Below are 288,358 nucleotides of genomic sequence, written 5' to 3'. Positions count from 1 at the left end.
TTTGTTCTTGGACCATTTCAGTCCTCCATCCCAGAGCCTTAAGGTATTGAATATTATTGTTTTAGTCTATTTTGTCACTTTTTCTTTTCAGTTTAGTGTTTTATTTTTTTCCTGGTGACAGTTTTTATTCTTAATACTGTTGTTGATTAGCTTGAGTATTTTCAGTGTTTTAGTTTATTTAAATTATTATTTCTTAACTTTTGTTTGTAGTATTGCTATTTTTTTATGCAGTAAATTAAACTAAATTAGAACAATCACTAAACTTATTGCTAACTGGGGGCGTTTTGGCCCAAAACTCCAACACATATAGGCTCTGGGCTATGGGCCATACTTTTAACCCTAAGTTGTTAAATTGTATTTATTTTTTATTTTTTTCCTTTTAAATTGGACAATCTTGATCATAATTGGAGTCACCATGTTCTGCAGGACCCGCAGCAAACAGTTTCCTTCAAGTTACTTTAGATAAGCTTTTATATTCCCTCAGTGCACCAACTAAAATATGCAAAGAATAAAGCAAAACAAACTTATATCCTATCCAACATTTAATAGATGTCTTTCTGCTGGTAATGGGCGGAAGGAAAGTATTGAAACCTATCTGCCATGCTTGATTTCATTACACCACAGAAGTCATTACATTTAAACAGCTTTGCATTTGTTTGTTTGTGTTTCTGATGCCCTCATGCAAGGTAGCCAGCCTGGAGCACTCAACACATATTTGCACAGCTGGATGTTTACAGATGCTGTTCCAGGTGAAGGAGTTTAACACAGTTCCTTACCTCACTAGTTAACCATCAGTACTGGTTGGCTCGCAGCCCACACGTCTATATCTTTCTCTCTGGGGCTTCTTACTCTTTCATGCTTCTAGGCCTCCTGAGATCTGCCTCTTCTCCAAATGCACATGACCAGCCCCTTCTAATCTCACTTTTCGAGGGTCTTGGTTTGTTTTACCTGTCCAGAATCCCACATAGCTCTTACAGTGCCCAGGACCAACTCGGTGCAGATTTAATTTGATAACCCAATGAAAACGCTGAAGAATTGAAATTGGACATGGTGTTTGGAGCACTCGCTTGTGGCTTAACTGTAGCCGATGACTTTCGCGAAACAAGAGATGCTTGTTATTGTCAGAGAATTGCATATACACACATACTTTTGAGTTTACATTATTTAAGTCTGGTGTGGTGAGTGGCTGCAACTCCTCCAAAAGTTTGAAATAAAGATAAGCGAAGATAAGCATTTTTAGTGACTTTGCTTTGATAAGGGACGATATAATATATGAAGCACATTTCATTACAAAAACAATTCTAATATACACAGAAGAACAGTTCAACATTTTTGTCAAAAATTCTACAGGTTCTTACTGCATTACCAAAAGTCTCATGTAAATATGCATATTAGTGCCTAATTAGTACAGTTAAGCTTTTGTACCTTAGTTTAGAGGGCACTCGGTTTCCCCCCAAGTTACAAACTTCCATTAAATTAAAAAAATATTGGAATATTGCAAAATTAATTTGCTAATAAAGCAGCGTTCAATCCCATTCCATCGTCTTATGTCTGGAAGTGAAAATAGCAGCCAGTCATTTTGATGAAAGGCTTTGGCTCTGACATTGCAGAATGACCAGAGCAACATGTTTTCTTTTCTTCTCGGAGTGTATTATTCATTACATTTTCATTTATGCATTTTGGCAGATGTTTTTATCCAGAGTGACTTGCATTCAAGGTATTTTTGGGGTTCTTGTTTTTCAGTCGATACAGTCCCTGCAGAACATATGATCTTAGCATAGCTAGCACCGAGCTCTATAATTCGAATCGTTCAGTTGCGTGATTTGAGGCAAGACGCATGTTTCTATCATAGTTTATGTAGACATCCTCTGATCAGATCATTTTTTATCCACCTCAAGTGTAATTTTGATGCACATTTTCGAAATTTGATTCCCATCCCATTCATTTCCATACAATCTCTTAAAATTGGGATTAAAATGTGAATGAAAACCGGGCTATTGAGACCAAGTCTTTATGTGAAATTGTCTATCTATAGAGCACAGATGGTCTTTGATTTCGTAAAATGGTTTTGTTTCACTTTAAGAGGCCTGTATGTGTTAGATGAAGGGAATCAATCACAGCTAAAGCTCTAGATCCTTCTGGCCTGTAGCCTAATGTTTAGACAGGTAATGGGATTTCCCATATAACTGTCCACACGCTGGGCTGAAACCAAAACTATATCAGTAACAGATACCTTTCCACCTTTTTTTTTTTCGTGATTCATCCTCTTTTCCTTTGTTTTAGGCAAGATGCAGATTTACGATGTAACTGCAGTACATAAACAGTCTATATTGCAGGATCTCCTTGATCCACATGGAAATGTTTGTTTTAGTTTTTAAACCAGCTGTTTTAATTCCTAGATGGCTGATTCCAGTGCAAAACAATTTAGAGTGCCAGAGCAGAATAACAACTGTTTACTCTGGTTTTACCCCAGGCAGAGAGGAGGTGATGTAAGCAGAGCTGGTGAGTTCTTTGGACCTCATTCTCTAATAACAGGGCTTTTAATATTAACATGATCTTCAGAGGAATTAGAACCAGCACGATTCAGGTGCATTTGATTACAGGCAGTTCCAGATCTTCATTAGACTTATTGGAGGTGGAGAACATTTGGAAGGCCTCTGTGTGTCCTTGCTCTCCTTTCATCTAGCTCCCAACCCGCTCCTTGCGGATGATCTAATTTAGTCCTCCATACCTGAGCTGAACTTCATTACTGCAATCGTTAGAATTGATAAATCAAGTCATTGCAAATCAAGAATTATTTAATGTCAGCATACATTAGAATTTGAAAAGGGTGTTTTTATTTTGGGGGTGCTTACCCAGGCTTAATGTGCAGCCATAATGCCGGGATCTTGTGGATGCCAGGGTATTTCTCTTTGGTGGTTCTGGGAACATTTAAACATGTTGCAATGTGGTTGTTAGGGGTGGTCTTCAAAATGTATAATAATATAAATATATAAATGTGTTACTTAATATTTACAGTTTACATACACTTTGCAGTATTTAATATTTTTTTATTTATACAATGTTTCACATAAAAGATATTTAAAACAATTGTTAAACTCATTCAAAAGTTTACACACATTCTTGTTTATCGTGTTGTTACAATGATTGTTTTAGTTTTTTGTTGCTCTGAACAATAAAACTACCTGCTGTTCTTCAGAAAAATCCTTCGGGTCACTGATGCTTTAGAAGGAAAATAGATGCATTAAAAGTATGCGGTGTGAATGTCAAGGTCACGGAAAACTGAACTTTTTTTCTGTTCTGGGAAACATGTAAGTATCCTCTGTGGCTTCTGAAGGTCAGTGATAAATGAAAAAACATACATATTTAGGCAAAATATGGAAAATGTAGACATTCTGATCAAAAGTTTACACCACTGGCTCTTATAATGCACATTATTTAAGAAGTGTGAAGTCTATAAGTTGTATAGTGTGTATGTATATTTTTATTTTCACCAATTGTTCTGTCGGCCAATATAAAATTGTAACAGCACAACTTACCTCAAAATTCTGTTTGTCTTGACATTTTTATCTTTAGCACACACAACTTAGTCATTTTAAAACAATAAAACTAATTGGGAGAAGTAATTGTAAATTACAGCTTGGCAATTTAGTGAAAGAGGCACATGTAAACACTCCATGTAACTCTGTGTGCTTCATAAAGTATTTTGGGTTTGGTGTAAATAATGGTCGTGTTATTGTATCATATGCTGTTGTAAGAAATCCCAGATGCAGCATCATTAAAAAGCCAAACATCTGCTCACTGGCACATAGTGACAGATCTGCAGTAGATTGGTGTAATGCACGAATTGACTTTTGCACAAAAAACACACATTTAGTCGTCGTTTGAGCTCATTCCACACTCTTCCCCTGTCACATGATTCCTGCTTCTTCATTGCCTTGAAACATCTGTTGACAAGGGAGGAGTGCATTGAGTGGCTGAAATACTCTAATACGCCAGACATTTGACTTCAAACAACACACTGAGGGTCCAGTTGATGGGATTAGACCCTATAGAAGTTTTCGCATGGTTTAACCCTATCAGTTAAGATGATTTGCTGGGATAATTATATAAAAATAAAAAAGTAATTTTGCCTTTGATTGGAAAATATAGATCCTTTTTTGAATGACTAACTATTACTAGCTAATTGTTTTACAGGTCAAATGCATTGTGGATTCAAGGTGTGAGAAGTTATGTGTGGTTAATTTTATGCTCTAATGTTATACCTCATTGAAGTGTTGTCTTTCTCTCAACAAGGTTCCTGCGTTTGCAGTGCAACACCTGCGACTCGTCCTCTTCTTGAACGTCCTCCAGCATAAAATTGTTCTCTTTATCTTGGTACACAGTCAAGGACATTGTGAAAGTGAGATGGCAACGTAGCTGATGTTTTTAAACTCAAACCACTCTCTCCTTTAAAAGTGTGCAGGAGGAGACATACAAACAAAGCGATTCAAGAGAAAGCGGACCTGTCGCCGATACAAGCCAATCAAAACCCAAAGGTCACTGTGATATATAATTCTCCCAGCAGCTCGGAGACAATCACGTAAAAATTCCAGGTAATGTTTTCTAACGGGAGTCGTTTTTGTTCGGTGTAAAAGCCAGCAGGTTTGTGTTTGAGCAGATGGGGGAGCATTGGCTACGTTTCCCAAGGGATGAAATCTACTCTGCCATGGAACCCGCCCCATGTTTATCTTTGAGCTTTATTGGATGTTGATGTTGGCCCAGTGAGAGACCCTCTTGTTTAAGGCTATTTTTAAGGGGGTAGTTCTTGGACTTAGGTTGCTGCAGACCATTGTGCCGTCTCACAGAATTCTGTACAGAGGTAAACCTGGTAATCCTCCATGAAAAATACCATGGGCTAGTTTCAGTCACCACACATACATCACCGGACAATACTGCCCTACAGCAGCTCTGTACAACATCATGATTTTCTGATCTCTATCAGTTATTTATTTGTCCATCCATTGATGTATTTTCAAATATCCAGTTGCATTTGTGAGCCTTTAAAGATCATCCAGAGTCGATGCTGTACGAAGCAAAGCTTAACCTTTGTCCTCTATAGTGTTATGGGTGTCCCACCAGCTCTTCACAATATTTAAGTAACCATAGAAACCAATCCAAGAAACACTTTTTTTAGGGCTAAATATTATTTTTGCTGTGCTCGCAGGCCAGTGACTGGATGACATCACGCGATGTGTGTAAAACACTGGATGAGGACACTGCGCACCTGAGCGGAGTTTATAGATGACTCATGGGAAAACAAACCCTAGGCCCAATTGCCCTGACTGAGACTGGCCGGCTCTGATACACTGTTTCGTGCAGGGCAACGCGGCTGACCTGCTAATCTAAGGTTCTTTACTGAAACAGCATAGTGTGTCAACTTGTTGTTATTTTATATTTAGAAGTCGTTAGTTTAAAAAAGCTAATCTGGCTGGCCATTTTGAAACTGCTTTCGGTTACAATGGAAAATTCAATTTAGCCATTTCCTAAGTATGCTTCTTTACTTTTTTTTTTTTTTTTCGTATATGCAAGTTGAGAAATATTTCAAAGCAATATCTCCGCTTCGAGGAAGCATTCTGAAGTTCCTGGCTGTGCTTGGCTTGTAATGATGACTAATCACTATTCCCTGGTTTGCCATGCATAAAATGAGCCAACATCACAAGCTAACCTGTTTCGCTTTTGTTCTAGGTCCAGAGTTTCTGTGAGGTTTTGAACAGCAATTACTTAAGCTGGATGTGTTGCTGATAAAATAAAGTAATTTTTGACAGATGTATAGTAATGTACCAAAGACATTTCAAGTTCACAACTTTTGGAGCTGTTTTTCTACAAGGAGCGCTGGAAAGGCAAAAAAAAGATTTTCTCCTTTTTTTATCAACACATTAAGTTGGCTGTTTGTTGGTTACATATAATAACCTTTAACATTTCAAAATGGTGATTAATATAATAAATATAATCATCTTTGTTGTACAAAGACATTTTTAGTTCATAACTCTTGACCACAAGAAGTGCTAAAGGTAAAGAGATCAGTTCAGTTCAAATCCAGTTTTTCTATTAAATAATTTTATAAAGCTTCAGATGCAAGGTACCCAAGCAATTTATTATATTTTCTGCATATTTTCCTACAGTTGTCATCAGCAATTTGTTGAGGTGGGTGTTTTGTTGAGAAACGTAGCAATGCGTGACAGATGTTGCAGCGTGCATTTTTAAGTCAAGTTGTTTACACAGCGTATCGATTAGATTTTAGCATGTTAACTGTGATAGTTTGTAAAGTTTGAGCAACAGAGAGTTTCCATTGCGCTCTACAATCCCTTGAGCACTCTGGGTAACGCACTGGCCAGAACCTGTTCAGCTACGCCTCAGTGTTAGCATGACCGCCAAGCAAAACATAGAGGTGTATTTGGTTTCAGAAGAGCAGGAAAAAAGCACCAAGTTGAGAAATGTGGCATTGGCTTGGTCTTAGTTTTGCTTAGTCTGCAGAATAACATGCTTTGTTGAAGAGACACGGTTTTAACTCTGTGCCCAGTTTCAAACATGTTCAAGAACTTTGCTCACCAAGCTCTGGCCATTGTGCTTCTGATCGGAGCACTAATAGCTGCTTTAACGCCATTCCTCCCTTGTTTTAAAATCTATTGACTATGTCAGGAGGTAGTTTCCTAATGGCATTGCTTTACTTTAGCAGACCTTCATCTCCATATCACCCGTTATGTTATTTATTAGCTGAATTGTAAGAAATTTGTTTGATGCTATAAATGCGAACATGAATAGTGAAGCATGTCCCATCCAAGGCCTTTAATCACTGCTTCCTGACACTTAAATCCTGTAAAGAGCCCATTTTGGGAAGGAATGACTTCTGGCAGGAGATTGTTTACACGTGCTCTGCCCCTCTTCATTCTGTCTGTCATCATTTATGGCTTTTGTTCACTTTGCAAGACTTTGAGCGGTCAGGTCGATGGCCGGTTTGAAGCGAGTGTGGACCCATCTCCTCTAGCGATGCCAATGCGGCTGCAGAGAGCTATGTGATGATGAACAGCCGTTATCAGTGGATGCCATCTCTGCCTCTGTCAACAGGGCCTTGCTTGGTCATGGAGAGACTGAATGCTCTGTGGCTCCTTTTCAAAGCATGCGCCAGACGTTCCCTTCTCTTTATGCTACATTTATTACTCCACTTAGATGATATCCTGTATAATTGTCCTTTTTATAAGGTAATGAGGTCATATGGCAGTGACTCAGAAACCACTATGCTTTGGAATAAGGAATGTGTTGAAAAGCACACTTCACCTCTTATGAAAACATTTTTGCAAATGTTCCTCCCTTTCACCCCACTCCCCAGCAAAGAGCCGGGGGGTGTGTAAACAGCCGTCAGTAGTCCGTTTGGCTTGTGGATTAAATAAATATTTAAGGATGGGCGGTGTTGCTGAATTGCTAAAGAATATTACAAAATTTTGTTAGAAATATGGGTGGGATGCAACCAGGGAGATGCATTTTTTGTGCCACTGACCTAGAGATGCTTCCAAAAATGTGCCTTATGACGTGCGGGAGATTTGCCTGTGAAAAATCTGAAAAATCTTGCTCTTTGGTTGGTTTCGTCATATGATTAAACTGCTGGCACTGTATAATCTAGATTTCTTTTGTAATTCCATACGCATATGTTACTACCATTCAAAACTATCATTTGGTGTTTGTACGTTTTAAGGAAAACTTTTGTGTAATCTTATTACAGTTATTACTATTTTAATTTGATATATTTGAAAACTCAAAGCTGAATTTTCAGTGGTCATCATTTTCTCATTTATTTTAATATGTTGGTGCTCAAGAAATATTTATTATTATTATTATCATCATGTTGGAAACTGTCGTGCTACTCAATATTTACAGTATGTTTTTGTACGTTTCTTGAATAGAATAAATAATATATATATATATATATATATATATATATATATATATATATATATATATATATATATATATATTACAAATATATATTTACTGACACATGATCAATTTAATGCAAAAAAAAGCATACAAAATTGACAAATTTTGAATGGTAGTGTAGATTTCACATGGAGAAGGTGAAGATAGGAGACCACACATTGACCACAGTGAGTGACAAAAGCCTCTCTGGAAATCTGTCCTCGCAGTGCAGGTTCCAGACCATTAAGACCCAGACTCTCGCTGTGGTATGTGAATGCATCATTTTGTGCCTGGTTATGGAGGCCCTGCTAGAGAAAAAGAGAATGAATTTTCAGTTCTTCTGATATTTTGAGAGCAGGAACCAGCTGCACTTAGACGGGCCGTTTGGCATTTTTGGAAGTTTGATTCTATTATATCATTCTTTAATGAGTTATGTGAGATATTCTGAATGTGAATTTCCAGACTTTGCTAAAGAAACCTATGGTTATCCTAGATAAGTCATGCATGTTTTAGTGTAAGTCTAATTATTTCTCAAAATATTTTTAAATGGTTACTGCATTGACAATTTAATCTTTCACATGCAAACCTTGAACCAAACAATTTTCTTTCTGAAGTCTTTCTACACTGTTTGAAAATGCAAAAGTATAGATAGACTAGCCATTTTAGCTGTTTTAATAAAATCATCATCATTATTATTATTATGTGCCATATTGTTTTGCCACTAATAAACCATCAACAGATGTGCTGCATTTACATAAGCATTGCTTTTAAAGAGCTTGTTTTCACTGCACTGAAGTGAACTATACGGGGTTGGGAGAAAGAATGTCTTTGTCAATTTATTAATAAAGGCACATAAATCTGTCTCTTTTTTTTTTTTTCTAGGACTCTAGAATGCATCATCTTCATTATGCCAATTTAATGTTGTCACTACCTGAATTTTTCAGGAGTAAATTTGATTGTGGAATGTGGTCATCACACACGTAAATTACAGAAATCTGTGTGAGCAGAACAAGATTGAACATTTAGTAGATGAGTGTATTTAGCTGCAGTGTGAATACTTTCAGCACCCTCCAGTTCTCCAACTGTCCAGTGGAAAGTTTTTCTTCAACATCAACACCTGCAGTAGTTTCTTGGAAGGAATCCTGAGACTAAAGTAGCCTAATGTCCAGAGGCCTTCTTATTCTTCTTAAGCTGCTGTTTGTTCACTCTATGCATCCTTCTCTGGAACAGACCGGAACTTTCTGGAATATAGGAAGCTCTAAGCAGGGCAGATTTTTAGAGTAATATATTTAAAACCCTCAAATATATCCCCAAGAGAGCTGACCACAGTCTCGACAGGCAGCTCTCAACCGCTGTTGCCAACCACAGAGTGGAGCGTTCGTGATGGTTAAGTACTTATTTATTTGTTTATTTTATAACCTAAAAAACTTGCTTGTTTGTAGCAGTTGTGAAGTTATTAAAAGGTGACCAGCAAGTCTTTTTTTTTTTTAATTCAGATCCCTGGGTGTCACACAGTAGTTGTTTCTATTTTGTAGTAAAATAAAAGTAAAAGTAAAATAAAAGCAGCTGCAGATACATAAATCTAATTTACGAATGTAATTTTTTTAATGCAATTGAAAATGTGCCACTTTCCCATAACTTTGGATGTAGACCTATATTTAGCACCATGGTTGCCCTACAGACACGATACAAAGCAACAAATCAAAATTTTATTGCCATTTTATGCTGTCTACTCATACAAGCAAAGTGACATTTATGTGTATAGTCAGTGGATGACTTTTTATTTCTTATGTGTTTTTAAACAAGCCTTTATTTGTAAATCAAAAGTTTCTGTTATATTTAGTATTAAAAAACATGTAATAATAAATGAAGTATTATTTGAATTTGTGCTGCACAGATTAATGCTAAATACATGCATTGCTTTATAGCTAGCACTTTCCATTGGGAGTAACAAAATACTTTTAAAGGTAACTTTCCCAAACATTTTTTGCTATCACCTCCTCCATTACCGTCAAATGAAGTGCCTGTCATTCTTTGAGAGCAGGATGTGACCTTCTTCCGTGTGCAGTTTTCTAGTCAAGTGTTGTATCTCTCTTGTATCTCTCGAAGAAGTGAGCTAAACGAGGACTCTTGTCGCGTTGTATCTGAAGCTCTCCAGGACGTCCCAGCATCACCCTGAGTGGGTTAAGCGCCTGGGAACCACTGGGGAGAGTGTAATTAACTTTAGTTGGTGCCCTGCTTTGCTGAACCATGACCTCACACGGCCCACCCCCTGTGAGTGGCATGTTAGAGCAACATTAGCCGTAATGAGCTTTTATTTGCCAGGTCTGTCTGTAGCAGGTTGCCTCCCAAGGCTCACACTCCGATACCGAGGGAAAACGAAGGCTCGAGAAACGAGGCTAGTGGGAGGATGGAATGCACTTTTAGAAACAACGTGGGCGAAGCACAGGAGGTTCTGTGGTTATGTGTATGAGTGTGCGTTTTCATGGGCTCCTAGGGGCCACCCTGGGCGTTTTTTTTTACCGGATAGAGGTATTCTCATAACATGTAAATCATCTCAGTGTGACTTCCTGCAGATGCAGAGAAAGAGAAGACCTGGGAACAATGGTGGGCAGAGGAAATTGTGGAAGGGTCAGTGTCTGAGAAAAGCTGTAAATATGACTGAAAATAGAAACTTGTAGGTTGCAACCAAAATGCTATATAGCAGGTGAAAACAATAGAAGTACACAGGTTTTTATGGATTTAACAAACAAAACTGTATTTCTTTTTTTATATACTGTTTATAATGATAATATACCAATCTACCAATCTTTAATTATACAGCCACTGAAGAAAAAATCATAGCTGGAAAAAGCAACATGATTAATCAAAGTTTGTCACAAGCTAAGGTAAATGCTAATACATGGATATTCACAGATACAAAACACTCAGCACTAAAATAATGCAGTAAACATTCATTTCTAACATGATGTAACGAAACCCACAGGATAAAAAATGTAATTGTAATTGTAATTGTAGTTTCTATCTCACAATTTTGACTATTTTGTCATAGTTCTTTTACTCGGAATTGTGAGTTCTGACTTTTTTTCTCACAATTTTGACTTTTTCCAACATTTTTTTATAATTATTTTTATTATTATTTATTTTTACTTTCACAATTCTGACTTTTTCTGGCAATTGCAAGTTCATATCTCACAATTCTGACTTAAAAGTGCAAAAAATTGTCTGAATTGTGAGATATAAACAAATCTGAATTGTGGGATTTTTGTTGTTGTTATTATTATTATTATATTATTATTATTATTATTATTATTATTATTATTATTATTATTATTATTATGTTCCATGGCAGAAACAAGATTACGTGTAAAACCATAATGTTCATAACATTACAATCACTTCCAAAAGCTGTATATTTAACAGTATTTTACATGAAATGCTGTGAAGTTTTTATCACCATATATTGCAAGAAAGCACCTCATTTTGTACCATAGCATTTTTGGCATTAAAATTGTCATATATATATATATATATATGAGAAACCAACTGTAGTGAGGGCGCTACAATGAGGGAAGTGTGATTAGCTTGGTCGTCAGAGGAATAAAGCAAGCAAGTGCAGGAATCTTGACCTGCGGGTTCGATCCGCGCTGCCTGCCGGGCCGGGAGAAAGAGGCTCTCCACAGGCAGCCTGGAATCTCAGTCCTGCCGCCCTCCCTTTCATTCCTCTAGAGCTCCAACTGTGGAGTTAGGGGGGCATCAGCAGCTCAGTCTCCCCCTCCTCTTCATCTTCACCTATAGAGGAGGTCCCAGTCCTGAAGATGGAGACCTCCTGCTCCTCCACTCCCCCGTGTCCTCCTATTGTTGGGAAGGGAAGGGGGGTGAATGTCCACCCTCTTTAACACACAAAGAGGGAAATGAAATTTGTTTCCCGCATGTCTGAGTTCTAGGTGGACGGCTTTAGCGGGGTCTGCTCACTGAGATGAAGCACAGCATGCTTGTGGAAATCACCTTTTTGTGTGTCTTAAAGCTTTTCTCCTGTAATGTCTCGGCTTCTTGTTGTGTACACTCACAATGGCTCATAGAAAATCTGGTGGAAGTATCATAGCATGTAAATGTGTGATGAATAATGACATATGTTTTTTTTTTGGACTGTGTAAACCATTTGTTAACACGCTGTGGTTTATGATTGGTAATGTAAGAAATGTGGCTTAATGCGATTTGTAAAATGTTCCACCTTTTTTGGTCCAGGAACATTCACAATCACATTTTAGGTTAAGTGAAAAAATTCATATATTCTAGATTCATAAGATGTAAACATAACATTGTAAACAAGTCAAACATAAAGGTCTGGAGGAAGACCACAGAATCCAGGCTGCTGAAGTCAGGGATGATTTGGATGATGTGACGTCTGCTCATGTTGGTCCATTGTATTTTAAGTCCAAAGTCATTGCACTCATTTACCAGGAGACCTTGGAGCACTTAATACCACCGTCTGCTGACAAGCTTTATGTAGATGCTGATTTACCTTTTTATCAGTACTTTGGCACCTGCCCACAGTGATACATGGTATTACTGTGCTTGATGGGCCTGACCTGAACACATGTGGAATCTATGGGATATTTTCAAGAGAAAGATGAGAAACAGTCGATCCAACAATACAGATGCGCCCAAAAGCTCTATAGTGCCTCAGCAGAGCCACAGGCTGATTTTTAATAGAGTATTTTGTTTTGTACATTTGGTCAAATAAATAGTTGGGTAAAAAGGATATCTAATATTACATAAATCGGCATAAATTTAGGATAAATGTACTCCAGAGGCCAGTAGTGTAAATCCCTTTTCATTTATTATTCTGTAATAATAATATATTGTATTTTGTGTCTGTGTGCAGAACGTTTTCGTATACTCTCCTGGCTTTGAGGTTTGGATCATGCTGTAGGCTGTGGTTAGTGGTGTGACCGACATCAATTTATGATTCCTCTGATTTGGAAGGTAGTTAGATTCTGTTTGGCCTAGTATCGTCTGCTAGGAAACCAACAAAAGATATTGATCCAGGAACGTGTTCTGAACGGCTCAGTCACAATGTGCAGTCAGCAAGTTTCCATCATGCTGACAGACACGTTAAGACCAGCATGCTGTTGTAGAAATGTTTCATTGTTTTATTTTTTGCTCAGATGATGAACACTTCTAGTTTTCAAAAACTTTTAGAAATATAGAACCATATGGCAGAGTTTGTGTGTCTGCTGCATGTGTATGTGAACATTTCTACATGCCCATAAAAAAGCACTTCCCCTCTAATTGAGGATGATATCGTCAGTGGTAAAACCAAACAGACCCAAGAGGGAGGTCTGGAGCCTGTGAGAAGATGCACTAATCCCTTCTTTCTTCCCCTTCCCCTGTGGATCTGTGTGTGAGTGTGTGTTGGTGTGCCTGCTGTGGATGAGTACTCCAAATGGCTTTGACTGTGAGAGGGACTGGGGTGAGGAGATCATTGTTTGTGGCACTTTTCAGTACTCCAGAACTGCACCTCCAGAGAAGAGCCCATAAAAAAGCACTTCCCCTCTAATTGGGGACGATATCACTGCCTTAGTGGTAAAAACAAACAGACTGGGCAAGGAGGTCTGGAGCCTGTGAGATGATGCACTAATCCCTTTCATTTTCTCCTCACGACTGTGAATGGGTTGCCGTTTGATGGATGATCGGGGCTAGTTGCCACATTTTTGAGTCCGGTCAGTGTTTCTCAGTGTGGATGTATCACTAAAAGTCTGCATATTCACATATCTTTAAGTCACAAAAAATGTTCAATCCTCGATTATTGGCTAGAAGAAAAGCATAAATCATTCATTACGAGATTTTAAAGAAAATGCAAAGGCAGAGTGATTATGAAGGACAAAATGTATGAAATCAAAACAAAATAAAATAATATCAGTGTATGAATATTGCATTTACATTATACATGCATTTACATTTAGTCATTTTGCAGACACTTTCATCCAAAGCGACTTTCCAAATGAGGTCAAAAGGGAATGTTAATTTTTTTTTTTAATTATTATATTTTATTATATTTGAACAACATTTTAAATTAATAATTCTAATGTTTATTTAATCAAAATAATTGTAAATGAAAATAATTGTATTTTATTTTTAGAAAGAAAAATATATTAATAACTGAAATAATCTATATACATGCATTTATTTAAACAAAAATACAGCCATGCTGTGAAATATTATTACGGTATAAAGTGTCTTTTATTTATATATAACAATTTCCTGTGATGGCATCATCACTCCAGTCCTCAGTGTCACATGATCCTTCAGAAATCATTCTAATATGATGATTTGGTGCTTTTATTATTATGATTATTATTATTCAGAAAGCATTTGTGCTGCTTATTATTTTTGTGGAAACCATGGAAGCAGCACCTGGTCTCTCTCTTTCCCACTGCCACAGCTCATGTAGCTTTAGCTAACCGTTCCTCAGCTTTTTCAGTCAGTGCACAATGGGACTAGTCTGAGGAATAATGACCACCTTATTCTAAGTGCGTATAAAGACCCGATATGCTTTTAACAGGGTAATGATTCAAATGTGTTTTGTCAATGTTAGTTCAGCTTCATTTCTCATTTGCTCACCGATGTCAACTCGTAAAACATCTCAACACCTCATCAGAACCGGTCAGGCCGCATCGAATACGGCATATTTCTTCTGCTGACGACGCTGATGATGGTCTGTTGGGAGTTTGCGGGTCATAAGTATAAGTGTCAAGCAGAGTTCAATAATTAAAGCTATTGTAATATCTACAACATCTGGACACGTCGCATGTGGATTCCTCATTGGCCGTCTTGTCTTACGCGCTCATCTTTATTTCCACGAAATGCATGAGTGTTTGACGCTGGTCTTCGTTATTGAGCTGAAATTGCGGTTCCGTTCTTGATGATGTGTCATCTCGGGAATTTTTTTGATTGAAATAACAGCAAACACCTGGACTGAATTTGCTCTACCTGAAAGCAGCCCATCAAAGTCTATTTAATGCTTCATAAACGTTACTTATTGCACAATGTTTATATCAATATGAGGTCCGGGGGCCTCCAGAGCTGAAACCTGAGGAGACGGTTACCACAGACTGAGTGGCCCATTAGCTTAATGGCTGTCTAAAGTTTCACTCAGGATGTATTGCTGTTATGGCTGAAAGCTTGCGTTTTCCTTTTACGGCTCCTCGGATTCACAACGCCTGTGCAGGAACAGGGAAGAGGAGAAGAATAAAACAAACGGGAAGGGAATGTGACACTTGTGCTGGGTCTGTGCTGGAGTGTGGGTCGACTCGGCTCTTTAATAGGCTTGCCGAGGCTCTCTTTCCTCACGGGCTGATTTTAAGTGACTGTCCTGGTCAGTGTCTGCTGCACTGAGAACTGCACTGACCTCGGGTCAGACCTTTAACCTCGGTCTGCAGCTGGTGAATGGAGAACAGGGTGAGGTGTTCCCTATTTAATCCAGATTCCATCTTGTTTGGAGGGTCGTGGAATGTTGCATTAAGCTGAAGTATGCAAGCATGCAGCTCCTCATTAAACTTCAGTTTTGTTTGACCCATAGTTGGTCTATATATGGAATTTGTAACTGTTTTTGTTCGTTTGTTTGTTGTATTTTTGTCCAGAATACTATAAACACCAACATTCAAATGTCTGTAATATAACCTCTTTCTATAATATAGAATATAATTTAATATTTCTAATATTGTGAAAATGACTACTAAAATGTTAAATAAATCATTTAGAATTTTTTTCAATTTTTATGTGTGTCAGTTGCGCTATAAGAGCTTTGCTCTGTTTCTCTCTACATAATCCATCTACAACTTGAAGAATAGTTTTGTTTGTCTAAGAGGAACAAACGTCCATGTATGCATGTATTTCAACGAACGTGAGGTCATAACGCTTGTAAGTTTGCTAAGTTGTTCCGTCAGTCATTGCTTGTACTTGCTATACTTCAGTACAGTACAGTACAGTACAGTACTAAAAAAATGTGTTACAATCATCATTTTATAGTAAATTCAAAATCAAGACCCGAAAACTACAGATTGGTAACGCAACTGAGCTATTGAATATTCCTCTGCTTCCATCTAATGGATTTAATTGTAATCTTATGTAATTGTCATCTCATAAGTCTTTGTTTTCCACAATGTCTTTGGCACATTTACGTTATATCCATGAATTAAAAGAAATTTTTTCTTTAGGTGAATTTTACTGCGCAACTGTAGTTAAAAATAATTGTATAATTGTTTTAAAAAATGCATTTTTGGGTTGCATTCTGTTTGCATCCCTGATTATGTTGACATCATCTGCATTGTGCTATTATTATATTGGCCTGTTGAGTCAAGAGCTGTTGTGGTCACGACTGACATGCTCTTCATTGCTGTGACTCAGTCACTCACATTGTAATTGTCATTGATTTGATTTACAGGATACTGTCTCAAAATCGTAACCCCCTCGAGTTCCTCTAAAACGCAAATACAGTTGCATCTGGGAAATGACACACTGTGTCAGTGAGGTTGCTGTTTCCAGTAAGAGAAATTTCAGTTTTATTAGTCCTAACTGAAATGTGTACAGTGTCAGTTGGAAAAGAAGTTAAGTATTTGTTTGTCTAAACATCTGATGCTACTCTTTAAATGTCCATGTTAACTACTGGAACATTTACTTTTAGTGCTTTTCTTTTCTTGTGACTACAGCTAAATCTTCTGGAATATTTAGATACAATCATGTTAGTCTATTACTTTTGTGACTGGTGATGTCTTCTTTTGAAAAGTATATACCCTTTTTGATTTTTATATACTGTTTACATGAAGAGTTATTGCAAAAACAGATTTTTTAGTTTTCAAGAATCATGTTTTTAATTATGTTATCATGTTTTTGTTTTAGTCATTTTTTTCTCTATTCACATATAGATCACATTAAAACTGTCAGGGTTTTTTTCAATTTAATGCCCTACATTCATGCATTTTGTTTTGCCCTTGTCATTCAGTATTAACATATGTAAATCCTTTAAGAAATATAGAAATGATTACATTCACCATTATTATCATCTAATCAAAGGGTGAAACTATAGCAAACTATTTTCCTACCTGTGTGAAAATTACTATTTAAGTACTATTTAATTACCATTAAAATTATTATTTAAGAAAATTACTACAGAAGCTAGAGGTACGTACAATAAAAATACAGCAAAGAACATTGTAATGCAAATTGGTTTCAGAACAAATATGATATAATAATCATTCGATTCGCTTTTGGACATTGTTAGTGGACTAAAAGTTTGTTTTAAAGGGAGTTTATTTATTTTCATCCACAGGGACAAAGAGTGGCCATAGTTGAAGAAACGATTTCCTTTTCATTTGCACTTCATTTGTCAGAGAACAACTTTTTATTTAGTCATTACTATAACTGCGAAATGTGAAATGTGAGGGACGATGAGGAAATGTTCTCCATTTTATTGCTCGCCAAAAGCAGTCTTTGTACTTTTTAATTCATGAAATTTCTATAAACACATTACCCGCAAACAATCCCGGCATGGCGGAAGCGAAGTCGCTACGGCCCAGTAAGTCTTTTCATGCTCAATAGCAACGGCTTAAGTTTTTATTTCGCCTCCCGCAGAGAAAAACAGCATGCTCTCTTCACCTTTGCGCAGAGACGGTGCGACCGTTTCGTCTCGAGCCAGAATGAAGTGATCGCACACAAGGTCTTGCTCTTGGACGGATGGGTTTGGAGCTGTTATCTTTTCTTCTTACCGCTGTAAGAAAGCTATTCTCCATCACCCGGTACTCTTGACCCTGCTTGACCCAAGCTGCCTGCAGACCTTTTCGACAGGCTCTTTCCACTCGGTCACGAGAGACTGAGCGAAAGCGTCAGGTTTGCTTGCCTTGAGACAGAAGCGTCAGGCGTTCTCCTCTCGTCTATGTAAGGCCTCAGCATCTCTTGCACTTCTATTAGCCCACCGCTGTATGTTTATGTTTTTCACAGACCGTGGTGTGAGATTCAGTCAATCGCAGCAGCTCCTTTGGGGTCACCGCGCTTTTGACCTAGCTAGGAATTATTTCCCAATGTGCAGAATGATTTCATAGCTTTTACAGGAGCCGTGGCCCCTCTCCTCTGTGTCAGAAAAGCTTTCCTTCTATTTATCCAAGTCATTTTCGGATAATAAATTAGTCTTTAGAGAGAAATGCTGATCATGCCATCTGTAGCATGTAACGTGAGATATTTGTATTTTGAATGTCACGGCTTCAGTGTTTGATTATTAATTCTCATAATAAAGGTCACGCCTGTTATATTTATAGTTTTTCACAAAAGCAGCTGAAGACAGGCAAAGATGGATGTGAAACGTGAATGATCATAATAATATAAGTCTGCTAACTGTGAGAGTATTAAAAAACTCATTATGATGGCAATTTGAGAAACTGTATTGTTGTGTTTTTTTATTTTACCATTCATGCAATTATTATTATTATTATTATTATTTATTGCTTTGAATGTAACTAATTTTAGATTATTTTTTATTATTATTTTATTATTTGCTTTATTATTCGTTTTTCTGAATTGTGCATGTAAATTAGCTAGTCAAGTCTGAAAACTTTTTTCTTTCTTTTTCCCCCTTCAAATTAGCTGGAGCAGCCTGAAAAATAAATGCGATTTTTATTTTATTATAGGTTTCAGTTTTAATTTACGTTAGATAAAAAATATGAGCTACTTTGAATGTCATTGCTTCAGCATTTTATTTTATTTATTAAATTTTATACAGAATACGGTTTATGTTGTTGTTTTCCAGTTGCATACTACATGATATTTACTGATGAATGTCACGGCTTCAGTATTTGATTATTAACTCTCACAATAACGGTTATGTTTACAGTTGTTCACAAAAGCAGCTGCAGACAGGCAAAGATAGATGTGACCTAATGAAATTCAGTGCTGTGTTTAACTATTTACAGTGAGCGTGATGATGTGTTCAGTACTTGTTGAGTTGTTGGTGAGTGGAAGAAAAGGAGATGTCACATGCCAAGTCCTGATTTATGTGCTCAGGGTAAAAAAATATCCTGAACTCACTTTTCCACTTTGTCATCTGTGATTAACAAGCAGTTCACACGCACCCCTAAACAAGCAACCATTTTTCAGTCCTCCATTGGCCGTCGCCCTGTCTCCCCGCAGCGACAGACACTCACCCCGGCATCTTCTCGACACGTCCAGGGCTCAGAGGTCATATTGGCGTGCTGAAGGAAGTCACGTTGTTGAAGAATACTTGTGATAACCATGGGGGCATTATTTCTGCTAAATATGGGAAGTCGTTATTAATCCGTTCTTCTCTCTTCCCAGCTGCTTTCTGTTAGAGAGTGTCACTGACTTATTGAACACATTGATATTGAACACATTGATGATTCAGTCTAGTTTTTTTTTTAATCACATATATCACTCACTATATGCTGGACTGTTCATGCTCTAGTTTTTGCATATCAAAGGTTTGTGTGTGAATTTTTTTACAATAACAAGTTATAATGTGTGTGTGTGTTGGTAATTTTGATTTGGTATTATTAAAAATCTTAATGACTTTTATTACACTGATTCTGTAAATTGTTGATTTGAAAATAATAAATATGTATAAAAAACAACATTGGGTGTGACAGATGTATTTTTCAGGATTAATTGTTTTAAAAACGGATAAAAATCTTTACATATACTATTTTAATATAATAATTTTATAAATTAGTGTAACTTTCTTGCTGGAATAAAACAGTATATGTTTAAAATAGCAATAATGCCTACCATATTGGAGATTCCAGTGTTTTACCATTAAATTATCTAGCAGTTATACTACCTTTTACCCACATGTTGCTAAGATGATCGTCAGGTTAATTCACTAGCCTTAAAGACACAACTCTTAATTGTAGGTTGATTTCATGAAAATACATAGTATTTTCAAAGCTTTACTGCTTGTTGGAGATGTTTGCTAGCTCAGCGGTGTGCTTTTGTGGCAGGACCCCTTGTTTGTCTAAACAATGGCGAACAGACAGAATGTGGTGGATCAGTATTTTTACAACGTCAATTGTTGCCGCTAATGCACAGAAACTGCACTCTATACCTTTACAGTGCGAATCAGAAAATGTGCAGGATAAAAGGGGAAACATCCTTATCTTTGCCTGATTAAGACCCCGGGCCCCTGACCTTACTCACCACTTACATAACGCACAGACACTTCCCAACATCTGCAGCGAAGGAGACAGAGAGACAGATGGGGAGGGAGAGGGGGTCCGAGGGTTTCTCACGCTCTCTGTGAGTTTTAAGTGTGAAAGCATATTTACAGTAAAGGAACTGTGTGGAGCATGTGTCTGCCATTATCACCGATCACTCGGGGCTCGCTGCCATTGACGGAGCCTCTGTGAGCCCTGGACAGGAGAGTATACAGTAATTCATCTCAGAGATGCAACTGATTGATTTAAGGGCTTTGCGAAATCAAAGTTTGATGCAGAATGTTGCTTTTATTAGTCTTGTGTGTTCTGCTTAGGTGACATCATCTGACACACTTCTCTATTTCTGCTCCCAAACTAAGACGAGATTGAAGCAGTCCTCCAGATACGTCGTTTTCACGCCAAACGGGAGAATTTATTACCCGTTTTAGGGTCGGTAACAGTTTACTGAGGAGAACGGAGCCCGGCTTCCATTGTCCGCCGTCATCTGGTCAGGAAGGCTCCTGGGAGCTGATGAATGGAGAAACTCTGTAGCGAAGCAGTCCGGGGTGAAAGACTGACCGTAGGCTTCTCTCCATTACTCATCCTTTTATTTATTTATTTGTTCAGGGAATAAAGTGCTAAATTTATGACTTGTGCTGGCTCCATAATCATAAGAGGAATTTGCAAGGCAGTAAAACGTTTCATTGTTCCAGTTGCCTCTCGCACTCTATACCCTAAAGTGAAACCAGTGTTCCTCTCGTCGTAATTTTTTTTTTCTGCGTAGAGGATGATTGTGGACTCATTGACAACTTAATTCGGTGCCTCAGATGGAGGTATGAAGGAGAGCTCAAGCTGTAGAACACATGTAATGAGGCATTCATCGCTATTAACACAAGTGGTTTAAAAGTTTGATTTCACTTAGAATTAAAAAAAAAAAAAAAAAAAAAGTAGAACTAACTGATCTAGATAATGTGATTATAGTTTGGTTTTGTCCAAAGTTCAGCCAAAAATGTACTTGTGATGTTTATCTGCTTACCCCAAGGGCACCCGAGATGTAGGTGACTTCGTTTGTTCAGTAGAACACAAAGAAAGAGTTTTAACTCAAACCGTTGCAGTCTACCAGTCATATAATGCAAGTCAATAGGCACACAATCTTTGAGAGTAAAAAAAACACGCACAGACAAAAGCAAATAAAATCCTGTGGCTCGTGACGATACATTGATTTGCGCCTACATCTTGGACGCCCCGGGGTAAGCAGATAAACATTTACATTTTTGGATGAACTACCCCTTTAATTGTACATGTACATACTGATTGTTTGCTTCTAGAAAAAGTGACACATGTATATGAAGAGCTTAGTTGACAACATCTAGGAAATGTTCACAAACAGACAATTAAAAACATTACTAATATTCAAAAAAAAAGATAATTGAGCTTATGGCGAGGCACGTACAGTGGAAGAGTTTGGAGCCGATTTAACGTTTGTTTTTTTACAGCTGTTTTAACATTTTATCTATCTATTTTGACTTTTTAAAAAATATTTTAACATAATCTTATTAGACTACTATAACAGTTGTATTATAACTCAAAAGTTTGGGGTTGTTAAGATTTTTTAACATTTCTGAAATAAATCTACAATCAATGCTGAATTTATTTGATTAACAAATGATGCATGATCTTTCAGAAACCATTCTGAACCATTCTGAATTTGGTGTTCAGAAAACATTTATTTGTATTATTAATTGCTGAAAACAGCTGTGCTACTTAATATATTTGTTAAAAACCACAATATATATTTTTTTCAGGATTCAAATGACAAAAAGAATTTTATTTGAAAAAAAAATATATATATATTAATATATATATATATATATATATATATATATATATATATATTTTTTTTAAATAAATTGTATTCTTTTGTCATTTGAAATATATATATATATATATATATATATATATATATATATATATATATATATATATATATTTTTTTTTTTTTTTTTATTGTGAAAGTTTTAATCATCACTTTTTTCCGCTTAAAATTCTTTCAAAAATAAATCAACATTATGCCAGAAATGCTGTTGATTGAGGTTAACTTGCACTAAATCCAGAATATTCCTTTCTAGCTTAATTTATTCAAGTTTGTGTCGTGTATACATAAACATACAGATTTCTATAACTCGATTAGATCTGCACAAGTAAACATACCGAATGCTTTAGAGAGATCTTTGACCTTCCGATTAGAAGATCATTCAAAATATAAAACATCAGGCAGAAGAAAACCAGCTGGAGGTGACCTCACTTGACTGGGAGCTTTGTGATGCATTGATTCACAGGAGACTGCAGTCGTTCGCTGTCTTGCCCTCCAAGCGTTTGATGTGCATCTGTCTCTGTGTTCTTTCACTTGTATATTGTGCTTTTGCTTTATTTATTTTCAGGTAATTATTTCCAAGTCTTTCAGCAGACTGATTTGACGCATGTAAAGTGCGATGTAGCTTTTGCCCCTTTTAGTTTCCTGTTAAAACGCACTGACAGCCCCCGCAGCCGCCGCAGCACAAGATGGATGGTGGAGTCCGCGTGTGACATCTTAAACCTGTTACTTGTGAATGTCTGTTTATTTGAATTCTTGAGAGCCGTGATCACATTCAGAAGAATTTTCTCTATAGGAGAGCAAGTACTGGGAAAAACCGAGAAACCACTGTGAAATGAATTGTAGTTTTATGTAGAACATTGGTTTATTTAAGTCAGACCTTTGGGTGTGGGTGTAATATGGCACTCTAATTTATTTTTTTGTGTGTGTCTAGTGGTAACTAATGAATTTTCTCTTTAAATGATGGAACATTGTGTATCAGTTTCTCCACGTTCAATTGTCACCCGTTATTATTAAAATAAGCATGTGATCTTACGGAGTAAATTACATTTAGTTTTAGCTGCCATAAAGTCTTTATTCTGCATTGGTTATACATCTAGAGACGCTTATGTTTAAGTGAAAGCAAATGCAGTTAGACTGAATCCCAGCCATATGACTAGCACAAATAATATGAGTATTGCACGGCTGTTATAAAGCACGCTGAGATATTGATCCATGCTGTCCATTACTGAAGAAAATAATTCTGAATTTTCCTTAACTCTGAAAAACACAAACAGTGGGAGTCTATGGGCAATGCATTGAACGTATATATAAAACATTGTACAATTTGATGTCAGACTATAGCATGTTCAAAGTTTTGCAGTCTAATGTACTCCTGTCATGATCATGTAACTGTGAACCCCGTAACTTTTGCAGAAGGAAACCAGAAAGGAATTACACTGGTAACGCAAAACCACACAGTATTATGCCTAGAATTGTAGTCCCACCACTACAATTGATTCAGACTATTTTACAGCTCAAGTAACACATCCCACAACACTTTAACCTTTAGCCTTTAAACAGTCTTGTTGTGCATTTCCTCATAGACTTCCATTGTAAGACCACTTCTATAGACCCTATAGTGTCTGGTGAGTCGAAAGACCGATCTGAGTGGGTCGTGGAGTGAAAGCCCAAAGAAATTACATGAGCAACAAAACATTTTCTTTTTAAGTTTTTCTAATGCAAGACTTTTAAAATAAAAGATGTGCATGAAAGCTGCTGAAACTTCTGTCAGATGCAGTTTAAATAGAGAAAAACGCACTGTCCCAAGCAATGTCTGCACTCCTATGAGAGGTTGCCAGGCTTAATGTCACTGTCTTTATTCAGTTGTTATTTTCATAACTTATGAGATAAAAGTCTCTCACTTCAGAAAAGCAACATATCATATATCACTTCACCAAAGCGCTGAATTTACCAGCATGCAACACGTGAAATAAAAATACCAGTACATGTTTAAACACAGTTTTCATTTTGCTGTGCAGTAAACCTTTCATTTCCGCACCACTAATCCTACCCAATACCTAAACTTAAACTTAACAACTACTTTACTAACTATAAAAAGCAGCATATTGGGAGTTTGAGGCACACCTTGCACGTGTGTGTGCGTGTGTGTGAGAGAGAGAGAGAGAGAATATATGTGTGTGTGTATTGTGTATATGTATGTATGTTTATGTATGTACATATATATGCAAGAGGAAAAAAAAGAAAACTGAAATAATTTGTGACCCATTGTTTCATGGCAAAAATTAAAAAACACATTCCTGGAGTAAATGTACTGTAGATTAGGTAGGGCGGTGACTTATTCCTTTTGGTCCATAATTTAATAAGATATAAACCAAATGGATGAGCTGCAATAAAGCGGGTGTTTACTTTCCCTGCTGCAAGGCATTAATCCAGTACAGCAGATCAGCAGAATTTAAGAGCTGGTTTGTGCCAGTGGAGGGATATGCTTTCCTGGGGTGTAACCTAGTGACTTGGACCAACATGGACTGTGAATTATGAAAAAATGTGCATCAGAAATTTAGCAGGAATCGAAAACCTAAGGCTGATTCACACTGCTCACAGAAGGCCAACATTTCAAACAATATGCTATCATTTTTCAAGGTGCCAATTAGCCATTTGTCCAGTAACAACTTTCAGCACTCGCACACTTTCATTTCACAGCAGTTTATGTTTGCATTGACTGTCATGTCAGTGTTTGATGTTTGCTGGACAGTTGACCCTTTCGCAAAGATCTGCCCCCTTATTGTTGCTAGGACCGGCAAGCCATGGCACTGACATGACACACATCATATATTCATGCAGTGAAAAACACAGCTCGAATCAAAGAGTAAACTGACAAGACAGAGCAGGTTGGTATGAAACAATGCCTCAGCCTTCAGATTTTGTAAGAATTCCAAATAATAAGCACATACTGTATTGTGGCTCTTTAAAGGGTTACTCCATCACAAAATGAAAAATTTTGTTATAAATCACTTACCCCTTTGTAGTTCCATGCCAACAAAAGCTTAGTTTGTTTATGGAACACAATTTGAGAAATTTTGGATGAAAACCGAGAGGCTTGTGACTGTCCCATTGACTGCCAAGTAATGAATACTGACCCAAAAAAAGGTATAAAAGTCAAAAGTCAAAATATTCCATCAATGGTTCAATCTGAACGTTATGAACATGACACAGCCGCAACACACAGATATGTTTTCTACATGTATTTATGCTTTGGTTTAAAGGAAAACAGCATATCTATCACCATCAATGTTAATCTACTCTCCTGTCCAAATTTCATATTCTGTGTTATGATTGGTCTGATTGCCTGTCAGTCAAATTCCCTGCAAAGGGTCAGTTAAATTAGTCCAACTGCTCAATCATTTCAATCAACACCGATTGAACACGTTTTTTTTTCTAGCAGCTTGAACTGTATTTGATTTATCACTCTGGTGATGCGGTAGGTAATGTGTGCAAATAATTAATCAGCTCTGCTAGTTCTAGCTCTTAAACTCAAAAGAAAAGACAGTCGAGACAGGTCTCACGCAGCCACACTGCAGATCAAGACCCCCTTCAGGAAAGGTCACCGCTTTGTATCTGCGTTTAATTCTGGCCAACCATGACTAAAGATTTAGTTACTGTAAGTGGGACACAGAGAAGAATCGAAAAAACTCCTAACACCCCAGGCATCTAGTACAGGAAGACTTAAGTAATCATGCCCAGGGTCGCGTCCCCATTTCCACACACCTATGGACCGATTTTATCTGCTTGCAATTAACAGAGCTTGTAATACAGTTTTCTCCTTTCTAGTCTCCTGGGCACTTGTTTTGCACAAACTGGCAGCATGTGTGAAAAGGGTATTTTCCTCTCAGGCCTCCTTTGACATCCGAAGTCCCAGATCTCACTACTTTTTGTAAAAGCGTTCTCGCAGATCCCGAACAGGCACCGCGGAGCACAAAGCATGTGCTAAACAGCCCGAGTTGGTGTGTAAAAATTCCTCGCATAATGTCAACAAACCCCCGCATAACAAGATCTCACCTCACCGACGTTATCACACCAGCCGATTTGCTTATACTTGTGAGGAGAAATGACAGTAGGCTTGTGTAATTTTGCTGGCAGAACAGAATGAGTATGTTTAAAAATTCCACTTTTTAATGCGTAAACGAAAAGCCCCGAATAACGTCAGCGTTACATATGTTAAGGCATATTTCAAATCCCTTCTCTTGGGATTGGGAAATGACACCACTGGGGCGCGTTACAGGTTAATATGGGAAAGTGAGGTTGATTATAAATGGTGAATATTATTCCCAAGAGCCTTAATGGCTCTTAAGACCTTTCCTCATGACCCTGCTCGGAGAGAAAAACAAACCGTGAGCGTTTCCCAACTCCATTCCGACCCCACATCCAGCCCCCTACACAAACACCAGACATATGCTCTCTCCTAACACTTCCATGAATCTTTGAACCTGTTGTATATTCAAATCACAGTTCTAAATCTCCATTATTTAGAGAAAAATTGCTTAAATTATGATTGATAGTGCACTTTTTACATTTTAGAGATCAGTTTCACTCCTATTTCTCTTCCAGCTCATTTTCCGTGACTTATAAACCAAGCACACATTGCAGGACCTGTCAGGCTTTCATTTTTTAAGTCTGCAACTAGTTTGCGACAAAAAGCCCCAGATTGTAGCCAAATTGCCTGTCACGTATTTTCTTCTAATATGTGTACTTTTGACATGCTGCAACTAGTCACAAATGCTACTGTCTCGTCTTATTTTTCCACATTAGAAAGAACATCATACAGGTTTGTAATGACATGAAGGTGATTAAACGATGACAGAATTGTAATTTTTGGGTGAACTATCCCTTTACGTCTCAAGTAGAGAATGAATTTCAAACTACAATTGGATGACCTTTTAGTTTAGGGCTTTTAACCAAGGACCAAAAAATGATGCATTCCTTCCTAAACTATAAAGACTACTAAACTAAACAATGTTATTTTTAATTGTAAATAAAATAAATATTTTTTTACTAAATAGTAAGAAGAATAAGAATAAATAATTATTTTTCAAATGTAAAATTTTACTGTTATAAATATTTTTCTTACCTAGTATATTATGTTTTCTGTGCAAAATATTAAGCATGACATTATATAGAAAACAAAAATACAAATTTATATAATTGCATAATTGACATATTTTAATGTTATATTTCATTTAAATGATCCAATCTTTAGAAATCAGAAAGAAACTAATATCAAATTAAGTTATTTTAAATATATTGTATTAAACCTATATCCATGACTTTTATATATAGTTTTAATTTAATTTTTAATATTTTTAATCATATTTTATTTTTGTTTTTAATTATTTATCAAGTTTTTTATTTTAAATATATATAATTTTTTTTGGTTTGTTTTTTTGTGCTCAACAATCAGTTGGTATCTTTTGACATTGAACATCATGTTCTTTTTTTAATTTAAATTTTACAAAGATCTTTTATTTAAAAAACCCTGGTTTAACTGGCCTTATCTCAAAATGTGATTAAACGCATAGGGCTGCAAGCTTTGGTGCGATGTTTTCAGCCTTAACGTGTCTGGCCTATTCCAGCATCCCTCAACATGCCCGGTTTGCTCATCACACAACACACTCTGGGTCAAATCTTGTAAATTACGTGTCACAATCGTTCGTGCAGATGTGGCTTCTGTCTGTTACTGATTTCCCTGTCTGTTTCTCTTTTGCCTTTCTTTGTTTACAGTGACACATAAAGCGTCATCAGGGTGATTACATCTGACAGCGCTCCAATACACACGCACGCCGGCCAGCCAATCACACGGACCCAAAAACATATCATCTCATTCGTCTTCATGCCACGCAGCACACATTTCGATTACACAAAGAGGAAAAGAATACTGTTTTAGTTTTTCGCCGCTGACAGTTTTCATAAATAATATCAGGTCTACCGTCAGTCCAAGCAAAGCATTGCAAACATGAGAGCGTTCGATCAATTTCAAACACACTGTTTGAAAATCGACTTGGTAACATTTGTTTCTATAAACACTTGTGCATTTGGGTTATAAATCTTAATCCGCACGTGGGCGGTTTTACCACACAAGACAACCGTGTCTAAACACCTTTGTCTCAGCTTCTGAAATATAGTTCAGGAAGTTTGTGTAACTGTATTCTCCTCTCCGGATGTGACTGTGAATGGTGCTGTACTATATTTGTTTCCATATCATACAATATCAATATTTATCCCAATATTAATTTGCCATTGATGGGGACAGACATGCTTTCCACATTTTTCATGAATATTTATTGTTTTTCTTACAGTAAATAATAGATAAATAACTGTGAAAATGAAATGGGGGGAAAATGCAATGTAGTTAACATAACAGATAAAACAGGAGAATAGAACAGTCAGATTAAAAAAAAAGAATAAAGGAAAAGGTAAATAAAATAATAATAACATTATATGTACATATAGATGGCTTACCACTTTAGACATTTGAAAATAAATATAAACATAACTTTTCATTCACAGTTAAACTAACAATAAGCTACCTTTTAATTTAGGCCCATTAAATGAATTTTATTTTCCCATGAATAAAAGTGTTTTTCCATTTTATTTACTTATTTATTTTGGATTGTGTGTTTTATACAAATTTAGCATCGGAAATTATGCCCAATGAGGCTTGAATCAATTCAATGGAATTTTTTAAAACGTTATCGAATGAAAGCATAATTAATTTACAACAAAACATTGCAGATTTATTTCATTTATTTATTTATAGGTTAAGTTATATTGCACAAAAATTGTAAGCATTTTACAAATGGATCAAATATCTTAAGTAATGTACTAAAAATATTAATTGTAATAATTGTTATATACAGTACTATATAGTAGTAGCAGCAGCAGCAGTATTCAATTTTAATATACAATTGTCAAATGTTCTTCACATTAAACTGAAAATTTGTTTAGGTGATTTGCTCTGAAGATCGCTATGTTTCAGAGTGATGGTAGATTTTCTTAAAAGGTAATTCAAAAACTTGTGTTCATGATGTGTTCATGTCCTCATATATGACAGCAGACGCTGAAAAGTGTGTGTTTGAGTTTAAAGAAACGCCACATTTACAGAGACGCACAGAACATGCAGACTTATTAGTGACATGCACTGACTGGCTGAGATTAATAAAAAAAAGTCCAGAGCTTATCATCGTTATCAAAATAAGTTTTATTGCCATCTTGAAATGGCATGTTTTATCGCCCAACCGTAGTTCTGCGAATGTAAATGTGTCCTTATTAAGCTTTTTTTTTCTCTTCAGCTTTGACCTGTAGCCATATGGTAGATAATCAGTCTTGTATGACCAATAGTATTACAAGTGCGATCGCTGGGCCGTACAGGCGTGGGAAGACATAATAGTTGGTCTATCACACATTCCTTCCACCGCCTACCTGTATTAGATGACCTCCTAAACAACTCCAATTACCCAACCACTGACAGACAGACAGATGAGACACAGCTTTGGGGGTCTACAGACGTCTGAACGAAAGAAACGCGTGAGGGACGAGAAGGAATGAGGAATGAGGGATGATTGAGAGAGCAGAGCTCAGACAGCGGAGGGAAGCACTGATTGACGTTAGATAAATCTCTCAGCGTTAGGAACTCTGCTAGACCATTAGCAAAGTCATCATTACGTGTTGTTCTTCAACCTGTCTGCGTCCCCGAATGTGTCCTGTGATGGTGTCTGGAGCTTCCCCAAGTGCTATTAATTGTCAACTTGTTCAGTGTAGTTACAAAATACACAGTTGATCTCGTAGCCAGGCACCACGGTGTTTGCCTGCAGAGTTTTATACTAGTTGGAAACAGTTCGGAGGAGCAGTCGTTAATGGTATTAAATTATACGACATCCTCTTCTAATAAAGAGAGTTGGCTTCCACAAGGATGAATCATAAGCTACACCTGACAGTCAAAATTTCTGGAAACTTTCATTGGATTCGTGTGCCGTAAAATATTGATTATTTGGTTTTTGTGTGTTTTATTTGTTTTTTATTTGCAGGCCTTCCTAATCTAAACTCATCCTCTTGATTTGGACCCAATTATTAATTTTTTTAATTTTGTCACTGGGGAAACAAACGGCTGAAAAAAAGACATTTGAAAAGACATCTAGCAACTAATTAAGTTAATTGACATCAGGTCAGGAACATGATTAGCTATAAAAGGGATGTCTTAGCGAGACAGTCTCTTAGAAGTAAAGATGAGCAGAGTTCACATCATCAAAAGATTCAGAGAAACTGGTGAAATTTCTGTACTTAAGGGTCAAGGCTGAAGACCTTTGTTGGATGCCCGTGGTCTTCGGGCCCTCAGATGACACTGCATCACTAATCGTCATGATTCTGTCATTGACATTACTAAATGGGCCCAGGAATACTTCCAGAAACCGCTGTCAGTAAACACAATCCGCTGTGCCATCTGCAGATGCCAACTTAAAGCTTTGTCAAGCAAAACAGAAGCCACATTTGAACATGGTCCAGAAGCACTGCTGTGTCCTGTGAGCTAAAGCTTGTTTAAAATGGACTATTTTAAAGTGAAAAGGGTCCAAATTTAACACTCTTGTTGGAAATCACAGGCAAGGAAGGAGGAAGACTTCCCAGCATGTTATCAGTTTGCAGTTCAAAAGTCAGTACCTCCGATGGTATGGGGGTGCATAACTGCATTAGGTATAGTCAGCTTGCATGTTTTGGAAGGTACTATGAATGCTAAAAGGTATACAAAGGTTTTAGAGCAACATATTCTGACCCCCAGATGATGTCTATTTCAGAGGAAACCTTTGTGTATTTTAGTACAATGTAAAACCACATACTGCAGCTATTACAACAGCATGGCTTCATAGTAGAACAGTCTGGTGCTGAATTAGCTTGCCTGCAGTCTAGATCTTTCACCTGTAGAGAACATTTGGCACATCATTAGACAAAAAATATGTCAAAGACCACCACAAACTTTTCAGCAGCTGGAAACCTATATCAGGCAAGAATGGGAACAAATTCCAACACCAAAGCTCCAGAAACTTATAGCCTTGATGCCCAGATGTCTTCAAACAGTAAAATATTAACTGAAAAGAAGAGGAGACACTACACCATGGTAAATATGCCCTAATCCCAACTATTTTGAGACTTTTTGCAAGCATAAAATTTGAAATTAGCTCATTTTGTGCAAAACATTTTGTGCATTTATGTTATCTATGTTCTGTTGAAAATAAAATATTGTCTCATGTGATTTGAAGTTCTTTTAGTTTTCATTTTTGTCAAGTAAAAAAAGGTCCCACCTTTTCCAGAATTCAGGTTGTACAGTTAATTGAGAAATGGCAATTATTTAAAATTTTCTAAATGGATTTTTTTTTTTGGTGGAAGAAATACCACGTAGTTCGTTTCAAAATCGATTGATGGTTCTTTTTAATGAATTAAAAACATGATGCACAACAAGTGTAGCCCAATTCTTAAATCAACTGATTGTTATAAAATTTTAGATAAAAAAAAAAAAATTCATTCAGTTGTCACATGTAATATGCTAATATGCAGATTTTTTTCCCACCTTTTAAGGATTTTTTTTTTTCAAAATTTAAACATACAGAAATTTCAATTTCAAACTTCAAATAACAATAACAACAAAAATAAACATGAAAATGGGGCATACATAATGTTTACATAATATATACATATATACATATCTATGAAATTTCTGTGGAATGGTTTTTTCATTTTTTTTTTTGTTTTAGGTTTTTAGTTGCAAAAGCAAAATGCACTGGATATGGCATAAGAAAGTCAATAAAGAGCTTGTGATTCCAAAATCTATATCAATACTTAGCGTTTTTGCACAGTGTTGTCCATATTTACTTAGGTGTGGAAGAACCTGACCAGCCTCCACAAGCATTCAGATGCAGAACCCATGGAACACATGCTTGAATTTCTTGACTTTAAGAGTCATATTCAATTGAGCACCAACTGCTGTTGAGGGAGCAGGAAGTCAAGCTTTGTCGGAAGATTTATTATTCTCTGAGTTTATGGCTTCTTTTTTTTCATATTTCCAAGCAAAATGGCTAGATTTATTTCTGCTTGAGTGGACTGTGGAAGTCTATTAAGGTGCGACCAGCAGTAAAGAGAAGACCTCATAAGTCTTTGAGAAGATTAAAACAAGTAAGCCCATTGTCCAGCATCTATACATGCTAGCATACCTGCCCCTCTCTCAGAGCTCATATAGAGTGCCAAAGCCATTCAGCACAATGGATCCAGACCCACACTCGCAGTCACAAAACCCGTTTGTAACCGGAGAAAATTGCTGAGTGCAAAATCATATCCCCTTGATCAATGGCACATGGTGGTTTTGGTATCGGTTTCCTGGGATGTAGAGGAAGCATTTATACAAGGTCAGTTGTTGCTCCCAGTGTACTGACACGTCCAAGGACAACTTACTTGTATCAACAGTCATCCACACTGGCAGGTCCTTCTATTGCTTTCATCTGCTGTAACTTGGAGGTCTGTATCAGTGTTGACTGTGATTCCATTTGTTCCATCTGTATCTAAAATATTAAGAAAAGTTAATAACTCTCTTTTCAGCATGACTGATGCTTAAACTGTCGACCACCCCTGCTGAATAGTGCTTCCTCAATTGAATTTGATGTTAAAAACTGAGCTTTGTGAGGTAATGTGCAGATTTATGTATAGACTCACTGGTTATATGTAACTACATATACAGGGCAACCAGTGTGATTTTAAATTTAAATGTTGTTTTAAATTCTGTTTTTTATTAAATAAATCATGAATCATTCTCAATTTTGGTAACATGTTACACTGTAAAACTTGCTGTTTCAAACTCTTACTCTGCTGCCTAAAATAATTAGTTTAGTCAAATAAAGTTAAAGTAACTTAAAAAAGTAAAAGTTAAAGTAAATTTCAAGTTGACTAAACTAAACATTTTAGGCAGCGTGGTAATATTATTAATTTTTACAGTTTAATTTTGTTCTAAATGTAAAAAAAATGTTGAAAATATGCCAAAAACGTGTGTTTTACAATAAATAACTAAATGCATACATAAATATAATATTCAGTTTTTCAAAATTTTATGCTTAGTTTATTCTTATTCTGTCTCTTTGTAATTGTTTGTTAAATTTACTTGCATATTGGATTCTTGAATATGTTTTCTACAAATTTTATTCAGATTTCATTAATTGTAATTCAGTAGCCAGTGTCATTTTCAGCTAAAAATAGAATCATTAAAAATATATATAATAATGTTTTATTTAAAAAATCATTTTAATAATTGAAATAAAAAAATGTACATGAAATTTGCTCTGAAAATTGCCTTGGCAATTAACTGTAATAAGTTAAAATACAAAAATGACAAAAACAGAAATAAAAACAAATTAAAGTTACACTTTATATACATATATATAAATTACTATATTATAAAAATTGTGTTGGGGAAACTACTCTGTGCTTTGTTGATATATATAATATAACAGTTGATTAAATTATATTTCACATAGCACATCATATCTCCAGACATTCTGCAAACACTGCTGCTGCATCAGTATGAAAGGTTGGTTTAACTTGGTGAAAACAGCGCTAACAATGAAAGCACACATTCGGCTAACAGGGGCGACAGAACACACCTGAACATATCTTGGGATTTAATTTATTCCATAAGCTTACGTTTTACTATTACTTTTGAAAAATTGGCCCCTGGTTACATGACCCTTTTTCCTGTTTATTTTGTCCAAAAAGCGAAAGAGCGAAAGAGGTCTTTGTCAGACAGACCTTCGAGAAGTTCAACAATCAAAGAGCCTTCTCATTGGAACCAGATGACACTTCTTCTGGCCCGCACCACAGCTTTGGAAAAAGAGACGGGGTTGAATGACCTCTTAGATGCCAGTGCAATTTCGTTTAAAACCAACTTCTGAAATTGTTTGCATATTCATATGATTCGCGGTTTGTATTTGCAGAATATGAACTATATGACAGCAGTTCAGTGAGACTGTTGAGTTTATGTGGTCACTGTGGTATTTTCAAGTTTATCATACATATCAGTTTGGTAAATCTTTGGAGTTCCAACTAAATGATGTGTTCGTAGAGACATTGAACAGGCCTAAATGATATTAAACACAGGCTTTAGCTACTCTAACACTGGTGGGCTGCTAAACTCCAGGCGTGTTGACTAACATTGTAATTCTAGCGCTGATGTTGAGTCAAAACATTTACCGATGTGATACTTCCAATTCAGACCTTCATATAATACTCTAGCCCAAGATATTAAGCATAAAACTAGTTTTTGTGCACTTATATTGGTTTTTCATACATCATAAATTTTAGTATCAAACTTGAAAATGTAAATTTATACTAAATACAACAACACCTTAATAGATGTTTTCGCGTTTTTCATTTGAATAAAATTTCTGAATTAACTAGTTTACTAAAATGAAACTGACTTTTCAGTGGTACACATGAAAGGAGGACTGTTTAGGGTGAAACGATTCACTAGAATAAATCTAAAAACTTTATAATGTGCAATATAATATGTGAGGGAGGTCTGTTTAAAATAAACTGATTTGTTAGAACAAATTAGACTTGCAGTAAGATGTTGTAATGCTACATTTAAGGGATGCTACAAGGGGAGGTCTGTCTTAAATGAATTGATTCACTAAAAACAATCAGACTTTCCAATGCCGCATATGAGAAGGATGGTCTGTCTGAGATGAACTAATTCACTAGTATGAATCAGACTTTTCAATGCTACATATGAAAGGGAGGTATATTTAAGATGAACTGATTCACAAGAATAAATTCAACTTTCTGATAAGGATGGTATGTTTAATATGAACTGATTCACTATAACGAATCAGACTTTCCAATGCTTCATTTGAAAGGGAGGTCTGTTTTAGAGGAACTGATTCACAAGAAATGAATCAAACTTTCTAATGCTGCATATTCACTAGAATTAATCATAATTTTGTACTACATTACGTGAGACATTCGATTCCCTCAGAGCAGACACTGAAGGCAGCAATATAGTATTTAGCTGTGCCACACCACTACTTGTTAGATGAAATAGCTATTTACCAGAAAAACTTCATTATTATGAAAATAGGTCTTGTACTTCACTTTGCCTGCACACAAATTTGAATCATTGGCGACCATTAAAAGAGATGTGGAGAGCTCAGAGCGGGTGGAATATTACACCCATGCCCGCAGTTTACCCAGCTGTTTTGCATGCTTAAAACAAACTCAACATCTGCTTTTACTTCATGTTTTACTCTTGGAAATGGCGGGTGAAGGGTTGAGTGAATGGGCTGACTGAAAACAACACTGCTGCTGGTTTCTTCTGGGTCATACAAGCAGGATATTAGACAGGGATTTGGATATTCTAGAGTTAGCTTAATTTGCGACTGGAAAAATCGGTCTGTGTGATGCCTGCCGTCGCACAGCAGGAATTTATTTAGGTTTAAGACCCTGGACATGGTCGACAGAAATAAAGTGTTGTTTTTCCCCTCTCTTTTCCTTTCTAAGTCATTTCTGGTGACAGTCACCTGCTGTGATGTGGTACTCCCTCCATAGTCTGACCTTTATCCGGAGTAATCGCTTTAAGCCTTGAGTAATCGCTCCTGTGTTCACCAGCGGGCCAGGAAAAGATGAATGCTCTGTTATTCCATATCCCAGCTCGCCTCTCCTCCTAACTAATTACTCACTCACCCACAGAAAACAAACAAACACCGCACTGAACTTCACTCGACTCTGCTGTCGGTTCCGCCTCCTCCTCCATTTTTCCCCGAAGAGAAGCGCCTCACAATGTATCCCAATAAACTTTCCACCTCTCCTTAGTTCAGTCAGGTCCGTCCGGCTTCGTGACCCAGCTGTTTGGTGCTGCTCCATGCGTTAATTACGAGAACTGACATTTAGGGTAGCCCTAAAAATAACTGCAATAACGCACTGGTGACAGTGATGAGGAAGTGTTGATGCCCTGCTTGACGGGTAGCAAAGAAACGCCCCACTGTTTCCTCTAGCTGTCGCCCTGGCAGCGCAGTGACCCTGTCCCACAGGTGTGGATGGTGGGTGTTTGTTTTGAAAGCACTTAGTGCTCAGTTGCCCCTCAACTCCACGTCTCACTACACCTCCTGGGAATGTCTGGCATTCTGCGCTCTCTTTTTTTTATGTTGTTGTTATTTTTTTCATAGAGAAAGCAGGAAAGGGAGGCATATTTTATTGCCATTCCAGCATTTCAAATCTAAACAAAATACTTGGAAGCACAAATAGGTGAGAGAGCGTCCTCTTTGTTGTGCAATTACAGTGAGATCCCAAATCCGGGCACGTCTGTCATGGCCGCCGCTAAGCAGCGCTCAGCGTGCGCAAAGGAACGCAAGTTGCATGCAGTTTGCGCTTGGCTGCTCCTGATGGAGATAACCTTCATGAACTGGCACTGGCACGCTGATGAGATGTGCTCTGTGCCTGCACTCGAGGTGTTGACTAGGTCGGGCCGTACTGCTGCAAACTGCACAAATCCAGCTGTCAATCAGAGCTGCAGTGAGTGGAGACCATGTGGCTTGCAGCTATGCATAAGAGCTTTTGATGGACTTCTTTTTGGAAAAATAATAAATATTGTGTGCAGGGAAGAATGTTGCCGTTTTTATAATTTTATGTAGTAGTTCAACTGGGGATGGGTAAACAGTGTGAGCATTAATTTAATACACAATTATGTGTACAAGCACATATTAATAATATTAAACTAATTGTATTAAATAATTCATTAATTCATATTAATAATACCATTATAATTATAATTTACATAATAATAATAGTATGTAATATAATATAAAAACATATAATTTTATATCATATATTATTATTTTTGTATAGTTATTACATATAAAATTAAATACTATTAGCTAAATGTATTGCTTTTAATTTTTTTTATTTTTTTTTTTTGCAAATGAAATGCACAATTATATGCAATATAATTATAAGTTATACACACAATAAGTATACACACACACAGATAAACAAAGATTTGATTTGATTTTATTCTATTTACCAGTCGGTTCACTGTCAGTATGAGAAAGGCCCACTTTTCTTACATAATTTAGTTTGTTTACGGATCATCTCTTTTCAGATATCTCACTAATATGAAACATAGCATCTGTTATTTTTTTTATTTTTTTTTTTAGAACAATATGTTCATTACACAACAACAGCTCGGTAATCTGATTCACTTGCTGTTGTGTAATTGGCGAGGTGGCGTACGATAAATGAGAGTACACTTGTTTAGCTCATGAATCAGACTCTCTCTAATGTCCTGTAAGGCTAGGAGGCTTTGCTTTCATCACGCTGCCTAATGAGAACGCAGCAGCAGTCTAAACCACCGTGATAATAGCATCTGAGGTCACACAGCACATGTCAATACATGCGTCCAGGTCGAAATATCTTTGATGTGTTCTAATGGTGTGCTTAAATCCCAGAGACAAGCAGAGTTAGGAAAATGAAATGATACCATACAAATCAAATAGATTAAAGGATATAAACAAGGCTGAGGAGAAGGAGACTTGCGTGCACATCTGAGATCTGTTTGTGATTCCAGTGACGATGACTGAAATAAAAGTTTCAGTACCTGCGTTTCTAGCGCCAAATCAAAGAACAATCCATCATGCCGTGTGTCGATCGCATGTGCGTGAGCTGAGGTTTCGTGGAGAACTCTGTCATTAAAGTCGAAGGTAATCTGTTTTAGTGTTGCATGCAAGTAGACCTCCGTCTAGAGCTTATGGCTTGAGGACCTGATGATACTTCCTGACCAAATGTTTAATTTCTCCCCGCTCAACCACATGCACATTCAAAAGGCTTTAGATGTATTTTTATGAAACTTTGTAAACAAGTTTATCACAAGCATGAACCCTTAAAGGAAATTTCCACCCTCAGACACTTTGAGACCATTAAACAAGACATCCACTTGACCAGCACAAGGACTTTGTTCTTACGTTTTGAGCTGCAGTAATTTATTCATTTGTTTTTGTTTATTTGTCTTTTGAAGTAAAGTCAAATCAGTGGTTTGTTAATGAGCATCCTCCTTTTTACAATTCCTCTGGCGGGAAAATGTGAGGGAGGGTATTTTAAGTAAGTAAATTGGAATCTTGTATATTTATTTATATTATTTCATTTTTTACATAGATTCATAAAACTTGAGGTTACATTTGTTAGCATTAGTTACAAGACAAAACATGTATTACTAATACATTATTCAGTTATTATTATTTAATACTAAATAGCTATAGACTTGAGCTACCTGTGTTGTGTATTTTTATTAATTGTCATAAATATTAAGTCAACAAATACATTGCATTAACTAATACTAACAAATTTTGATGTCAACAATATGGAAAGATATGGAAAATATGCTTCTTTTTTTATTTAATAAGTCTTCATTGTTCTACTCTCTTAAAAATAAAGGTTTCAAACTTTAAAATAAAGGCAAGAAACCTTGATTTTTAATAGTATATCTGTGCATAATTATTCATCTTTATTATTTATTTTTCTCTTTATATTTAGGTCATGACCCATCAGTTGACATCCCCTATAATCTCCAGCTCAATATGCTCCCTGCTTAAGCAGTTCAGAGGAAATGTCGCTGGCACAGGCTGAAACAATGTCACTCGTTGGTGTTGTTTACTGCTCACCAAAGTACTGAAACCGCTTGTGTTTGCTGGAGTCAGAATAGCATGGAAAAAGCTGGCCCAAAAGTGAAAATTGTAGTCATTTTCAGTAACACGTCACCATGAGAAGTGTTTATAACAGTGAAAAAATACTGCAATTACCATAGCAATAATTCTTAAAGAGACCGCTGCCTTAGTATACGTTAACGTAAACACACAAGAGTTGCATTTTCACGTTAAGTGAAGTCATATGTGTACTGTGTCTCATTTGTGACAGATTCTGATGTAATGTATGAAAGACCTATCAAATGACATGCTAACAAAGGAATGAAACCTAAAAGGGCGTACAGAAAATCGAGATTAAACCACTGTACATGTCTGCATTTTCCTCACACAAAGCTATCGTATGACTTTCGTTAGACTTAGAAAATAGTCATAGGCACTTTTTTTTTAGCTTTACAGTCTGTGGTCACTGTAAAAAGAATAATGGCTTTCTTGGAAGCAACTGATTCTCAGGAACATCTTCTACAAAGTTGAGAGTGTTTCCATTTGGATCTTAGTTCGAAAAATAAGCATCAAAAAAACGAATCTGTGACATTTTTTAAAAATATAAAACCTTTCCTACTTGAGTCATAGTCCTTTGTGTGCATTTAAATCACTATTTGTAATTTTTCCTCCAAAACAAATCTGTTTTGTCAGAATGAAGACTTGATTGGAAACTTCTGTACGGCTGTCATCCCGTCAATATTGCGCAAGATTTGCCTGCAACCATTCAAATCAAATATCCCAATGCAATGCATCCAGTTGAGTTCATTTGTACTTATTAAACTCTCATGTCTGCAGCATTAGTAAGATGTTGTGCAGGGGCTGAGAGAGCAGTATGACTACTGTTGAGTTTTGCGTAACGGCTCTAAATGATATCTGTCATCGGTTTAGCCCATCCGGGTTTCGGTTGTTCTCTTGCTTGGAGAGCGTGCAATGGGCAGTTGGCACTCAAGGAAGTGGTTTTCTGTCACTGCACTTGAAGGTTAATGCATTTAAGGCTCTACATGTGTCTGTGATTGTGGTTTGACTGGAGAGAAGGTTCTGCTCATTGATGAACAGCTTCTCATGTGCTCAACTAAGGCCAGCTGAGGGGAAAAGCTCTGGGAAAGCAAACTACAGCATGTTTTGGCCAGTGCATTTATTCAGAATATTCATTTTTCACCATTGAGAAACCATATATATCATGTATCACTATGTTAACTAGGTGCAACACGATAAGTAATATCTTCCATGTTAATCCATGTTGGGGTTTTTTTATTTTTATTTTGCTGTGACAATTTGTCAATTTCGTTTTCGACAAATTGTAGTATCTGGTCCCACCCACTTTCACATATCGTTGCTCTGAAATCTTCCCAGTTGAATTTTGTACCGTTCAGCTGTGGTTTGTTGTAAGTCAGGTGGTAGATCAAGGAACCTTCTGCTCCTTTGCCAGTACAAGTAGACACCTGTAAAACTGCTGCGCTTCCCCTGAAAAATGCTGTCAGGGATCATAATGCTCACATTCTCACTACCTCTCTCTTTCTCTCTCTCTCACCACACACCTAAGCAGCATGTATTTTATATTAGTACTGTTATTAACAAGTTAAAGCGTTCAAACTCCACAAGCAAGCAGTGTACAGGTCTGAGCCTAGTCTACAAGTAGCAAGAAGAAAATACTTACATTTACATTTACATTTAGTCATTTTGCAGATGCTTTTATCCAAAGCGACTTACAATTGAGAGTACAAAAAAATTTAAAAAATGCATGAATAACTTGTATTAATTGAACTGATTCATTGTGTATATGATATTTTTTTCAAATTTTATGCAATTCAAACATGCATTTATGTTCTGCGTACTTTTAATTTTAAATGCAAATATTTTAAAATGTGAATAAAAATTAATTATAAATGCAGCAAAAGCAGCAATACTATGGGGGAATTCTTCTTACTTGAAAAAAAACCCCAACTAATTTCATTTGAGAAAGAGAGGTCATGCATCTTCAGTTGAAAAATTAGGTTTTATATGAAGGATAAAGCTTATAATTTCTATGACACTTGTGAATGCTTTAAAGACTATTTTGAAAGGTAATGTTTTCATTTTGAAACACTCAGGACAAAACAGTATGTATGCCTATTATGTTTTCAGTGCCCATCATAATTCTTTTAAAATATAAAATAAACATTTCTTATTATTAGCTATGTCAAAATCTTTTCTGTTGCTTTATGTATTTATTTTCGCCCTGTAGCCAGGAAAACCATAAAAAATTACAAAATATAATGATCATTACCCAGATATTGAGGTGAGCAGTTAAAATGGTTGCTACGCCCCCAATTTAATCTTACTATGAATTACACACTAAAGCACTGGGCATCAAAGGCTATGGAGAACAGAAAATCTCCATGATTGCAGCGAAAGCTTTGGAAAAGTGACGCAGGGAAACCGTTAGAAGCTTGAAGTGATCCAAGAAAAACCATTAAACATGTGGCAATTAAAAAAACTGTATAAATCTAGTATATTTTTCTAAGTGTGAACAGCAGTTGATCCTGCTGGCATTGGCTGGCAAAGTCCTGCTGAATTTCCAGAATGAAGTAGAGGCTTTAGAAATCCCTTTCCAACATAGGCTTTCTTCTCAATTTGACCAGCACCGCCGTCTAAAACAGCCCAGAATGAAATATTCAGATGGAACCTTGTGTGAATGCAGAAGATGAGGAGAAACGGGGGATTAAAGTCTCCTTTCAGATGCTGCCAGACTGAAGTTTCCTAACAGTGCCAAGGGCATACATCTTGAGAGGTTTAATGAAATCCATAAATTGCACGTGGAACGTCTGGGATTGTGTGGCGGACGGGCAGTAGCGTTGCAGGGAAAATGAGAAGCAGTCTATGAAGGAGCTACAAGAAGAGAGCAGAGGTCACCACTCACACACTCATTAATATTACACTGATCTCAGGTCAGGTTTCAGTCTCCCGGTCTCCCGTTTACACAGACATCGGGGGCCGCAGGACACATGACAGCATGGTGATGGACAACTCTGTTGTGTAACTGTTAACTAAACAGTGCATTTCACGAAATACCACCGGAAATGTGAGATGAATTTCATTAAAGAGGTATTTGCTTACGAAAATGGAGGCATTATCTTACTTCTTATTAACGAGATAAATTACTGTATCTCATTAACGTTTCCTTTTTCCTGAGATTCAGTTTTTGGTGATGACAGTGTGTTTAAAGAAGCGCATCTGTAACGTATCTTTGAAGACCTCATTTCATTTTTGATAGTACGTTTTTAAACGGGATCCTCCCAAAATGAACTCTCCTTAAAAAAACACAGAGGTCAAAATGCAGTTTACTTCTCATTAGTTATCATAATAATTCATATGTAAAGTGGGGTACGCTTACATAGACATTGATACATTTTAATGCAAGCTGAACAATGTAAGCAATGTGCATGTGAACAACGTCATGCACATGTTTATGAATCCATATTAGGTTACTAGAATAGTATTTAGAATTAAAAGAAAAGTCATTAAATGAATACTTGATGCTGATTTCTGAACATAAAAATGCTTATTGTCTGCTTATTGCATAGTTTGTATTGTTAAGGCATACAATTTTTTTTAAATTTAATATAAATATCATAATCCTTTTATGAATACAATATGACCTTTTTAAAGTTCTAAATCTAAATATGTAACCATCATGTGCTTTTAATACATTCAAATTGTATGAAGATCAAAAGTTCTGGGTGAGCATCTAATGTTATTTACTTTTATTCTGTAAGCTTTATTGTTTTATTCAGTATTAAGTTAACGCATTAACATATTCAAACTTAGCCATGATGCCACTGACAGAACAGATCATATCTTAATGACTTTCTTCAAAATAACACACTGTGATTAATTATCCACGATAAGGCCAGAAACACACTACGAAAGCAAATTGATTTGCATAATAAATTGAAGTTGTTTAAAATTGTCTGCCAATTGAATAAATGTAAAGTGAATAAATCTACCAGTGCTCATAGGAAAAAGAGACCAAATCTAAATTCACCGCTCTGAAGTCCTGGCACAAAGGCTTTATTAGCCCACCCAGCACCTGTATTTCTGTATGCCAAGTTGGTAATCAAACCTTACTCAGCACTGAGCGCCACATGTGAGGTGCCCGTCCAAAAAATGACCTAAGACTGATGCAGTCACATAGTGCGCTAAAACACACAAACACTCTGATTGGGCGTCTCCGGCAGAGAGGGTATGATGAGAGAGCGCGGGCTGCGGGAGAAGTTTTTGCAGCTCGTTAAACGCTCTTTAATCACGTCGCGCAGCATGCCAGCACTTAAGCCCCTTTTTCTCCCAGTCTCCACCTAACAATCGCGAGATACTTGATAAACGTGTTTAATAACTTCAGGAAACGAGAGCACTTACGTTAACCATCAGTCTAGCCCGAGGTTGAAAAAAACAGACAGCTTTTCCAAATCCAGTATCCTTTTTCAGATACGTGTAGACAAATTGGTGGTGGAGATGTGTACCGGTGTGTTTGTGTCTGGGGAGCAGGTGTCTTTAGCACTTATCTGAGAGCAAAGCTGTTTGCGTCCTTGTCATGAGAACGCTTTGCTTGCTCCTCGGCCTCTAAACTCTCACAGGTTTAGCAATGAAAAGACTATATAGAAAAGAATGTCAGGCTTGGGTTACATCACTGTCTATAGTTTTAGGCACAAAGTTATACTTTACATTTTCAATCATTATGTTTTGGCAGACTTTAAAGAAAAACATACACTTATTCTGATGCATTTAACGACATAAAGCACATGCAAAGTACTTTATTCTGTTTTGACTGTGGTCTGTTATTCAATATTGCATTTAAAGGTAATGCACTTTAATCATATTTCAAAGATTGAAGATTGTGCGTTTTCCTATTTACATTTCGCAAAGACTCACTCAAATTTTTTAAGACATTTAAGTAACACAAAATATTACACTTAAGTATATTATGTCCGTAATGTTTTTATTACTTACTGCTTTTTCACAGTGAATAGTTCACCTAAAATATTACATTTTATAATTTAATCACCCTCATGTGATACAAAACCTGTATGATTTGTTTTTTTGGGGTAACACAAGGTGAATTTTGACTTCACACAGCTCCAAACGAAATCAAAGTAGCCTTGAGGTTGTTGGTTTATCTTGTGTTATATATTTCTAATCGATTCCAGTCTCCTAATGCAATTTAACAAACAAAAAAAAAAAAAAAATCACTCACTCATTCATTTGCAGTTATTCATGCCTCCACATAACTGTTCTCATATAGGGTTCCAATGAGGCAGGTTTAATGTCAACAAGTTGCTGGCTTCAGAAGCACACAAGTCTGTATTTACAGACTCAATCACTATGAACAGTAATTTCATAGAAAACAGCTGCAAAAAGTGTTTGTTTTTTTATTTTTTTACCCGAAATACGGGTTTAGAACAACATGATGGTGAGTAAATAAATGACAACATTTTTAAACTGTCTTTTTAAGAGAAAAAAGCGAGAGAAATTGATTATGGCTACATCAATGGGAGAGTGTGGCTATTTGAGTTTGTCTTGGGTTCAGATGAAGCGTATGTTTGTCAGTCTTGTCTTGCTGTGTGTACACAACAGCACAACTTTGATCCCTTATGTTTTCAGCGCTCCACCCACTCGGCAGCCTCAGGCGCTGTGAGGAACTCTCAAAGGTGGACGAACCCCTCCTCGAACACAGCTGTGAGGTGTTAAAGTGTGAAACGGCTTTCGAGTGGTACTTCTCAACTTCTAAGAAATCCATACCTATAGGTTATTGAGTAAATAACAGAGTTTCTGAAAGTTTTAAAGAGAGAAAGGGAAAATTCTGACAATACTCACCTTTGTGTCATTCCAGACCCATAATACCCATAGGGTTAAAGTGCCCCATTATACCATTTCCAGTACTGCCTTTCATGCAGTGTGTAATGTAGCTGTACGTGAACGTAAACAATCTGCATAGTCTCCCAAAATAAAGAAATCACACTATACAGCCTAAATGAGTTGTTAGTTTGAATACCTTTACCATGACGGCTGCACATCACAGAGAAACACATTTGCATATTTCCCACTTATGTTGTAAGTTGGCCAGCCGCGTTACTTCCTTCACAAAACCTGAACCCTATGATTCTTGTGGATTCATTTTCAACGCCTTTATGATCTTTTTAGGTCTTTTAAATTTTGGTCACCTATACTTTGAGATTTCGTTAAAATTTAATAAGACCCTTATTCCTTGGTTGGGATCGTGTTAGACCCTTGGAAGCGGCACTGAGACCGCAATTTGAAAACCCATTGGTACCTGTTGAAGTCCACTATATGGAGAAAAATCCCCATGTTTTTTCTCAAAAACCTCATTTACTTTTTAATAGAAGAAATAAAGGCATAAACATCTTGGATGACATGTAAACACAAAGTAAATTGTGCAGAAATTTTTAATTCTTGATGTGAACTAATCCTTTAACTTGTGTTTTGAAGATTAATCTTCAAAGTCAAGTCTTTTGGGTTTTGAACGACATGATGGCGAGAAAATGATGACAGAATTTACATTTTTGAGGGCTTTGTGTGTTTGCCGTAGTCATTTGAACAGTCTGGGTGCTTTTTTCTTCCCTGCTTTCTTTCAGTATAACCTTAAAGAACCTGTTCAAAGGGGGCCCCAGCCTTTCCTCACCTGCATTAGGGGCTGCACCTCCAGGTCTGGTCTATCATAGAGAACCAGCATCCATTAGAGCAAGAGTTGGATTAACCCCTCTAAAGCACACATGGTCCAGTCATAAACCCCTTCCCTTTACACTGTTTACACTAACAATATCCAGCGGTGTGCGCATGTGGGTGTTTAGTGCATTATAAAACCTATAGAATGCCGCCCTCTTATTCCAGATCTGTTTTAGAGTAAATCATGGTAGTATTTGTCAGGTCTCGCATTAAACGGTGTGTTGCTCCCTCACATTCCCCTCTTGGTTTCTCTGAGCCAAAAAAACCATGACTGTTCTTTACTGCAGGAAGTGTGGAGGAAACCATGCTTCATTTATGGCCACCTTATACACTAGTTCCAAGAAACAGCATTACGGCGTTCTCGTGTTTACGACCAGCAGCATGAAACAAAAGCTTGTGGAGCTTGATGCAAGTTGAGCTTAAATGCAGCAATTATTATAGAAATAGAGGCATTCTGAAGTGAGCTAAAGAGGGGAATGACGAACAAACACCTGCTTGCAATTTTGCAAACTGAGACTCCAGAGTCTGCTCTCGGCTGTCGTGTGCTTTGTGCATCATTTTTCAGATAATTCTGATATAGATCCAAAATGAATTCTCAGCAAGTAAAAGAAGAGATATATTTGACACATGGCCAGTGGATCAGAGAGACTGGCCAAATGAAATTAAAAATGCATTCAGTTATACCTTTTTTATCCCAAATTCCAGCTGATGCAGCTGACCCATATGGACTGTGTTTCTGGTAGAGGACATCGAGCACTTCTGGAGCTCTGTGCAGAGGAGGATGAGGTGAACGCTTGATCTCTGCTTTGGAAATTGCATTTAGTCATTTTGTACATTCTTTCCTTACCTTTGTCAACCTTTAACAACTGAACATACTGAAATATTTCCAGCAATCAATTTTGAAGCATCACACTAACAGCACTAAAGAAAATCAAAAATCTGAATTACTGATAAAAGTAAATAATCTAAATACAAAGAATATTAATTAAAATAAATGTAAATAATATGTAAATAAATTAAAACATATTATATAAAATGGATGTAATTATTTAATTAAAAATAAACACATATTTCACATATGTGATGATCACTTTAAATAATTCTCAATGCACAAGTCAAACATTATAAGTTTGCATGTTTGAAAGACTGTTTTCTTGGTTCAGTAAGTATACAGTAAGCACACTTGTAGTTAACAACAAACGTAAGATTACTTTGACATTTCTCAATTCATTAGGGTTTCTGCTACACAGGGCATTCAAGGTCACTTTTTAATTTAATGTAAAAAAAAAAACATTTCCAATGTTTGGAAGCAGGGTCCAAAACTAAATTAAGTTCAACCAATACTTTTTTTGGGTGTGTAATTGATTTAAACTACAATAAAGGGGAAAAACAGAGAAAACAATGCATGCTGTGGGTGAGTCATGCATTCTCAGACGCTTCCTTAGCTGGCTGCCGAGATCCGTGTGCTCTCCAAAGATGTATTGAACTTCATGCCTTTAAGCAAGCATTTTGGCCTTCTTATCTTGACCTAAATATACCGTTCAGTACTGATTTCCTGAGCGCAACCACACACATTTTGTTGCTGGTTATTAGTTTGGCATGTGTGAGAGTCTTTCTCCCATGCACTGTACCTGCTTTGAATTTGATGCAGATATCCGTTTACCAAACCGCGTAGGCCCCTACCCTCCTGTTCAGCAGTGAGGAGCAGATTCAGTGTCTGATCCAGAGGAACATCTCTCTCTCTCTCCCCCTCTTGTTTTCTTCCCTTGAATCTTCCCAAAGATGGGGACTGGTTTTATGGAACACTTGCGATAGGAATCATTCAGAATGTTGGTGGGCTTGCATGTAAGGCATGTGATGTTGGCCTTCAGTCATTTCTCTTGTGGAGAGTCTAGAAAAGTTCATAATACTGTAGGTCATAATATCAACAACTTATAAAATGAAACAACTTATTTTATTTGAATATGAAAATTATGAAAGTGATTGCTAGGGGCATTACTATGCAGTTACTAAGGCATTTTATTAGTTTTAATCTTTGTTTTAAAATTGTATCTATCTATCTATCTATCTATCTATCTATCTATCTATCTATCTATCTATCTATCTATCTATCTATCTATCTATCTATCTCCAGATTAGATAGAGCAACCATCCGCTCGATATTTGAATGGATTGATGGATGGATGAACAGATAAATAGATTGATAGAACTACTGACGGACAGATGGATGGATTGACAAACAGGCTGATGGATGGATGGATGGATGGATGGATGGATGGATGAAAGGATAGATCAATGAACAGATAGATAGATCTACAAATGGATAGATGGATGGATGGATGGACAAACATACTAATGAATAGATAGAGAGATAGACTGACAAATGGATGGATGGATGAATTGACAAAGAAACTGATGGATGGATGGATGGACATATAAACCAACAGACATAATTAAGATGGATATTGTTGGAATACCCTTAAAAAATCCTTTTATTTAAACAAAATAATAATTTGATGAATTATTTATCAATTAGTAATAATATGTACAATTTAGTGGCAATATCTGTGTGATTGATGATTTTTTTCTAAATAGAAAAATGCATAGCTATATTGATAATAGAAAAGTGAAATGTATTTATTATGTATTAGTATGAGCCTACTGAACATCACGATGTAAAGAATGACATCTGTGACAGTTCTGATGATGGTGAAAATGACAGCAGATGCCCGCATGAGCTCTGCAGGGGGAGGACATGCCCACAGGTCGGAGGCTGGCACGAACGACACGCTGGGTGAATATAGTGTGTGTTTGGGCGGGAGAGGAGGTGAGGCGGTTCTGTGTGCTCTTGCTGCGATAAGAGCGATGGAACAGTGACTCTGATTGTGTACCTAAAGCCCCGAGGCTGAGTGAGGAGCCGTGCAGGAATGTATGCAGTCGTCACAAGTTTGAAAACAAACAGCTTTTGGACGTGGTCTTCTCTTTCACACCCAGACTGTCTCTCTGAAGAACTGGAAAGGTGTTATTTTGAGCCCCATTTTCTTTTTTTTCTAAGCTCGTCACCACTTTCACTTTGTTTGCACCCACACTTGGAAATGTTTGCTGTGGGATGTGTGTATTGATCTTATATATTTAAAGTATAGTTCAGGATTGCTTCTTTAAAAAAATATCAGTATCAGTATTTTTACAGTAAAAAAATATATACAATACGATATGATAAGAATATATGATTGTAAATCATATACTTGTGAAATACTGAAATATTTTTAACACAATTTTGAGAGGTCAAATAAAAGTCCATAAAACTATATGGTCCAGTATATTGTGTTAATATAAATACAATTTCTTTTTCTGTTTATTTAAATTATGCATTGCACTGTGTAATGTTTTAGGATTGAAGGTCTGGAAAATTAATTAAAAATATACCGAAAATTAATTACACCTGTAATTTTCTAATAATAATTCTAACACTGATACATTTGATTGTAAATTGTATCGTTTTGCTATATTTTGTCTTGTTTTAAGCAGAAGCTTTTCAGAAGCTTCTTGTATTATCTTGTATTATCTTATGCATTAATCAAGAAAATAATTTATGGAGTATGTTAAAAAATAATGCATATTTTCTCTCAAACCAGATTTGCTTATGATGTAATATATCTTGTTTTAAGGATGTTTTACTGGAAAACAAGACAAAGTACTGATTAAGGGGAAAAAAACATGTAGTGTAATATTTCTGCAAAATAAAAACAAGTTGTGATTTATCTTACTTGGAAAAGTCTTGACATCAGGGGATGAGGCCTAGACACACACGCCAGGAACAAACAAAGATTTGAATTCTTATCAATCACAGCACTTAACACAGAACATGTCTCTGAAACTCTGTGTAAATCTTTGACAGATAAAAACTCAGCTTCCCCTGTGAGAACAGATTTTACTGCCCAGATCAGATGGAAGATTTCCTTTCAAAACAGAGCAGAAATAAACAGATCCGGAGAGATACACTGACACTGTAATGTAAGTTCGTTTTTCTGTTTTGCTTATGTGCTTTGTCCCTTTGAGGCCCCATCAGACATCTAAACATTTGAGAGTGTGCACGTACTTCACAACCCGCAGTTGAAGGTTTTCTTGCTCTAGAACGTTGATTCTGTCAGTCATGGCATTCAGTGGTCTTTTTTCTTTTTCTCTTTTTTACTGCTAAATTGTATAATTGACAGATTTCCTATCCAAACAAATTAACATATGACATAAAACAAATTAAAAAAAGGTAAGGTTTTGATCTCTGGGTCACTAATAAGAAAATGTTTGACACTAGTATAGATGGAGGAATGTAAAATTTCAGTTCAACTTTCAACTCAGATTGTTATTTTGATCAATTCTAATGCAAAGAAAAGCATTTTCAAAAATGGTCTCAGACTTTTGAATGCCATTTGTTTGTTTGGTTGACTGGTTTGGTTAGATGGACTGTAGTAGGAAAGTTGTTTGTTCATTGTTCATTTGGTCATTTATTCGGGTAGTTTGATAGATCTGTTTATTTGTTCATTCATTTGGGTAGTTGGATAGATGGATAGATGGATGGTTGGTTGGTTTGTAGGTGGTAGGTAAGTTGTTTGTTCGTTCAACCATTTGTTCGTTCATTCTGTCGGTTGGTCAATTGGTTGGATGGTGGGTTGGTAAGCTGTTTGTTCATTCATTCATGGATGGATGGTTGGTTAGTAGGTATAGGTTCTTTGTTCACTAGTTTGCTCAATTAGATGGTAGGTAGATAGGTAAGTAGGTAGACAGGTAAGTTGTTTGTTCGTTCATTCATTCATAATGTAATATAAATAATTCTGTTGTGCCTGTTTACATAAAAAAATCACACCTCAACACATATACAATAATGGTAACATCCTTACCCAATATATAATTTAATAATGACAGTAAAAATTCAAATAAAATATCTCACTTCTTGACATATTGACGTCAATGCTCAATGAGAACGTCAAACTAAAGATGAGTGAGTCCATGCTAATGTACAAACCTATAGATCTACACTGTCTCTTAACATAAAACTGGTTAAACATAAATTAATTAAATACAGTGTTCATCCAGGATGTTGATCTGGTATGCGATCATGATGACCGACCGTAATATGAGACTTCTCCTGCTTGCATCGTGATCTATAAACCCTCGCTTTCAAGTGATCCAGTGTACTATTTTTAAATATTTAATAAAAAAAACTCCCTGGAATATTTAATTGCCATTTGATGGACTTCTGATGTCCAGTTTTCACACTGCAGCTGTCTTTGTAAAACAGTGAGCAACTCAGTTTGTTAGTTCAGTTGTTAGGTTGATTGAATTAATGGTTGGTAGTAATTGTTTGTGTGTCGATTTGACCAAATTGGATTGGCATCAATTCGTAACTTCATAATGCTTCACAACTTTAGGTAAATTATTATATTGCTGACACCAGAGTTGCTGGATCTGTAGCTTTGATTTTGTTTGCAGGGCACTGAACAAGACAAATTGTATGAGATAGAAAGATAAAAGTAGTATTGTGAAAAGCATGGCCTAGGGCTATCAGAAGAGCCAATCAGAGCCCTCTATCTGGCCCAGTGAAAGTATGGGAAATGTGGGAATATGGGTGGATGGTAGAACTCCTTATCTGTGGCCACAGCAGTGCACTGATTCAGGCCAACCACGTTAACTACAACCAATTCCATCTGGTCTGCTGAGTACATACATCAGCGGAAGGAATGCTTCCTCTAACCATTGAGGCTTTGTTTGCATCGGTGGTGATTATGCAAACTGTATTGCGTATAATGAGGGGTTACTACTAATTAATATTGCTTATTACTGATACTGGAAAGGCGACCTTGTCCATATCCAGTGCCAAATCCAGTTCACTTAGGGCACAAAAGAATTTTGGATCTGTTGCAACTTTGCTGAAGATGTTTAGAGAGGAAAGGCAAAAGAGCGTGTTGGGGTAAAGAAGGTGTAAAGTTTGATGGGGGCATCATAATCTGCTTTGCATTCATGCGGGTGAAGGAATGGTCCCACAGTAAACACAGACACACATCAAACCCATATACACACACACACGAAAAATGCCTGCACACCTCTTGCCCGATAAAGTCCTCTGGGTCAGAGCTTTTTAGAACAAATATAGCTAATTCTATCCATCAAAATTGCTTCCATATATGGCAACCTTACAAATGATTGGAGTCTGTAAAATTTAAGAAATCTGTAATTAAACAAAATTAAATGTTTTAGGATCACCAAGGCTGCATTTATTTGATTAAAATATGCTATAAAAATACCAATATTGTAAAATATTATGACAATTTAAAGTAACTCTTTAATTTTATTGTTAATACATTGTAAAATGAAATGTATTCCTGGCATGTCAAACTGAATGTTTAGCAGCTATTTCAGTTTTCAGTGTCACTACAGAAATCATTTTAATATGCTGACTTTGTGCTCAGTTAACATTTGTTAATCAATAGATTTATAGTTATGTACACACAAGTTTTGTGCATGAAATATTTATTTGAAACTTTATATCTGTAACATTTTAATTGAATTAATTTAATTATTGTCAAAACACAATATATATATATATTTTATTTTTCTATTTATTTAATTTATTTGTTATTTTGCTTGCATTGTCTGTTGTTTAGAAACTGCAGTCATTGAAAATTTCTGACTGCAGTTTCTTTGAAAAAAATTTAGCACTTTACCAACTAAGCATTACAACTTTTCTAGTATTCAGAAATTTATTTAAAGTTGTAAGGATTTTTGTAGATTATGGCTTACTATGCAGGTTCACATACATTGTTTTGGCAGATACAAATAGTCTCCATTTAGCAAAGGGACAAAGGAAGAGTTGGTTCTTCTCGTATCAACATCTCTGTCTATCTGTATGAAGTCTGACTGACACTTCTCCATTGCCCAAGGAGGTTCTCTATCTGATGTGCCAGCCGGCATGTAATTGCTATTCATTCAAGGTAAAAGTTTGGAAGTCTCTCCGGAAATTGGCTAAATGCAGGGTGCTGGTGGCGTCTAGTTCTGATACAGCTCTATGCACTTGTCTTTTAAAAAAAAAAAAAAAAAATTATTACTACTTTTGTTAATCAAGAATGCACGAATTGAGAAGTGGAAACAGTAATAATGTTACCAATAATTTCTATTACAAAAGAATTCAGTTTTTTTTTTTTATTATGAAATACTCCTGAAAACATGCATCACATTGATCACATTTTCAACATATTTGAACACCATATCAGCATATAATAAAATGATTTTTGAAGGACATCATAACACTGAAAACTAGAATAATGGCTGCTAAAAATAACATTTTAAAATACATTAACACAGAAAATAGTTAAATTGTTTTAACACTAGATAATACTACTGCTTTTACTATATCATTGATCAAATAAATGCAGCCTTGGTAAGCATAAGACATTTTTTTTTTACAAACATAAGTTGTTGTTTTTTTTTACAAAAAATGCACATTTATTTAGTTACTTATTTTGTGCCATATGGCATATACATTATTTCAATGATATCAATTGATGAATTGCATTTCCCACCTCCAAATATTAATTTCTTAAAAGAACTGTTTTTTGTTTTTTTTACAGTTGCTTTATCTATTAGCTAATATAATTTTTTTTCCTATACCTCAAAATTCTATTTAGGTTTTTCTCTCCCCAGAACAGGTTTTAATGGCTGATGTTGATGAATGCCTGTAAGGGATACGCTGCAGGTAGGATATGGTTACAGGTTGCGCTGGTGGAGGGGAAGGCAGGGAAGGGAGCAGATAAAAAGCCACATGGGCCGGGCAGGATGTTTGTGTTCCAATGAGGCATGACCCTGGGAGACTGGGCCAGAGCCTGGCCTTTGAACACAGGTGAGCAGGGAAAAGCTGCTGATCCCTATTTGTCCCCTTTTGATTTCTCCTTCGTTATCCGTTCTATCCACTTCTCTCGCTCCCTTGCTTTCCACCCTCTCTTCACTCCGCATGCTTCACTTTCTCAACTCTCTCTCTCTCTCTCTCTCTGTCTCTGTCTATCGTCTTTCTCTGGGGAACAGTACGTTTTCTCTCTGTGCCGAGTGAATGTCGACACCAGAGCTTCCGACTGATGACAGTTCTCAATGGGAGCTCTGAGACAGCATTGTCCGTCTTTGTGCGGGGTGTTGGCGAGCTGTAGCGCAGAGAATGTTTGTGGTCGTTCTGTAGGGCTTTGGTGTTTGTTGACTTGTTTTCACTCTAAAGTTCTTCCAACAGTGTGTGAAATACAAGCCGCCACCAGGGCAAACTGCAGCTTGCCACAAACACAGCTTAGAAAGCTTTGCGTCCTTAAACCTGAAGCGTGCATCTTCCCTCGGAATCTCATGCTGTGAGTTTTCAGGATACTTATTTAACCGATATGTCATGTTCTGGCACATCGGAATACATTACTTTGATGGGCAATAAATCAGCTTACCGACCAGCTAACCTTACTCAACTTTTATTGTCTGCGTTAAGGGCCGCCAACCTCCACATGCAAATGTAAAGGAATTTAATATTCCTGTGATAAAACTTGAAAAATTAAAATGTATGTTTCCCTCTTGCATGCCTTCATTATTGGAACACAAGCAGTAATAATGAGAGAGAATAATTTAAATGCATTTGTTATATATTTAATTATTTTTATATCTATCTGTTATTTGATCGAAAATGCATTAAAAATGATTACAGTTTATTACAATGTATTTTAATATGTTTTACATTTAATATTTTTTCTTGTGATGGCAAAGTTGATTTTTCAGCATCATGATCCTTCAGAAATCATGCTGATTTGGTGCTCATTTCTTATAATTATCAGTACTAAAAACAGATGTCCTGATTATATTTTTGTGAAAACCATGACACTTTTTCAGGATTCTTTGATTATTAGAAAGTTAAATAAAAAACGATATTCTTTTTTCACTTTAGACCAATTTAATGCATCCTTGCTTAATAAATGTGTTGATTTCTATTTTAAATTTTAATAAATGTATGTATTATTTTGACTTATCTTACAAAAAGAATCTTACATATAAATATTGCATCATGTTTTATATATGTGGCTCTGTATCACAAAACAGGTCATAAGTTTCATGAGTATATTTGTAGCAATAGCCTATTATATATTATATTATGTGGATCAAAATTATAGAATATAAATTATATATTTTCTTTTATGCCAAAATCATTAAGATATTAAGTAAAGATCATGTTCCATGAAGATATTTTGTACATTTCCTGCTGTAAATATATCAATATGCAACTTCATTTGGACAAATTCAAAGGCAATTTAGTCCCAAATGTTTGTATCTCGGCCAAATATTGTCCTATTCTAACAAAACAGACATCAATGGACGTTTAACTTATTTAGCTTTCAGATGATGCATCTTAATTTTAAAACATTGACCCTTATGACTGGTTTTGTGGTCCAGGGTCATGTATCATGTTTTTATACGAGTATATTAAACGCGGTCATGTATTTTTTTTTTTTTTTGCAATTTTCTATCAATTATTGAGTATGAATTCAGAATGCCTGGTGTGCTTGTCATGATGTAAATAATGCAGAAACAGTACAAACAGTAAGATCAGTAATGAGCAAAAACAATGCCACCGTATTTAGAGGGGTTTTTTTGTTATATGTTTTTTTCACTCTGAAATGTGGATGAAGATGGTTTATCAGTATTTCATTCCATCGCTGTAAAAGCTCTCTTGTTGTTGTAGTTGTAACCGTTGACGGTATATTTACAGGCCAGCCTTTTACAACTCAGAACAAGCGAGTGTGGCAGGAAGAGGATGTCTGGGAGGAGCGGATCATGGATGGATAGACTAATATTCCTGGTGGGGCTTTGTGTGCACAGTAAAATTGAAAAGAGAGGTTTTTAGTTGAGGGTTTGGACGATCGACGTGCCAGGTCCCTGTTAAGGCTGTGTTTTTCCGTTCTCACGAAACACCTCGCAGCGCTCATAAATCTCTTTCTCCTAACAGCTCGCATTAAAATGTAGTAGATTAAATAGTTGGAGGATGATTACTTTATTGATGCTAGAAAATATAAATAAGCCTTTATGGCCAGTCAGGCTTTTATCTGCAGTGTCCCGAGGTCCAAGCACCCATCAGGATAAGGGATGGAAAAAGAGATTGTCTAACCAAATAAGGAACGCTTGTCACATTAGGGCTATAGGTGATGGTCTTTACTGTATTGTTGGTGAAGTTGAAATGAGTGAACCAGAAACGCGAGAAGTCTGGAAAGCACGGTCAATTTGTTAGATGTGTGTTTGATAAAATGAGAGGGATACTTTTCTTCCAAGTCAGTATCTGGAGTTAGTTCCAGGACCACCTGCACCACAAACGTAACTGCTAATCTTAGTAAGTAACCGCATATTTATGTTTTTCTGGCTCTTATTTATCTTCCTAAGCAACAGATATAACACTGGCCTGAACCCCAAAGTGGTCTATATATAGTATATTTCTAGGGTAGTGATATATGGCAAAAGATTAAATATATTATTTTTTGGCCAAAATATTCAGATACATAAAAACACATATTGATTTGAACATCTCGAAGATTTAAGCATTTCAACCTTCTATAGTAAGTAATAATAAAAGTGATTAAAAATAGAATGATAATAAATAATATATAGTATATGAAGAGTTCAAATGCAAAAGCCTCTAAAAGCCATCTTGGTCAAAAATGAGATAACGGCAGAGTGAATGTTTTTATTTTATGTCCATATATATATATATATATATATATATATATATATATATATATATATATATCCCAAAGTCAAATGTATTTCTCTTTCTTTTTTCCTCACATTCGTTCTTTGTCACCTGTTGGCCATTACTAAATTCCAGTAAGTTTAAGAAGATAAACATGAGTCATCTATAATGGAAATTGCTAATCTCCGGGTCGTGCTTAAAGAGTGCCCCCATCTTCCAGATTACGCTGTTAGATCATCAGAGCTGTTTTCTCTTCAGCAGAGTCTCCCATCTAATTCCAGATGATCTGCACTTTGATAATACGGTTCAATGCACAGCACGCTGCATAGGAAATTTCAAGGATACTTCATACATACTGTTATACACACATTTTTTCTTACGCTGATATTAAACAGTGCACATAATACATATTTGGTTGGATAATGTTTGTAACGTGTCCTGCAGGATTTATGTCTACTTTCTTTACACAGTGTAAGTCATTAGAGCTACTGCTGAGGTTCTGTTGTGTGACCACCAGCATAATTAGCACAGGGTTTGTTTTATGGAGGGGCTATTATCACTCGCCATAAACAGCCAAAAGTCACCATTCTCCACCCCGGCAGTCAGGCAGGGGTTTTTTACGGGGCCTCATGTACCCGACACACGGCACGCATGTGTTTCCTTGTTCTGTCGTGATCGATCAGCACCCCGTCACGTCACTCAGTCCTAGCCAGGCCAGTCTCGTGGCCATTAGTTTCCACCAATTTTGGCCTTAATTGTTCGGTAGGTTTTGATAATAAAAACACATTCCTTGAATCACACTGTTTTATAGGGCTTTGGTATATTTTTATACGATGGGCTTTTAAGAATGTAATTAGCGCCACTGAGTTTTAACAACTTTGAACACTTTTATTTTTCTTTCAAATTATGAAATGCAAAGATCTTGTAACTTAATGGCCAAGCGTCCTGGCTTAATTTAAAACAGGCATCTTTAGGGTCCTGCATTGTTTGAGAACAACTACTGGTACAAGTTTAATTTAGTTTAAAGTGCTAATAATTAATTAAAGGTTTTAAATTTAGATTTAAGTGGTATGAATGACAAGCAATCAGTAGGTTTATCATTTAGTGTCCAAATTTTTGCAATTTGCATCCACCTTCTATTTAGGAGTTTCTTGGTTCATTCTTTTTTTTATCTTTTGGCTTAGCAAAGTGCTTCATGCCACAATTAGTTGCATAGTTTTGTGAAATAACTTGACTAATGTTTCTGACCCAAAACAGGCATAATCGTAGCAGAGCAACTTACCCTAATTAGCATGCTTTCACGGGGTATCCAGGCCCAACTTTAAGGAGTGAGAAAACTTGGAGAGGAAGAAAAAGGAAAAATAGAATGAACAAAAAAAAAACAGGGGCTGAACAGGCACAAGTGTGCCCAGTGCAGTTTCCTTTGTAATGGGCAGGGGGCTCGTTTTATGGACATTTTAGGGACAAAAAATTTCCATTCTACTCAATCATGTGGTATTATTAAAGGTGGTTCTGCCACAACACATTCAAAGAGGAGAAATTAGTCTGTTTTTCATTTCACAAGTTTCCATTGCAAACACCAAATGGAAAGTTTTTTCTTTTTTTTGAATAAAGTACATGTTCCTTTGTTTTTCAGCAGACTGATAAGGTCTTTAACATTTTAAGGCTTGAACAAAATAACTGTTTTTGTTTTTTTCTTTACGACATAGTTTTTTCTTTAGAGAAGTAGTTCAGCGAAGAAAAAAAACATCATTTACTCACCCTCATGTCATTGCAAACCTGTGCAATATCTTCCATAGAAAGGTGAACTTTTGAAGAAAATCTCATTTATGAGGGTTCTTGAGAAGCGATGCAATGCCCCATTCATGAATTATTCTCTTGAGTTGAATCTAAATTAATCAGTTTGTCCAGTTCACAAAATGCAGATGCATCTGAAACAAGAAAACATTCAAATAGATGATGACAGAGTTTTCATTTTTGGGTGAACTGTCCCTTTAATTTTCAGATCGGGGCATGTTTTCAGGTTGTTGTTTTTTTTTTTTCGTCCTCCGTGACCTTTTCTCAAGTTCTGTCCTCTATAGAGTTCTGTGTTTAAGTATCCTGTCAGTATTCTCTGTGCTAGAATGATTCCCAGTCAAATAAAGTAAGCTAATAGCACCAAAGAGAGTCATTCCACAGTTTGAACTCCACGCTGAAAAAGTGGAAAATATAAAACTTCTGGCCGAGGAACGCAACAACTGCACATATACACACAGCATTGGCTCTGTGTGTACATTTATGTGCCTATGCACTTGCTTGTGCATGTGTGTGTACATTTATGCTATTTCTTTTGATACCAATGTACGGTGTTAGCCATTTAGTTAAAGCAAAACTACTGAAAAATTTAAATATAATGTAAATTAAAAAAATTTAAACAATTAAAAAAGTTATCTGGGTTGAAATAAAGTTTCATATACAATTACAAAATTACTAGAATGTATATAAATATAAATTAAAGCTAGAAATAAAAACAAGTCACTAAAACAATGATCTTGAAAACTCGATGTCTAATAATATAATCTAACTTAAAATATGAATAAATAAAATGTATTGCTTATTAAGCTTCAGTAGCTCAGTAGTATTAGAGCAAACAGATTTCCAATGTAGCTGTTGAGGTTGAATTACTGACAAGCTTGTAGAACATCTGTGCTGAGTTGGTGGATATCTTTTGACTTATTGACTCCCTTCAGTTGTATGTTGTCTGTCTTATTCTTTAACTCCATTTTCAACTCGGTAGATGTCAGCTGTGCTTCCAGATGTCCCTGCTCTCTCTCACCCCGTCTCATTAAGAGCCTGTAAAAAAGTTGGGGGGTGGCATCATAAAATCCCCACTATAATGAGTGGTTAAGTGCAAACAAACAAACGTGAGAGAGGTCAAGGGCGGCCGAAACACAACACCCGTACTGGCCTGGCAGAAAAACTGCAGACTTTCACACACCGGGGTGACCGTTCCCCATTCCCCCCTGACATGTCCAGGGCAGAGAGTGATTACTGCAGGACAATAGGGCAGCCTGGGACAGACAGACCACCTGTCAGGAGGTGGGGAGGAACCTTAATCAAAATGAAAGAATCTAACGGCATCATGCTGATTAATATAAACCGCCAGACCCTTTATAGACAGCCGATCTCCTCACTCGGAACGGCCCAGGTTGGCCCACGGGTTGCTCAGCAACAGCGAGACTGAATGAAGTGTTGGAAGTGCCGTGATTAAAGCTCTAGAGCGCCGTGGGTCCGAATGCGCTGTAGCGAGCAGCTGTCTCGCCGCAGGAATTCAGCAGCCTGCAAATCCCTCTCAAGTCTGCGTATGTTGTAGGCTTTGCTCAGTCTGTTGTCTCAGATTAGATCGATTTCAAAGAGCTTTCACACTTTTATTAGGTACATGTGTTTCATGTGGCAGCGGTCAGGCTTAAAGAAGCAGCGCACCAATGTAGCGTTTCTACGAGCAAGACTCTTGTTTATTTAGATTTTAGGGAGTTCTGAACCGCTGAGAGGGATGGTTCACCCAAAAGTGAAAATTGTCATAATATATACACCCTGCACTTGTCCCAAACCTGTATCAGTTTTTTTTTCTGTTGAACACAAAAGAGATTTTGAAGAATGTTGGTGACCAAGCAGTTAACGATAGCTATTGAACTCCATAGTATGTTTTTCAAACAGTTTTATTTTCTACCATCAATCAAACATCTATTTATATACTGGGTCCATATGGCATTTTTAAAGAATACAAACTTCTAGTTAAAAATTGCTCACAATTCTGCATCCTATTTTCTATTTTAAAGCAAATTTGCAATTAAATGTTCTGGGAACTTCTGCCAGAAGACCCTAAATCCTTAGGATTGGGGGAGCAGGTGAAAGTGAATCTGCGGACCACACTGCACGTGTACACAGGAGTTTGCAAATCACTCGCCACTTCCCAGTGTTTATGTTTTGCTTATGCAGCTGACAGGCCCAAACCCTTGATTATCTGTCCTTAGCACATGCCATAATCTTCATCCTCTCCTGTCTCCTCCACCAAACCCGATCCTTCCCACTCCAGCACCACTAACTATCTCATGCACTGCTGTTTTAATCCCCTCGACTCCAAATAAGAGTATTTCATGACTCAGCGGCCTATTTATTAAATCAGCTCTCCTTAATAGCACATCACACCACTGCCTGAGCTGGGATCTCTCGCCTGTGAGGTTTATGGGCGGAGAATGTGATGGGATCAGGATGGATGAGAGCACGTGGAGCCATGTGGTCCACGTTCTAATGCCTCGTGGAGCAACGAGGTCCTGTAATAAAAAATGTACCGCGTCCAGTCTTCCCAGACGGGATTAGACAAGTGTAGTACAGTTAGCATCCATGCAGCCATTTGCTCTGACTACCTCCATGTGTGATTTTGCAGACCTCACACATTTTCAGTTACCTCTGCTCCTTGGTGCACCTGCCCGGCTTCATTTCAGGTTGCTGACGGCTTCTCTCATCGGCCGTCGCATAGAGTGACCAAATGACCTCACCTCCTCTTCCCCGCTCCCCGTTAGAGCTTGTCGCTGGGACTAATTTATCAGAGGAGTAGGGGGCACAAAGAGGGGCTTTATTCTGTCCCCCTTCCCATATGAAGATCAACTCCTTTGGAATGTCCACCCCCCACATCGACAACCGCAGACTAAACCATGTTTTATCCCTTACAGCTAAATTTATCAGAGCCTGCTCATTAATGAATAATCAAGAACAAAAAAAAAAAGGCCTTAAATCCCTCTAATCTGAAAAGCGACCTCCCTCTCGAGCCGCATAAAACTGTGCTTTACTAGAAGGAGTGCTCGAAAAGTTACGGCATTTTCCCCCTCTGCACCCATTGTGATTGATGGAGCAGCCACAACAGGGGAAACATTGGTCCACCTCATATTCTTATAAACATCAACACGCTGGTTAAGAAAAGCAGGCCTCCCCGTCCCACTGCCAGACGTGTAAATAAGCTTCCCTGTGGGAGAAAAAGGGAACCACTGCGCCGTGCAGCGCTCTCACGTACACCAGTAATCACCACTGTTGTTTATGCTCCACAGCGCACACACAAAAATGCAAGGATTTGTCTTTATGTGGCCAGTGCTGCATATCAACTGAAAATGCATCTCAGACGAGCTAAAACAAAAGCCAGGCAAGCCCGTGCGGCTCTTATAGCACTGACCCCCTCTAGAGGATCGCAGCGGAACTACACCTACCGTGGCAAACTTACGGTACAGTCCCACAGAGCAGTTCATGTGTTTTAAATACAGTATTAAAAGGTGGGTAATGTGAAAAGCCTAAAATTAGACGTAGCTAACGTTAGGTTAATAAATAAAAAAAATTAAGTTGGTGTTGATTAATCTCTTGGTTGATTTCGGATAATTGCGTTAAATGCTACCCATCTGTTGATCCGTTTGTCGAATTTTTCCATTCATCGAGTTTTGCAAAACGTGATATAACGGGTGGGGGGAAAGCGAGCGCTGGTAGCCCGTGGGGTGTCTGACGTGGGGGGCTCGCCCTCTAAATAAACTTTGGAGTTCAGAGAGGGAAAAGAGACTGCAGAGAGCTGAAGTCATCAGTTAGCAGACGAGCGCACGGGCTGAGAGCGCGCGAGAGAAAGGGAGAGATAGTGAGCTGCTCAACCGTGAAACCGTGAGCTGGCGAGACTGAATGGAGAAGAGCGACGTTTCGGCGGCTGTTCAGAAATAAAGCGCCAGAGTTTCGCTGAAAGTTCCTCGAGATGCTGTGATGAGGATGACGCGAGGACCTCCTACATGTCAGGCTCAATAAATAAAGTAACCTTCGCACCTGGACGTGTCGTGCGGAATCACAGTGGGGAATACATACAGTCATTCGGGAAGACAATCCAACTTTATCGCCATGCCAATTTAATTCGATTCCCTCCTCCCCGTATTTAAGTTTTGCTTACAGTGCGCTGGATGGAGAACTAACGCTTTCATTGTTTCCATGGAATGAGTGGCTCTCTCTTTGGATACCTATCTCACATTGGCGCATATGTGGATTGCCTCCAATATGTTACTGCCGAATCGGCCCAGGTGCATTTGGGCCATTGAAAGTTCTGTTTCTCTTGCGCGCGAGCACAGCTGGGGCTTCTGCCCGGTTTAGGAATAACCTTTTGAGCATCGCACAGATCCAAGTGCGATAAGGGACATTGAAATTGACAGGACAAGCATCATTCCCCTGATTACTATGCAATTACAACTGATCTCCATTGTTTTGATCTTGCATTGTATGGAATACACAAACTGTCAGCATCACGGCTCCAGGCACCGGCTAAACAAACGTAAGTTCTGCGCGCTGCCGATTTGATGCTTCGCGCACACCTGCAGTGCGACTTATACCGCGTGCATTGCTTTTTTCACTTCCTTCTTCTTCTTTTTAATTGCATAATGCTTTTTGTCATGCTAAAAGACTTGAAAAGTTAACTTTTTAAGTTAAAACACATCATTTTGGCAATGTCGATATGGGATAGTTATCAGGTGACAGGACATGGTTTGGGTTTAACTTGACTATGCTTAACAGTTTTATATTTTGAACATTTATTTCTAGGCTGTCCATATGCGTAACTATATCTAAAACTCAAAATCTAAAAAGAAAATCAGTAGATTCGACCCTCACAGTCTCTTCTTGACTAAACGAAACAGAGAACTAAAGAAGGTAAGTATTTCTCAGCAGCTGGTGGATCTCATTTTTGTTATCGAAATGTATAGGCTATGTTATTATTTCATATGACAACTGGAGTATATCGCTGTTTTTTTCCGTTTATATTTAGTGCCAAAAAAACCTGGGTTGCCAAGTCTGCCGTTTCCTCAGAATTGCCTACTTTAAAACAAGCAGTGGGTTGATTTTCTTATGTGTTTTGAGGGTTTGATTTGTCATATTGTATTTCTTCTTTTTAACAGGCAGCAACGGGTAAGGTGGATAGCCTACTCTTCTTTTATGGAAATAGGCTGTAAATATAACTGTGAATGAAACATTACAGTAAATTCAGAGTGAGATATTTTTCGTCAAATATATAAACATATAAGGTAGTAGACCCTACTGAGGGTAGATGCCACATTTTAGTTAATGCTGTTTACGGTTTTTAATAGTAGTTATAAGATTTTTTAGTTTTTTTTGTTTGTTTGGTTTGGTTTGGTTTTTTATGTTAGGGTTAGTGCAACAACCCTATTAAACAGACTTCACCTCTGTGCAAAAAAAAAAGGCCTCTACACTGAATAATATCCATATATGAAGAAAAAACTGGTAAAACAGTTGTAGATTGTCCAAGAAATCCACTCTCCAATTAAAAGTGTAGAGGAAACTTTAAAACCGCTTCATGAGATGTGAAACATTTTTCAGTAATTTCTTCTTCTTCTTCTTCTTCTTCTTCTTCTTCTTCTTCTTCTTCTTCTTCTTCTTCTTCTTCTTCTTTCAAATAGGGGGCTCGGTCATATTGGTGATTTTGTTTGGTGATTGGGATGTCTTTGTAACAAAGACCTGGCAACCCTGCCAACTGCGAAGTGTTGCTTGAGATGAGCCAGTCTCGGTGAAACTGCGCCTGTCACAAAATCGTTATTGTGTTCCTCGTAGTTTTGTTTTAAACGCTTAGCTTGAGGACAGTTTCACAAACGTGTCCCAAAGTTAAGTTATGGGAGAACAAAACAGCGGTTCAGGCGCTCTATATAAACTTCTGATGGGAAATGTTCCGTTGAGGTAAATGCTTAGAAGACGCGTGAAAAGAGTTTCTTTTTACTAGATAGCTGTGTGGTTTGATTCGGAAGCGCAACTTACATATCTGCAAGTTTTTGCGTTTTAAGCAGTGCTTTAGGTTTACGTTGCAGTTCTTATGTGACCTTTCATTAACGAGTAAATTTTCAGCCGTGTTTTACCTCGCTGTAATGTGCTGTCATTGTGGTAAGTGCGAATATGAAAGTATTAATTTGCAGACTACGCCATGATCAACGTATACACAGCATATACATCGTCTAGCGTCAATGGCCAGTCTAATTTCTTGTTTGGATCGCTCTCTAGCGGCCACTGCATTGCGCAGAGAACCCTTTGTAGTGCACTTGGACCGTCACGCGCTTTTGTTGACTGTTAGCTTATCTAAAACGTTTCTTGTTTTCTTAAAGTTTGCAACAAAGAGAATATCACAGAAAAAGTTTCTGACGCCGGCCCAGGACCATCTTTATGTCGATGTGTGTGTATTATGTAACTACCCTGCACGTAAATCGGTATAATTTAGTTAAAGGTAACATGATAAGAAATTCCACATTTCATTCAAAAGACCGTTTTAATAAAATGTAGTATGCATGAAGTCAAGGCTGTGTAACCAAATACTCGGGGTGGCGGGGGGGGGGTAATTTGGGGGTCGTGTCCCCCTCACTATGGCGGTTATGGCCTTGGATGAAGTGTTTGTATGAATATTTTTGGTTTACTGAGGGAGAAACAACATTTTGAGATACTCGGCTCTGAAACGAGCAATTCATGCGTGGCAGGCTCCAGAAATGTGCGATTGAGTATGATTTTTTATTATAATAAGCAACGTAATAGGGAAATATGATTTGAAAGGCATGATTAGAATGACTGTATAAACATGGCCCAAATTAGTTGGTGACAAAGCCAGTTAGATGCAAAGGAATGGCTTTTGGTATCAGGGAGCCACAGAAATGCCATTGTGGCTTTGAGGCACTCACTGGGTTGTTTCAAGTCCGATGTAAAAAAATATATATTATGGAATTCAAAATACAAAACCCTTATCCATCTTTTCTGTTCAAAACTTAGATGATGCTAGAATTGTGGACTGTGGTCAGGACATTGTCTTCGGCATACTAAGTATGTGCTCTCATGTGGCGTATGAGAAAAATATGCGTCTAATCAGACTTTGACAGCTAATTAGTTTAGTACACAACTGTCATTTTGAATTTAAAGAGTGGAAAGTTTGAGGTTATCCTTAAAGAGCAGAAATCTTTCACTCTTTAGCATATTGTTTATCAGTTCACATATTTCGTGATGTGAATAGATACGGGTGAGCAGGGCGATCAGATCAATGCTGGCGGCGTATGAATTTTGGCAGACGCCGCGACCGTGGAGTGCGACAAACGTGATGACCGCCATCCTTTTAAAAGCACCAGCCATCATCAGATGCTGCTAATTAAGAGCCTTTGAAACGTTTGTGATGGACAGAAACTTGGGGGAATGACCTATGACTAATTTATCAGTTCACGGAGAGTGACCAAACGGTCGCCTGACCTCAAACATTTCCTGTCTTCTGTGTGTGCACGTCTCTGTGTCTCTGCGTTGACAAGTAGAAGCCACAAGGCTTTGATTTGCATGTAAAATAGACACCTTTTACATGCCAAAGAATTTGTAACATCTGATACTTATAACACTGGAATATCTTGTGCATAAGAAAGTTTAGTGGAGTGAATGCGTGTTTTCTGCGATGGTGAAGGTGAAGCTGACGTTTAGTTTTTAAAAGAAGCCTTGCAAGTCAAAAACAGTATAAGTTAACTATACGTTAACCTTTTGAAGACACTCGTGGCTTTTTTTAGTTAAAAATGATCTTTGCTTGTGTGTGGCCTCCCCATGTTGTAAATATCACAGGAAATTAATTGTGTCTGCCTGCTTCACCGACTCAAACCGCAAGTCTTTGGGCAATAAGCAAATGCTTTTTGTTTAATGTCGATGTCTGACATTTTGTTATTTAATTAAGTTTTAACTGTGCCGCTTTACCGATAGGTTCTGGGATTGCTTGCTTTTGTGGTCGCCGAGTTTGAAGCGTGGCGAAGCGATTTCGAACGTTCCGATTTCAGGAGTGCTTGTGCGGTTGTTATGCAAGCCGACCCAAGGGCTGTGGCAGCGCAGGGGCAGGCAGAATTCCTCCGTGTAAAGGGTTCTGTGAATTAGAGAGCTTTGGCAGGAACACATGTGGGCAAATGGACAGCAGTTGTAAAGATTGCTTAGATATGTCAAACAGAATATCCTTGATCTATGGCAATCTGGCGGCCAAGAGTGAACTCTTGGAATCAGGGGAGGGAGGCAGAAGAAAACAACAACGATGCCCTAGACCGGGTTCAATAGTATGGAATGTAAGAGCAGGTTGAAAACATCTATCTATCTATCTATCTATCTATCTATCTATCTATCTATCTATCTATCTATCTATCTATCTATCTATCTGTATATCTGTCTGTCTGCTTCTTTGCCCATCTATCTATGTGTCTGTCGATTGGACTGTCTGGATCTTTGTCTATCTATCTATCTATCTATCTATCTATCTATCTATCTATCTATCTATCTGTCTGTCTGTCTGTTTATCTATCTATCTATTTAAAACAAATAATGTTAATTCAAACTATAAATACTGAAAAAAAAATAGTAACCATCACAATTGTTTTTAACGTTTAATAATATTTTAGAATATCACTGGTTTATTCAGTCTTGGTGAACATATGAGAGACTTCTTTCAATGTTGCCGTCAACAGGTAACCAGGAGAGACACAGGACCAACAACTGATCCAAAATATCCAAATATAAATTTATTACCCATTGTCAGTGTGAAAGTGCCCAAGCAACGTTCAAAAGCTCAGAAAATGTTGCCTCAAAAAAATGCTCAAAAACTGCCACTGTGTATCGTCAGCCTGTCTCACATTGCATAGGGGGTCAAAACAGCAAAAAACCACTTTGTAAGTCTGTGTGTTACTATGATGTTAGGAATCATCGTTTCCCTTGCTTTTTAAGCTGCTTCCTTTAGACTTGCAGATGGTTAGAAGTCTTCAATATGTAACATCCTTTCAAGCCATATCATTTCAAATTGCATAAAAAGGAAAGTAGAAGCTTCTTTTTTTTTCTTTTAACCTCTCTGAAGTTGAGCTAGACCGCTCTTCATTTTACCTCACCTCACCCTCATCCAGATGCTCTGAGACCGGGTCAGTCCCTTCTAAAACGCAGAGCCTTTAACCATCTGAGATTGACCTTTGTGAGACACCTGGAAGCGATTGACTTCAATCAAAGATGTACCTTGAAGTAGCCGAGGAGCACCTTCCATTTCTTTACCCCGCTGAATTTAGTGAGTTACTGCACTGTACTTTACAGTATGATGTGATTAGATCAGTGAATGCCTGTTCTTCTCACAGCAACTGTGAACTCAATCACTTTTGACTTCTTCAGTTCCCGAGCCAAGACAACGAGGCTGTAGTGCATAGATATTATTCACAATCCCTTGAAAAAAAAAAAAAAAAAAAAAAATTCTCTGAAATCCCCTTGAATACAGTTAGGCCTGTTTCTCAAAAAGATCAATCTTCTGTCCGGAAGGTTGTGAGGGCGTATAACAGGTCAGCGATCAGCTCTATAATTTAAAAGTAAATCTTGTCTTAAGGGATCACTAGCATGTTGAAAAACCTCTTTGTCATGCGTTAGCGGTGGGCTATTCCACTGTGTCTTCGCAGCTGGAGGTCTCGAGTGGAGATGAGTTGATTCCGTCTGTTTTTTTTTCTTTGTCCCAGTGAGGTCGCTCTGTTTGCGCACTTATGAACACAAAGGCTACTGTGCTGCCGTTTGCGTGCAAACCTCGGTATGCAACGTGTCTCTGTTGATTAGTTTCTCTGCCGGGAGAATCCACAGATGACTGTGCTTCCTGTCGTGTTTATTATTACACTACATTATGGTTACTGTTGTAGCCTTAATTGATGGCTCTGTTCTTTCTTTAAAGAACCTGGAACCATTTAGTTGTACCCACCATTCCTGTTTGCTCTTATAAATGCTGAGAATGTCCAAGTAAATGCCAAAATATGTTTTTGTAACAAGGTGCTGGCAGAAGAAGGAAGGCTTTCAGTTCGATTTTCTAGCCTTTGCAAAAATTCGGATTTCTAAACATTATATTAAGGCCTTATATCTTTTTTGAAATATCAAACTGTTTGATGATGACATATTTGTCATAATTGTATTCACAGGAAGTGGACAGAGGGCAGGAAATGATGAGTTTTCGCATTTGTTTTTACACACCATTCATCAGCAGGTTTATCTGAAATGTGTTATTCCACCACAACAAACCAGTTTGAGATTGTTGATTTTTTTTTGTATGTGATTGCTTTCTGTTATGCTCATTCAGTCATTAGCGTAACATTATCCTTCAGATATTAGAATAAAATGCTGATTTGGCACTCAAGTATTTAGGTACTTCTTATTATAGCCAATGTTCAAAATAGTTGTGCTGCTTAAAAAAGTGATAATATTCAGGATTCTCTAATTAATAGAAAGTTCAAAAGAGTAGCATTCATTTGAAATTAATAAGTATTTTTTAAACATTATAAATGTCTTCACTGTTACTTTTGATGGATTTAATCCATGCTTATTGGATAAAAGATATTACTGATCAGTAGTGTATATATTACAGTATTATATACACAACTTGCTACCATGCACCTCAGACAGAACTCTAAATAGCTTTCAAAGATAACAAGCCACTAGTTTGGCAAACTGGCAATAAAACAGTGATTATTTGGTCTTCAAAATCATCTATTAAATCTGAGCCAGGTTAGAATTAGCCAGTTATCCCTTGCATAAATAATATTAGAAATTTGCACATGTGCTTTCTAATAACTATTGCAATAGAAGACACAAGTGGTTTCACACTCCAGACAATAGAGTGTATAAATAGGGTGACTATGCATTCTTTTTTTAATGTTCTGGAAAAATCCTGTCCTAAAATGTCTGGATTTTGGCTTTGTTTTACAATTGTTTTCATGTTTGATGAAGATAATGACTGAAAAGTATCTATAGGGATCTAGAGAATAGCCAAAGCAATGCAAATGCACTTCGATATAATATATAAGGACTGTATAGGGCACAAAACTCAAAACATTTCAGGTAATTTAGAAATCCCGCTCAGGACTTGCAAAGAAAAAAGAGGACATACGTTCACCCTAAAATAAATTATATATATCTATTACACTTGTCAGATCTGTACATTTGCATTTAACGTTTGTTGAGCACACATGCTGTTTCATCCTAAAGTAAAATTGATGTTTTTACCACAGAGGGTTCAGGGGTGAGCTCCCAGGGATGCCAGGGAGGCTGTCAGACCTGCTCGGTTTACAATGGCTGTCTGACCTGCAAACCCAAGCTTTTTATTCACCTGGAGAGGGACGGGATGAGGCAGATCGGAGTGTGCCTGGCCTCCTGCCCTAATGGTTTCTACGGCACCCGTTCCCCCGACCGGAACGACTGCATAAGTAAGACACATGTTTCGCCTCAGCTTCTCTTTGAAATATTTACACTACAGACGTCTTTATGTCTTAGTTACAGTAGTAAAGCTATGGGCATTGACGTATATACTACAGCATTCCCTTCTTAGCTCAGGCTACGTGGTAACGCGTGCATATCCTGTCTTCCAGAGTGTGGGTCAGAGTGCGACTCGTGCTTTAACAGGAACTTCTGCCTGCGCTGCAGAGCGGGCTCCTACTTGCACAAGGGCAAGTGCATGGAGAGCTGTCCAGATGGGCTGGTGCCCAGCGATACCAAGAAAGAGTGTGTCCCTGGTGAGTTCCCAGTTTACAGTGACAGATATGATGGACTTGTGTTTTTAGTATCCTTTCCTCCAGTGATGGGGAAGCTACTTTGAAACTGTAGCTTGCAAGGCTATAAGCTAATCATAATTTCATGTAACAAAACTATAGCTAAGCCACTGTTTTGCAAAGTTAGCTTCAATACAAACTACAAACTAAAAGTAGCAAAGGAGATGTATTTTTAGTGGATGAAATGAAGTGACAGAATCAAACTTGAATATAAATGCATAGTAAATCTAATAAAAACGTCCGTATACATAATTGAGGTGAAAATGAAGCACACAGTACTTAGATATGAATTTGTAAATCATTTTTGTTAATAAATGTATTTAATCAGAACGAAACATTCATGTTCATTAGAATGAATCAAAATGACTTTCAAAATATGAAAGAGACAATCAGCTAAATGAAGTTTATTAGAATCAAGACTTTGAATTAGAGATTTTGAATTTGAATGTAAAAAAAATAATAATTTGTTTAAGAATTTGAATGCACCAATACGAATCAGAATTTATTGAATTAAATGATGAAAAGCTACTCACTGGAGAGAGTGCCATATGAAAGAACCAATTCATTAAAATGAATCAGTCTTTCCAAAAGGTAGAGAGAAGATAATCTTAATGAACCAATTGGTTGAAAGAATCTGACTTTATATTGCTACATATTAGACAGAGGGCTGTATAAATGAACTAATTCACTAGAATGAATCAGACATTTTGAAAGCTACATATCGGATTTCAATTAATGCATATTAGAGGATTTTTCAAAATTAATTCGGATGATCACCTCTTTAATTTTTCAGTTCTTTCCAGCACTGCATATGAGATAGGGCTGTTTTGATGAGCATGTTTGATCTCTGATATTTAATGGGAAAAAACACATTATCATGAAAAAAAGCTGTTCCACCTTAATTATCCCAACAGAGTGCATATTAGAGAAGGTCATGTGGAACATAATATTTAAGAAGGTTAGAGACATTGTTACTTTTAGTTCTGTACTTACAACGAAACTACCTGTATGTGTGATGGTTTTACAGCATGTCCTGCAGACTGCGACTCTTGTCAGAACAGTGACGTGTGTACGAGATGTGCTTTGGGACACTTCTTGCTGCAGGGGCAATGTCATCACGTCTGCCCAGATGAGTTTGAGCCCAACGACTCGATGGAGTGCATCCCGACAGGTTAGAATCTGACATAACACCTGCTCTCAAGACACAGTGCTGTACGTGAGCGGCTTCACTAACTTGTTAACTGTGTTTTAGTGCACTGTGAAATGGGCGAGTGGAGCGAATGGGGCCCCTGCTCACGCTCAGGTAAAACCTGCGGCTTCAAATGGGGCGAAGAAACAAGGACCAGGAAGGTCCTGCAGAATCCCTCTCCAATGGGGAGCTCGTGCCCAGCTACTTTTGAGAAGAGGGAATGCTTTGTCAAAAGAAAAAGATGTAAGTGGCTAATATAATTACTGATAAATATACCTTATCATAAAGGAAAATTTTAGTCTGATCACTTAGAAGAGTAAAAAGCTGCATTATTTGAGGTACCATGAGGTTAAGGATGAGGTATGCACCAAAAACTTAAAACCCTAAGTATGAGCGATAATAATAGTGATGCTTGACTTAGTGAATGGAATTACTAGTGGGCTGTTGTACAGTTTCCACTTTTATAGTACAAAAACATAGACTCTGCACTTTTTATTATCATATAAATGCTTGTTTTGTATTGTCGGGATTGTAATTATAAATGTAAGAGCCAAAAATATTTCCCAACTGATGCAAAACAAACAGATTCAATGATCTGTGCAATTGTAAGCTTAACCATATTTGAACGGTTATGTTTTGAATGTTTATTTGTGTAGTGGTATTTGTGGGACATTGCTGCTTTATGACAGACAGCAGGCCAACTCGATGCTCCATCGCTCTCCACCTCATAAACGCTCAGGGCCTTAGCGCAGAGAGAGGGAACAGAGGAAAATAAAACGCTGTGGAGATTTGCATGTGAACTTTTTGGACTCTTGAGAACAATGATATGGATTCAACTGAAAAGCACACATAAAAAAAGCTCTGTAGGCAACATTTTAAAGAATAGGCACATTTATGATGCAGATATATTTCAAGACTAGTGTTGCATATATATACGTGAGGTGTCCGACATTCCATGTTTGTTTTTTGTCTGTTAATTAATGCATTATGCTGTATTTGAAATGCACTTTTTTCTGAAATTTCAGTGTGAAAATTCACAGTCAATGAGATGCAACTCTGGTTGTTTTAAGTATAATTAGTTTTTATGCTAATTAATTAATTAGCATAAAATATAATTAATCATTGTATTAAAAATTTAATGTATTAATTTAAATATATATATATATATATATATATATATATATATATATATATATATATATATATATATATATATATTTTTTTTTTTTTTTTTTTTTACCAAAAATAAATATTTATGTTTACTAAAGTTTTTGTGCCTCCAAATTCTATCGTAGCATTGCATTTAAAACACAGAATAAAAGTTTTTGTAGGAAACAAGATAGTATAAAATGTTCTATAAGGCATTCAGTTAAAAGTATTGAGAATAAAATCTGGCCATTTTTAGTATAATTAATTGACTTTGAATACATACACACACACACAGAGTCATTAGATTATGAGGCCTCTCCACATTTTAAGATAGCATTGCTTGTATAGTTAGCAGAAAAATCTATACAGATGGTGCCCTGAAGAAAACTAGATGGTTAAGGGTGATAGATAGATTAAAACTTAGACGTGTATTCTCCTATACACCACGTCTTTGCTTGTGTCGAGAAAAACATTTTGCTCCGTGTTAAGTCAAAGTGAGAAGTGTTGTATTGATCCGCTGGGGGCCACGGTTAAGGGGTGGTTTAATACACTGCAGGCTCGGTTATCGACCTCGCCCCCGCTTGTGATTACCCAGCTGCCCCAACTCCTGGAACATCAACTGCACACTAATTATCTGCTGGGGTTCTGTCCTGTCCGTGTTTATGTTCCACATACACCAGCAGGGTCAGTGGTCCGACCCCCGCCAACTCAAAGTAATCCCAGGCCGCCCACTGACACTGATACATCCTCCTTGTCCGCCCCCCACTCCTGATACACACACACACAGACACACACACACATGCAACTGCTTTACTTGTTGTTACCCCAGCCAAATCCCTCTCCATTCTTCTCCTGTTACTTGTCATTTGTTTTTCTTTCGTGTTCTCCTTCTGACTAATTCTGACCTTTTCCGTACACAGCTTGTCCAAACGCAGCCCTGTGTCTGGTCCCTGTCCTTTCACTTTCATGCTTCATGGCTCTAAATTCAACTCCTAGTGTCAACTAGGTTCTATTTTTTTCAAATATTTTTGTTGGTAAATACATGTATTTGGGGTCAGTTTAAATGATTTTTATTCAGGTAAATGTCTAGTAAATGTCTCTTTTTTTTTTTTTTTTTTTACTTAAAAGAATCCTGGAAAAAAAGTATTGTTGTTTCCACACATTAAGCAGAACACCTGTTTTCTTAAAATAAATAAATTTAAAAATGTATAATAATCTAATAATAATTAATCAATGAAAAATTTTATTATTATTATTATTATTATTATTATTATAGTAATAATACTAACAATACAAATAAATTATTATAATAGTTATAAATAAAATAATAAAAAATAAATAATTATTTGTTGCTTGAACACAAAATCAGCATATTAGAGTGATTTAAAATACAAAAATTTTATTTTAAATCACAAGATAATTTGACAGTACTACTTGTTACTGTATTTTTGATCAAATACCACTTTGGTGAGACGTGGTGAGAATTTTAGATTTAGATTTATAAATATGCTTTGTTATTTTAAAAATTGTAAATATTTTCTCTATGGAAAAAAATACACAAAAAATAAAAATAATTGTGCTTGCATGCTCACATAACATTGTGAGTTTTAGTCAGAGCACAATCTGGCATCCCAGCGTTGTTGTGTGTGTGTGTGTGTGTGTGTGTGTGTGTGTGTGTGTGTGTGTGTGTGTGTGTGTGTAGCTCAATTGTCCACTGAACTCTTAGCCTCTGTACGCATCTCTGCCCAGCACACCAGCACCAACCTCCCTAAGGGAGAGCAGCTATACTGGGCCTTCAAAGCCCGGGCATTCCTCCTGTGGGACGAGTCAGAGCCCTTAATCCCAGCCTGGCTCCTGCCAAAAGCCCCCGGACGACAGCACGCCTGCCGGGGAGGATGTGACCCCCTCCACCCTTCCCCACCCCACCCCCAGGGTTCATTAATGAAATTGTGCCCCACTGCAGCACATCATATCCCCTTTCAACAATCCCCACCTCTGTGTCTTTAACAGCAGCAGACTGGGACGATTTGGGATGTCAGGGTTGATTTCAGAGCGTTTCACCTTTTACTGACTGTGCAGCAGTTACGCCCCCCACTCTTCCCATCTGTCCTGACACACTTTTCACCCTCTCATCTCCCTCCTCTCCTAACATCTCCTCCTTTTCTCCCCTCTCAATCACTCTTTCAAGAATAATGCCTAATCAGAGCCAGATGACTCCTCGTTTCACCTATGTTGAAATAGACATAACTATGAGACAAAGTCATACCAAACCATTCCAGGCTTGCAACACTGCTATCCATTGAGGATAAATAGATTCATTTTTGTGTATTTTTAGCTGTAGACAGGGCACCTGTAAACTTGTGCATGTATTTGTCTTTTTTTTATTATTGTCAAAACAATTTATTTAAAAACTATATTTGCATTTTATTCTATCACTCAAATGTTTGAGGTTAGTAAAATGTTTTTAAAGAAATTACTACTTTTATTCAGCAGGATGTATTAAATTGAGCAAAAGTGACAGTGAGTATAATGTCGAAATATTTCATAGGAATTTCAAAAGAACAAAATTTATATTCACCAAAAAAGGTTTCCACAGAAACTTGTTTCCATTGATAATATTAAGAAATGTTGCATGAACATCAAGCTAGCATATTAGAATTAGTTCTAAAGGATCATATGACACTGAAGTGGAGTAATAATGCTGAAAATTCAGAAATACACTCCCTTCCAAAAGTATTGCGACAATGAGGCCAATTCCTTTATTTTTGCTGTAGACTGAAAACGTTTAGGTTTGAAAAGCTTTAATTTATAGGTATTTACATTTGGATCTGACAAACAGCTTAGAAGGTATCACCTTTTGTTTGAACCCACCCATTTTTCATTTGAGCAAAAGTATTGGAACATACATAATTAACATAGATTAAAGTGAATAAGACTTCATGTTTAGTTGCAAATCCTTTGCTTTCAATAACTTCATCAAGCCTGTGACCCACTGACGTCACCAAACTTTTGCATTCTTCTTTTGTGATGCTTTTCTAGGCTTTCAGCGCAGCCTCTTTCAGTTTTTTTTTTTTGGGGGGGGGGTTACCTCTCTGGCAGGTCAAAGGCATACTCTACATAGGGTTTAAGTCTAGAGATTGACTTGGACAGTCTAAAACCTTCCACTTCTTGCCCTTCATGAACTCCTTTCTTGATTTGGCAGTGTGTTTTGGGTCATTATCTTGCATGATGACGGATCTCCCAATAATTTTGGTTGCATCTTTCTTCATATTGGCAGACAAGCTGTTTCTGAGTTGATTTTGCTGCTGCCATCATGTGTTACATCATCAATGAAGATTAATGAGTCAGTCCCAGAAGAAGCTATGCAAGCCCAAGCCATAACATTACCTCCAGTGTGTTTCACAGATGAGCTTGTATGTTTGGGATCGTGAGCAGATCCTTTCTTTCTCCGAACTTTCTCCTTTCCTTACTTTGGTAAAGGTTCATCTTTGTCTCACCAGTCCCTAAAACTTTGTCCCTGAGTCTCATCTCTGTATGTTTTGGCCAATTCCAGCCTGATCTTCCTATTCTTCTTGCTAATGAGTGGTTTGCATCTTCTGGTGTAGCCTCTGTACTTGCGATCATGAAGTCTTCTGTGAACAGTAGAAATAAAAGCTAGCATGTAAATCTCATGTCTGATATTCATCTTTTGATGTTATACTCAATTGTTTTCTGTCTACACCAAAAATAAAGGAATTGGCCTCACTGTCCCAATACCTTTGTAGAGGTGTGTAAACTAAATTTTAATTATATGAAATATAGACCACTTATTTTATTTTTTTTTTTTGTCTTTCTCAAACTTTTGGACATCAGTATGTATCTCACAATGTGACTTTTAATATTCAGTTTGATCTAGTTTTTATTATTTTAAATTTGGTTTTACCCTTAGGCAGAAACAGGCTTCCATATCTAAAGACATATGTCACAGTAAAGAAAATTAACAAAAGAAAACTTGGTTTCACTTTATTTTGATGGTCCCTTATGAACATTCTCTTGACAATAAGTTACTTTGCACCTACATGTCAACTAACTTTCATTAGACTGTTTGTAGAGAATTAGACTGGTAGGGTCAGGGTTAGAATAATTTGACATGTTCTTGAAAAGCTACCTATAGTCTACTTATAATATAATGTCTGTTGGTAGATCATCACAATAAAGAGTTTCCAGATAATAATCAGACAGTCTACTTACACTCTTGATTGAAAGTTAGTTGACATGTAGGTACAGAGTTATTGTCAACAGAATGTTCATAAGGGACCATCAAAATAAAGTGTTACCAAAATCTTAACTGTTTCTCCTGAATAGACCCAGTGGAAACTTTTCAGCTGAGACTTTCCAGTTTCTCAGATTTTGCCCCTTAAAAAAATCCAGCAGTCTCATATGAGTCTTCTCTGTAGTTCAAGAGGGAACAATGTCTCAAACACTGCTCAACGTAATCAAGATTCAGAGCTATTACTGCAAAAACCAAATGATCTGAGCAATGCTACCAATATTATATTAACACTGTGTTTATACCGAATGACTTAAATTGTCTCATTCACATCAAAATTGAAAATCTCCACTGGGTCTTGGGCTTTGAAAGAGCAACCTCTGAGCCTGCATCTGCTTCAGCGACGGTAACCAGATGGTCAACAACATGTTCCACCTCTGAGGAAAACGCTTGTATCCAAATCGTTGCGTGACAGTTTACTAAAAAACCTGACAGTCATCCATTTTGGATAATATATCCAAAATAATCACTGCAGAGCTCTGGTCATGTTATGCCTTGGTTTATAGGAAAGGCGGAGGATTACGCCTAATCCATTGATCTCCAAATCGTTACGACAAAGACAACAGTGTGCGCAGAACTTCCTGTGTTTAAAGAGACGGGACGGCGAGAGGGGAGGTGATGACAGCGATTTAAATATGTGTGTGTGTGTGTGTGTGTGTGTGTGTGTTTTGCTCGGTCAGACACCGTACATGAGTCAGCCCATTCACAATGCACAGTAACAATCACAACAGATTCGGTTAGTTGCTCTTCAACTAGTTTCAGTCACAAAACAAGAGTTGTGCCTCCTCTGGAGCTACTATGGCCCCATCACCCTCACTGGACCCCAGGAATGTGTGGGTCAGTGTGGGTTGGATCGGGCAGGGAGTCCGGAGAGAGTCCGGCTGATTAATAGAGCCCGCTTTGGGAGGGGGAAGCGGGGGAGAGGTGCTTGTCCACCTCAGCGCTTTTCCGATCCTCATCCGTGCCCCACTGATAAGCCTCTGACAATACTGGAAATTGGCTAGCCATGAGCATTGAGCAATGGCGAGATAAAGTCATATTAAGCATTTTTATTTTTAAGTCTTTCTATTTTTGATTAACTTATCTGTTGAAGCTTACTCTGGTGTCAAACGTTCAGCTGGGTGGCTTCACCTCGGTTGTTCATCTTGACAGTTTTATTCCGTAGAAACATATTGTACGCTAATTTCAGGAATCGTGTTCCTGGAAGAAACTTGACCGGTTGCTCAAGAACGCAGGGCTGATAAAGTTCTCTGACTCTGCATTTGATGGGTCACCCCCCACCTTTTTGCATTTCTACTGTCTAATTCACACAGAAATGAAAATGGTGTCATAATTCACCCACTCTTGTTTTTCTGAAACCATATGCTGTTCAATATTTGAACATCTTTCTGTTTAATGACACTTAAAGGAAAAGTTGATCTAAAAATGAAAATTATACCATATTTTGCTCACCCCAAAGCCATCTGAGGTGTATATGACTTTCTTCTTTCAGACAAACAGTTTTTAAAAAATGTATTCCGGCTCTTCCAAGCTTGGTAATGCAGGTGGATAGTGGCCATTATTTTGAATCTCCATAAATCATATATATATCCACAAGAACTGCAAAGTAAAACTAACCTATACACCTCCAGGGGGTTATCACATGTCCTCTGAAGCAGATCAGTGGGTTTTTGCAACAAAAATATTTCTAGTTATTTTCCGTAAGAATGCAGAGTTCCATCTTCTTGGCTGACCTATGACTCGAAGTACAGTCATAGGTCAACCAAGAAGCCGGAATTCTGTGCTCAGTCATTTATTTATATTATAATTTTAAAACTAGAAATATTATTGTTACAAAAACCCCATCAATCTGTATAGGTTAGTTTTACATCGCAGTACTTGCAGATATATCCAATTTACGGAGCTTCAAAATAATGGCCGCTTTCCACCAGCATTACCAAGCTTTGAAGAGCCAAGATAAATGTGAAAAAAAAACTCTTGACTAGGAGGGCTTCAGGGTGAGTAAAATATGGGGTAATTTTAATTTTTGGGTGACTAATTCCTCTAAAATGTGGAGGAGGGGCAAAAACGTTTATTTCTGAAAGAGTAAAGACTAGTTAACACCAATAATGATAACTTTTAGTGTCCACACCAACATGCAATAACATTTTGTGTATTATAAGGACACAGTGCTTGAGCCATTTAAAGCATTCTTAATTGACTGTCAATATTTTTAACGCTCCTCTATATATATATATATATATATATATAATACTTCAATTTTATTGTAGTTTTAGATTTACAGGTCACTGAAAAAAACATAACACACATTTAATTTGTAGGTGAATGATGGGTCAAGCATTATTTGAAAGACAGAATGAAATGGAATAAGATGCTATACAAGACTGTCATCTTGTGGTAGACCAGACACAACCAATCACACAATGCACCAGATGGCTATGCTGTTTCACAACTGTATGAACGAGTCTTCAACCTGGATTCCATCAAACTCTTAATAATCTATGAAAAACACTTTTAAATAGAAGTGATGATTGCCGAAGGGACGTTTCCCAACCAAAACAGCTGAAAATTAAGAACAATGGTCATCTTAGGTTGAATGAGTAATGCCATCTGGAGCCGGAGAGAGATGAGGGATGATGGGAAAATCACTAAAGACTGATTAATAGAATGATAGAATGATTCAACATGCCTGCACGGCAAATAAATCAGCCCAGATGCCTGCCAAACTCTGACTGGTCAGCGTTATATTCATATTGTGTGTGTGTATGATATAGTACTTTCTCTTATCCCAGATTTATGTGCAAAAACACTGTAAGCAATTTTCCAGAAAAGTGTAAACATTGCTTATAAACATCCCGAACAACCCAACTCAAACTGTGAACGTTAACATGTAACGTTTTTTTCTGTAAATATGAATAAGGGTGACACATACCTTATGTTCAGCAAAGCTGCATTTATATGCTCAAAATACAGTATAATAAGTAATATTTTGAAATATTACTACAATTAAAACTTTTAGTTTTCTATTTAAATATACATTCTTCTTAAAACATATTTTTCAGCATCATTACTCCAGTCTTCGTTGTCAAATGGTCCTTCAGAAATTATTCTAATATGCTGATTTGGTGATCAAATAGAACCCATGATACATATTTTTAGATGAAAAAAGATCTTTTATTATATTATAAATCCATTTTAATGCATCCTTGCTGAATAAATGTAATAATTTCTTTCAAAAACAGCTGAGTACGTCAAATTTTGCTTTGGAAGAGATGTATATTGCTCATCTAAGTGATCAGATTTTTACCTGGCGGACAAAGAAAAAACGCTTGCTATCTACATTTGCCTCAATAATTGTTACAAAATGCTGTCACCATTTGTCTTTCAGGTAAGCCAAAAGGTCAGCGGCGCGGCGAGAAGAAAAAGCGCTTCAACCTGCAGGAGAAAGAGAACGGCGAGGCACGTCGAGAGAGGAAGAGAGAACGAGAGAAAGAGACGATCGACCGAGAGCATTCAGAAAGCCGGAACAAAACAGAGCACCGTCGCCGGAGGGACCAGAGCAGAGACGCTGGAACAGTGTAGAGAGAGATGCTGCTCCTCACTGCTCCTCTGTCTTTCTTTCCCCTATCAGTCCATGTCACCCCCTCACCCTCTTAACCCCTCGCCGAGGGGGTGTTGCTGCTACCTGTATAATTTAAACGTATACTGTATATGCACATGAGAGAGGGGGCGCTCGTCATCCACACCATTGCAGACATTGAGGACGCCCGTACACTTCACAGGGCACCCTTCAGCCCTGTGTGCGCCCGGACCGGTGCTGGATCTGAACTGTGTATCGTGGGGCTGGGCATGTTCGATGATCTGTGGATTTTTTTTTGTTTAGTTTTTTTTTAAGGGGGTCCAGGTACAGCACTGTATCGTGGTTTGAATGTAGGTTTTTGAGACATTAAAGTAGACTTGTTGTATAAACGTCTTTTTTGGGGGGTGCGGGGAGGGCTGAGTAAATTAAGAATGAGCATGCTTACTGCCACCGCGGACATTTCCCGCCGCCAGAGGCTGAGAGACTGCATGCCGATTGGTGTAAATGGCTTTATTCGTACTGGATGAGCGACAACACTCTCGCTGCAACGTTTTAGTAACTTTTGTTCAGTTTTCTCCGAACAAAGTGTTGATTTGCCTGTCTGTATAAACAGGATCCAAGCTTTCCATTGAAGCCAGCTGATCAGAAATCAAAAGCACCTGTATGTCAAATAAACAATACTGAGTTTGTATTCGTTTGTAATTTATTGCCTCGACCAGCATGAATATACAACAAACACAACAGTAGCGTTAAATGTTTGATCCTACACGTAAAAATAACCGTTTCAAGATATGAATCTGTCTATGAATATTTTACATGATTTGTCATTTATCCATATTTAAGGACAATAACCACTTTCACACTGGATGATAGTATTAGTGCAAAATTAAAAAGGTAGTTTGCATCAATTATTTTTTCAAAGTCTCTTATTGATAAAAATACAGTAAAACAGCTAATATTGTGAAATATGAATACAATTTATTTCTATTTAATTTCTAAGAGGTTTTCCATTTAAATGTATTTCAAAATATAGTGGTTATATAGGCACTTTTCAAAACCGTGTATAATCAGCATATTAGTATGATTTCTGAAGGATCAAGTATTACTGAACAGTATCGCCTGCTGAAAACTGAACTGTTATTGATGATATTATATTAGCAACTTTATCAATATTTATATTAAATAAATACATAAATCTATTATTCAAAACTGCTGACCAATAGTGCATGTATAAATAATTAGATTCAAGTTTAGTTGTGTAACTCAAAGCAGCTTAACAGAAAATGTAAGTTTACATTTTAAAGTTGATGTCCATATGGCAGAAATGTACAGCAAAACTCTTGCATCTACATATGACACGTAAATGGGAAAATTATTATTCATGTTTATATCGTTTTACAGCACTTTTTTAAGGGTTACCTAAACAACAGGCCTTTAAGAATACAATTTAAAGATAAATTAGATTGTTTTTGAGGTTTAGCTGTGTAAATAGGTTTAAATAAAGCCACAAATGTAATAATAGAACTGAAAACTAGACTGTTTTTAACCAGTTGTGTTATAAAATGCTTGCTCTGATACCGTTTCCTTCCCTTATTGTTTTGTTTAGAATGTTACGTCTGAAATTATACCACTATCTGAAATGTCTAAACATACAAGAATCCGTCCACGCATATTATAGTCGATACCAATAAATACACCGTTTTCATATTTTCTCACACATGGCATACGATGGTAAGCAGGTAAGCGGCGTCTCATCCAGTCCAATAGGTGGCAGTGACTTTTATTTTGTTTCTTTATCGCCGCAGTAGCTTTTGCTCGAGTTAGACAGATGCTAAGTATATGCACGACAACATGCTGCGTTTTAAAACCACATTAAACATGCGGATATTTTACTCTTAATCATTTCGCAGGTTTAACATATATGTGGTTTAAGCGCATAGGTGTACCTGAAACCGTGTTTTACTAAACGCAAAGTGCTGTGTCTGTCACTATCGTAGAACTTCACAGCATCTTGTTTTAAGTCGTTTTCGGCAGTCATGTCGGTGACAGGTGAGTCGGACTCGCTGGAATCCAGTCCTGCTTCTCCCCATCAGTCCAGCGGTTTGAGCGAAAGGACCCTGACTCCAGAGGAGCTGGAGAAACTCAGGAGTGACCGCGTCTTAGTGTCCGACTTTAAGCAGCAGAAACTCGAAGTGGATGCTCAGAAGAACTGGGACTTGTTTTATAAAAGAAACACGACACACTTTTTTAAAGACCGGCACTGGACTACCAGAGAGTTTGAAGAGCTGAAAAACTGCAGGGAGGTCAGAGAGATGTTCCGTGCATGTCCTGTAACGTGTCGTTGAGTTTAGTTTGTGTACGTGATTGTGACTTCCGTCGATTCTCTCAGTCTCAGGGGCAGAAGCTGGTGTTATTGGAGGCTGGCTGTGGGGTGGGAAACTGCATTTTCCCTCTTCTGGAAGAAGATCTCAATATCTTCATCTATGCTTGTGACTTCTCTCCACGAGCTGTGGAGTTTGTGAAGGTAAAAGTGATTACGTTGTGTTCTCACTTTGAAACCCCCCATACATATACATACATACATACATATATGTATGCATTCTGCCTTTATTTATGATCATTTATTATTATTATTATTGCAGCAAAATGCCTTGTATTGCCCCGAGCAATGCCTTGCGTTTCAGTGTGACCTCACTCAAGATGATCTCCAGGCCACAGTACAAGTGGAGACAGTGGATGTAGCCACTTTGATATTTGTTCTGTCCGCAATTCATCCTGAAAAGATGCAGAAGGCCCTGGAACACATTTATAAGGTACTGCTGATCACACGTTGTATGACTGAAACCCTAAACGCATGTAAACTAATAAAGTAACTTATTTTCACTGTATAGCATTATAAATAATGTATTTCTGCTTTAAAAACAAACTGGCAGGTGTTGCGACCAGGAGGTATTGTCCTCTTCAGGGACTATGGATTGTATGATCATGCCATGTTGAGGTTTAAGTCGGGCAATAAGCTGGGTGAGAATTTCTATGTGCGACAGGATGGGACCCGTTCTTTTTTCTTCTCAAAGGGTCAGTCAGCGTCTTCTTAATCTCATCTGTTTTCCTGCTCTCAGATGTAGTGTTTTGTTTGTAATGGTTATGTTTTCATCTGTTCCTCTCACAGAGTGCCTGGCTGGTTTGTTCCAAAAGGCAGGATTCGAGACTCTAGTGAACGAGTATGTGTTGAGAGAAACTGTGAATAAAAAAGAGGGTCTTTGTGTTCCCAGAGTGTTCCTGCAGAGTAAATTTCGCAAACCTATTCCATCATTATCACCAGCATAAGTCACATTTTTGTAAATGTATTTTTCGAAGTGGCATGCATTCATTTATTGTATTTCAGATACAATATTTTTAGTCAGATGTTATTTTTTACTACTAATAAAATGTGTATTTTATTAAAAAACTGTTGGTTTAATTGATTTTTTTTTTTTAAGTTATGTGCTCATTTTTAATGTTCATTTTGTGAGTTGCCTTGCATGAGCTCCCTGGTGGTCTAGTGGTTAGGATTCGGCGCTCTCACCGCCGCGGCCCGGGTTCGATTCCCGGTCAGGGAACGAGTCTTTTTCCACTTTCGTATATTTTTAGATTGTAAAGCGACAAAACGAAGGAATGCTTTATCCGTTTAATAATTCAATGCGTTGTTAATTTCTGTTTTAAATAACAGTTAAATGAAAAGTTACCATATTTATTTTATAAATGTATGGTATTGATCTTTTTGTACCTAAGCGACTCCTGCTTAATTTATTAAATTGTCGACAGAGACCTCTCTGCTAAAGTGTGGTCGGATTTAAGTAGTTTCGGATTTCGTCCGCTTAAACCCGTCCCTCTCTTACAACTGATTACGTCCCCTCATTAGGTGTAGTGCAAGGGCACATTCAAATCTGATTGTCTCCGTCAAATCAGCAAACAATAAATGGAACCAAATCTCCGCCGTAGCTTTTCTTTATTTGAACGCGGAGACATTCAATCAACCTTGTGGTTTTGTGTATTTTTTTTGGAGCCCCCTGCAGGTTTGTGGAATTCGTAGTGGTAAATACGAAAATGTTATTTTTTTCTGTTTTCGTTACAAATGCATACAAATGTTTTAATATTTTAAACATGGTATGCTGAATACTCCTATTTAAAGATATTGAAAAGATACTTTAAATGTGAAATTAGGCGGCAGAAAGTCACTGTTAATATTAATGAATTGCGACCAAACTGAATCATTTAACCATGCTAGTTTTTTGATTAACTACATGAACTGATAGACATTTTCTGCCCCTTTATCTTGGCATGATATTTCACAAGTTCAATATTTGCTAAAACCTGTGCACGTATGTCTTGCATAAACTTCCCCAAGAAATGAGTGAACGTAAGTCAAGAACTAGAGTTACCCGCCACAACTTATTTTACCCGAATTTGGCGGATGTTAAATGCAAACTTTAACGTTAAATTACATGTTATTGTTAAAAAAGTCTTCGACTTCGGAAAAACCAGAGCATGTGAGTTGTCGTGGCCGAGTGGTTAAGGCGATGGACTAGAAATCCATTGGGGTCTCCCCGCGCAGGTTCGAATCCTGCCGACAACGAATCGTTTTATGAACAAATCAGCAAACCGGAAGCGTTAGATTAGCTTCCAGAGCATAGTAACATTATATTTAACAGAGCGGTAAAACTCATTCCGCAGAATTTGATATTACGCGTTCCTGAAAGGATAGCAAATAAATGATCCACGCGTTTCTATGGTAACAAACGTGGCGTTCTCCACCGGATAATCATGGCGGATGACCTGGATGATTTACTAGATGAAGTCGAATCAAAGTTTTGTTGCAGCACGTCTGCGTCCAAACAGTCAACTTATACTTTAAAACAAACGGAGCAAAAATGTGCGAAACCCGAGGACAAGAAACAGTCCAGGTAGTAGGCTAGCGAGATTAGCACTCTAGCTAACGTAGCTGCAAGACTACTATAGATAACATTAAACTAAACCCTTTACGTATAATCACACCATTTGATGCAAATAATGTGTTACTAGCCTGACTAAAATGCAAAAAAAGTCACCAAGAGGCTAACAAAACAGCCTCACGTGGCAATAACGTATAATGTTACGTAATCTTCAAGATTTGAGCTAAACCAGATTCTTCCTAGATAAAATCATAATCTTATTTTCACGGTTTTCAGAAAACAAGGATACAAAAAAGCTCGACGTGACAATGACGATATCGACGATATCCTGCAGGAAATACTGGATGATGATTATCAACCCTCTAGCGCTCACGTAAGCCACATAACTGGACAAAGCAGTGTAAACATATGTTTTCACTTTTTTATTGCAAGTTATTGTTTATAATGCGTCTCAAGAATCTGATAAATCTCATGAACCCACAGGAATCCACTGCAGCAAAGACCACAAGTGGTGCATGTTCTCAGTCAGTGTCCAAGAAGTAAGTTTTTACTTTTCATAAACGTTCATTCATACGCGTTTTAGGAGAAATTGTACCTTTCAAACATTCAACAACCAGATTTAAGATTACATGTGTTACATGTGTTACATGTGTTCTTCACCTTTTCAGATGCTGTCCCGTGTTTCTCGGTGGAAGTTCTGTACCACAAGGCGTCGGAACCAGCGTTTCACAAAGGTGAAAATCAGGGCCACGTGCATGTGATCATTTTCTAGTGAGCTTAATATTAACAGCCGCATTCACTAAGTATTTTCCCCTTTGAGATTGTGCTTAGAAGTGTGCAAATTTATTCTGACTGCTCTGTAACAAGAGTTGTTTTGTTCCCGAAGGGCCTGCAACCGTTTAAGATGCACATCTTGCGATTTCAGTGTAATGGTGTTTGAGGATCAGGAATGGGACTCCTCTTGTGACTATTTATTTTTCAGGTAAGGTATCCGGAGGGACCCTCATTTGATCAGGAGGGGGCAGCATTGATGCATGCATCCTACCAGAGCAGACGCAGCCGTTTTTGCGTTCATTATCAATTCATTGATATTCTTAGACTGCCGCAGACAGGCTTGTTTTTGCACAGCAACAGCATGTCAGTTAATGATGTCTTTGTTGAAATCGTCTTGTTGCCCTCTTACAGATAAGCTTTATTAAATTTGCACACGCTGATAAAGAAACGCTTTTGGGCAAGCTTTCAACGCAACACGCCACCTTTTTAGCACCGACCCTTTTTTCCTCCGGACTGCGTCATTTCCTTATTATCTTCAGCGCAGCGTCTCACTTAACTTTCGCATCAAACAGACAGTGAATCATTCGCACCATGTCTTTTATGTTGTTATCTTCCGTATTTAGGCCATGATGCACTTTGCTGCGCGCTCAGACACAGCCCGAGCTCTTAAGTTAAAGGGTCTTTGTGTTTTAATGATGTTCAAGCTTGCAACTTTAATTAGGAGAGAATGTAGTTGGAATTTGTCAATGAAGCTTCAGGAACTTCCTCTTTTAAACAGGTGAAGAATCGGATCAAGAAACCATCTGTTCAGGATTGTAGCATTGCTTATATTACTTGCTGTAGTTTGAAGTACAGGATTGAATAGCATAGAAACAAACCTTTATATGTTATACCTTTATATGTTAGCTTAAAAAATTCTGTAATGCTGTTTTGATTATTAGGTCTTCAAGTTAATGGTTTATTGATTGTGGTTAAAAAAAGAAATAAAAAAAAAAAAAGTAAAATAATGTTTTTATTAATAATGTAATTATTGTTACTTATTTTCATATTATTATTATTATTATTATTAGATACTTGAGTGTGTGCACTGGGTTCTATTAAAATCCAAACTGGTTGTGATTTATATATATATATATATATATATAATAATAGGCCAGAAATATACTTTTATTATTGTTTTTTTGGTTTTTTTTAATCTAAACTAAAAAATGGTCCTCAAAGAAGCCTTCCATCAATGCAAAATATAAACAATATTGTTTATGTTATTTTTATATTTGTTATATTACATTTTCATATTATATTTTATGTTTGCTCCTTGACAACATCCAGCTCCAGTTTGACCTTTTGAGGAAAGCAGAACCATAACACAAGATAAAGGTTTTTGCAGTTTTGGTCTATAAATGGGTTGTAAAAACGAAGAAAATAAGGTTTGCAGTTGGAGATAAAGCTCAATCGAGTCTGTACGACGCATCGCTCCGGGTTGACTTGGACATCTGTGAACTACATCTACAGAAACGTATTCAAATCCTCACAAAGCCTCTCTTCCTGTCCCCTGCTTTAGGAATAACATGCCGGACCATAACAAACTAAAAGCCAAACTGAGAAGGAAGAAGGGTGGGCGTGCGTACGCCTGTCAGTGTAGCTGGCACTCAGCCGTGTCGCTCGCTGACCTGAGGGAACGACAGCAGCTAAAGTGGGTTTGTGGCAAACACAAAGTATGAGCACGCGTCTGCTACGGTTCTCTCAAACCTTACCCGTGTCCACCAGCAAGTGTTGCATGCTCTTCTCGCAAAAGACAATGCCGGCCATTTTCAAAATTTGCTTTGTGCAGTTCGTGGGGCCGGATAACAAAAAGTCATTTTTTCTGTGAAGTAATCATGAGTCTCTTTGACGACGCTACATTCTGCCTTAGAATGAGAAAGCACCGTGGCTGGTTTATATTACGTAGACTCTTATTTTGAAAGGCATATATTTATCATATATATTCTAAATGCACATTTTGCATAGAAATTGACGAGTAACGAGATCGGATGGTTATAGTTTAATGTTTATTATAAAATAAACAATGAAGATATTTTTTCTTCTGTTCTTCCAGAATATTCCTTAAGAAAGCACTCAGGTATTGCTAAGGCCCGTCTGCGTCACGTTCCTTGGTTTTCAGGGACGTGTTGTTTGCTCATCGACTGATAAATGCTCATCATCGTCCACAGAATAAATAGAATCACGAATCAAAAGAATCATTTGTGGGGGGTTTTACTTTTTCTTAATTTTGTTGGTTGATTTTACCAGTTTTCAGCTTCATCATAGTCGTTCTCTGAAGATGCAGCAGAATGGTCAGCGCTCTCTTCTTTGGGTGGGACGTTAACGTATGATGCCTCCGATGCTGTGCTGCTGTTGTCCGCTTCTAAAATTAAAAAACAATAAGCGCTTTGTGTTTCACTCACGAACGAATACTGCTTGCTTTAAGGTTCGGGGGTTCAAAGGAGATGGGGGATTTCAGAAAGGAAGCTCTCTGAGCAGAGAAGTGCTGTCACGTGATTAAGAACAAGAGGTACCTTGACGGAGGTTTCTAGGTACATGATGGTCCCCGTAACCGTCAGTACTTTCTGTCATCTGTGCAATGTGGGGATTCTGAAAAGACGTGTCAGGAAGTGATGGGCTTTCCTCAACTTCCAAAAACAAGAGACACAAATTTTAATTTTCAGACATTTGCTTAAAATCTAGTATTTCATTTAAAAAATACAATAAGAACAGTAATATTGTGAAATAGTATTTATCTTTTTTATATATATATATATATATATATATATATATATATATAAATTAAAAAATGTACATGATCGCCCTGAAATTATTCTGCTATGCTAATTTGCTGCATGCTTGAATATTTATCTGTTTTTTTAAAATCCTATTTTAATCAGAAATGTTTTGTACCACAATACATATTTTTACGCTTGCACTAAATTAAATTATCCGAATAATATTTACGGTGACGCATTGCTGCATTCCGGCTCGCATATTTTATCTACTCAATTATGTTAATATTGAGGTGTTATATCATTAAAATAAAATTTTCTTGTCATTTTTGGTTGAAAAGTTATTTGTTCTCACAACAATGGCATATTATAAAAACAGTGGCACACTACAGTCGTACACAGTTTTTTTTTTCCCCATTTATGTCGTAACAACAAGATATATTGTTTTAACTTTTTCTTGTCAAAACAGCAATTATAAAATGTACTTGTGGTCTTATAAAACTTCAAACGGCTTTAATATACTGTATGTTTCATTCGTACCATCGTGATGAAAGCCGTTTTCTTCGATCTCTGTGTTTTGATAACACTCTTCTGATGAAGTACTATCTGAATCATTCCCATCTGCCAAGCACAGAAGAATTCACACATCTCTCCATCAAAATACGTCAATATTTTCACGTTGCGAAGCCAAATAGGTACCTTGACTGTGGGCGACGGCTACATGACAGCCGCTGTAACCAGCAGTGTTTCCTGTCATCTGAGGTGTCTGTAGTGACTTCTCAGGAAGCGATGGGCTTTCCTCATCTTCTAGAGAAAACAGATGCACGAGATTTACCTGACGGAAAGAATACTCAAAATGCTCCGAGAAAATAGCCTCAATATTAAATAATTCATGTTAACCTACCACACTGGATCTCTGTGTTTTGATAGTCCTCGCCAGAAAACGTACTGTCTGAATCATTCACATCCACCGCTGACATAAAAAAAGAATACATAAATCTGAAATGCATTTCCCTACTACAAGATACTGTTTGACCTTATGGGTAAAAGTCGATTTTTACAATCTAGAGTTTCATCAAATGTTTTAAATCAGAGCTTTACCTTTACCGTCAGGGTTTGGCAAGCGATGGTCACCGAAAGACAGGGATGCGAAAGCTGACCTTTCTTGTAGGGATGGTCTCTCCTCGCCTTCAATAGAGGAAAAAAAGATTAAACATTAGTCGATACGCCTAAACATGTTCTCTCTGAATTAATCCAATGTATTTGTTTTTACACACGTGGCATGAAATTGTTGTCTGTGTGAGTTTCTGTGTTCTGATAGAACTCGCCAGAAGATGTGCTGCTTGAATCACTCGCATCTGCTCCTGCATGCGAAAGAACGGTCAGAAATCTGGAATTCAGTTCCTTGTTGAAATGTTTCGAAACGAAATTTGTTGCAGGAAAAAAATATTCAAAATGTCAAATCAGCGCTTTACCTTTATTGTCAGTTCCAGGTACGTCACGGTCACCATAAGACAAGGGCGTCGGAGCTTCGAAAGGGAAAAATGTTCAAATGTTAGTATTTAAAATTCACACCAACAATAAACACTTCACAATAAGGTTCCATTGATAAACATTAGTAAACTACATGACCACTAGGTATTATGAAATAACTTAAAATATGTTTAAAGCGTATATTAATCTCATTTATTTATAAACTGATTAAGGTTAAAAATGGTATTTGTTAATATTATTTAATGGACCTGAACTAAAATGCGTCAGCTAATGGGAGTTCAAGTTTCATCAGTTTTTAATGGCACATACATCTAGGTAAACCGTTATTGGATTAAACAAATAAAAGGTAAATCAATATATAAAACAAACTCAAAATATGATTTATTTGTGCATACGTGACTGGAGAATGTTGTCCGTGTCTGTCTTTGTGTTTTGATAGAACTCTCCAGAAGAAGTACTGCTGGTATCATTCTTATACAATGCTGTGTATAGGGGAAAGGAAAATGCATACATTTCCAATGTCTTTATTTCTTTATTAAGAGTTGAACAAATACTGAAATCTGCATACGTTGCTTGTGGGTGTCAGGAGCCCCGAAAGACAGTGGCTTCAGTGGAGGTTTATCACCTTCATAGCAAAGAAGCAAAGTAAAATATCATTACATTTTTCTTTTGAATAAAACAATCAACAGGCAAGTGTACAATTTCCCATGGATGTGATTTGCTTGTGCGTACCTGAATTTTGGATGGCGTCCATGTTGATTTCCACATTGTGCACGCGTTCTTCTCTAGAGCATGTACTATCTACGTCATTCACATCTCCTGCTAGACAGAATTCATACATTTTAAATGTGGTTCCTCACGGGTCACCGTTTATTATTCAATGCACCGCCTTGACTTCTTCAACAAGAATATGTGATATGCAACGTTGAAACTAGTGGAATAGTAGTACTTTACTAGTACTAACACTTTAATCAGTACACTACTTGTCAAACATTTTAAGCCAGTAAGATAATTCACCATTCAGGAAAGGTGTGTAAAAATGTTTACAAATATGTACACCAGTTTTCACAAAAATATTAAGCCGCACAACTGTATTTGCTAATAACAGGAAATTAGATTTGTGAAGGATCACATGACACCGAAGATTGGAGTAATGCTGATAAGTTCAGCTTTGTCAGTACAGAAATAATTGCATAGTAAAATATGTTAAAATAGAGAACATTTATTTAAAATTGCAATATTTTCAGAATATTTCACCGTATTTCGATTGTATTTTGGATCAAATAAATACAGTCTTTGTCTTCAAAAACAAAAATCTTATCAACCCCTAACACTTTTAAAGGTACTTCGTAACATTTTGCCCCATTTTCTCTCTATTGTCTCTTCGCATTCAAAACAGCTTTAAACTTTCATAATGGAGAAGATGAACAATTGTGCGCTCAACGACTGCAGCGTGGTGTGTTTGAAAGCTTTCTCTAATGTAGATGAGTTTAAATTTCATTTCAACTGAAGTATAAAAGGAAACTATTTTCCTCCGACACACACTGACTGTTTTATGTAAAAATAGCTTATGCAGTTATAGTGTGTAAAACAGCTCCGATGTGCGTAATTTTAAAGAAGGACTGATTATATCTATTTTAGCTGATATGTGCGCTCATCTGCAATAGATGTGTTGTCTGCTAAAACCAGCATACTTGAGTTTAGATGCAGCCTTTGCGGTCGATCTCTGTTGTGAAGTTCATAGTCTGAATCAGTGGAGCTGTCACGGTTGTGATTGGGTCGATTTGTTCTCTTGCTACATCTGCGGCCATAGTTTGAGCTCATTCTCGGGCCAAGACTTTCTGAAGAGTGAAACAGCAAAATTTCAATTTGGTCATTACAGAAAGGACAAAGCAGAACATCGCAAGACATTTTTAAAGCATTTTATGTATATTATATTATACAGACCCAGTTTATTAAAATTCTAAATTCACATTCTGTGAAATAAAAAAAAAAATATATAAATTTTTTTATATGGGTTATAATTACATATAACAGCAGGCCATACTCTGAAATATACTTAAGAATATTTATAATATAATAAATACTAAAAATAAATAAATAACCAGTGAGGACATAGCAAATAAAAATAAAGCAGAAAAAAATGTAAAAATAAAAACAATAGCAATACAAACCGTACTGACACCCCTCCACAGTGTGGACAGTGTGTGTGTTGTAGATTCCTATCTGTGCATTGGACTGGTTCTCCAGGCTTGAATGAGAATAACTGTGTTGTTGGTGAATCACACATTCTGCTGACAAAGAGAAGCAAAACAAATACCTTAAACTTCCCAATGTAGCGCTAAGCTGCGTTGCCTTAAAGGAACACTCCACATGTTTCAGAAATAGGCTCATTTTGTACATCCCCTGGAGTTAAACAGTTAAACAGAATCCATTCAGCTGATCTCCGGGTCTGGCGATAACACTTTTAGCATAGCTCTTATGTAGTTACATTGTGTCACAAGACTAATGCAATATTGCTAGGAACTATACTCTCATTCCAGCATAATAAATCAAGGAACTTTGCTGTTGTATCAGGGATGCAGCAGGCGCAATTATATTATGCATGACTGAAAATGCTGGGGACTGTGATTGTTACACCAGAAGGAGAGTATAGTTCCTAGCCATATCAGCCTAGAAATTTGCAACCTTTTATTTTCATTCGGTCTCAGTTAACTAGAGAGGTTTAAATAATTGTTTTGGAGCAAGATGCTAATGGTCTAATCCGATTCAATGTTCTATGCTAAGCTAAGCTAAAAGTTTAGCTAGTTTAACTCTATGGGAGTTGGAAAAGTTTTAAGCTTTTGTATTGTCCTATAAATAGTTTACATTCTCTTTGTGTTCAATAAAAATAATTTCCTGTTAGTTGAATGGAATACACTGAATGCACACAGAAATTTTGCAAGAAGACAGTGAATTCCTTTGAAGATCATAGCAATACAGTATTAAGACAAAAGTGTTAGGCAATGAGTTAGACAATGATAAAAATAACTTAAAGCCTGTTTGTCGTATCTCAGCTCTTCTTACTCAGTTCATTTTCCGATGCCACTTTTTATCCGTGCTAGGAGTCTTAAGTACCGTAAATTCTGGACTATAAGCCGCTACTTTTTTCATAGGTTTTGAACCATGCGGCTCATACAAAGGTGCGGCTATTCTGCAGATTTTTTTTCCACCGCTAGGGGCGCTCTAACCGGAATTAGAATCAAAACTAAGACAAAATAAATGCAAAGAAGAATACGCTAGTTCTTCTTTAGCAGATATAAGTCGGTAGAAGCGGATAGAAGGACGACAAATGACCAATCCTGTCAAACTGTATCTTTTCAAATCCTCACCCCTTCATCATGGAACCCACACGAAGAAGTTCGTATGATGCAAGTTTTAAGTTGAAGGCCATCGATCTCGCTATACAAGAAGGAAACCGCGCTGCCGCTCGGAAGCTTACCGTCAATGAGTCTATGGTGAGACGCTGGAGGAGGCAGCGGGAAGAGCAACACTTTTTTAAATAGAGCGGATGCGGCTTATATGCAGGTGCGCTTTATAGTCCAGAATTTACGGTAGTTTGAATATTTGGTAACACTTTATGTCGATAGTCCACTTCTTCTTACAGTAAGTAACTTTGCAACTACGTGTCAACTAGCAGTCATTAGACTATTAGTAGACTGTCTGCTTAACTTTTTAACACTTTATTTTGATGGGTCCACAATTTACATACTGACTATCAGAAACTTTGCAAGTATATGTAAACTTATTCTACTAACCTTAAACCTACTAACAGTGTACTCTGAGAGTTAGTAGACATGTAGTTGTAAATTATTGAGAATTAATTTACATGCAGTTGACGTAGTTACAAAGTTACTTATAGTTAGTAGAATCTTTTAAGTGGGATAATAACCAAATATTTTTTGGTGTCAGTGTTTTTTCATAGTTATTTTAGTACAGTGCATAGTATTTACTTTCTAACCCTAGTGCAACATACAGATGCCACTCTTTCCACCGCTTAAGATGATACGGGTGAGTAGTGCTTTTACATGTAAAACATGATTATACTTGCCCTTTGCTCTTTTGAAATGCACATAGGCAGCAGCGTTTAAAACAATAACCATAAGCAGAGCAATAGATAAGATGATGCAGCCAATCGCTGCTGGCGAAACACCACTGCTGCTTTCTGTAAATGTGACTGCAGTTGACACTAAAATAAACAGAGAGGTTTTATTTATTAACAGAAATCATGCAGATTATGTCATTCGTTCAATCATTTATTTTTCTTTTTAAAATGGAAGGAACTGAAGCGTCACCTGCCAGCAGAGTTGTCAAGTTCAGCTCCGTTGTGGCGCTTGTGGTTACGATCTCAACACTTTCTGCATGAAAGACAATTAATCCATTTGGATACATCAAAGAAAATTTGAATTATGAAGACATGTCAGTCTTGATTTCACAACAACACAGCTTATATGTATGCGCTTTGACATTTCAGAAATGCTGTTGTAAGCCTGCCCTATTTTTGGTTTTATTTTTTTTAGACCAACTGACATGGAAATTCTCTCCCACCACCCTAAAAATTCTGACCTGTGTTTCACCGAAATTGTGGTAACATTATACCTCAAGAGTTCACGTTCTATGACCTCAAATGCACACATGAAATTGGGTTGCTAAGTAATACATTTGCCACAAATCAAATGTTATAATGCTCAAGTTCATTCTGAACCTATTTACCGTCAAGTCATGTTCTTACTGAAACATTCAACAGTTTATGTTAATCCAAACTAAAATGGATAGCACTTCATTTTAAGGTGTATCCTTATAGCAATGTACTTATGATTAATATTAATTAACCACATTGCTAACATTACCATATTTGCATGACCAAAATAACACGCGTTGTGTAAATAAATTCATACTGCTGTTTTGAGTACCAACGTTGTCAGCTCTTAATGCACTATTATTGTTTAATCCAGGTTATGCACTACTCAAAACTCAAAACCGGCATTTCATTCACTGCTAAAATCAGCACTGCAACCTGCCAAAATACTAGCATTATATTTTACTATAAAATAATTATTTTTAACACTTTAATTTTTATATAATAATATTATCATACTTTATTATTTTATCGATATAAAAAAAGTACACCATCATCAGTATTATTAATTATTTTATTTCTATTTAATGAGTCGCACGTGTGATTCAGTGTGATTACCAAACCAACTTTTGCAGGAACTCTCGTGAGAACGATACTTCTACATTACTTACTATAGGATTAAGGTGTATTGTTTATTTGGATTCCCATTAGCTTCTACAAAATGGTCGCTAGTCTTCGCGGGGTCCACAAGAATATGGGTTAAAATTATGGTTTAATTTGGTTTGTTTTAGGCTTAGTTGCATATAATTACATGCAATTTACCATTATTGCTATAAAAAGTATCAAGAACGCTGTAAGATAAAATGTATTTACTTTCTTTTCTTTTGACATCATTTAGCCACGTGGATGTGTTAGATCCTATCAAACAACTGCAAAAAGCTATTTAATGTTATTTTAGCAAACTTGCATTCTCCAGTCGGGTATATAATGTCCATTTTTTCCAGTCAGTCAAGCCAATTAATTCCCGACTCTATATATTTTTCATTTGAAAGTATTGGAACATAGTCAAATAAGGCATATGCCAAACTGCGATTCACCTTCATGTAGAAAAATGTGGAGTTTTACGTTTTTTATTTTTTGCCGGTTGAGTGTATAGTAGAATGCGTATAGTACCTGAGCACAAAACGCCAACATCTTCTTTATGTCCACAATAGTTGCTGGCAGTGATGTTGACTGAGCCGCACTTCCATAAGCTGCTTTCGGAGCCACTGCATTGCATTTGACTGATATAAATGGCACCTGTTCCAGGCCCAAAAAAGTTCAATCCTATGGCACTTCCACATCCCAGCTGGGTACAAACTACATGTCCACTATTGATGTCAAAGTCATCATCACACACTGTTCCCCAATTCCCAGAATGCATCAGCTCCAACCGACCAGCACAGCGATCGCGTCCTCCGACCAATCGGACAGCTCCTTGCTCTGAAAGATGGCGGTCAGCCCAGACATTGCACAATAACAGCAATGAAACAAAAGCAGAACACTTATCAAAAGATCTCTGAAAAGATCTCAGATGACTCACCGCAAATGACTTCGGTTGCATTCGTGCAGTCGCCTTTTGCAGCTGTAGTGCAGTTGTGCAGTTTTGAGTTTGTCAGGATGCAGTCTGCAAGGCATCTGCCATCGTGCACTGCTGCAGTCGTGCTGTGCTTGAAAACACGGCCACAACCCAAACGTGCACAGATCTGGAGAGCAAGCTCGTCCTTTTTCTGAGCATCCAAAAGGTTGAAGGTCACATCGACTGTAGTGTTCTTGTAAAGAGCCCTAGGCACACCAAAGCAGCCTTCGGACAGTCTTAGTGTAGAGAGCTCAACTAGTTTAGAAAGACAAAAAAAAGTAAGACATTAAACCTATTCATTGAATAAACTACCTTAACCTTTTTTCTATCGTTCTCGTGAATGCTTTGACTTTTTTTATCTTTACAGCATGCTGCTGTGTTGAGTCAGAAATTTTTCCAACATGGCATCCTGGCGCTGATCTTATCTGAGCGTCGATTCTGTTCTCAGTGTGTATTTCTAGTACATCAGACGCCAGACTTTTATTTAGACCCAAAAGCAAAGTAAACCGTGGGGCATTGTTTTGTGTTGCAAAACGTTGTAGCAGTACACTGCAACACAGCCACATCCCGTGAGTCACTTCCTGTGGAAATGTCATACTGTAGCATGGAGGACACTGGGGAAAGAACTTTTTTTTTTTTTTTTTTTTTTTAGAAGATTTATGATATTGCCTCTGCAGTGTGGTTTGAGCTCATGAAATTCTCTGATTTATGATTACAGGATGCAGATTGTGTCTGTGTATCATCTGTGGAATTGTGACTCATTCTGAAGGTCTTGCTTTGGAGTGACCTCAACAGGGTCAGAGGTCACTGGTCTGATGTTCCACTTTGGTGGATGGAAAAAACACTTTTCAAACGTTTGGGGTCAGTAAGGGATTTTTATTTTATTTTATTTTTTTGTAAAAGCAAGAAATGAATACATTTAAGTCAGAAAGAATCAATTAAATCAAATAAATGCTGTTCTTTTGTGCTTTCTATTCATCAAATAATCCTGAAAAATTGTATCAAGGTTACAATAGCACAAAATATTTCTTAAGCAAAATTAGAATGTTAGATTGATTTCTAAAAAATTATGTGACACTGAGGACTGGGTTAATTTGACATAACGAAATAAGTTACGTTTTATAAAATTAAAACAGAAAGCTTTTATTTGAAATTGTAATTTTACCATATTAATGTTTTGTACTTGTTTTATATTGACCATAAAATACTTTCAAAGAGAAAAATTTTACCGACCCCAAACAATAATAGTGTAGTTGTTGAAGAATAATGAAAACACGGTATAGAATAGCGCATGAAACCTAAAAAAAAAGTCTCACTTAAAAACATGTTGACTATCTGGAAAGTTATAAAGATAATATTCTGATTTGTGTACGCTAAACATTAAATAAACAGTGAAATAGACAAAATGCGGATAGTATATATGAAAACTCAAAAGGGTTTGGATGCAAATGTTTGTAAATAATATTTGTTCAGAATATGGATTGCGATTATTTAAGCATCTTCCTGTAATATTTTAATATAAACTGACATTTGTTTTAATGAATTAATGAATTATTAATTACATTAACTACACTATAATTAATAAATAATGTCAAGAGACCCTCTCCAATGACTGCAAGGACTTTTTCCGTTCGCCTCTTTTCTTTATCTTCTTCGTGTACGATGCATGTGCGATTGCGTACATCATTTACATCATTAGTTCACACAGTGATTATTAATTTCAAAATGAATTCTAGCATGCAATAAAATGAAACGGTTGTTTCTGGGGTGGTAGATTGCTCTCTCAGTTCTGCGCAATCTTGCGGTGTCTATTCTCTTGTTCAGTTCGACGATAGGAGGTTAGTCTCAGCAGGCCTACCTCAAACACAGTTCTCATGCATATTGTTCAACATCTTGATTAACGGCCTGATTTTGAGGGCCTCTTTTAAATAAGCTAGCTTTTTCTTTCGATTGTCGTGAGATTGCGGATAACGGCACCCACTGATAACACTCACGTCGACGAGATGCAGATGCAGACAAGAATCTTTCAAAGAAAGGCATGATTAGCAGTCATCATTCAACTCACTGGGTTTGTCTGAACGATCAGCATGCTTTTTCACACTCTTGGAAGATCGATCGTCTGTACCATTGAGCCCTGAAGATGAAAAGATGAACATCATGAACTAACATTTCAGTCTAAAGCGGAAAAGTAGAACGGAGCGTTTAACTAAAAAGTCTTCCAATTTGCTATCAGTCGTAACTGTCTGCAAAAACCGTATTTTTCCCAAAAACAGCAATGAGACTGTTGAAAACGATGAACAAAAAGAGCCGTCTCGACGACAAAAAAAATTACGCTCCGAAAAATTTTGGTAAAGCTGATGACGGTTAACTTTGCATTGAATTCACATTCAAAGGCTTACCTTTGAAGACCACCTCAAAACATGAACATTTATAACACGGGAGAGGATTGAATGGCTTTTAGTGTAAAGAGAACGTAGATAAATCGTAATTAAAAGAAACCGAAAGATGAAATATGTACTAATAAGAAGTTATCTAATACCAACACACAGCTGTAGTTATTTATAACTATAAGAGTATTTCTTGAAAACCTGCTGTTTTAACGCAAACTAGATGAAAGGGCTGCTGATCTTGTGTTTCAACACAGCGTGGTCCTCTAAATTAGTTTCTCCATCTGCCTCACTTAAAGCTGACACTCGGCTCGGTCATTAAAGCGCGCTCTAAAAAAAGTCACAGTATGAAATTCATTCAGAAAAATGATAATTGCATTTGTGAATAACCATTACGTTCGAACTCCGTTTAGACATTCGCAGAAAATGTCAAAAGATTAACTCTTTGCACAAAAATGGCACGATGTGTGTGTCCGCTTTGCTACATAATACAAAAAAAACCACACAGAATGAAATAAATGTAAGAAAAAAAATTGCTATGTATTATTTATATACGAGTTAAATGTAAATTGCTTACGTAAAATTCAAAATAATCTTACAAAATTCCAATAATTCAAGTAATTTCTGGAAAATTAAACATAAAATGAGATGGACAAATAACATTTTCTTTGCATTATTAATATTTTAAGTGAATATGTTGTATTGCCAAAGGAGATCATTAATTAAAACACTTATTTTCAAGAATCATACTTTAACATTATTTGCATTATAATGTTCCTCATAATAACAGCTATTTTTTACGATCGTGTACAATTTGTATGATCTATTTCTGTCAAGACCCAAAACATTGCAGAAAAATATAACATGTGACTTAGTCTATTATTGAAACGCATGACTATAAATGTCAATCCTTGTAAATGCCACATGATCGTAATGATTATAACATCCACAGCTTGTTTTAGACAATCTAAATCAACTCCAAGTAGTTTAAAAAAAAAAAAAGCTGTTAGGAAAATTCAGCATTTTTTTGCCATCATATGCATTTGACTTACAAAATGAAGTCATCTTTCTTCGTTCCATCTCCTGTGAAGCTCAGCTTATTATTTACCAATGTGTCACAGTGCATTGAAGTGCATAAACGAATCTCTGGCTGCACTTTGTTCAAACAGCACTTGACAAAAGCGACGTAATGAGCCAAGGCATCTCTGAACGTTCTTTTGTCACTTTTTTCTTCAGATTGCATCGCGCTGCATTAGTTAAACGGAGCTTTGTCTCAACCGCGAAGCATGTCTTAACGCCAAGCCTTTTGTGGAAAGTGCACGTTTGATATTCCATCTATGATAGTGATTGCCTCTCAAGAGCTAGTTCGTGCAATACCCTTTGAAAATTCTGCAAGCACTCTGCTCAAGTATCATCGACTTAATAGAGAAACCGCCGGGGTCCTTTAGTAATATTAGAACATGTTTAAAAAAGTGCCAGAATGTATTATACAATCGCAGTTGAACTCGAGCTCTCTAAATGAAAGACCCAGTCTGCCTACACCAGCGATACACCGGAACCATTTTACCTTGAGACAAGGACAGAGCCTGGAGAACAACACACAGCAGCAGAAGAAGCATCTCTCAGTCAGTCAGCCTAACAGCCAAAGCTTTCTGTCGGAGAAAAACGTGACCCTGCACCTTCAGTCTTTGGTGTTTCGCGCAGTTGTTGCATGTGGTTTCCACCACGGGGCGAATTTGAGCATCATGCCTCACAAACGCGCACCCTATCGTGCGACCGTCACAGGTCAAGTGCACATGTTTGCGCTGTGTAAGTTTTCACTTCATATTTCACTTCATTTTTGACTGTTCTGAAACACGTTTTAGTGGCCGGCGGGTTCTTAATTGTTTCGATTCTACCGCTTTCGTTTCTCTCCAGTTCATTACAGGCTTTTATTGAGTTTCTTTAAGTAGTTACACGAAACGCTCGAGCCAGGCAGAATCAATTAAGAATTCATCACGAAGCCCAATTCATCACCGGCCTGGCGTGCAGCACATGAATTGAAGGGACAATGACTACAGCTGTCTGTAGGTAAATTGTCCGTTATTATCTTCCAGCCCAAAATTACAAGTTTAAGACATCAAAGCAGATTTCTCCGAAAGCTCCCACTGTTCAGAACTTCAGTTGCACCGCATGCACGATAGGCCATTAACTTCTACATTAAATTCTACAGCATTATAGAGGAACTGGTGAGTATGGCCCAAAAATGTGTTTGTTCCTTTGGTTTTTTTTTCCCTGATATGGAAGCACAGAAAAAGCCAAATGCAAATAATAAAATTCATCTCGCAAAATAAACAGGCTTTTAAAATGGAGGAGAAAAGGCTTCCCGTATCTTTTGTTGTCAACATCAAAGGCCATGTGTCCAATCAAATGGACAGATTTGATGTAAATTTATGTTATTTGGTGCAAGCCAGCCAAATTACGCAGAGATGCCAAGGTGGACAGGTTGCACAAAATACCTTTATATTTAAAATCCGAGAATAAAAGGGTGCAAGGTGAAAAGAAAATATGACCAAGACTGCATTATATATGTGTCCGCTTGCATTGAAAATAACCGCGTCTGTGTGTTTTGTGGTAAATTATTGGCTGCCAGGAGCAAGAAACTATTTATTTTTTTTGCATATTATTGGTCCTATGCATGACAATGGTATCGTGTTGAGTCCTTACTTTTCCAAATTCCAATTTTCCCAATCATCAGCCACTGTCAAGAATATAATATCTGGCTGCTGGCACTGGACAACTGTAGCAAATGCATTATACTGACTATTGAAATGACAATATAGAATAACTTAAGCTTTCTTTCATGTGGACTTTAAGTGTGATGATCTAACCATATTTTTGGGGATTGCTCAAACTGAGACTCACTCAGACGTTGCGGATATAATGCAGTTTCTACCCACATAATGAACTGAGCATTATGGTTGGTAAGGCTTAGTGGTTGAAGACCTGAGCCGGCTACCCACGTTTGACCGCACAAAGGGTGAAGTTTATACCTTAACTTAACAATGGCGACTGAATGAGAAGTCATGAAAACAAATCATTTTAAGAGGAACTTAAGTATATATAGGATGAAATGTAAAAACGTAGCTCGCATGCGAAACCACAAGGGGAAGCTCTAGTGTTATCTGATCATCTTCAAATATAGCTGAGATGTGAATATAAGAGTTGTATCTACCAGCTATTATTTATCTTCTTTAAATTTGTGTGTATATTTCAGCATCTGTTTCATGTTGGTACATGATTTCTGGTAGACCGCTGTGGCTGCTTTGTAAGCCAGAGGAAAGATGATTTGCTGGCCGAAAACACTGCTGAGTCAAAAAGCATGCATTTGGGCTATGAAGACGCAAAGCTTTTTTTACTCAGCAGTGTATAAAAGAGTGAGATCTCTTTCTTATCCCTGCTAATAGAAGACACAACAGGTTATGGCTTTCCTACCATTATGGCCCTCTCGAGTAATCTTTAAGTACACAGGCCTAACAGAGACAACCCTAAAGTCGCTGTCCTCCCTGACAGTTTTTTTTATGATTTCAGAAGAAAATGTCATTATGTCAAAATGTAAAAAGAGAACCGCTTTTAGTTGAAACTGAAATGTTTTATAACATTACATAAATGATTTTACTGTCAGTTTTGATACATTTTTTTGCATGCTTGCTGAAAGAAATTATTAATTTCTTTCATTTTATTGTGATGGATATGAATGTCTGGCATGCACTTTATATATATATAGTTTGTTTACGTAATTATACTAAAGTAATACTTTATCGTTTCCTGCTTTATGTGTCTAGCCGTGTATAGAAAGCTTTATGCACTCAGCATATAGTCAAACCAAAAATTGTTCAGACAATTGACCTGACCATTTTTAGTTTAAAAGGGTTACTCCACCCCAAAATGAAACATTTTGTCATTAGTCACCTACTCCCATTGTTTTTCCAATCCCTTAAAAAGCTTTGTTCATCTTTGGAACACATTTTAAAATATTTTGGATGAAAACCAGGAGGCCTGTGACTGTCCCATTGAACTCAATTAAATTAAAGTGAACGGTTTGCGTCTAGTGAATACTCTCGGAAATGGTGCTATGGTGACGTTATAGTGCTGAATTGTCAAATAAAGTTGTTATTTCCGTTTTCTTTCCGTACAAAAGCTGTCCTTGTAGCTTTATAATGTTATGGTTGAACCACTGATGGCAGACGGAGTATTCTGATGATGACTGTCATTCTTTTCCGGACCTTGACGGTGTTATTTATTTCACAGTCAATGCGATAGTCTCGTATTTTTTATCCAAAATATCTTAAAATGTATTCTGAAGACGAACAGCTATTCAACATAATTTAGTTATTCAACCTAGTTCAGTTCTTGTCGTATTTTATACCGTTTTCTAAACAGTTAACAGTGAATAAACTGTTATAATGTAAGAAATGTTGAAGGTGCCTGAATAAACTTTGGTTGGACCGTATATAAAATTAATGCTAATGCCCTCCAATTCCGTATTTAATTCAATTGGTAGCTAACAATTTTAAGCCACAAGGTGGCATCATTGAGCTGTTCTAAATTACATTGGCATTAAATGTGTTACAGGAGACAGGGTTGTTGCCATAACGATCGAATAACCAGTTTAGTATTCAATGGTGCAATTGACCAAGTAAATTAAGTATTTAACAATAAATTGATTCCATAATAAATAAAAAAAAATCACACCTTTAATAATTCAGATAAAACATCTTGCTATAAAGATGAAAATATTAGTCCTACAGGCAAGATTCAGCATACCAGATTTGATGGGCCCCTTCTGGAACTCAATGTCCAAGTGACATCTTCAATAAATCCACTTATTGGAGGTCATGCCACATTAATTTCCATTGTATATTTTAGAAGAGGCATCAGGCGGCAAGGAGACCTGAACCACGACCGAACCGAACCTACCGAACAGCACATTATTATCTGGGCATGCAGCAGATTTATTTTCACACTGACTGAGCTGAAATTGCAGGTTATTTTCATCAACAAATTAAGGATCACAGGTTAACGGCTGACTGGAAAATCATTTGACTGACATATCATAAATCTCGTGCATATCTGGTCTCTAAAGCATACAACAAACCTCAGATACAATATCTGGAAAGGTCCCTCTATAATTGCTTCTGATGAAACAAACATGTTCACATTTGCAGCACGTCACACCGAGAAAAGGGTCTGTCATCCTCAAAAGTGAATCTGGTTTAAATACAAATCTGCTGTAGGAAATTCAGTAATACACTTTTGTGAAAAAAACATCTTTCACTTGTAAAAAAAAAAAAAAAAAAAAAAAAAAATCAACGGCAGAAGCTTTTTTTTTTTTCAATACAGCTACAGCTCAGGTCATTAAGGGTGACATTTTGTTAACAGACTATTACTTTTACACAGGCCAAGGAAATTCACAATAATCCGAAGTCCACGATTCAGAGAGGAGTTTTCTGACCTCAGTTAAGACATAAAATGCAGAGTTCAATCACGTCTCTTTTCACAGGCAACCGTTATTCTTTCTGAGATCGGAGTCAGGAAGTACACCTTAATCACGTTACTAGAATACACATTACTACTAAATGTCCCAAAGAGTTTTGTGTTTACATGTGCGCGCATGAGACAAACAGCTGTTCATCATATTTAAATAAAGTAAAATATCTACAGAAAGAGGTGAGCGGGATAAGCAGATCGCTCAATATTCCAACAAACAAACTGCTTTCATTAGTGTCAACATGGCAGCTTAATACCGCTAAAAAAATACAATATATATTATTAAATGATACAATAATCGCTCGTTTTATACATTTGGCATATGAAATGACGGGCCACATTGCTTTGGTTTATGTCATACAACATCTATACAACATTAAGCTGGCTATTATATCACTCTGCAACCAGCTTATTGCTCATCCAAATTCTAAAATAAACCACAAATAAAATTAGCCACTGTCGACTTGGGAGTCATTTAAACTGTCCTTTCTGTCACTCCTGTGTTCCTAGTTCAATGAAAGCATGATAAGCAAACTGTGTCCATGTGAACTGGCCTTTGCAGACCTTATTGTCATTGAGCCGGTGATGTCCGCCTCTCCACAGACCAGTCCATAACTAATGCAAATGATAATGCATTTTTCCCAGTTATCATTGCAATTAGCATGTTGGTGGCAGTAATTAAAACAGAACACAGTATAAACACAAAAAGCTCTTGAGATTCCTCTAGAGTTCCTCCAACACACAAAAAGCTGCCTGCCACAAAGGCATCATTAAAAATTAATCATTTAATAATCGATTCATACACAAGCGTGAAGCGAGAAAGTCCCAGACCAGTATTTCAGTGATCAGACATGAAATATATCTTTATTATTATTATTACTATTTTACCCTAAGTTCATTGAACAGTGTTTGCACACTCTTTAAGTTCATAGCTATGATATGTTTGCAGTCATCAGATGGCCTGGTGTAACTAGACACACTTGTGCTGAATGTCAAAAGTAAACATCTTCAATTGGAAATTCATCTAACGATATGAGCCTATACCTAGAAGTCACTCTGTACCACCAAACAAAAAGCCTATGCTTTTTTCCCTGTAACAAGTTCAGGGCAAGAAATGAACAGCTTGTGCTAGCACAGAAACAAGTGTTCATTGGCACTAAATTGCAAGTTAAAAATCAAGCATTCTTTCAGAAATGTACTCGCTGTGTTAGTGAGAACACAGCACTGACTGTTCTTACCCTCAAAAGTGGTGCAGATGGAAGCTCACTTGCAAGCTCACTATGCGTTTGTCAGCTATTTACAGATGTCGATATTTAGACAAGGCGGATTAAATGCTAAACGTATAAATCTAACGTTAGGTAGTTAATATTAAGTAACTTATATTTTAGACAGCTTATTTTACAGCTTTCTTTGTCTGTTCTGCCTGTTGACCTTTGCTTCTCTCTGTATTACTTAAGTCTGAATGAATCGGTTGAGTGAATGATTCACTTCCTCCATCATCTTCTTCTTCTTCTACGAGGTTTCATAGCAACTGGAATCCAAATTGTTGCATTTCTGTTTTTAGTCAATTTAGAATCATCCTCGTTAAAGCTGCAGACTATCACTTTTGGCGCTCTAGAGGTTAATAAACGGAGCTACCGCGGAAGAACATTGTAGCCGGAGCTACTTTTCTTCTAGGACGAATCACGCAGGTACTGGACTACTACGCTGCGGTACCGACCCCAACCAGTCTAAATGTATGCTAATAGCTACACCATAGTGATTCATGACAAGCCAAAAACACAGTCTGGGAAATGGATTAATACATTTTGAACACATAAAGCTAAGGCCTGCAGCTTGAAATATATACGTATACTGCATCTGCACGATGCATGCCTTTTGGTGACCTCCTTAATTGAATGAGAGTGTGCATTTAATGATTTCATAACGCATGAACGAATCAGAATTGTTGAACGAATCAGTGAAGTGAATAATTAAATGAATTAGGAACAGCAAATAATAATCAAACTATTTAGGCTACTTATTATTCATGTACAATATTACATAAATAATGTGAATAGCCTACTAGACTAGAATGACATTATTCCAAATTTAGCTAAACTAAAACTATTAAGCTAAACTAGAGGCTGAGAGTTGGATTAAAGCGTTACTCCACCCCAAAATGAAAATATCGTCATTAATCACTTACCCCTCTGTCTTTCCAAACCCTTAAAAGCTTTGTTTGTCTTCAGAACACAATTTAAGATACTTTTGATGACAGTTACCTCTGTCAAGGTGCAGAAAAGTACAAAAGACGTCGTCTGAATGCTCCATCTGCCATGCGTGGTTCAACCGTGATATTATGCAGCTACAAGAATACTTTTTGTACAGAAGGAAAACAAAAATAGCAACTTTATTCAACGATTTGTCAACGTTACATCAATGTAGTGCCATTTTGGACAGCATCCCGTGAATGCACATAACATGCAGAGTTCTTTGTTAGATGCAAGGGAAAGATACGCTGTTTGTACAAATCAAAGCAGAAATACATGTACAGCATATATTCTTGTAGCTTCATAATGTCACGGATGAACAGGTGGCAGATGGAGCATTCAGACGACGTCTTTCATACTTTTCTGCACCTTGACTGTGGTAGTTGTTTGACAATCAATGGAACAAGTCTCCCGGTTTTCATCCGAAATATCTTAAATAGCGTTCCAAAGACAAACAAAGCTTTTACAGGTTTGGAACGACATGGACGTAAGAGATTAATGAGACCATTTTCATTTTTGGTTGGAGCCACCCTTTTAGGAAGGGTCTGTTTCTGAACGCTGTCAGATGTAACGGCTCCATTCGACATCCTACGCATACAGTCTGCTACCTTCCCATCATGCACTTGTGCTCCAGTTTGTTGCACAATCATCTATATTTCACCACCAGCTGCAACGACACTGCGCCGTCCATTTACCTATATTATCCTGTACTTATCTATTATTTATAGTTCAGCATTTTGATGGTAGATGCACTGTACTGTCAATTGCGCATCACATCATGGTTCTGAAAAGATAAAGAACAAAAAACATATGTCCATTTAACCAACTTGACCTCGACTGGTCATATCATAACCGGATTGACATATGAAGCGAAGCAATTAAAAACAAAAACTGCCCAATGACCTTGTTAAAAGAAAGATCAATTGGATATTGATATGGATAACCTTCCAAAATGCTTTGAAAGTAGAGTTTTGCTTTGACGTCTTTCATGTATTCAAAGGCAGAGCTTCTTTTGATTTTCTTGTATTAAATACTGACTCAAGCCCTTGCTCTACTGTACAGCAAAAGAAAAATAATAATTACTACACAACATAAAAGAACCACAGCAGACTCCTTACAATAATTGAATTAATTTGCTTTTCTTACTTTGTTGCAAATGTGTTCAATTTAGACTGTAATTACTGTTTTACTTCCCTGGTGTCTCATGGAGATGAAGATGAACTGTACAACACAGTAATTGTGAGTCTCTGTGTTTTTGTTCAAGAGCACTTGATGTCAACAACATGGCATTTCTTCTTCACGGTGCCACTTCTTTATAGCTTTCAAACTATAATGCTATTTACTTGTTCAGTAAATCCTTTATGTACGACACAGTTCCCCTGGCAACCCCGCATGACTCTCAAAAGAAAACTCTTCTTGCTTTCTGAACTGCGTGAGATTGAGCTCCCTCTGTCTATAAAGGAATAGTTTTCCCAAAAAGGGAAGTGTACTCACCTCAGTCCATCCGAGTTGTAGATGATTTTGTAGATCCGTTCTCTGCGACAGACGTAAAGGAAATAAGCATTACATCAATAGCTCACCAATGAAAACTCAAGAGTGTATGGGTGCCGTCAGAATGTCCATACAGCCGATTAAAACATCACAATAATCCATAAGTAATCCACACGGCTCAAGTCCATCTGTGAAGATCTTTTGAATTAAAAAGCTGCATGTTTGTAAGAAACAAGTCATCTTTAAGTGTACAATCCATAATAATGTTTCCCCCCCCAGTGTCCTCTTAAATCAAAATCCAACATATTTGCTTGATCTGTGCATATTTCTCTCCTGATTAAAAGAAACAACTTCTTCGCTGGAGAGAGTGATAAAACATTGGACCGGTGGACTGCTTGTGGATTATTGTGATGTTTTAATCAACTGTTTGGACTCTCATTTCGATGGCACCCATTCACTGCAGAGAAGCCAACTTCCCCCACTCAGCATGTCTGCGGCACCATTATCTTTTTGGACAGGCTCACATCACAACGGTTATTCTCCCTACAAAACCGCCCTGCAGTGCAGGAATTTGGAAAAATATGAAATACGGGATATGCAAAAATGATTTCATTTGGTCCATCATAACAGCAGCTTTGCCTTTATGCTTTCGGAACAATGAAACGCAACATCAGCAAAGTGCGACAGAATAAAAGAAAGGACTTTACTAGAAGATGCAGGTGACTTTTAGTTGGCAACCTTGAGACTAGAGTTTTAAAGAGACCAGAAGGGAAAGCGAAGTAAAGAAACAGGATGAAAAACTGTTTATCATCCAAGGTTTCAAAGTAACAGCGCATTAGACCACAGATGGGGATACAGAATGTGAAGGACAAATAGCAAATATTTATTCTCAAATGGCGAGGCTGTTAGCTTTATTTCAGCATCTCTTGAAAGCTTTTGCACGTTCTGTGAGAGATGTGCACTTATGCGTTGCCGTACGAGTGTGTAAAGGTAATTGTGCGGTCATAATGACAAATATTGCAGGGTTTTTGGGGGGTATTTTTTTTACATGGCTTTCAGATATACAAACAAGAGGATGGTGAAATACTACCTCTGGGTTTTACTTACACAGATTTTAAAAACATTTCTATGGAGAGGAGAAAAATCTTGTTTTGTGTTTGAAAAGGCAAAGGATTCGAGAGCCTGGTTTGAGAAATGAGCCGCTTAGATATTGCCTTTTTATTAAAATATTATTTAATACTATAATAAACCGCAATTAAAAATTAAGAGATATTTAGCTGAACGCCTATTGAAACATTTTTCCACCATTTCAAAAATATTTGTGCCCAGAAATATAGGTCATTTTTAAAAACATAAATTGTTATTATTAGGCCTATTTTTCTTAACGGAGGAATGCAAAATACATGTGAAGAGTGAATTTGAATTTTCAAAAACATGTCAAACTGCAGTTATTTTGAAGTAAAATGACAAAAAAAAATAGAACAAAAATAATAACACATTAAAAAATATATAAATATATAATAATCATAAATATATAAATAAATAAATAATATATATATATAATATATATATATATATATATATATATATATATATATGTATATGTTTTTTGGTAATAAACTCTTCATAAAGTCACAGAATAAAAAAATGCAAAATAAATAGATATATTATAAATAAATATTATATTATAGATAATTATTTCTTGATGAAACTCCTGTTTTAAAAAAATCATATATAATCCAAAAATCATAAATCGACTGGGCTTCCAATAAACCAAAGTTTCTTTCTAAAAAAAAACGAAAGAAAAAAAAAAAAGAACCCTTAATATTAATTTCTATACCTATAAATGAGAAAAGGCCTTTTGTTAGGAGCCGTTTGTTTAAGTGTATGTAAACATGAATATCCCCAGCTGCTCTGTGCGGTCTATAGAGGGTTTGTGTTAACGTGGTAACCACTAATTAGATGTTATCTCACAGCTTTTAGACAGAGAGCTACATGGTTCCACCCACCACCTGACATCGCTTACGCTGATACGAAGTACATCTTTTGCGCTCTTCCAGAAACACGCACAATTATACCAGTCACGAACTCCTCTTCAGCCCGTCACACGCAGAGCGTTCCTGACCTACTAATTACCGTACAAGTCTAATCTCCCAGCTATTAGGCCTTAATGTTAACATGGATTTGGTGAACTGACAGAGTGCTGCGAAAACCTTTTGTCAACGTCTCACGCTGTCAGTTTGATTCAGGCGCTTGGGAGGGATTCTCCGTTTAACCCCCGTCTAAAGCAGATTTGTCTTTAAAAAAAAAAAAAATAAGCGACTGTGCATTGTGCCAGTTTGAACAGCGCAACCTGACAAAATGACAGGATGAGTAACGTCACGGATGTCTCCTTCGAATTCAAGGCACAATCAATTTTTTTTTTTCCTTGGTTCAAAGTACAGAGAGGTTTAAATCCGAAAGGTAATAGGTGCGCAATTGCAAAGCTAGAGTAAGGACGCGTCGTGCATGAGGATGACAGCAATACAACACTCCTCACACCTCACATCCCTCAGATTTCTGTAAAAACTATTTCTCTTACACAAGACGTCTTGCCTTTGATAAGATGGCATTCATCAAGCCTCAGCTGTGGAGCTTTCTTTTCTTTTTTTCTCTATCAATTCCTTTTTTCAGACTTCATCTCTAAAAAAAGCCACACAGCGGGCCATCGCCACGTTGTGACACAGTCAATCACATTTTCTCGAGGAAAAGCAATTTCCACGCCATTATCCACAGGTTTCAGTGGTTTCCGCTTTACGTGAAAGTTAATTGCTTTAAAATTGTGTTTGTTCTTTCAAAATATGGCAATTTGGTTTTGGGAAATGGAATAACTCGAGTGATTACTGTGCTGGATGGTGAATGAGAAGACTCGGTATAGTAATAAGATTATTGTTTTTGCATACTTCATTGAATATGCACATTGAATTACATAATACAGGCGGACTCGGTATAATTACTTTAATATTTATTAATTAACTCGTACAAATAATTTGCATGCAGTAACAGTATTAATCTTAGTTAATGCAATTTCAGCTTTTACTAATGCATTATTAAAATGTTGTGTTTTTAATGCACTGTGAGCTAATATGAGCTAACAATGAATTATTGCTCTTTTATTACCAAAATATCACTTAATGCATCAACTCACGTTAACAAATGACACTTTATTTTAAAGCATTACCAAAATAATATATTGCATTCAATCAAAAATATTTCCCTTGCTAACTGGCGTCCTTCACTAGGCAGCACGGTAAAGAAATAGTTCAGCTAAAAATTAAAAATGAACAATAGTCCTTCAAAGGCTATATGCTGTGATTTTCTGTGGAGCACAAACGTATTTGTGAAAAATCGTTAGACAGCTTTTGCCGTATAATGATGGTTCACAGCGCCGTCGTGCTCCAAAAAGGGCCAAAAAACACACTATAAAGGAACAATCAAAATTCAAAAATGATGCCTCCTGTGCAGTGCCGTAGGGGGGCGCGTGTTACACAAAGCAAAGTAATATCGGAAAGCCCAGACAGTTCTGAATCGTGCGGTCATGGAGCAGGCTATTGCATAATAGGGGGAATCTTCCTCCTACTCTCATGCATTATGCTATCAGACGCGAAAGTTCAAGAGCACGTCCAGCATTTTCAAACAAGAACACACAGACGAAAGCTTCATCTCCTGCAAAGTGTGGGTGCTTTCATTCGTACCATTATAGTTTAAAGCACAGGCCTCCGCTCCTCCCATAAGGACTGATGTCGCTTTAAAGTGCACCTGCATCGCCCAAATTGTGCAGTTACAACCAAGTAACGCATTCAGCGAGCAAGAAAAAAAAATACTAGCTACGGTGAAATAAAAGAGCTTTCTGGTGAAAAAGCCTAATATCTCCATCACAACAACACGGTCAGAAATAAAGGTTCTTAAAGGCGTCTGTGATTCCGCGCAAACGTTTATGTATAGTGGAAAAAAAAGTTTTAGGTTATTAACGGTCACTACACAAGAAAAATATAGTTATTTCAAGAACTGTTCAGGAAAGGCTCTAGGAAACCATGATGTTTATGAAGTAGAAACCCTAATTTGGAAACATATTCCATATCCATGACCAATATTTATGTGGCATAGCCTGTTACTATAACTTTTGGACAAGCAGAAATTATGATAATACGCGTTTTACTATATCTATATGATATTTTCAGTGCAGTAGTTGACCTTAGCACAAAAAGGGCAGCAGGGGGCGCGCTTCAGCTGTCCGCGTGGTCAGGAATCTCAGCCACTCCGTACGAGTTTCAGTCCTCCCACCCACAACTACCGCTGAACTCAAACTCATTGAAATTCATCTGATACCGGAAGCGCATTCAGTCAAACTTAATAACTGATGCTCGATAAGTTACGCGGGCGTATCAAAAACGTTCTATTTGGATTTTTCAGCTCAAGGACTAAATTCAATTTGGCTTCGAACTTCGACTTTGAATATCATTATACACTGCACGAGTTTGCAATAACCAAGTTTGTAAGCTGCTTGAATTGCATATCCACGTCTTCCTCCAGGCCTCCAGTCTTTATAGAGGCGGTTCACCGGTTATGTCATGGGTTTGCTCATCCTTCCTGCTAATTCAGATTTGTATCACTTTCCTCCACGGAACAAAAACGTAGACTTTTAAATACGTGGTCGTCCTTTAACCAACATGTATTGAAACCAGGTGTCCTTAAGCCTCCCCACAAGACAAAAAAGTATCATGAGCAGTCCGTGCAACTCCTTCTGTATCCATGACGTCAGAACACCAAACAATTCTGAAAACACAAAAACTTATTATATTTCCGTCTATTCACATTTGGAACATAGCCTGCCATATCAGTGTAGTCACATGAACCCCTTTCTGTGTGCAGCAGAAGCTACTTTTGTTAATTCCTTTTGAAACAAAAAAAAAAATCTGGCCCTCGACCTCAAAACATCTTTTGTATTCGATGTAAGAAAACCATACAAGAAAGTTATACGTGGAAACGTCATTTGATGCGGAAGAAAGACATTTTATGGGAGAGCGAAGAATAAAATAATATTACATTTTATGTGAACTACGCTAAAACCCCAGCATATGCTGGTCAGGTAGTTTTTGAGGCATGGGTGCTGGTTTAAACCGGTTTAAGATGGGACCAGCATATGATGATTTTATGACAGCTTCATCCAACTCAAGCTAGTTAGCAACTCAAACCCATAACGTTAATGTTCAGCCACCATTTGCCATTTTTTTTCAACAGGGTAGAGGTACATTCCACCCAAAAAAAGCAGTTTTTGTCATTTCCACATGTCATTTCAAATCTTTATGACTTACTTTCTTCAGTGGAACATAAAAGATGATCATTTGATGCACGTTGGAAACCAAAACGTTTAGGCTACCCGAGTTCTGTTCTACAAATGACAGAATTTTCATTTTACGGCAAATTATTCTTTAAGCTACACTCAAAAAAGGGAATATTACAGTTGAAAGAGCAAGTTAAATGTACTTTACTTTGAACACATTGATATCTTCCGTTCACAAAAACTAAGCACTTGTCAATTCCTTGTTTGCTTTCTCTCTGCACAATGGAAAGACATTTTTAATCACCGTGACTGAAAGGCAAAGGGCAAATGATTTATGAGAAGACCATGTGACAGCCGAATACAGACACAACATTCCCCACAGTCGTGATAACCTTAATAATCTAAATGATTTTTTAAAATATGTTCAACACCAGCAGAGCCTAACTAAGCTAAGCATATCTTGTTTAGTCTTAAATGTGATTAAGTTACATTTTACTTGTGTATTAGCACCAAAAATTACGGTTCGTTAGTCAATTATAATGTGTGCAGGTCTGCGCTTAGCCATTGATTTTGCTTTCCCAACGTTTAAAGGTCATATTAGCATGTAAAATGTCCTGCTTGAACTTGTTAACCCTAGATACACCCAGACTGACAACTGTATCATGGAGATTTTTCTCGCATCGTGACGTGCACGTGATATTTAATCGCTTATATCAGCAGCATAATCCACATGCGCAAGAGCAGAAGGGTTCGACATCTGCAGACGAGGGCCCTCTGAGAATTGAACGGTCCAGACATGTTATTAACCAGCAAAATGATCCGCAGTGAAACCTTTTAGAAATATAGACACGCCCAAATATTCTTTACACTCTGGTGGTCGGGGTAATTTAAAATTTCCCACAAATCTCACAACGTTTCAAGGATTAAGTGCACCACAACTCTAAGGCCTATTAAAAATCCAGAATGTCAGTTAGATGAAGGAACTGAGTGGCAAATGCCTGAATATTATTGACAGTCATGTCATACCACAGCATGAACGAATAGCTTAAACAAGTCATTTATTTCCACGCTTGTCTATCAGCATCACAGAAGATGTGATTTTGCATTCCTGGCTTCAGTGGTTAGTTCCAAGAGTGTGTTATTAACACCATAAAAGTCTCCTTAGATGACTCCTTAAAGCTGGTTATTCTAAATATAGATCAAGATTTTAGAGACCTCTGTGACCAACATAGAACAAATTCTAATCAAACAAGCTAAGGAATCATGTCAAATAAAGAATTTAAATGGCACATTAACCCCAGTGACAGAGCAATCCCCTTACCATACTACGGCACGTGGCATGGATTACCATATAATGGCTGACACAAATAAACTGAACTGTAGCAGACAGATTATCCATCACAATGACAAGCTAGCCTGGTGGTGTCTGAGCGTTCAGTTCGTTTCTGGGTCCTGCTTCTAGTGACATTAATCCTCTCTGTTGCATATTCTGAGCCGTCGGTACTTGTGTTTGGCAATTATTACAGAAGACAAGACACAGGAGTTTAAGCAATGCATATATTTTTCTCAAAATTAGTATCTAATAATGATGATATGATGGATTACATTCAGTTTTCAGCCCTTTCAGAGTTTTACATGAGAACTAAAAAATGTACGAGAAACAGAAAATCCCCAAAATCCATCCAAAAACAAGGGAATCATAAATTACAATGTTCAAGAAATTACAAAAGAAAACGAATGCCAATCCTGTTTATCCTCTACTCAGATCTATTCTGTTGTGTTTGCAGGTCATATTAAAGACGTGTAGTCCCCGCCCACATTCTTCCCAAGCCCCTCCCCAACCAGGCCCCACCCCTCTCTTGTGGTTTGCAGAGAGAGTAAAGTGCTGGTAGCTGATCCAGAGGTGTTCAGGAAACGCACACATGAACCACACGGAAACGCTATGAAGAAAAAACAAAAAGCAGCAAGCCCAACTAAGAAAATATAAAAAAAAAAAAAAACACTGTACACAAGTTTACAACATGCAAAACCAAAATCATCTCAGAATATTACAACACAAGTAAAATTAAAACAAATGATCTCAGGTTAGATTTGGAACAATTAAAACAATTCATTAAATCAAATATAAAGCCAACCATAACTATCCTGGAATCTAACGTTATATTCCAAAAACCTATTTCTAAATCTCAAATAAGTCTCACATAAATGTGTAAAAAAAAAAAAAAAAAAAACTTTTGACTTAAGTGTATCTGTCATTGCATATAAACTAGACGGTCTGAGCAGGCTGAGTTAGGTTCATTAGATATCCCTTTTCAACGTCAGTTTTGTTATTCTGACAAACTAAATATGCCGTCTTCACAGGTGATCAAGTATTCGGTACTGAGACACAGTTCTCATGATTCTCCCACCTGCCAACTTGTGTAGAAGTAAAAACCACTGTAAACCTGGAAGATCGCTGATGAAATATACTACTGTATCTCTCTAAAGTGTCCAGAGTCATTTCTTAAAACAACACAACACTTTGGAAAGCTGTTAGTGCAGTTTTTCTTGTGTTGAACAGCCATAAAAGACAAACTAAAAAAAAAAAACAAAAGGTGGCTGTGTCACAGGCGGTAGCTTCCTCATAATGCTTTCGATTCCCGTTCAAAACGTGTAGGATCGACTGTTAAGGGCCAACATGTGACTTCTCGAACACAAAGACCCCAAAGAGAGAGGGGGCAATGTATAGCACATCCTTTGCCTTGGTGTCATGTGATTCCTGTGGGCTGCATGCTAATGTGGCTGTATGTATAGAGCTGAAATCAGGGCTGGAGAGACATGCCAACATAGTTTAGGGCATGTGGGCTACAGATGCAAGATGTCACAAAATACTCGATTCGTGGGAATGTCCAAAAGCTATTCGGACTGGACTGTCCACAACTGAAACTGTCAGTCTAGTTTTAATCATAGCTACAGTCATACGAATAAAAAACGGGGGTACCTGTGCACCTCTGAACAAAACAAGTCACGTGATGTGCCATCAAACGAAGGCAGGTGTCTCAAAGTGAAGAAATCAGCCCAAGTCATAAATAGTTTCGAGGATCCTGAGGACAAATAAGAAGGCACTAAGGCAGCGACGACCTTGTCAGACGAATTTTCTACGACTTACTACACCCCAGCGTTATATACACGCATTATATACACTTTGTAGCGTCTTTCTGATTTGTCGTTTGCAATTACTAGAACTGAGCAAAGTGAAAAACAGAAGACCTTCACCTGTTCGATGCACACTTACTCGGTTTGTTAGTGGTTAGCTGTTCAGAGCATTCAATGCGGTTCCTTGTTTAAAACCTAGTTATAATGCACTACACGGTTTCACCTGAGGGAGCGTATGCCTAGGAACAGCCCGCAATCACATTACACAACATACTCTTCCTTCAGCCAATAGCAGCATCTCTCAGTAAGAATGCGGTGGCTAAAAGCAATGAAGGGGGAGAAAGAAGATGAAAGAGCACCATTGCCAAGAAATGCATTTATATGAAAGAGTTTAAAATGGACTACGAGAGTGACTTCAATGTGAAAGCAGAGCGAGCCGACAAGTAGTGTTCATTAATACGCAGGAACGGTTCCCATCAAACCTTATGTTCATATGCACAGGGGGCTTTTATCGTTTTGGGAAAGTGTTATTGCCACAGGAATCTCTGCGAACCCTGAATGAAAATTAGACTAAAATAATGGGATATGATCTGTAGATTGTCAATATTCCTAAGAGTAAGCCTCAGTCACTGCTGTCGTCGTCGTCGTCGTCGTCTGAGATATTGTTGAGCTCCGAGCGGCTGTAGGAGTCTGAGCGGGACGGGAGGGTGCCGCCCGTGGAGAGCTGCTTGTAACAGAACTCGCACACCCGCACCGGTTTGGATGACTGACTGGGAAGCAGGAACTTCTTCTCTGAACACGGGCCGCACACGACAAAGCCGCATTTCCGGCAGTGGTGGCGGCGGTTGACCGGGGTGAATTTCATCTTCTGGCAGCGCATGCACACTGTCGCCTCCGAGTCGGGCACCCAGACGGCCGCGTGCTCGCCGGTGGGAGATTTCCCGCTTTTTTCCAGCAGATCCGAGACGCACTTGCTGATGTGGCTCATCCACTCGGACTTCTCCGTTGCCGTGGCGGCGTAGACGGCGAAGGATTTGGTAGGCGTTTTAATGAGCCAGCCGTTGCGCAGGTCGCCCTCGTCTTCTACCGTGTCTATGGTGACGCTCTCCAGAGGGATGATGTGCTGCTTATTGTACTTCTTCTTCTGGATGACGATGTTGCCGTACACCAGGATGTCGTTGAAGAGGAAGAACTGCCGGGCTTTGGGTCTTTTGCGACATAACTTTGTCAGAACGCCCTCTCCGATCAGCACTCGACCTGGGATGGCCAGCGGTTGACCTGCGGTGCCAAAGCATGCTTCCACGACTCCGATGCGCTTAGAGTTGGCCTCACTGTTCGCCAAGCGGTCTACCATCTTTCAAACGCCTAAGAAAGAGAAGAAAAAAAATATATGATTGGAGCAGGAACAGAAACCGAATATCATGGCTCAGACAGTATCAGAACACATAAAGAAACGAGACCACACAGACTTGAGGAAGGAACGCTTATCAAATCTTTAGCAATTCTCGGTGGCCTTTAAATAGTTCTCAGTATCTAGTATTTGTAATATATGTTATATTTTGTAGTAAAAGCTAAACAGGCCGATATATAAATCTATATATAAATATAAAAATGCTTTTGTTTAATACACACAAAGAGGAAGTCATTCACTGCTAGTGAAAATGCTTGCTTTGCTTTCTAGAATTTTCCATATGCCTCCAAGAAAATTATGAGCATATTTTCACAGTCAGGTTGCCAAATGCTTTGAAAGACTATTACATTAGAAGAACATTTTATTAGAATATAAGTGTTATGAAAGCATGTAAATGATTAACTACCGATATCATTATTAAATTTATATAAAAATAAGGCAGTTTATATTTTTGCTTCATGTTACTGACCTTGTATCTGGTAAAGATAGTATTGTGAGAATATTTTTGTAATTGAGTGACTAATACAGGATTACTAAAAATATGATGTCTCACACATCACCAGAAAGACAAGTCTGTTCAAAGGGAAAAAAATGAGTTCTCCTTCAGAACAATATACATCATTGTGGTATTTTTCTTTTTTTGGAATTGCCTTCAATCTGCAGATTGTTTGACAGAGAGCATGAGTCAAGATGTACGACGACATGCTTTCACGATAAAATTATAAACACAAAAGTATTTTTTCCAGTTTATCACAGACAAATCGTCAAAATAAATAGCAGTGCTAACAATAACTGCAGCGCATTATCACAGAGTATCTTTTCACAGGACTGGATAGAAATAGAGCTACATCAGGTTTTAAAGACAGGATAACAGGATCTGATCATTCTCACATTACATCCTGTCTACCCGCCTCTTCAGTCTCATCTGTTCAGGTCTAAGAAATGAACTGCACTAGTAATAAATAAGCAACGTGTGACAGCAAATGACAAACATCTAATAATGCCACTGATTCATTTAATAAGCAGGTGCTAAAATCCCTTAATACTGTAGTGTCACCATTGTTTATTCACTTGCCTTTCGATGTAAACAAATGACATAATCTGGAGCTTAGCAGGCTGCTTCAGTTGGCAGAGCAGATCATAAAGGTTACGCAGTGGTTTAGTCTAATGCAAAAGCTACTTTTTACGTTTTTGGCATCAACCCGTTTCCTCTTCGTAAATTAGAAATGATCAAACCATGACCAAACCTGATCTCAGTGTCAAGCCAGCTGCGTTTTCAAGTGTGTTAGAAAAAAAAAAATCTGCAATCTGTAGGCGCTTGGGTATAACGTGAAGCTTGGTGAACTCATAAGTCACTTGAAGATTAAGAGACAAGAAACAAAACTGGGTGTATTTCCATGATGCCATGGATAAAGTAAACCCCGGTTCTGCCTCTTGTATGACTATCATATTATAATTGATGACAAGACACGCCAAACGAGCCCCTTCACCAAGAGAGGAATGCCGTGACATTTAATACATCCTACACATTGACCTCAAAGTTAAAAAAAGCAAGCTTGCCTGTGTACAACTTCACAACTTTTCACACAAACCACATATATATCTAATGCAATCTCCTCCAATCGCACCACCCCCTGAGCAGGAAACTTCACCACACAGCTAATCTTCACCCAACTAGTTACTACCAGTGATAAACTGCGGATAATTCACTCATACATCAAAGGTGTGTCTTATCCAAACCTGTAGGACTTCTTTTTTCAAAAGATGCTACACAAAAGTTTTTGTGTGCATACATACACAAAGGGGTCAAATCAACGTCGGATTTTAATGCGTAAGCTAAACAAAAATGAAGCAAAAATTAATAAAACAATTCTACTAAATACTGCAGACGTATTTTATGATTTTCAGGATCAAGGAAGTCATGCGGTTTAGAACAAAAAATTTGAAGAAAGGATGTGTGCGTGTAATGAATGAATGAATGAATGACAATATCAGACAATATCTCACCAAGTGCCAAAAAGAAGTGTAATTTAAAAAAAATGCATGGGTCTCAAAACACTTTCATAAGACTATTAACAACACAAAAGTGTCTTAAAGTGCATTGCTTTTGGCGGGACATCCAAATAACAGAACAAGACCTGACGAATCTGAAAAGTGCTGTAAATAAGATAAATTTTTGCACAGCTGACTACAACAGCTAATGTAGCATTAAACATTTGTGCTTTTATTTTCAACACCCGCAGGTAACTGAACTGTTGGCGTCTGTGAAGCAGCAGCAGAATGTAGGGTTAATGATAGCAAAGCAAAAAGGAAAAGACAAAAAGGTGACCAATTTTACACTCTTTCCCCATGTACACTCATGCACTCAAAGGAGCTCGGCAATCATTTTTAAGTAACACAATGGGCAGTAGAGAAGCTCTGTGTATCTGAAACTCAGTGAAAGGACACCACAGCCTCCTACACAGCAGCACTTTCCTGACTCACTTCCTCCTTCTTATAAAAAAAAAAAAAAAAAAGAAAACTAAAGCAAGGGTATTCCACACATGCTGTGGGCAATACTACATGTTCAGAATTGCTAAACATGTTGCATTTTCAAGCATTTTAAGTTACACAGTGAAAACCAGAGGCGCTTTGTGCTTTGCATATTTCTGCTTGTATTAACAACAAATCAACTTATCTGAAGACAGTATGAACTGCAATGCAACAGACAAATACAAAGTCTAGACAGAATCATCCATAATGTCAATACAACATGGCAGCAGTTTTTCCATTACTCCAAACAAAAATGCACCAGAATCATAGCAAAATTTTAATATTGTGGACAAAACACTAAAACCTCACTTTCAACGTTTTTTTAAAAGGGATAGCTGTTTACTTATCCCCATGTTGTTCCAAACCTGTATGAGTGTATTCTGCAAAGGAACACAAAAGAAAATATTTTAGCCCATGCACTTCAAACAACATTGGACCGACTTGGTATGAACATGAAAAAAAGAAATCTTCTTTTGTGTTCCACAGAGAAAAGGAATGCACTGCTAGGACTAAATGTGTCATGTTGTGCTCCAAACACCATCTCTTTTCAGAGATTTCCCTAATACAGCCTCTGGTTTAAAACCGAGAAGCACAAAGCGCCTAAATAGCTGCCTTGTAAAAGGTTCGCTCTAGTGTTGCCGAGTGACAAAAAGGTCAGTGATGAGCAACTCTTAGTAATGACACATTAAGCAACCGAGCTCATTTCTTTCAGGCATTTATGAGAGATAAAGCAGATAAATTGTCCATCTCAATTCAAAGAAATAATGACAAATCAGGAATGGGAGGATCAGAAACGCAGCAAAAGATAATGCATACCACTTACAAAAAGGGAACATTCCACTGTGAAATCTTTAGATGAATGATATACCAGATGTTTGAGACTCTAAGCAAGCATGATTTTTCCTTGATATCCAACACTCTACATAACATCTGGTTTAATAGACAAAAACATACAAAGGTTGTAAAGGCATGTCAGCTAGAAGGTGACAAGCTGTCTTATTAAAAGGTACTCCACCCCAAAATGAAACATTTGTCATTAATCACTTCCCCCTGTTCCAAAAATATAAAAGCTTCATCTTTGAAAAACAAATTAAGATATTTTATGTGAAAACTAGGAGGCATTGGTATAAGTAATTAATGACAAAATTGTAATTTTGCTGTGGAGAAACCCTTTTAATATTAATTCTTAATTTGATTGTATTGCTACGAAATTAAAAAAAAAAAAAAAAAAAAAAAAAGTTGCAGATATAAATAAACAAACACGCTTGGAAGTGCATATTAATTACTGTAGTCCCTCAAAGCACAACAGATAAACAGCCGTATTTCTTGTCTGCTGCACTAGATTGCTCAAGACTAATTTCCTCAGCTGAAGCTTATGGGTCCGGCTATTAAGTCCCTGACCGAATTTCCTTAGATGGGCTGCTGGCGATGACTAAGTGAATCTGATCTGGAAAAGAGGCCTGGAAGGCCTGGACTGGACACACTGGCCATGCAGAGATGTCATCCTAATTCTGCCAGGCGTCATGATAAAGGCTGATGGATGGGTGCCGGTCTCCATAATTAGACTCTCTCCTACATGACTCACTACAACATTAGCCACAGCGTCTATTTCCGCGGGTTCTCAAACCCCCCAAAAGCTCTTTCATAGTTCAGCAGGAAGGAACCAAGGTGAATCTTTTATCAAGGGATGTTATTAGGCAAATTAGGACGAAATTAGGCAACTTAGGGAATGTCACAATGATAATGTGCTTCTATATTTATATTCTAAATTTTGTAATTCACTAAAATTAGGGATGCTCCAACACTCGGCAGATAACAACACTTTAATTTTTGTTACTTTCCCATATCGAGTACAGATACTGGTATTTTCATTCTATTTGTACATTTTTAAAAAATGTTAGGTGCAGAAACCAAAGGAATGTGTATAATGTTAGTTGGGTCAACATCTTGTATTTAAAAAAATAAAAATAAATAATCGAAGTAACACAAACATGTTGCTTTGCAGTACATCTGCTGCTAAGCAGAAAAGCGCATTTTGGCGCTTTCAGACACTTGTATGGGATCTCCAAGACAGCTGCAGGTGGGAGAGGAGCAGCAGGTGCAGACCAGACCCCTCTTTCTCTGCAGAACGCTAACACATTGCAGGTCTAACAGCCAGCACCTGGCCCTCCAGAAGCCAAGCAACTTGATAGTCCATCTGCCGGAGGAAAGCAGGAGCAAATACAATGCACAAACTGTCATTAATAGAAATGAACTGCTTTCCCAGCTTAGTGTCAAATCATATTGGTGTGCTGTGAATTAAATGACACATAAGAGCTTGATTTATCATAAGAGTGAAGAAGTCTCCTCAACTTGTGACAGGAAGGTGACATAAGGTGTTAATAAGATGGGATAGGCAGTGAAAGAAGATTAAAGACTAACGGCTCAGAGATGAGAAGACAACAACTGAAGGCTCAGACTACACCAACTAATTAATGACGTGCTTGGTTTCCATTCTTATTCAAGCACGTCTAGAGCATACTAATAACAACTCAACAATCCTGTAAAACATAATTGCATAATAAATATAGATGCACTGAAAACCACATACATACGAGCCGCACTAAGTTGTATGGTGAAAGCGTTTATAAAAAACAAACACGGTCTGCCTGGGAACCTTCCAGACGGTCCACACTGAAAGTGAAAATGCTGCATGATGCAACATGACGACAACAACATTTTTCATTTTGATTTTGTTTAATATGAACATATACATATTGGAATTAGCAACCAGTCACATTTCACGGTGAGTGGAGCTATTAAGCACAGCAAACAGAAACTTTAAAAACTGCATCGCACCTGGTTTGGCTTTTACTGGTTATAGAGAGACAAGCTTACAGTATAAATAATAAATCTGAGAAAGTGAGAGCCTAAGAAAGTCACCAAGCCTCAACAAAAACAGCATATTATGTGCTTCATAAATCTAGAATTTATAGCAGGGCTGCTATTTGGAAACCATACGTCTGATAAGTCCAAGGCGCATTAAAAAAAATCCACTACAAGAAGCACAAAACCTGACACCTTGAAAAAATGAAAAGCCCTTAAACTATAATTTATAAAAAAAATAATGATGTGTCTACATTTGGAAAAACTTCAAATTACAATATCTGCTGTCAGCTTTAAAAAAAGTATTTGTTATTGTACAGACAGTTATCAAATTAAATGATTTAATGACTATATAAGAGGCAGTTCACAAGACCAGACACACTGTAGGCACATTTTATGAATTAATTCATACATCACCTGTGTAGTAACTTCTGGAAAGGAAGCTTTTCTTCATACAAAAATGACATAATATTTCACACTCAGGACTTGCATGGCAACATTCTAAAGACTACTGAAGCTAGTGCTGCACACTTCGGGGATAAAAAATCTCATTGCAATTTCTCTGATAAAAATGGTAATTGTGATTTAAAATGTGATTCAGTATACTCCTGGTTTGTGTGCTTATTATTTCCACTGCTAAATAAAAATATTAGAAAACAATAATATTATAATTATAATAACAATTGTTATATTTCACTGTAAAGTACATTTTTTTAAATTATAATTTCATAGTACACCTGTAAAATTAAAACAGTACAACAAAGGTTTACTGTTTAAAGGGGTCATAAATGTTTCTAAAAAGAACATTATTTTGTGTGTTTTTTTTTTGTAAGTTGTGGTGTAAAAATACATTATTTCCACATACTGTACATGATTGTTTCTCATCTAAGCCCCGCCTTCCGAAATGAATTCAAAGTTCAAAAACAGGTGTGGCCAGCAATTCGAGTGCACTGTGATTGGCTGAATACCTTCAAGCGGAAATGTTACACCCCTTATGACGTGATGCTACGTCCCAGTGCTATGACACCAGATCAGTAAAACATTTACAGCACATTACAATTGAAGCATTTGTTGCAACATAATAAAAAACATTGAAATCACATCATATGACCCCTTTAAATTAAAACCTTTAACTCCTGTACAACATTTAAGTCATAATTTCTTAAAGCTAAACTTTTATTTTTGAAGTTAAGATTAAGAATTTTTAGAATTTACTCGATGTATTCAGCCATAATTTGTCAAATGTCATGACATTACACATTAAACTTCCATTTAAGAACACAATGCTGCTCTTCACTCTATAAAACATGCAGCACATATTTCATAAGAATGCAGTCATATCGCAATTTTAATTAATGTTTTATTTCAATTAATCGTGCAGACCTAACTGAAGCCATTTCATATTATGTACTTGAGGTAAGAGGGTAAGGCATACTAATCACCATTTGTGATGATCAAATAGGCCGACTTTTAATTTGAAACCAGCATTTAAGTCAGCACTGTAAAAGAGAAGTAGGTGAAGACTTGTAAACTCGCATGACTGCACTTCTGAATTCGTCCAGGGGAAAGATAACTCAACAAACCTCTCAAAAGTACCTGCAATCAGCAGTTTTGTACAGTAAATGTATGGCCTTAATGCAGCCAATAAACCAAATTAAATGTTAACAGATGGAGAAACAGTGCCTTCCAGTAAGTCAACATTAAGGAAGTACAGCAACACCATGGGATATTTTTAACTGTTAAAGATTACTACATTCAGATCTTTCGGTTTCTCCATCAGCTCGAGACATAAACAAGATCTTCAAAGTGAACAATTTTTAAGCCTCTCAAACTTTTCAGCCCACAAATAGATATTTGATAAATTGATTCCTGTTCAGACATAGACATAAAAATCACAAAATCTAACCCTGCATCCTGTCACATCAGTATGCAGAAAATAACCCACAGGTAACAGACCAGATAAGATCGTAATTTGAAAACTTGGGCTTTAAATATATGAGTAAAAATACATTTAAAAGCATTTTTCTCTCTGCGGTAGAGGTTAAAAACAAATTGTCATGCTAACGATGTCAAAACATCATCCAGCAGCAATAAACCTCGAAAACAGCCTGTACGTGGAATCACTGACTTTGTCTTGTATTCAGAAACGCACGTCTATTAATCTGAATTAAATGTTTTGTCGCCGTCACTTCTGGCTTGCTCAGTTGGGGACACCTCATTTCTAGTGATTATTGTCGATTTGATCGCTACGAACATGCACTATTTAAACTAAACTAAGCTAGACAATGAGCTCTCTGAATTCAGTAATGAAATGCCTTTAACTGAAAACTTCGTAATTGCATGCTAACCTGATCTGTTTTTACTACAGCTTACAAGTAAACTTATCACACATATTCCATGATTATCTGCAAATCACCCTCAGTCATCTACTTTTGTTTATGTGGTGAATGAAATTCTACTGTAATGTAACAGGCAATGGTTAGTAACTATGGTTATAATGGTTAGTTATTTGTTTTCTGTGCCTTTCTTAATATGAATAAATATATGTGTGTGTGTGTGTGTGTGTGTGTGTGTGTGTGTGTGTGTGTGTGTGTCTTGACTTCTTTTAAACCTGTAAGTAACATAAAGCATGTGACGCTTACTGTTACAACTCAAAAAGCTCCCTTGGTAATAAGCCACAGATTATCTCTGACCAAACAACATGTTCAGGCTCCTGAAGGGTAAAGTTCACAGCCTTGTGTGCATCACAAAAGGTTTGCTGGAGTGTTTTGGAGACCTGCACTGTGTGCTCAATAAGCTGTGTTCAGGAATGAGGTCAATCACTATTTCCAGGTACTTGATTACGTTAAAGACATAAGCCAATTTCCTGCTAATCATCACAGCTGAATGTGTTCTATGGTTTAAATGACACAAACTTTCTGTGTCTGTTTAAGCTTGTTTTGATGGCACAGCAAGAAGTGGGAATTTTTAGGTACCTCATGAATATATTGTGCGATATATTGCCCTCGGTTTGACCCTGATGTCTGTTTTGCTAACACTGCATGTCCATGTGTCTGTACCCATCATTACAGACATGACGAAGGCAGCACAATCTCTTCCATTTCAGCAGCCTCTACTTTGATAAACTAATCAGAAACTAAATCAACTCAAACTTTAATCAACAAACGAAACTTTAAAGAGCTAATCTTGACTAGTCCAGTGATAATATGCTATAGCATTGTTTTGAAGAAAGGCCATCTATCTTGACTTTACTAAGAAAATGAGAACAATTGCATTGAATGTGAACATCAAGCAAAGTGGAAGTATTGCGCAAAGCTGGTAAAGATAGTTATTTTTGGTTACTTTTCACATCTAAAAACGGCAGAGATTAGTTCTTTTTTTAATTATTTTTTTTTTTTAAACACTGATATTCAGACATTTCTACTCATTCGGTTCTTCAGCGCCACGTCTACCAATGCATTTCTCTCTAAAGAACAGCATCCAACACCGCCACATTCATTAGCAAACGAGTGTTAAAAAGATAAATATGCAGAATTTTAAATATATGAACGATAATTACAACAATAACGCGTTTAAAATAAACGCATCGTACTCGTAGCACAATGTCCAATTATTATTTCTGCGCTGAAAAGCAGAAATGAGCATTTTTCAATGGGTTCTCCTTCTGCATATCAGTTGTCAAACACTGAAACGATGAAAATATTTTTTTATTAGTGTTGGCCACACATAAACACGTGCATGCATGTACAGAGAGTGAAAGAGAGAGAGAGGGCAGCCTCTAGTTTGAAGACCTTCGTACAACCCAAAGGTATGAACATTAAAACAGCGGATGGATGACAGCTTACACAGACACAAACACCCAAGTCCAGTGCCAGTTTTAAAAGTGCAGGTGTGAATCCAACAGCCATACGAATGCAGAAGTGAAACCGACGATCTTAAACTGAAGGACTTCATCTTAAACTCTAAAATTAAAACATTCACAAATAGTATGTGTATGTCTTGTTGAATACGTTAAACGTGTTTATGAAGCAAAGGTTTCAGACTAGAGCCGCCTCTTTAACTCACGGTTTAACGGCTACTAAAAAGTTTCACGCTTCTACTTAAAATATGCTTGGATCCGTGTATATTTAATTTCCTCCCGATCGTGCACAGTTGCGTGCAGCGTATAATATTACCCCATGGCGCGTTGAACAAGTATTTCCACACCATCACAACTCGCTAACTTATGCGACCTTAAATCCAAATTAATTGCAAATGTTCTCGTTGACGAGCGATTTGGCAGAAAATCTGATACTCCTCAATTGTCCCATCAGTATATGACTGATACCAGGCTGTGTAGCGAGAAACAGGGTTGGGTGATGTTCACTAGTAGTTTCGATGAGTCACCGAGCGCTGGCTGTCACACAGGGGACGTTAACAACAAAACTTCTGACACATAAAAACGCTAAGGTTTAAACCAGATTGGTTTAAGATGCTTTTCCATATAGCTCTAACTTAAACCTCTTTTTAGATTTCTTGTTACGGCACTGAGAACTGGTCTAAAATACTAGCTACTTTCACAAGGGTTTGCACCGAATATGCCACTGGCTGGCTAAGATGAGCTAGGAATCAGAAAAACACGCCTAAACTGCAAACCATGTTCGTAGCTGCTGTCAAGTTAGTTTTACCTTTCGTCGTTGACAAAGTTTTTCCTCACGTTAGCATGCTACAAGCTAACAAGGCGCCTGGACTGTCCCGCAGCGCACGAACAGTTCCTTGACTTCTTCCTACGTCTTTCAAACTTACCGGACCGGAGCACGTTTCGCACACACACACACACACACAAAAAAACGGTCGAGCGAACCGCGACGAACACGTAGCAGCTGAACAACTGCAAGGCAAACTCGCTCTGACAGGCGCGAATGGAAACCAGCGCTTGGTAAGTTTAGACGCGGGCACGCGCGCACTTACCGATCGACGGCCGTAGACGCGACGCCACAATCTCCGACGGGCGAAACTCCGAATTCAAAAAAAAAAGCGTCAGATGGAAGTTGTTTCGCCACTTTCCCGGGCAGCCAAACTCGGAAACTGCACTTTCAATATGGCTGAGGGCAGGAGCAGGGAATGTAAGCGTCACTAGCGTGACTCTGGGTCGGGGTGGTGTGGGAGAAGGGGCAGGGACTAATCTGGATAAACACTGATCCTTGTATTTAACGTAGACCGGTGCTCAGCGCCTTTCGCTTTTCCTTTTCGCTGGAAACGTGCGTTTTTTTATTCTTGGAAATAAACTGCAGATTTATAACAGCCTTTATGACTGCCTGAGTTGGTGTGTGTGTGGTTATCATAAGGTTTAAAGCGAGTAGTTAAAGGGTTAGAGTTATTATGAAGGCATAAACGTTAGTTTTACTGGGTTATGAGGTCAATGATTTAGGTTTGCGGTCAACATAAATGACCTTTGACTTTCTCTGTTAAACTGACCCATGTGATGACTATGCATGGCACGACCAGTGGGTCAACTTGGTAATTCTGCAGAGTTTCACAAAAAAAACCACCAAACTACTTTTTGTAGAGGATACATATCACATTATCAAACCTGAGGAAGCGGTGACCTCCGGATTATCAGCATAATTTTAATGAAATCCACTAAAATATAAAGACAGCATCCTATACCGTAAATATAAGCCTTCTATCTTGCTGTTGCCACATTGCTTGCTTTTTCTTTAAAAAAAAAAAAACTGAAAAGCATACATTTTGAATCAAATATTGCATTGTGTGGCACTTCAGCCGAGCGCTCTAGTAAATACTAAAAGTGCCAGCATGCATTTCTCTGTTTTCATAGCACCAAAGAATCCCAAGGATGTTTCCTGCGCTGTGTGAAAAAAGTGGCCAACGGATGATTCAGCACATCTACATTAGGCTCGCTAACTGTATTTCTTGTTTCTGCAGAGAATAGCCTTGTCATCTAAACAGGATACCCATGCAACACACTAAAACTGCCAATGCTTTTATTAATTGCAACACTGACAACAGTTTGGACACCATGGGGTAGCCTGACTTCTGAGATCATCACAGCTCTTTGTTTTGTTTTAAAGACTTTCATTTTTCATGTTCATTGTTTCTAATCAAGTTGTAGGTTATTTCTGCTTTGATCTGAATAGATGGCAATATGTTTAACTTCATATTATTAATTAATATTATTATTATACCAATTAGGCTATTCATTTTAATAATTAACATTAATAATATATGAATTCTGAATGACATATGAATTCTATTTTAACATATATACATATAAATATGCAATATGCTATTTTCTATTGTTTTGTCCTTCTTTCTGGTTAGACGAATATGTTATCAGTATAACTCTCTGCTGCCCCCAGGTGCCTCTGTATACGCACAAAAAGGATAAAGACAAATGGATTTTTTTTTTCTTTCATCGGGTATTTTGGCAGACTTTGTTTGCGTGTAGTCGCGTGTCAGTGATACACACAATTGCTTTTGACCGTGTTGCGGTGCTCGCATAACGGAGCCACCGGCTGATTGCTCCCGATTGATCATTTTATAGCTTCTCTAATGATTACGCCAGCATAGTAATTGAGGAAAAAGTAAACAATAGCCGCTGGGAAATCCAGTGACTGCAGCAGCGCGCGTCAGACCGGCATCACTCCTCGCGCTCAAGGCTGTCCAGTCCGTGCACGCGCTTAATGTAAAGAGCAGTCAGAGACAGGGGCTTGTAGTGGACAATTATCCGTTTCTCCGAACGCAAGACTAGTGCAAAGTTAAGGGGTTTGCTTGTAAACTGTAAAAGATAGAGAGAGAGAGAGAGAGAGAAGTAGAATATTCCGTACTCGTGCGTAATATTTTCTCAGATGTGCTGGAAGACAGCGAGAAGTTGGAGATATGGATTTTCGTTGTGAGGTACGTCCGCATCGACTGTACATGTTATATGTACTGTTCAAGCATCTACATGTAATAATTGGCAATAAATGGTTTCCTTGTAGCCCTTTACTGTAATATGGTGTTTTGTTACATTTTCCAGTGTGATTTTACGAGTTTTGTTTTGCGTAATTTTGATAAATGTCCATTGTCCATTTTGAAAACGCGGTTTTAAAGTAAGATTATTCGCGATTTTAATCACACCCTGAGGTAAATATTCAAATCAAATGCTTGAGAATGTATCGAGAACGGGTGGGATAGCTTTATCTATGGACTCTTAACATGCTGAGAACGTTACGTTATGGAACTGTGTTATTTTAATAACGGCTAGTTATAAAGGTAGGCTTGGTAAATCTGATCTTTAACTACATTTAAATGCACTACAGTCAGAAAAACATCCAAATGTTCCAGAATGGTTTTTTTCCCTCTATTTTCCCAAAATGCAATTTGTTGCTAGTTATTGTAATTGGTCTCTAGATATCTCTCGGTGCAAATATTAAGGCACCGTTTTCGTGGAATGTCCTTTTCCTGAGAAAGTGTGACCATTGTTCACAACGTCATAGTCATCGTTGTATCATTGCTTTTGGCAGGAGTGAATTTCTCAATTTGGACAGACCACCATGAGCAGGTTGCCGTGCCTTGCCTCCGAGCCAAAAGGAGAAATACCACTGTGCCACTGACAGGAATTTTACGCGCAGCTGAACAAGGATGCCAGAGGAGCTCGCAAACTGCAGCGTGTGTTGCTGTACCACCACCAATAAGATACTCATGGTGGTCTTCATGATATCACTGATCCTTGCTATACTCTTCGGGAACCTCCTCACGTTAGCAGTGGTCGTTGGAACTAAACACTTCCACACTCCGCAGGGTTATCTAAAAGCCTCGCTGGCCGTGGCGGACCTGGCTGTGGGGATTTTTGTGGTGCCCGTCTCCGTTTACGCAGAGGTGTCTCTCATGATCTACAATTCAATGCCAGAGTGGACTGCGCGCAATTCCCAAACCGCACCTCTCCACCCGTGCAATTTCATCGGACCCGTGTTTGCGGGGTGCACTTTAGTTTCCATTACAACAATTTTCCTCCTGACCATTGAAAGGAGCATAGCCGTTTTGAGGCCGCTGCACAAGGAATCGGTCATAACTAAAAAGAGAACAAGCATACTGATAGTCTTTTCCTGGATGGGCAGTTTTTTCCTCGCAATATCTCCGTTGGTTTTCAGCGACGAAATCGCGCTGGAGTACAATCCTTGCAGCCGCATGTGCAATTACGCGCTCGGAAGCGCAGACTTCCCTTCCCAGGCTTGGAACATTCTTTTACTCTTCCCCGCCTTTGACTTTACGCTGCTCGGAGGTACTATTGTCATCAATATCATTTCCCTCACCACGATCAGACAGCATTCAAAAAGAAGAAAACACCTCGCAGAGACCGAGAGCCAAAGCTCGACGAAACCAACCTTCTCCGACATCAAAGCCGCCAAGACTATAGGCACCCTGACGCTGGCTTTCACCGCTTCTTTCACTCCCATCGCCGTGTTTGTTGTCGGAAACGTGCTGGGAAACGAATGGTGCAATTTTGCGTTTTTTGCCTTTTGGATTTTGACCTCGAACAGCTGCTGCAATGTTATTATATACGGCGCGAGAGACCAGAAGTTCAGAAGTCGCGCGTATCAGCTGCTCACATCCGCTCAACTGAACACTGCGCCTAAAAAGACTGAGTATGAAAACACTGCAAATGGCGGGAAAGACAACGAGGATGTAGTCAAGCAAACCTAGTTAAAGATATTATTGAGCGGTAGCCCGGTTCGGGTGGTGCTTGCTGTATTTATTACAGACCCCTTAAGCTAGCATCTGGTTTCTAGCTGGACATTAGATGAACCAAGTTGGTTAAATTGGCTCAAAGGTCTACCAGACCAGCTAGAAACACAGCTGCCAACTTAACCTGCGAGCTTTTCCAGTCCCCCTGGATCAACTTAAGGCTAAATGGCTTACTCAAGACGCATTGAGGACATGGATCATTCCTTGTAATCAAAAGTTTTGATTATCATCCTATAGATCTCCAACCATTAAGCCACAGGATGCCTATTGATGCCAGCGTGATTTAATGCCTTCATAACCACCTGTTAAATGTCACTATTCTCAGGTCACCTCTTTTGATTTATTCAAAAATGTGCACGATTGCATTATATCACGGGATTTCACCTTGCATTTGAATATATCGATCATGGTAGTCCCAAGAAAAAAGGGTGTTCGTAGATATATGGAAGCTTCTCTAGAATTTTAATTTGGTATCTTTTTCATTGTGGAGAACTGATACTTTGAGACATTGTGGTTCGAATAAAATCTGTGTATATACACTGGGCAAGAACAAGGATTGATGTAAACACTTGGGAGCATTAAAGTACACTTTATTATAGGATTAATCGTGTATTGGCTTATGTAATAAAGGTTAGTGTTGGAAGGCTGTGTCATAAAAAACAAAAGCATTTTCCCATCAGTGTATTCATATCACATGCGTGCTTTGTTTCTCTTATCATTCAAGGGCCAGGACATTAAACCAAAAAACACCATGTTTAAAGTTTATTATTTATTTAGGCCAATATTCTTTTGCACATTTTTGTACTGTACACAATAAAATATTCTTCATTAAATGTCTGTTTTAATGAATCGAATTCTAATCATGTTTTTGGTGATTTGTAAAGTACATCTGACAATGACAGTCCATTAAAAATGTTTAACTTTTAAATTTGCCAAGCAGCTTATTCTAAACAGACTATACTTATTAAAGGAATATAGACCACCCAAACATTACAAATCTGTCATCATTTACTCACTCTCAATGATTTACAATCCTGCATAACTTTATTTCTTCTGTGAAACTTAAAGGAATAGTTCACCCAAAAACGAAAATTATGGCATATTTTACTCACCCCCAAGCCATTCTAGATGTATGTGACTTTCTTCTTTCAGACGAACACAGAGTTTAATAAATAATGTATCCTGGCTCTTCCAAGCTTGGTAATGCTGGCGGATGGTGACCATGATTTTGAAGCTCCATCATTCGGATAACTAGAAATATTTTTGTTACAAAAACTCATTGATCCGCTTCAGAGGACGTGATAAAACCCTTAAAGCATATAAGTTAGTTTTATGACAGATATATACTTGCGGATATATACGATTATATACGATATATAAGCTTCAAAATCATGGCCGCTATCCGCCAGCATTACCAAGCTTGGAAGGGCCAGAAGAATAAAAAAAAAAAAAAAAAAACTGACTGTGTTTGATTTATCTTTTTAAAGATATTGGCAATAAGTTTTTTTAAGTTTCAGTGACCATGGGTTTTCAAAATGGGCAAAAATACAAAATAAATAAATGGGAAAACTGTCTGATTACCAGCATTCCCCAAAATATCAATATGTTCCACAGAAGAAAGTAAGGCATGAGATTTTCCTTTTTGGGTGGACGGTTCCTCTAACTATACATGTCTTATCAAAATGTAGCAGTATATCGAATAACTCAGTCTCAATGCTTTACACGTGCCTTAACGGCTCAAATGGACAACTTACCCATCAAAACCTCTTATCCCTCTTCGTTCAAATACTCTCACACAGATGTGATGCAACGCACAATGCATCTGAAGATCCAGCAGAGTAGGCAAATGTTAGCCATGTTAATCTTAAGTCAGAATTTTGCTAAGCCGTCTTTAATCTTGTTTCAGAGATTACTGTCTGGTGAATCTCCAATCATTCGTCCCCTCATAGACGTGACAAGCCTGGAGGGTCCAGTTTTGAACCCAGGGGCCGTCCAATTCCCATAAGACCTTGAGAGGAGGGCAGATGGCCTGGCTTTAGAATATTTCTTTTTTTTTTTTTTCATTTCAATGTCATTTCAATGGAGCAATAGCAAGATTGTTATTTATCACAACAAAATATGGCAGCTGCCTTACTCATAGGGCCTCTGGTAAACACAATGCGTTTCATCTTTTTTCACTACACATGTTGTAACGGAGAGAGACCTTCTGGAGAGCTCTCCAGTCACGTGTGTATGTGCAGGAGGACGGGACATATGTGTGTGTTCACCCTCTTTGAGATCACAGAATACCTAAAATACACCGTTCTGTGATATAAATGAAATTCAATTTAGTGCTGGTATTGTAGCACTGTATTTCATCTTAGTCATCCCATATTTTATCCTAGAGAGTTGATGAAATGCTACATTACTTGAAGTGTTTGGGCAAAGTGCTTTCATTAATCTAGTGTTCTTGTTTGTCCGTTTATGCCCTGCAAAACAAGCCAATTTAAACTGACGTTTACGAGGTCATAATGAAGGATGCGTGTCTGGCATCCATAAAAAAATATGACCTGGAATTGCCTCCATAAAACTGGCACATCGTACTAGGAGGAAGGTCGCATTACTCTAATTTGCCTTTGCTGGCGGCTGTTTGCTTGCATGGAACATGCGAAAGTCACATATGATGTATCGGTTTTAATTTGTGACGGTTGCGTTCATTAAAGAATATAAATTAAAATCTTTGTAAACACTGGGAGAAAAAAGTTATAGATGTATTGTGCGCTGCAAAGTGTGCGATGGCCAAATCCAGCAGCATTTTAAGCAGTTATTTTATTCCATAACTGCTCTATTTAGCAATCAGTATGCGGTTTTTACAGGTCTGTCTGTGCTTGAAGAAAATTACCCTAAATATATCACTTCGGTGGAATTCATGCGAAAACGAGAAATGGCAGCCAAATGTCAGAACAGTTGATCAGAGACACAATACCCATCATTATACATGGCAGAGATGCAAAGGATGAAATGCATTCACTGACTTCATATGCCAGTGATCTAACGCGATAATAGTGTCTGAAAGAATAAAAGACCCAAAGTGATGATATTTAGTGCTGATTCAGGCTGGTAATAATGGCTCATAATCTTACTTTCACAAAGAAATTTCAGGGTTTAGTGTGCTGCATGCTCAAAGAATTAAAAACGAAAAAAAAGCATATCTTTTTTGGTGTGTTTACGCTTCAGGCACAAATTAAATTCTTAAAGAAATAGATAAAATTGTACGTTTATTTACATTATTCTTCCGTTAGCGCACACAAAGCTACATGATTTGAGGCTGTATGAGGCTTTGATCCATTTGAACATCCTTTAACGGTTCTTTTTGTCCTTTTGTAATTTCTTATTCACTTTCATTACGTGGAAAAGAGAGTGGTCAGAATTTTAAACGATTATCATTTCTCTGGTGAAAGATTTCCATTTCTTTCATTTCTTAATGAACTATTCCTTTTAAAGAGTTGAATTCTAACATTGTTTACTCATCCTCACGACAACGCATTGACTCTTTTTAAAACTTGCAGATGAAAAGCATCCATCTACATGACATCACTGGGTTCTGTCATTCCGAAGCATGGCTTCTCATATCACTGCTATGCTGACGACACTCAACTCCATCTCTCCTTTCAACCAGACGATCCCACTGTTTCTGCACGTATTTCTGCGTGCCTAAACGACATCTCAGTCTGGATGAAGGATCATCACCTGCAGTTAAACCTCACAAAAACAGAGCTCCTCGTTTTTTCCGCCAATCCCAACATACAGCACAAACTATCTTTTCAGCTAGGCTCGGCTACTGTATCCTCGTCTAGGTCAGCTAGGAACCTTGGAGTGACCATTGACGACCAGCTAACTTTCACTGAGCACATTTCAAAAACTGCTCGATCTTGTAGGTTTGTGCTGTACAACATCAGGAAAATCAGACCATACTTATCAGAACACGCTACACAGATCCTCGTCCAGGCACTAGTCCTGAGCAGACTGGATTACTGCAACGCCCTCCTTGCTGGCCTCCCAGCCTCTACAACCAGACCTCTTCAGATGGTCCAGAATGCAGCGGCTAGGGTGGTCTTCAACGAACCAAGGAGGGCCCACGTCACACCCCTCTTCATTAGTTTACACTGGCTTCCTATAGATGCCCGCATCAAATTCAAATCCCTGATGCTGGCCTACAGGACAATCACAGGCTCCGCTCCCTCGTGACTTACACTCACTAATTGAATCATATGTTCCCTCCAGGTGCCTACGCTCTGCAAACGAAAGGCGTCTTGCAGTGCCTTCACAAAAAGGTGCAAAATCACTCTTGCGCACCTTCACCTGGTCTGTTCCTCACTGGTGGAACGATCTGCCCATTGCCACTAGGGCAGCAGAGTCACTAGCAGTCTTCAAAAACCAACTCAAAACTCATCTTTTTCGTTTGCACTTGACCCAACATTGATAGCACTCTCTTCTTCTTCTTCTTCTCCTGCTCCTTCCTATCCTTTTCTTGTTAAAAAAAAAAAAAAAAGCCTTGTGTCTGCGTTAGGTAAGACAAGACCCCACTCAAGAGCACTTATGCACTACTGCCCTTTTGCTGATATTAATTTGCTTCTATATGCCTACCTCATTTGTACGTCGCTTTGGATAAAGGCGTCTGCTAAATGACTAAATGTAATGTAATTTAATGTAATGGAAAGCGCTTTTAAGATAGCCCTCGCAACCTGCCATACGATTCCCTGTCTTGAGCTTCTTTAGAAAGATAAAAGTATTGATGAGAGGTTTTATCTAGCAGATCTGGTGCTATTGCTAATCAGATCTTTGTCCATCACGCTATATAATACCATAGCATTCCAACGGCCAACAAGAACCGAGATGCTAATTATAATTTGTTCTTTTCATGTTTGTGCGGTTTTTCAGAGCAGGAAGGCTGAGCCAAAAACCCTTCGCATAATCGAAATTGCTTATAACTCCGCTGTTGTTTTTGAAGATCAACAATGAGCTAAATCAGAGGACAAAGAAATGCATTTCTGTTCATCCAAAGAATCTGATGTTCACTTGTAGGCGGTTTTTTAAACTGATAAATGGAATTTCATCCAATGCTGTCTCAATGAAATGATAACAGTTTAAAGAGAGATCTTAGTGGCAGTCAGCGCCAAACAGGTATGGATGGGTATTTTGTAATGACAGTTGTTTAATTTGTTGCCAATTATCTCCTAATTTGATGAATAGTAGTTGTCACATCATAAACGGTAGACATGGTATTTGCCCCGGGTCAAGAAATGAAAAGCAATTCACCTTGGCATCCAAGGCAGTTAATCTTAAGATTCGAATATGAATGCAAGGACTGTGAAGGGCCAAAAAAGCTGTCAGTTCCATTTTGAAGGTGCAGTGCAGCAATTAGAAACCGTTTTCAAAATGCATCACATCTCCGCTGTCCAGAAAGAACAACCTAAACAAGTGAAACGCAAACCTGCCCAAACTTTCTGGAAACAAAGATATTAGACTAATGAGACACAAAAATAAAGATAAAAAACAAAGATGTCACAAAAGTGCACAAAAGAGGGAAATGCGTGCCATGGAAGACTAATAAAAAGATTATTATGACTTTTTATCTCACAATTAACACTTGTTTTTCTCACAATGCTGAGTATATCACAGTACAAAGTTTCAGAATTGCAAGATATAACAATTTATATCTAATGTTTTTTTTTTCCCCTAACAATGGTGTATTTACATCTTGCAATCCTGTGTTGTTTATTGTTATGAGTTTATATGTTGATTATGAGTTTATATATTGAATAACTTCTCAGAATTGCAAATATATATCAGTTTTTTATTGCATAGTGAAAACAGGTTTCCATAAAAATGCGATACTTCACATCTAAACGTGCATAATGCCATAAAGCGTTGGCCATAAAGAAGAGTAGAACTTCAGCCCTTCAAAATACACGCCAAGATCAGAACGTCTCGGCTCACATTTAATAATAAAAAGGCTTTAGTGTGACCTTAACATACCTCTCAGTGCAAGTTTTTCCATAATAATTGGTTGTAATGTGTCTCCTTTCATTTCAGCATCTCCATTTAAAGAAGCAGAACTTAATCACTGACCCCCAGCTGACTGGATAAGATTTGGGAACAAAAATGAGCTTTAACTGTGCTTATTATCTGTGAGAAGTAGACTAATGAGCTCCAGGTACATGTTTTAGTGTTTTACAGTATATGGAGCTTAATTTATCTTAAAAGCGCGTGCTTTATATCATCTACCAAATAATTTGAACCCTATTGCAGTGGATTAATCATTCGCACATTTTATCAGATTAATATTGTATGTGCATATTGTCTAATAATGTTTATATAAAAGCAACTGAAAAGCTTTTCTAGTCCCTGTCCCGATGTCTAATGAATAAGAGAATTTTAATAGTCACGTGCGTGTTATTTCTGAAAGTAATAAACTCTAATTTAAACTACCCTTTAAAAGAAGCCGGTCTTAGCTGCTCTCTCATATATTTAGCCAGGAATACACATATTTAAAAACAAAACAACACTGCTTACATATATAATGGTCTGTCCTTTAACAAAGCGACTGAATGAGTTGAGCAAAGCAACACAGAGGACCTCGCTCCCAGCAAAATATTCTGTGCAGTTCACAAACAGCCAGGAGTTGTTTTCTTGTCGATCAGATAAGAGCTTTAGTGGCAGTGGGAGGACTGTATTTTTCATGACTACATAAACTCACGATTATGCCACTAAAAACATGCCACACTTGCAGCGTGAGAACAGAATTGGTTGACCTTGCCTATCAGAAAGGGCATGCGAGACATCCGTCGCCTAGAAATATGTAAAATTGTTGCCAATTTGTTTGCAAATGTTGAATAATTAAATTTATTACAAAGGGTTTTCCACAGACCAAGTGGGTGAAATATTTTCTTCAAATTTGTGCCACCAGCATTACGCGGACGCTTTAAAACGCATTCAAAACCGTTTAAAATAGTTTGTATCTCTCAAAATATTTGTTGTTGAGTTTAAACAAATATTAATTGGATTTAACGGACTGTGGTTTTTTTTACGAAAAAGGAAAGGGATACTTTAACATTCAGAGCGTAAAGAAGGTAGATAATTTATTACAACTGCTTGATTTGTTTGACAAGGAGCTCATCTGAAACAATCAGATGTTGATTTAATTAAATTAATTAATACATCTTTCTCCATGATCGTATATAGAGCTGAAGGGGCAGCATTGGGTTCCTCTTTTGTAGGCTGGGGTGAAACACATCAAAGTCTGCTTTCCTCACTCTCTGCAGGTAGTCCTCCAGAACAACCTGAGGGGCAGAACACAAAGAAGCTCAGAAACTACTCACTTAATTACTTTGGTGCAAGCCCGGAGGATGATACATTAATTTAAAGAACTTAAAAAAAAAAGATAAAAGAAAAAAACTAAAGGCAAAAATGTTACAGCTGGTAATTTTGGAAGTAATTGTTGACATGACACAGCCATGCATTTTTAAAATCTATTAAGAAAGAATTTAAATGATGTTGATATTGTGGGCTTGAGATACAGCTGCAGGACAAGTATAAGGTTTATGTTTTTGCATTGCAACATATACAATTTAATTACTTCAATAAAGCATTTTTTTTTATTCATACACTGTTAAAAAATGTGAGTTTATTGTAATGTCTTTGAATCTCTTATTCTGTACTAAACTGCATTTGTTTAAAATACTGTAATAACAGTGAAAATGAAATATTAGTGAAAATATTAGAAAAATATTATTACAATTTAAAACCACAGATTCTTTTTTAATATTCATTAGAATGTAATTTATTCTTGTGATGACAAGCTGAATTTTCAGCAGCCATTACTACAGTCTTCATTGTCACATGATCCTACAGAAATCATCATTTAGTGATCAGGAAACATGTCTTGTTAAAATTACTAATGTTGCAAACAGTTACGCTGCTTAATGTTTTTTTATTAAAAATATTTATTCTTGAATGAATAGAAAAGCATTTTTAAATCATTTTAATGTTCATTGCTGAATTGTTAAATTAAAAGCATTAAAAAAATAAATATATAATTGACCACATAAAGATTCACAGCACAGCTTGGGAAATGCATGCGATACAAACCTAGGTTATTGTCTTAACCAACTAGTTAAAAGATATTTTAAGCTCACAGAACTCCTAAGGGTTTACATCCTTTTTCCCCTGCGACTATAAACGAATCCAAATCCAAATAACAATCCTTAAATGCCAAACCTTACAGTAAAGTCCTTTCGTGAGAACACAACTACGATTAACACCGGCCAAAGCAAGTGAAGCACAATGTGTCACTAAACGGCCTGGAGGCAAACGATGGCTTTAAAGAATGTGAATGACAGTTAAACACAGGGATGTGGAAATGAGCACAACATTACAGTGATATAAAGTGAAATAAAAACAATTTACAGGCCATTTAGTTCACAGGAGACATTTCATTGGCCGGAGCAATCGAGCCTCGGCTGAAATTGGACTGAAAATGACAGACTGCTTCCCTATGCTTTGCCTCGTAATGGCTAAGAGTTATTCCCACAGTTCCTTCGAGACGGTCTCCCTTCAAGAGAAATGACTGTAAAAGAGTAAAAAAAAAAAAAAAAAAAAAAAGGCTTAAGATGTGTAATCAGACCATGAGCTGGTAGTGGTGCCCCAAGGGGGCAAGAGTCATGTGACTGGATGGGGCTCCGCCTCTTTTGGAGGCAGAATGAGGATAAGCCATGAGCTTCTCTGTGTCACATCACATTAGTGAGGCGTAGGGAGGGGAGAGGAGCTGAAAGAGATGAAATTACTCACCGTTTGCAGGAAGGCAGGCATGGCTGCATGTGGAACGTTCTGGCTGAAGGATCTAGCCTGGAAGAGAGCGTAGTAACACGTCAAGAAAATTCTCACACAAATCTTACTAGGTGAATCAAAATAGGTCAAACAAACCTGGACATGTCCACATTATATTTCATCTCTTCATACTTCACCACCAGTATAGAAAATGAAAGCAAACAAATAAATACTTCCCTTCCTCCCACTTTTTATCTTTATTATCATTCTCAATGGCCATATATTCTTTCAATTTTCTCATCTGAATCAGTATAAATTTGATAAGATTTTTTACATTATTTATATAGATAATTTACATTATTTTATAAGACTTATAGGCCCGGTTTCACATGCAGGGCTTAGAGTAGTCCATAGTTAAATTAGAATATATAAGTAATTTTTCTAAGCATGCTTAGAAAAAAAATATTACTGGGGTGCATCTTGAGATAAAACAAAGACACTGATATATTTTGAGATCAGTCAGTGCAAGTTTATTTCATTTGAAACAGCTAAGACTAGGTTTAAGCCTTGTCTATGAAACCGGAGATAGTATTATATAAATGTGTTAAAATATAGTATTTTACAGTACTAATTTTATTAATAGTGTTTTTTTTTACTGTAGTATAATAAAGAGAACCACCACACAGAATAATAGGAATCACTAAAAAATGTTAAACATCTGAATGCATTTTAGTATTATGGTGAAAACATACTTAACTCTCACGAAAATCAAAAATATGGTTTCCTGAGGGGGTGAAATGTGACTCAGACATTTTTTCATGACTCACGCTAAATAACTTTAACCCACACAATTTAATCCAAAATTAGATTGAAAGTATCAAATTTCCGTTTGGCTCTTGTTTGTGGTCCCCACCGAGGTCATTTGGTGCCGACCTTGATTCACACCACCTGACCAGATATGCAAAGTGGGGTGAGCAATATCTGACAAATTCTCTGATAAGCATTTCCTGGAGATATTCCCTGTGGCTACATTGGACTTTTAATAAATTCAGTAATGAGAAGAGGGCAACAATCAAGGGTCGCAAGAGCTGCTGGTGGAGGAGGGGTGATATGGCTTCTGAAATCTAATGAAGTTAGTATGCAAATTGAAAATTACTGGGCAACATGCAACAGTCAACATCTCCCATCTGACCACAGATATTAAAGTAAAGGGCTTTGCATACGTGCTGGAGATGGACATGGGCTTGGCTGGCGATGTCATAAATGACGTCCCTCACGTTCTGGTCCCTGCTGCCACGGATGAAATCCTCTTGAGACGCTCCATGCTGGGTAACAGTGAGAAACAGTGAAAATGCATTATCAGAAACCCTCTCTGGTAGATAGAAAAATGAGCTTGATGACACCATAAACTCATCCCACCATATTTCAAGCACTATAACAACAATACATCTGTATTTTAGCCTAAAAATTTAAAAACAAAAGGAGAAAAAGTCAATTTTATCTGTGTGTGTGTATATATATATATTTATGCGTGTGACATATTTTCAGTACATTTCCAAAGAACATTTCCTCCCAATAATTTCAATACATTATTAAAGAACATTTCCTAAATAATTTAATAATAATTATTATTATTGTAATTGGATTTATTATAATAATTTAATAAGAAATTATATTATTATTGTAATTGGATATATATTATAATTGCATATTCTCTTTCATTTCTAAGAAATTATTTTATTTCGAAAACAATTATTATTATTAATAATAATAAAATTTTACATTTTCACACAAAAATACTCTTTGGATTTATGGGTGAAATATGACCCAAAATTTGGCAGTTTTCATGAGATTCATCAGCATTCAACAAAAATACTTAAACGGCAGAAGAAATTAGTATGCTGGATGAAAATCCTGTATGCAGAACATGAGGTGATGTGTTTACGGCTCGGCATCCCGAGACTTCTTCAGAAGAAATATTTACTGAAACTGCACTTAGTTATACGCGAGAAACTACTGATTCAAATGACGACAAACAAACAAACAAACAAGTGTGAAATTTCCTCCATCGCTCAAGTGTCCCCCGTGATTGCACTGCCTCGACTAAGACCTGAACGAACGCGAACAAATCCACAATAGCGAGTGATCCATAAACACATACTGCAGAAGCTTTCATTTAGCGTCTAATTTGAAAGCCAACTGTTCGTCAAACAAAAGCTGTACGGCAGAATGAAGCATTGGCAGGGCAATGGCCACGAATAAACCAGGCAGTGTAACTGGCGGGTGGCCGTCATCGATCTGATTCTTGAACAGGGGTTTCACGTCAAACAGAGCCCTTAACCTGCGACAAAAATGGCTCGCGGGCACCCAGAGGCTTGTTTTTACAGAAACACCCACCCACGCACGCACCTTGCGTGTTTCACTAACATATTACATGAATCTTGACATTAATATTGCTTACAATTCTCAAAGCAAATATTCTCTAAACAACCGCAATGTGGATAAACCTTCAACGTTTTGCTGTTTCAAGATAATCCAATGCCTTGTTAAAGACATCAATTGCGGGTTTTAAAGCTTATCTGTACTTTACTGCCTCGAGAAAGGAAGTTTGAAAATGATAAGCAGAGACAATTATAAAAGAACATCCTCGTGCTACAATCAAATAATTACGTATATGAAGTAGTACAGCGTTTAAAAACCTGCAAATAAAGAAGTATTAGCTTGAAATGCAAACATGTCAACTATGTTTATGGTGAAACAACAGTGCCCCCTTTTGGTGAATGTGCAAACAACCTACATAACATAATTTGATCTTAATACTGTACACCGACTCTAGCTGAGATTAGTTGAGGATAAACGACAGATGATATTCTTTTCTTTTGTTACACTAAGGGCAAGATCTTCTAAATCCCAATTCTAATGGCTTGTTCATGCTGAAATGATGACAGATGGCTGAAACGAAACCCATGGGTTTGGGCTTAGCAGACGGGAAGGCACTGGAGTGGACAGCTTCACCCACATGTATGCTGACTGGCTCATGGATTTTCTCTAGTGCCTGTGATGTTAGAAGAGCATGGAATTACATGAAGCATCAGAGACGACAGTGATAGCAGATTTCCCCACCAGCATGCAGATGTCCATGGGCAGGTAGACCTTGCGTCTGCTGCTGTTGTAGGGGGTCGCCCGAAGGCAGGTCAGGATGCCCTGGGCTTTGCCGATGTGGCTTGCGGCATGGTCTGCGTGGACATTTCTCACGCCTGTGTTTAAAAAGACGCACAAAGCATACGATTTGTGAAGCCAGTTGTAAGCAGATTCAAGTAAAAAGGTGCATTTCCAATACTGCTAGATAATGCATATTTTAAAGTCATATCGTGAGAAATATAATATTACACCTTAAAAAAAAAACAAAAAAAAAAAAAAAAACATATTACCAGTGGACCCAGATTTTAAATTAGTGAAGAACAGGGCAATGAAAACTTCACAACTATTTAAAATGTTATATATATAGACTGTATCATATTTTATGACAGAAAAATGTAACAAAGACAAACAAAAATAAGTATAACATTAAGAAGAAACTTCACTAATGCTATTTGTAACTCTAAGAATGAAAATACATTTTCCTCATGTTATATGTGTTCTTGTTTTGTTTAGTTTTTTTTTTTTTTTTTTTTTTTTTACATTTTTACATCATAAGACATTTTTGTCAACTACCCATATTTTTACTTATTCATTTATAATATTACAAAAAATATATATTTCAAATAAATGGTATTTTAATCCTAAAATTTATATATCTCAGTTTCCAAAAAAGATTAATACAACTGTTTTAAACATTGACTATAAGAAATGTTTTTTTTTCCTCTGAAGGATCATGTGACACTAAACACTGAAAAATAAAAAATAAAAAAACAGCTATTACAAATTATAACACTAATTCATAATACATTTTTTTATTGTATTTTTATTTGAACAACAAATGCAAATCAACCAAAGCTATAATAACCATTTTAACAGTTCCTTTCAACAGTTATACTTCAGGTAGTTGGAATTTTGCTGCAGTTTTTTTCTTATACATAGAAGGATAAAAAATAGTTACTGAGGCTGTCACGTCCTAATATTCCGGTGAACATCTACAGTGTTACACTGAGGATATTAAGTCATACTGTCCTAACAATGTAAGGATGTGTAGCCTAAATGATAGAATTTCATTTTTGAAAGAACTAATATTTTAAGTTGGAGTTCAAGTAAAGTCTGCTCACCAAGTGTCTCCAGCAGCAGGTAAAGAAGAGAGGATTGTGTGTTTTCACCATAGGACTCCAGCTCCTGAAGGTTCCTGTAGGCTTTGTCCTCCAGATCCTTCTCCTTTTCAAAACATAATGTTTTTAATATAATTGCTAGAGAACAGTATAATCTGCAGACAAATCTAAGTACTTACTCTTTCTGATATAATTCTTAACATCCATCTCCTTGTTAATGTGTGCTTCCTCACTGCCTGAATACACAGAACGGTATATCAGTGCTCAATATTTCGAAAAATGCTGTGGTTCGAAAAACATTGGACACCGACTGTTATAGTACAGATACATTTTCAAAAATATGTTAAACAGAAAAAAATAAATCAGTCATAACATCTTCTCTATTGTTGGTAAGTTTGGGGTAAAATTCTGAAATATTATTACAAATTTAAATAGTTTTTTCTATGTAAATATATATTTAAAATGTAATTTATTCCTGTGATGACAAGCTGAAATTTCACCATCCATTACTCCAGTCTTCAGTGTCACACGATCATTTTAATATGCTTCTGACACATTTTTGTTGTGCTGCTTACTATTTTTTGGAAGCCATTAGATATATTTTTCCACATACCGTTGATGAAAATAGAGTAAAAAACAACATTATTTGAAGCATTATTCAAATTTTTGTAATATTAGAAACTTTTGTAACATTTGAAATGTCTTTACTGCCTATTTTATATCATTCAAAGTCTGACTCCAAACGTTTGAATGGCAATTTAAATGTAAATTACGACCCACCCTCCACAGTTCTCCACTGACAGGCTGGACTGGAGGGTCATCTCTGTAAATATCCTCTACGGCGGTCTTCCAAAACTGCATTCGCATTAAACCGATGGTTTTCTGAGAAACGGAGTCCTTAATCTAAAAGAGCAGAAGCAGATATATGAGCATATACACGAGCGTCTCTTTAACTACAGGCACTTTTTTATGTCTCAAGAGTTGGTTTTCATATTACGGTTAACAGTTATATCTGTACAAAAAGAAAATAAGCGTAAACCAAACTGACTAAATGAGTTTGTGTGTTGCACTCATTAGCTGGAATACCTGCCTGTGCCAGTTCTACATTGAAGGCCCTCAGTGCCAGCGCAGATCGACGAACAGCCTCAGGAAAAAGCAACGAACACAAAAATCCCTCATAGTCCCTCTTCCTATTGATGACAGTACCGTGTTATTCAGTGTCAACATTAACCAAAATTTAGCCTAAATAGAAGCGGAAATATTTGTAGACATAATTATATATAGTTTACTTTATAAGGGGGGCAGTGACAAATAAAGATTTCTAAAATTATAAAAAAAAAGAATATCAGGCTAAATCATTTATTGATTTTAAATAATTTATTGTCAGAAAATGTAAAGTAATGCAACAAAATGTGATGCAATAAAAAAGTAATGAACTGATTTCCTTTATAATTTTATGATTAAAACAATCAGTCCCAGAACAATATACATAATGCATTTCGGATTTTTTTTAATGAAAAGTTTTGGACAGATGCATTACCTAGACATGTCTAGCACCGATTTGAACAACTGTGAACATTAAGCACCAAAATAATAATATGTTTGTATATATTTGCATTTTACAGTATTTATTTATTCTTATTTAATTTGACATAGAGAAACATGGCTACTCGGTTCAAATTTGGATTTATTTGCTTCTAGTAAAAACTGCTAAAAGTAAATACATTTTTCAAATAATAACTTACCTTACCACATTAATACAGTACTGTTCATTGTGCTGTCCTGTCGAATTTGTTAATGCTCTCGTGCATTTGATCTCCGATGGCTTCTGCGTAAACGTGGGACAGGAAATCTTTTTGTGGAGAGAACCCCTGGTCGCAAAAAGTCCATTCCTTATGTTTATAGCAGATGCCATTACAAACCTCATGCACCTAGCTAGGTATCCTTGAGCCGTACCTCCTCCTGCGTGTGCGTCATATTACAACTCCCCTGTAAACAAGCACTTCTGACAGTACGTTCCGCTCAGAAGTAAATTGAATTAACTTTCGTTTCCAAGTGAACCGTATTGCAAATTAAATATATGTATATATATTTGTTTGTTTGAATGCAGTTTACGTACATCGAATGTTTTTTTGCACAGTTTACAGCGAGCGAGGAAATAAATGTCAGATAAGATCAGTTGAGCACGTGAATCGCATCATATGACCAGCACATGTGAAAGTCCTTTCATCGAAGAAGACGGATGTAAACGGGACAGTTACTTGTTTTATTTTATCGTACCATACGTATGTCTTATGGCAACATCGTCCGTGAATTTCGATCAGATTTCTTTGTTTCTTATATACCTAGGAGTATGTTTGTCCCAATGCAAAGACATCCGGTAAGGACGTGCGTTATAGCGTTCAGACGATGATCAAAAAAACTCTTTAAGTTGAATATTTGGGATGGATTTAGAATCATTTTGTGTCCTGCTGAGTTGGCGTATTTAGCAGTTTTGACTTATTTTGAAAAAAAAATAGCTTTTTAATATAAAAGTCTTTATAATTAGGTTTCAGTTTCATACCCCATAGCGGCTTGGTTATTGCGCAAGAAATAAAAATGTTTGGCCGCTTCTTTTAATAAAGATGGTGAATGCATATTATGTAACATTGTACATTAACGTTACTTTCTCTCAGTGACAGTCATAGGGTTCCTTAAAAACTGCCCGTCCAACCAATAGCAGAAGGGGCGGGTGTTTGGAAAGCCTTTGGTATTTGGGAAGCTTGTTCTGATTGGTGAAACTAGTCGCTGTAACTGTAACAGTGAAAACAATAATATACAATGTTCATCAACATGCATAAATGATATATGCTATAAATAATATAAGTTAAACAATTTCCTTTATTTCTATTCCTCTCTTTTTTTAAAATCATATAATAATAATAATATTTTAACGTTTTACATTTGTAAAAGTTTCTATGTATGAATTAATGTTGCTAATATTTTGCCAATCAGCATTATTTTAAATTGACCTAAAGTTAAGGCTTTAACAAAAGCGCCCCCTGCTGTCTGTTTAATCAATTTTTCTAATACAGGAACTTTTGAGATTATTTAACAGAATAGTGGATGGTTATTATTTTATTGTATTAAATAGAGTTTTTGTTAGGTTTTGTGTACACACACATGCAGTGCAGTACCGCACTCCCAACTGAATCTACTGTTAATTTCCATATTGAATTTGCATGGCGTAAGAAGATACCCAGTAACCACAGGCTAACCTCAGACTTGCATAAGGATTGCGCAATTAAACACCTGCTGATTTTTACTCTTTCTTCAGATAATGTTGCCTTGGGTGTGTATGCAAAACAGCAGGTGTCTATGAAAAAAACATGTACACATGAAAATGTGCTTGCTCAACTGAACAACGAACTGCATGCTGAGATCTACATAGGATATAGCAGAGGGATTTATTTCCACTAAAACAGTTACGCACATGCTCCAAGTTAACCAGCTTACCAAATGCAATTGTCTCTAATTCAATCATGTTAATTTCCCACAGACATTCTTTGGATGATGATCTCTTGTTACCCTACTCCGAATCCCACGGGCCGTCTCATTCCCACCGCTATGTGAGGGACTGCCAGCCCGTCGCTCATGGCAATGTAACCCACGAAACCTGGGCAGCAAGCAGGCACGCTAACTCCCCCGTGTTTCAGTCAAATATATTCATCTCCGACATCACCGATGACTCTGGCGTCCACAGATGGGCGAGCGGCCACGTCACCGAGGTTCACGACCCGTTGAGGTCCGTGTCCGTTCTGGAGCCAGGAGGCCCTGGAGGGTGCGGGTGGAGTCACAGAGAACTCGTGGAGCGCACTGCCAAAACCAAAAAGTGCCTCCTCGCCCAGAATGGGGGCTTCTTCGACACTGACGACGGGCAGTGTTTGGGGAACGTCATAAGCGACGGGAAACTGGTGAGGAACAGCAAAGGAGTTCAAAATGCTCAGTTTGGCATCCGAAAGGACGGGACGCTGGTGTTCGGGTAAGGACACAGCCCGAGGTCTCGCTCTCTGCTGTCTTTCTCCTGGCCCGTGTCGTGTTTTGCGAAACCACAGGGTTTGTTTGTGCGCGGAGACCCAAGAAACAATAGAGGTAGACGTTCCTGGTTGGGTGCTGCTGTGCTTTTGACCTTACTATAATTAAGCTGTTTCACACCCTTAAAGGGATAGGACATCCAAAATGAAAATTCTCTCCCAATCTTGTTTGAAGCCACATTTATTTTCGCCTGTGGACGACAAAAGATGTTTAGTACCGTGCACTTGAACGCACTGCCACATTAGCAGTTAGCGTACGCCTAGAAGCACCCGGTGGTTTCCTCCTGTGCAGGGTGCTGTAACAAACCTCAACCTAAATATGGGTGCAGAATTTGGAGGAAATAAGCCGTGGGAGCGCAGGGCCCCTAGAACATCTGTTTCCTAAAATAGAAGCTTTACAAAAACATGGCAATATTGCATAACATGCATGGTGCTCTTAATAATAGGCAGTACTTTGGAACGCAGTGTACCCAGAGTGTCTCGGTCAGTCATTCATTATGACGTTAAGGGCCTTTAACCCGGAAAGTTCTGATGTTAGATAAGGTGTTTATATAGCATATGTGGACATTCACCTGGAAGAGCTTTAAGGAATTCAAAACAGCCTATATAGTCAGTAAAGTATAAAACATGCACGTGGTCAGCCGCTGAGCCAGGAATTATTTATGTGTCGCTTTGCTGACATTGTAGCAGTTATCAAACCAAATGTATGCTTTTTGGTAATAAGTTTTTCATTTAGTTTGTGCTTTTATCTAGGGCGAATTACAATACAGGCATTATTGGGAAAGACCTTCTGGACCAGCCTTAATCTTTTTGTGATTTTAGTTAATGCTTTATTTAAAGTAAATACTCTTTCTCTAAGTTTAAAATAGCATATGTCTAGCAGCAGTCGTAAGTAGCAAAACAAGCTTTATGTGCTATTGATTGTGATAATATTTATATACTTCATTGCATTTCCAAACCAACATTTGTTTTTTTTTGTTTGGTAAAGGAAGTTGCTAGAACTGATTTGTTGTGAAAGTGCGTTTATTGCTTTAGTCCATAGTGCAGTCTCTCAAGTGTGCTTTTTCTGGGGAGCAAAATAAATACTTATTCAATTTAATGTTACCAAAAAATAAAAATAAATACACACACACCCAAGTTCATTGATTATCCTAAAGTCCTATTATGCAGAACAACATGTACATTTCCGATGATAAAAATAAAATGCGTTTTGATTTAATAAATGCAGCTTTGGTGAGCATGAACTAGAGACTTTTTAAGGCTACTGGTTATGTACAAAAAAAATGGCCCGTCTCCCCACAGCTTCCTATTTCACTAGAGGACACATCAACACAAAACAGAAAATTTGCCCAAAACCTATTTCAATGATAAAATGTACAGCCGTTGTACAGCCTTTCGGTTACCAAGCCAGATCTTCAACAATTAGGGAACACTATCTTATCTTGATCTGTCTCACTTGCTCTTTCTTAGCTACTTGTCTGAGGATGACGTCCTGGATCAGGTAAACCCCTTCGTGCAGTTGATAAGTGGGGTGGTGTGGCTGCTGAGAAAGGGTGAGATCTACATCAACGAGAGCATCCAGGCAGAATGTGATAAATCACAGAAGACCGGTACGTTTCTGTCTGAAGTCTGAGCATATGACAAGCTTGTTTATCTGACTGTAAAATTCCTCCTCCTGTCAGAAAAACTGAAATATAAGTTTCAGTATTTGCATTTACATTTTAGACATTTACTTTAATCCAACGAGACGTACAAATTAAGATGCATTTAAAACCAACAAAAGAGCAACAACATATATATATATATATATATATATATATATATATATATATATATATATATATATATATATATATATATATATATATATATATATATATATATGTATATGTGTGTGTGTAAGAAACTAGTAAATAGAATAGAAGCGGTTGTTTTTAAAGAAAATCTAGCAGTTAGAGAACAAATATGCAGCTGATGGAGGGTCAAGGTTGTGGTTTATTTTTCAAAGAAGAAAATGACAGATAAAACAGATCATACTAGAGTTATAGGTTATTAATCTTTTATGTTGCAGGGAAATTCCAGTACTTTGTGGATGTGATATCTGCCCGTACAGCGGTGGGTCACGATGCAGAGGGCAAACTCATCCTCTTCCACGTCGATGGTCAGACGGGTTTAAGAGGGTGAGAATGGACTTTGAACCTGAGCTGATGTCAGCTGTTTATCCCTGTAAACATTGATCCTCTCCCTTCTGTCTGTCTGTCTGTGCATGCTGTAACGCTACATAACCCAAATTGAACCTTTCTCAAGAAGACAATGCAAAAGCAGATGGTTTTCCTTTGCTTTTTATCCTGGTAACGTTTCTTGCAACGTCACAATACAAAATCTTAATTCAAAGGGTTGCAGTCAATAAGAATTAAAAAAACTAATTCTAGCGAACGTTAAATACATTTATAATGTTACAAAAGATTTCAATCAAATAAATGCTGTTCTTAAGAACATTTTTTTCCATTAATGAATCCTGAAGAAAAATATATCATAAATTTCACAAAAATATTTAGCAATCTTTTCAACATTGATTGATTCTAGATGACATTAGAATGATAAATAGTAATAATGCTTTTTTACAATAGTAATGTTTTGAAAAATATTCAAAAATAAAAGGAAAAATACTGTCACTATGGCCCTTAATTAAATCCACTTAAAAATCCTTTAAATGAGATTAGACGAGCGTAATATTAATATATAAATTGCCTTTATTATGGTTGACTAATTTGCACGGTGATTTTGTTTGGATTCTCATAGTTGTGAGATCTGATTTCTGAATAAACCATTTTTGCAGCTTGCTTTTTAAAAGGCTAAGCTTAGTTTTAAAACCTTTTATTTTAACCGCTGCAGGCCATCTAAAGCCAAACACACACTAGCCCACACCAGACTGAGTCTGATTTAATTTTTACACGTGTTTAGTAAATGGCTATCTTTGCAGAATGAACCTCTGGCAAGTGGCAAAGTTTTTGAAGGAACAGAATGTCATTAACGCCATCAATCTGGACGGAGGCGGCTCGGCCACTTATATCCTCAACGGATCCCTGGCCAACTACCCTTCGGACCACTGGTGTGTAAAACTGCACATTTGCAAACAACGGTGTGCTGAGTTTAGTCATTTTATCGCAACGTTTTCACCTGAATTGCAGCAAAACTCGGATGTGGCGCTGTCCACGGGTGGTTTCCACCGTGCTGTGTGTTCACGAGAGGCTGTGCCAGCCGGAGGACTGCAGCGGACATGGGCGTTGTGTGGAGGGCCGGTGTGTGTGCCAGCAGGGCTGGAGCGGCCCCGGATGTGCCAATCACACATGCCAGAATGAATGCGGAGAACGTGGAATCTGCACAGAGAGTGAGTCGAGCTCTCATACGCTCCCTAATATCATTATGGTCACGCTTTACTTGAAGCTTTTTAATGCATTAATTGAGCATTGTAATGCACCTTATAATGCATTGTATGATCTCGTTACTAATTCTAATCTCAGGTATAATACTTAATGCATCTATTCATTGTTACACCTTGAGAAAATATAACGCATTAATCCTTATATTGTAACAAACAATATTCATCATAACATATTCATTATCTGTGCTTATCTTAATGCATTATTAAGCAGCCACATAATATGTATTAACTAAGCTTTACTGAGAAAAAAAAACATGACAAGCTTTTTCAGTTTCAGATGTAACAAGGAATCTGCATAATATTTGAATGCATTTTAGCTTTGGTTACAGTCTAAAGCATTATGCCGAACACCTTTCTAATGATTTATACGTGAAGGCTGATGTAAATTAAAGTGTTACCAATATTTGATATTGATTTGTGTATTTGCAGTTTTTGCTATAAACTCGTAAATATACTTGTTTGTAGTTTTAATTTTTTTAATTTAATGCATTAAATACAATTTAAAATTACATAAACTACAATGTTTTTTCTTTCTTATCCCTCTCTCTCAACAGATGGATGTGTGTGTGATGCTGGATGGATGGGTTTAAACTGTAGCCAAGGTAAGGGCAAAATCAGCGTGGATTCTGTCTTATCAAACACACAAATAAAGCTCTTTACTTGGGGAATCGTTACATAAGAGTTAAGAAAGTCAGCTGTGGACAATTTTAAACCAACATGCTCATACTTCTTTCTGTTTCCTTGCAGTATGTGCAGAAGGTTTTTATGGTGATGAGTGCAATCAAACATGCGCATGCGCAAACGGAGGCCTGTGCGATCCCGTTCATGGACGATGCACCTGTCTTGCTGGTTTCCATGGAGATTCCTGCGAGCGAGGTACGTCATCTAATCTCAGCAGTTTTTGATATATTAACAGATGCACATTTGATGCATTTATTTAACATGTAGTTTCCTACATTTATTTATCTTAATTTTGTCTATGCTCTCTTTTGTTGTCCCAGAATGCCCTCTTGGATTCTACGGGCTGAACTGCGAGCAGCCCTGCCAATGCCACGACATGTGCCCATGTGATGCTGCCACAGGAAGCTGCAACACCACATACCAAGGAGAGAGAAACATCAGCCTGCACAGAGGTGCGGTACAGCCCCTGTTAACACTCACATGACATGTAAACAACACATTCTCCGTGTGACGTCTCTATAGATCAGTTTAATGTTCACACTTTCTCAGCACATAACTCTCTCTACTTATAGCTTCGGCCATCAGCATTCCTCATTGTCCTTCTATATGTGTGCGCATGCTGGTGTCTGTCCACACTTCTCTCCTGTAAAACGTGGCGTGAATGTTGCCTGAAATACGAGCCTTAACTGATCTCAAATTCTCACCAGCATTTTTCCACTTGACTTTGGGCTGATTTAATTGGAATTTTTTTTTATTGTTATTTAACCCATTCATTTAGGACAATTATTTATTAAATAAAATAAAGCTTAATTATGCAAATTCCATAAAACAAATGTTCTTACAATCTGAAAAATGTAAACCTTAAAAAAAACATATTGCGTTTTATAGTATTATATAATTGCCAATATAATATATTATAGTAAATGTTTTTTAGCCTTTTATATTATGTATTTTGGAATATTTATATAGGTATATACAAACACGGTCATATTTTTTTTCAGTGCATTAATTTGTTATAATATCTTTAAATTATAATCATAATGTTTTTTATTTTAATAAGCAGTTATTTCCTACTAATTTCATTCATTTATCAGTATATCAAGTATTTCTATTTATTAAAAATGTAAGAGATTAACAGCTGAAATATCTCATGATTTCTCTCTATATCTCTTCATTTCTCTCTCTCTTTGCTCAATCACATGATTGCAACCTCTCTGTTCAAACTTGCGCGCACACACACACACACACACACACACACACATACACACACCCTCAAACAGTTTGTGATAAACAAAGCTTCTGGGTATTTGCGGAGGGGGTGTTGAGAAAAGAAACCTGGCAGAATCACTTTCTACCCATCAGCCCCTCGTGTTACTGATGACCTCTACCGCAGAGAAGCTATTTGTGTCAAGACCAGAAAAAAAATACTCGTCGGCTCTGTCTATCCCAACTCTCTGACCTCTGTCATTTAACGTGAGAAGAAGATGCATTCTCAGACCTCCCTGCAGAGAAATAATAAACCCCAAACCCCTGTTCAGCGGAGTTCAGGAACAGGCCATTCGTTGACACCGCGGGCTCGCTACGATCCCATCTGCTGTGCACGTGAACAGCTTTCTGCTTATCTTTCCCTGTCTTCTAGGTGAAAGCTTGTCTATTATTTGCTCCATGTGAAGGTTTTGATGTCCAGTTAGATTTAGATTATCAAAATGTCAAACCAAACCAAAAAAAGACAGATTTTTTGGAATTTGGAACTGCAAAAAGGACTCTATTTTTAGCAAGGTCCCTGATCTTTGCAGTGTTGCACAACCTATAGGCTTTGCAAAATCTGTAACTGAATGATGGGGGATTGCAAGCTGTATGAAACATGTAAACTGACTATTAGATTTATTTAAGGTTTAGAGAGAGTTTTGAAAATGGTTGTAAGAGCTAAGTTCTGATTGTTCTTAAGCAAAAAAGCTTGACTATAATTGAAGTTTAAGGAAAAAATAAAAATCTTAATTTTTATTGATTTATATTAAATATTGGATATTAAAAATCAGTGCCCATTACGACTTGTTGGGGTGTGGTCGCATTTGCCTTTTTTCTGCAAAACCTAGTCATGTTAATAGGAATCCATGTGAATTTATGTGAATGTGAAAGATTTCCTCACAGATTTTGAAAACTGTTCAGGTTGGTCATTTGACCACTATTGACCATAGACAATGGACATTTATTTTCTGTAATTGTTTCTCTGAATTTTCACCAGTGTGACTGCAGCTTTACTCTACAGACACTTTGGGAATGTTCGTCAAAAAAAAAAATTGACCGTAGCACTGATTTACCAACAAAACAACACTTGCACTAGCGCTCCTGTTTCCCACAGTCATATCTGATGTTAGGAAAGGGGGGAAAGGAGAAATATGCCTGTAAGGGAGAGTTGTTGTCGTAACAAGGGATTTGATTCAAAAACATTTGTTTTTTTTCCCACAATGTTTCAGCTGGTCACTGCCTGGCTACCAAGATGTGGAGGGAATGGAGACAAGAGGAGGAAGGTCATGCTTCAAAACCCTATTTGTCTGAGTAAGTGCTGCAAATCCCTCCACACACACACACACACACACACACACACGCACCATTACAACAGCCAACATGTGTCCTCTCACCACGTCTTAACATAACACATAACACATCATATGTGTCAGTAATGTCAGATACAAAAATCAGGTGTAATTTCATGTATAACAATATTTACAGGTGTATCATGCAATTACAGTTAAATATAAAATCTATATATAATTAATTTAGCATAGAAAACATGTATTAAATCCAGAAGCTGTTTTGTTTTTCTGGTATTTCTAGTTGATAATCAGTCCTACTCTAAATTAGCAAATGTGTCTAAAAAGCCAAAATAATTTTTTTATATTTCCTGAAATAGAGCTTATATGATTGACAGAGAAAGATCATAACTTCATATTTTAGAAATGCTAAAATATTAATCAACATAAAATTATATTATACTTTATATAAGAGAAATAATGCATATTTGATATTATTAAAATATATTTTTATTTAATCTACATGAAATATTGAACTGTGGACTGAGGACAGGTTTTGATCAAGCAAATCAATCACAGTGGTGCATTTGTGTTTAGAACATTCTAGAGATCATCTCCAGTTCATTTTCAGACTGGAAATGCTGCTATTTTAAAAAGGAAATGTCGGCTACAATTATAGGACATGTTTTTTTATGCCTTAAAGCCACAGTTTCCACAACATGAGGAAAAACATGTTATCTGTACTTGTCGTTTATTCCATTCCCTATCTGCGTGTTAGTGCACCTTGTTTTTTTGTCATGGAAAAATTACTCTGATAAATTCCAGATCCTTGTTTAGCAGAACGGGCTTTCGGACCAATCCCCGAAAGTTCCCCCAACTGTACTGGTAAACAACACTGTGGCAGCAGAGTGGCACAGATGAATTTATTAGTCAGCTCGGCCTTTCACATGCAAGTCAGGGATTGTGCAGCGTTGCCTTGGTTGCAGTCAAGTGCTTTGTGGAGGCTGTGGGCAGCAGCGGTGGAGTCAGAGGTCAAAGTGCATCCCCTCACCCTGAGAGTGTTTTGTTTATGTGTGCAGACAAAGCTGGCTGGTTGTCTGCTCTATCCTGGCAACGTCGCTGCTGGCCAGCCTCACTGGTAACCTTATCCAGACGTGCAGAAAATGCAAAGCGCGCGGGCAGAGGGCGGACTACTCCTACTTGCCGCTGGGAGAGATCAACGGGTCCGTGGAGCCGAGCAGAGGACAGGGGACGAAGTCTGGGAAAGTTCTTTTTCAGCAAGAAGACTCTGATTCGCAAGACTCCTCATAACTACTTTTGTGCGGATTCACTCAAATGTGCCATTCAGAACAGGATAAGCTAGCTAGCTAGCCAGAACAAGCCCTTATTAGTGTGAGGACGAGGCAAGGGTTTGTTTGTTCATGCTGTGAATGGACGAGTCTTTGGATTGGGGCTCCCAAACTGCCGATGATGGACAATGAGGTGGGCGTTTGCACCCCAACAGCTGTCTGCGCGGCTCAGTGCGTTCACGTTCGCCCCCGCCGAGTCCGTAGACGCCAGTTCAACACATGCCAAGTGCCCTGGTTGTGCAGTTTGACTGCATTTTGCACATTTTCTTTTTTGTTTGGGTTTTCGGTAACCTTTCATTATAGCTGCTAGCAAAGCAAGAACCAGTTTCTCAAGTGACGACGTTCATAGTTTAAAATACTGTTTCAATGAAGACTTTTATTTTGGTCTTCAGATGAGAGGAGAAGCAATATCACCACAAAGCCTTTTTATTGACAGAATGGCCCAGTTGTTCCACCTGTTACCATAGGAACAGACGAGTTTTGAACTATGAACTCTTTTCCTGCAGGAACTTGCCAAACTGCTATTTTGAAACTGTTTTACTGAATGATTTTTTTTTTTTCCTCCTGCGGATCTAGAAGGTCGTTCAGTTTATTTCGATTCCAGCCCTCTGCTCTTTTGTTTCTGTTAACGCCTTGCCAACTCCTGCCAGCCTTATCATAGTGCTGTTTTGTGTGTTGTCTTAGACACTTAGATCCAGCCATAGAAACACGATATGAAAAAAAAAAATAAATCAAGGCCTGGATTGTTTTCACACTCTCTAGGAAAGCAAGAGAAGGACATTTCCTTTGTGCTTAGCTCAAAGTTGCTCTTTTTTTCTCTGTTCTGAAGCAGTGAATCTGGGCTTTGGATAGAGATTTGAAAGTGTTTCGTCAGGTTCTGTTTTAGCTCTGAACCATGACGCAAATATTATGGAAGAGGAACATTTACTTGAGTCTGTAGTTCCTGTGTTGTTTCCTGTCTAGCATTCAAATAGATTTAAGCTTGTCTTGTTTTAACAGTTTAAATGTTTCACAGGTACGCGTACAGAGATATGTGGAAGGATGGATTTCATTAAACCCGTCAAAACATTCCAGAATATATAAACCCCCAAAACAACTTAATAAATAATCACATTTCATATTGTACTTTTTGCATTTTGTGTTAGTATTTAAATGATGGTGCATTTTCTCTGACAGCTATATATAATAATCTCTCATAACTGTAATAATAACAAAAATATTTGTTACATTTTTAATTATTTGCTAATCTTGGTAGTGCTTGTATTTTAATATATGCTAATTTAAATCAAATAAAGTGAAAGCAAAACCTAGATACATTACAATAATGAAAATTTGGGGGTTAAGCTTGCTTGTCATTAAAAATAATGTTATTGCAAAAGATAATTAATGTTTTGTTGTTGCTGTTATATTGAGGTGAAATTTAGCTGGTACATCTTTTTGCCCCATAAAGTGATGTATTTAGTTACAAAGTTACATAAACATCATGCCATAAACAATAGTGAAAGGTGTCAGCGGTGTGAAACATTTGACTGTTTATTAATTTCCTCACTGCCTGCTTTGCATAAGTTCTTCACTGCAGGTGACCTCTATGCTGATCGCCTCTTGTAAGTGTAAAGCAGACAGGGACAAAGACTTCAATCCAGGTTTTTGATGTAGTTTTTTATTTCATTTTAATCGAGCAGGAAGATGCCACACGCGTTAGAGAGGGTACTTGTTCGTCCACGATACGGTCATGATGCTAATCAGAGCGTCTGAGGCTGCTGTCGCACATTTTGTGTGTGTGTGTGTGTGTGTGTGTTTTTTTTTTTATTATGCTGCATGGCCTTTGGTTAAACAATAGAAATTGCTATCAAAAGAACATGCATAATTAATAATTGTATTAATAATTTAGTTTCTTTGCACAATTTTGTTTGTTTGCAAAAAATGCACAATTTTGTTTGTTAGCACAGATATTTCCAATTCAGATCGGTTGATTGCTCTCACCCCTGCTTATGTTCTTGGGTTTGTGCAGGATCACTGGTGGATAGTCTTTTGAATTTCAGTGAATGTATGAAACAAAATGATTACAAAATAATATGAACTTTGGGATTTTTCTATATTATTTTTTATATTCCACATATGTTTGTGCCCAAAATGGCTGGTTTTCCACTGAGCACCCTCTAAAAAAAAAAACACTTATTCCAGGTCAAATTTCTATTTTCCACACTCTAAAAAATAAATCCAAAAAATAACAGAAAAGGTACAGGCGGCTCATTAAACACGACCCGATCCATTAATTTTATGGGCATTTCTGTTAACACAATGCAATGAAATGTGAAATTCAACGCATTGGTGAAAGGCCAGTAAAAAACACAAACAAACTTCTAATTATGTATTATTTCATACACCGGAGGAGTTAATACAATTTGGTCCTAATGAACTTCTTAGATTATATATAGATTGTTAATGTATTGCTTTATACTTGTCAGGCCGCTAATCAAATACACTGCGGTTTGATCTGTTTTGAAATTAATTTATGAATTTTCATATCATTTAAAGGATACAATTTACTGTCACAGACCACAAATAAAAAGTGTGTTCTTTCAGAGAAAAGTTAAAAGGTTGTTAAAAGCTTGTGTGTGTTCAATAGAAAATTGTGTTCAGGAGCAAAATTGTTTCACAGAACATGAAGATGTGGATTTTATAGTGCTGAAAAATTTCTGTTGAAAAGTTATGATAATTTTAACAAAAAAAAACTAATATTGAAATGCCATGTCAGTACCATTGTTTGTCACTTGCTTGCCATGTTTGAAACATTTTTCTTAACATAATGCAGATTAATGACTCTCTGTTCTTTCAAAAGTTGTTAAATACCATTTTTACCAACCAACAAAACAACAAATAAAGTGATTTGTGTAATATGGTGCACTTTGAGGCATGCTAGCGTGATGTGATATACATTTATATTCAATGACAAAATATGTCTTCCTCAATGTGTTCAGGGCTTTTAAGTAAAGCATCATGCTGTCACTTTTTACTACATGCATTAAGGTGTTTGGTATGCAGAGGAATATTTCTAGAAGCACAAGATTCCTACGACATTTTAACTGCAGTTTCTTTACAAGCCTCAACATTAATGCAGTCCCGCACAACCACAAGGCCTACAGGTTCTGACTGACAGGATGTCACAGCTGACAGCTCACTGACTCACACACATTCGCGCCTCCACCTGCCTGTCTGTACTCTTTACATGATGCAATCCTCTACCCAGATGTCGCGCTATAAGCTTCTTTGCATCATCATCTGTACTCTTGATATCCCTCCACCCTAACAGTCACACATGGGCCTTATGTGCTTTAGATGCGAAGTTTCAGTCTGCCTTTTCGTTTTCAACTTGATTTGCATTAGATATCGCATAGGACTCTTAATATGCTGCCTTGTGATTACAGATGCTATCAGACCATTTGCTTTCAAGTGAATTTTGCTCACGGGGTCAGATGCTTGACATTTGCGTCCGTGCGCATACGTTTAAATTTACAAATGCATTCCGGCTGATTTGTCCTTCAGTGTAGTGCTTCTTTTGTAACGTTTGTGACGATACGGATGGCATTACAACTTGAAATTGCTGTATACTAAAAATTTAGATACAAATTTAAACCACAGTTTAAGTTATGCACATTTCGAGTTCAACTCGATTCACAGGTATAGCTCCTAACCTTTCACATTTCTAGGGGCCTGTTACCAAATAAGCCTGGTTTATTTCAGTTAGTCAGATTTATTGTCAATCAATCAATTACCTTTATTTATATAGCATATTGTGTCAAAGCACTGAAAAGTATCAGATTTGCAAAATAGAGTGTCAGTAATGTGTAATGATCATTTTCATCTAAAGGCATTTCATCATTGAATGCAGAGACGTCGTTGTCCAGATCAGCTCCGATTCAATAGTCTTCTGGTCTCCGTTGACGATCAGGCTGTAGACGTTATCTCTTGGTGGGTGCTGATCTTCCATCTGATGTGGATACGGACTTAGAAACAGAATAAGAAAGAAACAGACTGATATTAGCGTAGATGCTATTCTTTTTATGATGTAACGAGTACACTGTGTGTTATGGGAAGTGTTCCCGGTTCCGGCTGATCTAATTGCTGTCCGTTCCCCTATTGCCAGTTTATTTCAGGATAAGTCAGACTAACTGAAATATGATTTGAAAGTCTGATTTGTTTTATGGAACAGACTCCAGAAAGTGCGCATCCGGTTCTCCATTTTGGGGCCGCTGCAAGTTTATGCAATGTGTTTGATTTTTCAGTCTTTGTTTAACCTACGTGTCCGGTATAAACCAGGTTATTTCAGAGATCACGACTGTGTACGTAGTGCTTTTCGTGATTAAACTCTTCGTCACGCTCCCCTATTGACTTTTAGCTGCGTCAAAAAGGATTCTGGGAGATGAGTTGCATCATCCGTGGACCCTTGTATTACAGCAAAGAATGACTCACAAAAAGGTTGCCACAGAGAATCTGGACCTGTAGAAAGACCACCACACAATCTCCCATCCATTTGTGAGATACTATGGTGTTACTATCCCTCACAACCTTGTATTCATTAGCTCATTTTATGTCAAATTAAATGACTTGACTATGGTTTATTGCACAACAGGTTTGATACATGCCCTAAAGATTAACAGAATTACATCAGAGAGTGGACCTCTGAACAGTGGATAATATGCTGTGAAATCATATGAACATAATGGACAATATGTTCTGTTATGGCAGGGCTTGATAAGAATCAGTTCAGACAACAGATTGGAAATCTTAATGCTAGTTAGGCATGCATTTAGTTCAGATTTTATGATCTTTGAGCTTTTAATAATTTATTATCATATAATAATCTCTTTTATTTAAAAAAAATGCTCAGAATATAAATAGCATGCAATGAAATCTTATTGGTTCGTTCAAAAAGTCACTTTTCCTAATAGTCAACAAACACTGATTTTTAAGTGTTCTGACACCCCTTTAGACAAGGCCTGTCGAGGTCAGGCTTATCTTTATGGTTTAACTCAGAGTACGCAGGTGTGGCCTTGTTTTGGAGGGTAAATAAAGGAAATATCCAGAAACAGAAGAAAAACACGATGACAGCGTATGAGAACGCTGATTCACTCTCACGTCATCCTACAGGGGGGAAATGGAGGGTTGCAACATGTTTATCCAAGAGGAGAACTGTACCTACTGTACATAGACTAATGTTGCGGTCTGAAAAAGTGCAAGGGAACTAATTGGATAGGAAGTGAATTTCCAAACAAGGAAAGAAAGTAAAAAAAATGTTCCCATCCTGAATAAAAAGATCATCTGTCTCATTTTGAGAGAAGACAGGACAAAGGGTAAAAGTGCTATTTTGAGCAGGACTGCAATTTGTATCCTCAGTTATGCAGTATATATAGTAATAAAATATATGCCATAATTTATTTGAAATACATTCGTACTAAGTATGCTTCAAATCTTTAAAACATTTACATTACTGAAATAAAATAATGACAAAACTTTATTTGGAATGTTTCTTTATTGCACAATGCGCATTTCTTAACATTATGCCTAACGTGTTTTATTATCACTAGCTATTCATAAGGGTCAATTGTTAAATATTATCGATATAGATTAATGTAACTATCTGAAAAGATGGCTGATGCAATAACATGTTTAGCTTGCTTCAGTAAATTAGCTGTCTCACCAGGGAAAGTCCTTTTGTTCAAACTAGTCATATAGCGGGCCTCTCCTAGCAAAACAGTCTTCTTGAATACATCCATCTGAGCTGTGTTGAAGGGGGTGGGGTGCTTTGTTCCAAAAAAACAGTGACCTACATCTAAAATGGGGAGAATTTTGATGTTTTGTCACTCAGTGAAGAGCTAAAAGAATATACCATCTGCAATTTACCCCAAATGGCAGTTTTATAGACTAAAGATGCGCTTGTTAGGCTATTGATTGGTCAGTCGTGCAATATGTGGTCAGATATTCGAAACTACATTTTATGTCCATTTAATGGGTAAGTAAATGAATGCATTTTTAGGATGTTATGGGTAACGGTGACCAGCTGATTGTATATAATCTTTTAAGAGTTTGTTTAGTTGGATGAAAACTGTGTAAGATACACATTAACATAGTTAAAAAGTTTTTTGAGCCATCAGAATGTTTTAGCACTGTCTGGTTGAAGATAAACTTCATGAAAGAATTCCAGTCATTTCAGTTATGTAATGAAAATAGATTCTTCCGAATGATTTTACAGTTCCGTTTTCGGTCAACTTTTATCACTTACATGATCCTGCTCGGTCAGTAATGCCTCGAAAGTTAAGGCAACAATACGTGAGGCTTATACATTCGTCATATTTTTTAAAGAATATTTTCAAAAAACTTTTTACAACCCGACAAATAACGAGTGACACTCCTTAACATGGAGTGCTCTGCCCGGTCTTGCCTTTCCCGGGATGAGGTCACGTGCGTTGGTGACAGTCAGTCATAGTCAGGGGAGCCATTTCATTGGCTGAGAGGGTTCCTACAGGCCCCGCCCATAGGCTGTCCTCAGCTACGTAACGACCGATCAGCTGTTAATTTTCCACAACAATAACAAAGGGAGCAGTTGAGACCTCGGAGAAGAAACGAAAGAACAGACTAGCAAAACTCCGAACTAAAGGGTCCAGAAACTTTTAATTTCTTCCGGGAAGAATTGTATTTATATATTTTTATACATCGCACGGCGAATAATCTACCTCAAGCCACTTGAAGTGATCTGTTTTTGTTCTTGAAGTCAACCCTCTTCCTGTTTACATTACTTTTGCCGCAGGTGAGTTAAAACCTCTTTGTTGCGGATCCGACCGACATTGCGCTTTAATGCGTTATAAAAACGTCTCGGACTTAAAGAATACCGTGCGTGTATTATGCGTGGATGTGTCAAAATGAGTTGTGAAAAGAAAAAAATAATAATTTTGGTCGAACGCGTAAATGTTAAAAATGGAATAAAAAAAATGCGTTTACGTCTATCGACATTCTGCGTAGCGCAAACCTGTCGAAGCCTGCCGGCGATTTGATATGTTCATTGTTTCTGCAACGCGAGCGTGTTTGGATTTTAAGGATTAAGCTTTGTTTAGCAGAGTCGGTTGAAGCGTTTGGGTTCGCGGTCCGCCCAGTCAGTCGGTGTAGTGTTACACTCAACCCTCCCCTCTCTGAGAGCGGGTCGATAACCCATCGTATATGACAGGCAAATGCAGCTTTCTTGTGTTTTTGCACCCGTACAATTATTCGGATTGTGATAAGCTCGACGGTGCCTGCTTTTTCAATGCGTGGGTGCGTCATTAATATTAATTTAGCAGTCTGTGATAACGGCTGTCTTCATAAATATAAGGTATTGTTTTGCTGCGCGCTTCCACGTTAAATGTTGATCTCCTTTTGATCCTTTTTGCACCCGCAGTTTGAACGATTTCGGTAAAGGATCACTGAAATGTGTGCAGTGTTCAGTTTTGGGCCTGCAGAAATAAATAAAGTAGTAATAATAATAAAAACTTTGAAAAAAAATTGCCTTTATAGGATGGTGTTATGTAATTGTACAATCAAATAGCTGCTGTAAAGAACTGCTTAAATCAGTTATAAATGGTTTTCACTGGTTTCAGAAGGTTTTTGGTCAGTTTCCACCAGGTCTGGTGGGGAAATCTGGTAAAGATAGTTTTGCCCTGGCTATGATCCAAACGGAGACAAAAAGTTTTTATTATTATTTATTATTTTTTTTAAAGGAAGCGCAGTTCTGATATGCACATATACACAAATTGTAGACGTTTTGTGTTTAAATTCAGTTTTATGTCAAGTTAACGTCTTTTAAAGATGTTTTTTTTTTACAACAGCAGAGAGATGAAATGGGAGTCTGTTGACCGTTGTCCTTTGTGGAATTTGTATGTAGTGAGGATAATGCAGTATATTATATAATATATAATGAAAAACCAAGTTGATACATAATAGTGTTCTTTTTTACTTTTAAAAATGTCTCCTACACTCCTTTCCTCCGAGATGCTGACACAAAGGCCATCCCGGTCCTACTTATCTCTGCTTGTCAGTCTGTAATCCTCTTTTTGGGGGGTTCTGACGGGTGCTTATTATATGTATGTGACCCCATTATAGCCCCCACCCCCCTAAACACACAAACAAAGAGTGCTGCCATGACTATATGAGCAGGTGGAAAGGAGTATGAATTGGTTGTCTTGTTTCAGTGATGTAGTGGGGTGAAGAACAGCTTGTAGCCCTTCACTTCACAGCTGTCTCTCTTTGTTGTCACAAGCAAAACAACGGATAAAGGTACCCTCATGAGTCACAGTCCTGAAGGAGGCTGGGTGTATCTGTACAAAGATCAGTTTTCATAGGCATCAGCTTCGTGAGAAGAGGACTGACAGTATCTGTAACAGCAGAGACACTTTAGAGCGCTTTGTTTTGGCTGGTCTGCTCTCAGGAAGATCCGTCTGTATTTTATGACCTGTAATTTATGGCTAATCGCAGCAGAACGTGACCGAAACAGGAAATGTTCTGTACTTGAAGGCTGGTCAGTTTTTTTCGTGTACATTTTGCTTAACAACACGGTTATCTTCTTGCTTGTCCTCCAGGGCTTGTTTTTGCACAATCAACAAGAGCTATGGCTGATCTTCATCAGGTGTTCCTCGGCTGAGAAGGAGTAACTAATGCACTTCAGCACCTTTACCAAGATCTCAGTGAGCGGCTCCCGCAGCTGATGACCAAAGAGCCCGGCCCTCGCCCACTCCCAGCAGGACCATCCAACCTCGCACCTCTGCCCCGGACAGCACCATGTTCCAGAGGTTCACCAGCATCTTGTTTGGAGACTCCCTGGAGGAGGGCAGTGGATGTCCTGTGGATCCAGACTTCAATGAGAAGGAGGAGGACGATGAGTGGATTCTGGTCGATTATCTAGGTGAGGGATCTTTCTTGCATTTCCTGTTTTTGATTAGTGAACTGAAATATGGATCTTGTGTAAGATCCCTAAATGCAGAAATGAACAGGCAGTTTGCATCAAAAGAACGAGGGTGCTGTACTCTCAGCATTTCAAGCAATTGCAGCCTTTTTAATGCGTGTTTTCTAATTTTATTGTGGACACTGGTGCATGTTATTCTAATTGCAAAGTGTCTTCAGAATCATTCATTAAAATGTGCTTGCTCTTCCTTTGAATCAACTTTCTGTTTCAGCTGATGTCAGGCCATGCCATCCATTTAAATAATATTGAAGTCGGCGTGAAATGAACATAAAGCCTGCATGAAATTGATCAGATCAATTTCCAATTTATATAGACCGTACACAGAATATCCCATTTTACTCTAAAATTTGTTCAGTGATAGAAGGGCTTGCAAACTGCATTGCAAACTGGCTATGCAGACGTCCTCTTATTCATGAGACGACCCTAGATCACCTCTGCTAATACTGATGACTTGGTCTGCAGGAGCCATATTACAGATTCTCTAACCCCTGGCACGGATGCGATAACCTCATTAACATGATGCCTCTCGTATAAGCTGCCTGCCCAAATACAGGCCTTCTCATATTGTGTATGTGTGTGAATATTTCAGGTGCAAGGCAATCTAGATGGTCCAGTTCCCTGTTTTAGGGCAGGGGGTGACAGACATGTTTATGGGCAATGCTGCTTTTAGCCTGTCAGACAAAAGTGTCTATGGTGGGGTCTACGATAAAAATAGGACAGATTAAGTTACCTTTTATGAACATAAAGCACCCTTGAACACGGAACGATTACAAGCATCAATCGTTCGGCCGGTGTAGACAGGAAGGGTACAGAGATTAAAACATTTCTCTTGTTTCATAACCATATAGCTTGAGGGAAGTAAGTGATTATTTTCCCATCACGGTCAGAGGATTAAAAGTAAACTGGCTGCTCGGGGACATTGAAGAGTGCCGTAAGAGGGTTAAAAGCCTTCTTAACCAGCCGAGTTGAGAATATGTTTGATGTCATCTGGCAGGACGCTGCAAGGCTACAGATAAACAAGGTGTGGTTCTGTGCAAGGGAAGTTCTGTGTGTGCTATAACGCCATGTTGTGGGTGTGGGAGACTCTAATCACTAGTTGGGCTTGTGTTACATTTGGTGTAAATACAAGGCGTTATCACTCATTTCAAATTTGTCACATGACCTTAATGTGAAGGCTGTCAAGTGTTCGGTCGCTTCAAGTTATATGACACTGCCCTCTAGAGGACACCGATTGTGCGGCGTCTCAGAGGCTCTGCCCAAAAGCCAGCTGTTTACACCATTTCTGGTTACCTGCCAGGAACCACGAAGAGTACAAATAGAAGTAGAGTTGTGTGCAAAATATTTACTCTCTCAGTTTCTGTCTAAACATGTGAGTTGTTTTCGATAGAACTGGTGATATTTAAATTATACAGACAAAGCTATCTCAAAACATGTTCGGGTTTCGGTTGGTTTTTCAGCATTCCAAGTTACTTGGTGTGATATTCTACACTCTACATATGAAATATAGGCCTAGTAGTACATCATTGTCAATGGGATTTTTTTTCTTCACCTCATTGTATTAGCTCTCAGAATTCACCGTGAAATTAAAATGTACAGTTTCTAAATTTTATTGAGTACTGCAGTGATGTGCCATCATTACTTTTTTTGCTCAAGAAGCAGTTTCACTCGCATAAGGGAAGACAATTTTCAATTTCATGCTGAATTTGTGCTTTCATGAATAGTGTATAGGAAGCCACGTAGTAACATCTTCTCTGTTCTCTGCTCCTGTAGCGAAGGCCTGCTCCAGTGCGTGTGGAGATGATCTGGTGGAGGGGTGCTCTGACGATGTCGCTCCTCTGGACTCTCCCGTGCGCTGCTCCTCCTGCTCCTCTCTGGATTCAGCGACAGACACTGACGCAGAAGACGGCAACTTCTTGCGTCTCGAGGCGACATGTGGGCTTGAAGAGAGCTGGTTCATTACCCCTCCGCCTTGTTTCATGGCTGGAGGCAGAGCCCCGGTCCTGCTGGAGACCAGTCCTCTGGAGAACCTTCTGATCGAGCATCCCAGCATGTCCGTGTACGCTGTTCACAGCCCCCGTCAACGACCTGCCAAGGAAGGCACCCGTGAGCCATCGATTTTAAGGTAAAGGGCAGATTGAGAGTTTTGTTTGTGAGTGTTAATGCACATCCAACCAATTGTTATCACTGAATAAAACCCGTTTGTACCTTATGGTATCACCCCAATGATCGTGCCCTTTTTTTTAAAAGCGTATCACTCTGATGGGGTTTATTTGGGGCTAACTACTGTCTAGATGTACGTTAACTTGCTTACTACATGGCTACTTGCCATATAACTTTCTAAAAAATTTCTAAAGACTTTATTGAGCCGAGACAAAAATATTTAGGGGTATTGTACAATCATACAACATATTACATGGCATTTTGTTTGTCTTTGCAGATCTGATGTTCAGCGCCGGCCCAGTCATCCTTCTGCCTGCTACGCAGCCGCTCTGGTAGCTGCTCACGCCGGGTTTCTGGAGCAGACCAAGAACGTCCGCTTGGCCCAGCGCATCCGTGAAAACGTGGAGCGCCAGCAGCTGTCCCGCAACGCTCTCCGCCGCCTCAACCTGCTGCGCGATGGCGGAGCCAGACAGGCCAAACCCACCGGAGGCTACGTTCACCAGCCGGGCCAGAGGCAGTACAACTACTGAGACGGTCCCCACTGCACTCCCCCGTCCTCCCCTGCACACCACCCCTTCCACACTGGGAGAATTGGTCTTTCGCCAGAAGGAACGGAATCCTTCAGAATCAATGCCATAGGTCACTTTACTTCACGGCAGGTTCCACTCGACCTGAATGTGTCTGCATCGTGTTTCCTTTATAAGCTCCATCTGGTTCTGTCTTATGTTATATGTCATGAAGGTTGAATAACCAAGTGTTTTGTTATAGTGAGCACGATGTTGTAGTGCTCTGTTGGAGCATGTGTAGGCAGCTTGGCACTTTCAATGCCTTTAACTTGTTGTCTTTGCTTTTTTTTTTTTTTTTTTTTAAGCCATACTAAGTTCAATCACACCAGTGATTAAATATTCAGCAGCACTTTTCTGGTTAGGAAGGAACCTGCCTGTGATTCTGTAGATCAGTGCTTTCTTCCTTTTTTTTTTGTCTCTTTTAAAATATACTGGGTTTATTATCACTAAAAGCCTTGTTTCCATAGTAGATTTCAAAGTATGTAAAATATATTTAAAAAAAAAAAAACCTCCAAAATATTTTCAAAAGAAAAAAATATTGAATATATTACATATCAGTATGAAGTTGATAAGAGTGTATGTTATCTGCGTAGATAGATATGTATGTAAGCAGTTTTTCCTATTTTTAGTGACTGATTTGATGTATGACTGTGTAGTGCTAATTTTCCAACAGGTGAAAAACAAACAAAAAAAGACATCAAGTGTTGTAATGTTAATTTTCATGTTTGCTCTATATCTGCAGTACATGTCTCAGGGTCATCACTGTTCACCTTTTGCTCTTTGCTAAAAATGCAGATTACTTGCAGACGGTAAATTTGTCTCTGTACATACTGGAGAACCTCTAACGTGCGTATGTTACCTTGTGGAAATATTTGTAATTGATGTAAATCTTTAACATAACGTGCGTCTCACACTTTGAATGAAAGCTTGCTCCTCCGAGGACTGTGAAAACAAACTCTTTCTCTTAACTGACTGTTAAAGCCTTTGACGGAGTTAAAGTTTTTTTTTTTGACTAGTTACACATTATATTTGCTGAGCGAAATATTTAAGTAGCAACAGACTTAAAATTCTTTGTAGGTTATGTTTGTTACTCTTTATTCCTTTATCACTCATGACCTGGTGTTGTAAATTTCCGATGACACTGCCAAGGTAAATGTCTCCCCTAAACGAATGGAACTGAATTCAGTAACTCTGACATTCAGTCGAATGCATTTCACATGCATTAGCAACTCAAGGAAAACACCTACAGCTTTTCTTCTTTCGCTTGCTGCAGTCTGTGTTGAGCAGTATATTGCATTTTCTGACATTTTTCTCTGTGGACGAAGGGAATGGAAGGGACATAAGGTGCTCTTCATATTCCTTGAGTAATACTGGGGAGGCCCTCTTTCTCTATGTCAGTAGATGCCTGATATTTGGTATTCATAACAGGGATTTCATTTTGCCTTGAATTGCATTTGGGGATCATGTGCCTTCCAGGTGAACAGTATGACAATGCATCCGTGAAGAACTTGAAATTTGTCCAAAGGGACACAAACAAATGTAATTTTACTATGCACAGAGGATTACCTTGTCTCTGTGAGCCACTTGCTCTGTCAACTTTTACACGAAATGTAGCAAATGTTTTTTTTTTCCTGTGTTTAATGTGTGAAGAAAATTCTCTGTGGCATTGCTAAGTTTTAGACTATGCTTCGGTTGATTTATTTTTTATTTTAGTTTACTGGAATAATACAGCACTTTGCCAAAAGTGTAGGGTTTTAGCATTACTTAGCATTGTTTATTTATCTTTTTCTTGAACTGATGTGTTTTGGATACATGTCATACACAGACTGTTTTATATGAGTAGTATAATTTGCAAATAAATTGTTCGTTTCATATGTCTCAAAACCAACTATTTGTCATTATGTATACTCCCTTCTCAATAAATGTTTTAATACGAAACGAAGATTTCTCCCTTTTTTGTTATTAAGCAGAAATGTTAAGAAAAGTATTTCCGACTAGGTAGGTGTTTGCATGTTCAGGCATCATGTGTAAGTTATACTGTAACTTAATCACTACACCAAATTATAATGAAAGGTTTCCACTCATGAACCCATACCAACCTGTAACTCAACCTGGCTAATCTCTAAAGAATCCCAAGCCATGATTACTGCAAGCCTATTATTCATTGTACCAGTGTGGGTATTAACCTTAATAAAGTAGATTTCTAACTGTACCAGTTTAATCATGCCTTCCTTGTTTCTCTGTTTGATTCATTGGTGCATTTAGAAGTAACCCATACAGTCAAAGATATATTAAAAATGCTATGGTAAAAATGTCAGTTGTAGTTTGTGTTAGAGAACATTTAATATATTTTATGATGTTGATTTCTAATCTTGTTTTATCTTACAACCTGACAAATTAAATTAGAATTAAAATTAAAATTATACCATATTTGCTTTTTTTTTAAATAACTTTTTAATTGCTTTGTTTCTTGATATGTACATGACATATAATATTTAAATTAATACGTGGGTGACACTGTTATATATGACCAGGCAGGGAGGTTTAATGTTATTTCCTCACAAGCTAAAATGCATTTCAATAATTTTTTTGATAAGAAAGTTAAGTTTTTGTAACTACTGTACGAATTGTTTGGAAGGGTCAGTGCCTCGGAATTGTAACTGTAATGTTAATACAAAATAAAACGTTTGGGATGTCTGAATTTGGAAGACATGTTTTTCTACATTGCACGTAGCAGTATTTCTCCTCACCCCGGATGTGACGTAACATACGCAAAACAAAAGGGTGAGCGGGATTTCTGTTTGATGAATTCGCGCCGCTTTCACATCCCTCCAAAAACTGTTCCCGGGGTTTTGTAGTTTTTTTTAATAAGGTTTATACAATACATTTTACACAGAGCTGTTACATTGATACTGTATCGACAGACCTTGTATATAATATATACAATTTATATAGTATGCCGGGTGCAAAAGCGGTAAAATGTATGTTAGCTTGTTCATGTCATTTTTGTTTCATGCTCAGATTAAAACAACAATGTAACCAGTTAGAAGATATACAAACGCCTTGTCACAAAAACTGAGCGTGATAGGCAATTAGAGAATCAGTGTCATTTCTTTAAGAACAACAACAGATAATGCTTTTGATTGATAAGTTGGCATCTATGCTTGTGTAATACAACTAATATTATGATAAGATTAATGATAAACATCGTTTTCGATAAGATTGTCATTGCCTGTCAGAATAAGAATCCTCTCACGGGTTTGTTTACAAGAGCACGTTGTTTCTCACAGAATATCCACGATTGGTCAGAGCGATTCAAACCCCGCCCACTAGAAGCTGTCAAACTAGGAAGCGTCTCCTCGGAGTCAAAAACTCTTCGTTATTGCACACAAACGCGACTTTTAACATACAGACCTATTCGCATATGGTGCGTTAGGTCCTCGAGCCCCGGATCCGTTTGACCGGGAAGGCAGGAAAGCGCGTTTTTTACATATTTAAACCAAAGGTCGACGCGGCTAAACGCAAGTCCGTAAACCACAAACATTCCCGTCTGTTTCTCACGGACAGTCGACGTTATCGTGTCTAATTCCGTGTATATGCTTTTAAACCATTACAAAACACTACGTTCGGGCATTTTTAGCCCCCAGACACAACGTTATGTATCGCTTTTAGGGCTGTTTTTAAAGTCTCAAAAGAGCTCAACGCATGCGCAGTAGCCGTGAACCGCTGGACTATATAACGCTTGGCGCCATCCATTCATTCATTCGCACTGAACACTGCGGTAAGGACGCTTACTTTAGCCTTCTTTCACCTGCAACCCTTCTTAATTTAATTTTACTTCGCTAAAATCCTGTCGCAAACATGTTTTGGAAGATACAGCGTTGCTGTTTTACGTTGTTTCGCCTTTAAAACGGAAGCGCGACCCTTTTAACTTAACCACGTACGTTGCGACTAACGTTAAAGTCGAAGATCCCCCTCGGGACCCCTTAAATCGGCGAGTTTTAGCTGGATTATTCAGGCGGGAAGCGTAATCGGTGTGTTTAGAAGTATCTTCTGGGCAAAAGTTTGATGTAATGTCGACCTCGGAGGGGGGATGTTACTGAAAGTTAGCCAGCTCTGCTAGGCGCCAGATTAGATCCTCGTATGTACGCGGACGCGCGTTTGTTAACTCTCTTCGAAACTGGGAAAATAACTGATGTTGTTAAAAACGATACAGGCTTTCCACACGCCAAAGAGTTACCCTAACCGCATTTTCGGTTAAACCGGTGTTCGATGCGTTTTAAATACACCTTCGACGGGTTTTTGTGTCGGCGCAGCTGCCGTCTCCCGCTTCATGTAAATTGGCGCGGACTGTCCTTTCATAAACCTACAGAACTGGATCATGTATTTCTGGTTTTAGTAAAACACCAGATGATCACATCGCTGCTTGTGCAGACTGCGTTCATCCTCCGTGCCTTTCGACTTTCAATTATTTTTAATTCGCACGAATTTATTAAAAAAATCGCTGTAAGTGTATCTACTTATCTCTGGTCAAATGGCTGAGGCTCGAGTGTTTATTGTTGAGCCTTTTTGCACGTATTACTCCTTTAATGTTTTTATTATTATTTTATAAATACGTTATAGACGTGTAGCAACTACACTATTGTTAGTTTAGGCTGAAAAAGTGCTGATTATTACGTGTAATTTTAACGCTGCGACGTTACGTTTGTTTCACAGGAACAGGAGAAAAGCACACCATTTGTTTAGAAAATGTCAAGACGCAGGTAAGAATTATTTTCTTTCGTCGAAAACTTGACTTGGCCGACCCTTGAAGATCCTACTTATATTCCTTTGTTACGTTTGTGTTTGAATAGTAGTCGCAACACATTACAAGAAAGAAATGAAAACGCACCAGAGCAAAATAAACCGCAGAGGAAAAGGAAAAGCGAGGTGAGATTACAATTTATTTTGAAAAAAGAAACAATTTGCTGAAACGGTGAAGTATTTTCTTCGGAATATACACGCATATCTAAATGTCATAATTTTTTTCAGCAGTGCAATAGAAGAGTACCATCAGCATCTAAGAAACAGCACTATGAAATTCAGGTGAGCTGATATGTATTTTTTTACCAGCATTACGCTGCGTTTATTTATTATTATTATTATTAAACCGCTAAAAGAGTCAAATTGTTTCTGTTTAGTATGTATTAAGTTTGTATGGAGATATCCGAGCAGTCTGTTTATTATGCAGTAATTCGGTCACGCGCGCTAATGATGTCACCGGGATAATCAGCGCGCGCCGTGACGTCACGCGCAGAACCTCCCGCTTTTATTTCCTTTATTCAGCAGCCCGCAAAAAAAAAAAAACGTAATTAGATCACTGAAAAGTTTAGTAATGTGCGTATGACCTCTAGTACTTTTAACGTTTTGTTTTGCAGCAGCTGTATTAATTTTGTTTAATAATCACAAAATGTTTACTGAAAGGATATTTCTTTTAAAGCCATGCTAAATGTTAACTATGTACTGTGTGTCTTCTGGGGCGGACCTGTTCTTATTCGTGCTTAATGTGAATTTAGTTGGCTGAGTCGGATTCGTTTCTTTTTCTAGAACCGGTGTTTTGAAGGCGATGTTAGTCCCAGCGTGTTAATCGAGACTCCTCAGAAGGAGGTTCATCAGGACGCCGCTAATCTTTCTGGTTTCAAGCGCTTCAGATTCAAGAACCTCTTTGTGAAACCCTCTCCGCTGCCATGCCTCAGGTAACCCACGATCACAGCGTCTTCTCCTTTGAAAAGGGAAAGATGATAACAAAACCGAAGTCCCTTACAAATAATACTTGATATGTTATTATTATTTAAACTAATCCAGAATCATAGTGGCTTAATTTATATGCAACCACTACTTCAAACATTTCCTGAGTTATGTAATGCTCATGGTCACTGTTTCTTATAATGCTAATTCGCCGTTGTCCTGTCAGCTGGGCCAGTTCAGATGACGTGTGGATAAAGATGCTAAACAAGGAGCTGAAATACGTTCACGACAAGGGCTTTATGCAGCAGCACCCATCCCTGCAGCCTAAAATGAGGTCCATTCTACTGGACTGGCTCATGGAGGTACGCTCGCGTTTATAAAGGGCTTTTGGTCTTGTCGCCTGATTGTTTGTTTAATCTGATATCAAATTCTTTTCTGCGCAGGTCAGTGAAGTTTATACTCTCCACCGGGAGACTTTTTACTTGGCTCAGGACATCTTCGATCGCTTCATGCTCACTCAAAAAGACATTGGCAAAGATCAGCTGCAGCTCATCGGCATAACCTCACTCTTCATAGCCTCAAAGATAGAGGTACTTCATCTTCAGCTTCAACTGGTTTTCACAGAACTAGGATGTTTTAGAAACACAACACAAGTCATCTGAAACATCAGTGCCACTTTTCCTCAAATTACATTTTTTTTTGACAGGAGATTTACCCGCCGAAGCTCCAGGAGTTTGCTTACGTGACGGACGGAGCCTGCAACGAGGAGGAGATTCTTTCTAAAGAGCTTGTGATCTTGAAGGCGTTGAAGTGGGAGCTCTGTCCCGAGACGGTCATCTCGTGGTTGAAGCTCTACTCCCAAGTGGACTCTTCGAAGGACGATGCTAATTTCCTCGTTCCTCAGTTCTCGCAGGAAACCTACATCCAAATCACGCAGGTGAGAATTGGGCTCTCTTTGGAGGTAAACCTGTAGATGGCCGTCTTGTTATCTCGATGCCTCTTCTGACCTCTGAATCTTCTCTGCAGTTGTTGGATCTCTGCATTTTGGACGTTGATTGTTTGGATTTCCAGTACGGAGTCCTCGCTGCTGCTGCCTTTTGTCACTTTACTTCTTTTGAAACGGTCCATAAAGTATCAGGTGAGTTTTCTGATCTCGGGTGTCTTTTCGGGGTTTCCGCAGCTTTTAAAAAGATGTTTTATCAATACACAAATGAATTCCTTCAAAATTCACGAAGCCATGGTATTAAATGTTATAAGCGCTGCGACGAATGAGCGTCTTCCACAGTATTTTTGCCTTGATTGCCAGTTTTAATATCAAACCCTTAAAATCAAGAGATGCAAAATGAAGATGCCTTTGTTTTCTGAGAAACTGAACATCAGGTTGAGGTTATGCACAGTTTACCCAAAAATTTTAATTCTGTCATTTATTCATTCTTTAGTAGTATGATTTTTTTTTTTTTTCCCTGCTGAACACACAGGAAGATATTTTGAAGAAAGTTTGTAACCAAAACTTTATATTTTTTGCATAAACTTATTTAGGTTACAAACTTACAAGCTTTTATTTTTGGAGTAACTATTCTTTTAAAATAAGCAATAACAAATAACTGGCAGTGTAGTGTTTTTTTTTCCATTTGAATAATTTTCTGACACCGATGGATTTGTCCTTATTTTTAATAATAAAACCTGATCATCTGTTTCACAAAAAGCGATACTAATACTGCTTTGAATTTGAATTAAAAGCACCTTAATTCAACAGTAATTCAAAACTTATACTAATACTCAAGACACATATTTGGGAAGAACATGTGTTTTTTTTTTTGTTTTTTTATATAAATTGTGATCTTTTGACATTTACATTTAGATACCATATAGATGTATAATGTTCCCATAATTTAATTACTGACCTTTTTTTCTTAATTGGGCCTGAAATTATCTGCAGAACCCCCCCTAAGGTTTTTGCATTATTTTGATAGGTTTGTGCTAAGTTTTTCTTTTTTCTTGCCCACCAGGGCTCACATGGGACAGCATATCAAGCTGTGTGCGGTGGATGAACCCGTTTGCCCGAGCGGTGCGTGAATGGCCCAGGCCGCAGCTGAAGGACTTCAAAAAGGTGGCGTCAGAAAGTCGTCACAACGTACAGACCCACGTGGACTACCTGGCCATGCTGGTGCGTGGTGGTTTTTTTTGTAAATCGTCACCTCAATCAGGTTTATTTCAGATTTCCTGTTTTAACGCATCCTTTTTTTTGTGTATGTGTTGCTCTTTAGAGTGAAGCACATGACCGGCAGCAGGACAGCTTGGATAGGATGTCTCCGCTGGCTGTGGCCGGGATACTGACCCCTCCTAAAAGCACTGAGAAACCTGCTAACGCCTGACGGGTTTGAAGACAACCTTCTGTTGCTAGTCTTTATTTAATTCCATCACAGCCCAGAGATCTAAGAGACCTTCTAGACCAACACATCCAGAGACTTACAGTTGTGTGCTGCATTTAAATATTTTTTTTTTTTGTTGGTCTGTGGGAAACCAATCCAGGCCGTAACACAACAAACATTCAGACGTTGTGTGAAACTGAGGGAAAACCTACGATTGGTTTCCCAGAGCAGTATTTGAAGCACTCAAAAGTGCCTTCCATTTTGAAGAATGGAGTAATATCTATTTTCTGAAGCTAGAAATGAAATGTTAATGATCTCGGACTGAACCTGCTCAAGAGCTCCTGGCTACGTCGCCAGATCAGAAGTCTGCACAGATGCTGCTGCTGCTTCGTGGATCATAAGTTACCATTTTATGTGATGTAAATACAATTTAATTTTATTGTGTGGCTGTGTGTGACGTGAAATGTGTGTTCTGGATGTTGGCGTTAATGTGGTCCAACGCCAACCCAGTGGTGCTAACTGCGCTTGTTAAACAGGACGAGCCTGTACAACCAGCAGAATCGTTCAGATCCTCGTGAACGTCATTCCCAAGATACTCCTGTAAGACTTGACCGTTTTCACCCCTCAGAAGTGAATTTACCAAACTGAATTTAAGAAAACTGCATATTTATTTCATATAGATAGATTTTTCGTTTTAATATTTGAATTGCAATTTCGTTCCTCAATGCCAAAGGCATATTTAATAATTTGAGGTGCTTGCTATTTATGAATTTAAAGTCTTCGTTCGTAGCATAGCTTGAATTAAATTTGACCTGGACTCGAGCCGGTGATAGCTTCATTGTTGATTTTTAAAAACAGTGTAAAAAAAATGTACTATGTAATGTACATAAGATGTATATGTGTACAAAATAACAATTTCAAGACTCTGTAATGTCATTTCCAATGTGAAGTTATTAAAACGTGAAAGAAGATCTTGTTTCTGTTCATTTTTATCATTACTCCAGTCTTTACCGTCACATGATCAAAACATTGTGCTGCTAAGTATCTTTTGCTGTCCCCAAACTTTGAAACTTGCGACTTTCCGTACGTTAAATACACACTTATCTGCAGAAATGCAAACATTGCTGGTCTGATGTGAACCCATCGCCAGTCCACTGTTTGCTCCGGAGCGTGCGAGTATGACGGGGGAGGCGCTGATCTACCTTTTGGTGGAATAACAAAAAACACCAAGGCGATTTAGAATTGCAAATTGTCTTAAGGGTGTTTGAGGTGTCATTGCTACGCCTGAGTCTCCCGGGAAGTTGTCGCTGTCCTCACCTCCAGACAAACGCTTTGACAGGACGCTTATACAGCAGCTCTTTGCTAAAACCACCGGCTTATTATCAGAGGCCGGCTTTTCCATAAAGAACGTTTCTCGGGATTGAAGTTGCATGATGGTCTTTTGCCGTTTTGGTACGATGCACGCGTTTATGCGGTGGTCAGCTGGTCTGTACGCAGAGGTGTCTGCCAGACATGTGGCTGGCGCTGAAGACACGGACTCTTCTTACAATGCTTTTGTTGTGGGAGTTATTGTGTAGTTCTGGGAACGAGTGTCCCCTCCTCAGTGGGCTTCCTAACGCTGAACTCCCAACCCCCTGCAAGAACCTCTGAGACAAAGAACCCACTCCAAACTACACATGCTTTTACTTTTAATGATGTGTCCCACATACCACTGCGTTATGATGGCTTGGAGGACTTTCAGACAGATACAATTTTAACTATAGTATATAGTACAGATATAGTGTGTGTGTGTAAATAAATAATTTTAATATATAAATAAAGCACAAACTAAGGGTCACGAGGATAAACCAGAAATGTGTCAGACCTCATGACACCCACTAAAGTGACTTAGCTCAAAAATGTAATACAATAATACAGATATGTGATAAAATAAACCGCATCTGTTTTTGGTCTCTAAAAGGAAAAGGCTTTATACTGATCTACACGGCTGCTAAAATAGGAGTGAAGGGAAACTGAAAAGGTCATTTACGTTCACATCAGAGAGTTTAAAAATGCTGGAGAGCTCGTGGAAATTATGTACGTGATAATATAAAAAAACTGAGACGGGGAGTAAACTAGAGATCACGAGGCAATCGCAAACAATACTGCAAAACAAACACAAAACAGCTTGCGATCGCTGCGAGTCACCGCTGGGTGGCGGTAAAACCACACAAAGGAAAGTCGGTGACATTGAGGCGTGAAATTAATGTGGGATGAGGAAACTACACGACAAAATAACCACGCTCTCATGGTTGCTCAAGGAAAACAGTTCATTTATTAAAATCCATATACAAAAAGGAAAATGTTAAGGCCCTAGAAAAAGTATTTCTGTATTTACATCATTTACATGGTTCAACGAGCAGCACAGGTCTGTGATGGGCTGAAAGGAACTTTTCAAGTCAACTATAAGCCACTTTGGCAATGACCTCGTGTTCTTGTTAGAAGGTTTACAAGCGGCACGGAGTGACATTGCCTGCACCTTTCCAGAAAAAGAGCAGTGGCCATGCGTCTTCAACTCAATTTATGTTTCTGTATAGGTTTTGCTGAGCATTTAGTAGAGGACTAACCTAACTGAAAAAAAACAAACAATCTTATGGCTCATTGTTCTTACAAAATGCATCAGCCTGCACATTTTTAGCAGACTAATATTCATTTTCACAACAATAAAAATAGAACTATACAGATCCTTTGTAATTATATTGCGATTGAAAATATCCTTACGTTTTTTAATGATTGTATTTGCGCTGTGTCTGGCCACATTTGAACTTTTAAAACAGACTTTGACACAGTGGAGTTTCATCTTCGGCTACTCAATACACGGTACATTCATCTGGCGTGAGACACGTTTCAGCACACCAGCCTCAGAGATGATTGGCATCACACACTACCTCCCTCGTATGAAAAAGACAAAGAAAGAAAGACAAAAAAACCCCGACACAATGAATATTCATGGCGGAATGCAGATTTATACCACCACTGACCGAAAGTAATGTAACTTATGCTGTTTTTGCACGAGCGGAGTTGTGATTCATTGGCACATCAGTCACCTATGAAGTCTTTCGGTGTCTTCATGACCCTCTTTTGGCAAATTTATGCTTCAGAGTTAAAATTCAGAAGTGGGCGTCCATTACTAGTGCAGCTGGGTCCATTAAAACAAGAGTTTTGGTCAAGTGCAGATTTCTAAAACGTCAGGCCCTGATCAGTAAAATGCTGGGAATAATGCTGCGCTCCATTCAAAGGCAGATGCGGGATCTATTTCATTTCAACCGTGTTTTGTGATCTGATTCTCCGTGACATAAAGAACCTAATGTGTCTGCTGGTGTATGATGATCCGGAGAAGATCGTTTAGTGTTTTACACCCGTCACTGCAAACTGAACAGATTTCACCAGTGTGTAAATTTATCTCAGTGATGCAGTGAATGTTTATTTTTAACTGGGCATTAATTAAAAGCAGGGTTCCCAAATATTCGGACTATTTTTTCTATGTAATGTACATTAGCTTTTCAGTAATTTACTGTAATAACTAAAGACATTTTAATTACTTTTTTAAAACAGTTTTTTAATTTATATAATTTAATTAATTATTTTCTAAAACCTAATATATACGTTAACATTTTAATTTAATAAAAATTTTTAAAGTTCCCGTTTACGTAAAAAAAAGGGGTCAGTAAGATTTATTTATTTATTTTTTTATTCTTTTTATTATTATATATATAATACATTAAATAGATGAAAATGATGGTAAAGTCTCATTAAATTGTTTAAAAGCTATTCTTTTTAATTTCCTTTCATCAAAAAAAGTCTAGAAATTCAGCTTTGCCATCAAAGGAATAAATGACATTTTTTCAAAAATACACTAAAATATAAAAAGTAGCAACCTTACAATAATAACGTTTTACTGTATTTTTAAACAACAACAAACTAAATCTTACCGATCCCAGACTTTTGTCAAAAATGTTCCTCTCGAGCTTCTAAGATAAAAATCTCACATAAAGTGGAAAGCACGTTCCCAGAAAGAAAGCTGGAATTTTCCAAGTGGCATGAAGCGCAGCATTACTCATGTGTGTTCACTAAAACATACCTTGCAGTGACACGCATACCATCCTGATGATTCGCTGGCTTTGTTCCCTATCAGAGCAAAAATAAATACAGTACATTTCATATATTTCACTCAATAAATAAATCAAATCAGTCCTGGAACCTCAGCTGCCCCTCGCCCCCTTAAAGCTGTGCGACTGTATCACGAATCGACACGTTTTCGAACCGGAACCCTATAAAGGCTATAAAACACTAACACAAAAATCGAACGCTGTGTCTGAAGTGGTCCAGTTATTGTTGTTGTTCCTGGCTTTGGCTGTGCACCGTGTCCATGTAAGGGACGGCCAGCTCCGGTCGGCGATACAGCTCGCTGAGGCCTTCGAACTTGGAGCCCCAGCGCCGCAGGGAGTCGTAGCTGAAGGCCTCCTCCGAAATGGCCGAACCCAGAGAGCTGAGACTGCCCGCGCTGGAGCCCATGCCCTCGATGCAGTACACGTGGTAGGTGTCCATTGGGAACGCCAGGCTGTCGTTGTCCGCCTCCCAGATGATGCGCGACACGTAGCTCTTGAAGTCCATGGAGCAGTGGCCTCCGCAGCTGGGGTTGTGGTGGTAGGGCAGGGTGGCTCCGTTGGTGATGTTCCCGCAGGGATGGACTTCCTCCTGAGATCCCTGGGACGACTTGATGAGGGGGGCGGTGGTGCAGGAGGAGGACTGGGACAAGCTGGAACACAGCGGCCTCTTCAGCTCGGTGATGTCATAGGCGTTCTGGTGGACACACGGGACACGATTTAAAGAATTGAATTAGAAAATGAATGCAATGTACGAGGTCATGCGACCAAGGGCTTAGGTTTGTTTTTGAAAGATGGGACATAAGAGAACCACAGACCACGTTTTTTAATGTTAGTGTTTTTGACAGAAAATAATTAGGCTACACAGTTTTAAATTTTGACGTTATAGCAGCATCAGGGTGCTGGATGTCTTAATCTCGCCTCAGAGCTTCAATTATGGATTTTTGGAAATGAAAGTGATTGGAAACATCCTGCAAAGTTTGAAATCTGAAAGTGCACCGTGTATAACGTTATTAAAAAAAGAGTCGACCATGCATCACTGAAACGAGTTTTTCAAATGAGTTCCAAGCCGTTTCATGTAGAGGTTAAAATGAAACATTAGAGCATTGCCCGCTCACTTGTTGGTCTTTTCACTTTAGATTCATTCTTTGCCATTAAGTGTCTTTGCATTAACTGCTTTAAATAAAAAACAACCAATCACTGGAGGGATTTGAACGAATCGTTTGGGATTAATAGATGCATATTCTAAGAAGAGAAAAGTGTTTTTTAGACCTTGCAGGTCGACCTGTTGTTTGGGACTCCCAAAACTAAAATATGAACCTTTTATAATCCATAACAGACCCATGATGACTCTACTGTAACAAACACAACTTTCACACGCATCTGACTGATAGAACGCTCTTATTTCAGTGATGTTTTTTAGTTTGTGGATATTTCAGTGAACGGTGTGATTTGTAACGTTACGCTCAGTTAAACAATATAAAGTTAACGACTGTCCACGGTGACCACTTGCATAGCTTTACATAACATTACATCGCAGTCGGCCCAAATTATTGTGGAAGGCTGGAAGATTGTGCATCTTTCACCTGTCAGTAGCCTGTGCTTTATATAGAGAGTCACAGACTGTGCTCCCTCTTTACGTTTGCTCTGTTTTGTCAAACATGTATTTTAAACTCATCAATGCGACTTTGTTGAATCCTGAAGTGAGCTTTCACTGTTTTCGACTGCTATGTGCAATACCTGTGAGTTGTTCTTTTCTAACATAACATTTTCAGATAATATTGGTGGCGTGAAGTTTCATATGCGCCTGAAACTACAAAAAAAAAAAAAAATTCTAATTTATATCCAATTGTGCTCTTGTGTTATTCATGTTGTATTGAAGTTCTAAAGTGCTGAATGCTGCCACCTAGAGGATGATGTCAGTGCAGCCGCTGACGGAGGTCACTCCCTTGACCTGAGTCTTACTGAAAGTAAATCAATATCTCCCCCGGCTGGCCTGTGTTAATGGAATACCTGGTCCTGCTCTCCTCCTCCCTCCTCGTTGTAGTTGAGGATGTTCTCCCGGATGTCCTCCCAGCTCTCGTGCTCCGCTGGGATGTGGTAAACACCTCGCTTGCGGAACTTATTCCTACTGCCCTTCTGATTCCACACGGTCACCGCCACGAGCACGGCTGCAGAGGACAGAGAGAAAGATCAAACCAGGTATAAAAAGTGTATTTTTGTTAGTTGACGTGAGAATTCATAATAAGGGAAATTATACTTTGCATCATAAGTGGTCTTGAAGTTTAATACAATTCGTGAAAATTCTTCCATTTTGCTTATTATATTTGTATCTAGATTTTTACTTTTCAACTGTTCAAAACAACTAGGGTCAGTAAGTTTTATTTTAATTTTTTAAGAAACTAATACTTTTAATAATCAAGGATACACTACATCTAAACATTAAAGATAATTCTATCTCTTCTCAAAGAATTATATTTTGAAAAAAAACATGATTTGCACAAAATTGTTAAGCAGCACAACTTTTCGCAAAATTGACCAAAAATATTTCTTAATGACAAAATGTGTATTATGTATATTAATCATTTCTGAAGGATCACGAAACACTGAAGATTGGAGTAATGCTGCTAAAAATTAAGCTTTGCATAACAGGAATACAAATAATAAATAAAAAGTAATTAAAATTTTATATTAATTGATATATTAACAAATTGTTGTATTTGCAAATAATGTATATTAATTATGAAATTATATAATTTACATGCTTAAACAAGAAACATTTTGAATCCCAGGTTTATGATTCAGAGACGTAAAAAAACATTATATTTTGATGAAAGTTTACAAGTATTTGTCTTTAAAATATCACGCACAATATGTAAATCATCCACAAAAAAAGTTAAAGTAAACAGGGTCAGTTCTGATTTTATTTTGACTTTCGAGTGCAAAATCTGATTGCAGGCTTCAGCTTTCACCAGCTCACGCAAACCTGCCAGTTCATGGATGGTAAGACTCCTCTTTTCAATTAAAGACAGATCAATCCAAAAATAACCCATCATTTTCTGCCAAATTTCTCTGAAGGCCATAAGCCCAACCAATCCCATCATCTGGCAACATGTTTCTCATTTTTGCTTCAGTTGATGAGTGATTTCTTGCTGCCTGCATGCAGTAATGCTTTAAAAAGGATTTGTGTGTCTGCTTGTGATGTGGCTGACGGAGTGTCAGAGCTGGCAGAGAGGCCTGGAGGGCACTGCCAGCCTGTCACGTCATTGTTGTACCTGTCACACCTGAGACACACACACACTGGCCCGTCTCATAATTCTTACCTCTGTGTGTTGGCTCACTATTAACAGTATTCTCAACAGATTAACACAAAATGAGAGGGTCTCATCACGCTTCCGCACCGATAGCATAACATTACAACGCTTTCAATAAAAAGAATTCCATTAATATTGTGATAGTTACCGAAAAAGACGAGCAGACACATGCTGATGGCTAGGATGGAGCTCGGGCTGAGCGCGGCGAGACGGACAGATTTGACCTGGCCAATCTCACACCACTGGCCCCTGAAGCCCTCTGGACAGCGGCACTGATAGTTCTTGGTAGAGTGAGCCAGACAGGTGCCACCGTTACGACACGTGGTGGGGCCGCAGGGGGACGGGGCACAATGCAAAAGACCTGTGACCTCATCCAGCACCGCGACCTGATTGGCTGGACACCTGGAGTGAGAGAGCGGACGTTGAGGCACAGAATGAAGCTCAGGATGACAGTGGGAGAGGTGTGGGAGAGACTGTTCACCTGCACTCGTGTTTCCTCCACAGATCGACGCAGTACAGCGGACTCAGGCAGGGTTTGGCACTGCAGGTGTCAGAGTGACAGCCAGGCACGACTCCTCGGCGCTCCAGCACAGTACTGAACTCTGTGCCCTGACCATCCAGCGGCAGAGAGTGACCGTTCAGTCTTACATCCCGCATACAGCCTGTATGGTACATTTTTTTTAACATTTTTAAAAAGTATATTCAACATTATTATATTTTACACTGTTCCAAATGTTAGGGTCGATAAGAATTCCTAATGTTTTTAAAAGGTCTTCATTTACTTAGTAAGGCTGCGTTTATTTCAGCAAAATTTACAGTAAAACCAGTAATAACTTTTTATTATTTTAAAATGTTTTTTTCCTGTGATGACAAAGCTAAATTGTTAACAGCCATTACTTCATTCTTCAGTGTCACGTAATCTTTCAAAAATCACTCTTAACTCTTTTATAACAGTTTTTAAGTGGATTTTTGCAAGAAAAAAGTTCAGAAGAGCAGCATTTATTAGCATATAAATGTATTTACAATTTAGTCTTTGCTGAATAGAAATATACATTTTGGCATAAAAAAAAATCCTTTAGAATGGATATTACAACAACATATATACACACAGGGAGTGCAGAATTATTAGGCAAGTAGTATTTTTGAAGATTAATTTTATTATTGAACAACAACCATGTGCTCAATGAACCCAAAAAACTCAATATTTTTGGAAGTAGTTTTTAGTTTTAGCTATTTTAGGAGGATATCTGTGTGTGCAGGTGGCTATTACTGTGCATAAGTATTAGGCAACTTAACAAAAAAACAAATATATACCGATTTCAATAATTTATTTTCACCAGTGAAACCAATATAACAACATCTCAACATTCACAAATATACATTTCTGACATTCAAAAATAAAACCAAAACAAATCAGTGACCAATATAGCCACCTTTCTTTGCAAGGACACTCAAAAGCCTGCCATCCATGGATTCTGTCAGTGTTTTGATCTGTTCACCATCAACATTGCGTGCAGCAGCAACCACAGCCTCCCAGACACTGTTCAGAGAGGTGTACTGTTTTCCCTCCTTGTAAATCTCACATTTCATGATAGACCACAGATTCTCTATGGGGTTCAGATCAGGTAAACAAGGAGGTCAAGTCATTAGTTTTTCTTCTTTTAGACCCTTTCTTGCCAGCCATGCTGTGGAGTACTTGGACGCGTGTGCATTGTCTTGCATGAAAATCATGTTTTTCTTGAAGGATGCAGACTTCTTCCTGTACCACTGCTTGAAGAAGGTGTCTTCCAGAAACTGGCAGTAGGACTGGGAGTTGAGCTTGACTCCATCCTCAACTCGAAAAGGCCCCACAAGCTCATCTTTGATGATACCAGCCCAAACCAGTACTCCACCTCCACCTTGCTGGCGTCTGAGTCGGACCGGAGCTCTCTGCCCTTCACCGATCCAGCCACGGGCCCATCTATCTGGCCCATCAAGACTCACTCTCATTTCATCGGTCCATAAAACCTTAGAAAAATCAGTTTTTGAGATATTTCTTGGCCCAGTCTTTACGTTTCAGCTTGTGTGTCTTGTTTAGTGGTGGTCGTTTTTCAGCCTTTCTTACACCTTGGCCATGTCTCTGAGTATTGCACACCTTGTGCTTTTGGGCACTCCAATGATGTTGCAGCTCTGAAATATGGCAAAACTGGTGGCAAGTGGCATCTTAGCAGCTGCACGCTTGACGTTTCTCAGTTCACGGGCAGTTATTTTGCTCCTTGGTTTTTCCACACGCTTCTTGCGACCCTGTTGACTATTTTGAATGAAATGCTTAATTGTTCGATGAGCAAGCTTTAGAAGCTTGGCAATTTTAAGAGTGCTGCATCCCTCTGCAAGATATCTCACTATTTTTGACTTTTCGGAGCCTGTCAAGTCCTTCTTTTGACCCATTTTGCCAAAGGAAAGGAAGTTGCCTAATAATTATGCACACCTGATATAGGGTGAGATGTCATTAAACCACACCCCTTCTCATTACTGAGATGCACATCACCTAATATGCTTGATTGGTAGTAGGCTTTCGAGCCTATACAGCTTGGAGTAAGACAACATGCATAAAGAGGATGATGTGGTCAAAATATTCATTTGCCTAATAATTCTGCACTCCCTGTATAATATAATATTATACACTGCACACTCTAGGAGATTGTTTGAAAAAATCTCTTTTACAGTCTAGAGGTCATTATAAAAACATATTTGACATGAGAACGCTCAGACTAACCAATTAGAATCAAGCATTCCAGAGTTGTGTAACTAAGTAAAGAATTGAGCTTTAATCTTCAAAGGCATAAATGATAAAAAAAAATCACTCTAATTGGAAGTTAAAGCAAAGCAAAACAGACACCTCACTGATTTGAATTAAAGCTGTGAGAAAGAGAAAACCTACCTTGAAAGTCTCCCTGTGTGTTTCCCAGAAACACGCTAGAAGGGTGAACTACTATTTCCTTCCTCTGACCCAGGACCCCCGTGACCTCTCGTGAACCCCCGCCCTGCTCCAAACGCAGGGTGAAGATGTTATCATAGCGGTGAAGGCTGACAAAGACCCACTGGCCGAGGTTTACGCGATGACCTGTTAGCTTCAGAGAGTGGGCCCCATCCCCAAGGTTAGCACGGACAGTGAGGTACCCATCTACTATCTGAGGGACAAGAAGATGGCACAGCGTTACAGCTTTAATGTTATTGAATTAGATGTTATTGCATTCAAGTGTGCCACTCACTTCCAAGATAATGAACTCGTTGGCGTCACGTGAGGCCATGCTGAGCAGGCTGCCCATGGAGGAACGGGTTCTCAGTAGGAAGTGAGCTTGGGTTTTGCGAGGACTTCCTCCACCTCTTAACTGGTACCTCAGTACACTGTCTTTCTCAAACGACCATTCAGGAAGGGCTTTGTCACACTTGTGTCCGCTATATCCAGGATTGCAATCACAACTAAAAGAGCCCCATTCCCCCAGACACTTCCCATGGACCCCACAGGATGGTCCTCCAGCGGTCAGACATACACCATCTGTAAGGGCACATCCCGGGGTGCTGTTCTCATTCTCTGCTGCGCTGCCGAGGTCGTACACCTGAGAGAAAACAGACACACACACACAGAAAGGCCCAAGTCAGCACAATCCTGAACATCATTGATCTGTATCGAATCGCTGTCAGAAAGTGGCTCAGGTAAACCTCTGTTCCGTCCAAACAAAAGATTGTAGATTGGATCTCAAAACATTGAGTGTGAAAGATGTTTAACACTGACAGATTCATTCACGAAATGAATATAATGAATATCTGCATTCATATGTAAAGATGCAGTAGTCCATATGTGATAATTATAGTGATTTTATGAATGACTTTTAGCAGAAATTATTTTTGTTTGTTTTATGAATGAGGCATATTGTCAATAAACTATAAAGCATAATCTTCTCTGGTCACACTTTATGTTAAGGTCCAGTTCTCACCATTAACAAACCTTTAACTATGACTTTGTTATTGGGTAGAATTAGGAATGCAGAATATGGTCATGCTGAACATGTGCTTTATAAGCACTAATAACAATCAAGTTAATAACAGGCATGCTAATAAGCAACTAGTTATTAGTGAGAATTGGTCCCTATACTAAAGTGCTACCTGGTCTTTCAATAATGCAGCTATTTTTAAAACAGAAACATTTGCAACATGAATGTATTTACAAAAAAATAATAATCAACTGAGAAAAAAAATGCAGATTCATGAATTTTAACAATTTAAATAATGTTATAGTATGTCTATAGAATAGACTGCAAAATATCACCAAGATTATTAAAGATATTTACACTGGTTTTACCTGAGAGTCAACCACCAGGTTCCTCATGCATCCCACAAACCCTTTGTAATGGGGGTGTAATCTACGGAGTGAGTGTGTCTCTTTAATCCCACCCAGCTGGAGAGGCTGGTAGACATCCAAAAACCTGAAGAGAAAAGAACAGGTGCTGCATTTAGTTTACATCACAGCCAAAAATAATGATTTGCTACTTTTTGCTGTTCAAAGGCAGTAATCTAAACAGCATTTTGTTGGACAAACATTTGTATATGCAGGGTATTCTCTTAAAGTGCTCCTATTATGGATTTTTGAAGATGACCTTTCATGCAGTGTGTAGCACAACTTTAAGCGAATGAAAACATCCTGCAAATTTTTAATCTAAAAGAAAAACTCGACTATAAATCAATAAATCGAGTAGTTTTTAAAATGAATGTTGAAGTCAACCTGAAACATTAGCATATTACCTGCCCACTTGTTGGTTCCAATGAAAATGCAAATTCATTCTTTGCCACTAGGTGCCACTTTTGGAGCAGTTAAAAGCTTTAAATTAAATCAACCAATCACCGGAGGGACTTGAAAAGATTAATCATTAAACGAATCGTTTTGGAGTTGTTAAAGAAATTTGGTAAAACTAAATTCATATTATACGGAAACGACAGTGTTTTTTGACCTTGCATGCATGCCAACCTGTTGTTTTGTTGTTTTCATAACTCTTAATAGTGGCACTTTAATACAAAAATCATATTTTACCTTTCACTGCCTGGTGTCTCTCCGGAGGCCTTGCACACCGACTGATCAGTCTCAAACATCTCAGCTCCTAAGCCTTCTACCTCATTCACTATGGCACCAGAGCAGTGGTCCAGAATCATCTGCACAGTCTACACGCACACACAAACGCACACACAGATTGTAGTATTTCACCATCTGACCAAACAAGAGGTCATGTTTCATAATGGAATATTTTAGACCCAATTCCCAGAGGGTGATAAAGCTCCCAATCTGCTTTACCCAGTGTGAACCTCAAAGCTATGTAATGATTTGGACTCTCTGACTGCCTGAAATTGAGAAATGTCCTCCAAGAAAGGCAAATGACCAGTGTCTTATCCTGGTCACATGCCCTTCATTTCAATCTACGCTTGTACCTTGCCATCGTTGATGATGTCCAGGTGATGCCAGCGACGGTCCGTGACAGTGGATCTTGTGGGTAGCTGCAGAGTTAGGGTCCCCGAACCGTGATTCACACTCAGCACAGGAACTCCATTTTTCAGCTCTAATGAAAGACACAGAATCATGGAACTTCATTAGAAGACAAGCATAATATTAAAAAGAGTGCCAAGACGTGCACTGTACCATTCAAACATTTGGGGTTGGTCAAATGTTGTAATGTTCTAATCTCACTAAGGCTGCATTTATTTAATAAACTTCAACAGAACAAGTAATACTGTGAAATATTATTACAATTAATATGTAATTTATTCTTGTAATGTCAAAGCTGAATTCTCAGTAGCCATTACTCTAGTCTTCAGTGTCACATGATACATCAGAAATACTGATTTGCACATCATTTGTGCTGCATAGTATTTTTGTAGGAACTGTAAATTAACCTGGAAAAAGGCAGTTCTGGACCTCAAGACCTTGTGCAACTTGTCATGTTTGTGCTACGAACACGATTAACACCTTAAAATGAGGCAGATTTTTATGATAAAATGGCAAAACAATCGCATAGACCCCAAGCTATCTGGTGCCACTAGTACACTTCACCTTCTCCAAACTCATCATAGGAAAGCATGTGACACCGGTACCGCAAACACATGTGACATGAAAGTCTAATGCTGTTTTATGCCCCCTAAGATTGGTTTTGACCCCAGCAGTAAAAAATGCTTATTCGTAATCAATTTGTGGTCAGTTTGAAATTGCTGTCACTGCAGTGGAGGGTTTTGGCCCCAGTTCAATAAAAACATGTACCAAACTGATGATGTAAGCTTATGCAAGGCCACGGGAGGGTCGTTTCCTGAAATCATATGACCAGTTGCACAATACAGTATTGGACAGGTGGCACAGAATCTGAATATGTGACTTTCACCGGTGACTTGGGGTCAAGATCAATGCTGACCCAAACCCCATTCACACCACTGCTGACCACACACATTTACAAACATCTATAATTAATGGCTCACTTTAGATTGTGTTTGTTGCCATTAATCAATTTTAGTAACACAATTAATTAGTAGAGAAAATTGATGTCATGCAGTGTAAGAAGAGAATATTAAATTATGATGGCACTTCTCCATTATTGAGATTGTTCTTAAACAAATTTGTTCAGGTAAACATTTACTGTTAAACTGCCCCCCACCCCACCATATGTGGTTAACACTTTAGAATAGAGAACACTTAGTAACGTTTCCCTCAGTAAATTCCTAATTTGCTACTTATTTATAGTTTGTAAGGTAGTTGTTAGGTTTAGGTTTTGGGAATGTAGAAGTTTAGGTATAAGGGGTGGTAGAATAAGGCATTGATGTGTGCTAGTAATATGCATGCTAATAGACAACCAGTTAAGAGACCTTAAAATATAGTGTTAGCAATATTAATTAATGTCAAAATGACTAAAACTACGCAAATAAACTGTGAATAAACATGCATACAATACATACCCAGTGCGATGAAGTCCTCTTTTTCTCCAGGCTGAGGTGTTCCCATTGGGCCATTGTAGAACAGCAGGCCATTGCCTGCTTCTGTGATGAACTCCAGAGAGATATGGCTCTGGAAGCAAGGTCTTATGGGAGGGAACCAAGCATAACCACTGCCAAGAAAACTGTGCTTGGTTTGCTGGCATTCTGGTCCATCAAACATGGGGGGACATTTACACCTGCAACAGAGCGGTAGATCAACCATTGCTTCTCCAAAAGTGAAAACTATATGAATAACAACGTTTATACTATCATATAGATGAACAAGCAATTATTAAAAAAACATGAACGCTAGACCATTTTACCTGTAGCCTAGTTCACTATCCACACAGGTGCCTCCGTTCAGGCAAGGGTTGTGTGAGTACGAGGAGCAGTGTAGGTGAACGCCCTCTCGAGCGAGGCAGCAACACTGAGCACTCGCTTTGGCTGAGACGGACACCAAAGAGACATTCCCGTTGTTCAGTGTTTTAGGGGTGTCACTGAATATCACCTTATTAGAGCAGCCACCTGTCTGACCACAGGCTGCATAGGTGCACTCATCCACACCGACCTGTAGAATCGTCACACCCAGAGCAGACTCCAACTGAAACAAAACAACAAATCCCATTTAATTACTCAATGAATTACCATTACTTACACAACTTTTCTTTTGTACTATATTTACTGATTGATGCATTTACAACATAGATGGATAGCAAATTAAATGAAAAAAAATGAAAATTATGAAATACTGAACACATTCAAGTAAATTTTATCTTTTAATTTTAAAATGTTGATTGACTTTACTTAATTATTGTGTTTCCCACCATTTAATCAGTTGTATTTCCTTCATTTAACAGTCAATATACACTAATTATAAATTATTTAACACCTTGGTCATTCCACTGAATGAAATGAAAATACTATTGTATGAAACAGGTTGGAAACATAGTGTCATACAGTTTGGAAATGACAAGAGCATGTGTTTGAATGACTACATTTTCATTTTTGGTGAACAAATTCTTTAGCAAGAATGTTTTTTTATATCCAAATAAATTATTATCCAAAACAATTCACAAAAGGAACAATGCAACACAAGTGATTCACCATAATAATTTCTGTACATGCGTTGTTAGTATGAGTGTGTTTGTTTATTCTGGACTCAAGGGCAGTCCATCACATCCCTCAGCAGCGGCTCTAAAAATGTCAGAGCAGCTTCCTGTGTAGTGCATCAACATCATCTCGGTGAGAGCATTAGCACCACGCTGGGCTGTGAAGAGCGCCCACTCTACACCTGATTTATAGACTGGTGGATGCTGCACAGGGAGCAACATGTTCTTTCTATCCATTCCTCCCTCACTCCCTTTCAGAAATCCTGCTCGCCTCCCCGGCCCAAAGCGACAGCCAACCATCTCATACCTTACATGGAAATGAAATATTTATTGACCCATTGCAAAGTGTGTCTCTGAGTGCCGGTGTGAGACGCATGTAAATGTGAACAGCTTCATAGACTCCATATCTGTGCCAATGTGAAAAACGCAGATGATCCGGATTGGTGTGAAAGTGCGAATTTTTGCGCACTTGTCTTTGTCACCTTAGCTTTGTGCATTGCCACGTAGCCGTGAAGTTTCTCAGGCTTGTAGTATGGTGAGCCATGGGCGGCAAACCACACGCTGAGGTGATGCTGAGCTGGCTGACTGCCACTAGCCAGGCTGAAGACGTCAACATTCTCCATATCAGTCTGGAAGAGGTCGGACAAGAGGCGGCAGAGACGCATGTATCGGCTCTCCTCATTTGTAGAAGCTCGGAAAAACTCATTTGCAGTCAGGTCTGCAAATACACATACAAACACACATAAAAAGAATTTGATATGTATGTAAAACCCAAGCATATTTATTAATATGGTCACATCTGTTTTTTAACATTTTTAACATGTTCTTTGTTCTAAAATGTAGTTGTTGTTTTTTTCAGCCGTATAATTTACACCATCTCTCTGACCCCATTTTTTAGGACTTTTTCATGCTGTCCCTTCTATGCTAAGACTTCTATGCAAATGTGAAATGAGTAAGAGCACTTATTCTCAGCCTGAGGACTGCATTATGCTCATTCATCAATATCAGGCTGCATTCCATGTGACAGATTTACAAAATCTGCATTAAAAGTGTAATGCACCAAGTTTTAAGATTAAACAAAATGACTGTAAATAAATACAAGCAATTTATTTCAAAGGGATACAGGGATGCAAATGCTATGCATCAGGTATTCAATTATTTTATTTATATAAATGAGTTTATGTTTATGAGTGGAAAAAAAACATTATTTGCGGACAATGTGTACTCAAAAACAGAGGAACACAAGATCAGATAAATTGAGCCTAAGACCAATCACTTACAAAAAAAAGAAGTGTGGTGCGGTTGATACAGAACAGTATATGCAGTTTGCGTTTAGCAGATACTTTCCGAAATGGCGCGACAGTGATGCAGAGGAGACAAATTGTTGAATAAAGTTGTTATTTTGTATTCTTCACAAAGAAAAAACATTCTTGTTGCTTCATAAAATTCCGACTGAACCACTGATGGCAGATGGACTATTTTGGCAATGTCTTTCATACTTTTCTGTGCCTTTACAGTGTCATCTACCTTCAACAGAGGTAAGTTATTAATGACAACATTTTTATTTTGGGGTGTAGTAACCCTTTAAGAATTAATGGATTAATAAATCAAAACAATAACAAGCTTTTCTATATTAAGATTTCCGTTTTGTGAAAGTAAATGTCACTCACTGGCCAGTCGAATGGACCCGGCATTCCTCAATGCCTTCTCCTCCAGCTCCATCACCGTGACCTCGGCCGATGAGGTGACGTCAGGCCAGCTCTTATCTGCCACCCTCACCTGCAGGCTGTAAAATCCAGCTGGTGTTCCCTCTCGGATGCTCAGCTGACCGGTGTTTTGGTTCAAGCTGAACTGTCTGTGGGTTTATGTTCAGTGGGGCAAAAGGATGAGAATTAATACATGGCTTAAGATACAACTAGTGTATCTATGAGCATCTCAATTTACGACCTTTGAATATTTGTAACAATAAGGAATTCCATCATTTACTCTTGTAGCAAAGTAAGATGTTTAAGATATGTTTTACAATATAATGTACAAGGCATTTGAATGGAGGCCTTTTATAATACTTTTATGTTGTTTTTTAGCTTTTTTCCTAAATTTCAAAAGCATCTGTACTCCACGTTTTATTCTTAGACAAAGAACAATGTCAACATTGTATCTACCACTTCGGTGTTTGGCAGAAGAAAGAAAATCATATGGGTTTGGGCCAGCAAGTTGACAAAATTGTGTCACAATTTCCATTTTTGGGTGAACTATCCCTTTAAACTTAGACAAACAGTAACTGGAGATTCATTCCAAGGTTCATTCCTGGATCAGCACGCATGAGAGAGCAGCACTGATGCTGTAAGATGACTCAAGCTGTATTATTAATGGCAGTGTGTATATCAGTGAAAGCACTTATGTCAACTCCTGTCTGCGTCTCCAGATGTGATGACCATGACAGGGACACTTCTGCTGGATAAGAGATTCCAGGAACAGCTGGGCTGTACCAATCTCTCTCTCTCTTTTGTAAGAATACACTCCCTGTCTAGGTCACAGTTGTATTATCTCTCTGCATTTTTAAGTGTTGCCTTGCGCACATTTCTCTTGCTTTTCAGTATAAACCATGACTAAATTTAGCTATATGCTTAAAAAGAGAAAATTACACTATTCTACACCACATTTGGGCGTCAAAAGAAATTAATCATTTTAATTACCAAGGATGCATTCAATTACCCAGTCACAGTAAAGACACATAAAAATCTAAGTCAAAAATAAATGGTTGAACTTTCCACAAAAGTACTGAGTACCACAAATGCCTCCCAAACTGTATCCGCTGTCCTGAATTAGCTTTGTCTCACATAAAATAACATATATAGTAATGCAAGAGTTGATTCTTGACAACTTGGAGCAAAGGTTTGTGGTAATTTTTTGGAATGTTTTGCACAAGCTGAAAAATATCATTGGCTGTTGCTCATGTCTCTCTTGAAACCAGATTTCAAAATTTATTGTAGCATCTGTGATTACAGACTAATGTGACGAGTGACAAGCTTCTGTCTTGTAGCATGAGGTAATAGGACAAGGAAGGACACAAAATGAAAATGACATGTCTATTAAAGCAACACTGATTTATGGCTCTTAATATGGTGTTTGCGATGTTTGGCCATGTAACTTAAACATTGTGCAGCAAGGTCGCTAAACTCACAATAGTCACACTGCTCAAATTAAATTCAATCATGTTCATATAACAGGAATAGAGTTCCACCTCGATGGTAACCTTCAGCTCCTGTGCCAAATTAGGTACTTAACTGTCAAGTAAGCAAATGAAAAACTGCTTGGATCGAAGCTACGCTCTCGGTGCCAAGAGATGTGTCACACTAGCTAGCATCAAACTGCTAATGTATTAATGTGTTAATTATCCAAATTAATGAGAGCAGATCCTCCACAACACACCGTCGGGCACAGCTTTGGATGGAACTTGAAATAGACTGTGATTGAACTCAAGACTAAACTGATTGAGTTGGCATTGCTTGCTGGAGTGTTAGCATAATCGCTTTGCTTAAAGGTGCCATCGCTGGCATGATCCACAGAGTCTGGTTTGGACAAAGACCATCACTTAGATGCAGCTCATTAGAGAGAACCTCTAGCCAATGTAATCTTTCTTATCAGTTGCTAGGAGAGAACCCATGTATCACTTCAGAGTGAATTTTGAAATTAAAAAGGCAAGTGACAGGCAAGATGTCAGTAAGCTAATATGCCATGCTCCGCATGCTCTCATCCTTTATCTTTCTCTCACTTTTGTTCTTTTTTTTCTTCTCTTGTAAGTGTCACTTGGCACAGTAGAGTTTGAATCAAACTTCAATAGAAGATCAAAGCACCTGGGGGGTTTGCCTTCGAACTTGTAAACCTTCTCGCTCCAATCATCAAGGTCAGGGGATTGAACTTGTCCAAGCACCGTCGTGGGGAGTGTACCTGGGGAAAATACATAATGAGGTTAGAGAAAAGCTACCTCCATCCAGGCTGTGTAATACCTGAGGCGATGCGTGTGTGTGTGTGGGTGGGCGGAGGAGACATATCTTTAAAAAGATAAGCAAAAAGCAGAGCATTTCATTGGCACATATGGACCCACTTAAACAGCACAGTGGGGGGGATGCAATGCTATTAGCATGCAGCATTGCCATTTCTCCAAAAGGCAAAACGAAATGCTGTAATCCTGTTAGTCATGAAATCAACATCCTTTAAAATGGCTCCTGTTTATGTGCCTCTTAAACCTGGGATTTAAGTAAATTGTTAGCATCATGCCATGTTTGAGCTACATGACGAATTCTTATTAGAAGGCTAATGCATTTCCATCAGAGAAAAGAGAAAATGCTAAAAATATATCAAGTAATACTATATTTCTTTCCTAAAATGTGATATTTATTAACAAGCCTTAAAAACACACTGTTTTGGGAATGTGCCATGCCAGTATCAAAGTTTTTATTAAATGAAATATTTTCAAGTACTTAAAAGTAATGCCATAGTATTTTGAAAGTGAAGCATGGTACTAACATGGTATTCATATTTTAAACATTTACCATGGTATATTTTCAATACCAATCAAGTATCATGCTAAATGAATATGCTAACCCCATCATGGTACTTTGCACAATCATGGTATTTTTGGGTGTACCATAAAAACATGGTATAATAATTCCAATACAATGGTATATAACAAAGTACCATAAGGGATGTAAATAACATCCTGTAGATTCTTAGTACCATAGTAGCAAAATTATGACATTTATTTGAAACATACCCTGTAAGTTGTACACTATGAACTCGCTGTGTCCAGGTGCGTGGGGATGGTCATTTTTATCTCCAATTATGACAGTGAGCGTACTGGTGGAGCTCATTGGTGGAGAGCCGCTGTCAATCATCAGGATGGGAAGAAGATACTGCTTCTGCTGTTCCCGGTCAAAGCTGTGGAGAGCTGTTATCATGGCACTGCCGTTCCGCAGATCAGTTAAGTTGAAATTAGTAACATCAGAAGTCAGCATCAGCAGGCGGATGGAAAAAGGCCCTCCGTTGGACGACGTGTCTCTGTCAATAACATGCAACAGAATGGATGTGTCGTTCATGTGTACAACTTGTGGCGCAATAGTGTTCTCCCACAGAATGGGCCGATATGGAGCCTCAAATTCTGGTCCATTGTCATTGACATCTTGTACGGTTACTAGCACGATGGCAGAGCCAGTCAGAGCAGGGCTGCCCATGTCTGTGGCCAAGATCATAAGCCTATGTTGAGAAACCTTCTCCCTATCCAGAGAGTCAGCTACTACCACCCAGCCGCTCTTATCCACCAGGAACTGCTGAAAAGGGTCAGATTCTGGGGCGATGCTGTATGTGAATCTCCCATTTTGACCAGAGTCAAGATCCATGGCTGTCACCTGTGCCACAATGGTGCCTATTGGAACGTCTTCAAACATGGATCCTGCCTCATAGAACTGTGGGAAGAAGACTGGAGCGTGGTCATTGGAGTCTTCCACTTGAATGATGCAGTAGGCCAGGCTAAAGAAGTCAGCATCCTCCACTTTGACTGTTAAGTTGAATGTGCGCTCATGTGGCTTCTCAAAGTCAATCTTCTTCTTTAGTCTCACTATGCCACGGCGGTTCACCTTGTCGGTTTCAAAGAAGAATTTGCGGTCTTCATCTCCACCAATGATGCTGAATGTCATAACTGAATTTTCACCTTCATCACCATCAGTGGCAGCCACAACCACTACCTCGCTGTTGATGTCCAAGTTTTCTGGCATAGAGGCCATGTAGACCCTTTGGGTGAACACTGGAGGATGGTCATTGACGTCGGAAACTACAATGGTGGCTGTTCCTGTGCCTGAAAGTCCTCCTCCATCACGAGCTTCTACTACAACAAGATATCGATCCACCACTTCCCTGTCCAAAGAACGCAAAACAGTATAGATTGTGCCGGTGGCTGGGTTGATAGAGAAGAGGTTAAGATTGATTTCATTGCGCACATTCTGCACAATTCTATAGGTAAGAATAGCATTTTTCCCAGCTTTGGGATCATCTAGGTCAGTGGCTCGCATCTCCATTATGGAAGTGTCTGCTGGGGAGTTCTCAGGCACGTGACCCAAGAAACAGTTGTCAGTTGCACACAGGAAAACAGGTGTGTTGTCATTGATATCCTGCACTTCGACTAGAACATCAGCAAACCCAGTAAGACCTGCCCCATTCTCATCAGTAGCAAGTACCAGGAATTGCCAGGCCGAGCGAACTTCACGATCTAAACGTCGTTGGGCAAAGATCCTACCATTGATCTCATCTATGGTGAATTCGCTACCAGCTCCCTGCCCATGTAGAGAATACCGCACTGCACGCTGGTCCGCCTCCTGATCTGGATCTGTGGCTGAGACCTGCGTGAAGAACAGATGGGGAAATATAGGCATGTATATTAGAATTCAACACACTTGTCATAGAACATATGAGGCAATTAAAAGTTAATAGTCACAGCAAAGGAATGCCGATAGTTCTCTCCGCCTCTTTTCCGGTATGTTTATGCAAAGCCTTTGAAGTCTATTTTTTACAATGACAGCACAATAGACAGCAATACTGAGACACGCTAGCAGAAAATGACAACCATAGCAGGGTGTGTCAAAATATTCAATTCAAAAAGGTTTTCTTTTTTCATTCTAAGCTTGAAATTACATGAGGACATTAATAAACCCATTACGAAACTGGAACTAATTTATAGCACAAGTACAAGACACACAAAATCATTTCATATCTCTGTAAAAATTACTGTAACATTACTGCCTTTTTCATTCAATGACATGTGTCTGCTTGAGTATTTTAACCCTCACCTCAAGCACAAGGACAGGAAGCTCTGTAAGTTCTTCCATGACACTAGCGTGGTACTCAGTCTGAGTGAAAAGGGGTGCCTCATCATTCTGGTTGATGACATTAATGACAACCATTGTCTGGTTTTCCCACTTCCCATCCGAGGCGACCAGCCGTAACTCGTAGCGCTGCACCTGCTCATAGTCTAGCCGCTGGGCAATGAAGATCGTGCCAACCTCTGGTTCCACATCGAACGTGCCCATGGTGTTCCCGGAGGTAATCTGGTACCGCAGTTTGGCATTGGCACCTGTTTGGGGGGTTTGGGAAGTGTTAGCATTCTAGGAAGTGTTAAGCTTGGCTGAGCTGGATAAAAAGAGAATGTCAGTATTAATCTGTGCTCATTTGATGAGGATTACATAAAGGACAAGAAAGCTCTAATGCACACAAGCATGATATGATTGTGCTTAAATACTGAAATCAACATACATATAAACAAAAATGTCACACAGACGTTTTGTACATATTTTACAGTTTTTTTGTGTACACTTTAGTCAATACGTCATTATACAAATCCAATTTGATCCTTCGACCATGAGCGTTCCATTATAAAATGCTTAATAACCTATCTGATAAATGAAATTCCATATATCCGTATATACTGTATGTACTGATATGCTAAATCTCCCCAGCTTGACCCAAGTGGCTTTATCCACCCATGGTACACTGCAGAGGCAGAAAGGCTGTAGTTTCTTGCCAGCTCTGTTTTCCAGTCCGGATCAGATTCTATGAGACAAACACCATCTGGGCGTGATGTGTGAGGATTATATTAGAATGTGTCGTGCTCATCCTGGCTTCGGCCATCATGGGTGTGAAGTGTGATGTGCTGTGACACTTGCTGAGGGGAGCTCCAGTGATTTTGCCAAAAGCAAGCTTCCTTAATGACTAGCCGGGCCATATGGCGGCCCTCCCCACAGCACCACCACAGGCCAACCAGGTTAAACCTAACTATGCGATCTATAGAATGGTCATTGGTGATGAAAGACAGCTGAAAGTCCAAGAGACCTTGTGCTCATTCCGCTGTTGAAAAAAGTTTGGCGTGTTTTACATATTCCATCTTTGAAATCAGTCTGAAGTTTAATGAACAGCTCAGAGAGGGCACTGCTAATCAGCTTTAGGAAACACTTAACAGGACCATAAAATTCCTTCTCTCCTGCAAATCAGCTCCTAATTATTCCTATTCCCCATTTCCATCCCGAGCGTAATAAGAAATATTGCATTTTAATGGCGATCTCATTCATTGTGCCTTTCAAAGCAGGACGGGGACAGAGGGACATCAAGCTTCGATTTGCATTCCCCTTCATGACAGTTGTGAGATATTAGCTGTCGCTCGGCTCCGGACCGTCCATCCAGCCGTGGCAGGTCATGTCACCCTTCTCACCTCCACGGCGGCACGGGCGTCTCATCATTAATGAGCTATCAGACACCTGCGTGTCTCCATCCCGCTGCCCCTGTCTCCTCCGCTTCAGTCTGCTTGTTGACAAGGCTCCACGCCACACATAATTTGTCATGCATATGTAACAGGTGAAGCCGCATCGCCGTGAGAGACATTGCGCTCCCGCCTGTTTGTTTATGTTGACAGATGAGCCGAAGTCGCCATGCCCTGATGGAAATCAGAGCGAGATCAGGTGGAGGAATCGTGTCACCGAGATGTGTGGAGGTGACAGCCTGGAATATTCTACAGGCAGAGGATGAGAAATGAGGGGGTGGGCAGACAGGCAGGCTGCCACGCTACATTGGACGGATAGGTGATTTGTCCAAGCCTGTCGTGCTCAGATTAACAGGAGCGACTCTATGGCTGTCGGAGGACAGAGCGATGGACCGCATGTTCAGACTGGACAAAATCAACTGTAGAAGTGCCTCCAGAATATGCAAATTTAACTGACCACTGAGAGTTCGCTTGACTAATTCATAGCTGTTCATGCATTCACATGGTTTCAGCAACTAAGGCGAAGTTTTCAGGCAGTGTTGAGATTGTCTGAAGGATACAGAGCTCTCTAAAGACATAAATAAAACATTTACTAAACAGCCAAGTTTCATTTCAGAGGTCAAACAATGCATAGCATTAAGGTAAAGTATGCTGTCAGCGATGGTTGTACACATGCTAATTTAGGCTTCTTACATTGCAGGGACAAGAAAAGCAACAAAAAATTACAAGCTGTCTTGTGTAAAATGGTGTAATGGTGATAGTTACATCATTGCAAAGTCTGGGCGCTATTGAAATAAACATGAACTCCCAGCAGTTTCAGCTTACCCTTGAGGGGTTCAGCATACTTTTGTAACAATACCAAAAATATGCTCCTCTGCGGTGCAGACTGGACAACAAAAATGGCATGTTGTCCTTATTTCGCCTCTCTGTGCTATCTTAAAGAGAATAGGGTTTGTCAGAAAATGTTAATTCTGTCAGGATTACCTCGAACATTTTAGTTGAAATGTTGACTGAAATAATATATGTATTAAATAAAAAAAACAACTAAATTACTACCAATTGAACTAAAAGTACATTAAAATAAAAAAACTGCTATCTATAGTTATTTTTTAAAAACCAAGTCAAAATATCTAAACTACAGAAGACTATGTAACTTATAACCTAATCAAACAGAGTGCATCAAATAAGATAAGAACTATTAATAATTACTCATGACTTTTTTTCCTGTCACTGAATAAAAAACCTTTTATGACATTAATGTGGTGCCATATGGAAGAGAGCACTCAGAATAAAACAATAGACACTGGCAGAATTCACATTTTTGGGTGAACTATTTCTTTAAAAAAGTTTTTTTTTGTTTAACTGACAGCTAATAGACGAATGAATCTGTGCAGCTTGTTTAATACACTTGTTATTTTCCTTCTCATTTAATCTCTGGTTACGCCACCTGGTAAAGCCTCTCGAGAGTTTTGTCAAAAATCTACCATTACACACTACTTTTATCATTTCAGTATATTTTTCAAAAGTATAGCGCTGCCTATTCCGTTCCATTTAAAAATCTCAATGGTTATTTGCCTGCTCCCTCAGATGTCACGCATCTCATGTAAATTTCTACGCAAAATCTCTCACACAGGGGTTTACTTCCATCATTAAAGAAGGCCTGCTACTTATTTAATTCTTTTTCTTGAAGACAACAAAGAAAAACAAATCAAAGAGACAAACATCAAATGGGGTGCTGAAATTGTTACACCCACATTCACCACAGAGATTTGCTAACAAGCTCAGCACAAAAAGGAGCGCATTTTCCACCTAGATTTATTTCGCTCAATTTCTTTTTGCAACCCCTCCTCCTCCATCTCTGTCAAATATATCAGTGTGCTGTCAGATAGAAATCATTGCACAAACAAACAAAACTAAAACAACAAAAACTACAAACTAAAGACAAGTGACAGGACCACCTGAATAAGATATTTGATACACCTACATGCAACGGGGAAAAAAATTACCTTCATCTTCATCGTTAGCTGTAACGGTAATGACCACAAAGCCCACTTCTTTGTCTTCCTCCACGCTGATCTCATATACAGGCTGAGAGAAGGCTGGAGCATTGTCATTAACATCTGTGACAAAAACCCTCACGTAGGCTGTGTCTAAAGGGCAGAAGAGGTGTGCATTACTTCCAGATCACATCAGTGCACATTGTCTCTCAAGAGAAAAGCCGTTCTTTACGGATAATTAATTTAGCATTCAAACCAAGATGGGACAACAGAACAAAAACAGTCATTGGCATTCATTGTATGATGAAACATAATTTTCATCTAAGCTCAGGTGAAATATAAATATATGTGCTTATCAGTCGTGGGCTGTCAAGGCCAGCAAAGCCTCCTCTGCTGGCCTAAACATTATCAGAATATTTTTATATATTTTTCCATGAATGTGTATTAAATGTTGTTCAGTAGTCTATTCAATTTATTTCATAGCTTTTCTCTTGAATTTGCTGCTTCCAGTAGTGTATGTTTTTATTAAAGCTTTTATCCAATCATATTTCAGCAACCGTTTTGCTAGGGTCAAGAAAATCTGCCTAAGGCCTTCAGAATTAACAGTGCTGTTTGTTGGCTTTAACTAGTACACTCTCTGATTATTCAATTAAAGGACGAGAAACAGTATTATTACTATTTATCAGGTTTCTTACCTTTTATGCTGTGTACAGTGTGTTGTACATTTTAAGTGCTTTTTAAAATCACTTTATGCATTGTATTTTGCCAGGTTTAAGTTTAAACGATAAAACACATGTAATCGCTATGTTTGTATTATACCAATGTTATCTGTAAGGTATATATACGTTCGAATTATTACTTTTCAAAGAACACAGATTACATAGAAAGTGTTAACGAGAAAATTGTTATTTGTGAAAAATGTATTCTATAAATTGCATTAAACATCCTAATGACTGTTTAATATTAAAAGTGCAGCCTTATTATATTATACACAGCCTACATTACACAGAAATCCCTGGAATGGCATTAGCTCTTCATTAGGCGTGACTCATTGAAGTCTTAATGAATGGAGTTCATCCTGGAGGCTGTTGTGCCCTGCTGTAATTGGTTGTGGGGGAAACTGAGTATCTGAGGGGTTAAGAAGACATGTTTGATGGATCCCACCTGTGTTGGGTTGGCCCTGCTGACCAGGTCGGGCTGACTCTGAGCTGTCCTGAGACTGGACTTCGATTAAATAGGAGCCTTTTTGCTCACGGTCGAAGGTGGCCCGGGTGTGGATGATGCCCGTGTAGGAATTAATGCTGAAGAACTGAGAGTCACCACTTTGATCCTTCAATATGATGTAGTTAATCTAGATAGGAAAGAGTGTCAAACAGGATTAAAAAAGAACTTTGAATCAAGTATTCTAAGAGAGTTTGAGAGTTTTAAGGCCAAGTCACACTGCACCAACACATGCAAAACAGACAGTCACCAGATAACAGTATGTCTTTTCTCTTTTCATTTCAAAACCAAACAAATGCAGAAACAACAAAAAAACAAGTGCCGACCAACACCAACAGATGCCAACAGGGCTAACACACTTGTCCGACAAAACTCGAAGATGTGTTGTTGTGTGCTTTCCTTTGCATCTATCTGTGCAGTGTGAATCCACCTTCAAAGAGAACCAGGAGGGAACATTAAGAGAAAAGTCTCACCATTCCATGGAGACCAGAGTCCAGGTCAGTAGCTGAGACCTGAGCAACTGATGTGCCAATCTCTGCACCCTCTGGGACCGTCGCCTCATACGTTGATGACATGAAAAAGGGAACATTGTCATTCACATCTGGAAAAAAGAGTTAGAGAAATCAGTTACAAATGAAACACTCCTGAAATTGTATTAAATTGTATTAAATACTCAAAAGTATTTGATGTTTAATTGCATTAAATACAAAATTAGGCACTTACAATCAAAAGATTCTAGAAATTTCACTATTCTGTTTTAATATTTCTGACTGTCATAAAGTAACAGTATATTATAGCATTTAAAGCTGTGTAAATTTAAAGCTTCATAAATTTTGGCTCTCTAGTGGTTAATAAACAGAACTATGTGCATGTTGCAGAAGAACATTGCAACCGGAGGTACTTCTCTCTTCTTATGTCTATGGCGAATAATACACTGTATGAGGCTACTCAGCAGCGGTACCTACCCAAACCAGTCTAAATTGTCAAGATTTTAACGCTTATTGTCATGAATTCTGTCCATGGACTTTCAGTCAGTTGTCACCAGAGGTCACTCGTCCGTTACGTTCACTCTCACACCACATAGACTGTTACTTCACCCCGGACTACATTTCCAATCAGCCATTGCACTGATTGCACACACACAGCTATCTCCAATCACATGCTCACCTATAGATCATCACACACAGTATTTGACAAGCACTCAATTCCTGATCACTCAATTCCAGAGTATTGTCTGCGTTTATTACTCTCCTAGCGATAGCAACTTTACGGAGTTTTCTGAGTGTGAATCTAGTTTATCCTGTTAGTTTTTTCCTGAGCTATTTATATCTTGATATTTGTCTGTGTATTTTTTGTCTATTTTGAATTGGTCTTTCATCTTGCCATCTTGAATTGGTCTTTCATCTTGCCATTCAAATTCAGTTTTGTTTGTGTTTACAAATAACCCTATTGTCAAGCCCTTTGGATGTTTTTTGCCGATCAATGACTCAAGCCAGGAAGGAGCCCTAAGAGTCTTGCCCACAATAGATCTGTTTGCCATTATTTGACCCTTGCTGGTTTGTGACCACATCTGTTAATAAAAGTTCTTCACATGCTCTTAACATGTATCTCATTCCATTTGCCCTGTTATAGGTGTACCATAGTGATTTTGAACAAGGCAAAAACACATTTAGGAAAATGGATTTATCGCTTTTGCAGTGTTTCTATAAAATATAGTCCACTTGGTTTGATATTGTATATCAAATTTTTACATGTGACTTAAGAAGTTTCTTTTAGGGTTATTTGTTAGTCTGTTCATTATTTTTATTTTACGGCTTCATTTATTGTGATCACATTTGGTTTGTGGTTAACTGTGCATAAGTTAAGCAGGAATAAGTGCAGGTTTTAATGTGTGGATTCACTTAATGCAGCTTTATTGTCTGGATTCTCTGCTCTTCGCAGATTACAGCTCCTCTAAACTAGTTTTTCCGTGGGCTTTTTGTCTCCTTTTCCTTCTATTTCAATCTCCATTTTCCTCTTAATTAATGCTGATGTGGTCTCAAGTGTTGTGTGTCGGTGCCAAATCTCTTCACTGTTCCTATTACACACACACACACACAGTCGCTCTACACCCCCTACCCTCCGTCTGTCATGCACTCATCAGAGCTCTGGATTTCCGCATACACTCAATGACAGCAGAGAACACTTTTGTATACAAATGCACAACACAGGCTAAATGAGCTATAAAGAAAAGGGGAAAAAAAACATTAGCGTCAGCGGCTCAAACACAATCAGTGGATCAGATCAGACACTGCTGTGCTTCTGAGAAACCGCGTTGGCATGAAATGCTGATTGCTAAACTACCGCAAATGTGTTTACCTCTCTGAGGGCACACAGGCAGCATGGAACCAGTTGTCGAGGCATATTTGTAGCGCACTAGTGAGAGGTGTCAACATGGACTACTTTCATTGTGTCAGATTTATTCATTTTTGTTCTCTTTCTTTCTCTTTGTCTTACACTAAGTATAAAGCCGTTACCATGATTTCCAGACATATATTTATTATGTTACAATTGACTTATATTCTAGAAAATGCTGTTCTTTTGAACTTTCTACTCGTTAAAGAATAATAAAATCCATCTATTGTTAAAATGTACAATAACTAAATGTATTTTAGAAAATTTGCCCAAATGTGTGATACTCAAATTTACGTTTGCATATAATTCTGATGTCATTTACAGAAGATGATCTCACCTGTGATGTTGACATAGACAGTAGTGAAGGAAGCTAGTGGTACAGCCGCCACATTCTGTACTCGCACTCGAAGTGTAAAGAAACGCGTCGTCTCATAGTCTAGATTCTCTGCCACCAAGATAGATGCAGAACCGTCCCTCCGGTTAGGCTTGATGTAGAAGCGCACAGGCATGTTGGTCTCAGGAACCTGACCTTCCTCCAGGTTGTAAGTCACCCTGGGGTCACCAAGAGGGGACGTCGCCTTGATGGTCTGTTAGAAGGGGGAAATGAGCTTTAGGTTGCTGATGTAAAATGAAATATGGCCTACATGGTGATGGTGAAATATTATGTCATAAATAGTATATGTGTTAGAAGTGAAGTGAAGGTTCCTGTTACATCTAAAACCTTTTTGAAGTGCATATGAGTTTGTGTAATTGGGTAAAAACTGCTTTGATGTGCTGTATTATTTTATTTTACTGTATTAAGATTTTTTCATTATGAGACATATAGTATTAGAGTTAAGCCCTTTTCGAATGTGACTAGTGATCCGCTGAGAAAACTAATCCCATCCGAATGCGGTGTCTGTGATTGCCGGTGATATTATTTTTAACAACGTTTCCTTATCTGTTTTGGCCAACGCAAATTACAGTAGATGCCCTTACCGCACACATATTTCATATATTTTGATATAGAAATAAAAACCAATAGAACAATGATAATGAGCCAAATCATGTAAACTATATAAGCATCAGTTGAGATTACTCGTGTTCATTCCTGCACTCAATTACATAATGTTTTAATTACATGTACCTTTACCAAAATTAAAGATGGGCTTACTACAAAAAAACCCCAAAACAATAGTTACACTTTTGCTGTACTAGCTATTTAGCTTCACAATGGTATTTGTGATTATACTAATTCTAATCTGTCCGAATGATTTTACGCAATGGACGCATACAGAGCGCATGATGTTTGTTCCGTTAGAAATGTTACATGAAAATCCCAGATGTCAGGTGATAAGAATCGAAACTCACATGCAGTTTAGAAAACTAGTCCCATCCAGCTTAAGACGTAAACACTTTCTCCCAAAGCTCAAACAGGATAATTAGCATTATTTGTGAGAAGGCATTTGAAATCAGCAGAACCGTCGGTCAAGCGCCTGCTGACTGCAGCATGTGAATACATTAAACACGGTTCATCTATAATCCATCCAATTGCTAATCAAACTGATATTGACAGTTATAGAGTAACTTTATGCAGTAGTAGTTCCCAGACTTCTTTCTCACAGAGCTATATTATTTTAACAAAACAGTTACTTTAGGAGTAAGAAATTGATTTTATAAACATAATTAACATATCACTTATCATTTAATCAAGTACTTCTCTGGCTCAAAATAAATTAATGTGATCATTTATTCGAGATCCTGATATACTACATTAACAGCAAAATAACAGTTATTAAACCAGAGATGAACGTATAAGCGTTTTTATGTTTCACTATAAAAAAAGTTATAAAACTATGGACATTTTTTATTGTTCTCATACCTTGGCTAGAAGTGCAATGCGAAAACCTAAAAGCCAAAGTCATTGTTTATTCGGTGTTGAGCCAAAAACACGTGCATAGTGCTTGGATACAAGACATGCAACCGATTTTTGGCTTGGAGAATCCAATATTACAGCTGGAACTTGTCTGTGATGAGAACTCAAATGTGTGACTAAAACACATTTAACCCAAAACACCATCAACCAAATGACACTATAAAGTAAACAAAACATTCCAGAGACAATACAGCCAGCGGCACAGCAAAGCCAACAGTCAAAAGTCAGCAAGAAAGTCCTAAACCATGTATGGTCATCCAGAGTAATGAATGCTTGGCGTACAGCACAGGTTATAAAACTTAGACGACAGAGAAAAGGGGTGAAAAGGTAGAGCAAAATAAAGTTGTGTGGAGAGAGAGAGATGGAGAAACGAGTTGTAGAGAGAGAACATGGGTCCACTCAGCCATTAAATCAACCCTGGCCATGGTTTTGAAAGCATCCACCCACTGCAACACAGAAAACAAGCATCTTAAAAGCTCTGTGGCTTTTGCTTCCTGCTTTTAAGGGTCGGTTTTGCCATCCGGTATGTGTTCCCCAACAGAAATGACCTATGCAGTGAACTTATTTGCCACAGTCACTTTGACAGAACTCCTCTAACTTCCCTGACTTATGCTATTTTGAGGGTCTCAGTAATGATGCGGATCATAGATTTAACAGTTTTAAAGTAAATTTCATGAAGATTTTTAGGCCCCCAGAATTCTATGACATAATACAATTGTAATATGTGACGCTGGACCACAAACTCAATCATAAGAGTACATTTTTGGAGCTTTCCAATGGTTTGTTAGGATAAGGCGATATTTTAATGCGATACAACTATTTGAAAATCCTCAATCTAAGGGTGCAAAAACAAATCAAAATAAATAAATAAATAATAACCATAAATTTTTTATAAACATTTTTTATGCTTTTTATGCCTGAAACAGCCAATTACAAATCTCAACACACCTCAAAACGGCAAAAATCTTTAGAAGTTACCTAGGCTTGTGCTCCTGTCCATTGGGAGTCTTGCCTTCACTTCAAAACCTTAATTTCAACTAATTCATCATGTAGTTGACATTTTTATCCAAAGTGACTTACAGTGCAGGTACTATAGGGACAATCCATCTGGAGTAACCCAAGGTTAAGTGTTTTGATCAAGAGTACAATGGCGATATTTCACAGATCAACCGTTGTGGGATTTGAATTTACAGCCTTTCATTTACCAGCCCACCACACCATTCTTTTGGTTAACCACATGTGGGGTTAAGCTATTCATACTACCGAAAGTTCCCCTTTTCAACTACACAGAAATTTGGTCAACTTTTAAATCCCAACCTGTCTAATCTTTCCCTCCAAGAGTTTATTAACGGACGTCTCTCAGGCTTGATGAGAACGGCGTTCTCATTATCCATACACACGAACAAGGCCCTTTAAATTACATCCTCAAGGTTGCAATTACTGCTTTTGAAAATGTGTTAATTAGCATTCCTTGAGATAATACCACAATGAGCTGACTGATATTTAAATTTTTAATTAGCTAGACAGAGAGACAGATAGATAGATGAAGAAGAAAGGCGAGGGGGGAGGAAGTGAGAGCGAGAAATGAATAGGAGCACTCGACGCACAACAAGGCTACTCAGTGTTGCTAATGAATGCATTATACTGTTTAACAAGCCTAATTTGTATTTAGAGTTCTGAGGATGAATTAGCATGAAGGCTCCCAATGCACAGAACAGATTTGAACAGCCAGTTGCTACAGTTATTTCGCATTAGGGAGTTCATACTGTATTTGCAGGGTTGAAGAGAAAGAGAGATCGACTGTAATTGTTGTAAAGCGCTTTGTTTTTCAAGTCATATTACGGGGAACATCGGTGTTGGAGTTCGGCCGTCAGTGTGGGCATTGAAAGGGGGGAAACAGAGACACGCGAAAGGAAGGTTAAAGAAAATTAGGTTATTTGTCCAATTGTCAAGGTGCGTTCCATTAACAAAGGCAGTGATTGCATCTGAATACTTGTGTGACCTGAGTTTTGAAACCCCTCGACTGCAATTATAATCATTACATCCAACTAATAGAAGTGTGGAGGGGCTAACAAAGTAGTGGTTGAATATGAAAAAGTACTGAAGCTCAACGGAGAGCAGGAAGGGAGGTGATAAAAAGCTCTGAGGAACAACACTTATCGTGTTTTCTGACTGAAGAGACACTGAAGGTGACCTCCAGGTACATCCTCCATTAGCAGAGCTATGAGAGTGGGCAGGGACGCACAGATCTGCTCTGACACACTGCCCCCAGGACCATCACCTCCACATACACACTGTGGAGAACTTAATGTTAGCACACACACACACAAAAGTTGAATCTTAAGATAACTTAGATAGGATATACAGTACAGCCTAGAGAGACTAATAAAGCTAGTGTGACACATTTTCACACCAGTCATAGCTGATTGGGCTAGTTAGTGCAGGTTTGGTACCGGTCTAGCTTGTCGATGCAACATTCACATCTATTCATTTAGCAGGCACCTTTATCTAAGCGTCTTACAAAATATGAGTAATTCATCAAGCAATAAAACGAGAAGTGCTAGAAATTTAAGAAGGGATTTATGAAGGCATAGAAGTTTATTTTTTTCCAAGGAGTCAGCAGGTTGCTTTCTTGAATATTGTGAGGCATTTAGTTGTCTGTGTAGTTAAAAAGATCTTTATACCAGCAAGGATTAGAAAATGAGAAGCTTCTGGAAAAGGATTTTGTGCCTGATGGTCCCACAAGATGCCAATTATTCCCTGAGAATTTTAGCTAGTTAATCAGCTTCGTAATGATTAAACAAGTAAATGTTTACAGTTAGATTAGTTAAAGGATCAGTTCAAAACATATATTAGTCACTCGTTTTTTAGTCCCTAACACTAAAATGAAATACTCATTTACTGGACCAGTGCTCCTCTTTTTGGCCCCTCCGCACTGCACATGGTGCATGTTTCTGTTATCGCTTCAGAGGTTTGTTCCATTCGACTGCAAGTGGCCATCATGGAATATACCACCATGATCTGGGTTCAAAAGAAGCATATGTTCAATTCCATTCCAACTTAATCCTGTAGTAAGTTTTATCAGTAAATCATGATTAATTACTACCCCCAAACTGATAAAGCTTATGAAAATGATTATATCGAGACACAGATGAAACACAATAAATGCTGTCATTGCTTTCAAAGGTGGATACTTGCTGTTTGGGAATGCTGGAGTGCAAAACTATAAAGCAGATTTACTATGATGACAGACTTTGCTCAGACATTTCAGAATGACCAAAAAAACAGTTCATGTGCTGTGAAACAAGATCAGCCCACTGGTTATTCAAGTTATCCTATCCTATCATGCAGAGGCACATGATCTTTTTTTAAATACTGTAAAGTTTATGCACATTTTTTCTTAGCGGATAAAAACTTTATCCTACTCAACTGTGCACATTTTTACAATTTATGGACATTCTGATCCTGACATTCCCATCCAACATTTTTTATGCAATATTACAAACTGAACATTAAAATAGGTTGATCAGAACACAGTTCATTCATTGAGCTCTCATCTAATGAGTTGGTAATTTGAATCAGTTGTGTTAAATAATAGAGACATAATATGAATACACAAAATATGCATAGCAGGGGGTTGTGAGGACAAGAATTAAAAACCATTGTAGACCAAATAAAACTACCTCTTGGCTCTGAATTTGCAACAGATACAAACGAGACCATAAATGGAGTGACATTCTGAGAGCTATGGTTTCATGCCCTATAATGATCAAAGAAAATCAGTTTACAATATCAGAAATAACTACACAAAAGGACTAAAAGAGACAAAGATTAGCTGGTGAGATCCAGTGCAGAGCTGTTCAAAAAACACATCTAGATGATAAGATGGGTAATGGCACTCCCAGCAAAATGAGCACAGCCTGAGGTGCCATGAAATTAGCAATAATTAGAAATCATCTCATTACACAGCAATGGCATCAGAAAGAAAAAGCTGATCAGAAATGCCTTGCGGTGGCTCTTTTTCAGTGCCCGTCATAAAATATGCTTCAGTGCGGTCACTTTGGATATTGTGCTCTAGAAAGAGACAATTTTACTAATACATTGCTAATAGCAGAATTCATGTGTAAAGGACCAGATTATACATGCATGCATTTAAAAATTTAAATTACACATTTACATTACACTTATATATTTGTGAATGAAGAGTCCATACTTGAGAATTGAGAACATTTAGTTGAGCGCAAAGCCGGATATAAATATGAAAGCAGTGTAGGTTAGAATGCTATTAGTATAAGTGAGGATGGTAAGTAATATAAATAATTGAGTAAAGCGAGTTCTGTAGAAGGTGATTAGAGATTAAAAAAAATAAATTTGTATAAAAATACTCAACATGCGGTATGTGGAACAGTACATTAGAACGATATTAATTTTCTTTGACAGGGATGCTAACAGAAGCCCCCAGAGGAGGGCGGGCTGTCAGGAGATGAATGCAGTTAACTGAGCTTCACGCTGCTAGTAAAGTCCCAGCCAATTAGAAACTACTATGCAACATGCCATTTTAGCTCTTTTTCCTGCTCTTCATCATCGTGAATATGCACAATCAAAGGATTCAAGCAGACGGTGGATGTGCATACAGTAAATCTCTGTTATAAACATCTTATCTTCCTTTATTATATAGGTTTGTTAAAGTTCTGGGATAGCCTTATCCACAAATTATATATATATTGCATATTGTAAGGCAACATGCTGCTGTTGCTTACCTTTTGGAAGAACCTTCATGTGGAAGTGATGTTTGAAAGCTGTCTAGGTAGGTTTCAAAACAGAACATTTATCTGTCTGTGAGTGTGTCTATGTACTTCCCATTCAGTGTAAACCCTGTAGCTCTTTACAAACAGGTTAGTAAAAATGACTAGCAAAGCAGTCCGTGCATTAAAACCCATGCCGATGCAACCACCCTTTACAAGCCAGCGGGGAAAGAAGGTATTTTAAGATCAAACATCCCACCTAAGCCTATTTTACATCCTGTGGCAACACGAAGAAGAGAACATCCCCACCACAGTTTGTGCCACCGAGGACTGCTAAGACAGATGCGGAGGTTCATACAGATTGCAGAATAGCTGGCAGCAGCCAGAGGAAGCCGCTGATGTCAGGGAAACACAGTGACTCCAGCAGAACTCCTCCTGGCACTCTTCACTGATAAATCTGCTGTATGTGAGGAAAACGGACTCGGAGGACTGGCCTTTTCGCCCCTTTTGAATGAATTAGAATAGAATGTTCAGACAAGCAGTCTGCTTGAGTTTGCTGGACAGATGAGGTTGTTTGTGGATGCTGATCTCTCTGTGGGTACAAGCTCCCAGACGAATGTAAAATGTGACAGCGAATGAAACGAGCTGAAATAGCAAACAAGATGAAGTCTGGATAAGATGTGACAAGCCTCAGCGGTAAGAAAGTCACAACATTCTACCTTTGCTTATCAACAGCACAACAAAAAGCAAAAGGCATTGTGAATGAAAACCACTCCTCTGTTTCAAAACTGAATTGCATTTAAAGACATCATATGTGCGGTCCTGATTGATATAAATGGCATGTATCCTAATAATGCAGACTTGCATGTTAAAATGCATTATTTTGGTTAAAGGCAGCACTGCATGTCAGAAATCAACTGAGAAAAGCTTAATATGAATAATAATTTAATAATATCTTAAACCCAGAAAGATTTTGATTTGCAATATATACTTTACATTTATTTAGAAACAATGAGAAATATTTAAATAATAAAAAAACAAACATTTGCGTGTACTATGTATATGTATGCTTATGCGATTTCTCTTGCTTCACTTGTAATGAAATCAATAGTGAGTCAAGTATCTTATGCACGGAATGCACTATTTCTATGACACTCATATGAGTTGCTATGTTGAATATTTCACATACTACATGTCAAAAAGCAAAGAAAGAAACACACACACACACACACACACACACACACACACACACATATATATATATATATATATATATATATATATATATATATATATATATATATATATATATATATATATATATATATATATATATAAACATACACATGAATATTCCCTCTGGTTTATGTGTTTAATTTATAAAAGGAACAATAAAGACATTAATAATGTTACCAAAGATTAAATAAAGGCTGTTCTTCTAAACTTTCTGTGCAAAGATTCAAAGATGTGTGGTTTCCACAAAAATGAAGTAAAGCCATCACATAAATGAACTACATGTTAAAAATATATATATATATATATATAAAAAAACCCCAGCTATTTAAAAATTGTAATAATATTTAATTTTTTTATCAAATATATGCAGTCTTAGTAAGCATAAGAAAAAAAATTGTAGTATATACTGTATATATAAATGTAAAGCTATGTTTTTATGTTCTATGTTTTTTAATAATGAGATGTAGTGGTTGTCCCTCATGTTTGGCATATTTCACACACTTATAGAAAGCAGAGAGGAAGCTCTGGTGGAATATGAGTGTCTCACCACTATCTTTGTGTCGCGCGGTGTGTTCTCCGGGATTGTGACCCAATATTCCGCCTGTTCCCACTGCGGGGGCTGGTTGTGCACATTGGTGATGATGACAGTGAGGTCGACCGAGCTGCTCCGACTTCCTCCGTCTGTAGCAATGATCTGCTGGCTGATCCGTGATGTCTGTCAGGACGAGAGACAGGTGATATAATCCAGCCTAGGGGCTTATCAGCATACATTGAAATAATACAGGTTGTCACTGATACAGGTGAGGTTTTTTGTCAACGGGGGTTCAAAGATGAGAGAAATGTCTGATACTTCCACCTTAAGAATTGGTCTCCATTATCCATCGGATGTTTCACATCCAGAATATCATGTACACCAACTAAGACCCTGGATGTGTGTGTGTGTGTGTGTGTGTGTGTGTGTGTTTATTTGATTTTAAAGACTCCTTCAACTTACTCTTAATAACTGAAAAGCACTTCTGAGATTTAGTCAGCAGTAAACTTTGCTTTACTGGTTTCAAGATGCTGCCTTTTTCAGGTCAGAATGAGGGAAAGGAAGAAGCAGACAGGAAGAGACAGACGGAGAATGAGAGGAGGTAGAAGTAACAGTAGGGGGGCAGTTTAAGTTGTCAATTTGACGACAGGTGAGTTTAGTGAGGGTGACATCGTCTGCCTTTCTAAAACTGATCCACTCGGACATAAGTGACGCAAGGCGGTCAGACTGGCAAATGAAAAACCAGACTTACAGTATACACGTCTTAATGACCTGTTCTGAGGAAATCGCATTTACATCCATTTTTTTTAAGAGCCATGAACTGTACATTACTAAAGTCCGGCCTCTGATGCTTTACCTGAACACTGCCATCACTTATGACTCTATAAACAGGATGCAGAAGATTTCACTGGAGAACTGTCTTTCTGTCTGTATGCACATACAGTGTTTTAATGTCAAATCAACCTCCAGCCTCTTAAAGCTTATATATCTACGTCTATGTTTAAAGGTCTGGGTAAGTCAAAGGTTATAAAATAGATGAAAGAAATAAGAAAAAAGGTTTGTTAGTTTAATAAAAAATAAATAATTATGCAAGATGAAAAGGAAAAAAGGAAAGAAAAATAATGATTTTTAATGAAAAATTAGTAGGCGAGATCAATTTCCCACCTGAATAAAGGAAATGCATATTTTTACTCCTACAATAACAGATCACTGTCCCTCAAGACTTAAGGTTTGTATATATATATATATATATACCATGTTTAATATGAAAAACTCTGAGAATTCAAAAAATAATAAAATCCAGTCTTTCTGGAGATTTTGCAAAACATACACATGTACCCATTTTCTTAGTTTTCTTAGCATAATTATGTGCATGTGATCTTTAAGCACATGTTGGTTCATTCAAGTTTGTGTATGTGTTAACTGTATGTGTTAAAAAAACAAAGGTTACTAAATCTGACAAATCTCAATTTGGAAACAACTCAAAGGAAAAAATATATAAATAGAGCTTTTTTAAGTAAAACAAGTTACGTAAAGAAGTATGCATGTGTACCTGTGAAATGGGGTGGTTAACATAGATCCATCCTGTGCTGGGGTTGATGTGAAAGTAGGCTGGGTTCTGCTGGGACAGAGAGTAGGTGATGGCTGCATTGGTGCCCTGGTCATCATCATGAGCCGCTGCCCTCAGAAAGCTCGTCCCAACCGGTGTGTCCTCTCGCAGGAAGTCTGGCATGGGCAGAGTTGACACAGGCATCAACAAAAACAAATAACAACAGTCTAAAAAACAAAAAATGCTTGCTGCTATTAAAATCCATATGCAGCAAAAAGAAAAAAAAGAATGTGCGTCCGAGAAACGTTTCAATCTTGCCGTTTAATTGTTAATGAGCTTTCTCAGTACCACTTTTAATGTGATGAAAAGGAATTCTGACATCAAACTTACTGAACTTACATTTGCAATTATAAATAATTTGATTTAGAAGAGCAAAGCAAATTCTCACACTTCTAGGCTAAGCAAGCTTTCCAGGATTGCATCCAATTGCATCTAAAAATGATTAGTGATGTGTTTATGCTGTGTTCAGAGCATTAAAGCTCACCTTGCCCAGACTGCTATGCATTTTTAATATTAAGGTTTAATGTGTATTGACTACACTCAGGAATTCTGGACTTGAGAATTTGTTAAGCTTGCAAAAGTCGTTAGAGCCGTTAAGTGCAATGTTAAAGGTCCATGTATAAATGTTTAAAGAGTCTACAGCTACAATGAGCCGGTACTATGTTCTCGCTCTCATATCACCGCTTTATATATCCTCAAGGCAGACGAACAGATCTTACGTATTGTCAACAGATCCCAACTTCATTTGGAAGATTTCATAGCATAATATTACTATTTACGTATATAAAAAAAAGCTTTTACTTTTACATCAGAAAACTATGCTGTACACTGTAGCTAAATTTGGCATCAATTTGAATAGATCATAAGGGTTATAAACATTGTTCAGTGGTTCTTACATTGGTAGCGGCTATTCTCAAACTTGGGGTCGTTGTCGTTCTGGTCAGCGATGAGGACAGTGATCTGACAGATGCCGATGAGGGGCTCCTGCGCTTGATCCGTCGCTGTGACCGATAGTGTATACTCTCGTTGCCTTTCTCGGTCAAAACTTACTGCCGTACTGATAACACCTGCACAACACATACAGGGTACATTTGCATAACCATAAAGCGTTTTTAATCTATCATTTCCTCTGATTACTCATGAGTAATGTTAGGTTTAGGTCTAGGGATATGGATAAAATCAAGACACATTTCATTGGGGATTTGCAATTTTGTATATTTCACAATTCAAGGCAACAAAATTTTGTTTTTGTTTTTTCCATACAAGGCTACCAAATTGAAGTCACTCTGATCTGTATCTGAACAATTAAACATTTAAGAGAGAAGTAAAAAATGAAAAGAAATTTCAGGAAAAAAAATAACTATATTTCTTTTCTGAAATGAAAATTTACATAATATTAAAAATAAAATATATAATTGTTTGTTACATATGTATATGTCCAAGAATAAAGAAATGCATTCAGCTTCTGTTTAAAGAATGAGGCCCATTGACTAGAAACACATGACAGATCAGGTGCGCGTAATCAGTGATCTGGTAAAGAAGGAAGGAAATACCTGTGTCAGGGTTTATGGTGAACCCGGGTGAGGCCCCATCCCTCTGCATTATCCCGTACTTGACCTCCCCGTTGACCCCTGTGTCGGCATCATGAGCCTGCACGCGCAGCACAAAAGTGCCCGGGGGCTGATTCTCCAGGACCAGAGCATTCACGCTGTAGTTGTGGCACTTTAAAGCACAAAACCAGAGTTTCAGACATGGGTAATATTTCAAGAAATGCCAGAAATACGTACTCAGCAAATGCCTTGTGAAAAGGCCAATATCAAGAACAAAAACTAACCAGTACTAGATATATGCTGGATATATAGTTTCTCATAATAACAGATAAAGAGCAAGAAAAGCAGAAACAGGACACCAAGACATCACAACAGAGAGAATAAAGTTGGTATTTAGGAATAAGTGTTTATAAATTCCTCTTTCGAAGTCCATAATAGGGGCACAAGCACGCATAATGAGGCCTCAACCTCCTTCTTCCTCCTCCTCTTGCTTTCTCATCATGCTCTCATTACAGAGCGGGCATCTGGCAGGGCGTCCTGGTGAGCGGTGCCCACAAGGGAGCGGCATGTCAACTTAAGGCGATTAATCAAGTGACTAGATCGATACAGGGGCTAAAAGCTGGAATTAGCTTCCCTCCCAGCCTCTGAAGAGAATTCTCACTGCGCTTTGCACTTCACACCTCTCATTGTCTTTCGACACACACATACTCACCCTTCTGAAAGGGCTTAGGGAGGATTTCTCAGTTTAGCAAGGGAAAAGACTCGAACAGATCAGTCTATTGCCATAATCTGCTGTGCTATTAAGAGCACCGGCAACCAGCGACTACAAAGCAGGGAGAAGGTTTTGGCTGAATGTCAAAAAGCATGTGCGACCAAGATGAGACAGTTTTTTTGGTGAACCTCACAAACTCAAATTTTTGGGTCACACTACACACATAAATCAAGAGAAAAAAAAGAAAGCTTAAATTTTATATAAAGACCATTAATAATTTTTGCAATTGTAACAAAAAAATTCTTATTGTTTTCTTTGAGACCTAAACTCAAAACAAGTTATAAACTCGCATTTCTGAGAAAAAAGGTCAAATGCGAAACATAAACTCAGAATTCTGAATTCCTTTCTTGCAATTCTTTATTTTTTAGACTTCTGAGTTTATATCTTAGCGTTCTTTTTTTCCCGACCATAGAATAAAAAAATAAAGGCAATTAAAACTTTTTATCTCACAATTTTTTCTTCTGACAAATTTTTTTCCTTTTGATTCTGAGTTTATATCTTACAATACTTTTCTTTTTAGAATTGCCAGATATATGTGCAAGACACTTTATCTGGCAATTCTGAGTTTATATCTCACAATAATGACACATAAAATCAGAATTGGGGAAAAAAGTTGAAATTGTAAAATAATAATAAAGTCACAGTTACATTTTTTTAATTTTTATACTGTGGTGGAAACATGTTTCCATACATTTCCATACCACATTGCTGTAATAAAAAAGTAACTCATGGTAATATTTGTTTTACTGTTAAACTCATGCTGACTTTATTAAAACACTAGATTTGCAATTCCCTATGGAAATACCAGTGCTTACAATGCAGTTTTATGCAAGTGTTTGAGACTTGAGCTTTGAGTTTGTATTAATGAAATTCAAAGTTATCACAATTCAGTTTGCAAACACATTTAAGAGAACCGACCCATCCAATTCACAAATTAAATATAATGATGTCTCTGGTTCTAATTACATTTTGAATGCTGAACTTCATATATACTTGCATTTTATATACTGCAACATTCCATTATACATTATAATTCAATTACATTTTTGGCTTTGAAGTACTAATTTGCAATGCAAACATTTTCTTCATTTTCTTTATGCATAATATAGTTTCTAATATATTTTATTTTGGGATAATGCAAATGTGTTTTGTGCAATCATTTATTAGCTGCGCAGAGCATAAAACCATCAAAATTCAAGAGGCATTTACAAACCAAACACAGACTACAGAAAAATAAGACTGCTGAGGTGTTCAAACATTTTTCATGGTAATATTAATAAATTACCATTAATAAATACATAAATAACTTTCCGTGTTGGAATGTAAGAACATTTTTGTACAATACTGCATTAAATCACGGCTTGATGTAAAAAAAAAAATCAGTCAGAACCAGTGATACAGTACAGAAAGAAAAGACTCTGGTCAGCAGGGCAGGCATAGAGACAGAGAGAGTGAAAGGAAGGAACAGGGCCAGATGTTGCCCCTGGGGCTCACTTAGTGCTTCTATTTCATATGCATCCCCTGTGCCGGTGAGTAATTCCCCCTTGAAATATTCATGGGCAGCAGCAGAGGAGGTGGCGGCAGCGGCAGCAGAAGTAGGGCCTGTGGGGCTCACGGAAAGTGTACAGGGACACGATTCTGCCTCCTACACACTCACACACAGCCCTCCTGCACCACCGGCCTGCACGGAAAAGCTCTCCCACCGGAGACCTCCAAGAGCCTTTAGATCTCCTTCTGCCAGCTGTCTGCTCTTCCCTCAGCTCAGCTTTCACCTGTCTCTTTCTCACAGTGTTTCGTTTTGCACACATTCTTTAATATTTGCTCTCTTTTATTAGCTCATTTTGGGGCAAAGCCATGAAATAGCATTTTAGCCATATGTGCAATAGAGTAAAACATATTTTCAACTTCTTAAAGAGCCAGTTCAGGTGTCTCGTTCACATTCTGAAAAAGGAGGTCAGCTAACGGCAGTCTGCTGCCATTTAGAAACAAACCTAAAGAATTGATTCATGGAAAATACATTTAGCAATGATTTATAGCTTTTTTTAGTGAATTGGGTTATAAAATGACACTGTGTGCATGTCATCATGTCATCAGTAGACGCAGTTCATTGCTTTTTGCTCTCTTATTTCTGAATATTATCTCCCACCCATCATTCCTTACCTTTTGTCCCCTCAGACTTCATTTCTGTCTCTAAACGCTGCCATTAGTGAGGTGTTCACAGTGTCACTGGTATTAAAAGCCTGAGGCACTTCATGCTAGGCAGATTTAATGAGAGAATATATTTGAATTCTGTACTCATATCTAGACCTCTTCTCCTGTACACACTTTTGGTTATGTTTCCTCTGCTAAACTAGTCTTCCAACTTAGAAATGACTCACTACAAATGGATTTTGACGTATCTTTTAACCTCACCTCATCAAATACTGGCTTGTTGTTGTTGATGTCATTGATGCCAACGATGACCTGGGCGGAGCTGCTGAGGGGGAGGGGCCCACCGGCTGTGTTGTCATCAGTCGCTGTGACGTTGAGGACATACTGAGGCCCGCGAAGTTTAGGAGGAGGGCTACGTCTTAGTTTGATGATGCCTGTAAATAATTCAATAGAATGCCTAAGCTCATCATATTGTTCCTGTAAAAGACAAGTGTGCTTAATTGCACTGGATCTGCACTCAATATCAGATGAATTAAATAAAAGAATTAAATAAATCATTGTTTCAATTGCCTTTTGTTATATTTTAAAGTACACTTATGTATGCTGACTAACATACTAAAGCACATCAACCGTTAACAAACCATTAATTAAAACATTTGCCTCAAACTCCTGAGTTGCTGCCTATTATTCCTTGGTAAGTTTAGGTATTGGACTGTTGTCAGTACAGAAAAAACTCGAACTTCCTTTAAATAATTAAAATTAAGTACAAATTTAGTTCTCAAAACATTCCATTCACTTCACTATTTGGAAAAATTTGTGTTAAAGTGTAATATTTCCATAATAAGTATAAGGCAAAAGTACTTTATGTTTCAGAGCTGCTGTCAAGCTTGTTTATGAATGCAACTGTTTATTTATTTATTTTTTTACCCAATGTGACAACCTCTTAAACTGAAAACATTAATATATGTAAAGAGTAACAACTGCCTTTGTGCATCAGGCTTAACAACCTGACAAAACGGGGTTCTAATGGTCGCGCATTCACCAAACAACTGAGTAGTAGGGAGTTGTGTGAAAAAAAATGCTTCTGCATCTTTGAAGTGACAACTCCACGCAGCTTTTCTGAGTGCTGAAGCCATGGGCCATCTCTCAGCGCTGGCCTGTAATGGGTTGGGTGGTGGAACAGCCGTGCCGAGAGGCTGATAAGACAGGAGAGAGCTTTAGCATACTGCTGTTTTCCAGCTCTCAGGCATAAAATGTGCTGGTAAACAAACGAAAAGCAAACACTGCAGACAAATGTAACCTTGAGACTGAAAGCGCACAGGCAGGCAGGCATGAAAACAGACAAACATTGCATTCACACACAAGTGCACACACACAAAAAAAAACAAGAGCTGTAGACCAAAAACAACAAGGAGTGTTTGTTTTTTCTACAAATACCACAAACGTGAGTTGAATGATGGATTAAAGACGCGTGCTGAGCAGACAGGAAGAGGAAACGCGTTTTTTGATGGTTTTGGATGTTCTTGTTATAGTCAGCATCCCTGAGGCCTTGTAGCGGATGCCTGGACGCTGTTACAAGAGCAGCAAGCTTTGAGTTTGCATCCCACTTGACTTACCCTTTTGGTTGTCCAGCTCAAAATTGCTGTCTTCGTTACCCCCGGTGATGGCATACGTTACACCATCCCCATCTGGGTCTTTGGCATGCACAATGGCCACTAGCGTCTCCGGGCCGGCGTCTTCCGAAAGAAAGGTTTTATATCTGCAGAAAGAGGGAGACAGAGATAGACAGACAGACAGATCAGGCTCAGAACATCACAGACCCACCATCTGCTTCCCCTACACGGCCTCTGAAGCCTATCCCAGGGCGCACACAAACAACCACGCGGTCCCTGCACTGAGAAGAACCAGAGCAAATCCTAACATAAACACACACACATACTGCAGCTCTAATGATGATACACCAGCACCAGCTCCTTTATGTGTCTCCCAAACTCCTACCAAGGGAGATGATGTTCTCAAATAGAGTTCTATGTATGTGTGTGTGTGTGTGTGTGTGTGTGTGTGTGTGTGTGTAGACGGCTCGCTTGCTTCACTGTGATTGTTGTCTTTCTGCTGAATCGGACCAAATGTCTGCCTCTCCTTCTGGCTACATTCAATAAATGCCAGAGCCGTATAGCCTGCCGCTCAGCATTCGCAGGACTCTCTGCTTGAATCTGCTCTGATGAAATCCCATTGTGACGAAAAAAGAGTATAAGACTGTATATTCTTAGGCACTGCAGAGAGATACTAAGAAAAAAAGAGGAGGAGAATAAAATAGAAAACTAAACCTAAAATAGAACAGAAATAACCAATGAAATATATGTCAAATTAATATTTGTCAACTCACATTACTACTCTAGTGAAGAATTTAAACTACTAAAATGTATTTGAAATAAATTTATTTTATGCTAAGTATATTACAAAGACATTAACTAATTTATCTAAAAACCATGCTATTGTACCTTTAGTATACTAAAGTGGTATGTGCTAAATTGGAACAACTAATTTGTATTTAATGCACTTTAATTGTGCAAAAACACTACTGAAGTTCAGCTAAAAAATGTACTTAAGTATACTTCATTGTGTTAAAGTGGAACTAATGCAAGTATATTTCAGATTCACTTCAAATATCTTGAATCCATAGACTAATATTATTTGACATTGTGCACACTTAGTGCTCTAAATAAAGTTTATTTATAACTTTTAAATCAGTAAATTTGTTATTGTCAAGTTATTTACTTTTTTCACATATATTTATTTAATATTTTATACATACATTTATTTACATTTTATATATCTAAGTGTGAAATAAGTGGGACGAAATACAAAAAGTGTACAGAATAAACCTTAAAAAATAAAAAAATAAAAAGTAAAGAAATCTTGAAAGGGGTTTATTTTGCATTAACCTACATTAAATCATGTATTTATTTAAAAACAATTGACATAAAATTTATATTTATCTTTATATAATTTACAGTTTTATTTTATTATTTAATAACCATGTAAATTAATACATAAATAAACTGATTTATTATGTGACAACAAAGAGCGTGCAGAGTGATTTGAGATATTAAAGTGCAGTTTAGTTTTGTAGTTTTTATATGCAACTATAATTTTATTTTTGAGCGATCTGCTAAATAAATAAATGTTTCATTCATTATGTGAGCACAAAAAGTAGAGTAATTTGACTGATTTACTATTAATTATATAGTTTAAGTAGTGATTATATGCAAAGCTTTGATTGCAGAATGTGACTCATGACTGATCGCAGTCAAGTATTCCAGAATGCTTTGCAATCAAAAAGAAAATGAAAGAAGAGAGAAAAAAAGAATCATACATAGTTTGTGAAAAGACAGGGGCTTCATCGTTGACGTTGGCCATGCGGATTCGGATGGAGGCTGTGCCTGTGCGAGGGGGCGTTCCCTTGTCCACGGCCACCACTGTGCACTCGTACATGTGGTTAGGTCTCTCATAGTCCAGCCTCTGACTGGGGCTCACCACTCCCTGAGATGAGATGTCAAAGTCCACGCTCTGGATGAAGTAGGACAGTTCTGCATTAAGGCCTGTGTCACAGTCCCGTGCTAGAACTAGAAAGAGAGAGGGAGGGACAAAAGAGCTGTGTTAAACATCAGGTCACATTGACTAAAGGCAACAGCTAGCAATAACACAGCAGTAAATTGTGGTGAAGGCAACCTTGGCGGAGATCTGCTTTGGGTCAGGCACTGAAAAAATGTCAGTTTTAATCATCTCTATGCTTTTCTCAAGACAGTTGTGTTCTCATTAGGCCTGGATAGTTCTGATATGGGGGTATTCACCATCAATTATAAGCTTTAATGTCACTACGACCAATGCTTGTGTGGTTTTGAGCAAGAATTTGAGTGTGTGTGTGTGTGTGTGTATAACACCATATCCTAACCATGCATGCAAGTTTCCAGCATCAAATTAAAAGTAACAAATCCAGCTAGAAGATACTTAATGTTTAATTAAATCAAAAAAAGAAAATAAGACATCAAATTGTGCATTTAAAAATATCTCTTAGCATTTTTAGTGGGTCTATTCAGATTTTATATGATATGCATACTGAGTGATTGATCGACTGATACAATATACAGTATATTTAATGCATATTAAAGTTAATATATGACAAATAAAATATTAGTAAACAACTAAAATATAATAATAAAAATAATAATTACAATTTGACACACAACCAAACAGTACAAGATTTTTTAGTGTTTTTTAATCAAAAGCTTGTTATGCTTAAGTTTGGATTTATCTGATCAAAAACATACAATAAAATATTATTACAATAAAAAAGTGTTTTTTATACCAATATGTTTTTAATAAATTATAAATATGTCATGTACTCAATGGGGAATAATTAATTAATCACATTTTAATAATATTTCACAAAAGTAACATTTTTGATCAAATAAATGCAGCATGGGTAAGAGAATTTGTTCAAAAACATAAAACGTATTATTACACAATCTTATTATTAATAGTATACATGCATAAAATAATGTATAAACACTAAACTCTGAAGACTCTCTCAATCATACATGATTTCATAGTTTTGTGATATTTATGCCGGCAGAACACAGTACAACACCGAAAAGCATCTTGTTTGAAGTTGTTGGACTTCTTGTGCTAAGTGCTTTTTAAATTACGTACGGTGTCATATTAATAGAGCCAATATTAATTAAAACTATGTAGCGGAGGCCAATTCTATATTTGATCAATTTAAGTGCCCATCTGTCAGTGGCACGGCGAAAAGCTGCTGTTGACTGAAGCAGATCAAAAGTAAAAGTGGAGGAAGGCTTTGCTGTCATTAGGCCCACAGCCAAAGTCAGGGTCCTGTATCATTATACTGCAGGCAAGCTGTCATCACACCCAGCCAGCCAGCACACTCATTTACTACAGCCACATGACGGCCCTCTAATCTCCAAGGCAAATAGCTAGCGCCCACAGATGTAGCGACGTTCAGCAGAAACCCTCTTTCTCTGCCAGTTAAGCTGAGGACTTGTTGCGGCTGTAGGAAGCAGGTGGGTAAGGGTGGGTGTCAGCGCCCCGCGCGCGTATAAACAAGTTTCGGAACGGCCGTGAACGCATGTGAAGTCATACAGCCAGGATTGAAACAGAAGGTTCATTAAAAATACAAGCCCTAATACACCGTCTCTTAGGGCTACCTATTACCATATTTAATGCATGCGAACGAGAGACCAGGGCTAAATTAAACATACCAGTTAGGCGGCTTGGGATAGAGAGGGAGAGAGAAAGGCTGCTAGGAAGGTGGGCTAAGGTTGGGCGAGTTTTAAGTGCGTTGCTTCGCCGTGCGCTAAATCCTCTCCGAGAAGTTTTCCGCGCGATAATTGGAGCGCGTTCTGCACTTCTCTTCCTGCTAGGCCCTATTAAAAGCCGGCACCCAATTTACAGTCTAATCCCGTTTTAAGGTAAACAACAATAATAATCTTCTCTCCCTTCTGCCAGGCTTCGCACAGTCGACGATTGTGCCGTGTTTTTCTCTTTTTTTTTCCCCGCTCACAACAGAACACATTTGATAAGCAAATAACAGCCCCAGCTGGTGTTTGTGTGAACCTGCTGCTTTTACATGTTGTGAGCGAGAGAAAGAGAGCGAGGGAGACGAAACGAGAAGAGAAAGAAGACACAGAGACAGAAAAAGAAAGTTGTTTTGCGTGCCGCACTAAAACAGAGAGCCAACTGGAATCAGAGGCGGGAACCATTCTGTTTGCATACGGCGAACAGTGCGTGTTTTCATTGGGCGCAGCGATATGTAAACATAATTGAATTGCATAAATGCAGTTGGCATTCTAAATTTGTGCATCTGCCTCACAAAGCGTGCGGTCTGCCAGATCTGACTCGCTTCTGTTCCTTGTTGCTTTGCTTGTCTCTCTTTTCTGCTTCTTTTCATCAGTGTCGTAGGCACAATAAAGAATAGTTAATCACTGAGAATTCAGCTGAGGAGGTGAGGGTCTCTTTGAAACAGTGGGCAGAGCAGAGCTTTTCAATCACTGGATGAGAAGAATTTCCTGGCCACTGAGCACAAAGCTCATTTGCTTCTCTTTGATAGTAACATAACTGTTAGATTGTAAATTGTTCATACAACTGGACTAGAAATGCAAAAAAAAAAAAATTATGTATTCACACATACAGTCAGACATAGACTGCTTATATTTTTGGATTTTTAAAATAATTTTACATATAGTAAATGTTGCTATTTGGTCGCAATGCTGCCCAGGTAAACACACAAGCCTCTCTGATATTCTGCTCTCTAGATGCAGCTTTCAGTGGAAATCTATGTGATTTTTACTAGAAACACACAGCGTTTTAATATTGTACCATAACATTTATTATTTTAATTTTGTAATTGATCAGCATCTGTTAATACGGGATATATATTAGTAGACAGATATTAAGATGTTAAAAGTACCTTTGTCATTATAAAACACTTAAAAATTATAATAATTTAAAAATAAAAATTTAAAAGAGTTAAAAACAATTGTTAGCAAATCTCAGAATGAACTTTAAAAACTTTATTTTCATTCTTATCATAACTTATTAATTGATTTTTTTAGGGTATTTTTAATTTATAGCGAAAAAAAGAGTATCAGTCCTTTATTGGTTACTGTCAATAACATGAAAATAATTTACAGAATTTTAGCTTTGCACACTTTTTTCTGATCAGATTTTTCTGATTTTCTTTTATATGACAGTTACAAGCAGCACAGCTCTTTTTAACAACATTTGGGGTATCATTCAGGTGTGTAGAAAAAAATGGTAATGGTTTGAGTTACTAACATATAAAGCCAAAAATTTCAATTCCATATAAGCCTAAATTAATTAAATCATCACATAAAGCAATCTTATCTCTTCATAAGACTTAAATTAAACAGCTCAATTCAACTTTTTTGACCTTTTTAGGATTTTCTACATTTTGGCTACCAGAACTTTTAATGAAAGGACACAAACCCCTCAGGTTCCATTAAAAAATATCTTAATTTGTGTTTAAAGATTAACCGAAGGCTTGTCTTTGGTTGGACATAAAGATAAAAAAATCATGACAGATTTGGATAACTGTCCCTTTAATAATGAGGGTTAGTAGTTTTTTTAAATCCCAAATACTAATAGCAATGCCTGCCTTAGCAAGCACCACTAATTAGGGCTTATGAATATTTATTCAAACAACTAATGCACTCAAACCTCTTTCTGAAACGCAACACGACATCTCATTCAAAGACACCTTCAATTACAGTGATAAGATCGCAGATGGGGCCAGCACAGAGAGATAAACAGGTCCCATCCCATTAACGCTTGTGTTTTAGAGGAGGAGGAGGTCAGGCATGCCTCTTCTTCAGAGCTGTCTTTCTCTATCAGACATGATTATCTGAAGAACATGGAGGGGGTCTTAGCTCCCCACTCGGCCACAGCGGAGATCTCACCTCTATTGCTGGGTTACAGTCTCCGACCTGTGGTTATAGAGCCCACAAAGTCAGCAAAGACACAAAATGGAGGGCTGATGGTCTGACAGAGCTAGTCGGGAGGATGAGAAATTGGAGAGAAGAGGAAGACGGGGGCAGAAAAGCTTCTCTGCCTGGGAGCCACTGAGCTGGCTTTGATTACAATCCATTTACCACCCAGAAAGCGCTGCCATAATGAATTATTTCATAATTACAGGACTGAGTTGAAGAGACACTCGCCCCCGCAGAGCAAGCGGCAACAGCACCTGCCTCAAGAGCAGGACTGCCAGGGGAAAAACACGGACAGAGAGAAGAGAAAGAAAGTGAGACGGTCACAGAGACAAATGGAGAAACAGACACTCACCCTGCAGTAAGGATGTGCCAGCAGGGGTGGTCTCAGGGACGTTGTCTCGACTGTAAATGGAGTGCATAAATTCTGGTGTGCAGTCATTCTCATCTGTGATGTGAACCACCACCTGCATAAGGAAGAGAAAGGAACAGAGAAAAGAACATTACTATATGGAAAAGTATGGAAACCTAAATGGTTTTTCCCAAATAAATCTCCTTAAATAGCTTCATCGCACTATAGTGAATCTTTAAACGTCTTTAAAGCATCAAAATCACTAGAGAATAGTAGCTGAGTTCACTGACAGGTGAGTGCAGAAACATTTGCAATCAATTCAATTTCGTCTTCTCTAATTACGATTAATTATAAGAACATTAATGGGTAATTAGAAATGCTTTCCACAATGTTGACAGATAAAAAATACTTAAAAAAAAAAAAACATTAATTATTCAGACACCAGATATAATTTTTGATATTTTTTACTAATGGGAGCAGGACACTTCACATAGTTTATTTAAGTGAATGAGGATAGCTAAATAAACTGTGACATATTAAACAAAAAATGGACTACCAGTAAAATTTGGGACCAAAAATTTCTCATACACTTTGGCCTGACAATGTCTTGTGTTTTGTGACCAAGTTCTTTTTCCTTTAACTACTAACTGACCTTTTAATACGACAGACTGAACAGATTGAACAAATTTAAGAAGTGCTTGGTAATTGGTTGACTTAAATTGGTGTTATCTAAATGTGTACTTAAATTTAACAGACAGCTGACAGCTGCTCAACTGATTAATTACATACCTTTATAAATGAAAGTTATACAGGAATTTGTTCTTATGCAGTTTAACTGAGTTCTTGTGCCATTACCATTTTCTAAATAGTGAATAAAAAGTGAACTGGTTTGACTGTATATTATCTGTTTTATTGTGTTAAATATCCTTAATATACTTTACTAGTGTTTAAAAAAAGATGCTAAAAGGCAGCAGAAGCGAAGACAAGGAGAATAAAATGTTTTGAAGTGACCAGTGAATATAGATAAGCGAGATGAGGTGTGGACACATTTACCACTGTTCTGAAAAATGTTGTGGATGTTTTTCACATGAATTTAGTGTACAGACCAAGAGTTTGAAAGTCACTTCTGAGTGAGTGGTAGAGCTTATGCATTACTATGCTATTTCCAGTGGAATTTCACAGAAATTTCTTTAATACGGACACTAAAATAGCTCTTGCCACAGAACTTCTTGTGATGCTGCATTCAAAATACCAATCACAACAATGCTGAGAGATTAAAACAGAACAAGACAGGACATTTGCAAACCAGCTCATCAGAATGATGTTTAATGATTATTTATCACATAACCTCTGTGCAAATATTCTCCATACTGACCTTGGAGGAAAAATTTGCCTGCATATTGATTACAAACCAGCCAATATTTACAACACTACGAGAGTAAGTGAACGACAAACAATTATTAAGGTCCTTGCACACAGAGTCTGACATTTTTGCATGCGTTTATTCATATTCGTCATCCTTTCCTATTTCAAATTCATGCCACAGATGCAAAAACGCAGAAAATCGAAAATGATCTGAATTTTTTTTTTTATGATGGATGAAAGTTTCGGTGGCAGTGCGTAAGGTGATAGACATAACAGGAGGTAGTATTTATTTTTATACCGTGCAAAAAATCTCGGCGTGCAATGGCTTTTAGTCATCACATGACTGAATGGGTTGAAAATGCTCTGTTTTTATTTAGTTTATATTTAAAATTCAGTAGATAACAGACAATTTAAGAAACAAATATATGTATACGAATTAGTTCTTCGGTCAACCAGTTTCTTGGAAAGATGGCTGACCTCAATTTTTGCACACAATGAAATCTGTAAAACAGGGACTAAAACCCTGTATGGGCACTGACACATTTACTGTCCTTTGTCAATTGGCTTTCTGACGGTTTACGATTAAGAACGGAGGCATAAGAGAAAGGAATAGCATTAAAAGAAGAGGCCAAAGCAGAACAGAACAGCTGCGGCAGAAGCCACTAAATGCAAATGGCTCAACCACCCCACAAACACACACAGAAACCCCAGTCAAACTCAGTGTGTAGACTTTAATGTAGCAGATCTCAGCTGAAGCTCAGATGATAGCTTATGGAAGGGCTGTATCTACATTCAGGTTTCTCTCTGTGCAGCGATTTGTGCGCATTCAGACAGAATACTGGCACAGGATTTGACTTTGACCGAACAGAGGCAGAGGGAAAGCAGGGTACGTGTTCTCAGTGGGAGCGTTAGTCATGGTGAGGGTGAGTCCCGCAGAACTGCTTATCTCAGAGGAACAGCACTGCCAAGAGGGAAAAGTTCCTTACACGTAACACACAAGGCACTGTAGCTGACCATACAGCTCTGAAACTGTCACGCCAGAGCCTTAAAACCCATGTAGCTCTGCACTACGGGTTTCTTTTTCTCTTTAGTTGTCCCTCAGGAATCTGCCCAATGGAGAAGAACGTTCTGTGTTTGTTTCATAGCTGCTGGAAGTTGAATATGGCAGTAATGAGTCTGATGTCTGCTGCTGGAGAAGAATCACTGCTAATAACAACAACAACAACAGGGGTCTAAAAGAGATGAAGAGTCTTAATGAAGAGCTTCATCTTTATGAAATCATTTTTCACATGCTAAGAGGACAGATGCTCATTCTTAGCTCTTCAGATGCTCTTTTTTTCTTGTTTCTTTTAGTCTCCTGCCCTCTCGTCTCGTTTTATATTCTCTGCGTTTTATTTTTTTTATCTTTATCTCATTCTATGTAGTCTCTTTTCCTGTCATCTTTGTCTTGTTAGGTCTCTTCTCCTGTTGACTCATTTAGTCAGTTTATTCTCTTTTCTTCTTGTCTCATTTCTTCATATTTCATCTAACAATTTTGTCTCTTCCCTTCCCTTCCACACTCATTTTGTCCCATTTCATCTTTTCTAAGCTATTCTAGCGTCTATTCCATCATGACTTGTCCTTTTATCTCATCTCTCCTGGTTTCATCCTGTCTCATTCTACCTTTTCTAGTCTCTTCTAGTCGCTCAGTCATTTTATTAAATTTTTTTGTCACTTATCTTCTGGTTTCTTCTCTTTTCTCAACCTGTCTTGCTTAGTCACTTATTGTCTCCTCTTATCTCATTTGGACTCATTTCCTAACTTTCTGTAATCTCATCTAATTTACTTTTCTTATCTTGACTCCCCTGTTTCATGTTTCACCTTGTTTTTTTAAGTCTCTTATTGTCTTATAATTTTTCTTTTGATCGTGTTTCATTTAATTTTTTCTGGTCTTTTCTGTTTTTGTCTCAACTGATCTCCTCTTTTGTTGCATCTCATCCCTTTTTCTTTTCTAGTCTCGTCTCATCTGGATTGCTTGTCTAATCTCTTCTCTGTTCATTTAGTCTTGTCCAGTCTAGTCTCTTCTAGCCTTGTCTCTTCTCTTGTGTTCTTCTCTGCTCTCATTTTGTTTTGTCTCATCTCTGTTGTAGCCTTTCCTACTCACAGAGTCGTCTTCACAGATGGTGTAATCATTTTACAGGGGGCAGTGACTCCGACAATTATCTAAAATATGTGAGTGTGTGTGTGTGACTGGTGCTGGCACAGACACAGTTACACATCATTGTGTCTCAGCCAAGTCCATCAAGAGGACTCAATTAATGTGGAGGAACTTCTGCCAAATAAAGAAGATCAACATGGAACGACAACACTGTGAGCAACACGCACACACAAATGGATACATTCGCGCTTCTAAGCACAGCAACAACTACACAATGGGTAAAATACATCAAACATCTGTCATATTTCTTTGCCTTTGTCGCTTCACTTCATCTTACGCATAAAGACACATGCACCACTAAGTCTCATAAGTGATAACAGCCATAGCTGTGGTGTATTTGATGGCCTCAGCACCACACACAATCTCTCATTAGCGCTTTTCTGCTGATATGTGTTTGTTTCTGTTTGTGCTTGTGTGTGCCTTTTATGCATATATGTGTGTATGTGTTTTTGGGTGTATCAAAGCATATGCATCTTTCACCTCAGAAAGTACCAGATGTGCCATGATGTAAACAATGACTGACAGCCACACAAACAGCATCTTAATATCAGGCCAAACTGGTTTATCTCATTAAGTATGTTAGAGAAAACAATATATAAGACGGAAACCAAATCAACAAAACAAGAAGTCAGTATGTACTTATGTGCTCTAGTTTTGTAGATAAAAATAGTTGAAGACCAAGGGAAGAAGATATTTAGACAGCTAGGTAAACGTGTGCTTACCTCTGCCATGTTGCTCAGTCCTGTATCTGGTTCAGAAGCTCTGACTTGCAAGTGATGGAGATGTTGTCCGCTCTCAAAGTCCACAGTTCGTGTCAGACTAAGCGCACCACTCTCCTGGTTTATGCTGAACAGGTTGCTTGGGTTCACCAGCAACATATAAGACAGAGTCTTCCTCTGGAAAGAGATAGCCTGGACCACCGCCACCCTACAGACAAATAAAAGAAATAGAATCAGTGCACAGGCCAGCATTTCATTTATACACTAATTATCCTATACTACGGCTCTGTTACAAAACTTTGTGAGCTACCTACAGTAGGTAGACAGCATTTGATAGTATAAAAAAAGAGGTTAAAAATACATAATTAAATATGTATTATTTCACACTATATATGTGTATTATGTACAATGTCATTCAAATGATGGGGTTAGTAAGATTTTTTTTTTAACATAATGTCAAAAACAGTTATTTCATATTCAGAAATACTGTATTATTTTTTTATATTTATTTTATTATTATTATTATTATTATTAAAAATTGTCTCACCATGTTTCTTCAGAAATCATTCTGATCTCAAAAAACATTTATTACCATAAATTTTTAAAACGTGCTAGTTTATACGTTTGTGGAATACATGATCATTTTTCAGGAATCTTTGATGAAGAGAAAGTTTGAAACAACATCTTTTTTTACATAGAAATCTTTTGTAATATTATATACATCATTACCGTCACTTTTCACCAGAGACACCAGAAAAAAAGTGCCAATTAGTGGCCAAAATACAGTGACCTGGCAACCTCCAACCATTGAAATGCTATCAGTGTAAACAAAGCTTTAGAATGCACCAGCTTTTGTAGGCAGCAAGGCAACTTACTAGATTTTAGAAAAGAGCTAATGTCTCTACAGTCACAAATGGGAATGGCATGTCTGAGATATCTCAGTTGTTCTTTGTGGCTCACGTCCCCTGTCATCTTGCCCTTCCACACTCTTTAACTTTAATGCGCGTCTCTATTCCTCTCTTTTTAATATGTCTCTCTTTCCATGATTAGCTGTCCTCTCCTCCTTCACACAGATTATTATGCTCAGTTCTGTGCCAGTGCCCGAAGGGGGAGGTTCAGACACTGCTCTTCATGTTTATCCAGAAGTTTCTTTTAATAAATATTTGAATTTGAACACGCTTTCAAATTCAGAGCCTGGGGACAAAATGATGCATCTGTGTTCCCCCTCTCTGCCACAACCCCCTCTATTCACTCCGTCCCCCTTCTCTCAACCTCCGCTATCCCTCCGGGCGAATTGTTTCATGCAACAGATGACACATAAAGCTTTGGAGTTGGCCATGTTCACACAATCCTTCTCTTACTCTCTAATGAGCAGCAAATTCGGAATCTTTACATGTAGACTCACACAAACACGCTCACTAACATACAGCTTCCTGTACTCACGCTTGGCCCACCCCGGTGCTCTCTGGGATGTAGATTGTGTAGGTGGTGTTGGTGAACTGAGGGGGCCGGAAGCCGGCCAGTACGAACACAGAAGCGTGCGGACCCCTCCTGCCCTGCGAGTCCATGGCCTGGATGGTCAGTGTGTACTCCTTACTGGGGGTCAGAGGTCGCCCAGTGGTCTTCACTTCTCCTGTTGCTCGGTCCACTTCAAATGAATCTTCTCCACCTGTCACAAAATGCACACCCATTTAATGTAGCAAATAAAATAAAAAACTAAAATAAAATGTAATATGTTTAAATATCATATTTTATTTTGCAATCTATATTTTTATGATTTATTATTTTAAATTATATTTAGAAATGGTATTGTGATCAGTGTTGTTATTGTTAATGCTAAAACAAGACAGCTAAAAATTTAAAATTATGCTAAAATACAATAATTAATAATTAAATATAATCATTTTATTTTGTAATCTGTGTTTTTATTATGTATTTTCCGCATTTTTGGCATTAATAAGAGAATTAATATGCAACAAATGAAATCACGTAAAATAAAATATTATATACAAAATGTTGTGATAAATTGTATAGTATGTGTCTATCTATCTCTCTCTCTCTCTCTCTCTCTCTCTCTATATATATATATATATATATATATATATATATATATACATACATACATACTGTAATACTGTCTAGTACTATACACACACAGTAATACTATGGTAAACAGATACTAAAAATGTTATTATTTCATTATATTAAGATCCATATTACAGTACTGAAATGAAACTTTAAAAACGATGACTTTTGGCGTGTAATCACTTTGAAACACTGTCTAAAAACTGTGATATGGTACTTGTTTATAATCACATATTAAAAGAGCAACTGTTGTAAAGTTCAGCTCAAAGTGCAAGAGCATTACAAAGACAAAGTCACAAAAGCCTTGGAGTCTTTTTACACACATTAAGAGTGAGGGACCCTTCTGCCAGCTGTGGTTCAGTGCATCTGCGTGTGTGTGAGGAGCAATATGCTCCCCTCCGTTCCTCCTTCAGGACAATAGCAAGACAAGAGCTCATTTTAACTGCTGTCCCCTTGAGCATGTCGTTATTTGGGAGCAGAGGAAGAGGAGGTGGATGAAGAACACAGCTGCTGAGGCGGAGCAGATCTCCCAGCTGTACCCGCTCCGCCTTGCCCTTTCTGCAGCTGCTCGAATGCTCATCTGCTACGAGCAGAGGTTCTGATGCTGTCCTTACCAACTCTCTCCAAATACTTTAAGTCGCTGTTAATGGTGTAAAATGAATGATCTATTGCTATTACGTACACTTACAGCTTATTCTGACTGAGAATTTCACAGGAAAACATCGGGTAACCTTCAATTACTGTTTGATGTTTTGTTTAGGGATGGGCAGCTCTAAGAACAAAACTGAAAATTCTGGCACACATATACATGCTACTAATTAATAATTGGATGATCAAAATTCTAAACTTTGGGATTGAGTATTTTTTAATGTTTCTGTCATTTACTCTCAAAAAGGCTGTATTTAATTGCATCTAATTTAATTGATGTCAAAACACAAGCACAAGATCCTTCAGAAATCTTTCTAATATGCTGTTTTGGTGTTCAAAAACATTTCTACTTTTTATTAATGTTGAAAACGGAGTAATTTAATATAAAAAAACTTTTATTTTTTCAGGATTCTCTGATAATTAAAAAGTTGAAAAGAAAAGCATTTGTTTGAAACAGAAATCTTTTGTAAAATTATTTTATTGCCACTGTTGATTAACGTGATGCAATCAAATATTTTCTTACATTGATCTTCCATTTATTTCACTACGAACATGGACTCATCATTTGTAAAGGATGTTGTTAGGCACATCATGCAGTATATTCATATTATAACATGGCCTTGATTTTTCATTAAAATATTATTAAGCAAATTCACTAAGTTCCAATGTGCAACATAAAATGGCTAGAATGCCAGACTGACCAATTAGCATCCAGGACCAGAACTGTCCGTTTTTTAATTTCGCTCTTATTTCTACAGAACCAAGGTCTAATATCTATGCTTACCTAAAACATTAACTCTTTTGTCCTACAAGGACTGCTAATTTATTCTGTCAGCGCAAATCTAGTAAAACTGACAACGAATGACATTCAACTACAAGACAGATCAAGAGAATGAAGGAAGAGTGCTATAGGCAACGGAACTGAAAGACAGAGTTTATAAACAACAGAGTATAATATCACCAGAGACAGAATATTTATAGCAGAGTCTAAATCCTTATGGACCAGAGAAGTAATTTTGTAATGTCATAACATATCAGATGATGAATGACTAGCTATTATGAGAGGTTATGATGTTTCTGAAGATGTCCTGGAGGTACAATGAAACCAGTACAGCACACCTGTCCCAATGCACTCATTCACTCACAAATATACGTACAGATCAGAGTTGTATGCTTAAATCACATTTATTTTGTTTACTTCTGAATAATTAGACTGAATTCTAAGCATGCCTCCGATTCATTTAACCTTTGTTGCTCCCTGTGCACTAAACTACTAGTGAATAACTATGGAAAATGCATGGATTACATTAGCGACTTTATGTGATTTCTATTACAGCGTTAACCAACCGGGTCATTAGAAAGACATGTTATTGCCATTGTTTCAAAATGGGTCAGCTTTCTGGTAGAATGGTTTTTTTACAGTTTTCCAATGGTCGAAAAAGACTGGACATCAAACCCACCATCAACCAAAATGAAGTGAGCTGTTCCCATGGAGCCATCGCCACTTCGAGCCACAAGCTTGTAGACCACAGAGCCAGCGCCAGTGTCAGGGCCCACGGCTGCCAGGTAGGGGTATGGGAACATGGCCCACTGAAGATCTGACAGGTTGGGGAGGGTCAGAGTCAGTCGGCACAAGTACCATTCATCACCTACGGAGACAGAAAGACAGAAAAATATGCTTTGAATTCATAAAGAACCCCGTCACATAAGACTTATAATTATAATTATAAATTAATTAAATATTGTCATTAATTAGGGAATTAAATGATTTGGGAGGATGTTCTCAATACCCTTTAACACTATAATCTCAAACACATTAACCAGGCTGCAATGTTGCCAATAACAGCCAAGAGAGCAGGAGGGATAGGGAAAGCCTTCAGCCACCCTGAGTTCAGTGCTGCCTTTCGGCTTCAGACTGTCATTCAGCCCGAGGATGCTCTGCTACAAGAGAGAAATGACATTTCTGTAGAACACGTCATCTCTGACTTCCCCTGTAGGTCCTGAGGAAGTTTGTTGTCAGAGACACGATCCGCTCCCTCAGACGGCCTTGCAAGATCAGACGGAGAAAGAAAGGACTTAACAGAACAGAAATAGCTTTTTTGGGGTGTTTTTGTGTTCTCTTCTCTCTGTTGTTTGTTTGTTTCCAGACTTGCATTGTGTTGTTTTTGACATTTCACGCAAAAGCAAGACAAGAGTGAGAATAAGAAGAAACTTCACTTCTAAGCACCTCGTCAAGAGGGAACATACTACGGTTACCCTCACTTCCTGTGTTTCATAGCCATGCTTTGGAGTATGTCAAAAGAGACTGATCGAGGGAGATGCAAGGAAAAGACAAAAGACACAACGAGAGCAAAGAGATACAAGGGTCGGGGGGTTGGGTGTCTCGCTTCCATGTTTCCACGTCTCTGTGCTTGTGATCGTCTGCTGCGGAGTGCAAACGGATGGACCGGAGCTCACGTTGAGCAGCCAGTCAAATAGATAAGACCACATCAATACAAGCAGAGTGAAAACACAAACCAACAAACCCCCACAGATCACTGCACACGTGAAAGTCAACAAAAAAATGACATTCTCTATGCAAATACATGTAAATCCCGTCAAAGTTGCAGTTGGCGTAATCAAATTCTGTGGCTGTCCACTTGCCGCTGTGATTCGCTGACGTTTGATGATAATACAGATAAATTATCAGTGGTCTACATGACTGAACATAGCAAGATGTATGGTAAATACATGCATAAATGTATCCAAATGAAGGGACATTGGCTTTAGCACCGCGGCAAAAAACAGAGTAGTAATGCCTTACTGAATGTTTTTATTTTATTTTAGATGATTTTACTAGTTTTGAGAAAGGATAGTGAATTTGCTAAACGGAATAACACTCTGTGCTTTGTATTAATTTTGTAAAAATTGTACTCTGTACTAATTTTAACAATTAGTTTAACATACTCAGTTATATATATATATATATATATATATATATATATATATATATATATATATATATATATATATATATATATATTAATCTTATGCATGCACTTTTTTTGCAAAATGCGGAAGGGGGGTGTCTTTGAGTTGTCTTTGGGGTTTGCAGACAAGGCAAAGTAAGGTCACTTCCTGTGGTGTGAGAGGGCATATAGACAAGTCTCTAGTACTAGTACAACTCTGCCTAGTACTGTTTGTGTAATTTAGGGACTCCACATTTTCATCTGCATTTTTCCATGTGGACTCACAGACCATAGAAGTGACCCTTCATACCTCACACAGAGCTCTGCATGCAGCCCACCATGGGGTGGCCTAAAGGTCCAACAGATGTGGATCGAATCCCAACAGCTAACACCCACACCTGAGAGGCTAATGGGCCACAGGCTCAGTCAACAAACCTCCAGCGGGGACAGGGCAGTTCAAGGGAAGCCCAAGGAACCCTAGCGAGGATCCCTATAAATTAATCTCTACACAACTCCTCCAAAACGGCTGTCACAGTATCACCACATCCTGAAGAAAGATAAACACAGAATGAGGGAGCAAGGAAACGGGTAAAAATGCTTTTTAGCTATGACAGAAATAACAAGCCTGTCTTTTAAAGAGTGATTTTTTCCATCTGTTTCATGACTGGGCATCTTCCTCTTTGTTTCAGAAGAACAATATGGAACCCCAACTGGGATCTCTTTCTCACTCTGTGCATAAAACACAATGAAACAATTGCTTGATCTCTTCAGCATCGCAGTTTGCGAGTTCAGATAACGTGAGAAAAAAATCTGAGGAGAAAGCGCAAAGGCCTTCGTGCGTTTGTTTACGCCTCGCTAATCCAAGCTAAGCCCGGATGGCGGTGAAGCAAAGCGTTGGATATAATATGCTCCATGTATAAATAGCTGGTGAATTTCATCTAAGTCCACCCAAAGCTCTGTACTAATTTGAATATCAATACAGAAGATGTCACGGATTGTTACATTAAAAAAAACAACAACAAGACGAAGCGCGGATAAAGAAAGAGGGTTGGAAATGGTGCGTGCTGTGTTTGTGTTGTGTTTTTGGCCTAATTTGGTGTACGGTAATTTGGCGAGAGGATGTAACACAAGCCAATGCCGACTGAGGAAAATTAGAATCCATTCAAAGAGACTTAAATGGTCGCCAGCCGCATCGAACATGTGCAGCTTTTCTTTTGTTCCCATGTTTGTCTGCATCTAAAGAGCAACTCAAAGGAACTGGAGGACGGGAAGAATGCGATGCAATGCCTTTGAGCGGATATGAAGCCATGAATCAATGCTGATTCACCATAAGCACGAAACACAAACGACGTATCAAAATCGTATTGCTTAGAGTTTGCTGTTTCATGATTTAATAGTTTGTTAATTGTTTAATTAATTGTTTAATTGTTTGTTACTGTATGTTATATTTTTTTTACTTTCATGAGCTGTAAGCTCTAATCAATAAAATGAAAACAAAAAACCTTTGAAATGTTTAATTTCACATGTAATGAATCAAGTTTAGGTTGATTACAAAAAATTTACTTTTCACAATATTATTTTTTTTTAGATGCACCTATACACACACACTATATATATATTTAAGTTTTTACTCTCAACTCTTTGAACAGTAAAGCATAGATCATTTAGATAATTTACAAAAATCATGACTTTCTTTTTCTGAAAAAAATACAAATGAAGACATTAAGAATTAATAATTAATTGAGTGTCAAATTTAAAAATATATGACAGCACAAATAATTTTTTCTTCTCTTTTCTTACATTGAAACAACTGAAACAACTGAAAAAAAAAGCATGGCCAGAATTATTCACAAATCACTGTGATCTCACTTGTGTGGTGTTGCTAGAAGAGAGGACTTGTTGCCTAGCTTTTGTGTACATTAAAACAAAAATACATTTATAATAAAAAAATAAATAAGAAAAGATTTAAGAATAAGATTTGTCCATTTTGATTTCATGGTGACTCAAACCTTCCAGTTTTTTGGTAAACTCTCTATTTAAAAATACTTCATCATTTCTTGAAAATTGTGCCATTTGTTGGTCGGCTTAAGAAAGACTGCATCAGCATCAAAACTCAGAGAGACCAGAAACTGTGTCTCTCCTCACTCTGAGCCCTTCCTGATACCGTGTCCCTAAAGTCCCTCTTGCAGCCGGATACCTCCCTAAAGGACCACCTGAACAGATGATCTGGAATTACACACACAGCGTAGGGAAAGACTTGCAGGTGTCTTGGTGAATGACAGTGTAGGCCAAGTTGTCATAGTGACTGGGACAGTGCAGGTGTCCCCCTGAGTCAAGTCTCCGCTTTGCAGGGTTAAGTCTTTGTGACATGCAAACAGCACGCCGGTGAGCTCGTGTAATTGCCTTGTCCTTGTTGGGCAGGCAGAAGCAGTTTTTGCATTGCGGTCTAAAAAGAGAGCTCTTTTCATGCTCAATTAAACACTCAACGATGTATATCTCATTGTTGTTCTGATGACATGCTTTTCCAGGGATGTAATTAAGTTTTCAAATCAGGGTCTTTGTCTTTTTCTCTCTCTGTCACCCTCACTCATGAACTGTACACTAAAACTCCTCTGGGTGAGATGTCTCAAAGAGTGAGAGATCAGCAGATACACAATATCTAAGCGCGTTTGCCATCTCCTTAATGCATTGAAGGAATAAGAAAACTGCATTTAAAATAATCTGAATGAGTCAGGAGTGAAAATGACCTCTCACACTGAGCACTGTAGGACTGTAGCTTGATGAACCAAACACCCAAACACACACAAAAAGAGAGAAAGCATGGCCGTTAGTGTAGGTGTGTAAGTGTGCATACTAATCTGTAGGCAGTGACAGAGGGCAGTGTGTGACACAGACAGGGCCTCATTATTGAAGTACTGTGTGTGTGTTTGTAGACTGTGGGGGCTGTTCTGACCCAGCCAGAGCACGAAAGCACAGTGCATCCTAATTAATGATCTCGCATTGTGGCCTGCTTTTAGTCATACCATATTACACACACACAAGCTAAAAGAATTTCACCCTGACACTGTTCTTAATTCAATGTTTACTTAATTAAAATATAATTGATACCATTGTTTAAATAAATGATTGATGGTTTAGAACATAAATATGTTTGCTGCACTGTACTTTTCAACATTTTGGGGGAAAAATGATTTTTGAAATGTTTTTGAAGTCAAATGTTTTTATCACCAAGGCTGCATTTATTTGAACAAAAATACAGTGAAATATGAAATATTATTACAACAATATATATATATATATATATATATATATATATATATATATATATATATATATATATATATATATACACATACAAATTAGTGTATATGTGTAATGTATTTATTTTTCTAAATAATAGCAACTAAAAAACATAGAGCAATGTAGCTACATCTCTCTGAAACATGTTTTACAGAGACAAATCCACCACAAAGCCAGTTTTAACATGCTGCTTCTCTCCTCCGCTCTCATTTAGACACAGTTGTTGAAAAAGAAACATAATTCACAGACACACACACTTCCACGCATCATACACATTCAAAAAGTTTCCTGCAGGTTAATTAAGCCCATTTTTCACCGCTGATGAGAGCACGCAGAGAGAGAGATGAGGGGAGGAACTAAACACATATAATTATGTTTCCTCTGTTCTGTTGATTTCAAACCGACATCTGTGTGGGATGTTCTTACACACACACACATACATAGACAAACACATACACACACACACTCACTGTCCTTGTCTCTCACTGACAAATGCAACTGCTCTATTCTCTTCTATGTTATATCAAAGCTTGGGCATGTTGTATATTTCATACACTGTCATCTAAAATACAAGCAATACTGCACCAGGGGGAAAAAGAAAAACAGACTTTCAAAAAAAACGAGAGAGAGAGCAGTGGAGCTGTTACTACACAGAGGAGAGAAACCACTCAGATAAATGCAACAACATGACTAAGAGATAGATCCTCCATCTTAGTGATGTGTTTTCTCTCTCACACTCGCTCCCCTTTTTTCCTCTTGCTGTTTATTTCCTTTTCATTTCAGCAGCTGAGATCTGATTGAAAGCCCAAAGGCTGTTTGTGGACACACGTCCTCACTCCACAGTGAAATACAGCAGGAGCCGGTGTGCTGGACAGCACAGCGCTGACCTAAACCACACAAACACACATGTGCCGCTCTAAACCGGTCACCAACTGTTCAACCTTTCTGTGGAAACTGGACTGAATTCAGACCCATACTCTTAAAAAAAAGAAATGGTTTACCATCTTCCAGAATTTTCATCTTAGAATTTTAAAAGAACTGTCTTCCAGAATTTTCTAATTCATCAAAGTTCTTCTACTTGATAAATAGATCATTGGAGATTAAACAAATGTGGTGCTTTACTAGTCTTTAGTCTTCTCTAGTTTTCTAATGAACATAATGTTCTCATTGAACAAATTTTTAAGTGCCTTTTTTGAAAATCCTGCTAAAACCATCTTAAAGTCAACATGAAATCAAAAAACGTGACAAAAATGTACTTTTATAACCACCTTTTTACATCTTAAGTTCAATGCATTCTATTATTTTCAAATTTTCATATTTTCTAATATAAACAATAATAGAGCAATACTAAAAACTGAATGAATAATGAATTAAAAATAAAAAATAAAAAGTAAAAAAAAAAACGTCATACATTAAGTCAGAGGTCAGCCAAGAAGCTGAAACTCGACTCTTTTGTTGTCGGAAGTCAGTGATTTGAGTTATAATTTTAAAAAGATATATATTTTTGTTACTAAAATCCATTGATTTGCTTTAGAAGACGCGTGTTAACCCCCCCAGAGGTGTACAGGTTAGATTTAAGACACATATATGTGATTTATGGAGCTTCAAAATAATGGCCACTATCCACCAGCATTACCAAGCTTGGAAGAGCCAGGATACATTTTTAAAAAATTCTGACTGTGTTTGTCTGAAAAAAGAAAGTTATATACACCTAGGATGGCTTGGGGTGAATAAATGATGGGGTAATTTTAATTTTTAAGTGAACTATTCCTTTAATATTCTTGTGAAAAGTAACACACATTTTTAAAGAATTCTTTGATGAATTGAAAGGTCAATGAACATCATTTATTTTAGATAGAAATGTTTTCAGCATTGTTAAAGTCTGTCCCTTTTGACCAATTTATTGCATCCTTGCTGAATAAAAGTATCTTTCTTTCAAAAAATGAATAATAAAATAAATATTACTGACCCTGGATTTTTGAACTGTAGTGTATTCATGCATTTTGAATGCTGTTCCATGTTGTTTATTGTAGTGTCTGTTTTGTAAGCTAGTTTAAGTAGTTGACCAACTAACCTACAAGCTGGTTCAATCCTGACTAAGCTGGTTTGCAGCATACTAATCTCAGTCAAGAGCAGTCAAGGCTGGAAAAACTAGAACATTCTATTTTACCATCGTCAGTTTGGGTTTTAAAAACTGTCACCAAAATTGTTGGTGCTGTTTTAGACCAGCTTGGACCAGCTACAACACATCTGTACCACCTTAAACTGGATGACCTAGTTTTCCAGGGTCAAGGTAACGTCCAATTTCATAATCTTGTTCTGTAGATGATTAAAGTGTGTCAGAAGTCATCTGGGATGCTGGGATTAAGATGCTGTCTGACCACAGAGACAGAGAGAGATAGTGAAAGACTCAGAAACACGGAAGGCAAGCACCTCTCTCTGACCACTCGTGGGCGAATCAAAGCCCAGTCAGCACAACACAGAAACTCAATTAGAGGCTCTGCATGTGTGTGCAAGGGTTACGGCTGCTGAGTCCTAAGGTGAGATAATGACCGTGATCAGCACCAGCACACACCTCTCAAAGGAAGCCTGCCAGTGCGGCACGCACTCTCTCACACTCTCCTGGATGGAGTGGAGCCGTTATATCAAAGGATGTCTCATTACCTCTGATCTGCTCCAACTCAGACCTGGAGTCATTAAAGGGCGAGAGAACTCCTCTCTGTCCCCTCACACATGCTCCATGCCATGTCTGGGCAGTGTCAAAGCAAAGAGAGTAGAGGGCGAAGAGGCCCTGAGAGGAGGTGGAGAAGTGTTTGTTATGTTAAATGATCAACTCAAGTCTGAACTGTCCAACCTTTTCTGATATGTCACCTGCAATTTCATATGGCTTTTTTATTAGTTTAAAATAGTGCTTAATTATTTTTGGTAATGTCCAGTTTTAAATATGAACATTTACACACCACAGCAAAAATGGTGAATAATAATAATAATTTTATGCAAATCATTTTGTGAAATATATGATAAAATATTCAAGAATATATATACAATTATTTAATCAAAAATATATTGAAAACAATGTGAATGTTGAACAGTAAAATTACAGCATTTGTATATGCATATATATATATATACTGTATATATAAAGCAACATTATCAGTAAAAAGAAAACTGGAAAATCTGAATCATATTCAGTGTGATGATCAAAGCATAGATGCAGTAGATTGCTTCCATAACAATCTGGATCGATATTTCACTCTGTAACATTAGGCACATTTGATTTGCATTGTTTTTCATATGCATTTTTTAAATAAAAGACAAGACAACTCGTCAGTGACTCTGCAAGTGTTAATTATAAAAATAAAAAAACAATTTTAGTATGTTATAAAATATATTTATAACATACTAAAAAAGTAAAAGAACAGTGGCACTGCTTTAGGGTGTGCACCCCACACTGGGTTAAAGCGATACAGCAACGGGCATCTGTTTACCACAACACACCATCAATATGTGATCAAAGGCCTGTGCCCTCCGACGAGAGCTACTTTTAGTTTAAGGTTGCTCACATACATCATCTCGCACATCAAGGTATTTTTTCCCACATGACATAGAGGTGCTCTGTAGAACTCAGCTGGATCTATGAGATACCTGATCCTGGATCCATCTTTTCACTCTCCCCTTTACTACAAGGAATTAAATCGATCGCTTGGGCTGTGAGGAGTAGACAAACCACAAGCAGTGCCTTTCCCTTTGATGCTGCTGCTGAAACTTCAGTTTCATTTCGCCTCTGCTGAAACTCAATTACCTTGGTGGAGTCTGACAGGCTTTACTGGAGAGGGGACCATGGGAAACAATTTCAAATTGATGTTAGGAGGACTGCCGGCACCCTTCCACCATTGAGATCTGCTCTGTCTCCCCCTCTCAATACATCTAGAAGTGACTTTACTAACTACAACCTGCAAGTCTTCTGCTCCATTTGCTGTTCCTGCTCCTTCATTAGAATGGACCAAGTTGTGTTCAGTGTTGACCGTGTGGGAAAAGTCATATTAAATGAGTCAATCTGTTCAGTACAAAGGCTGACTGCCCTGTCGCTGCTGGGGTTTAGCAAGACACATCTCCTTCCATATGTTCTCAAAGCAAGACAGATTCTCTCTATATGCTTCCTTTGGCAACAACTCACCAATAAGATCAAACAACATAGAGACTTGAACAATCTTCATTTTAAGAAAAAAATCTATAATTTCTTCATGAATCATGAATTTCCTTAAAGCTGCTCTGAATCTATGTGCAGCATATTGCAAACAGTACTGTATAAATAAACTTGCCTTCACTAATTTGATAAAACATAGTTTTAAAAGAAACACAAAACAAAACCTAACGGAACAGATCCCTTGAGCTCTGAAAGAGCAACATCCGGGCAATATACAGTTCCTCTGGGATATATATTTACAGAGTATATCATCAAAAAACTCCACACTAGCAATAAGAATTGTCACGCAGTAAGCTCTGTGTGCTTGTAAAGTAGTCTCATCGGATGCTCTTAAATACTCCTGTGGGTACGACAGTCAGTACCTGCAGCTTATTCAGACAAATAAATCAATCTTTTCTTCAGGGGGGCTTCATTTCTTTTGTAATGTAAGACAGGTGTGATGGAAGAGAAGACTTAGTCCATGTGGAGCACTTAAACAATGAATGGCAAAGATAAAGTGAGCGGAAGAACGGTTAAAGGAAAAAACAGATACATTCTCGTTGAGCTTAATATTCCAAACCGCATGTAATAATACAGCTGTTTTTGAGCCCTATAAACCACCTCAAAGAAAGACATATGAGAAATGCAGACAGAGAGACTCAAGAAGTTAGTGTATAGTACTTCCCATTTTTCACATTGCACCCTCAGGACACACTCTCAATAATTCACCAGTCCTCACATTTACAATAACGGGTCCCTGAATAAAGACTATTTTCAATGTGGTTTTCATCATCAAGCAAACGTCTCGGATCCACATTTCATAAGCTCTGTGGAAATAGACCAATCTAAAACATGGAAACTGTCACTTAAATTATGAATATCTGAGAACTTTTGTTCAGCATTAAAAAATAAAGCCCTGAAAAATTGATGCCAGGGCTCATATCATATTTATGATTTATGCCAGGAAATTTCTTTAAAAAAGCTACAATCAGAGATTCTGTGCACCGAGTGTGTGGTTTCATCAAGTCGATATCATGAAGCCCAAAGAAGAAAGAGGACATTTTCCACAGGATGGGTCTTCTCAAAGTTTGGACTAAATGGACAATGAGGAACTTCTAAAAGATTTTATCTAAATTATCTAAATTAAGTGTTTTTAAATGTGGACCAGTATTAAAATTCTGGACAATACCAGTAAATCAATAGTTAATTTAATCTGGCGAATACAAAAAAATTATAATAAAACAATAAATAAATAAAATCTAAAATCATCATAACATGATAATTTTAGATACATGATAAAAGTAAAAGTAACCATCAAACATTTTAATGGGTGGTATAAAAATATTCATACTGAGATTTGCTGTAGGTTACAATTTAATAGTTTTTTAAAGATATAAATTTTAAAGATAAAGATTTTATATTAGCATTAAATGACAAAAATATAAATGTTTTTTTGATTTGTTGAATATTAACTGAATTATCAACTAATACTGATTGTTTAAAAAACTGTTATCAGAAGATAATTAATATAACACCGATAATGGCACCCACATTTAAAATGAAGCTTCTGTAGTTAGAAACTACTGCATTCACATTAATTGTGACATTCGTTTTCAAGCTAATGTCTCTGTCTGTCAGTCCATCTGTCCATCCACCTCTCACTACATTTGTGAGCAAAGATTCATTAAACTTCCAGCAGGGCTGTCGTCCATTAGGCTCGGTCTCAGGATAAAGCTTGTTAACGGCTCCACGTTCTGCTGTGTTAAACGCAGGCCGTACACAAAGCGTTCTGCACAAGCACATGCAAATGCATGTTAAGTCATGCAAATGAGGAGCATAATTGCTGTTCTTTGTTAAAATGTGCATTTCAGGCCTCAGCGTCTTCACAAAAAAACAGAAGAGAGAGAGAGAGAGACTGAAAAAAGAGTGAGAGAGAGATTTGCTCTTCATTATTCATTAGCGTATCATATGTCTGGCTAGATTTATGATGCTCCAACGGGATGAGAACAAACAAAGTGGATCTTTCCGTCACTCATGCATAGTGCCCTACAAGAATAAAAATGATGGAAAACATGTAAAGTGCAGGATTTGTGCCAATACATCATTCCATTTTAACGAAAGCAATTATAGACACAGATAATGACCTAAAGCCCTCAGAAACCAAAGAAGGGCTTGTGTGCTTTTAAGAAAGCTCATTTCCTCAAGGCTGAATGTGCTTGTATTTGCCGTTAACCCCTGTTGAGGGTATGCTCTTTCCTTTGAATGGAGAAGTGTCGCGCTGGAACGAGTCAGCGTATGCTGGTCTGGTCGAGCTTAGTGGCAAATGCTGAAAAACTTCCAGCCATTCATCCGGCCCCCGGAATCCCCGCAGGGAAATCGCGGAGCTCCACCGCCAACATTCCCATGTCCCATTCAGGTGAAATGCTCCCCTCCACGTCTAGATTTTCCACTCAAGTGACTCTGTGAAGAAGTGGCACACAGAGCTGGATGGGACCCTGGCAGACCCGCTGGGCTAGTCTACAAAAAGCAGACGCACACATGGGCACATGAATGCCAATGTTTTCAAACACTAAAAGATGAAGTGAAAGCAGAACCGCCCGTGTTTGGGAGAGATGAAAGGTACCTACAGCTGCGCCGCAAATTAGGTTCGGGGTTGACCCGTCTGACCGTCTGAAGCGGGTTTGCCCATGTACCAAAACAAACACAAATACCCAACCGTTGTTGTTATGGTTAACCTAAAACTATAAAAGTAATTTTCAATCTTTTAAATAAAGCAGAAATAACACAAATTAAAACTAAATACTTAGGTGAAAAACTTAAAAAGTAAAGTTGCCTTAGCAGTTAATTAAAACAAGTTTAAATTCAACTTCTAAAATTACTAAACTAATTGAAATAACGCTGACAGTGTAATTAAAATAACTAAAAAAAAAAAAAAATCTGATAACAAAATTTATCCTGAAATTAAAAAGAAAATTGAAAATACATTTGAAAAAATCTTATTCTAAATATTAATGAATACTATAAGACTGTACCCAACCCCCCTCACACAACGCGGCTCAATCTGCATCCCTGCAGAGCAAAGACATGGCTCGGCGATCAAAGCGGAAGATTTGTCTTTTTGTTTGCATAAATGGCTACCAAAATGGGCTAAATAAAGAACGCTAAGCCGCCAGTGTGTTTGGGGAGGGATGGCGATTTCAAAAAGAGAACAACTTGCGAAGAGACGCTGAACAATGACTGTGAGAATCTGGTGTAATCTCACTGAGCAACCACAATGGCTTCCTTTCCTGCAAAAGAACAGAATCATGGGAAACAAGCAGTCGTCGAAGTCTACCTCAGATTTCTGAGTGGGTTTCATTCTCTCTCCCTTGTTTTATTCTCTAATAAGTGCATGGATTGTGACTTCAAGAATTCTGGGCCTGTGGAAATAGAGGATTAGATGCTGGTGTTGAGTTCTCACTCTGGCATCTGAAGTATGATTAAGGAAGCCTCCATCTCTGCCCCAGTCACCTCTTCTCTGCTCCCTATGCACCCGTTTCTTCTCTCTCCTCGACCACTCGCTTCTTTTTTACATTCCTCTCACTTTTGCTCCAAGATATCTGACAAAAACTGCGGAGCTTTATGAAATTCAAGTCCTGGTGAGGCTCTAATCGAAAGCCTGAGTCTCCCTTCGCTTGTTTAAAGGATCTCACTGCTGGGAGGCAGCTAGATAAGAAGCAACCACTCACACCAGCTCTCCAATCGGATTTCCAGTGATAAAGTTGTTTACCTCACTCCTCTGCTCTTTTCTCCTCTCACGCTCTCACTGAAGCTGTCTAGCCTCTGAGATGCTACAGGAAAACATCAGCACACAAAGTTTCTCTTAAAACAAAGACTTCAGAAAGTTGTCCACAGGCTACACGTTTTCATGAAATGACAGATAGTGTGGAAAAAGTTTCTGGAAAGGACAGAAGAGTAATGGAGGTCTTGGAGTAGGGGAAGAAAAGAAAGAACCATCAGCGTTGGCCTTCACCTGTTGCTTTGCCTTTAGTCTCTCATTTTTAAACCTGTTCATCTACCTTTTACATCCATGGAACTTTTCTATTCCACAAAAGTTTCTTTATAGCGAAGAAAGATTTTTAAGAGCACAATATACTCTTTCAATAGCAATTATGAAGCATAATGAAAGTTTAATTGTTTAATTGTATTGCTAATGCAGTTTCTGATCAGTGAAATGATTTTTCGCATTTGTCTGTTTATTTTAAGCACCTAACTACATAAAATGTGGCAATACACAGTCTAACTAATGTAAGTTGTAATTAAACCTTTGTATTTTATGCAATGTTCTAACACCTAGAGTCATTTGCTGTGTGTTGGTTACATAAACGTGGGTGATGAGCCAATTACAGTGTGTAATCTAACTAGATCCTGCTGCCGTGTCGTGAGGTCTATCTCATCCAGCTCATACGCACATGACTGTGACTCAGAGTGCGCAAACACACACATACATATTCGCACATATGAACACACAAAATAATTAGGAATACAATACAGCATGCCAGTCACATGTTGAAATGACACATGACCATCTGAGTCTCAAACACAAGTGGACTAGAAATTCTACAATTTACCAGTATTTCCTACCATGTGAGCCATTCATCAGCTACGGTTTTCTGATAATCATATAAATCTCTTAAGATAAATTATCTCTTTTGAAATATACTTTTCAAGCTCTTACTATTTTAACTAACAATGGTGTCCAAACGTGGACATACTGTACCCAGAATTTTATTATTTTTTTAAAAGCCATTAAGATATCCATCATATTTGAAAGTATGTATTGTACTTGATTGCATTTTGTGGATTTAATGAATTAAAATCTTTTTTTAAATTCAATCTTCATTCTAGCATTTTGTGCACTTATAGACACACACACACACACACACACACACACACACACACACACACACACACATATATATATATATATATATATATATATATATATATATATATATATATATATTGTCATGTCTTTGGACTTTGTTATTGTTTCTGTCTCATGCCATGTGTTCCGTGTGACCTAATTTAGTTTATTGTCTTCAGCTGTGTGAGTTAATTTAGTCATTTACCCGGTGTATTTAAGTCCTGTTTTTCAGTTCCGTTTGTCCGATCTTAAAGTAGATAGCATGGTAAAAACTTTTCCAGGCAGTTGCAATGTGACCTTCATATAAATAAGAGGGAAAAAAGCATTCTATTGCTTTAAATAAAAGTCAACCCCTGGGACATAAAAGTTGAAGAAACACCCATTTAAAAAATATTTATGAATCCTTCCAGAAGCAAGGTTAGAACGTTTAGTTATGCACTATTTGAGCAGGACATCAATTGGAGGAAGTGGATGAAAAAGGAGAGGAAGAGACAGAGGAAGTGTGTTTGTGTCAATAATGAGAAGCAGAGAGACAGCAATTATGGTAATGAAGCTTCCTCTTGGAACTGGCCACTTGCCGCATGAACGACAACCTTACTAATGGACGGCATTAATAAGACGCTATCCTACTGGCTATCCAGGGTAAATATCTCAATCTCTGTGTGAATGATATTAAAGGGGACAATGAACATTCATGTGGAGATCAATGAATCATGTGGAGGAGTGCTATCACGCCACAGCATCTTTATTTTTAAACTCCCGTAGTCGCCTTGAATAATGTTTCTACCGGAGTATTCAACCTTACACCTTTTCACCAATACCTGAATCTCATTCTCTTTTCTCCTTTCTTTGAGGGACCAGTAAACAGTCAATTTAACGCAAAAAATTAAAATATACCAATCTCATATTTTCCACAATGCATTGTCTTGATTTGTAAAAAGACATCATTTCAGTCATTCGCCAACCTAATGATCTTCATTCATGTAAATTACAATACCAAATACTGAGTGTACAAGAATGTCTCACGGCCTTGTCTTCATTTGTCAAATCAAATAAGCTGGCTGATTGACAAAGGTCTATTATCTGTCTATTATGTGAAATATTGATGTCTAAATGTACTTGATTAAATGGTCTTCAATTATTTCCAATGTGAGCCGAGCTAATGCATTCAACAGAAGCTGACTACTTTTAGAAACAATGTAACAATAAGGAAATAAAGAAAGCAAAGGATGGGGGAGAAAGTGGGAGTGAGAGAGAGAAACAAGAGAGTAAAGCTGTAGAAAAGGTCTCCAGGTCCCTGCAATGAGACCATTAAAAGCTCTCCTAAGTTTTATAATTTGTCCTATTAATATTGAAGACTTCCATCAAGGACGCTAGAGTTCTAACAAAAAGCAACGTGATGATTAAATGAACCTCTATTCGTTTAAGACCTCTAAATTATCCCTGTAAAACTTTGCCAGAGAAAATCCCTTTAATATTAGGGCTGTCAATCGATTAAAAATGAAAATGAAAAAGTTACATGATGTATCTAATCAAATTAAGCGCAGTTAATTCCAAAGCTCTATCAGACAAACATAATGAATAGATAAGTAGAATATATTTGAATTAATAAATGAATGAATACAATCTATTAAATAAATAAATAACCCTGAAAATTTCATATTAAGAGGAGGATTTAGTAAATGCCTGGTTCTCCTTCATGGCTAAATTGTTTGTTCACCAAAAAAAAAAATAAAAATCTTCCAAAGCTAATAGCAAATTGAACTTTACAGTATTGCGCACCTGCTCTACATATTCCTTCAGCAAGGGGAATATATTTGCCTATCGTTTTAAGAATAAATGTATTAGGCCTTTAACTTTTGCCAGAAAAAAACTTGCAGACGGCACACTTCATTTAACATGTATTAAAGGGGGAGAGAGAGCAGCGTGTTATTTATCTTCATTCTACAGAGAGCGGGATTAGTCAGGATTGATGTGCGTTTGCCTTCGGGAGCACTGGCAGCACAACAAGCTTTGAATAATAGCAAAAACCAGCAGGAAGAGCGAGTGATTCACCAGCGAGTGGAGACCATGTGCTGGGGAGGTAGAGAGGGAGGGAGGGAGGGATGTTTCTTTACGGAGCGGGATGCATCAAACTAAGGGGGAAGCTTTCACTTCAGCCCAGGGTCTGGGTCTGGGCCTGAGGAGGATTTCAGGAAGAGCCAGTGGGCTTGCATCAGCCACTTCACCTCACGGACCAACTCTGAAGAGCTAATTCTCCTCAACTCTGTCTATTTCTTTCTCTGCTTATTCATCACACAGTATGATGATTGGCATGTGTGCTCTGCTCCCGTCTGCCTTTGTTTCCTTTCATTAAACACACTCATCCTGCTTTTGCCGAGGCTGGTGGATTCAATAATGAATACGCCAAGTGTTTCTCTAGCATGATTGCAGGAGGGATCAATAGCGCTTCAGACATATAAAGTGGAGAGAGATTACCACCATCTTTCCAATGGCAGGTAACATCACCAATCAGGCTCCACGCCACTCATATTTCCATCAAGGACATTTACTTGATTATGCCATGCTAACACTCATTATCATACTTTGAATCTGTTAGCGTCAAACCAATGCTAACTTCCAAAGGTTCCCCAAAACTTTTGTTAAAAAAAAAAATACACACACACACACACACACACACACACACACACACACACACACACACACACACACATACCCTTCCACTACATTATTCATATAACTGACAAAAAGGCAGGTTTAGTACTCTTCATCATTTGGCTGGCTCACCACAATCGTGCTAGGCCTCTCTGATTAATACAATTGCTTTTGTTTCCTCTAATGCAGCTATCTGTCTCATTCTCTGTTCTACCAATTAAGGCGGAGGCCCTTTGATCCGGCCATTACCGCGTGAAACAATTAGTCAGCACCCAGAAACAATTCAGGTGAGAATTGATCTGCCAGACACAGCTACAAAGTAGAAACAAGGTCTTTAATTCTTTTAATTAAACCGAGGGCAAAACCTTTTTTGTGTTCTCGTTATCGATATTGCGGAGTGTGGCGGTACTGGAGCAAGGCTAAGTGGGGTTGACTCTAAACACCATCAGCATATTCCCTCACTGACACTAAGGTTACATACAGGTAATGATCCTGGAGGAGACAGCAGAAATTAACCAAGGAGTGAGTGAGGGAGGGAGGAGGGAGATGACAGAGATGGAGATTGGATACTGCTTACTTCTCAGTGATTGCAGAATGCTCCACTACCCTGCATTAATGCCTCCAGAAAAAAAACAGCTTAAATAGTATTTTAACCCTCTTAATATCAGTATAATGAAAGTTTTGGAAAGTTTCATGCTACTTTTAGCTGGTCAACTCACAGCTCATCTACCTACAACAATAACTAGATAAACTGTCTTGCATCAATAAGACCAGTCAAAAGTTTAAGCTGGTTCAAACTGATCTAAGCATTATTTCTTAGCATGTACATATACTCAAGGGGAATAGATAGATAGATAGATAGATAGATAGATAGATAGATAGATAGATAGATAGATAGATAGATAGATAGAAAAGTGAAGAAAATATAGATGTCAGAGATCTTCACATGAAGATATTGGCTTCTATAAAAGAACTTGGGGATTCCCATCATCTCTTTAAACGAGTTTTGACAAAATCATCCCCACATCTTGTCTTCAGCCTCACAGGGCATCATGGGGCAGCAATAGACACAGAGGACTGTCACGGTGCATTAGCATTTGTCTACTGCCCTCCTGGTCTGGATTCACCCCTCTGCAGGAAGGTGAGGAGCTTTTATGCTGCTCCTGTCAGTCTGTGGAGCCTCTCTGTCCTGTTCAGCCACAGCGGATCTCTCATCTCCCAGTCATGGATATTAACCTCCAGCTTCACGCCTATTTCTCACCCTAAAGAGTGAGTGACGTCCTGGGGCTGGAGGCTTTCCATGCCTGGACTCAGACAGTCAGAACAATGATAGAGAGCAGAAAAGAGAGTACAGAAAATAGTAAGCCTAATAGAATGCTGTTAAAGGCCTGAGAAGGTGGATAGAAAGGGATGGAAGGAAAAAGCTTGAGTCTGTTGCATCTGAAAATAAACATAATCTGCTTTATTGAATTAATTTATTGAAAGCAGAACAGGAAAGCGTATTTTTAAATGACCCTACGTGTAATAGGCATATGTGTAATCTTGCAAGAAAAACACGTTCGGTCCATCTGCTGTGATTCCAGACCAGCTGTGTGGCACATTGATGGGCAAGAGATTTTAAAGCAAATCCCAGAGGTGCCAGCCTCACCCTGGCAAACCGGATTACAGAGATTTGATTGGATTTGCCCTCATCCTGTTGAAACACCATTAATGCAACTCCAGATTTAATTCACCCCCTCTCAAATTAGACAAGGTTTTCATCTAAAGCCTTCCTGCTTACTAAAAAGCCAAAACTGGATATCCACAACAGCAATCTCTAGCTTTCTTTTGCGAGAATATATTAAAATGATTATCTCACTACGTGCCTTTCTCCTGCTTTGACAGTTTGTTTACAGATATTCCACTGCTCGATATTATTCGGTTCCACACGCATCAATGTCTGAAGCAGACAAGAATAGATTGGAATCGTCTGTCCCGAATACATTTCGCTGCCTATTTCAATAACAGCTCTCGCTGACTGCTTTTTTTCCCCTCTCTAGGCCGAGTGTTTGCTAAAAAGATCAATTTAACAGTCACTTGAAAGAATATTTTATCTAATTTAAAGCAGATTGCAGACCCATGCTTGTCTGTGCTTATTGATCTGAGAAAAAAGAAAGCGGCAAGGTGGAAAGGGCAACAAACATGCTCAGCTACACAGAATGTGAAGTTACACTAATGTATTCACATGGCTTTTCTTTAAGTGTACTTCACAAAGTTGTATTTCTGTTACTTTGAAGACAGTGCTGCATTCATTCATACTGGCTAATTTCAAAACTCTCATTAAATGTAATATGAGCTTAATGAATGGCAAAATGAAGCATTATAATTATAATAATAATTTCTTTTAGCAACTTCCCAACACTAAGGGATTTTCTAAGGAAGCTGAAGCAGGATGGCATCCCAACAGAAAACGGTCATCAGCATATTCTGTACTTACATATACATACACAACATCAAGTGTTTAGTGAGAGTGAGAGAAAGAGAGGGAGAGAAGGATGGAAGTAAGGAAGGACAATAGTAGAGTGAATACCAGGACCAGAGCCTATAATGAGACATGGCCGTTAACCTGATTACTGTTATCAGCAATAAGACTAATTATTTCCTCTACCTCTTAAACGTACAGAGTTAATCCTGTTACAAGGCCTGGTATTTTGGGTCTCTGCTTAATTGTCACTGGAAGGGGGTTGAAGGAGGTGGGGTGGGGAGGGGGGTGTTACCAAACAGCAGCTGTAATTATTTGGGACAGTATTTATTTATTTATTTTCCCCCCTGGAGCAGATAGCGGAAGAGCATAAGCAGCTTTCCTCCCTAATTTTCTGTATTAAATCAATTAAACATGCAATCATAAATCCTTGTGTTTCAATGACACATGCTGCTGTGGATAACAGGGGGTGCTGACTCGTGCTAGACATGTTTTTAGAGGAGAGAGAGACTAGTTTTTGTTTGTTCAGGCTTTTTTTGGCATTTTTTGGCAGCATAATTGAATTCAAGCTTACGGATGGTTTACCAAATAGTCTCTCTCTCTCTCTATCTCTTACTGGAAAAGTCTGCCAAAAAATATGGTTTGAAGGGGAGAATAAAAGAAGGAAAGAAGCTTTACACAGGCAACATCTTAAATGTAACAGAACCTCAGATGAATTTAAAATTTCATCAGCAACCTCTCTAATTTTCACTCACAACTGATATTTCTAACTAACTATATCTAACTATTCTTTAAAAAATTATTAATATTAAAAAAATATATATTTTTATTGTTTATCATTATTTTAGACTGCATATATTTTGCATGCTGCTCTTATGATATAATAAAACTTACTAATACCTTTTAAAAAAACTTGTCTCAAAATGAGAAAGAAAAAAATTAAAAAGAAAAATAAATACTTAAAAAATATTTTTAGGGTGTACATTCAAATAAAATTCGTCCTAAAATCTTGATGCAGATTAATAGAAAATACAATTACATTGGATATACTATAATATTCTTCCAAACAAGTAATCTTAAAAGACAGCGTGACATGTGGAACAGCTTACTTATGATGCCTTAAAATGCTGTCTAGGTATGTAACTTTCCAGGTTTTGAAACAGACCCAGAAAGAGAGTGATTTTTGAAGGTCTGTTTGTTTTTCCCAACTCTCTGGTGGTAGCAGTGGCAGTCGCATCTAATTTTAATGAAGCCCCATGTTTTCCTCATGGGGTCAGTCTATTGCGTGCACTTACACTACAGCACACCTGGCTTTAACTTCCGGAAACGCATATTTCACCCGACTGACTGCCCTCTACCCTAAGGGTCTGACCACAGTCCTGATCTCATACCCTTTCTTCTCTTACTGGGCTCAAATAACAAACGCAGGCTTTGAGAGGCTTCTGATAATTAAAGCAGGGCTCTCTAATAAAGTTCACATGGCAGTTAATGTCCCCTTAGCGGGATGCAGGCGGCGACCGTCTGCCCGCTCTACTGATGTGTGCACATATGTATATGTAAGAGGATTGGATCAGACACTCTTTGGCCTCTGCCTTGCGTTAGTTTGACTCTGTGATGTTAGAACAGAAGCCCAGCTGCAAATCTGTAGATCTGAGCTAAAGAGAAAGGTCAGCGAGACGGGTCAGAGCTGTGATGTCCAGCTGTGCAACTTCAGATGGATCAGTTTCGGGTTTTATATCACTTTTTATTGCGCTTCTGTTGCATGTTTCGGAGATTTCAGATTGACTAGTGTCCTAAATCTGTCTGCTGAAGATGGCTGATGCGAAATCTAAATGTATGTATTGTCTCCTTCTCTTCTCCACGCTCTGGTTTAGGCAGAATGCTGCAGGGTTTTGTGTGTGTTCTGTGTTCAAACTGAGGTTTCAGCTTAAGTAAACCTCTCTAACAGGCCAGATTGTTCTAAGAGAACTAGGTTGAACGCTGAAGTGTGATCTTTTCTCCTATTTTAACATAATATGCAAAGATTAATTTAAAGATGTGGTTCTGTATAAAAAATTTAATTATCAGAGAAGTTCAACCAGTCTAAATCAGTAACACTGGCATGAGCCTGTTTGTCTGGTCAAAAGCAGGTCAGAAAATTTTAGCTATTTATTAAATCCTATTTGTTTATGTAGAATAAATTAAGTAAAAAATGTAAGGAGTAACACAATTTTCAATATATAAAGAAAAAAAAATTGATGGAAAGTTCTCTTCATCATAAAAAAAAAAAGATGTGTGGACCTGCATGTGTGGATGTGTATAGTGCTTGTGGTAATGCTCTCGTGTTTGCATTGTCACAACAGCACAAAATTTCGATTCTGGGAATCTGATTGAGTGAGACAGGAGCCACATCATAGCCGGAGGGCATTTGACCTCTGACTCTCTATGTCTCTTTCTTTCTTTTTCTCTCCATGCTCCAGTGTGTGTCCAGGCCCTGCAGTGCATCATGGGAGGTGGCAGAAACAGCACAGAATCTGAAAAAGCCTGTTAGGCCATAACATGTGTGTGTGCCTGTGTAAAAAATGAGAGCAGAAAGTGTATTTCTTCAAGGACTCCATCAGTGTGTGCAAGTCTCTCTGGGCGGCACATGGCCGTGCCAGCTGGCCTCAAGTTCAGAGCGTATGGAACGCTCCAGACGCCTCTACACTAAGAGATAAGCCACAGCTCTAGGGAAGGAGAGAACGGGACCTCCATCATCCCCTAAAACCACACACACCAACACACACTTCAGACATGCATTGTGCTTTCCTTCCTTCCGACACTGACCTAACACACACTCACACAAAAATACAGAGTTGGGAAAGACAGCCATGTGAGGGATGAATGCAATTGAATTCGATCAAATCTATATGATCAAAGCTTATTTCTGTTTCCACTGACACAGCCTTCATTTACCCTCACAGAGACTTTAGATGTCTGCTACACACTCCCAATATTGTGTTTATGTCATGCATGTTTTCTTTAGTCCAGCCAAGCCAAGTGTCTACGGTGCAAAACAAACTTCAGTGGAAAACATTCCTACCACTGTGAATTGAGGTTTAACATCACATGCTTATAACATGATGAAGACTTTGATCTTTCAGCATCCTGTCACGTGTCCCACTTCACACACATTTCGACACCAACAAACACCACCTCACCCGTTTGATGAGAGATGGGAAGTAGCCAAATACACCTGTGAATTTTACCTGTTGATAATATTCAAAAGAAGTCATAGACTGACCTTTACTGATACACTAAAACCTGCCTTTAAACAGAACAGAATTTTGGATTTTAGACTTTCTGAAGAAACGTAACAGTATTTCCCTTCTCAAAAAGCTGTGTGATTTGAGGTTGGCTGAATTTGAGGAGTAGAGTTTTGCTAAGAAATTATTCACATTCACATTCACATTAGTCCCATTCATCACAAAAGCAGAGCGGGATTTAGATCTCTATTCACAAATTGAAACACATTTTAACTCCCTGCTGGAACTGTTTCAGACCAGAGATGAGAAAAATCATGGTTTTATTTTTTCTGGAAAAGGCAGCTTTGATTTTTTTACACTGTTCTGATGACAGAAATCTTTGTTTGTTTAGCTCTTTGAACAAAGCCTGAGTGTCCTTCATCCTGGCTGCCAGCACCTGCGGTTTCTATGCCGCCTCTGTTTACTTAGCCTGGGAAATGGACTTCACTGAATACCGCACACAAATTCCTATGATGCATGTTCCTGATGACTGGCTTTCCGTACCATATTGCCAAGGCTGGTTGAGTTGGTGCAGTTTTTGGTTGAGAAGTTGCAGGTAAAGAGAAATGAAGAAAATGTGAAAGAAATGCATTTTCATGGTATTTATAATAGAAACCAATATGACCTGTTTCAAAGCTTTTTAAAATCATACATTTAAAACATAAAAACCAAACAGTAAAAATATTGTGTTTTATGAAAACAACTTTTGATATCTTGTAAAAAATTTGGTCCTACTTTACATTAGGTGGCCTTAACTACTATGTGTTTGCATAATAATAAGTACAATGTAATTATTGTGGTCATGTTTACTTTTGCTGTTATTGAAATGGGATACAAGCAAAATTAGAGACAGGTTTGGTAGTATGGGTAGGTTTAAAGGTGAGTTTAAGTGTAAGGAATGGGTCAACAGTGTAATTAAAAAAATTAAATTACAGGAATTATTAATTACAACTGCAACTGTAGGTATTTTTAAAAATATACTTTTTTTTACTGTAAGTACATAGTAATTAAGGTAGCCTTATATAAAGTTTGAAAAATTCTATAAATAGATAGATGACTTATAATAAGAGACAGAATAAATGAAGAGGCTTACACTCATAAGTTTCATGTATGAATTTGAAGGGATGTGCAAATGTAGACTGAGAAACAGCGATTACTATCAACCATTGGCAAGGACAGAACAGGCTGTCTTTTGTCCTTTGTTCAACCTCTTTGTTCTCCTCGTTTTAACAATGCATCCATATTTTAAGAGACAAGGTATGCAATGACATTAATAAATAAGTAGCTTGCCACTTTTGATGCCTGTTCACAGCCAACGTTTCTGTGTCCTTGCACCCTTGGAACAAATACCCACTTGTTCATATCCTCTTTCCATCTCTGATTCGATCTTGTCCCTGCTTCTCTTTCCATTTTTTTTTAAAACCCGACATGCTCAGTTGTTACATCCAGGCTGGCGCAGCTGTCGTACCGTTTCAGTGCAACCCAAGTTTTAACGCATCCGTCAATGGAGTCGGTAAGGCTTAAAACGCATTAGCTCCAACGATAGGTCACTGTCGTGAAGGGATGCCCCCCTGAGGGGTGGCAGGTCAGGTGGAAGGAGGGCGACGCTGGTTACCGATCACCTGACAGTGGGAGCACAACGCACCTTGCCCTGTCTCACCCCTCGGGGGTTTTCTTGTCTACCTGTCAGCGAAGATTTGGGCCTGTCGCCTGCCATCTCACACCCGCTTTCATACTCGACCACTGTTGCCCCCCGGGGGGACATCACCGCTTGTCCGTGCACTGCGGAGTACCAGATAAAGTCCAAAACTTAACCAGAATGGGCAGTGGCTTTCAGACGTAAATGGGAAGCCTCTAAAATTGCCTAGATCTACATTATGAGAGGAAAAAAACAGGAGGTGAATTTGCTTGTAAAGCACAGACCTGCAGGAAATAGCTGACAGAGGGGAAAATACACAATTTAAATCTTTGAGAGAAAAGGAACGGATAGGACGAAAGGATGCAACCGAATGTCAGAGTGAAATATGACATCAATTAGCACAGCGTGGCGCGTAATAGGAGTCGAAATGGCGAACTCAGAGAACAAGAGCGGCTTCGAAGAAGGACGATTATGATAAATGCTGTTGTCTTTAAAGTGCTGACGACATCAACGGTCAAGACGAAAGGCTTGGGGAAGCTTGGCCCAAAAGCCACAAATGTGTCCAGAATCACATGCTCTGTGAACAGGTACTGCATTTGACTAAGTATTTACCCTGCAACCATCAAAAATGTAATCTGAATGAGTATCGTATGAATGCAATTTGGACATACTTCGTTAGTCATGTTGTCATTATCATGCAACCTACTAGTGTCAGTATGCTTTGCTTTACTGCCATTTAAAACTCAAAAAGGAAGAGTACTTGATGCTGGATTTGGATTCAAGTACAGACTTGAGTCTAATTATGAATAAATTCCGACTTGTTACTCGCTTGGGTAAATTTGGACTCTGAAGAAATTGTATATTCCATGTCACGTGATAAGTTAAACAGAAAAAATAACAAAAAGAAGACAAAAAAGATATTAATAAATGACTCTCGCTCAAACTTGTTGGTAATGGAATTCGCTACTATATAGTAGGGAAGTATGTGATTTTGGAAGCAGACCAGGCCTTTAAAACAACTTGTTTGGGATGAGATGTGCTGAAAGCGGATTCGTATCACTCAGCGCCACAGAGAATAGAGCTCATTCACACATACTCAGCCTGCCTCTAAAGTGCTTTGCTTTACAAGCAGACGGGTGACCCTGTTGACCCTTGGCTCGGGTGCTGATATGGGGCCCTCTTTGAAGAACAAGCGCACATCCCATCCCTCCTTTTTTCATTATCCTCCCGGTTTCAGCTCAGTCAAGTGCGGTACAGCGTGTAAAAAAAAAAAAAAACAAAGCGGGATGGAATGAGAGCGGCTGGCAACTCTGTGTAATTTAATGAAGCCGAGAGAGAATGTTTACTCCGCTCACTCGGAATGTCCTTTCACTGCTCTTTATAATTACAGATGAAATAAGCTGCCTCAAATAAGGAATTTCTTTTACTTCAGGGTTATTTTGCTATGCATTAAAAAAGGCGTTCCGCTGTATTATCTTCTGGAACGAAGAACGCAGAGAGAAAGATAATTGAGGGGATTGAGGTTAGAGTGACAAGAGGCGAAAGCAAATGAAAAATAGTGACTGAATAAGAAAGTAAATGAATGAGATGCTACTTTATGCCAATACATGCAAGTGCTATTGTTTGCATGAAAAATGTGTAAACATTAGTGTGTATTTGTGACACTGTGGGCACATGAAGCTGTAATGCGATCAGTGTATCCAGCAGTGAGAGATGCTTCGATTTGGTCAGAGCGTATCTCTGTCTCAAGGAAGTCCAACCACCCAGCACACATAATTAGGGAAGCTTCCTTGCTTTCTTTAGGACAGGGGTATACTTTCTTTACACTATTGCAACCCTACTAAATTCCCCCAAAAAGACGGACACAATCAACACTCACTTTTCATATGCTTCTTATATTTCTCAACAGAAACAAATCAATCTTGCTGAAAAGATCAGCATGGTTTTGGTCATATCCAATGAAATATTTGATGACTGAGGAGGTGATATACTGTTAAATTGTCTAGATAATTATCCAATGTAAATTCACTGTACTATCTGTGTTGACTACTTAGCTGGAAAATGACATCATTGAATTCAGTAATGAAAATTATTATTTTTTAATATTGTCATTTTACAGTACTGACACACTATTCTCCTGTTTGATACTGTATAGTGCTTTGACACAATCTGTATTGTTAACTCTTGAATTTAAATATTAGCAATAACATGAATAAAACATCTGCTTATCATAACAGTCATTGTAATATAAAAAATAATATATAAAGATAGCTATATACACATAATGCAGAGTTTGTACATTTCTGTACTGTATTGTAAAAGACAATGCTGATTTACTGCACCATACCAATGTGTTAGATTGCATTGATTGATGTGACCTAATTTAAATAATTGAGCAATTGAGTTAACTGAGTTAAGAGCTGTCTGTTGGTTTACTATGAATTATCTGAGAACAGGCAACAAATAAAGAGTGGTAAATGGGAGGTGATGCATCCAAACCTCAAAACATACTGTTTTTTTTTTTTTTTTAGCAAGACTGCTTATTTATTGTCAAGTATAACTTTAGAATGCAACTCTGCACTTTAAGTAGAGCTGCATGGTTCAATGTTGAACACAAAACCCAAAGGAAAGGAGACAGGAAGCTGGCATGAAGTTTTCCGTGAGGCCTGGCGCTACACTGAATGGAAGCATTAGGAGACGGAGATGACGGAGCCTCCCAGGCCTGAACCTGTCTGAGTCGACTCACTCACTGAAGAGCAGATGAGAGATGGGAGCTGTCACGAGCTGACGCGGGCAGCGTGTTGTTCGGCAGGTTTTGGGGAGGGGGGTGCTCCAGGGCCTTCGCTCTCTCTGCTGTGACGGGAATTTTGGAGCGCTTTTTAGAAGTATGGAGAAGGGTTTTGATCTGCCAGTTCTTTGGACACTACACAAGTACCGACTGACGAGTCGTCCTGTGAAATGGAGATGTGTGAGTGAGTGCCCCTCGCTCTGTTGTTGCTGGGGTTTGAAAGTGTGCTCTGTCAGAACAAGAGAAAACGTATATACAAGTCTCTATAGCAGTAGTTCCCAACCAAGTTCCTGAAGGCCCCTCAACACAGCAAATTTTGCATATCTTCTTTGCATGTCTGACACATTCTTTTCCCATCTTGGAGTCTCTATTAATGAGTTGACTGCCTGAATCTGGTGTTAAAATGGGCAGTTTTGAGGGATAGTTGGGAGTCACTGCATGGAATATTGTGACAATATCCATAAAGCAACATACATGTTGCATACATGTTGTGCAACATGTAAGTTATTGGATTTTACTAGCAGTTAATTAATTTTTCATAAAGACTCAACAAATCTATCACTGAAGAATCAGTCAACTTCAGTCAAAGTTTTTGATTTTGCAAACAGTTTTAAGCAATCCTGTCAAGCATGATGGGGACAACCAAATTCAGTATCTACTTAATGAAAAACTACCAAGCACAAAAGTGAAAACACTAAATAGGAACTGTGTTCATGGTTGAGTTGAAAGACAGCAGTCTGAAGGGTTTAGAAGGTGAGCGCAGTGGGAGTACTGGGCTCCCTGGCCCGACAGACTCTGGACAAACTCCATGCAGCCCAGATGAAGGCAGCTGGATGCCAGGGCTGAGGCCCAGGGAGAGCTCGCTCCAGCCTCATCCTCTACCCATCACAGGGCTAGAGAGTCCAGATGGACTCCGGCGAGGGAAATCAGTGCTTCATCTGCTTTGGACGCAACTAGAAAAACCTCTGTCGTAAACAGCGCCCCACGGGAAGACCGCCCAGCGCAGATTCCAAAAGCTAGTCCAAACTCCAGTTGCATTTCACTAGGACATTGAGGACATGCATTCTCTATAAAGTTTCACATAAAAATGCTGTAAATTTATGGAAAAAGCAAGGACATGTTCACTTTTTCTACTGGTGCGACATATTTAACAGAATTTATGAGCCAGACAAAGCGAGGAGAGTGAAAACTTGAGTTGGAGCCACTCTGGAATCAGTACCGAAAAGCTGTAAAGAATAGACAGACAGCTAAAGACAGAGACTCAGAACATGTAAGTGATTGTAAGGCCTTCTCAATCCAGAAGATATCCTTTAAAAAACAAATTTGAAGTAGCATTTCTGACGTTCCTTTATGCAGGTGGAGCGTCAGTAAGAAGACAAACCGCATTCTGTGCTATGGGATCCAGGGACTTGGAGTCTTTGGGAAATAAACAAACTGAGATATAGGCCTATAAAACACGAGACCCTGCATCTCCCCTACACCCAACTACGTTGGTTAACAGTCATACACTTCCTGTTTAGCCTGCTGCGACAGACAGCTGGTACACCGACTTATTTAATCTAAAATGTTACATTTAATGAGCACATAACTAATGATTCATTGTGTTCTCACAGTCCAAAAATAAATTCTGCCAATACTGAGTGAACTGAGAATTTGACTTCCATAAATATTTCTCAAAAGCCAATGTTTCATTAAGATAAAAAAAGATGCGTGGACAATATTGAAATTCTCTATTATTACCAATATTCTGAAAATAAATAGAAATAATTGAATATCCATTATCAGAAAAAACATACTTAGCACTGGCTGATACAGTGTATCTGCAGATTTAAACCATATGTTCCTTATGTGGCTATTTTTAAATTTACATGTCAAAACCAATTTTTACCCACATTTCATGCATGTTGAGTATACATTTTAGATTCTATGTATAATGTTTTCAAGTTGCTTATTCAAGCATAATGGCTGGACAAATCTCTTGATACGTCCGGACCTTAGCACCTCTCTCCCTAAAGTAGGTTATTATCAAAGAATCGGTGAGCATGTGAGAAGAGAATAAACAACATGTGGGCTGATCTTTAGAGCTTTCTCACCCATCAAAATAAACAGTTGGAAAAGCTGGGTGTAGCATTCCCCGGTTCAAGAGTTCAAACTGTGTAAAAATCAGTCCTGGGAACCTCCATCTCATGCTACAGTGGGCACAGTCGCAAAGTTCCCTGGCAATTTAATCCTGCCTTGCTGAACAGGAGGGTTTCGGAGATCAGCCAAGGTCGGGGAGACACGTCACACGTCATTCAACCTAAATTTATGACTAAGAGGGACCAACCGTGACATAATCACATGGAGTCATGGGAAAACAGAGAAGGGAAAATGGTCTTTTGGCTGTTCCTCTCTCTCTCTCTCTGTCTTTTTTTGCCACCCTGCTTGCTCACCCTGCCACCAATTTCTATAGTCCTTAACTAAGTGAGGCATTTGCTAACTGCGTAAGATGACACAGTCTTTTATGTGAGCCCTTAGAGGCCAGGTAGTATCTGCGGATTCTCCGTCTCTCTCTCTTTCCGTCTCTGTCAGGACTCTCCCAGCAGAAACACACCAGGCAGAAAACATCAAAGGAGTCCCTCACACTCGCTAGGAGCACAACTTCAAAGCCTGGACTTGTTACTCACTGCAAATATGTGTGTTCAGCTAAAGCTCGCCCAAGATAACAGCCCCAAATACACTGTGGCAATTTCATACTGGATTCAGGCACCACTGCAACCTGAGAATTGACTTCTGTGGCATAATTAAAAGCGAGCGTTTGGGACGGGGGAGGAAATTGTTTCACATATTCAGTCTCCTTTGAGTTGCATCCTCATTGAAATGCACCTGGAGAAATTTGAGTTACTACTGAATGCTTCTGGAAAACTTTTGACTCATGCGAGTTTTGCAAAAACACCTGGTATAAACATTCACACAGTGAACTAAACCTGCATTCACTGAGAGACCAAGTGAGACACATGCATCCAAAATCCTTTAGATCACAAAATGTTCCTCATACTAGGAAATAAATGTTTATTTTAGGAACTGTTCACTGACAGATTCTTTGGGGAACCCCAAATGATTCTTCTTGTACAATCTAGAATTCCTTTTTGAACATGAATTGTTTATAGTTCAATATCATATACTGTACACTCTCCCACATAATCATACCATGCCAAAAATAGACTGTCATAAAAGAAAAATGGAGGATGATGTTGCACTAAGTTACATTCACATTTAACACAATTTTAAAATCAATACTAAATAAGACTAAATAAGAGGATTACATGGTGAGATTCTAGCAATCTTTTTGATTCTTTTAAAGTGCTAAAAGGTGCTCAGTGCATGTTAAAATAAACAGACATTTCAGTCATGCAGGATCTTCCTCCACTGAGCTCTAAAAAATGTAGTATTGCACACTATTTAAATTTTGGCCAATACTGCTGGGCCTACAATTCTTTTGATATTATAAATCTATGCTACTCTGTTAAGATAGATAGATAGATAGATAGATAGATAGATAGATAGATAGATAGATAGATAGATAGATAGATAGATAGATAGATAGATAGATAGATAGATAGATATGGTGAATCTTGATTCTGTACATACTGCACTGGGAATTAAGTGAATTGTGAAAAGTACTTAAATGTACCTGAAAAAGGAAGGTCGTACAAATATAAGACTACAAAGACATTGTTTAGAATAACATGCACTGAAGGGTCATTGAAAACATGACCATGAATATGTATCTAACAAAATACTTTAAGGTCAGTTTTGATTTCTTGTTGCTTAAGGTGTAAAACTGCCAAAAGGACACAAAGAAAAGATGTTTTGAGACAGAATACACTGAAATCAGTGCTATTCATCGGGCCTCTATATGCCAACATTTCTCTTTTTCATGTCTTGGTAACACAACAGTGTGAAAAGGTGTTTGGGGCTGAAAATAAGCATAGCAGATATTTCTGACTCTAGCACGCCAGCACCCCTTTGTTCCATTTCTCTCCCTGATCCCAGACAAAAAACAACAACACAGACGTGCGACGCACAGCACAATTTACACATCCACATCAGTGCACACAGCAGGGGCAAACACAGGCACACTGCTTAAACAGGGCAGAGCTTTTAACCCCTCAGGGTGTGTGTGTGTGTGTGTGTTTGTGGGATAGAAGACACACACACATGATTACACAGATGTTCATCACATCACATACAAACGTTACATTTATACAGAGCAAGTACATGTGTGTGTGTTTGTGCGTGTGTTAAATGGGGAAAGGTTTCTTAAGCGGACAGATTTAACACCTTGCAATGCTGGGTTTACAGTCTATCACCTCATTACAAAAACAATCGCAGTCTCGACGCACCACCCTGCACACCAACACACTGTGTGAAATTTTTAGCTCTTTCCTCACCTTCTTAAAATACTCAAAACATTTCATTTCAAACCATCTTCACATTTTAATGGAAGCTGACGTACTACACCCAAGAGAACAGAGGTGAGACATCCAAAACTCTTCACATTCCCAGCTTCAAACATCCTTTTTTTTTAACTTCGTCTCTCATCACAGGTAATAAGTAGATGACTGAGGTTGGTTGCTACTTCAAAAGTGATGAATGCAATTCAATGTAGGTCAATTTTACAAAGTATAACATAACAAATCTGACCATGAAAAGTTAAAATCTTTTAATTTTGCATAAAAGATGAAAACGTGGCCACGTTTAGTTTAATATTATATTAAAAACACTAATAGAAATTACTATGCATGCCTTCCCATCATGCTCTTTTAAATGATATAACAATCTAGAGGATTTCAATATTCATGAGCATCTTGAATAATTCAACATTGTTTATGCGAGTAACGTAAGATCAAACAGCAATGAGCATAAATTGAAGAAAGTGTGAAATTAAGTTGAACAGCATCTGTGATCTCTGTGTCATCTTGGTTTGTTGCCGTCACGTTTTATGTCATTATGGGATTCTCAAGGATTCTCCTATGAGTAGTCCATCATTGTTCTTATTTTTTGCAGTATGAGCAGTATAATCTAGAGGAGTGAATGAAATCCTTCTTCCATAAAGACTTATGGAAGTAGGTCTCTGTATCTCTTGGTGGGCAAAGAGTGCCCACCATGAACACTGGCTGGATGCTCTCCACATGTCCACTGTCAGTTTAGAGGCTGCTTGTTACTGACCTCTAGGTCAGAGCATCTGGGGGGAAGGGGACAGTGGGTGTCAGAGATGCAATGGGTCACCCTTCCTGCAGGGGAAATCTGAAACACATGTCTCTTTAGAAGCTGTGGGGTAATTTCTTTATCTGTAGGTCTTTTAGTAGTTTTGCTATTTTTTTGTAGGCACAGAAGGAGACAGTAGTGGTATAATAAAACAATAAGCCTTTTTTGCATTTGCATGTGCATATTTTATGGCTGTACATTGTGAATTGTATTTAATAAGTATTCTACTCTTAATCATTTATTTATCTATCAATACCTTTCCTCTCATTGACTAACTCTGCAAGGAGGGTGTTGTTTACTGCCTTCTTTCTTATTATATATAAAATATTATGCACAATTTTTTAAAAAACTGGCAAGACCTAAATAAAATTACAATTTAATTAAAATGTGAGATGTATCACAAATATTTTTACGCACAAATAATACAATGAAAAATCTAATTCCACAAATGAACATGCTCAAAGAGTTATCTCCTGTAGTCACTTTCCTCTCCCTCTTACTTTATCAGGGATAAGAAAGAAAACCTGCTGGTCCGGTCACACCGATGAAGCCGTGCTATGCAATTTAGCCTCCAGCCCAGGCAACAAAAAAGGTAAACAGGTCACAGGGAACTCCTGTGAAGCTCAAGTGAGGACAGAATCTTTCCTGATATTCCAAGCACGGGAGAAAGACGGTTAAAACTTCACACAGTCTGCTCATTAAAGGGACCTTCTGTTTAACTGAGTTTCCTCTGCCTGTTCATAAATCAACAAACACTCCACAAGCTGCAGCTGAAGCCTTAATACCCTGTGTGGTGAACAGGCGTCTTAAATAGCCTATAAGACTCACACAAAACAGACCCCTGTAGTCACCTCCATTAATCTTTGAAATCGCATCTGCTCAGTGCAAAATATGTGCATACATGTTTCCAACGACAGGGTGTTGGTCCCCGACCTGGAAGTAAGTCAAGTTTTCTAAGCAACAAATCAGTCTAGTAAGACTGATGCAATATTATTTGCTATAACTTCTGACCGCTGCATTATAAGCAGGTTGTGGTATCATAAAGACTGTAATTAATTACTCTGGATGACAAATATGTTTTAAAAAAAATAGTAATGAAAAGTGACACAGTATCTTATGACATAGAGCGACTCATATTGAGACTGAATGCTGCTGGTGTTCAGTGCTTTGTTTTAAGCAGTAAGCTGGAACATGTTGTTTAAGATCATAAATAGTACATGAGATCAAACCTTTAATAATTAATTCCATCTGCTAAGGTGCTGGACTGTAAAATGATGTAACAACAGCATCAAATAGAGAAATTAGGCAGCCAAAACTAGCAAGACAGTGTGATATAGTTAGGAACAGCCTTTGGTTACGTTTTTGTTGCGCGATATTTGCCCGTGGATGCGGAAATGCCTTGTGGACATGTTGCCCTCGTTTCTGGAGGAGCGTTTGGTTCTGACTGTCGTTTGGACTCGGCTTTGAATCTGACATGGCTCAGGGCAACACAATGCAGCTTTCATGTTTCCAATCACATCCTGGTTATGCAATCTGGCTCCGCGGGACGTGCCGGAGAACGGGTGCACATAAAATGTCAGCATGCTGACCGGACAGGCATAATGTTCAGGTTTGGGCAGCTCTTCCTGTCTGTGCTGGGCAGATTTCATGAGCTGATGGAAGCGGGATGCTGTTGTTAGCACTCCATTATGGAGAGCTGATTGGAGAAACATCTGTTTTGTAAGGGAAAAAAAGATTTTTTCCAAAATGGCTTTATAGTTTTAAACTGTCTGGTTTGGTAGGACGGCATAAAAGCACACAACCTCTCTTAAGAAGTAAAATATGATCAGCCAAATCACATCAAGAATCAGGCTTCATGGGTATATGGAGAGAGAACAAAGCAATAAAGTCAGACAATTTTAAGACTACAAGAATGAGTATTGTAAACTTTGCCTGTCAACAACCTAAAAGCAAATTCAGTTTAAAGTAGGCGCAATTTATATTATGTTAAAGAAGCTCAGTTATGGGAAAAGAATAGAGTATCCTCAAAACAAAAATATCGCTTGACCCCGTACATGATCATGACCCACGGCTGCATGCATCAAATCTAACTACTTAACATTTTAAATTTGAATCTCTTTTATTTTGAAGTTCAAGACCTGTTTCAAAGCAAAATGCCAGTTTTTGTCCTACAATAAAGGACAAATCTTTGAAATAGGGCCCTAGGGTTAACTGCTCTCCATTAAGTTTTCAGCTGATGGGAATGTCAGAAGTAAATTACCCACACAGTTAAGATTTAGTTTTAGCTTCCAACAGAACTGACCTACTGGGCTTCAGCGAATGAAGTGTGGCGAAAACAGAGTATGGTAGTCTTTCAAAGCTTTAACAAGAGGAAGTCTGCTTATGTATTTCCTTAATCACAGTAAAAATAGACATAATAGTTGATATCATTACTGATATCATTGTCTGTTGAGGCAAGCATTACTATTGCCAGTACCGAGGGTTATGCATATGAGCAAGTTAAAAGGGTGGTTGACTGGTTAGGGTTAGGCGATTCATACATGGATAGATTTCTCTTTTATATGAAAAGATTTTTTTGTGCACCCCTAGTTTTGATGGCGTAACAACAATTATTTTTCTATTCTAAATTTGTTGCCTGTTTCCTGGGGCAACGTTTAAATAAATTTTTGGCATTGTGACATTACAAACCGAGGAAGTAGCTTGTTGTAGTCCCTGCAAGTTGTTTTTTGTAGAAAATAAACTTCCAAAATTTTAAAAGACATTGAACTTTCAGCGTTGTAACTTTGCAGATATTGTTTATGGTCAAACAGCAGCATTACACAAAAACGGAAAAAATTGCAACCAACAACCCCTTTAAACCCTCAGTGCTTAACTTGTCATTTCTGTTGTTTTGTGTGATTGGTCTTACGGTTTTGCACATGTGGACAATATATGTGTATATATCAGGGTAATAAAAAAAAACTAGATTTCATTAACTTCGCTTGCCTTTCACTTTTATTTCCACTGAGACCCATTTGTAATGAAAATATAAACTAGAGCACATTATGCGTTTTAAGTCAATCTTTCAATAAAATGCTTTGCTTTTTAAAATCACTCATTTGGGTACTACTTTTGATATACATTTCCTGTTAAGATATTAAATCAGAAAAAAAAAAATCAAACATTTCAGTTTATTTATCCTTTTTCAGTTTCCTATAATGACATCTGTGTGCCAAAAACACAAACCAAACGAATGCCGGGAATACAGCTCACTGTGGGCTCTTAAATCCTATGTGGGCATTTATTTTCCCGCACAAAGTCATTTTTTACTCAGATTCATGTAGTCAACTCAATATCCATTTCACACACCTGTCACGTGAAATTGAATAAATGATGCCTTTTGAGAGTCACACCTCACCAAGTGAGCAATAGTTCTATAAAACTATACCCATGGGGCCGTGCATCAGTGCTGAAGGGTATGTGTTTATTTCACAAGACTAGTTTACTCGCAGACGTCTCAGCGACGGCCTCCAATTGAATGCGAAATCTTAAACTAACTGTGTTTGTTTGTTGATTTTCTGCCGTGTACAGACCTAAGAAATCTTTGCGTATTTGCTTAATTGATTTCTGCAGCTTTTAAATCTTTAAACGAGTCTCTCTTTCTGTCAGTTTATTTTTGCTCTTTGAAGTTGGCATTTCAAAAGAGGGAGCTGCAAAGCAATATGCAAATGACGATCTAGGACTGCGCCGGGGACCCGTATGAAATCGACAGTAACACTGGAGAGATTTTCGACTGCGTGCTTACATAATATTGATTTGCCATCACAGTTTATTGGCTCATGGACCTTCCAACACATGTTGATGTGTTTTCCTCATCAAAATTATGCCTCCTCTGACAACCGGAGCAGAACATACAGCTACACGCTTCCACTAGCTTTACTCCAAGAACACAGGCTTGGAACAGCTGGTGTCGGACTCCTAGAGACTACGGGACGTGCGAGTGTGTGGCACAGGTGTTCCTCCAGTTGGGCTAAAAGCCTCGCAGGCCCAGGTGTTCATTCACAACATGCTGCATATTTGGGTCATAGTATTGGGACAGGGGGAAAGAGAGGAATACAGATCAGTATAATTCTTTGCCACCAGGTCTCAAGACCAAATGCAAGCCAAGCTTGAACATATTTAATGATCTAATTAGGTCTCTGTGTACTTAAAGGCACAGCTGACCAACGATTTACATTCTGTTATCAATTATCCATCCATTCTTCATTCCGCTTGTCCTCGGTAGGGTCACAGGTGTCATTATTTACTCACCCTAATTTAGTTCCAAATCCGCATGAGAGGACCATTTTAATAGCTTAAATGTGAAAATGATGACAGAATTAAAATTTTTGAGTGAACTACTCCTTTAACAAGGTATGCAATGGGTCCTTTTTCCTTGGGTTGCATTCAGCTTGTGTTCTAGTGGTGACATCAGACAGTTGCCAAGATTCAGCAGACGCAGGCAAACCGTAGAAAGAAGAGAGAGAGGGAGAGAGAGAGAGAGAGACAGATGCTCGCCACAAACAGAGTTCACATAATTACTGTGTGTCAGGGCTTTGGAGAGCTCTCATTTCCACCGTACAAAGGAAGAGAATACAGGAAGAAAACATGCTGATCCCACAAACTGTATCGAAATGCTTGGCACACAAACCAGTTGGCGGATACAATTTTCATGTTAATGGCTCTAACTGTCAAATGACTTTAACAAAGTATCTGCACTCTTTTCAAATCAACTTCATGCCATGGAATAACGAAGATTGTTATTTCTAGACAGAGTGCAAGACTCACCAGGAGTCACCAACAGTGTTCTCAGCTGAAGCCCTCTGACTTAAATTGTTAACTTGAAATACCCCCAGTAAGTGTCACCATAAATTTATATCATTATTGCAAATTATTTAAGCTAATTTTATTAGATAATGCTCTATTAAAAAAAAATGTTGATTTTAATTTAATACAAACCACTAGTTGAACCCTGTCTAAATAAAAATGGCAGAAAGAAAAAAAAAACAAGCTGCACTGTTCTCAGGTGGACAATCACATTGGCAAACATCCCACCTTATATTTCCAAGGGCTATTACACAATGATAAGCACTGTGCAATTCTTTCCAGTGGCTGCACTTTCCACACAAAAGGGAACAGTTCGTCCTCATTGATCTCTTAATGGAAGCGTGTTCAGCTAGATTGAAAGACGAATCAAAACCGCTCATTGGCAGAATAGGATTTTTTTATCTCTTTGTTTTTTCCCCCCCAGCTTACTGATATCAGTTCAATCAGCCGAAACTCTGATCGTCAACTTTGATAAATAAATTTGTGACTGAAATCCCACAGCGGAAGGTTTAAATTGAATGCACTTCAAGAGCAATTTCTTTTGCCGTGAAAGTGAGGGATTTCCAAAAGGGAGGGAGGAAAAAGGAGTGACAGCGTTCTTCTACAGGAATTAAAATAAATCCAAGCCAGCGTGACCAATTTAACAATTAAGATCAAAAACCGAGTCTGAAATGGGAGCCCCGTGTGGCTGAGGCTTGGTGCAGTTTACCACGGGGCGAGAGGACGGGGGGTTCTGATGACCTTGCCCTAATTCACCGTTAAAAAACACCATGGCTCTGGGCCACTCTACATATCCTGTCAATAAACTATTATAGCACAACGGACAGGCGGCCTGCCATGCTGGCACGGAGTTCAATTAACTCCGAGGACAGGGTACGGACAAAGAGATCAAAACAGGAACAAACAACTGAAAAACTGAGCAATAGACTAGACTAGGGAGAGAGACAGAAAAAGTAGTTTGAAAGAATAACCATCATCAACAAGATATTTACCATGCATTTACAGTATGTATCATTAATTAAAATCCTTATTTATAAATGTACTTTTTATTCAATTATTTACTTATTTCCTGTTACCATAAACTAACTTAGCATAAAATATTCTTGTGCCCTAAATGTAGCAGACTTGTTAAAAAAACCACAGCTTTGACTTTACTACCGCTGATCTACCTTGTAAACATATGCGTGCAATGAGCACACACACACTCAAAGTACACACAAATCCTCTTTTCTCACCAGCCTTGTCCGGCCCTCAGTAACACTGATTCAAACTGACCCAGACAGCTCTCCAGGGCTTCATTTACAACCAAAAAAGATCATTCTGTAAAGCTTTGGCTTCCTCACAATAGTATATCCTGCAGCGGTCTCTGAACTTCTCTGAATGCGTACACACACGCTCACTTGCAACAGCATGAATTTAAAGGCACAATTAAAATCACTTTGTCTCAAACAGCCGCCCATCACCCCACTCGCAACGTGTGATCTTCAGAATAACTCAGCGTAGGGTGAAATCTCCTGTGAACATTGCTATAATAGTCCCTCTCTAGAGCAGGGGATCATGGTCGGGTCCTTAGGCTAACCACAGCAGATGGGGAAAGGACTAATTGTACAAAGCAAACGAACGGGTGAGAAACGGGTGGTCTGAGATGCCTCTGAGCATTTGAATTTCTTCTGCTGGTTGAATGTGTCACTGAAGGGCACAGGGACAAGAAGATTCCAGAAAGCAACTTTCTTCAGAATTATAATCTAAAGACGGGATTGCTGTAATATTTAAATAGCTATATTTAGTTAAAAGTTGTCTGGCAGGGGATTAGAGTAGGTCATTGTTCTCTTGTGGATTTATTGTCAGTACATAAGCAATGAAAAGGTAATTAATGGACCATTACAAATAAACAAACCTCCTCAAACTGACAGCCCGCCTAAGTGAGCATCTCTTCAGATGACTAATGAGTGACATCTATAATCACCTGCCCAGGGCGGCCATCAAAACCTTCTGCAAGGTTCCTATTTTTCATTCTACAGTAAATCTCACATATAATAACAACACCCTATCATTTATTGTTCTAATATGTTGTCATGGGCTTATTACAGAAACAATTCCCCTGAAGTAACCTAAGGTTAAATGCTTTGCAGTGGTGGTGGTTCATGGCTCAGTTCTTGTAAGGACCAAGGAAGCAGCCGACCAAGGAAGTGTTGCTTCCTTGTAAGGACCAAGGAAGCAACACTACTGCAAGGTTTACACTAAAGTGTATTCCAACTTGATGCATTAACATTGAATTCATCTTTTTAGATATTCTACTGTATATTTTTATATACAGTACACAACTGTTCAAATGTTTGGGGCCAGGCTTATTTTTAAGACCTGCCTTATTTTTAAAGGAATGAACACTTTTAATCAGTAGCCATACATTCAATTGCATTCAGCACTGATAATAAGAAATATTTCTTGATCACCAAACCAGCAAGGATCATGTGACACTGAAAACTGGAGTAATGATTACCACCACAGAATTAATATACATTTAGTTACACAGAGTATGTTTTCACCTTAGCTTTTGGGAAACTTAACAGGAGTAGACAGGCCTCTTTCTGACCTGGGTGTGAAAAGAGCTCAAGCAAGGATACTGTGTGATAGAAGAGGCAATCCTTAGAAAAAATCAAGTGCATGTGGGAGACAAAATGGCAAACTGTCCCTAATCACAACTAAAGTACACTCAACATTTCTGAGCTTGGAGGGAGAAGAAGGATGATTGGAATATAATGGGTCTTGAGCCAGAAGGAAGCCACTAAACTGTGAATATCACAAGCACACAAGGTCACCAATCTATGCTCTTGCACTTTGCTGCCCCCTTTTTGATTCGCTTTTATTGACATGAATGAGGTGACTGAGGGTGACAATGTCCAGTGAAAGCCGGATACAAACTCCACAGTTAATGGTTGAGGTTCATTAATAATGCACAGCCGTTACTAACCAGCATTCACAATAACAGAGATTTGTCAGACATTTGTCAGACAGTGAACAGAACTCACTTTTAATAAGAGTTGACAACTTGTGGCGACTTAAAAAAAAGACACAATGAAGTGAATAAAAGTGTAAAAGCAAACAGTAACCCTACAAAATACAGTAGATTGCGTGGAATAAAATACATACATGGAAAAAGTTTTCACAATGTCAGATGGGTCAATTCATCTCATGTTGTCCTATGGAAGATGCCTGAGCATTTTAATTTATACTTAAATTTTTACCTTCCAATTAAAAACTGACCCTTTAAGTGAAACTTATCTTAATCGTTACATTTGAATTTAAATTTAAGTATAAAGAACAAGAATATGCAAAAATGTACATGCACCTTGAAATGCATTCAAGAGATCAGAATTAAAAATTAAAACATTGATTTTGCAATAGTAATGTGCATAACCATTTGAGGTGGACTAACCTAGATGCTATAGCATTTGTAACTTTACTTGTTACTTGATAAAAGTTACCTAAACAAATTCATATGCATTCCAAAATGTACATTTGAAGGAGACCGGAAGTAAACATCGACTGACATCTTACTGTTACTTGTTACTTACTGTTAATGCATTGTACATCCAATCATTCATCCTTGCTTCCTCTTTTGACCCTAGACATTCTCTTCAAACAGACTACACAGTGTTGAAAGACAGATAAAGTTGTTCTTCATAAGGATATTTTAAAATTTTCATGGTTGTATGGATTTTTTAAGGGTGGAAAAGAAGAGAATGCGTACAACACGCAAGCCATTATCAGTGTTTACCAAGCCAATGAAGGCACCACAGGGATGGTCTTTATGAGGATTAGAAAGCTGCCCCGCGGTCCCCGACTGTGTGCACTGCATAGTAATGCTAATGCTAATTGTGCAGGACAAACTGTTAAGCCTCTCTGCTCTATGAGTTGCTTCTTGATGAAATGGCAAGTGACATTGGGGTGAGTCAACCATACTGGTGTCTCTCATCCAGTACTGCTGTTATACAAATGTGACAGGCCAATAATATAACAGATATGCTGATGGCAAATGCATGAGCATGGCGCTAGCAGAGCCAAAGTCATAGGTTTGATTCTCACAAAGCTAGATGGATCAATAAATTGATGACTGCATACGAAAATAAAAAAAAATGTCAGAAGAAAATATTAGTTTCTAAGTTAATATAAGTTCTAAGTTTAATATCAGGGTAAACAGAATCACAATATAATGATATCGTATGAGCACAGGCCTAATTTCTTATGTGCATGATAATATCTTGTTTTTGCTGGCAATGAGAACAAATAAACTGCTAATTCTGATTAGATCTCAATTGCAACAAAAGAAAAATCTCAAATGAAATATGTCTGGCATAAAACAGATCTAAATCTATCCAACTGTGCAGTTGTTACCTGGAGAAGCAACATTACGAGTCAGATATCAAAGACTACGGGGACTATGTCTGTGAGTATGTCTTCACTCTGTTAACACAGATGGGACTTTCTCATCCAAACTTCACACATAAACGGGACAAAACAAACAGTGCAGTTCCAAAAGCACTCAAACGGACTGTGTTAGCATGAGGCTTCACAATGGATTCAAAAATAATTGTCTCCCAGAAGACCCCGCATTGGCTTGACTTCACCATACAAGCGTTTGGAGAGAGAAAGTCCTTCAAACTGCCTCCGAAAATGAGATACAAAGCTCTTCTGCTGCCAACAGGACTGCGTTCCCATTGTGCTGAATTCTCACAGAAGAGTGGAGAGGACACTCCACTGTGTTTTAGTGTTTTAAAGAGAGGGCTGTGTTGGAATGACAGAGAGGCTAAAAGACAATAAGTTCTGGTCTTTGAAGACCAGACTAGGATAGAAAATGAAGACCAGACAGGATGAAACCACAGAAATAGATGGCAGCATGCAAAAGAAACATACAACGCAAACTGCACAATTAGCAAACTAAATTGTTTAGTTTAGATCAGCCAGAAACACGTATCCTTTATCCTACGTAGCGTACCTGGGTGCACCTTTTAGCGAGCCATGAAATACATACCAGTCATGTGCATACCAAGCACATCAGTGCAGTTTCCAAAAGAAATGAACACTAGAGGCAGTAAAACTTTTATTCTATTTCACACAAATTTACAGAGTTTCAATTAATAAAGAGTAATTTTCACAAAATTACTTGTCATGTTATGACTTCAAAACAATATTAATATGCTGATAGGTTTGAAAACTGGTGTTTTTGAATGTTAGCATCACACATATCTAGCTTCACACATGGGTTTTCATAGATTGCAGGTTTACTCAGTAGCTCACGAGATACGGCGTTGCACTTAAGCGTTGAAAAGCAAATCCTGTGTAAAGTGGTTTGATTAAACAGTTGAAAGTAAAGATGTAAAAGTAAGATGTAATGGCACGGTTGCATCAGTTTTGCATTTGTTAACACTATTGGGTGGGTTTAGGGTTGGATTTGATGTAGGGCATATTTCCAAGACGATGAAACATTAAAATTATGTCGCAATATGTATCCGAAGTAACACAATGAAAACTCACCAATACTTACCAATGCCAACGTAATAAAATGTGCAAGGGTTTACAAATTGAACCTTTGTTTTAGCCCCACTCAGTGGACATTTCTCTTTGAAACTGCGGCGAAACATGCAGTAAGGTACATAAAAAGGTGCCGCACAAAAAGTGCACAGAGGTACGTATTTTTATGAGACCAGGTTGGTGAAATCACAATCATATAAAAAAATGAGAATCAAACCCACGAACGCCATGCTCTACTATTTGAGCTACAGGAAAGCAAATACATAAAGCATCTTCTAAGTACTCTTTATTATCTGCCAAAATAAGCTTTACAACATGTTAATTTATATATATATATATATATATATATATATATATATATATATATTCATAGTTTTCCAGCATAAATAATTATATAATGATGTATATAAGTAATAGAATTATATATATATATATATATATATATATATATATATATATATATATATATATATATATATATATATATATATATATATATATATATATATAGCTTGGTCATGCCGCCCACCCAAAGACCAGACATGTGTTCGGCAGACGCTACACAGATTCTTAAGTGTAGGAAAAACCTCTTGTTTAATTTTAAAAAAGGCCACATCTGTTCTGCTCACTGCAGATGATAGAGCTTTCTAACAAGCTCTCATCCCAACTTTAATTATCCTGTAATTCTCCAATCAGTGGATGCAAGATCATTACAACAGACAAGATATTCTTCACCGGATTTGCTTGGGATACTTTACAGAAATGCACATAATAACTCCTATTTCTCTTTTCAAGGAGCATGTGGTGCCATTATTTCAGAGGACCAATTTCAGTAAACATGTCAAGAGGTATATTCATCCGATCGCCGAATTCACTCTGTCAAACAATCACTGAGACGACCTCAATCAGAGTCACAAACAACCCCAATGGCGTATTCAGGTGATGGACGGGGACCTTCGCTTGCAAAAACAAACATTTATATCCACCAACGTCAACTACACATCCTGCCCCAGCAAAGGTATTTGAGACCACATGTGCTGTCTGGTGACTTCCAGGTGAATAAATATCCCTAATTATCCCAAACAAACAGTTGAATAAAGGTTTGCTTTTAGAGCTCTGATTAGCGAAATCAGACCTGCATGACCTCAACCACTTAAGCTAAACTCACAGTCATAATTAGAAGACTTTCTCCATAACATTTATGTTCACTTGAACCCGGAAACTTGATGATCCCGAGTGAGCTCATTTGAGTTTAGTCAACATGTCCTAATGTATCTGTTTCACAATAATTTAAGCTGAGTTACCCGGCAAAGTTCATTACAGTCAGAAATGCACCAGTCAGATTGTTCGTTTGCTCCAGTTTCACCATTTCTTTGTTGATTTCAGGACAATATTTTTAAAGAAACATCTTGATGGTATCTGAACATACCTCTGAAGCTTGTGCTTTAAACTTAACCACTCTAATAGTTGTTTACCTAATTGCAAAACCATGAGGACCAACATCTCGCAAGTGGAACTAAACAAACTTGACAGCCCAAACAAATTATCTCAATGAATTTATATGGTTCCTTTAGCTCAATTGGTAATTCGTGGTGCTTGTAATGCCAGCTTCATGGGTTTGATTCGAAACAAATGCATGAAATGATAAAAAGTTTATCCTGAACACAAAATATTTGACCATGACCTCAGATAAAGGTGTCAGCCGAATGCATGCATGTCATTTATATCAAAAGAAGACATAGCATTGAATTAAAAAAATCATATATGCTACTTCTCATGAACAACAACAAAAAAAAACATTATATGCTTTTTTTCTTATTATATGTGGTATTATATTAAGTGGCACGCACATACATTAAACCTCAGGTGAAGCTTCAGTTGAAAATTAATAGCACATGCCCCCAAACTATCACATATCGGAAAGGTGCGCTTTGATTTCATTAAAACTGAGACGCAATGGAAATGCATAACCCCTTTTGATATAAATTATCGAGGGTCTGAGATGGCAGCTAATATCTCTTTAGCCACCAGTTTTTAAATCTTAATTACAGATTAACATGAGATCTTAAAGGAATAGTTCGGCGAAAACGCTAATTATGTCATCAACTGACATCATTTCATCCGCAGAACACAAACAGAGATGTTAGGGAGACTCAGTCACCATTCACTTAGCCTACATTGTCCGGAAAAAGATGCGATGAAAGTGAATGGTGACTGAGGCTGATAGTCTCTATAGTCACGTCATTCCGTGTTACAGGAGACCGAAAGTCAGTACAGCTTTTGAACAACATAATAACGGCAGAATTTAAAATATAAAAATAAACCCGTAAACCGTGAGTTAAAAAAAAAAGGCTGTAGCCTGTAAATAAAGTACCTCTCATGTTGTGGATTTTGACCATGACCTCGGCTGCTGACATCAAACGATACGCTAAGTACACACGTCCGGAGTCTCTTTCTATCTGGACCGGTGAGTGTCCGTCCGAAAACACCTCGAACCATTTTTTCTCGAACCTCTGGTCCGGTACCGTAAAAATCAAGTCGCCGACTTTCACATCTTCAGAAACTGTAACGGTGTAGGACACTTCTTCGGAAACGGCTCTTGGCTTCCTAACTCGGCTTTTAACGTCGGTAAGAAGCTCTGTCCGGTCAGTCGTTACGTTAAATTGTCGCGTATCGTTGTTTTTATTAAGTACCTCGATCTTAACTGCCACTTCTTCGGCTGTTTTACTGCAGCGCGGTAAGCGCGCGCTCACTGTATAGCTCGATTTGGATTCCCTGTCAAAAGTTTTAGCGGTTTTTAAGACGAATCCCGCGTTGTCCAGATATTCAAGTAAAAAAAATGACGAGTCCCGTCCTGTCAAAACTGTTTTAAGTCCAGCCAAGTTGAATTCTTTGCATTTGTCTCCTAGAGGGAAAAGAAAGCCAGCGACAACAGTTCCAGTAGGCGCGCCTTCCTCAATGTGTCCATAAAAAACAGCCGGTCGCACATTAGAAATGGCAAGAAAAATAATTAAAAAGCATGCAGTAGGAAATCTGAAAAAAGTCGGATTCCGTAAATGCGCCCTCATTATTCCATCAATTCAGCCAATCTCTGTCCTTAAAATCTGACTTTTACCGTCTGTGCATCAATAACATGCTACAAATGTAGCCTAAACCACCACTGAATAAGATAGCAACTATTTGCACGCTATCTGCACTTTAAGTTTTCAATGCAGGATGTCAGTGTTTTGTGTGTAGCTCCTCGACCGGCATCATTCAACCATACTCTCACTCATTCCCGCATCCACCGATACACAGCATCTCCATGTGGTACCCCAGCCCCCGCCTTCAAAATGATAGCCAATCAAAATAGCGGAAGGGTTGGACTAGCGGTATAGACCCTCCTACTGAATTTAAATAAATATGCAGCTTTCACCAGTCGCCAAGTCAGTAGCGTGTGCAGGGACGCAGTTTAATTTGTTGAAAGGGTTTACGGATAATTTCGGACTGAGATTTTTACTTTTTGCGGTTTTGAAACTCTTTTAAACCACCTTTCAAAAGTCTGGGGTCAGGAAGAGACTAATTCTATCCTGAAAAAAAGTGTACTCAAAATACAGCTGCTATTTATATATTTATTTTTTAAATATGAAGACACATTTATTCTATATTAAATAATGATTTCCGAGGAAGCATGTGATACTGAAGACAGGAGTAATGGTGCTGAAAATTCTGCTCTGTATTTTCCAAAATCCTCCACCCAAAGATGTTCAAAACACAACCTTTGTCAAGTGCATGCTGGGTAACTCACTGCCCTACAAAAGGCAAAGCGTTGCAAACACATTTTCTACAAATGATGAAATCACATAAACACTGCTGTGTCTTAAGAATCAACTCATAGTCAGGGGCTCTTACTTTTTGCATTCAAATGATGCCATTTCATGTTTTATGTAAATTATTAAAAAAGTTATGACCTGTCTTATGAAAATTATATGGCCACGCAGTTACATAAACTATATATAAAGTTTATGTAACTGGCCACAGCAGGCCTTTTGAGACTATAATCTGTCGTGTGATAGAAAGGTTTAGTGCAACTATTCTCAGATCCAAAGATAATGGAGTGTGAAATTTGATATCAAATCAATCAAAATGTAATCAAAAAATTTTAAAGCCAGTCATCTTACTTCAGTGTTGGCATAGTTGACAGCATTTCGTCTTCGTTGGGTGGCATATTGCGTCTGAAAGAAAGGGGATCGAGGTTTGGTTGGTTAGCTTCAGCAGCCTTGCTGGTAGAATCCATTACTACATCACACTTCACTCAGTGTCACCTGGCTGACGGATTCTGTTTGAGGCACAATGAACACGCACAGACAGGTGAGACCAAAACAAACAACCAGTGACATCAAACATCCTAGAACCGGGCTAGAGAATATTTTATTCCGTATGTTAATCAATGGAATCATTTTGTATTGCAAACAATTTTTTATTTTTGGCAAGAGGTCAGTTCGTGATTGCACACTGCTGATCATAATTATTTTCCTATTAAACCACGTTTCATTTTTCCTTTTTGTTCCGTTTCAGATTAATAATTAGCGCTAGTCTGTAAGTGTCGGGTATTCTGTGATGTTCCATCATAGAAATGCATAATGAGCACATACTGCATGTATTGTCCATATTGTCAAGGTAAGGAGATTAATGGGACGGGCCCGATTCCAGTCTCCTTCTTTTGTTATGTAACAATGTTTTTCAAATCGAAATGCTTTTCAAATGGAAATGAAATTAACTGATATGAGTGCTATTATGGACTCTGTAGTGGGGGATTCATTACATCCCTTAGCTCTGTGTGGATCTGCAATCATACACTGGGCATCTGTAAATGGGCACAAAGAAAACCGTTGTCAATTTCAGAGTTTTAAAGTCATTTTCAGTAAATTGATGATGCGGAAATATAAAATTGTCTTTATTTAAAGCACATTCTGTCATTATTTACTTCTATGTTGTTCCAAATCTGTATGCTTTTCTTTAAACTCAAAAGCACAAGCGTTGGAGAATGTTTGACTCTCATAGAATAAACATTTTTGTGAATCCACATACATTTGAAAACAGGCTTTGTATAAAGATGCTGTCTATACTAGCATTTTAAAGCATGCTACAAAATGAGAAACACTTAAATCAAATTGCTTTGTATGTGTAAAATGTCATAAACTCAATGAGATGATACTGAGAGACCAGGCATAATAAAGTTCTTATGCTATATTCTTGTGGCACAGTCATTTTGTTATAAAATATTCCACCAATATTCTTTAGCAACATTATGAGGGTGAACAGCAGGCACAACAATGATGGTACAACCATAGATATTTAAAGGCACAATATGCGTAACGTAACCATAAAATAAGTCAGTGTCAAACCTACATTTTTACAGTCCACAATACAATACAAAAACATTTTCATAAATGAGTAATTTCAAAAAGCTAAATTTCTGATGGGCAAAATGGCATTTATATGCTTACGAAAGGCCATGGAGAAAGAGATGTGTTTTCAAATTTATACAGATTTTTGTGAATGACATACCCAAAAACATAATCACATGACCAAATCACTCTTTTAAATGATTTGTTTGAATGAGTCATAAAAAAACATTGTTTAAATAAATAAAATGAACTGCATAGTTAGTGGCCTTTTGTTTTTGTCTAGTTTTGTCTAGCAACCCCAGGTGAAGACTAATTTTGCACTTAATATAGGCTACAAAAAATTGTAATATTTAAAAAATGAATTTAGTTACCGCTTGTAGTACACTTGAGTGAACTAAAATGGTTTTAGTTATACTGTACGTGGTAACTAAATACAGCTTTTTAGATTTACAGTTTAGATTTACTTTTAAATACTAGTATGTCGAATCGGGAAATGTGTATTGATACCCAGTCCTCTTTTCCAAACAATGAAAATGCAGTCATATGAGTTAGAAATAATATACAAGAAACAGTAAACAATGACCAGATTCGGACTTTTGGGTGAACTAGTAATGCCTTTAACGTCTCTTGAGAGACAATCTCATATGATGGTACAGTGCTGTGCACGTATCCATATTGCACTCAGATGTGCGCTCAACCTTTGTCAATTGTGATGAATGAGCGCCGTGCCAAAGATGAGGCAAGGTGGAAAAACAAAAGATCCACACATGGGAATATTTATCCTCATTCCCATCAGCTCAACATATGCCTCACCTTGTCATACCTCTACCGTAATCATTCGCACAATACGGAACACTGTATATACGAGGCATGACGTGACATAACCTCTCAGAAATACGTTAATACCACCTCAGTTTCCTTATTTGAAATGTCTTTGCTTGATTTGGGGAGAAAGAACCATCTGAATGCCGCGGTGCTCCATCTGAAAGATGTGCGCACGCTTTAAATGGATTAAAGCAATCACCTGCACATTTCTCTAAAGTCAAATAGACTTGTTTAAGCATGAAAGCCCCCGCAGCAGCCCGCCTCCTCCTCACCACCTCTCTTTGAGAAGCATAACACAAATTACAGCAATTTACCCCAAGAGGCAGTGTGTGCGTGTGACAGCAGAATGGGTTTCGAGTTGACGGTGTCGAATGTCGTGTCACAGCCACTCACGCCAGTCTTTCATCATATTTTGGCATGCCTCTCTGTGGAAAAAGTGACAGGAATGGAGAGGCAAAGACGGCAATCTCGCAAACCTTGAGTTTCTCCGTCAAAGGTCACCAGAACTGACAGGAATTCTCTCTCTCTCGCCATCGCTGGCTTGTTTCCTTCTCATTTCCATCTGTACTCTCTCTCTTTCGCTCTCTCTCCTCTTTCCGTCCCTCGTGCGCTCTCTCTTTAATCTGAGAACTGACAGTCAAATGAATGCCAGGTGGATTTCTTTTGCCTCCTCCCCTGTTGTATCACAGACAGAGAAAGAATTATTCAAGAGCGAGAGTAGCCCTGCTCGTCCATCTCTTCTCTGTGTGCACAGAATCGGTCTCTGTTCTCCTGTCTGGTGTATCAGATTGCTGACTGGTTCCTCATATGCTCACTGACAGAAAGGCAGGCGTGTGGGACGGTCCCCGGGCCCGTCCCCGCAACTCCAGTGATAACATCTTAAATCAGAGTCTGCAGAGCTGCTTCTCTCTGTCACATCGTCCTCCTACCAGCACTTCTCTGTCATTTCCAAATCCATCTCCTGCCTTCTTTTCCTCCTCGGGCTTCATCTCATCATTACTGCATCTGCATTCTTCTCTCTTGTGGAAACGTGTGCTCATTACAACTTTCTACACTTTTACCTCACAGTTGGCTATTTTTTGGAAAGGTTATGTGCAAATCGCAGGCAATTAAAATACAAGGAATGAAAACGAGTCTGTTTTGAAGTAGTAAAACTGATGGGGAACTGGTAACAGCAGAACTAAACAATAATTTGAAAAACATCAAAAACAAAATCAACCACTTGACATACTACATTTAACAGTGACAATAAAGTATTACTTTTAATAAATAAAAAAATTACATTCATATATATATATATATATATATATATATATATATATATATATATATATATAAAGTATAATATATATTGTGCATGTCTATAAAAATATGTTAATAGCCTACCTTCCTAGAGGAGAACGGGCAATCATTGCAAACTTTGTATCTTAGCAAAGCTTTGAAAACTGCTTTTAAACATTGGGATCTAAAGTTAGAAAAACTTTTGAAATTGCTTATAGCACCTTCAAAGTTGAATTGTGTAATCTTTTGATATTAAAATGCTTTTAAATTTGCAGAGACAATAACTCATACGTTTGTAGGTCAGTCCCTAGAAGCTTTGTAGCACTCTTATGGTTTAGAGGTCTGTAATACCTGGAAATGTATTTATTTATTTATTTATTTATTTATTTATTTATATACAAGCAATATATAGATCTACCAGCAGGGGCTAACCAGTCAAAACATGTTTTGAACATCCGAACCAGTTAAATTCAATGGAAGGTGATGAAATATCCAAGATAAATATTTGAAAACGGAAGATTATTTGCTCTAGATGAAACAAGTTATAGCGCATATTTAGGAGACCTACTGTGCTCGCTGAAGACTAGGACTGACAGGTAGAAATGCATGTGTGAAAGATGATGTTTACTTGAAAGACAGAAGCACGATAGTGAAAGAGCGTCAGAAGCAGAGAGAGAGAATGACACCGTTCTTCTCCTGTGACCTATGCAATTGCTAGAGTAGAGACAGCTCATCAATCTCCCATGGTTGAACATCACTCTCTGTCTCCATCCCCCCCCAATGGAGGGACAGCCTGTCTTGTCCTAATGCATGTGTCCTTACCTCTCAGCTCCCCACAACAGATTTACACTCCAGCTCTCTGCGTGTGACAGCAGCTTTCCTTTCACTCCAATCAACATCACTTTGGACCAAACCAGGGGTGTTTCTGGAATTCAGCCTTGGGAGGGCAGAGCCCTTATCCTTATAACCTCATATCAGCTGTTGAACCTTGTTCGACTACATGGACTACATTTCTTTAAATGATACATCCGCACTACATTTCAAAAGCATAACCCTTATATTTCTTACATAATACAAAAAGAATGGATTAAATTGATCAGACGTGACACGAAAAAATAATGTCACAGAAGATTTCCGTTTCAGATAAAGGCCCTACATGTGAAGGAATATATTTCCAAATATATTCCTTCCAAATAAATCTCATTCAAACGGCAGGTTTTTTTAATTAGGTTAAAAAATAACAAAAAGATACAGCCAACTAACACAATAAAAATTATAAAAATTAAAAACCAAAAAACATAAAAAAATGGAAAATTGCAAAT

General features: G+C 37.9%; 11 protein-coding genes and 2 non-coding genes across 22 annotated transcripts; 9 read left to right on the top strand and 4 right to left on the bottom strand.

Annotated features, from left to right (window-relative positions):
* Positions 1–61,835: 61,835 nt before the first annotated feature.
* On the top strand, positions 61,836–80,775 carry rspo3 (R-spondin 3). Of its 2 annotated transcripts, XM_043260090.1 has the most exons (7): positions 61,836–62,581; positions 67,197–67,351; positions 69,321–69,515; positions 69,678–69,821; positions 70,885–71,028; positions 71,110–71,289; positions 79,893–80,775. In XM_043260090.1, exons 2-7 carry the CDS (start codon positions 67,297–67,299, stop codon positions 80,084–80,086), a joined length of 912 nt encoding a protein of 303 aa, XP_043116025.1. In that variant the 5' UTR covers positions 61,836–62,581; positions 67,197–67,296; the 3' UTR covers positions 80,087–80,775. The 2 variants fall into 2 exon arrangements, with proteins under 2 accessions (XP_043116025.1, XP_043116024.1); XM_043260089.1 differs by lacking the exon at positions 67,197–67,351 and having other exon boundaries at positions 61,838–62,581.
* A 1,095-nt stretch (positions 80,776–81,870) lies between these two features.
* On the top strand, positions 81,871–83,684 carry mettl6 (methyltransferase 6, methylcytidine). Of its 2 annotated transcripts, none has more exons than XR_006252759.1 (5): positions 81,871–82,387; positions 82,474–82,608; positions 82,727–82,897; positions 83,014–83,159; positions 83,254–83,352. XR_006252759.1 is itself a non-coding variant. In XM_043260351.1 (5 exons), exons 1-5 carry the CDS (start codon positions 82,121–82,123, stop codon positions 83,409–83,411), a joined length of 873 nt encoding a protein of 290 aa, XP_043116286.1. In that variant the 5' UTR covers positions 81,872–82,120; the 3' UTR covers positions 83,412–83,684. The 2 variants fall into 2 exon arrangements, 1 of the variants encoding a protein (XP_043116286.1); XM_043260351.1 differs by having other exon boundaries at positions 81,872–82,387; positions 83,018–83,159; positions 83,254–83,684.
* trnae-cuc lies at positions 83,612–83,683 on the top strand. The gene has a single exon. It is a non-coding gene; the product is annotated as a tRNA-Glu (tRNA).
* A 933-nt stretch (positions 83,685–84,617) lies between the features above and the next one.
* Positions 84,618–84,699, top strand: trnas-aga. The gene has a single exon. It is a non-coding gene; the product is annotated as a tRNA-Ser (tRNA).
* cfap418 (cilia and flagella associated protein 418) lies at positions 84,675–88,380 on the top strand. Of its 3 annotated transcripts, none has more exons than XM_043261819.1 (7): positions 84,675–85,027; positions 85,292–85,388; positions 85,499–85,554; positions 85,684–85,749; positions 85,902–85,997; positions 87,351–87,482; positions 88,257–88,380. In XM_043261819.1, exons 1-7 carry the CDS (start codon positions 84,888–84,890, stop codon positions 88,303–88,305), a joined length of 636 nt encoding a protein of 211 aa, XP_043117754.1. In that variant the 5' UTR covers positions 84,675–84,887; the 3' UTR covers positions 88,306–88,380. The 3 variants fall into 3 exon arrangements, with proteins under 3 accessions (XP_043117754.1, XP_043117755.1, XP_043117756.1); XM_043261820.1 differs by lacking the exon at positions 88,257–88,380 and adding an exon at positions 87,885–88,015 and having other exon boundaries at positions 84,676–85,027; XM_043261821.1 differs by lacking the exon at positions 88,257–88,380 and having other exon boundaries at positions 84,679–85,027; positions 87,351–87,680.
* On the bottom strand, positions 87,819–100,801 carry LOC122360960 (T-cell differentiation antigen CD6-like). 5 transcript variants are annotated; one of them, XM_043261817.1, is made up of 19 exons: positions 100,230–100,801; positions 98,341–98,409; positions 96,240–96,530; positions 95,831–96,139; positions 94,374–94,436; positions 94,130–94,267; positions 92,214–92,333; positions 91,734–91,880; positions 90,772–90,861; positions 90,608–90,664; positions 90,435–90,521; positions 90,021–90,074; positions 89,823–89,909; positions 89,647–89,733; positions 89,450–89,518; positions 89,245–89,349; positions 89,086–89,166; positions 88,345–88,458; positions 87,819–88,193 (listed from the first exon to the last, which is right to left on the bottom strand). In XM_043261817.1, the coding sequence occupies exons 1-19, from the start codon at positions 100,279–100,281 to the stop codon at positions 88,072–88,074; spliced, it is 2,142 nt and encodes a 713-aa protein (XP_043117752.1). In that variant the 5' UTR covers positions 100,282–100,801; the 3' UTR covers positions 87,819–88,071. The 5 variants fall into 5 exon arrangements, with proteins under 5 accessions (XP_043117752.1, XP_043117748.1, XP_043117751.1 ...); XM_043261813.1 differs by having other exon boundaries at positions 89,245–89,352; positions 100,230–100,799; XM_043261816.1 differs by having other exon boundaries at positions 89,245–89,352; positions 90,772–90,858; positions 100,230–100,796.
* A 13,999-nt stretch (positions 100,802–114,800) lies between these two features.
* plekhf2 (pleckstrin homology domain containing, family F (with FYVE domain) member 2) lies at positions 114,801–128,304 on the bottom strand. Its single transcript, XM_043261013.1, has 2 exons — positions 128,151–128,304; positions 114,801–117,757 (listed from the first exon to the last, which is right to left on the bottom strand). The coding sequence occupies exon 2, from the start codon at positions 117,744–117,746 to the stop codon at positions 117,015–117,017; it is 732 nt and encodes a 243-aa protein (XP_043116948.1). The 5' UTR covers positions 117,747–117,757; positions 128,151–128,304; the 3' UTR covers positions 114,801–117,014.
* A 137-nt stretch (positions 128,305–128,441) lies between these two features.
* LOC122360424 (beta-2 adrenergic receptor) lies at positions 128,442–132,850 on the top strand. The gene is made up of 2 exons (XM_043261010.1): positions 128,442–130,097; positions 130,706–132,850. The coding sequence occupies exon 2, from the start codon at positions 130,824–130,826 to the stop codon at positions 131,883–131,885; it is 1,062 nt and encodes a 353-aa protein (XP_043116945.1). The 5' UTR covers positions 128,442–130,097; positions 130,706–130,823; the 3' UTR covers positions 131,886–132,850.
* A 6,176-nt stretch (positions 132,851–139,026) lies between these two features.
* ndufaf6 (NADH:ubiquinone oxidoreductase complex assembly factor 6) lies at positions 139,027–146,986 on the bottom strand. Its single transcript, XM_043260619.1, is given in 10 exon segments — positions 139,027–139,249; positions 140,757–140,813; positions 141,959–142,060; positions 143,859–143,992; positions 144,998–145,100; positions 145,174–145,230; positions 145,775–145,897; positions 146,085–146,184; positions 146,740–146,930; positions 146,933–146,986. Coding segments are annotated over 10 exon segments (1,035 nt in total). The 5' UTR covers positions 146,972–146,986; the 3' UTR covers positions 139,027–139,120.
* A 56-nt stretch (positions 146,987–147,042) lies between these two features.
* Positions 147,043–159,993, top strand: nagpa (N-acetylglucosamine-1-phosphodiester alpha-N-acetylglucosaminidase). Its single transcript, XM_043260618.1, has 11 exons — positions 147,043–147,374; positions 148,533–149,015; positions 150,538–150,677; positions 151,139–151,247; positions 152,051–152,179; positions 152,259–152,458; positions 153,067–153,114; positions 153,260–153,388; positions 153,514–153,645; positions 155,671–155,752; positions 156,807–159,993. The coding sequence occupies exons 1-11, from the start codon at positions 147,196–147,198 to the stop codon at positions 157,036–157,038; spliced, it is 1,863 nt and encodes a 620-aa protein (XP_043116553.1). The 5' UTR covers positions 147,043–147,195; the 3' UTR covers positions 157,039–159,993.
* A 3,658-nt stretch (positions 159,994–163,651) lies between these two features.
* On the top strand, positions 163,652–170,732 carry tp53inp1 (tumor protein p53 inducible nuclear protein 1). The gene is made up of 4 exons (XM_043260869.1): positions 163,652–163,884; positions 165,686–166,008; positions 167,839–168,190; positions 168,506–170,732. The coding sequence occupies exons 2-4, from the start codon at positions 165,885–165,887 to the stop codon at positions 168,756–168,758; spliced, it is 729 nt and encodes a 242-aa protein (XP_043116804.1). The 5' UTR covers positions 163,652–163,884; positions 165,686–165,884; the 3' UTR covers positions 168,759–170,732.
* Positions 170,733–172,555: 1,823 nt separating this feature from the next.
* On the top strand, positions 172,556–177,864 carry ccne2 (cyclin E2). 2 transcript variants are annotated; one of them, XM_043260273.1, is made up of 11 exons: positions 172,556–172,575; positions 173,511–173,557; positions 173,648–173,723; positions 173,829–173,879; positions 174,381–174,529; positions 174,748–174,883; positions 174,965–175,111; positions 175,228–175,458; positions 175,548–175,659; positions 176,531–176,688; positions 176,789–177,864. In XM_043260273.1, exons 2-11 carry the CDS (start codon positions 173,544–173,546, stop codon positions 176,894–176,896), a joined length of 1,182 nt encoding a protein of 393 aa, XP_043116208.1. In that variant the 5' UTR covers positions 172,556–172,575; positions 173,511–173,543; the 3' UTR covers positions 176,897–177,864. The 2 variants fall into 2 exon arrangements, with proteins under 2 accessions (XP_043116208.1, XP_043116207.1); XM_043260272.1 differs by having other exon boundaries at positions 173,826–173,879.
* Positions 177,865–179,188: 1,324 nt separating this feature from the next.
* si:dkey-22o22.2 (neural-cadherin) lies at positions 179,189–282,791 on the bottom strand. The gene is made up of 32 exons (XM_043262099.1): positions 281,915–282,791; positions 237,228–237,416; positions 234,478–234,703; positions 233,038–233,242; positions 228,757–228,868; positions 224,252–224,501; positions 222,492–222,634; positions 221,137–221,309; positions 217,956–218,124; positions 217,299–217,469; positions 216,346–216,518; positions 214,809–214,976; positions 206,703–206,952; positions 204,445–204,572; positions 203,915–204,101; positions 202,760–202,903; positions 199,291–199,574; positions 197,226–198,843; positions 196,306–196,399; positions 194,119–194,303; positions 192,931–193,166; positions 191,663–191,940; positions 191,322–191,536; positions 189,813–189,940; positions 189,421–189,548; positions 188,695–188,818; positions 187,604–187,951; positions 187,273–187,522; positions 184,834–185,014; positions 184,501–184,754; positions 183,052–183,209; positions 179,189–181,735 (listed from the first exon to the last, which is right to left on the bottom strand). The coding sequence occupies exons 1-32, from the start codon at positions 282,606–282,608 to the stop codon at positions 181,262–181,264; spliced, it is 8,337 nt and encodes a 2,778-aa protein (XP_043118034.1). The 5' UTR covers positions 282,609–282,791; the 3' UTR covers positions 179,189–181,261.
* Between the last annotated feature and the right edge of the window lie 5,567 nt (positions 282,792–288,358).

This window comes from Puntigrus tetrazona, chromosome 16 (genome assembly GCF_018831695.1).
Source record: "Puntigrus tetrazona isolate hp1 chromosome 16, ASM1883169v1, whole genome shotgun sequence".
Classification (NCBI taxonomy): Eukaryota; Metazoa; Chordata; class Actinopteri; order Cypriniformes; family Cyprinidae; genus Puntigrus; species Puntigrus tetrazona.
Note: the sequence above shows the minus strand (reverse complement) of the source record. Positions and strands in the feature narration are given on the sequence as shown.

Bases quoted from the DNA above. Each gene is read 5' to 3' on its own strand.
- mettl6 (XM_043260351.1), top strand. From the start codon at position 82,121: ATGTCGGTGACAGGTGAGTCGGACTCGCTGGAATCCAGTCCTGCTTCT. The intron at 82,609-82,726 runs GTAAAAGTGATT...TTATTATTGCAG, and splicing joins GAGCTGTGGAGTTTGTGAAG to CAAAATGCCTTGTATTGCCC. The intron at 83,160-83,253 runs GTCAGTCAGCGT...TTCCTCTCACAG, and splicing joins TTCTTTTTTCTTCTCAAAGG to AGTGCCTGGCTGGTTTGTTC.
- rspo3 (XM_043260089.1), top strand. From the start codon at position 62,488: ATGCAATTACAACTGATCTCCATTGTTTTGATCTTGCATTGTATGGAA. The intron at 62,582-69,320 runs GTAAGTTCTGCG...TTTTTACCACAG, and splicing joins CAGGCACCGGCTAAACAAAC to AGGGTTCAGGGGTGAGCTCC. The intron at 71,290-79,892 runs GTAAGTGGCTAA...TTTGTCTTTCAG, and splicing joins CTTTGTCAAAAGAAAAAGAT to GTAAGCCAAAAGGTCAGCGG.
- cfap418 (XM_043261819.1), top strand. From the start codon at position 84,888: ATGGCGGATGACCTGGATGATTTACTAGATGAAGTCGAATCAAAGTTT. The intron at 85,750-85,901 runs GTGAAAATCAGG...TTGTTCCCGAAG, and splicing joins GGAACCAGCGTTTCACAAAG to GGCCTGCAACCGTTTAAGAT. The intron at 87,483-88,256 runs GTGGGTTTGTGG...GCTTGCTTTAAG, and splicing joins AGGGAACGACAGCAGCTAAA to GTTCGGGGGTTCAAAGGAGA.
- LOC122360960 (XM_043261813.1), bottom strand. From the start codon at position 100,281: ATGCTTCTTCTGCTGCTGTGTGTTGTTCTCCAGGCTCTGTCCTTGTCT. The intron at 94,437-95,830 runs GTACTATACGCA...TCTTTCATGCAG, and splicing joins TGTTGGCGTTTTGTGCTCAG to AAAGTGTTGAGATCGTAACC. The intron at 88,459-89,085 runs GTACGAATGAAA...TGTTTTTGGAAG, and splicing joins AAACGGCTTTCATCACGATG to TTGAGGAAAGCCCATCACTT.
- plekhf2 (XM_043261013.1), bottom strand. From the start codon at position 117,746: ATGGTAGACCGCTTGGCGAACAGTGAGGCCAACTCTAAGCGCATCGGA.
- ccne2 (XM_043260272.1), top strand. The intron at 175,459-175,547 runs GTGAGAATTGGG...TCTTCTCTGCAG, and splicing joins CCTACATCCAAATCACGCAG to TTGTTGGATCTCTGCATTTT. The intron at 176,689-176,788 runs GTGCGTGGTGGT...GTTGCTCTTTAG, and splicing joins TGGACTACCTGGCCATGCTG to AGTGAAGCACATGACCGGCA.
- nagpa (XM_043260618.1), top strand. From the start codon at position 147,196: ATGACCAGCACATGTGAAAGTCCTTTCATCGAAGAAGACGGATGTAAA. The intron at 151,248-152,050 runs GTGAGAATGGAC...CTATCTTTGCAG, and splicing joins GGTCAGACGGGTTTAAGAGG to AATGAACCTCTGGCAAGTGG. The intron at 153,115-153,259 runs GTAAGGGCAAAA...GTTTCCTTGCAG, and splicing joins GGGTTTAAACTGTAGCCAAG to TATGTGCAGAAGGTTTTTAT.
- si:dkey-22o22.2 (XM_043262099.1), bottom strand. From the start codon at position 282,608: ATGAGGGCGCATTTACGGAATCCGACTTTTTTCAGATTTCCTACTGCA. The intron at 237,417-281,914 runs GTACTTTATTTA...CTGTCTCCGTAG, and splicing joins CAAAATCCACAACATGAGAG to GTGATGAATGGTACTTGTGC. The intron at 196,400-197,225 runs GTATGTTTCAAA...TATTTTCCCCAG, and splicing joins CATAGTGTACAACTTACAGG to GTACACTCCCCACGACGGTG.
- tp53inp1 (XM_043260869.1), top strand. From the start codon at position 165,885: ATGTTCCAGAGGTTCACCAGCATCTTGTTTGGAGACTCCCTGGAGGAG. The intron at 166,009-167,838 runs GTGAGGGATCTT...CTGCTCCTGTAG, and splicing joins GATTCTGGTCGATTATCTAG to CGAAGGCCTGCTCCAGTGCG. The intron at 168,191-168,505 runs GTAAAGGGCAGA...TTGTCTTTGCAG, and splicing joins CGTGAGCCATCGATTTTAAG to ATCTGATGTTCAGCGCCGGC.
- LOC122360424 (XM_043261010.1), top strand. From the start codon at position 130,824: ATGCCAGAGGAGCTCGCAAACTGCAGCGTGTGTTGCTGTACCACCACC.